At 36.3% G+C, this 243,793-nt stretch overlaps 4 protein-coding genes across 9 annotated transcripts; 1 reads left to right on the top strand and 3 right to left on the bottom strand.

The window, feature by feature from the left end:
- Positions 1-3,433: 3,433 nt before the first annotated feature.
- On the bottom strand, positions 3,434-19,104 carry LOC149802415 (small ribosomal subunit protein uS11). Of its 3 annotated transcripts, none has more exons than XM_089951618.1 (5): positions 19,049-19,104; positions 15,333-15,479; positions 8,979-9,140; positions 4,227-4,303; positions 3,434-3,542 (listed from the first exon to the last, which is right to left on the bottom strand). In XM_089951618.1, the coding sequence occupies exons 2-5, from the start codon at positions 15,476-15,478 to the stop codon at positions 3,475-3,477; spliced, it is 453 nt and encodes a 150-aa protein (XP_089807744.1). In that variant the 5' UTR covers position 15,479; positions 19,049-19,104; the 3' UTR covers positions 3,434-3,474. The 3 variants fall into 3 exon arrangements, with proteins under 3 accessions (XP_089807744.1, XP_089807746.1, XP_089807745.1); XM_089951620.1 differs by lacking the exon at positions 19,049-19,104 and adding an exon at positions 17,709-17,772; XM_089951619.1 differs by lacking the exon at positions 19,049-19,104 and adding an exon at positions 17,680-17,770.
- Positions 19,105-19,179: 75 nt separating this feature from the next.
- Positions 19,180-127,107, top strand: LOC149802414 (zinc finger SWIM domain-containing protein 8-like). 4 transcript variants are annotated; one of them, XM_089951615.1, is made up of 22 exons: positions 19,180-19,624; positions 30,064-30,214; positions 38,346-38,440; positions 43,298-43,473; positions 46,404-46,511; positions 47,879-47,960; positions 51,890-52,010; positions 52,927-53,122; positions 56,286-57,341; positions 60,770-60,911; positions 64,228-64,403; positions 66,365-66,551; positions 67,345-67,455; positions 71,573-71,697; positions 76,387-76,739; positions 87,385-87,488; positions 88,296-88,527; positions 100,810-100,896; positions 102,697-102,980; positions 104,907-106,127; positions 109,766-109,943; positions 121,245-127,107. In XM_089951615.1, the coding sequence occupies exons 1-22, from the start codon at positions 19,447-19,449 to the stop codon at positions 121,462-121,464; spliced, it is 5,583 nt and encodes a 1,860-aa protein (XP_089807741.1). In that variant the 5' UTR covers positions 19,180-19,446; the 3' UTR covers positions 121,465-127,107. The 4 variants fall into 4 exon arrangements, with proteins under 4 accessions (XP_089807741.1, XP_089807740.1, XP_089807743.1 ...); XM_089951614.1 differs by having other exon boundaries at positions 76,387-76,748; XM_089951617.1 differs by having other exon boundaries at positions 19,181-19,624; positions 88,338-88,527.
- Positions 127,108-158,191: 31,084 nt separating this feature from the next.
- Positions 158,192-167,585, bottom strand: LOC149802413 (uncharacterized). The gene is made up of 2 exons (XM_089951282.1): positions 167,175-167,585; positions 158,192-161,648 (listed from the first exon to the last, which is right to left on the bottom strand). Exon 2 carries the CDS (start codon positions 161,640-161,642, stop codon positions 158,916-158,918), a length of 2,727 nt encoding a protein of 908 aa, XP_089807408.1. The 5' UTR covers positions 161,643-161,648; positions 167,175-167,585; the 3' UTR covers positions 158,192-158,915.
- Positions 167,586-176,477: 8,892 nt separating this feature from the next.
- On the bottom strand, positions 176,478-184,119 carry LOC149802412 (uncharacterized). Its single transcript, XM_089951613.1, has 2 exons — positions 183,982-184,119; positions 176,478-181,672 (listed from the first exon to the last, which is right to left on the bottom strand). Exon 2 carries the CDS (start codon positions 181,664-181,666, stop codon positions 179,978-179,980), a length of 1,689 nt encoding a protein of 562 aa, XP_089807739.1. The 5' UTR covers positions 181,667-181,672; positions 183,982-184,119; the 3' UTR covers positions 176,478-179,977.
- Positions 184,120-243,793: the final 59,674 nt, after the last annotated feature.

The raw sequence follows: 243,793 nt of genomic DNA, 5'->3' as shown, positions 1-243,793 counted from the left end.
CTTCAAGGTCTTTACTACTGCATGATATGAAGGCTGAAGAAGTTACAAGTTTTTTTAAAACAATGCTGCAAGACAAGGAAAGCAAATAACCCATATCAGGCAGAAATAAAGTCAAAGGGTTAATATTCCAAGACCATATAAAGGTTAGCCAGTTTTTGTCAAGTTCTAACATTGCGCGATAGAGAATATGTTGTAAATATTTTACCATTGCATGATAGGAAATTTATGTTGTAAATAATATTTAACATTTTGTGATAGAGAATATATAATTTTGTAAACTATATTTTACCCTTGCGTGATAGGGAATATGTAATGTAAATATTTTACCATTGCGTGATTGGGAATATGTAATGTTGTAAATCATATTTTACCCATGTGTGATGGAGAATATGTAATGCTGTTAGTCATATTTTACCATCTTGTGATAGAGAATGTCATGCTGTAAATCGTATTTTATCATTGTGTGATAGGGAATATGTAATGCTGTAGATCATATTTTATCATTGCATGATAGAGAATATATAATGCTGTAAATCATATTTTACCAATGCGTGATGGAGAATATGTAATTCTGTAAATCGTATTTTACTATTGCGTGATAAAGAATGTCATGCTGTTAATCATATTTTACCAATGCGTGAGAGAATATGTAATGTTCTAAATCACATTTTACCATTGCATGATAGTGAATATTTAATTTTTAAACAATATTTTACCATTGCATGATAGAGAATATGTAATGCTGTAAATCATATTTTACTATTGTGTGATAGCAAATTTATAATGTAAATAATATTTAACATTTTGTGACAGAGAATATGTAATGTTGTAAACTATATTTTACTCTTGTGTGATTGGGAATATGTAATGTTGTAAATCATATTTTACCCTTGTGTGATAGGGAATATGTAATGTTGTAAATCATTTTACCCTTGTGTGATAGGGAATATGTAATGTTGCAAATCATATTTTACCATTGTGTGATAGGGAATATGTAATGTTGCAAATCATATTTTACCATTGTGTGATAGGGAATATGTAATGTTGTAAATCATATTTTACCATTGCATGATAGGGAATATGTAATGTTGTAAACCATATTTTACCACTGCATGATAGGGAATATGTAATGTAAACCATACTGTAGCAATGGTTGATGGAGAATATGTAATGTTGTAAACCATATTTTATCATTGCGTGATAGTGAATATTTGTTTTTTAAACCATATTTTACCATAGCAGGACAGAGTATGTAATGTTGTAAACCATATTTTACCATTGCGTGATAGAGAATATGTCATGCTGTAAATCACATTTTACCATTGCGTGATAGAGAATTTTTAATGTTGTAAACCACATTTTACCCATATGTGATAGGGAATACGTAATGTTGTAAATCATATTTTACAGATTTGCAAATTTAGCAAAATTCATTCCCAAAAAAGATCATAGTGAAAACTCAATGTTGATACAAGCATCCACATAAGAGGAGTAGTGACAAGATACTGGATGTTCATAATCTTCATTCAGGACCAAACAGACCATGGGATAAAGGTGTGAGGACAGTTTCATGGCAATCCTCCATGTAGGATATTAGTAGCAGTGACAACAAACTTGTGATAATGAATGGACAAAGGACATGTTGAAAATCTTGTTACTGCTACTCCTGATGAATGGATGATCACAGTTGTCTTTCAGTAAAATATTTTTTATGATGTCTGCTGGTCCAAAATGAAAATTATGCCAACTGGATGTCTGAAAGGCTTCTTACAATTAGACAAGCTCTTCTTGTCTAAGAACAAATTGGATGTACAGTCAGGACATTTTCATTTATAACCAACTAGACATCGTAAGAAGCCTTCTTGTGAAAATTTCATGTCAATGCGACTATTCATGAGTAACAAAATTTTCAAGTGGACAGTTATGATGGCTATATCAGACATAGGATCAGCATAATTTTCATTTTGGACCAGCAGTCTTCGCGTAGTTTCCCAACCTCTATGTGCATTTTGCTACCAATGTGCTTCCCCACGTTGTCCCTGCCACCATGCTCGATGTTAAAATTTATGACACACTGAATGCAAAAACCAGATGTATAATCAGTATTTGATGGCTGAAAGCACAGCAAAGTTTTGGTATATTCCATACTAAACTTCACTTTTTGTGCAATACATTTCTTTTTCCTTGGTGGTGAAGGTGTTTTCAAGATGCGATGCTGAATGGCAATTCAAATCTGTGTTGGCGGCATACGCGAAAAAATTTCTGGTTATACCACGGTTTCTTTCAAAAGCATTTGTAAAACTACTCATATATATATATATATATATATATATATATATATATATATATATATATATATATATATATATATATATATATATGTATATATATATGCTAAAATGTGTGATACTGGGCCTACTCTACAAACTGGACACAGTTCTACTAATATCAGGACTAGCAGTACTAGACCGTTTTGGCAACTGTGGATATCACGACTAGCACTTAACGGGAAAATTTTTAATAATTGAGAATTCTTGATTTTTTGTGCACTTGGCATGAATCCGTGAATTGCTGTAGAAAGTTGTGAAATTCACACAAAAATAACGGGGGTTGGCAGCTATGGAAATGAAATGCATTACTTTGGACTCTGTCAACATCCGAGCAGAGGAATTAGTTGTTTATAGTTTGTTTTACATAATTCAATACAACAGTGCCACTAAATGGCAATATATATCAAGCAAACAATACCAATCCTGTAAAAACGAATTCTTAACATTTCAACATCTTATATAAATAAAGTATTATGCTGAAGAGCAACAGCAATAAATATGATGTAAGTTTACAACATCTCTTATCGAGAACAAAAAATCAGTGAATTTGGAAACAGACAATATGCTCAGGATTTTTCTTGAGAATCCGCCCAGTGGCAACCTGACAAGCTTGATTAAGATGCAGTATCGTTACAAGGTAAACAATTGTATCTTTTAATTAATATATTTATTTGTATGATTCTAACAGATACATACATTTTTCTGTTACAAGTTCAAGGTCATGGACTGGGTGTTTATGTTGAAATCTTCACATATATTTAGAATAAAAATGTGGGATATTTTTGTACACTTTATGAGCATTACTTTCCTTTATTAAAGAATGATCATTCTTTCATGATACAAATTGGAGTTTTTGTCTGAAACCAACAAAGGATCCAATGTTTACAGCAATAATCTATTACTGTGCAGAATTGGCTGACACAATGGTATAGGTGACATTTTAAGTGAAAGGACTCATAATTTTGGAACTATCTCCATAATATGCATCAAAATTTCCATGGCAATGTTGCCATAACTCAAATGCTGGATTAGTGGTCATACATGGCCGAATGTTAGATTTCTGATGCAACACTACATTAAAAAGAAAAGAAACGGACCAAGTCTACCGAAGCAGTTGTACTTTTAATTTCCTGTAAACAATAATTTACAATCTGCGACCACGACGACCACCCTTCCTCCTGGTGCTGTCTGATGGGATTGGAGTGACATCCTCTGGAATAACAGAATGAAAAAATTCAAAGTACTTAAAAAAAATAAAAATAAAGAAAGCCTCCCCTGAAGGGATTGATAATCTACTAGGCAAATAAAACCTTCCAAGAATTCAAGATAAGACTATTTAATTCATGTTGGGCCATTGCATAGTATAGAGTTTTGCCCTGAAAGAGAAGTGTGGATGATGGCAGATGGAAGAATAAATAATAAAAATGCTGATAACTCTTCCTAATGATGCAGAGAAGAGAATAAAAGTTACAAAATCAATTTAACTGATTTTCTTATAAACTGATTCCATTTGCAGTTTTTTTTAAATAATCATGCAAACATAAGTCTTGACATGTTGTCTTTGTGCACATTTCTGCTCATCCTAGACAGACCACAGGATAGACAGAGCCAACGATGCAGGTTAGGCAACTTTTGATGTTCATCTATGTGGCATGGGCTGTTCCAGTCAAGCGCGGAAACTTAATCACGACTGTAAAGCTAATGTAGATTTATAAAGGGTAGATACTATGAAAACAACTCCGACTGGTTGCCTACAACCAATCGAGAATGGTCAAGGTGGAGTAAGATTGTACTTGTGCTTTTTAAAGAGTAAAAAAACAAAACAGCCTCTCAATCTTTGCTTCTAGCAAAATAAGATAAGTTTTAACTATTTAGCTGAATAGAAGGTCTGCTTACCAATTCTTCCAATTTTCATTCCAGATCTGGCCAAAGCCCGCAGTGCTGACTGAGCACCAGGCCCTGGGGTCTTGGTCCTGCAGAAGAAGGATTAGAAATTGTAAGCTAGAGGAATATAGTGCAGATGTTCCTGTAAATATACTCCACCTTGTACTGCACTCATCTTTGTTAGCCAAGGTTCCAATGTGATAACCCTATCTACACCTAGGTGTATCGAGTTGATATTTCTGTGCTTACGGTATGAATTTCTTTGTATGCAGCAGCAAGCCACTGCATCCAATAAAAATTTTTTAAATTTGAACACTGTTCCTACATGATCGACAAGGGCAGCATACAACTTGTATGGTCTGATAAATAAGCAATTTCCCCATGCCGGTCCCTGTTTGCACAAATATCTTTCATGCAAATACACCTGTAATGGATTCCCTCTGGCACATAGTCATACTTTTTATTTTAAACTTCCCAAGTATCCTTTCCAGGCCAATTGTCCCCACCGCTTTTGGCCTATGTACAATGTACCATGCTACCGATTAGGTGGCATTACACACTAAGGGAGGCAACTCATGAAATCTAAAAATAGATGCAGAGCTACCAACCCTCAGACTCGTAATTTGTGAAAAGAGGGATAAAAATTAACAAATTCTGAACACAATCAGGGAAAAATTATACCTTAACACTAGCTCCATCAATTTTGTTGGTCAGTACTGCATTATATGAAAATCCCAAAATAAAACTAAAACATTATTTACATTGATTACATGTTCAAATTTATTTGCAGCCAAATTTACTGATATACACAAACTTCAAGCTACTTGTCATGCAGACTTGAACTTCCTCAATTGGGCTATGGTAAATTTGTTTTCAAAACAGTGCAGGCTTCTTGCCTACTTGTTAATCTTGTGAATAAAATTGGTGCAAATTTTTAGCACCAAAGAAGGCAATGAAGTTTGTTTTATTTGTCCTCACAATAGGAAATACTATTTCACTATCACAGTTACTGATCTCGAACTGAGAAAGACAGGTTAAGTTCAACAAGAAAGCTAACAAACAATGCTTCAGTATTGATGTGCGTGTTTAGGATTTTTAATGTAGCTTCAACAGTTTTTCAGTCACATCGCTACGATGTCTGCAGTGTGGCAGTTTATAGTGATGTCTAGCACTGGGGATCATGCCACAGACATGTAGCATGATTTCCCACCCAGTCACATAATCCTGTCATCAGGCGCCTAGCGAGCAGCTGTTAGTAATATTTTTGCAAGTCTTTGGTATGACTTGGCCATTATCAAACCCACGACCTCACACTTCCGAGGCAGATGCTCTAACCACTAGGCCACCGGAGCAGTAGCATTGATAGCTTGCAGGACTTGAGTAGGTCTATTTAAGTACTCCGGAGCTGAAATCTGCTTGGGGTGCTCTTAATTTTCCCAATATATGTATGCTTTTGCAAGCAATGTGCTTTTCCACATCGTTCTGCCCTATATCCACAGGGGCTTGTATCATTGCTTACAATTTATGTCATACTTGTACTAAATAATATTATTATACAGTACATGAATGACAGGTAAATTGTAAGCAACGCTGAGCCCTTGTGCACGTTCCCAATTATAAAATTTGCAGCACACTACTATGCACACAAAAAAAACCCCATAAGGCGCACTGATGTTTGATGGCTGAATGCAAGTCAAATTTCTGGTGTACTCCAATCTATACTTGACTTTTATGATGTACAGATATTTTTCCTTGGAGGTGAACACATTTTAATTGTAGTGAAGCTTAATTACAAAATTGGTATTAATCTAGAAGATGAAACATCAAACACTTAATGGTTAGTGGTGTTACAATATGTGCTAATCTTTCAATATCTAAAAAATTCATACTCGAAAAATCTGTCTTCATTTAGTATTCATAATTTCTTTTTACAGCTGCTATGAGTATGTACATCTACCTTGTTTTACCATTCGAATATGCATAGCTTTATTAGAATCATATTCCAAGGCTCCTTGCGATGACATGAAATATTATTTTACCATTGTCACCTTTGACTTGAATCAAAAGCCACAACAAATTCTGTGAACTGTGGTCCATCAGACCTGATCTAAGTGTTGCTGAATTATTAGCTATGTCATCATTCAATAATACAGACCAATTCAATCAAATGAAAGCCGCCCTAATCACATCTGCATAGTTAGTGACAGCCAATGCCAATGAAGAATGCATGGAATAACTATTGGAGGGGTAATATCAAAACTATTTTTCAAATGAAAGCTGCCCTCATTATATCTGCATAGTTAGTGACAGCTAGTGGCAATGAAGAATGCATGGAATAACTATTGGAGGGGTAATATCAAAACCATTTTTCAAACAGCAGTGGAACACAGATTAACCACAAACATCACAATCTGAGTAGGTGACCCTTTCCACAAAAATCACATTCCGAGTAGGTGATCCCTTTCACAAGCATCACAATCTGAGTAGGTGACCACTTCCACAAACATCACAATCTGCGTAGGTGTTTATCTGTTCCACTTAAATTTTTCTACCTGCATACAAATTTATAGACAACTGTTGACATTTTAAAAAATATATTCGCAACATTTTTGTTGAAATTTAAAAATGACAAATAATCAAAGTGGAGTTAGTAGGTAATCAAGGCTAAGAGCCTTCATCAAAGCTTGGTCTGGTCAAATTCACTATTTGGAGTCTGCACTGCTGTTAAAATTCAGAATGCTTGTTTAACCTTAGTCTTGATTTTTGTTTTCTTCATAATTTGCAATAGAACTGTAGTATTTATGAAAAGTCATAAATGGAATTTAAATTACTTTAGTTTTCATGTAAATTAAAAAAAAAACTCAACCATTTTGATCACAAACATCAACAAGACCCAATCCAGATATGCAGCGCTTATTTATCAAAACCATGTAAATATGTTGAACTTTAATGATAGCAATACAATTAGCAACCCCAGTCTAACATGGACAAGAGGACTGTTTACCTGGAAATCTGATGAAACTGTTGACCAAGTGTAGAATTTTCATTGCAGCATAAAAACTTTCCGATTGTAAACTCTAATAAAATTATCTACAATGGGCATGTTTTCTTTTTATATCTGACACTATATTAATGGAATTATTACTTTATAATCACCGAAAGTCACATGTCATTGGAAATGAGTGCTGATCATGCCGTGGTTGTGTGACACCTCCCTTCTTTGTTACAAAATGCGGGTTATCAAAACTTCATGAATATTCATTAAATTTTCAATCCAATCTGAGGAGATTTAAACAATTAAGTCGGTGGTTGAAGCACATTCCTAAGATATTCATACACAAAGAAATAATCCCTCAAACTTTACGCAGATTTGACCAAAAGTTTGACAATTTAAATAAATGCACCAGTTATCAAAATTGGCATATTTTAAGCTTTTTTTTGTGTGCTACCAAATGTACATAATGGAAACATTTATAAACCAACCGCAACGAGCACTGAATTTGTAAAACATTTGAATCTCCCAGTGTCAACATTGTCTGCCACTTTTTAATTTTCTAACAGCTGATAATGATGTTAACTTTCTACAACTGATGTTCCAAAACGAAACTTATTAATTGTGTACAGATTGGTGTGCCAGAAGAACATGCTAAGATGACTTTTAAAATAGTTTTATTGCATTAATGCTTGTTATACGGTTTAGACAGTATGCAGTCGCAAAATGAACATGCAAAGCGTAGATTTTCGTCCACTATAAATAGGCTCAAGTTGTCGATGTAATATATCCAAACTGACAAACGGTCATCGGTTTTAAAATAGTTCAACTTCATTGTGTTATTACATTTGTTTAAATTTTGTATGGGACATTGATGATATAATGATATAAAGTCGCATCACTATCAGATAAATATAGTTTCAGTGTGACATTTTATTAATTACTTTGATGTGTGTCTCAAAGTAATTACATGCACACTTAAAGTGGCTTCTTAAATTCCCAATGCATTGATAAGATTTGATAGAATCAATGTTTTCAAAATACAGAACAAAAACAATACAAAGCTGAAAGTGATAAATTGGTTTGCAGGTATACGATATTGAAACGTTAGTTCTAAGTGAAAGATGGCAGCATTCCCTGGTCCATTGTGCAAGAAGCTAAATATAACATCACAGAATTTCGAAGATGAAACCTTGAACCCTATTCATGAAATCAGGTCTTGCAACAGTGTTTCAATGACAATTATGAATAAACATTGCTTTTTTGTTTTGTTTTCGAAGTTGTTTTACATAAATATGAACTATTGCTAATGTGATATATTTGTATTAAGTTAAATGTCATAAAAGTTGGGAAGTGTTCATATGCTTTTCATTTACAAATGAAAATACTGAAGTTGGACAACATATTTAATGAATGCAATCAGAATATCAAATATCTCAACAAAAAGAAAGTATAAAAAATGTTATGGAAAGAACATTTACTTTGGTTCCATGACTGCCACATAATCTGAATACATTTATACAAGACACAAATTCTAGAAATTTGCAAATAGTTTGGGACTTAAAGGTTGCATAACTTCTCTTCTCCAATAGAGATATTTAAATTTTTTTACAGTTTTGGAATGCTGTTAAACAGATCTATATGAAGAGATCAAGTGTTTGCAGTTATTTCAATATCAGAAAAATGACTGGGTTTGCTAATACATTGTGATGCAGATTGGTAAGAAAGTGCAAAAAATTACTGCCTTTGTTTATTTTGTATGCTATTTCTACCTGTTTCCTCCTGTTGCCCTCAACTTGATGTGGAGAGCAGTGATCCCCAGCAACTTGCATCTCTCAGCTACATCTTGTGCAGCCAACATGGCAGCATATGGGGAGGCCTCATCTCTGTCTGCCTTTACCTTCATCCCACCAGTCACACGAGCAATGGTTTCTCTGAAATACACACAAAATTGTTTCAAGCTCATAGTTTTAGAAAAGCGTACCAAAAACTTCAAGTGAATAATTGTGCTAATTAGGTAATTTGATTGAACTTGAGAAAACAAAGAATAAACTGAAGCAAGTGGTAATGGATTCATTAGAAAGGGCTTCACTAGTTACATGTTTCTTGCCTTACATCAAAAGGTATCACTGTACATGCTTCTGGGCTTACAAAAGGCATCACTCTGTACATGTTGCTTGGCATACAGCAAAAGGCATCACTGCACATGTTGCTTGGCTTCAATAAAAAACTAATGTTGGAACATCCAGCTTGGTATGTATGTATTACACATCATGACAATAGTGACTGATTAAAGGTGACATTGAACAACAGTTAACATAACAGAACTGAAAAGAAAACTTAGGAAGATAAACCCTCAGGTATTTTAAAAGCAGACATTTACTTGTACGGAATCACCACCAATTTCTACATTTTTAAAATTCCATTTAAAAGGTTAATGATTCACTTGAAATCATTGATCAAATTATGCCAATCATCTTCATCTTCCACTCAATACAGATAGGTTATCTAGAAGATGCCTGCCGTTTTCTATTTGGTATTATTTCGAAACACCAGCCTGAAACACGATTAATTCAATCACCAATAAATAGAACCAGCTTTATTTTTGCACATAAGTCGATCATGACAAGTGTGGTAATCAATTCACAACAATGCAGAGAGGACAGCAGATAGTCTTAGGCAAATGGCTCAGGTAAAAATATCCCCCCCCCCCTTCTCCAACAAATTATATGATTGCTATATAACGTATGAAGCAAGGGGGTGGTTGCTGGGGTTGTAGAATGAAATAGGAATGAAAACACTTACACAAATAAAATGTAACCGACATCAACATGTCAAACATTTTGTTTACACTTGGACCAAAATGCAACAGGCAATGTACATGATGAACACCAACTATCCTAGACTAGGTGGAATTATCACAGGCAGTAGGAACCAGAGGATTTAATGGGATATGTGGAAAATTAAACTCAAAATTTTTGCCACTGATATGAGCTTGGCTTCAGGTGTGGAACCATGAGTCTGATGTCAATGAATACATGACTGATGATGGATATGAACAAATGTAATAACTTGCAGCACTGTGATGTGTATTTAATTTGAAATGTTTGTTAGCTTCCCCATGGCACTAAAATGTTCGTGTCCAGAAGAACATAACTAGGACGGCACCCCTCTAACAGCCAGCTTCTGGCTTATTATTGCAAAAACTGACAAATTGTACCTCTCACTCGTCAGGGTAAATAGCACATTTCATTAAAATGTTCAAGTTTTTTTTCAAGGTTCAAAAGCACGTTTAATTTTAAAGGATACATAAATGAAACTATGTAAACACAGGCTAATATTTACTATTACTCCATACGAGGAAAATTTCTTGCAAATTTATTTTTTAAAAAACAACAAAACATGAAGTCAACAGTATCTCTCCCATTAATATTAATCCTTAAAGTGCTATATTGTTTTGCAGTACAAGATCCTTTAGTGCTGCACTGAGAAAAAAAAAAAAATGCAGTTTTTAAATTGCATGTATTTCAATAATATACACAAGAGATACACAAACCCTACATGAAAAATGATGGTGGATGTCTAAACTTTAAGATTAGCATCAAGGCACATGTACAAGATTAACATATTTGCATGTACAGGTGCAAATACAGGTAAGATGACAAGTTATGATTATATTTCATCTGTATTTTTGACGGAAAAGTTCAAATATATCTATGAAATATAATGTTCTTTAGTAGTTCAACCATGTACATATAATGTTTGTCACAATGCTATATCTCAATTGTGAAAATGACAGGTAAAAAAAAGGCTACAGTTTCGTTAAAACTGTTAACCACTCCATGAATGTCAGAGTACGTTTAGATCCCCAGAGTCAGTAATAAATGTGCATGACAAATTTTTCACTTGTTATTTATTCCAATATCATCAAAACTGAGGTTCATATCTGGTGAATAAACACAGAATAGATAGAAATCTATTCCAAACTCATTTCTTTGCAGAAGTATGGGGTTGATATCACATCATCAGTAGCCCAGTAGGAATCGAGATCAGATTTATATACCAAATCCATTGCTATAATCAATGCGAAAAAGATTTTTAGCTGCTCAGGTGTGACAGGCTGCCATTTCTTCATGTGACTGTTCCCCTTCAAGTCTGCACCATGAACTCTCTGATCTGCATAACGATTTGTTTTATCTACTATCCGATGCAACAACTCGTCATAAAAAAGTCTTAAATAGTCCACAGGTTCAATATTTGCCATCTTGACATTTAATTTTGAATCACCAGTGAATGGGAAGTGGGGTTGATAGGCATGTTATCTTTTCTCATCCAACCAGCATGTACATCAGACTCCAGTTCCACATCAATTCCTGGCTCAAAATCACTCATGGGTATTTCCATTAACACTTCGCCAGCTCAATAATTTCATCATCCTCAAATCATTCAAAATCATCACTATCAGAAGCCAGTATTTGCTGCAAGAAACCATCATATTCAGCGCCAGCCATTTAAATTTTTCCAGGTACCACATGCTCAAAAGCAAGTATTTGCAAAACTTCTTCGCTATATGCATAGTAAAGTACAATGGAATGCTTGTTCCGGGCCTCTATAAACCAATCAAATATAGTTGTACAAGCAGTCATGGCTAGTTGAAGTAACAGGATGAGTACAGTGCTGCTTACCTGGAAAACGATTTAAGTCGTGACAAGCACTACAACACATCAACCGACAGCACGACTAATGTCGCGACTAGCACTTTAAGGATCAAACATCCTACATCTTGGCATTAGAATGCAGTCACCGAACAAAGTTATTTTTACTCTATCTGCATTACACTATTTACAAGTCCAAAATATTTAGGTTGAATTTTTCAGTTCTTGTTGCTTGTCATCAAGGTGATTTTCAAGAGCTCCAAGTTAGCAAATATTGTCCTTTTCACTTTCCTCAAATTATTTTGATATCATGATAAAGGAAATTTTCGTAAGGATCTTTGCTTTCAACACAGTCATCAACAGCATCTGTCATTGTCTCAATGTCTTTTTCAGTACCTTCCTTTCTTTTTCACTCATCCCCATCAACAAAAAAGTATTTTGTTATATTATTGCTTATTTAAAAACAGTTTATGGATATTTCAAACTACTTCATATTAGGTATATTAATATTTCTCTCAGCTTTGCTGTATTCTGTATTTTTAGATTTATCCTGTTCACAACAATTATCGTCTGTCCAAATTCCACTCAATCCCAAAACAGAACCTGATGGAACTAATTTCATAATTAAGACTATAGTTTCTATTTTAAAACTTTAATCTCTTGTCTTCACAGACCTCGTTTGTCAAAAATGATTTCATGCTGAAGGCTTCTTGTTTTGCCTGTAATAAGTGCCATTACAAGAGCTTGTGGTTTTATTCCAGCTGCACGTGACCAAGAAGCACTCTCCCATTGCATGCATATCAATATCCTTCTGGCATAATTTGCATTTTGCAAAGCTCTCAAGAGAAATAACTCATAATCCAAACTTTATATTTTTCTTCATCTAGCAACCAAAGTTGGAATCAGCAGCCAGCCATGTGAATGATTCAAATTTAATCCACTGTTACATATGGGCTTCGTACAATTGGAAGTTCAAAATGTATGAATGTGCAGTGGCTAGTTGTGATAAAATGTCCGTTCTGGCATAAACTTTGCGACAGATTGTTTTTCTGTTGTGTTTTTTCCCCCTTTTCTTATTATTTAGTTCTCTAAAACAAAAACTATTTAATTCCTTTTGGTTTCAAGAAAATCAAGTCCTTTCAAGGTACCCAGACAATATTTTGAATTTTCAAGGTGTTTTCACGGCCTTGAAGGAACAATTCATTTTTCAAGGCTTTCCAAGGTTCCCTACGGACCCTGATTTTGGCCAGATAATGGGGTTCACTGATAGAAATCTATTGATTTATGCAGTCAACCAGTATCTGCCACACCGGTATATGCCGAGGTTTTGCAGATAAAACTTGCCTTGCATTGGAAAAAAAATCAGTCCGATGTGAACCAACCAATTATGTTTCAAGTCATAAAATTGTCTTAGCATCAAAGTTAGAAGCTGATTTCTTATTTTTGTTCACTGCCACAACTGTAAGCCCATATCCTTGCAGATTTTCATTCCTGATGGGGGAAGCAATGATGGTAGTTTCATTTTTGCTTGTAGCACTTTTGGTAGAAACTAATTTAAATTCATTAAATTTTTTTAATATCGATTACTGTGTGTTAGCATAGATCATACAAAACAAATGGAGAACAGCAGAAAGTACTTACTTTTGTCCTGCTTTGCAACAGCCATTTAGTGACTGACAGCAATTATACAGCACTATAAACATTCCTTTGATTACTTCAGTATTCTTAAACCTAAAGTACTTGCTGGATGGGTTATTTGAGTAACCAGTGTACTGACCAAGTATTGTTTTAGTGCATGGAAACAAATGAAAAATGCTGCTGCAAGTCACTCAAAAGTACCCACACTAAAACTATTTGCAATAGCAACTCCCGATTTGCCAAATTTCCATTTCAGAGGAAAAATATTACATCTTTTTGTTGTGCAAGCATCAACACTAAATTCATGACTATAACTTGAAAATCCTCAGTAACATTCTCTGCCAGAGTGCTTAAATACTGAGATATTACTATGCTCACGTGTTTTCATTTATTATCCATTAGTTATTTTATTTATTCTTCAAAACAAATTAATAACCACATGTTCATTTGCCGAGGGTCTGGCTTGGTTATGATTTTGCTGTTTTCTATCATTAGATGGCTACAAGTCATGTGATCTGGAAGTGATGCTGCCAGTAGAAATAAACTACTTATGCAATGCATGTAAACACCTTCATTTACTTTCTAAGTGAACTCTGAATCACAGTTGTTATGGTTTGTGGATTAAGTTGACTTTGACGTCCACCATCAACATGTCATTCACTTCCTATTCATTTTATAAAGTACTATTTATGGCACAACTTTCTCTACTGTATGACAATTGATTAATCGTATTTGACAACTGGTTGATTAGCATCTGTACCTACTTTTCCCAACCATGCAGGTACAAGTTACTGATGAATCATATTTGACAATTGGTTGATTAGCAATTTGTTCTTCTTGTGGTTACAGTGACCTTGGCCTCTAAACCACCAAATTTACAAAAGTTCTCACTTACCTCAAGTTCAAATCATCTGATTAAGGTCTGTACTGAACTAATTTTCTTCTTTCAGTAAGTGACCTTGTCCCGAATGCACCTCTACCTGACACTACAGACATCTAGCATGGTACGACTACACTAGGATTTGAATGCATGTCTGTACCAGACACTAGACATCTAGCATGGTAAGACTACACTAGGATTTGAATGCACCTCTGTACCAAACACTACAGACATATAGCATGGTACGACTACGCTAGAATTTGAATGCACATCTGTACCGAACACTACAGACATCTAGCATGGTATGACTACACTAGGATTTGAATGCACCTCTGTATCGGACACTACAGGTGTCTAACATGGTATGACTACACTAGGATTTGAATGCACCTATGTACCAAGACACTACAGGTATCTAGCATGGTACGACTACACTAGGATTTGAATGCACCTCTGTACCAGACACTACAGGTATCGAGCATGGTATGACTACAATAGGATTTGAATGCACCTCTGCATCGGACACTACAGGTACCTAGCATGGTATAACTACACTAGGATTTGAATGCACCTATGTACCAGACACTACAGGTATCTAGCATGGTACGACTACACTAGGATTTGAATGCACCTCTGTACCAGACACTACAGACATCTAGCATGGTATGACTACACTAGGATTTGAATGCACCTCTGTATCGGACACTACAGACATCTAGCATGGTATGACTACACTAGGATTTGAATGCATCTCTGTACCAGACACTACAGGTATCTAGCATGGTACGACTACCTAAGGATCTGAATGCACCTCTGTGCTGAATATGAATGCAGTTTTAGTTATATACTGGATGTGAAAATGTTAACGGAGCAAAAGATGGATGGACAGGTGACTCCATAATACAATGCAAGGTACAAAATTTGTTCTATCAGATGTAAACTATTTGACCTACTTTCCAGACAAGTCTGTGACATGCACAAAGGTATCATTAAAGCTTGCAAATATGTGTGCCACTCCAAAAACGTTTTCACCCTCTTTGACCTGGGGCCCAAGGGTCACTTGTTCTTGCTGAGTTTGCTTCCCTTTTCGAGGAGCCATTCTGAAAAAAGAAAAGAACACTTCATGTCAGTTCAAAGGTTTTATATATATATTGACACATTTTCAAGTTCTGTTGGCCTACATTTCAGTTTACTGGAATACGATGAAGCTCTAAATACCAAAATCAGTTAAAAGGATAACAATCCAGAACAAAATGAAGCAATCTAAACACTTTCTTCGATATTAATATTTTTTATTCAACAAATATTAACATTCCTCCATTTAAGAACTATTGATATACTTTGCCGTCTTTATTATGATGGACTCAAAAATCTGACACTAGCAAATGGATGCATTTTCATGTTGCATTGACATACATTTCAGTTGGTTGGAATAAAATGGAATCTGAGGAATGTATATCTGTAGCTTTTCAGTCTCTTGCGATTTTGAAGCAATAAAAGATGCATGAGAAAAGTTGAATCGAGCGGAGGGGTACCTGGACGTTTCGCCCCACTTCAATGGACATTTCGCCCCACATGGTATATGGACGTTTCGCCCCATGGACGTTTCGGCCCACATTAATGGAAATATCGGACATTTATAGAAATTCATCAGTATTACACCACGTTCTTCATTTTACTTTAAAATGATCAAAAGTATAATTAAGTGTCCCTTGTGATCTGAATTCTTTGGCATTATTCTAAATAGTTAAAAAGACGGCCTGCTCCAGTCGGGAGAAGTACAATTAAATAAAGTATGGACCCTCACTCGAGTACAGCCTGTCTCAGTATATCAATCATACAAAACAATATGGTTTATTTGTCGTTTAAATATAATACACCGTTTATTTGCTCAAATTCCAAATTAAAAATCCCAAATTAAATTTAAAATAATAAAACAATGGCAAATTATCATTGGATGGATTGTATCCAATAAGAAAATATAATAATAAAACATGGATAATTTGTCCCTTCCTCTAGCCAAGGTCAACTTGAAATTATGGGGAGGGATTTCGAGTAAGGTGACAAAAACCGGACTAGGATGAACAACCCTATAGATTACACTAGGGAAATACATAAATACCCCAACAAAATTTTGAAAATATTTGTTCAAAAATCTTGTATAAAGTAAACAAACGACATACTTTTGAGGAAAACATACACATATAAAACAACTTCAATTTTTTTATAAGTAGGGGTGCATCTGTCTGGTGCCATAAAGAAAAAAATGTTTTGGCGTTCACTATTGCTCCCATCAAGTGTTAATAGGACTTAATTACAGCCAGGTAACTTATTTGATCTTCATGTTTAAATAATCTACTAAATGTGGTATCAAGGTAATTAATCCAGAAATATCGCTTTATTATATACAGTAAAAGATCGTCTTCCAAGCTTCTATTATATTAACTCAACATTTTTAATAAATTATACGCTGCCAATAATGAAAGAAATTTCGTCATCCATCCATCCATCCATACAATAATCTGTCCTTACATACATACATACATATCATGCTTGCGTTCTCATCTATGATGTGTCTCATAATCCTATGATATGTATAATATGTATCTTAGCAACCTGATATACTCTTTGTTGAAGAGGTAACTAAGTCATTTAGACAGTCAGTCATAGATAAATGTATGCACGCACGCATACGCGCAAACAAGTATATATATGCATAAAAACATGCGTCATATGAAGAAAATAAACCTACATATAGAATTACACTGTTATAAGTTTGTCATTTCATTTTCGTTGCTATCTCGAACTTAATGTTAAGCACATAACACTATAGACGTATTAACTTTTCGAAATATTATCATCATCAAGCAACTGTTAAAAGATCAGTGCCATGCTCCACCAAAATGATTGCAGATCTGCACAATTGCAGGTATTGAGATATTTCGTTTTGTCAATACGGTAGCTGACACAATATTACTATTGTATTTTTGTCAATTTTCTGTTCTATTATATGATCTTGTATTACCATGAATTTGTTTAATCTGATGTAATCTCTTTTTAAGAGAAAATAAAGTCAGTCAGTCAGTCAGTCAGTCATACATACATACACAACATACATTAATACATACACAAGATACATGAATACATACATACAAACACAACATACATTAATACACTGATCCATACATATACTATACATGTATACGGTTTGGTTTTCGTTTAGGCCAAGGCATTAGGGAAAGAGAATTTGTTTGAAACTGGTTAATGAGGTTATAGACGTGCATGCAGAACCATTACAACCCGAGGCATCCAGGGTAGCTGAGACGAACCTAGTTAGAATGGTCAACCGGACCAGGTCCGCAACCAGACCAGAAGATCCCACAGATCTTACGTTTACTGTAAATGAATGGTTATTGCTGTATACAATCTGTGGTTGCATTGTGTGTGTATATATATATATATATATAATTCGTACTCTACGTGTTATTTATTCATATTTATAAAATTGTGACAAGTATTATCAACAATTCTCTTGAAGAAGCCAGTGATAGCACTTGCCGTTCTGTTTCTTGTATCATTATAACTCTCTCTCTCTCTCTCTATATATCCCCCTTTTAAGTTGTGTCCAATTTACGCTCGCTGATTGGGTAAACGAACAGCATGATTGATAAGTGGCGATATGCCAGTTTCCTACAAACGGTAAAAGTGGTTTTTATCAGTTTGTGTAACAGCGAAAATAAAAGTACTGCCGTATAGAAAATGATCACTGTAAACGATAGATTTATTTTCTGATCAGTCTTATTACATAAATGAAGAAAAAAAAGGAAAATACTGTCTGATATAACAGCACGCTGAATGTAATTGAAATGGATGAGAGTGATGGGATTATGGGGCATGAAATTAAATCTTAACGGTAGGCCCTTAAAGTAAACGAAGATAATGGTGTAATGCTTGTGAATTTCTATAAATGTCCGATATTTCCATTGATGTGGGGCGAAATGTCCTGGGCCGAAACGTCCATATACCATGTGGGGCGAAATGTCCATTAAAATGGGGCGAAATGTCTATTGAAGTGGGGCGAAATGTCCTGGGTCGAAACGTCCATAATTAGGGCGGAGGGTTGTGGTTACCGTTGCACTCCGTGTATTCATTTATATTACCGATAAGGTGATGTCATGTTGTCAGAAATTTCGCTGTACTTTATCGATCAAGCGTCAGACTCCTGTGATATGGGCTTTCAAATGTGCTAGATATTCCTGAAAATGTTACCTCTTGGTCTCCCGTCAGTTGACTTACAGACCGAAAATAACAAGCCCTTGTGGAATAAACAGGCAGATATACAAAAGACCGCCACTCCCTTTTCTCACCCACAATTCTAAAGATGTTCAGGACATCGTCCATTCAACACGCTGAGTAAATCTATCTTTAATATTTCTGGAATGTGATTAATAAATAAGATCGACACGAGGGACCCCGTTTTCACATGGAAAATGTATACGACTGAGGAACACTAGAACTGATAAAACGTTTTGAATTTGGGGAGTAAGTGAAAAATTTCACTGCTAATAACATCTTCATTCAATTTCCTTTCAAACTGTTTGTCTTATTATGTATGAATTGTACAGATATTGTAGATTGAGACGAATTGAAATTGTTAAAATATAACAACCTGAACAATATTGCCGGAAGTGGTAGAAAGAAAGTATATGAGATTTGAACGAGACAAGTGCGAGATTTCAGTTACGGAAATAGGCGGAAATTTACGGACATTTCCGAGCAGGTTTGTTATTGTTGTTTTCGATCGGCATGAATTACAACAAAGCTCTAATTTGACAGACTTTTTTTTCTTTAAGATGCCCTCCCATGTCATAAATTTTATTCAGAAACGTTTTATCAAGTTCTCATCACTTTTAGCAAACTTAAATAGTTGCTAAATATGCCATTTTATTCAAGATTTACTAAAAATTCGCTGGCCGTCTGCTGACTCCTGGCCAACTCCACTGCTCAGACTACCCAAAGACCTGCCGATCGCCACATAGCAAGCTCCTTTCCTCATACACCGCGACCATGGAATTCATGTTTGACTGGGAAAATGAAGAGAGATTTTCCTTTGATGACAGCGATCGTTTTGATGAAGATTCCATATGCTCATGGATCAGCGAGCCGGAAAGCCTGTGCAACAACTGGCGAGGCTGGAAGAAACAAAATGGTGGTCAGACCAGCTTATTGCACTCGAGAGGCCAGGGTGAGAGAAAAAAAAAAAAAATTCTGTTATTAGTTGTCCACGCTTTCTCTTTTATGTTACATGCTTCAGCGCATGATTTTAAGAATACTAATTGCAATAGCGATCCCATTTAATGAATTGAAATCGGTTGGAAAAATTTATCGTATACGAAGTATTCCCAAGTTGGTTGTGCATTAGCCCTACATGTAAGACTTCCACGCTGATATTTATGTTGTGTGCGTCAACTATAGCTATAGCACTAAAACAGAATTAACATCTGCTATTTCTTACATTGTAAGACTACTTGAACGTGTATATTGGTGGCACCATTGCTCATTATTAGTTAAAAAATTGAGGTAAATTACTGCAAAACAAGAACCACATATATCTATGTCTGCTTTTTTTCTCCTTTATTGAAGAAAACTGAAATGCATTTTTGTATTCCCCCCCCCCCCATTGGTAATTTAATTTCATGTGCTTTGAGTATGCCATCCTCTTTCTAGAATTTTATTTTGGATGACAGTATACATATCTCCTTCCAGTATGCTGCATTGGAAATTATTGCAGCTGTGTTAAATATTTCCATTTTCAGTCATCCTCCAATGATTGGTGTGTAGACTAAAGTGTGCATCATTGTGGTTATGTATGCACTGTTATTGTTCGTAAATAAAATATCACTTGTTTTTCCCAAATTTAATAATACTATAGTTTTACTCGAGTCATTTCTGATCTACCTTTTAATTGTTGGCACAAATCATAAGTAAGAGATTATCAGTCACTTTAGACTTGTACATTAATGGCTGGTGGTCGAGAAATAAACTGGTTCTAATCATTTACTTTGAGTTTTAGTGGATTTCACTTCTTGTGTTGCTTTGTCAAGGAAGATTCACATTCTTTAAGATGGACTTTGTTGCATGTATTTTCTGGGGCTGTTATATTATGGTTTTGGAACGATTAGTTGTGTGTATTTTCTGGGGCTGTTGTATTATGATGTTGGAATGAATATTGTTCAGTATGTGATGAAATAAACAGTATTATCCATATTAAGGTACCCACACTCAAATTCCCTGAAGTGACACCTACAGCTCCATTATTCATTATAACTTATTTTTATTTGAATCTATTAAACATTTCTGACAGCATGTGAAATTGATCATCCTTTTTTTTAGAGCAGTAATTCACAAGGTTAAGTAAGCTAGCTTATGATATGGTTGATTCATTTTGTCTAATTAACCTTAATGAACTTTTATCTATATAGAAGTCTCGGATTTGGCTAATGTGGGTATGTGAGAAAGCTTGCCAGTAGCTTCTTGTGGGTCGGTGGTTCTTTCCGGGGTTTTCCAGGTTCTTCCTCCACCATTAATACTAGCCGCCATGTATAGCCTATCGTGTGCTGAAAAATGTCGTTAAATCCTACAACAACACCTATATAGAAGGATTTTACTTGCATTGAAATTGAAAATAATATAAGTCATACTTATCTTTTTAATTATATTAAAACCTCAGAAAACAAATTTCCTCATCTTTTTGCATCACCTTTCCACACTGAATGCCTTGTAATACCTTAAATCTAACAACCTGTTAATATCCCAGATCTTAAAGATATATGGTGTGCTGTTAGGATCTGGAAAAAGTATTCAGTACTGTTGGCTGCCTAGGTACATTTGTATTAAGAATAATGAAAGTACAGATAAAGCAGCAAAAACAGCCCATTTCTGAATGGAAGATTGTGTGCAGCTGAAATCAGATATTGTGTAAATTAGCTTGTTCATCATACTTGGCAAATTATGTGGAATGAAAACTCCAAACAAGCTACAGAACATACAATTATATTTGTGGTGGGATTGTAATGATCACATACTATCAGACATGCTTGATTTGTGGATACCTCCTGAATGATAAGCCTCATCCAGAGTGCATACCCTGTCAGTGTCTGCTTGTTGACCTCCACAGACTTGTTTTAATTCAAATCCATGAAGAAGCTTCCTGTTTTCTCCCTGCTATCTCTGGATAGTGCATATATGGAGGTGCATATATGGAGCTGTATCCCATGTGCTTTTGAGATTCACATGCTTCTATTATGGCTGAATTTCTCTGTACCTTTAAGATTCTGTGTTCCTCAGACTTCCAGGCACCTGTCCCTTGGATAATTTTTTTAACATGACAATAGTTACTACTCCCCCAGAGCTAACAGTTTCTTGCCTTAGTGCAGATACTTAGACTAAGTAATGTTGCAATGGAGAATACATGTACTTAAAACATTTAATTCCATCTGCAAAACACCCCCCTTATTTAGCTTAGCTAATCCAGATTAAATTTATCTAAAGGCTGATAATTAACTTGCAGCTAACCAGGTTTGAGTAACTCCTCATGTTTGCACACTTTCTTAAACTGATATTTGGAAAGTCTCATCTTGTGACACGTATTTCAACTGGTACACGAATTGTCTCATCCCTTTCCAATACTTAGCTGCCAGATTCATCTTGCCTTGTCCATCTGTCTAACCGTTAACAAATGGACTCTAACTAAAATAAATTATGCACCAAATAATGTATGTTAAACCAACACAAACTAGTGATTTAACAAGGTACCTAGACCCATTCATCAATTTAATTTGTTATGTGTTTGACTGCAGCAAATGTGCTACAAGAACATATACAAAATTTTGCAGTTACAGGAATCTATTTTTGCATATTTACATTCTTATTTAAATGTGCAATTCTGATGAAGAAGGAATTCAGACAGAACATATGATGTTTGGCTAAAACTTTGCAAACATAGTTATCGTTGATTTGGCTATTTTAAGGCACATCAACACACAAAGGCCATCTAGTGCTGATGCATTTGGAGTAAAGTGCCATGCCCAAGGAAACACAAGGGTAGCCAACCTAGGTTGTTCTGATGGTAGGATTTGAACCTGCACCCTTTCAATTGTGAGTCCAGCATGCTAACCACCAATACACTGTGCCTCCAGCAAAATAAAGTGATGGTGTTTTGTTTCAAGACAGCAAATTTAAAGAATATATCACATGTTTCCCTTGTTTTTACAAGACATGCTTCTTGTTGACCATGTCAGGCAGTCATTGGTGTAAATGGTTATTTGTGGATGTGCATTGAGTGCTGCTTTAAAATATACAGCAATCCTACCCAAAAAGCATCCCTGCTCCAAATGTTGATATAGTCATCATATTGTATGATTATTTTCTTTCAGAACTGCAGATTTGTTTATAAAACAAATTTTGACAGAATTCAAAACCAGTTTCAAGCTGTCCAAATATCCTAGATGGATCCCAGTCACCTAGTTGAATAAAGTAGAGTTGGATAAAGTAGTATAGGACAAGTCACATAGGTCATGTATACACCTTTACTCATCTTAAATTAAATACAATTTGTTCATTTAAAATTTAACATTAATTTTCTTTAACCAAAATCTATTCAGCCCTGATTATTGAATGCCCTGTACCTTAACTGCCATCAAGAAACCTCCAGACTAAAACTATCCATCTCTATGGACTTTTACAATGGTGGGTCGTGTTGAGTGGAATAATCATAGTTGAGGGTAGTTCAGATTTGTTTATCAATATGTGTAGCTTTCATTGTGACATAACATCATGCGGCATTCAATCCTGATTGTACTGGATCACACCTTTAGGTTCATTTTGTTCAAAAATGTCTGCGAAATTTAACATTAATTTTGCAATGTGTACCTATGGGGGCGTCTAAATAATGATCTTCCAATGGAATAGGGATGTGTACGAATACAAATGAAGTGAATACTTGCCACTTAAAGATATGTAGAATCAAATTCTAAAACATGACACTCATTACCGAAATAGTCTGTGTTGAATGCCTACATGACCTGTGTGACTTGTACTATAGTTGATTGTGTTGTAAATCATCAAGTCACTGTAAGTGAAAATATTGACCTGTAATTTTGTCGGGTTCCATTACACAAAACATATTTAACCTGTTTTTCATATTCTTTTAAAGCAGTTATATTGTTACATGTACATATTAGGTTTCCAATGCATTTCTTTGTTTGGACCTAACAACGGAGTAGCTGTGTTCTTTGTGTGAAGCTACATGTACTTGTATGAATCTGAATGTGATTATGCTTTTATAGTCTTGTGCATTTAGAACTGCTTGTACACATCACATAATATTCTGTTTACTTGAATCTTTTATAGTCTTGTGCATTTAGAACTGCTTGTACACATCACATAATATTCTGTTTACTTGAATCTTTTATAGTCTTGTGCATTTAGAACTGCTTGTACACATCACATAATGTTCTATCTATTTGAATCTATGGTTGAAGGAATTCAAATCATTTTTGCTGTTTATGTCTTGGAAGTGAACGACTTTCATGTTTCCAACAAAATATGAGTAATATCTAGTAAGCAACAAACTAAATATACTCATACGTAATATGTTATGATATACCAATGATAATTAAATAATGAATGTCACAAACTAAAAGATCTTTATCAGCTAGAATTACAAAAAAAGAACCCATGATTTATACATGAATATGTAAAGCAATATGCCATTGTGAACTGCATATATATAATTATCATCATTATTATATATTACTTACCGTTTTAGACTTTCTTTGGGATAATTGGATTATGCATGCATATACACATGATGAATCTATAAATGAACACTTATACTTGTATGTATAGTCCTTGCAATAGAATGGATTTGGTTGCATAACCTTAATTGGCACCACATGACCTTTATTGTGCATATGTGCCATAACATGCTAATAGATGTATGCATACATTGTTGCTATTCTGTTGTCATGGTAATTAATCATAAATATTGAAATCAGTTCAGAAAGCCTGTTTTGCAAAATTGTGTGACCCACTCTTACTTAACATGTATGTACCTTTGTTTTTTCTTTCTTTAAAAAATCCTGGTTATGCATCAAGAAATGTAACTTTGGTGTCTTTTTTGTGTTTATAATTGGATCACAGGGAAACCAAACCCATGTGCTCTATCATAAAATCACATAAATACTTGGCATACAGCACCCCATCATTGCTAGCCATTGATCCACTCTGTTCCACGTTAGTGACATGGAATGAAGTGGATTAACAACACTTGGCTAATGGAGATGCCTGTTATAATTATTGAAGCGGATTAACAACACATGGCTAATGGAGATGCCTGTTATAATTATTTAAGTGGATTAACAACACTTGGCTAATGGAGATGTCTGTTATAATTATTGATTTGTAAACTTTGTACAGATGTGGTGCTTTTCTTTAGATCAGACCTGGAGAATCAAAAACTGAAAAATTCCATATATTTGCCAATTGGAAATGTCGTAATGAATAAAGTTGTTTTTGATGGCAGACTCAACAGTGATTTTTTGAAGGGTTTGGTTAGAAAGAATTCCCACATTTTACTCCAAGAAAGTTTTGTTCCCAATTTTTTTCTTATCATTTCAAAAGTTGGGAACCAAGGTCCCATTCTCAATCACTATGGAAAAATCCCAGTGCAAATAATTTTGAACTCAGATGTAGGCTCTCTCTGATCTCCAAGGCAATGCGTATCAATAAAATGCCACAAGAATCCAATGTGAAATGTGTGACAAATATAGTGTGGATGAGGCCTGAGGTCAGCTGTCAGGATCTTTGTGGCTCAGAGACAAACTTGTTTTATTGAATAACATTTGTTCATGAGGAAGTTCCTTGAGCAGACTGTGGATGACTTGCAAGAATTATAAAGAAACCTATTGACTGGTTTCGGCACAACTTTGGTTGTTAAGTGCCTGCATAGAGGACTATTAAACATAGGGCAGTTGTGTAAAGTACAATTCACTGTACTTTTGTTTTTTGTTTTGTTGTTTTATAGGTTTAACACCAATTTTAGCATTGATAGCTATACTTGCAGCTAGTAGGACTGGTGGAGGAAGACCCCGTGAAGAACCACTGATACACGAGAAGTTATAGCAAGCTTTCTCACATAATCACAAGACTCCACCTCATGCAGACAGAATTGAGATCTGTAAAGCTGAGCACCTTAGACTACTCTGTCATTTGCAGTCAGTTTTGTTTCGGGCAGTGACTTTCTTGTTTACTTGTTAAATGAATGCAGTGCTCATTATATTTGTTCTTTTCATTGCTTTGATCTGTGTCACACATCTGCTATCTGACACTAATAGGGTTATGTATATACCAAATAACAGGGTTACACCTCCAGCAGAGTGTGTATTGTGGGGACAAGTAGCTTCATTTGTTCATGTGATCAAGACAAATTGAAAATAGCTTAAAGCAGCTAACCTTCAAATAGTGTCTGCATACATTTCAGTAATTCTTTTTTCCTCATGATTCATTTTGCTTTGAATAATTCCTTTTTGATAGATGTTGGTATCAATTTTATACAAGTTTGGAATTTTTGATTATCATTAATCAATTGTCCACCTATTGGTTTAATAGCACTTTTCTTATCTGAAATAGGAAACATTACGTGCAAGTTTAGTCCCCATTCTTAAAGTCTTAAGCATGGAATTAAAAGACAAAAATTAAAAATTGGAGCTGTTTGATCTGTCAGAGATGGATTTTGTCTCTAATGTTGTCATTGTATGAGTAACATTGCATTAGAGTTATTGTGAATAATAAAGCCACTAATATGTTAAATGTGCCTTTGAAACCAATGATATAAAATGCTTACTAGCATACAGTTCATTGCTTCATTTTTGGTGGAATGCAGGAAAGTCACTTTTCCAATGGCATCAGCATATGCATCAAAGATTATTTAGGTTTTAGCTTACATTTTGTTTGCATGTATTTCCTGAACCCTTTGAGAGATTTTCATCATTCTTAACATTAATCATCACAAAGCTTAGACAATTCATTCATCAGTGTGTTGGCTCACTCATTTTGCCTTGGGGTAAAGGTTAATATTGAAGATGTACCTTATGGTTTTAGGTTAACTTTTTTCTTTTGGTTATATTTCCCTAAACCCTTTAATAGATTTTTTGATACTCTGGATGAATCATTACAAAACTAAGTTTATTCAGTTACATGCATACTTGCTCCTTTTACCTTGAGGTCAGGGGCCCCAAGTGGTCGAGTGGTCTAAAGCGCACTCTGTTACGGATCACTGCCATTTCACCTCTATCTGTGTGGGTTTGAGTCTAGGATTTGGCCAATGTGGGTACGTGAGAAAGCTTGCCAGTAGCTTCTCATGGGTCGGTGGTTCTTCTCAAGGTTTAATTAATACTGGCCGCCATGCATAGCCTATCACGTGCTGAAAAATGGTGTTAAACCCCACAACGACAACAACCTTGAGGTCAGGGTCACAGTTTTAGAACGTGTGTTAAGGTTTTTTGGTTGAAATTTTTATGATTTCTTCTGTTTCCTAAACACCATGATGAATTTTCTTCATATTTGAGGCTAGTCATTATAAACTAGATTTTGATGATAAATATGCTTACCCCTTTGTACTTTGGAGTCCAGGTCACAGTCATAATTATTTCTGTTCAGGTTCTGGGCCTATAGTTTTTGTACCACAGATGAGATGACTTTTATCAGTGAGGACTCATTATCAAACTTAATTCTTTTGGTGACATGCAGGTTTGTCTTAAGGCACATCTTCAGTATTAACCTTTACCCCAAGGCCTGGCCTTGATTAAAAGGAAAAATGAAGACAAAGTATCATTAAGATGTGATAGATTTAGTGCACACATTCTGTGCATGTCATTTTTGTCATTGATGTGATCAATTCACACTTGTTTGTTAAAATCTGATAATTTCTATTGAGCTCATGAATGGAATTATGAATCCATTACATTTACCTCTGGTTGCAGAGAAAAAGTAAAAGAAACTCTTGTCCAGTTTAAAACATGTATTGTGTGAGAAATCTACAAATATATTTGCTTGTAGTTTGGAGCAGGGAAGGGGTATTATCTGAGGAGATATTACACTAAACAAAACCAAAAATACCTGTTAGCAGAAAAGTGTATACATTGACTCTATCTTGTAAACATTGCTGCTTATCTTAGTCTGCAGTTTTTCAACCCATGATACCCTCAGCACCACTCCACCCTTTGCTTTTGATAGCTGAGGATAGATATTGCTTTAGACTCCAAAGAGGGAGGAATAATTATTTTTGCTTGAGTGTAATTTTAAGCCTTTGTCCTGAATTTTACCAACAGTCCAACTTCAAATTGAACAGCTAAATGTCTGTGTCTCACTTAACATATGGCTTGTGTATATATTGGTGAAATTTTGTACATAGTTTAATTGTCTCTTTTGAAAGAAATCCTATTGTTATAAGCAACGGTTGTTTTATATTGAAAAAAAAAAAGGAAATTAAATAGTGTACGATACCAAATAATACTGTTATAGTCACTGTTATTATAACAGTGTGATTTCACTATTCATGGTGTATAAATATTTACAGATTTCATGGTTTTTTCAAAGAACAAATTTAAAGCCCCAGCATTTGGCATCAGTATCCACAAAAAAGGTTATTTTTTCACAAAACCATGGAAATTGATACCTAAGAAAACATTGCTTCACTGTGAGATGAATAATGTTGCTGAGGAGCAGTTAGTAAATATTTTTAGCTCAACTGGTAATAGACTGGACAGGTTTATGGGATGGTCTTGTGTCTGTTGTCTATCCATCCATTCGTTAGCACAAGCTTTTTATTGCTCCTCTTCCTTAACTACTTGTAGGATTGCCATTCAATCTTAGGCATACATTCATCCCATGGTTTTGTTGGTCCTGAATAAAATTAAATGCTTGGACATCAAATATGGCTGTCACAATGGCCTTCAAGAAAATCGTATACTTCTGATTGTATGGTCATATCAACATTGGATTTTCACTAAAAGACTTATCATATGTAGTTGGTTCTAAATGAAAATGTTATCATCCTGACATCCAGTGTAGGCACCACAGCAGCCACTGAAAATCTTGTTATTGTTATTCCTCTCTTATGGTTTGTCATATCATCATGGAGTTTCATTAAAAGACTTCTTATGAAGTTTAGTCAGTCCCAAAATGAAATATGACAAAAAAATGTGGTAGTCACAGTGGCCATTTGGAAAATCTTTCTATTGCTACTCCTTCATGGATCATCATATCAACATGAGGTTTCCACTGAAATACTTCTTTTCATGTATTGATGGTCCTAAATAAAAATGGTGCCAATCTGATCCATATGGCCACAAAGGCAGCCATCTTGAAAGTCTTGTTATAATACCTCCTCCTGAAAAGAAAGTCATACTGTCATTTGGTTTTCACCCAAAGAAATCTTGTAATTTCTAGTTGGTCACAAATGAATATGGTGCCTACTGGATGTACAGTAACACTGCCACATCAGCCATCTTGAAAGTCTTTCAATTGTTATTGCTACACCTGCATAAGTGGATGGCCATAAAGCCATGATGTTTTCACTGAAAGACTTCTTTTGGTCTAGCTGGTCCTAAATGAAAATAATGCCGATCTGGCATCCAATGTGACCACCACATTGGCCATCTTGAAAATCTTGTTATTGCTTCTCTTCCTGAACAGAAAGCCATTGATATGGGGTTTTCACCAAAATTCTTTCTACTGTGTTTGCTTGAACCTAAATGAAAATGTTGATGCTCTGATGTCTAGTATGACTGCAACAGTAGCCTTCTTAAAATGGTGTTGTCACTGCTTCTTCTGAATGAATGGCCATGGGGTTTTCACTAAAAAGACTTCTAATGTTTTGTTGATTTGAAATTAAAATGGTGCTGATTTAACATCTAATTTCTGACCATCTGGAAAATTGTTTTTTACTACTGCTGTTAAATCGAAAGTTGGTTTGACATGGGGTTTCCATTAGGAAGAGTTCTTATGGTGTCTAATTGGTCGTAAATTAAACTGACTAACCTTCATTATGGTAAGCCTAAAAATGGATGGCTATATGAACATGAAGTTTTTACCAACATAATTGGTGTAAATGATACCTAGTTGGTCTGAAATGGTTCCAATCATACATCCAGTATGGTAGTTGTCTTGAAAATCTTGTTGTCACTGCCCACTGAATCATCTACTTGTCCTTTATGAATATGGTTCAAATCAGGCATCCAAAATGTCTACAACACAAAGTTAATTTTAAACATTTTGTTATTGTTGAAGAATATCAGAGATGGTTTTGACACAAAGCAGTTATAATTAAGATGTGGTTTTATCTTGAATTCCTGCAAATTCTTTATGTCCATTACAGCATCAGTCCCTTTGAAGGACATTAATATTTTATTTATTGCATGCAAAAATAGACATTGATACATGTCTTTCACTGTCTGTCACTTTCCTGATAATTGTGGCAGCTTTGTTTTGGTCAGTAGTGTTACAGCATTGCAGTTTTGTGTTATATACCTAGTTTGTGATAGTAATATACATCAAAGAGGTATTTAGAGACAGTATAGTGTTGTATGAAACCATAGTGACTTTCAGTTGTTAATCTTCCAGGTGCCGTGTCTTCTTTGGTTGAACTGGCATCGCAGGCTGTAGCATGTCATATTCCATTTGAAGTTGTGGAGCATTTTCCCCAGCCGATCCCTGAACAGTTGCAGCTTCGCATTGCCTTCTGGAGCTTTCCAGAAAATGAGGAGGATATAAGGTGAAAACATTAGTCATTATGATGACAAGGGAATTCTAAAAGTCATGGGGGAAGATGTTCCTCTTTATTATACCTCAGCTGGGGACATATGTCATATAGTTTGTGTTTGTGTTCATGTGTCTGGAGGCATAGGTGAGATTTTGGACAGCTTAGCTTCCAATTTCGTGCAGCAATATTAGCTCAATAATTCCGTTTAATATTTAGAATACAATATCTGCACAGCATCATTTTCTCACAGTACCACCTTTGTCCCTGGATGGAATCAAGGAGTTGAAAATTGATATTCAGGGCACATCTGGGTTATTTTTTTCCCAGCACTTATAATTTCATAATCCCAAACTCAGTGCTTCATATATGGGTCATAATATTAGCACATGTTCTCCTTCTCGTAGTATTACTTATGTCCCTATATTTTGCCTCTGGGTGGGACCACTGAGTCCAGAAATATAATGGGAACTCATTTTGGTCATTGTTTTGTATAACAGCACTTTTATCACAGTTACCTATTACCCGATTGACTTTATGTAATGTCATTACATACTCCCTTCTATCTGTAATACTGTTGCCTTTGGTTTGGGCCATTGAGATAAAAATTATAATTGGGATACATCTTTGCTTAAGTTTGGAATATACCATCACAACATACTCTCCATGCGTCAATACCACCTTGCCCCAGGGTTATGCCTTTGGGGTGGAGTCATGTGATCAAGAATTAACGGTATAATTGTGACAGCTGTTGGTTGAATTTTGGAATATAATATTATCTTGTGGTCCACTTCCCTAATTACCACTTCTGCCCATGGGTGAGACCGTGGGGTCAAGAATTATACTGGGGACATACTTTGATTAAAGTTTTTTTTTGTCATTTCTGTAACCTCTTAACCAAGACACAGTAAATGTATTAGGGATTACAGAAAACATTCCATTGATGGAATTTATTCCTTTCATGCTGTTCCTATCACGGTCCTGATATATTTGTCATCATGGGTTGTCCACATTGTGGCTTGTAGTGGCTGGATTAAGTTTTATTGCCCCAGCATAGTAATTATGTCAGAGCTGACATACAATACATTGTGTGGACTTGCTTGTCTACTACAGTACATAGAGCAGAAGGCCTATGTAAGCTTAGTTGTGAAATGGGTGTCTGTTGTAGATGGTTGTATTTACAGTAAATATCATCTGTTTTTATACTTTGGTGTAATTTTAGCATTATATTAGTGGAATTTCTTTTTACTCATACCTTGTTTTCCTCTTGTTTAACTTGTACTGAATTACATACGTGTTGAACACAATATAGCTATCAATAATGAATTGTATATTGCTTAGCCACATATTTGCCAAGGTTATAAAAATTCCTCTAAATATATTGCATGCTATTAATATGTAGCTTCGTTGTTTTAATGGCGTTAAACAGGTATCCCAGGTAAAACTTCTATCTCCTCCAAACTGGAGGTGAAAGAGGCTTTGGTTTCAAAGTATGTAAATCCCAGTTATTCCCTGTTTATTTTGAACCAGTCATATTAATTCTAAAGTCATGATCTTGAATATTGTCACTTTTTACAGTTTGATTGTTGTTGTTGTGTGTTTTAACGCCATTTTTCAGCACACGATATAAGACTTCTACTCAGGTTGCATTTTGTTGTACAGGGTGGAGGTGGGTAGGCTGGAAGAAATGGAAGGCATGGGATATGGCTTGAAACATGGGTGGATTTGTCAGAACATTTTCATACAACAATTAATGCGTATTTCAAAACGTTGAAATAAGAAATTTGAACAATGAATTGCCCTGACTGACCATTGTTGGCTTGAGGCGGGAAGCTAGTGGAATGAACATAACGACTGACTTCAAATTGTGAATGCTACTCCTCAGCCATTGTCTGGTGATTAGAGAAAGTAGTGATGACAGACTAGTTTTTTTCTTAGATGCATCTGTGTATGCTAATAGGAACATGTACATATAATGAATCAAAAAGGATCTATTTTGTAGCTGGGCAGTTTTTCTGGTGTGTGTTCTGTATGAACAGAGGTAGACATATATACAAATGTTTTAAATAGTTTAACGTTTTTTCTGAGTTTATCATGGTATATACTGTCAGTTGCCGATTCACACTGTTTGCATCATTAAAAAACATGTTTGGTGTTTTCTGTTACATAGCTATTTATAGCACTTGGGATTGTCCTGCTTGATCGTAGTAAGGTCATCATAATACCAGTCCTTAAAACTATGGAAGCCAAATTTATTGTTTTATTTTTTAAAAAAATTGTTAGAATGTTCTTTTCCTTTAATGCTTACTTCATGTCTGCCTTAACTGGCAGTGTTTATCTTATGCTGTAAGGTGACTATTTATAGAAGTGGGTATTCTTAGAAAAGTAATTCTCCTTACAGTTCTATACAGAAATAAACACAATTCATTTTGATCACATGGTAAGATTCTGACCAATGGAAATGTTACTTTCCTTTACCAGCTACTGGCATTGCAATTATAACCTCATATTTTTTTTCTATGTTATGTGCATATCTATGTGTATCCCCAGTTAGGCCACTGACAAATACCACAAGACCGTTCTGGTGGCTTAATAGTTAGAGTGTCCACCTTGGATGTGGGAGGTCATGGGTTTGATCCCCGGCTGAGTCATATCAAAGACATGGTACATATGCTGAGAATTTCCGGTGGTGAGAAAAACGAGAGCAACCCTTGAGTTGTATTGTTTTAGAAAATGCTAGATCATGTAGTTTCCAGCAAGAGACCGCTCCAGTGACCTAGTGGATAGTGTCCATCTCAGAATCGGGAGGTCACGGGTTCAAACCCTGGCTGTCATACCAAAGACTTACAGAAATGGTGCTAACAGCTGCCTTGCTTGGCTCTCAGCATTAAGAGGTTAGTGTTAGGACTGGTTGTCCTGGTAGGTGGGACATCATGCTACATGTCTGCGGCATGATGTCCCGTGTTGTATCTACAAATGGCATCATGTAAGTCATTTGACTTGTCAAGGCCAAGAACAGTGAGTCAGAATCCAAACCTATTAGTCTTATTCAAGCTAATGATCAGTTTTCATTAGTTTTTAAAATATAATTATATTGTTTAAATACACATATTAGATACATAGTATGACTAAAGCCAATAAGGTAATTCCCTTGCCAGAAGCATATGCACATTATATATTTGTTAAAAATCTTGTTGAAGATTTCATGTCATCAGACATATCTGAGCATATATGACAAGGTGTTTATTGTTGGTCATGTCGGTGATTTCATCCGCCATTGCTTTCAGAAATGACGAATTTTGCTTGTTATATATAAGACTGTCCTCAACAATGTCTGATAGGCTCTCCAGTCACTCTGAACAGGTAGTAGCCGAGTCATAGTGATTGGCAGAATTCTTCAAAATGTCAATGGCATCAATTTCTTCAGCCGCTAAGTTGTGTATTAAATTAAGAAGAGATTTGTATTTTAAAAAATTGATGTCTTCTACTCTCAGCCAGTGTACACACTTAAGTTGCACTTTCACATGTTTTGTTTGGAAAACTGTTTTTGTAACCCTGCATGCAAATCTGCCTGGTGTTGTGGACCTTCAATCAGCAGGTAAGTGTTCTGACAAACCACGACAGTTATTGTGTTTTGCACATTTGGTCATATTGGTTTTTTTTTTTTAGCCTCTGTACATATATGGCAAAATAAAAAGGCGTTTTGACTGTCACAGTGTTCACTTGACTTAACTTCAGCCATTGCTGCACAAACTACGTTTTATCTTACGAGTAACCGCTGCCTCATCTTTGTATGATGAAGGCTGTACCAGTTCGATAACAATACTATTATCATCGGTTGGTCATAAACGCAGTCCAAAAGATAATTTCGTTTGTTTCGGATCTATTTAAATTTTTTCCTTTGGACCGATGACTATTTTTAGACTAAACCTTTGTTTTTTGTTAATGAGTAACACATAACATTGGGGTGCGTCAATTTATGTACCGACGACTATTTTTGTTCATCAAATCGGAAAAGTGTGCGTATTTGATGCATGGTGCATGGGTAGATAAAACACTTGATGTCCCAGTGCTAGACATCACTATAAACAGCCACACTGCAGACATTATAGTGATATGACTGAAAAATCGTTTAAAGCTACGTTAAAAATCCAAATCACAGACATATCTCTATTATTTCAATTCTTGTATCAATGCTGCCTCCGTTCCATAGGATCAAGCGGTAGGTCACACTGTAATTTTTGTCTTCAGTTTATTTCCATGAAATGTATGTCAACTCGGTGCTTATCTAGATGACAAGATCATCACATACTTGCCTGTCATGTTATTATGGTCTTGGATGGGGATAAGATAACTTAATTTTTAATACAGTAGTCCCCCTCTTATAAGGCCACCCCTATTGCAGCAGGGAAGTGGCCTTATAATGAGGGTGGCCTTTCTTGAGGGGGATGACAAATGCGAATAGTAAATACATATGAAGAAAGTCACAAGTACATTTAATTCTAAAACATTTAATATTTTCATTTAAAAATCAAATGCATGTTGTGAAATAAATGTAAAACTGTTTCATCATTTTCAAAAGAATTTTATGAATAACCATTGATATAGTTTTAAAACTGTCTTTTTAATTGTTACAGATCACATCATCTGTCACTTTGTTGGCAACAGTTTAAAAAAACAAACCAGTCTCGTCTCAGTAAAAAATATCCTTGCTTTCATATCCCCTGTATATTTTGTTTAGTCTTTTATTCCAATTTTCGACAACTTCATTATCATCAGCTGATTCTCCACTAAGGACAGAACACTTATTATTATGCGGGACTTGAAATCTGTGCAACCATCCGTTACTTGCGGTAAAGTCGTGATATCCCATTTCAACTGACAAAATTATTGCTTTTTCTTGGATCATTCGACTGGTGAGTGGAATTTTCTTAGCAGGCGCAGTGCAAAGCCATTCAAAAACCTAGTCATTTAAATCAGGATACAAACATCTCCTGGCTCAAACAATCTTCCTTTCTCTGTCCATTCCACCTTCCCACTTCTGCAGAATTGTTTCCTTATCTTTCACAATATTGTTTATCTGAGTCTTTCTGACATCACAGTTTTCTGCAAGGATCCTTGACCCCTCCCCACTTTTTGTCAGTTGAATTACACTTTCACTTTCTCTTCTATACTGAGAATTTTTCTTTTCCTCGGTGACATCTTTTTGCAGTAAGTTATTCAAGTTGCCAACTACAAGACTGATAAAACAATTTTGTATGCATTTCAACAAATTACCATATGTTTTTAAAGGAAGTGATCTTGTTACATGATTGGTTAGTCATAGTCTGGTACCCTATTATTCTTATACATTTCTTTACACTAAGTGAGAATCCAGAACGGCTTCGTTATGTACCATTAGCATCACATAGATTTGACCTCGTGGCCGTTAGGATTTGTAATCTTGACAATTATTGTCAGTAGTAATAGCCACTAATTATCAAAGTGAACAAGCTCAACATTTTACTAAGGTAAGCCATGAAGGTTATCAGACCATTTTTACTGCTGACTTGTGTATTGTACATCGATACTGCCACTTTTCAGCTGTTATTACTGTTCAATAATTGTAATCTTAACAATTATCAGAGTGACTAAACCGGACTTCTCATGATAACACAGCGGTAAGGCTAATCAGATTACATTTACTTACCCTTTTGTATGGATTAAAATTTGAGTCTTTCTCAGCTTTATGGAATAAATGTGGCTTCTCTTGAGGCGTAAATAATAAAATATTAACCATAGTGGTACATGTACTGTAGTCAGCACTTCTTTCAGTAACGAAAACCTGACATCGATAAACTGAAATTGGATTACTTAACACACATTATGAATAAAATACTGGTTCTGGATACATATTAAAATAAACTGCAGCCACTTGTGAGGGGTAAATTTTATATTATTGCACTAATATGCTGGTCGCATTAGCCAGGTGGCCTTTCATGTGGGGTACTTTTGAACACAAACTCATCATTGCCAGTGGATTCTGGCTGTAAGGAGCGGGTCACTGCTGGTCAGGAGGGGTGCGTTCAAGAGGGGGGCTACTGTAGTTCTTTATCCAATTTGCACAGTATTTGGAATACAACATTTATTATTCCCGTACTACCATTATCATTCCTGCAATGTCATCCCTGTTGTTGAGGGTCCATGGGTTATGCCCTTTGATATATCAACAGTTAATCTCTGTCATCATACAATGTACTTAGTAAAACACACTTTTTTTTAATTGTTGTATTAATGAAGGATTCGTTTTTTACTTTCTTAATACTGATGTTTTGTACTTTATCATTTATTCTCTTTCCTGTATTGAATGATGCAAATACAAGATGTTGTAAGTCTTATAATTTGTTTATTCACATCGCCATGATTGGATGAGTGGAATGCCATAAAAAAATGTCACATGCAACACCATTATGGATCATAACTGTAAAAAGAAAAATTGGGTGTAAATGCCAAGGATTTTGTAATGAATCTATGAAAAATTGGAGATTGGATTTTTGATTGTTTTCATATTAGTTAAAATTCTATGGCAGTTCCATTTGGATGTTGCTGTTGTGGGTTGAATATGAACACAACCCTCCAACCCGTAGGAAAATAACTATGATATACTATTTAATAATATTTTGTGGTCTTAGGATCTTTGTTACCTTATTCCTGTTTATTCCAGCCTTTGTAGTTTTATATAGTGCCTCAGAGAAAATTTACGATAAAGACATATGCAGGGTTTGTTCTAGAACTGAACCTTTTTTGGTGAAGTTGACCCATCTGTTTGAAAACAAGTTGGACTTTGTTAATTGTGGGAAGGAGTTAGTGAAAAACTATAAGTATGGTATGCAGGTATGATTTTCAAGACAGAAGCCTCTTGATTTGGGACTCAAAAGGTAAAAGTTCAAAGCCACAAGAACTTAATGAGGGAAGATCTTTTTTTTGCTCAGCATTTCTGGTACTTTTTTAGTCTCTTCATTTTATCATATTTGCAAACATTCACACTCTGTTGTCATCTGATTTCTGACATGTTTGAAGCAGCTGCACACCTTTCACAGTATATTGAACGTTGATTAGAACACATTGTTCAACATCATTTATGATTATTCATTGAGTTGGCTAATATGATCTTTTCCTATTGGGTTGTACTAGCACAAAGCTGTATACATTTTGTTTTCATCAGTAATGATATCAGTACATGGGGTCAGTACAACATTCTAGTTTCATGTGCATGAAAACTGCTTTGACAACAATCACACTGATTTGTTTGATGAGTGGATGTGTGCTTTAGAACATGTCCATTTGCACCATGAGCATTTGTTGTACCATGTCAATTGCAAGATGTTGATAGGTGGTCAGTTAATACATTATAAAGATCATTTAACCAGTAGGGAATACCAACCCAATGACCACTAAGTTCTTGACTTATGATAAGTGACTGGAGGTAATTTTCACTGCCACAAATGATTAGTGACATCTGGATTTTACTGATTCACTGGCAAAATAACCATCCTTGGGATAGTGGATTATCATTATTAAAGTGTAAATTATAATAAATGGTGCCATTTAATCAAACCACTTCTAAGCTCAACCTTTCATGTGATGTGCACATTATGTTATATGTAAGCCATTAACACTGTGCATTTTGCACCTCATTCAAATTAAGATTGTTTCATCTGCTGTATGTCTTGTACTTCTTACTCTTACGAATGTTAAATATACAGTTTATGACAATCCAGGTAAAACATCCATCATATTGTTTCCTACTGCTGTGAATACATACCAGTGAAAAAAATTGATAGAGCAACTGCATATGCTATGGTCATGTACCACAAACCATGGCCAAATTTTATGAATGGCTTACATTTTAGATGGGAAAGACACCTATCACTTTTAGGCCAATAGGTTCAAGGTCAATATCACCAAGTATGAAAGGGGAAAATTGGTTTCTGAAAAATAACTTGACATGGTATGTATATTATTTAACTTTTTACAGTATTTATGTTTTTATTTATTTTTTTAAGCTAAATACCATTAAACAGTCTGCACCAAGAACTTTTGAAACCTGCTACTGGAACTATTTTAACAAAAATTGTTTATACATAATTAAATTTTTTTTTTACAGGTTGTATTCATGTCTTGCAAATGGCAGTGCTGATGAGTTTCAGAAGGGAGATCATCTGTACAAAGCTAAGGCAGTCAAAGATGTCTTACAAATAGGTAATAAGTTCATTAAGATAGATGTAAAATTATCTATATTGTGCCTATTGGCATTTGAAAGTGAATTATTTTGATGTCCGTCTGGAAACTAAGAATGACAATGTGGCAACTTAATAATTGCATTAACACTTTTTTAATTACAGGTACATGGCTTCCAGATAGATATTTTTTCCAGAGAGTCAGTTTGACCCTGTATATTTTTCAAAGGGTTAGAGTGGGAAAGTTGGATTCGTATTATATAGGATATATTGTTTATAATGGATAGAAGTCAGTTTTAAAAAAAAATATCAAATAACATATTCCTTGTATAATAATATAAGCAGAAGGGCAATTTATTATTTTTTTTTTCTTCTCATTTGTGATTAGAAAACAATTTTGTCTAGATTATGCTCTCATTTAACTGCAGCTTTCTTTAATAATTCTCCCCAATTTGATTTCTTTTTCAAACTACATGTATACCCAGTTCTTCAAAAATTAAGTCACTTCTCTCAGCTGTTCAACCTGTAAATATCGGGTACCAGTAGTCATTAGTCATATTCTGCATACATAAGAAAACTTGAATTTTTCAGTTGCCAAATTATATATTTTTAAGGAAAATGATGTTTGAGAAATTAGTCATCTTTTAGGACTTTAGCAATCATTACCATTAGCAGTTTACACTTAATCGTGATATAATTTGTTGAGTAAAGTGTCACTTAGTGCAAGATAAGTCATCACTGACTACACATGTTTTTGGCAGTCTATGTGCATACTATACATCCAAAAATTATGAAATGTGGTACATGGGTGCATTTTGATAAGTACTACACCCTCATTGCTGTTGAAGCAGATTGTGACTGTTGGCATTTTTGTCTGATAGTTCCGGGTATGTTAATAAAGTAACATTATGGTATTTAGCTCTTCTGGCCCAAGGCCTAGTGTGTTTGTAGTATGATTGTTTTTCTCCCTTTGCATTGTCAGCCCTTCCATCCGTCAACACCTGTTTGTGAACGATCTAGAGATAATATTTCTGATCAGATTTGTTATGTAAGCTTATATTAAGATCTCAGAGGAGTTAGATTTGAACATGTTTCATACAGGTTAAGTTGGTGATCTTGCAGCTGATCTTGTCAGTACTCTTGAGGCCATATTTCTGATAAGATTTTAAATAGATTTGCCATGCTAGCATAGTTCATTTGAGATCTTGGATGAGATTGATTACGAGTGAATCCACACCATTTAGGATTCAGGCTATCATTTAGCGTGAATCAAGTCTGAAGCTTTCTAGTTATGAGTTGACTCTTTGGCCACTGTGTCAATGCATATGCCTTGGGTGGGAATCTCACATGGGTGTGGCCACAGATGGTGCAAAAGACAGTTCTGGGAATCCATGACTGCACAGATTAATTCCCATGATAATGACAAATGATTGTATGTACTTCAGAGGTGATGGTGTGAATAATTTCTAAGTTAAAGACCAAAGTCTAATACTCATGGGTAGGGAATGATCAAGGGTAGAATGATTGAAATAAATGACTTGTCTTTTTATGCAAGTCCAATTTTTGCCCATCTCCTGATGTGTGGGCAAATTTAATTGTAAGCAACAAGAAAAAATATGTCAGTTACCCCAATTTCAGATAAAATGCAATCGATCTCTTAGGTACAAATAAATAAAATTAAGGAGGGGTAAATTTCATCTATATCACGAAATTTCTAGCTGTTTTGTTCTTTTCTCCATAACACTGCTAAATAAAATACAGAAATATTCATTTTTGGGCAGTTTTGAAGAAATTTTAGAAAATCAACTTCTGTTCATCATCCATTTAATGCTGCATTTTTGAATGAAGATTACAATGAGTTACAATGCAGTACTTCTGGTGTGTCATGCAATAAATGAGCTACAGTTCTGATTTGTGGTTATTCTTTTCAAAAACAGTAACCACCAGTCAGAATGAATTTAACTTTGTGACACTTCGAAAGTGTAGTCTCATATTCTATATAAGTAGGTAAGTTGCAGTCTGCAGCAAAACTTAGTGTAAAGTAATTAAAGTACCTGAATCATATGCAGGAAAAAAAACCCAAGTAATTATGTCTTTTTCATGTTTATACTGATGGATTAATTAACAGTTTGTTCTTGTCTTGAGACCAGATTTATTTTCAAGTTAACATATTTTAAAAGTTCTTTTTCATAAACTTGGTGAGTAGGGTATTGTTGGTATGTGCATTGCAAAACCATTCAAAAGCATCATTTAAATCTTGGTACATACATTGCTTGGCATTGGAAATAATTATTTTTCTATTTACTTACTGCTTCAAGATATTCTCCTTATCTGTTACGATGTTGTTTATTTTAGTCTTCCCAACATATTATCTTTTTGCAAGAACTTGTGAACTCTACCCATAGTCAAGTCAGATAATTTAGACTTTCTTGTAAAGTATCATTTCTCTGTTTACCTGATTTGTTAAAGTTTTGTAATGATTTATTCTTTTTTTGCTAACTGTACAGTAATGCAGTTTAATTATGCAGATGAAACTTATGTAGACAAAATCTTGTTTATAAAAAAGTGATACATATATTGTCACATGATATTGCAGTCTTTATCTTGTGCCCTGTTTTGTCCAAGTTTAATTTCTCTCCGCATGTTAATCCATGAAATCTATATTTAGCCTATGCTGACCATGTTATAATCTTGATAATTACCTCAGGTCATAATAATCAAAGATAAAAACTGATCTGCTGTGTGAAACCCCAAACTCTGTCACAACATTTTACCCTATTTCCAGTAAATGCCTTTGTTAATGATATATTAACCTTAGTGATACGTGCACTTTAGCCTTCACTTTTTTCAGACACAAATTTTAATAAAATATGACTGTTTGTAAGGGATAAATTTTAGTTTTGCACTAATATGCTGGCTGCTGGTTGTGTTAGAGGGGTAGCTTTTCTTGAAGAGACTTCTGAATATAAACTCATGTGTGCCAAGGGATCCTGGCCATAAAAAGTGGGGTGCCACTGGTCGGGGGTGGGGGGATGCTGTTCATGTGGGCGACAAGTGTAATCTTCTGGGTACAATGAGTTAATAGACCATGTAGTAACTGTGTGCTCCAGGCTTTTCATTCTCCTCTTCAGTTTATATATATAGATATAGATATAGAGATATATATATATGAATTTACATTCACAAGCTGGCATACCTGGTATATCAGATTCCCAGGTGAGCAAGTACAGATATACTTGGGTTTCTTGTTTGTAAATTATTGTTTTTAAATTGTCTTAGCTGAACTTTACATTTGGACATGGTAACGTGCAATTTGAAATGGCCACTCAATTTTTGTGTAGTTCACCATATGCCTAATATAGTTTGATAGATACTTGCACCTCTATAATAAATATTGCTAGTTAAATTTGTATGTCGTATATCTTTCATGTGAAACTCTCCCTCATTATAACATGGTATATATATATGAATTTACGTTCACAAGCTGGCATACCCGGTATATCAGATTCCCAGGTGAGCAAGTACAGATGTACTTGGGTTTCTTGTTTGTAAATTTTTGTTTTTAAATTGTCTTAGCTGAACTTTACATTTGGACATGGTAACATGCAATTTGAAATGGCCACTCAATTTTTGTGTAGTTCACCATATGCCTAATATAGTTTGATAGATACTTGCACCTCTATAATAAATATTGCTAGTTAAATTTGTATGTCGTATATCTTTCATGTGAAACTCTCCCTCATTATAACATGGTATATATATATGAATTTACGTTCACAAGCTGGCATACCCGGTATATCAGATTCCCAGGTGAGCAAGTACAGATGTACTTGGGTTTCTTGTTTGTAAATTTTTGTTTTTAAATTGTCTTAGCTGAACTTTACATTTGGACATGGTAACATGCAATTTGAAATGGCCACTCAATTTTTGTGTAGTTCACCATATGCCTAATATAGTTTGATAGATACTTGCACCTCTATAATAAATATTGCTAGTTAAATTTGTATGTCGTATATCTTTCATGTGAAGCTCTCCCTCATTATAACATGGTAGTTGGGGTCCAAAACCATAGACCACATTGGGTACTGAACCACATAATACTGAGAATTGTGATATTTATGGAACCACAATATATTGAGGATAGTCGAATACTGAACAGTAGTATAGTATGCACTATCAAAAATGTTAAAATTTGGTATTTTTAAATAACATTAAAGATATAATACTAAATTTCACCTTTTCTTCAACCCGTATTGTTATACCTTGATGTGATTTGGGCCATGGGGTCCAAAGTAGCCCTTCATTTTATCTGAAATCGTATTGTAATGAGGCACATTATAATGTTGGAGAGCTGTACTTGGGTTATATTTACAGCAACAAAAAATGAAATTGCTTTAATCATACCCGACAAAACTCTTAAATTGTAAACATGCACAATTCCTTGAATTCAGGTGATATTTATTGCCATTTTGTTGATTTATATTAAGGTACAAATGTAGTATGGAGAATGAACAAAATGGGTTGTAATTGCATTAAATATGAAGTTCAGCACTTGCATTTAAAATTATTAGTATTAAGCTTAAGCACCTTGTATGCTTACCTGCCCAACACATTTGCAGTATAAAGGTTTAAGAGCTTGTACTATGAGTGTAAAACATGTTTTCAAAAAAAGGCAAAGGGTTTATTAGGATTCTTAAGTGAGAATTGTCTTGCAGTATATACGTTTATTAGCTTGTATTATGAGTGTAAAACATGGTTTGAAAAAAAAAGGCAAAGGGTTTATTAGAATTCTTAAGTGAGAATTGTCGTTTGAACTCCTATATCTTAATATATCTAACATGCTTTTCTAGCAGAATTTCATCCAAATGTTTAACTTCAGGTTTCCATCTTAGTGGCACTGTTGTCCCACCCCAGAGCATCAGTCAGACAAAGGGTAGTTTTAGTGTGGCTGTGATGTTTGATCGGCGTAGGATCTCTTCATGCATCTGCACATGTAGCAGCACAGCATCATGGTGTTCCCATGTGGTGGCTCTCTGCCTGTACAGGATTCACCAGGTTAGAGACCCAAATACAGCGTAGCTTGCTAAGAGATGTTATTGAGCAGAATTTCAGATTGGATCAGCAGGTTCATAATTGTAACTTGATATATGAAAGCAGATTCTCTCATAATAGGATATGTCTGCAAAGAAGTTGATGTTCTTATTGTTGCCATCAACAAATTATTTTCTACCAGAAATAAATATTGATGCAGTTTCTAACCATACTTCATATCCTTTCACCCGATCTCATTCTTGCCAAGAAAGTTCAGTTTTTCCTTATAGAGTGGAAATGCAGAGACATTACAAATCATTGAACCATACAAATTAAGATAGTAGTCACACCTTCATTATTCAACAGTATGGTAAATAATAGAGTTATTAATTAATTAATGTACTCGTTTAAGATTGGTGAAAATTGGTTAAGGCATTTATTGAAAAGTATTTTACAAAATCATTTAAAGTTGTCAGGACTAGTTTTCCTTTAATAGTTTCTTTCATTAATATTACAGTTCAGGCAGAAAACATGGGTAAGGTTCAGATCAAATTCAGAAAAACAGCCTATTAGAAAAGCACTGAATAAGTATTTGGTTGATTATTAAAAGATGTGGCCCATAATTCAGTGATTTATATTTCCATTCAGCAGTGCCTGGAATCAAAATTTCAGCATCAGTTGTGGCTGAAAGCATTATTCTGCAAAGAAACATCACATACTGATTCAGCAGTATTACATGACAGAGAATTTCCTTACTTTTAAGGATCCTATACATGAAGAACTTATGAGATGGTGTTTAATCCATCTTCCATTGGCACACATTTGTTATTTCTACTTCATCTGTACTACTTACAGGATTTGCCAAGAAACTTAATAAAAAGATTTAGGTCATGCTCTAGTTAATCATCAGTGAAAATGGTGATGCTTAGATATCCAGTATGGGCACCAAAGCAGCCATCTTGAAAATCTTTCTATCATTACTACTGCTCAGATTGGGCATTTCAGCATAGACATTTCAATAAAAAGACTTCTAGTGATGTCTAGTTGGTCCAGAGTGAAAATGGTGCTTATCTGTTGTCCAGTATGACCATCATAGTGGCCATCTTAAATTGCTTGTTATTGCTACTCCGGAATGGAAAATCATATTGACATAGGGTTTTCGCCAGAAGGCCTATTATCTCTAGTTGATCCTAAATGAAAATGGCACCAGTCTGATGTCTAAAATGGGTACCACCAAGGCTATCATGAAAATCTTACTATTACTGCTTCTGAATTGTTGACATCAACATCGGCATTGCACTAAAATACTTGTGTGTCTCTCTGGTGCTAAATGAAAATGGTCCAATATGGTTACCATACCAGCTACCTTGTTAATGCTGCTTCTTCTTAACTTAAAGATATATTGATTTGGGAATTTTACCAGAAGACTTCTTATGATGTCTAGTTGGTCCTAATTGAAATGGTGTTTCTCACACATCCAATATGGCTGCCACCTTGAGAGTCTTGTTTTTGCTTCTCCTTCTGAATGCATGCTTGTGCCAACATAGTGATGTGTATGATGTCTTGACGGTTGTAAATGAAAATGGTGCCAATCTGACTTACAATATGGCTGCCACAATGACCATCTGGAACATCTTATTATGGCTACTTCTCCTACAGTATAATGTCTTTTTGGTCTTGAATTCAAATGGTACTGATCTGCCATTTAGAATTGGTGTCCATCTTGAAAGTCTTATTATCCTTACTCATTTTAAATCAGAATAGTCTGTCAGTTGGTCATAAATGAAAATAATGCAGATTGACCCTTGATATGGTCACCATGGTGGCTGTCTTGAAAATATTATCTCTGCTTCACCAAAATGGATTATATCGTTGTACCTAGTTAGTCTTAAATTACAATTGTACGGATCATACATCCAATATGGCTGTCTTAAAATGCTCTCTCCTGTGTATATGGCCACACTGACTTGTCACCAAAAGAATTCTGATAATGTCTGCATGGTCTTAAATGAAGACTTTTACCAACCTGACACCCAGTATGTCCACCACAGCAACTAGTTTGAAACTCTTTTAATTGCTGAAGAACATCATAGGTGGTTTCAACACTTGGCAGCTTAAAGTAAGAAATGGTTTTAAATTCTTAGAAATTCTTTTTGCTCAGTAGAGTATCGTCCATTAAAGGACTATTGTTTTAATATTGCTAATGATTTCAGTGACCTATACAACAGTACTAAGAGCAAAATTATTTTTCATGGAATTTTATGTGGGACATAATTTGTCACTCAGTGTTTCCAATAATGCATCCAAACTGTTGTAAAAAAAATGCTTCCAGATTAGAATTAGTTGTAACAAACAGATGTGGAGTGAGCAACTGCACTTGTTTACAAACATGCTGAAATGAGAAAAGAAGAGGTGGTTGAAAATTTGAAGCTGACCTCCATTTCATTTGCAAATGACAATTGTGATGTTTGACTGCAAACAATACCTACTTGTTAGAAATTTTGATTATGACCACCTGATAACTTTAAGAGTTCTAGCTGTACTCATTTGTGATGCAAAAGCAGCAGATGAAAGTTGAAGATGTATACACTTATATGAAACAAGCAGTTTTGAATTGAATTGACTAAAGACAAGCAATCCCCAAACCTGGACTGATTCCTGCTTATGTGAAACTAAGTTTAGTAAATCAGTTTAAAGTTCGTAGCTCACTGATTCTCAAGTAGTGCGTTACTATTTTGTTATGTAGGTGGTAGGCAGCACTGGTATAAGTCAAAAGATAGAAACCTCTTTATGCAGTGCAGTCCAGTTGACCTTTTTATATCCTTTATGAACTAAAGATGATTGACTTCTGTTAAAGATAGGTGGAAAAATTATTAAGTAATCTTTTGCATAATGTATAAAAGTTTTTTGTTAATGCAATTTTTTTGTCTAAATCATTATACATTTTTTTCCAGGCACATGATGTTTGCCTCAGAGCCCCAGTATCTGAATCCTTGTCAAGGCTTCACAGAGATCAGTTGCAGAAGTTTGCCCAGTATCTCATTAGTGAACTACCACAGCAGGTGGGCATTTAAGTTATATTGTTAGATATTTTCTGTCACTTTTCTTTAAGCTTCTTAAAGCTATTACCGTTTTGTAATTATAAATATAATGAAATTCTATATTTTATGGACATGAAAGTTTCTTCTTAAACTTTCCCTACAGGTTACTGAAACCTCAGCCAGGACAGTGACATTTAAAAAGAAGACATCTACCTTGATGTAAATTTGGAATGGAGTTACTTATCCTAAATCAGATGAACTGATTTTATTTTCTGCTTTTGTTTTATGACCCTGAATTGAGATTTGGAGCCTGTAATAATAACCGTTTCTGATGATCTATCAGTTCTCTGTCCTTCTGCCCGTTCACACTTCTTGCAATCAGCACATCTGCAATGCTTACACATAATTGGATGCAATTTGGTACATGAATTGCCTGTTACATGCAGATGCACTTGTTATAGTTTTGATCTTTCCATTTCCAATTTTGACAGAGTTATTGCCATTTTGAAATTTCCAGTACAGTCAATCCTGATAGCCAGCATTGCTGAAGAATCATTCAAAATATTCTCATGTAATTTGGTATGTATATTATCTCATGGACCTAGATATACCTTTGATGGGTTTTTCCCTGTCAAATCCATTTCGGATGGAGTTATTACCTTTGACAAAATACCTGATATCTTCCACATGGGATTCTGCTTTTAACTTGATAAGCTCAAGAACCATCCTACATATTTCTCATGCAGTTTCATTTGTATGCTTTTTCAAAGACATATATGTCCCATCTGTGTATTGTTTTGTCAGCTCCATTTTTGGACAGAGTTATGCCCCTTATCTGTCAACTTTTAAATTATTTGCAGTTAGAAGATTGCCTCTTAGATTTAGATATGCAATTTATGGGTTTTGTCTCAAGTGCTCCATTTTGGGCAAAGTTATGACCTTTGCCGATTGACTTAATATATTTACATGGGATTTTGCTTGTAATGAGCATAACTCAAGATCTGTTTAGTATAGGCTGATGCAATTTGAAATAACATTGTTTCATATACCTTAATGTGCCCTACATCAGGTAAGAAAGATTTGTTTTTACATTTTTTTCTCAGTGCAGGGACGCAGGGACTTGTGTGACTGTATTATTTTAAATAGGTTTTTTGCTCACATTTCAGTTTTTCTTCTTACCTTTTCCATATTTTTCAGATTCTTTGTCACCTTTTGATCATCATTCATTTCTCTGTCTAGTCATTTAAACCTCAAGAGGAATTTATTTAGCAAACTATAAGGTTGACATTTCTTTAATAATAAGCATGTCCTCAATAAGCAAAACCTTGTTGCTGTTGAGTGACAGTCATGGGATTGAGATGAAGCATATGGATATTTATCATTTTCAGATATTGCCAACAGCACAGCGACTGTTAGATGAACTGCTTTCTTCACAGGAAAATGCTATGAATAAATTTCGTGGAGCACCAGGTATGAAACTTTACAAGTATTGAATGTAGTATTAGTTTTTATTTATTTTCATTTTAGCTCAATGTTCATGGTTTTGTATTTTAAAAAAGGCATTTTGTGGGTACTTAAATTCATGGTTCTGCCTGTCAAAGTTTGCATATTAGTAGGTATTTAATTTCATGTTTTAACCTTTACAAATACCCAAAATAAAGAATGCAAAAGAATAATACTATACTGATACAAATGGCGGTCACTTTAATGTTTAAAACAATACTACCACCTGTATGAGCACAAATCATAGACCTAGCAAGTTCAATGCTTACACCTTGTTTTCGACAAAGTGAATAACATCATTTGAAGCCAATGCAGCCAACAGCACTAAAACAATACTTCCCTCTCTATAAAACACCTCTCAAGATCAATCACTTTCGCCATGTTTTTGTTTAAGTGCTTAACATCAAAGGAAGCCGACGCAGCCAACAACACTAGTGCAGTCGGTTATTAAAGTACATATGGATGATCTCTTACTTAAATGACTGACCATCAGTTTGCACCATCAGTACTTTCTGATGATCATAGCTTTAACACAGTGGCTTAAGAGTAGTAGAATTCAACTTTGACCACCCATGGTTCCTGGACTTGTTAACCCTTCAGAAACTGCAAACACTGTGCAGGTGCTTGCTTACCAGGCAGCTAATGACGCAGTAGAACAGTATTAGTTAACCTTGCAACCTCATTAATCAAGCCAATTCACACTGAATGGATAATTGCAGCTCACGCGACAATGAGAGAAAGATCTGACTTAATTATCAGTGGTTTTGAGAAAGCTGGACTTGTTTAGTTAAGCAGTTTGAGGATTATTTACCTGAGAAGCATTTGTGAGTAACATGAGACTTGATTGACATGATGTTGATACAGTGGCTTTGTCCAAAAATTTGTGAAGTGTGAGCTTTAATACTCTGCTGTAATTAGTGTATATACAAAGTGTTTATTAATACTAGTGTTTCAAGAAATAGTTATAGTATTTTAAAGGATTGTTGTTCTTTTGGATTAAAAATGCATGGATACAATGAAATGTGCTTTCAGAAGGATTTAATGTTTTCAACATCAGTTGTACTGGAATGAAGGATTGATTTGAATAAGTATTGAATTTAATTTTCATATACTTTTATTTTTCTTTCATTTTCATTATTACTATTGTTTGAATGCGTATGCTTTTTCTCTATTTTCTTTATATCCTTACATCACATATCATTTTAAGGCAGTGTGTGTAAAATTACAACTATCGGTTACTTTATCAAACGTGTGCTCTGAAACAATATAAAATGATTTATAATTCTTGTTTCAAAAGGTTAAAATACAAAATTAAACAAACACATGTAAGAGCTAATATTTAATTACAAGATTACAGTATTGACCTTGATTTATAAATGCTAGTAGCTGTGTTAATCCCTAGGAATGAAACACTAAGAAAACAGGGGGAGTCATCATCCTACTTGGCTCATTTTTTGTTGGGGATTTAAATTCTTGGTTTGGGGCAACAATGAAAACCATGAAATTTAGCCCCCCCCCCCCCCCTTACGAAAATTGATACTACAGTATTGTGTTCATAACTTTGCAGATTTTTAGGACTACTTTTGATTTAGTTCACAATACTGTACATTCTTTAAAAGTTTCACTTTGTATTCTAGTGAAATAAATTGTTGACCTTTACAAAACTTGTTGGTTTTTAAATCGTAACATTATCTGAAACACTTGTATTGACACAGTAATTGAACCAATCAGAAATCATGTTAGCAGAGATGATAATTTTCCAGAGATTTCCAGATTTCTGCTATTTTGTTGATAAGATAGTTCATTCTTGAGTTGTGACAGTTTATGGAGAAACTGAAAATGGGCATGCAGGCAGGCAATGCTGTGAAATCAGAATTTGGTTATTGAGGCCATATATATGACAATACCATTACACTCATTGAACTATGTCAGTTGACACTGATTAAGGATGCCTGTTACTTATTTTTGCCCATCCCTTGCATCATAGAGGCATGTATCCAGCAACTGGTTTTGACTACAATAGCCATTACAAATTAAAAAAAGCAATTGGGACATCTTATCCGTTTTCTTTCTTCATGAAAAGCTTTGTGACTAAGCAGGAAATGCTCTGGCAGATTTCACTATATAGTGGTCTATTGGTTGCTGTGTTTAGACTATTTATTTTCCTACAATACCCTAATCAGAATATGGCAAGGCTCAGGATCGTCTAGAAATAATTGTACACCCTCTATGTTCAATAATATTTCTTTGTTGAAAGGTTGAGAATAAACTTGGCATGGTATCAAACTTGTAATATTTGATGAAAAATATCAAACAAATTCAAGAAAAAGATGGAGATAACTTGCACTTCTGTTTTATTAACATTTTAACTAAAAGAAAAATGTATATTCTGGTGATTCTGGTAAGCATGTGCTTCCAGACACTTGGTAGGACCTTGATGTACCAGCAGTGAATGATTGATAAAGGTGAAGTTTCATAAAGAGTTGATATGGAATGACAGATAATGGATTTCTTTACCCCAGTGTTATGCAAAGATTGTGAAAGCAATAAAAATACCTGCAAATATAATGACTCTGGTGAACAAGCTGGTAAAACTCACAAATACCAAAAGTCAAACAGAAAGTTAAACTTTGGTTGAAGAATTTAAATCCACAGTGGCAAGACAAAAGAAGAAAAACACTTTTTAAACTCTCAAGAAATTGCTTAAACCTGTAACTTCACAAAGACTGATTACTAAAGTTGGAGGAGCACAAAATGGTATACATTGACTTCTCCCATGCCATTAAATTAGGAGGCAGCAGAGATGAAAGTCCTAAAGAGATGATGAGTATTTATTTGGTTTTTCATGCAAATAACATGTAAAACAGACATTGTATCTCATTTTAAGTTGAGATTGGCCCACTTTTTCAAATGAAAGGTGCCAATATTTTGGCATACCTTGCAGAAACACTGAATGCAATGCTTGACACTGAAATTCTGTTCTCAAGCTGATGATATAAAAATACCTGAGGTGGACAGTTTGTGTGGGCATTGCTTCAAAAAATGGTGGACATTTTGATCAGTGGTGAAACGAGAACTACTACACTGTCATAATTTTTCAGAAAGTCATCATTCAAGGAAAGACTTTGTACAACTTTTGTGACAGCCTTATAAAATATTGTGGCAAAGGACTTGTGTCTATGATATAGCATGCCAAAGAAATGCATTTAAATCAAATTTTTATGTTGAGAAACAAAAATCTAAGAACACTGTCAACTGATTGGTTAAAGTGAAACTTTTTTATGAACATTTTGTACATCTTCAGTGAAATTAGACATGTAAATATAACCGAGTGAAGAAGTCAAAATGCAGTTTTTGGAAGAAATTAACTGGTAAATGTATTTTTAGTCTTTCCATAATTTTACATGTTTTATTATAATTTGGGCAGAATGAAAGGAGAGATGAGGTTGTATTGTGCAAATTGGATATAGAACACATATCTACATGCCTCATTGAACCTTATCCAGACTGCATACCCTGTCATTGTCCAGTGACAGTGGAACACAATCTTGTTAGTTATATTGATGTCTACTCTGTAAGATGGGAGCTTTCTGATATGAACACAACTGAAGAAACTTTTAATGATGGACCACCCAAAAACTCTTGGCTTTCATTTAAAAAAATTTGACAACAATATTTTAAGGTTTTTGTTATTTATTTTTTTAATAGTTTTATCAGTCATTTTATATTCATTAGACCTCTTGTACAAAGTGATTCAGTTGTGTACATCATGGCATATTTGCATATGCAACATAGTGTTCCATATCATTATTGAAATTCCTGCCAGAATTTTTTTAAATAACTTAGTGTTTTTATTTTTTTTAAATTTAGGTTTTTAAAAATATTTTTTGTTCCAGATCCAACTGCTGGTCCATCGGCAAGTGAGCAAACTTCCTGGTGTCTTGATGAAGCAACTTTGCATGAAAATGTGAAGAAAACTTTGGTCAAGTTTTGTGTACCAACTCCTATTGTATTCAGGTAATATATTGTGAATGTACATTCCAACTACCCCAAGTGGCCGAGTGGTCTAAAGCGCTCTCTGTTATGGATCATTGCCATCTCACCTCTGTCTGCGTGGGTTCGAGTCTCGGATTCGGCCAATGTGGGTATGTGAGAAAGCTTGTTTGTAGCTTCTTGTGGGTTGGTGGTTCTTTCCGGGGTTTGCCCGGATTCCTCCTCCACCATTAATACTGGCTGCCATGTATAGCCTATCGTGTGCTGAAAAATGGCGTTAAACCCCACAACAACAACAACAACATTCCAACTATCATTTATTTGTTAGTCTGTACCAGAAATAAAAGTTTCTGTGGGCATGGGGTTGTAGAAGGTACATTTTTTTTGCACGGACTACTGACAGTGAACAGCAACAATATCATAACAGTGTCTTCCATCCCTTTCCCATTAATGCTGTTAAATCTCGATTATTCATGTTTACAGCTGATTGCAGGAATCACATTTGTATAACAATTTGTCTTTTATCAAAAGTGGTCTGAGAAAGTGGACTTATTTAACATAATGTGAAAGAAATGTAGCAGCAAGGAACATCTGTTATGCAGTGCAGAGAATAGATTACCTTTTTACCTTGATCTTGATAATGGCAAATTACACAAAAGAGTGAAAAAAAGTATTTAAATTTATATAGTGCACTGAATTGTTGCTCGGAAGGTTCTTTGGAATGTTGAATTATAGTCAAATTAAAAGAAAGTAGTGTGCATTACATTTATTTAATTCTTGTTAGTAAGTGAGATTTGATGTAACCTGTCTTTTCTTTTTGGCCTGTTTTAAAAATGTTACATCTAGCTAGCAAATCTTCCACTTTTTGATAAGAATTCAAGTTTTAGTCAGATTTGTGTTATTGCTACTGATGTGTTACAAACTTAATATTATTTTTCAGTGATGTAAATTACCTGTCAGCTACAGCTCCCCCTGCTGCTGCAGAATGGCAAAGCTTGCTGCGACCTCTTCGTGGTCGTGAACCAGAGGGTATGTGGAATTTACTCTCCATAGTGAGGGAAATGTTCAGAAGGAATGACAGCAATGCCATTCCACTGCTGGAAATCATTACAGATGAGGTCCTTCAAGGTGAACAGGTATGGTACTCCATTTTTTTAAAGAAAACAAAAATAATAAATTTAAAAAAACCAAATAAACAGTGAATATTTGTCTACTGCCTATGGTGGTTAGGTTACCAAAAATGTGCTGTGATGAAATCTTGAAGACAGCTAAGTTATTGGGCAAGCATGTCAGGTATACAGTTGTGAAATTTTATGACAGCTATAAAGTTATTGAGAGACATGGCAAGTAGAAGTAGACAGTCTTCTTGCAGCTCTAAAGTTATTGGGAGATATGGCAAGTAGACAGTCTTGTGACAGCTGTAGAGATATTGGGAGACAAGGCAAGTAGACAATCTTGTGACAGCTGTAGAGTTATTGGGAGACAAGGCAAGTAGACAGACTTGTGACAGCTGTAGAGTTATTGGGAGACAAGGCAAGTAGACAATCTTGTGACAGCTGTAGAGTTATTGGGAGACAAGGCAAGTAGACAATCTTGTGACAACTGTAGAGTTATTGGGAGACAAGGCAAGTGGACAGTCTTGTGGCAGCTGCAAAGTTATTGGGAGACAAGGCAAGTAGACAATCTTGAGACAGCTGTAGAGTTATTGGGAGACAAGGCAAGTGGACAGTCTTGTGGCAGCTGCAAAGTTATTGTGCAGACATGGCAAGTAACCAAGCATCATGCTCTATCTTAAAGGACACCAGCATTAAATGCAGGAAAGGGACCAGAATTTATTAGCAACCTTGAAATTGGTAAAATTTTGACTGATACATGAGGTGCCAACATATGGAGAAACTCAAGTGTACCATTGGCCATTCATGAACCTCAGCTTCTATTAAGATATAAAGCAGAAAGAAAAGCAGATATACAATATAAACCTGTGACCTTGGTCTTGAAGATATGACCCCTAATGTGGAATGCAACACATTTTTAGTGACAGTATACAAGAATACCAAATTTCATATGTTTATCTTACATCGGCATGACCCTAACCTTGAGGGTAGGATCCCAAATGAGTTACATAAAGCAGTTTTCTATAATAAGATACTGTATAAGTATATCATGTTTCATCCCTCAACTTACTATAAAGGTAAATGGTTGAAAGGAAAATGTGAGGTGAATATAAGATATTGACCCATGAACTTGACCTTAAGACAGTACCCACAGTGGTATGCAGTACACCTGCCAACGATGATATATGACGGAAACCAAGTCAACCAGTTAACTAGCCAGTTATAGAGTGGAAGGGAAAGTGACAGAAAACTTTAAATATTGAACTTTGATCATGACCTCAAGATGGCACCACAGGCGTGCTTGTGTCAAACACGTGATGATGTGTAAATATTCCAAGTTTAATCCCTTTATCTCATATGGCTTTAAAATTATTGAGTGGAAAAAAAGTGTAACTGAAAGGCAGAATGATATGCCGATGCTATGTGCTTCACTTTTTGCATGAAGGTGGAGGGGAAAAAAAGAAAACAAATTAGGTTTTGTCAGTATGTTATCCTAATCATTGTGGACATAAATTATTGCAGATACCAATGTATGTTATTGTTCATATTGACCCAGAAACAAAGATTTGCAATTTTGAAGGACTTCAGAGCTGCAAGACAGGAAAAAAAACCCCGACCAACCGACCCTGTTTTTCATTGCCAACCCTAGCACTTTTTCCCCCCATTAAAAAAAAATTTTAATTTAAAAAAAAAATCAATTACCAAAATTGATTTGTGCATCTAATTAATTTCTGTTTTAGCACAGTACTTTTGAAGTGGTTAGTACATTGTATATACTAATCATTATAATGCATATAATGTTTAAAAAAAAAAGTAAAAAATATCCTACCTATCTTCCTAATTTTGAAACCAGTGCATTAAGAAATACACATTTTTGGGGACCTGAAAATGATATACAGTCCTATAAAAAAATTCTTTGTTACAATTGTCTTATGGGAACCCCTACAGTTATTTAGCTCTAATCTCCTTTTTTAGCAATGAATTTAAAATACTGACATGTCTTGACTGTTGGTCTTTTTGGTCAAAATAAGTAGATCTGACAACCATCATAGTGACTGCAGATAAGTAAAAATGTAATGAAAACAGTCTAGAAAATTGCTTCATTTCTCTTTAGAATTCTACACAAAAAAGCCAAGAAAACCAAATGATTTCATAGAGTTTTAAATATTGTCCCACTGGACTGTATAGCTGATCTGATTATATCTCCCTGTTCAGTTACAGAGAAGAAAAGAAATGACTGATGTGTGTAAAGTTTATTGCTTTCTTGTAGTTAATAAATATGCTTATCATGCTTTAATTTCAAGGCTTTTTTTGTTAGCTGTTTCATTTATTTTGAGCATTGCTTCCTGACAATTGGTTAGTAGAAGTGACAGTTTTAGGGGCATATCATTTCACCGTATCAGTACTGTATAAATTAATGAAAACTTATTAATTTAAATTGATTTAAATTTAGATTAGTGCCAAGTTTGTCAGTTATTATATCTAGTTTAAATTTTTGTTGTTGTTGTTGTTGTTGTGGGGTTTAACGCCATTTTTCAGCACGATGGGCTATACATGGCGGCCAGTATTAATGGTGGAGGAAGAACCCGGAAAACCCCGGAAAGAACCACCGACCCACGAGAAGCTACTGGCAAGCTTTCTCACATGCCCACATTGGCTGAATCTTAGACTCGAATCGCCGCAGACAGAGGTGAGATGGCAGTGATCCGTAACGAAGAGCGCTTTAGACCACTTGGCCACTCGGGGCCCCTAGTTTAAATTAATATCTAATGTCATTTTTGCACCAGTGAAATAAGGGATGCACACCAAGACACATTTGCTCGGCTTTCAGTCAGTAATTGAGGAGTGACAAGATAAATGGAGATTAAATGAAGTGCACTGTTCTGTGTATGAAAACTGACATACTCTTTGCTAAATATTTCTTAAAATATTCAAAAACTAAAATATTAATAATATTTTAGATTTAGAATTTTCAAGTGTTATTTCACGGAAAAGTCTGTCTTTTTCATGCTATGACATACAGGGCACATTCAGTAATCTGGTAATTGTTTTCGTGCTCATTTATTACAAAATTACTTTAGTTGTTAGCTTATGGTTTACAATGCTCATAATGATAGTATGTATCTGTTGACAACCGACCAGTGGCAAAGAGCCTTTTTTAGCTGATTCAAATGTTTATTTTCAGATCCTTATATGGTGGTTCACAACCAAGGTGGCATCCAATAATAACAACATATTAAGCAACCGCAATAGCAGTAATACTAGTGCCAATGCTACACAGCATGCAGCCTCGAGCTTATGTGATGAGATTGTAATACTTTGGAGATTAGCAGCACTTAATCCTAAATTATCCCCCATACAGAGAGAGGACCTGTGTTCTAAATTCAAGGAATGGCACATCTCCACGGTTGAAAAGGTCCGTCGTGCTAGGAATTCAAATAATTCAGGAAATGGTATCAAGAAAAATGACATTGAAAATTTTGCTGGATTCAAACCAGGAATTGAGGCCTGTTACCTTAGTTGGAATGAATACCCAATCCCAGGAATTACGTACTCCGATAAACAGACACTCTGCTTAAGATATCGATTTAATCGACACAGTGATATTGAAGCTAAGAAACCATCACGCATACAACCTGTCACAATTTGTTCAGAAAATCTCATTAGTACTGATGACAAGACCACACTTGCTCAAGCAGCAAACATGCTTCAGGAACATCATACGTCTCAGGACATCAAGGGTAAACGTCATGTACATTCTAGTCGTCTTGATGCAAATAATGATGGAGCCATCAGCTCAGGAAGTGAGGGATTTTGCGAACCTGAAAGAGGTAGTTCCTTATTTCGAGATTCAGACTCAGGGTCAGAAATGAAAGACACTAACTCGAGAAGTAATTCCCTAGAGGATCAAGATTTAAGTCACTACTCAAGCAATGCTTCATACTCCGCTGAAAACTTCAAGACAAAGTTAAACACTAGTGATCCATTTTCAGATCATACATTTGATGTTGATAGCTTCATGGAATTAGATAGTCAGAATAAAGATGGACCAGGGGAGGCAAGCCAGTCAGTGTCTGTATCTGCTGCTGCAATTGAGCACTCATCAGAATCAGACGAATATCAGATGTACTTCTTTGATTCCAAATCTAAACAACAGGAAACTGAAAACAAAAAGAAACGTGACAAAAATGAGGAGCCAAACTATTTTTCAGGGTTGAAACAGTTGGAAAATAAACAAGAGGTAAGTAACCAAATCTTACTGTCATTGTGATAATAAATTGATGCCTTTTGAAAATGCTAATTTTTCTTCAAGTTTTAGCAAACTTCATGAATTTTTGATAAGCTTTTCTGGCATGGTTGTATCAGACATTAATGGACATTGTTTTCTCAATCAAATACATTATCTGATCATATTAGTGTTGGCATTTGCATCTTGAATCTAGCCCTCCCTGACATAAAAAAACAATTCCTATCAATACACAAATTCTCCACCATCTAAGGTGATGAGAGTTTGTGGATATCTAGCACTTGTGGTAAGGAGGAAGCCTATCAGTTTTAGGCTACAGTGTGAAAGGTCATCATTGTGACTGAAACAAGAAAAATTATTTCCTAAAAATAACACTAGTTTTGTATTGCAGACTTGGACTAAACATTGTGGATCTTTTCCACTTTAGGGTAAGGAAGAAATTTATCAACAGTGAGGTATAAAATTAAAGGTTAAGATCACTGAGATGGCAAGAAGAAAAACTGTTTATGCAAAGTAACATTAGTTCTACATCACAGACCTGGACCAAACTGTGTAGATGGCTTGCATCTGGGCTAAGGAAGAAATTGTCTGAGGAGGACTTAAAAGCTGTTAAAATAAATCAATACCGAGAGACTACCAAATGAAACACAAAATGGGGCATTGGTATTTTCGATGGTAATTTTGTAATTTATTTTTGTTTGCTTATTTAAAAAACGTGTGTGGATGTTGGTGGTATGGTGAATATGACCACTTACACAAAAATAAAAACAAATATTTATGAGACTATTATTCAAAGACAAAATACAGTTTTTAAATGGCAAATCTACCATCTCCACCAATGTGACTTAACACCATTGAAAAATATATACAATAATCCATAAAGGTGATTGTTTTGTTAATTTAAATTATTTTGAATGTGTAGTCATTAATTCCTTCCAGCAGTCCAGTACTCAGCTATGCAACCAAACAGAACATATGGCCGGTTTTGTGAGCAACTCTACATTTAACAACTGCACATTTAATTTCACATAGACAACTGAACGGGTCTTGTTAAGTATTAACGCTCATAAAAAAGATATAAAATGGTATTCCTGTATAGGATATACTAAAATAAAAAAAGAATGTTATTTTTAATATGAAAAAAGTGCTGACACCATGGGTAACCATTGCCTAAGATGTAAAGTATGAAGTTGCCAAAAAATATAACTGACAGTAGTTACATTTCATTTGATATTAGATCACTTAATGGGTCTTCACAAGTATTAACACTGTTGAGAATGATGTAAAATGTTATTTCTGTATACAGTTTATTTAATTGTTACCTTTATGTTAGTAAGGGATAGCATCATCTTGTTCATATGTCCATGTTGTTGTTGATAAAATCCAATATGATTTAAGGTTTGATTGGAAATTTAATCTAGCACACTTGTTCATTCTGTATCAGCCGTTATTATGTAAGGTCATGGTCATCTGACTTAGCAGATGGGACTGACTAAAATTGAAGAAGACTTTATTTACTTTGTGAGTGATTAGGTGAAATTTACACATCGATAAATACCCAACCATGAAAATTTAATCCTATATTGTAGTCACATGTCACTAAATAATTCACTACGATATTCATTGTTGGCAGCAGCACATGGATCTATAATTGTCATTTACATGGCACATGTATATATACTTCAGTTGGCCTTGATTTTGGTTTGTGTGAGAAACTTGTGAAGGATAGCTGATGCTACCAAGGGGATAAGGCAATTTATGTTGAAATAAAAACATGAAAAAAACATTTTAAATAATATTCACATCTTTGCAGCCAGATATCTAGTTTCAACGGCTTTCAAGAATGCCTAACATGCTTCTGGGTGGGGTCTGCAATGTTTGCTGATGGAACTCCTATTTTGTTATCAAAATAGGAGTCATGGACTCCTAGTTTTAAAGTCCTAGACAGACCTCAAAGTACACTCTGTTGAAATAAAATGTTCATCAAGGCTGAAAGCTGGCAGCCTGACTTTCACCAGGAAAATCTTATCACAGATGTTTGCATACATTTTAACATGTGCAAGCAAGGGAGAATGTAAACTGCAAGCATCATGATGTAAGAGCTCATGAGTGTCTATTACAATGCTGCCTGGTCCTTCTCTAGAAACTTCATAGTGGGACCCTTTAACATCTTGTAAGGACCCTATACAATTGAAATGTTTAAGCCCACAGGACTCCATAAATTATCACGCTAATGGAAGCCCTGAAGAATCACTGCATATGCATATTAATGAGGTGCTCTTACATCTGATTTACTTGTGGGATTCATGCTTATAGTCAAGCTGGCTGAACTTGGTACCACTCTGGAGACCATATTTCTGCTCTGATTTTGATCAAGTTAAGAAAATAAGCTTATATTTTCAAGAACTCGCATGAATTTGATGGTGAGTGAGATCAATGCATATTAGTGAAGTGATCTTGCATCATCAGATTGGCTGTGTTTTGACACCAATTTGATAATCTGATTTTGATCAAACTTGGAATATGAGCTTATATTATCAAGATTTCAGATGTGTTTAATGATGAGTGAAATCGTCTATATATATATATATATATATATATTAATGAGGTGATCTGTCATCATATTGGCTGAGCTGGTTAACACTCTAGGAACTCCTTTTCACATCAGATTTTGATCTAAGTTGTTAAATAGTAATGTAAGATCAAGATGTTGGAAGAATTTTATTATGATCAGGATCTACATGTCGTTGAAATAAGGCCAAAAGAATATGTATGTTCGGCCTGCTGAACATCCCTGTTGTTTGTTACTGATGCTAGCACTTTTTCCCATCAGGGTAAAATAAAAAATAAAAAACATCCCCAAAATTAATTTTTGCATCTAATTGAGCCTGTTTATAAAACTTATCTACCTACCCTAATTTCAAAGCCAGTGCAGTAGGAAACAAACATTTTGTTTTGGCCTAATCATTTGTCTGATCAGTTGATCTTCTTGCCACTAAGAGATAGAAAATTCTGCTCAAATTTGGTAATAAGCTTACAACATCATAAAGTTCTTAGGTGTTGTAACAAGAGCTGCCCATATTAATGATGTGATCTTTCATCTGATTGGCTGAACTTGTTACTTCTCTGTAAGTTAATCTTCTTGTCCAATGTTGGTAAAACTTGGTAAATAACATCAAGATTTTGGAGGAGTCCAGTTGTAACTAAAGCTACATATATTAATGTGCCTTTATCTTAGGAAATACTTTCTTTTAGTCTGTAGTATAATAACTTAAATAAGCATGATTTTAAGGGTCGGGAGATGGATTATGTTGGGTTATGTTCTGCCAGTATTACAGATGCCTGTTCAGTGAAATGAGCAGCTATTAGGTGGAAGTACTGAGGTAAGATAAGTCTGCTCAGGTCTCTTGTTTCTCCCACAGATCCTGTTTTCCCGTGCAGAAGCCCTGCATGCCCATGGTCATACAAGAGAAGCTTGTAAACTGGCTGAACAGCTTGCAAAGGAAATGCTGGCCAGTCCTCCTGATCTCCTGTCCGAGTCAGCCAATGTGCCCAATGTAAAAAGTGAGTTGTGCTGAGTGTAAGGTATATTCAGTGCTGAATAGGACTTTGGTAAATATGTTAAATTTGGATCTAATACAGTTTCATTTTTAAGTTTTCATTTCCTTGCTTTGCATAAATGAAGAATAGCAGTTTGTAAAGTGAAATCCAGGATTAGAATTAAAGCCAATGGTTTATGCAAGAATTATGTTTTCCAACTCTCTTTGTCCAGTTTCCATAAATAAAGTTAATGAGGCATTAAACATTGAGTTGGGTTATTTAAATAACATGTCAGAATGTATTGACATCATTTTTGTCTTTATAACTGAGGTAACAAACTAACCATCGTTATTTTGGGAAAATGGCAGGCACTTGATTCAACTTCATCCATGTCACATTTCTTGTAGATGCAAATAATTTTCTACCATTCATGATATTGTGGTCAGACTTGGTCAGCGATTTTATTTACTTTATTTAAATCTTTAGTAAGGTTTCAGAATTTTTGTCAAATACAATACCCGATCACATTAACATTAGGATTACTGTCTGCCAATTCCAAATCACATAGGTAAAAGGTAAGAACTCTTGCAGGTTGCCTCCCCATTTCTATTTTTGCTAGGTGGCTGCCATTATGCCCATATGGAACCAGTTCTCAATATTTGTCTGATGCTTCAGAAATGACCTTGAGGAATCCAATCTTTCATATATTTAAATTTAACCATCAGCTTCTTGATTTTATTGTTACTAAGTCAGAATGATGCTTTATATTCTGCATTATTACGGAGACAATAGCAGCATGTAAGACGTATACATTGGTTCAAAGTATTGGAGCATATACACAAGACTTGTCTTCTGTGTGCTAAGTGCTCATCAACACAAACGTGCAGTGTGTGTTCTCTTGTTGGTGTGTATGTGATTAAGATTTTTAATGTAGCTTTAACAATTTTTCAGTCACATTTTTTGCTACGATGTCTGCAGTGTGGCAGTTTATAGTGATGTCTAGCCCTGGGGCATCATGCCGCAGACATGCAGCATGTCCCACCCAGTCGCATTATCCTGACACCAGGCCGACCAGTCCTAACACTAACCTCTCAATGCTGAGCTACTTGCGAGGCAGCTGTTAGTACCATTTTTGTAAGTCTTTGGTATGACTCAGCCGGAGTTCGAACCCATAACCTCCCGATTCCGAGTTGCACACTATCCACTAGGTCACTGGAGCGGTCTCTTGTTGGAAACTACATGATCTAGCATTTTCTAAAACAATACAACTCGAGGGTTGCTCTCCTTTTTCTCACCACCAGAAATTCTCAGCATATGTACCATGTCTGAATCACTGATTAGTCACATAGGGTATGTCAAAATGTCCACCTCACCTCCCACCCCCATGAATATCAGAAAGCAATAATGCACCAGAGAAACAAAGGGTGATTCCAGTCAAGCGTTTGGAATCGCATGTTTGCATTGATTCATAAAGTTTTGTCATGAAGATTGTCAATGAGTGGAAATGATAATTTGTATTGGAATCCTACTGGGGATAAACCTATTACCTTGCCCATGAGGCGCAGGGTTCACATTCAGACATCACACTGCCATTAGGTTTGAGGTTTAGAATTATTGTGAATCCATCCATGCATGAAAAAATTAAAGTTCGTTTTGAAGATATTGATATTGACTTGTATGCATTGCTGTTTGAACCAACTGAATGGCAATGAGACTTTTATGGCTGATAGGCCAGATGGCCTGCTGAACCAAGCAGTTCAGGAAGGTTTTCAATTTGAACTATACTGCAAGCCAAACCAGCTTGACTAGTAAGGCAGATATTGCATTTCATACTCTTTCCTGACTGCTGGGCCATGTTCTGTTATAGAGGAAAAGAGGTTTTTTTTATCATGGACTGGTGAGCTAGCTGTCCATCTTTGTATGCTGATAACAACAGTATCTTGTGCAGAAAAGACCACACAGATCGTTTGTTGTACAGACCAAATAGAAGAGGAGAGAAAGCAGGCATCACCATAGTTGCTTCTCCACTTTTCAGCTTCCATATCTGCATGACCCTTTTCTTGGTACATTTAAGAGACAATTCTCAATGACAACAATGTAACTGTGGCCAAGCTTGCTAGAGGAGGTTGTATGCTCATACATTTCACAAGCCTCGAGCAACCCATCAATGACTTATGGTCCCTTCCACCTGCTATCAACTCACCATGGGTGCCCGACTCCTTTTTTGCTTGACTTGGATTAACTTATGTCTAGAAAACAAATGGGCAATCCAAATTGTGTCAACAGGTCTGTGGATTTGAATAATGTAACCCCATCTAGGAAAACAAGACATAACTCCACAAGTGGTTAAGCATACTCTGAACTCACTCAGAATCAGGTATGACTAATGAAAATTTGTACTCATGAAATACAGGTCATTCTACAAGCCTGATCTTTCCGTGTAATGTCTCAATTAGAGACAAAGTGGAATCAGTTGGATGGCATGACCAGACTAATTTCTGCAACTTCTGCCTGAACAATATGGTTTTGCAAAGGAGAGAACTGAAACTCGTTGGGTCAGTGGTAGTTTCCTTAACAGTGAATATTACCTGATTATAGAAAGTGCAAACCAGCAGGAATTGCCACTTTTGATATTATTACAATAACCAAGTGCAAAATAACATGGGATTTCTATCATACATGCACTTACAATTGTCTATGGTTGTGCTAAACTAAGGTTATTACAAATTCATCTTTTCAGTAGAGCAATCATGCTCCTACTGGGTGGCGTAGGTAGACATACAATGCTCATGATTTCCTCCACTTATCATTTCTACTAATGTTAATATGAACAGGTAATATATTTTGACAGAATGCAAATGTTTTAGTAAATTATCTTTCTCCAATAATACCTGATCACATTACTAAATATCACACCCTCCCTTCCCCACAATTCAATTATCCTATGATAGACTCACTAAGATGAAAACTGGTTGCATATGGATATAATGGTAGCCACCTAGCACATAGAAAGAAATGGTAACCTGTGTGAAAAAAAGGAGAAAAGTGTTAGGAGCTGATGTTGGAACTTGTGATGGTGAGCCATCAAATTAGTACTACAGTTGTCCAACCTTGTAAGACCACTATTCAGTAGCTAGATTATTAGCCATATAAAAGAGGTGGCCTTGGTATTGGAAGCTTTCTTGTGTATAATTGATTCCATTCCAGGAAACTTAATCATTGTGTTTCATATAACAAATTTGCTATATATACTTGGAGAGAGGTATACCTCGTTATTATTATTTAGGTTTCTTGTTTATCATTATAATTTACATGCAATTTATATTGTGCACTCTAACAGGCAAGAAGAAGAAGGTGTTGACTAACATCAGCTTGCTTGCCAGCACCACTCTGTCTAAGGCTGCATTTCTGTGTGGTGTGCTTCAGGAGGAACCAGACTCCTGCCATTTAGCTTTCCAGATTGGAATGTTTGGTTTAGAACTTCCAAGACCTCCTGCATATTGCAAGGCTTTAGAGGTAGAGATCTGATATGATTAGAGTTCAATTTTCTGTTCTAGTATTACCTCCAAGGGCATATAAGTCAGTCATTAAAGTTATTGTTGGAATGTCAGATGGAGTGAAGTGGCAAAAAATGCAATAAATTGAACATCAATAGCCTTATCTTGATTTAATCCTCTCTGACCCTCCGTCTTTGTCTGTACACCCGAAGGTCGATCTGTTCAGAGATGCTTCTTAGTAAGATTGTGCAGAATCTACTCTGTGTAGACAAAAGCCTGTGTTAGCATAATAAAGCAAAAATTACTTCAGAGACACAAATAAAGTTTTAAAAGCATATTTATTTTCATATGTTCATGACTATATTATATTTTAAGGCATTTGCAGCAATTTTTCTAGTTTTTGAGCATTGCTTTTTTCGACTTGGACTTTTGTTTTAAAAATAACTGTTAGCTCGATTAAGTAAATACCGCTTGAGTTATCAAATGAAGGGTTGACCCATTTGGAGATGATGATTTTATGCAGTAAATCAATTCACTGGATAATTTATTTTAATCAATAAGGGATTTAGGTGTCGTCCTTCCAGTGGGTGATACCAGAGCCAGTAGCGTATCAAAAAGTGCACATTTTGCTGCCATAAGAATGGGGTGCCATTTATCAAACTATATTTTGTTACCATGGATCTTTGGAAATATGGGACTTGACTAATGACTTGATTATTTATATTCATGTCAGCTCATTTGTACTTGGTACAAACTTATTTCTGTTCTGTGGATTTTTCTCCAGAGGTCTCGGAAACACTTAATCACACGTATTTGGACACAATTTTTTTTACCTGGGACGCAGAAAATCACTTATACAGGAGTCCTCCATATGCACCCTTTTGCCAGATGGCAAATTCAAGGGCTTGCCAGTCCTGCTTCAACCATCTGTTGAGTGGGAAAATGTGTTGATCAAATGATCATTTTAGTTGTGCTAATATTTACAATAAGAAAATTCATTGGCTGAAAGACACTCAGATGTACATGTAGTCATTGTAAGAGTACATCTGGAGAACATGACCCAATAGCTTGGTGGCAAGTTCAAAGGCTTGACTAGCTGCAGAGTGGTGGGAAAATGTACTAATATTTACAATGACTGAATACAGAGGCAGAGAGACCCAGTGATGTACTTTTGTAAGAGTACATCAAATGAACAACTTTACCTTTCATTATTGTGTTCGTTTCCAAGTGTAGCCAAATAAGCAGTGCATGTGATCTTGAAATCAAGACATGTTGAGAGTTAGACAAAATGCTCTTTGCAAATTTGGATAAGTATTTTGGGGCAAATTGGCGAGGATTGTAATGGGATTAAACATAGTACTAGAAGTGGCTAAAACTGATATTTCACATGGAACACTGTGTGTGATGCTTAGCTTAGTGCATGGAGTAAGACATTTCCTTGGCCTGTCATAATTCACTTTCACTTTAATGGGCAAACAAGAGTTATATATCAGTGTTGTAAAGAAGTTAGAAAATTAAACTCATTGGTAACCACTGGTTCTAATCATCTGGAAATTTAGCCACTTTAGGTATGCCCAATGTTCTTCTGGTAGGGGACTGCAATTTTTGCTGGTGAGACTCCTGTTTTTTCCAAAATAGGAGTCCTTGACTCCTAGGTTTAAAATCCTAGCGAGACCCCTGTTCTCTATATCACTTGTCTCCTATTCAGTGACAGTGATGTAACATGTTACCAGACATAAAAGATAAATAATTAAGCTTAATAATCTCTGCAAGTCAAACATTTATATTGATTCCTGGTTCAGGCAGCAAAATATGTACTTTTCAAAAGGCAATTGACTCTGACATTGCCCATCATAAAAAAATTAACCATTATCAGCAGAGTTTTGTATAAATTGCTTGAATTTCACTTTAGTAACAATTAATATGCATCTCTATCAAGTAGCAACATTACTCTTGACTCTGTTTTTTGGTGTGTGGTAGGTGAAACTTGCATATCAGGAATCCGAGCTCTTGGCCTTGCTGAAGAAAGTACCACTAGGTTCTACGGAGTTGTCATGTTTGAGAGAGAGAGCAGAACAGCTGAAGGATGGAACAATCAAGTCTAGAGGGGATGCACTACTACCCTTGACTCTTGCAAGCTTTATCTTTGATTCTTTGTGTTTGCCAGGTATTTCTCACCTCTTTGTATGTCACTTTAGCTCAGTGAATCCAGTTTTGTGTAATGTCTTAGAAAATATAAATACAATAAACACAAAATTTCTGCAAAATTATTTTTCACAGTGGACAACTTAAGAAGCTTGAATCAAGGAATGGCACGATGTCAAGTCTAAATTCAGCCGTTTTCAGAATCAGTTGTTCGGCAGTATAAGCAATCATAAGTTAAATATGCCTTTTTTGCCAGGGAACCAAACAATTACTTTGTAATAAACTTGTGGAAATTTAATATGAAAATACATTCAGCTTCTAGCCTCATTTTATTAAGGCAGACATTAACATCAAGATCCCTTAATACTGATAAATTTTGATAGTGAAAGTACACATTGCGATAATTTAATTGGACTTGTGAATCATTACAGATTCCTGTATCTTGTTTCATAGAGCTTGTTAAAACTTACAGATTCAGAATTTACTCATTATGGGCAATCAAATGCATTGTGTTTCATTGTAATTTACGAAAAGCCAGGCAATCAGTGTGCAGGACAATATGAATGATGAGACATTTTAAATCTACAGTCATCACATAAAGCAAATCTGTTTCCAAAATCCCAAGGAACCTACAAACTAGTTCTTCAGTTTAGCTTCATTAGGTTTCTTTCCTTTTCAGTATTAGACTGATTTAGTTTTTCCAAGTTAAATTTCGGGTACAAATATTGGGATATAAAGTTAGGCTGAAGAGTTTACAATAAAACCTATTTAACTATGAATATTACAAAACTGAGAAAAATTGTAATCCACTCTAGCAAGCCAAGTCTCAACCTGCCCAGGAAGATCTACAGGGAAATCTGTCCAGGTATCAACACGGCAGCAAGCAGATGAAAAGCTGGGATTTGAAGGAGCTGTAGCTGCTCTAGGTATGTGCCTATCAATAATAACCAGTTGCTGAAAATAGGGCAAACCACAAGGCTGGGTTTTAGCAAATATTTTTCATTTATTTCATGATTGTGTCTACATTGCTTTGAAGTTGCCTATACTTTAATTCCTAATAAGCCTTGTATAGGTAGAGCTTAATCATGTCACAAGTATACAGTATTTTCCATTTCGGAAAGTTAACTTCTAAATTGACAGTTACAGCACAGTCTTATTATAGATGATATCTTCAAGAAAGAGAGATCAAGAGAGAGAGAGTACACTAAATAAAATCATACTAATATTTTTTGTGTCAGAAAAGGATGAGCAAAGTACTCCATTAAACATTCTATTTATATCAGATAGTGTCATTGAAATAAACATTTATTGTCATTCTTCTCATTGACATCATTTTTTCAATCCAGAACATTTCATGAGAAATTTTCACAAACAACTACAGAACAGTTGAAAGTAAAGTGATCAAATACAAAGTTACTTGAAGCTATGAAGTTAAAAGAAAGTGAACATTGATGGTTGGAGATATTGTACGCATTTCATTTCCTTCTGAAAATCTTGTATATGACACATTTTATACAGTATATCATTCTCTAAATTCATTGCTATTTCTGTTTTGCTGAGTAAGATGGTTTGGGAGGATTCAGAATTGAAGCTCCTTTCTGCTGAATTTCAGCACATGACTGCTTGTATTTTCTAAACAAATTTCTGAATAAGGTACAGTTCTCAGCATTATTTCTTGTTCATCTGTACATTCAGTAGAGCTATTTTGCACGTCTCCTCTTGCTGTTATGAATGGTGAAATACCCCAGAAGCTGTACACAATCACATATTTAATATTATTTTATAGTTTATTCACTCATTCTACTTGATTCCTATATGTGTCAGGCTCACCTTGCAACGGTCAGTGGTAGAAAGTTACTTTTCCTCTTGATGTACACTGCATCCACATTTTTGAGTTCCTAGATAACTTACAAACACGCTTATTATGCAGGTATAGATCCCATCTTTTCTTATAAAAAATGCCCCAAAAATATGTCTTATTGACTCATCTTGAATAAAACTGTAATCAAAATTTGAATCTGCGTCATTATAACCACTGTAAATAACAGTATGCGATCAAATAAATGTCTTTAATTTTTTGTAAATGAAGGAATATTGTTCGGTTGTGTGTCAACAGTTAGTCTACTTCCCTGCTAGTTGGATTTCTGACTTGGCAGTATACTATTAAATACCAATCCGGGAACCAGACTAATCAATGAAAAAAAAACAGTGACATAATACATAGATGTTTTCATGTACACATGATTGTTGAAACCAGTTGGAACAATCTTTCACATCTTGGACGTTTTGAAAATAAATGTTATTATACAGAATAACGAACAACCTCATTATTATTGCCGTGATTGTAAAATGATGATTCAGTCATTAAACGGCCCAGTTCCTGCTCCCCCCTGTGCAGTTTTCTGGAAGTATAGCCTAAGCAGATTTCAGCAACCATTTATTTTGAAAATAAAGACAGTTTATGCAGAAAAATATTTATTTTGAAATTAAAGTTAATTTAAACAGAAAAGAGAAGAACTTAATTAGATAAATTATCTATTGACAATTATTCCCAGTTCAATTAGTTGTTGTAGGCTTTGACGCCATTTTTCAACACATGATAGGATATACATGGCAGCCAGTATTAATGGTGGAGGATGAACCTGGAAAGAACCACCGACCCACGAGAAGCTACTGGCAAGCTTTCTCACATACCCGCATTGGCCGAATCTGTAACAGAGAGCGCGTTAGACCACTCGGCCACTCTGAGCCTCCAGTTCAATTAGTAAATGAGTATTCAAACATTTATCCCACCCTCATCTCTCCTTTTTATTGATATTGATGTCTCTTGGTAGCTCATGCTGTCACTTACATGCAGTATTTTTTTTCTTGGACCCCATTGTGCACAAATTATTGAGGGAGATGTGTATGTCTGGAAGTAGTACATTTGACATTGCTTACCTAACAAAACAGCTTCTGCTTATTTTAAAATCTCTCTGTATATCATATCACCAGTCTTAGGTTCTAATCTATAAAAAAAAATTCCAATTGGTGCTAGGGATGATGCAGGTCTCTCAGGATGAAGTTTGTTATGCTGCATGTATATTATTCACATGGATTTTTAAACAGAGAGGCTTTCATGATAAAAATGGCTCTTTCAGCAAAATTTTACTTTGTCAAATAATCAGCAATGGTTTCATGTTCTTGTAAGAATAAAAACAAGACACTGGCATATCTGCCAGTGTAAGATGATCTAGATTGACCATTCAGCACAAGATAACTGGAATATATTGCATCATATTACATATTCCAACAGGTGTGAAAACCTTGCCAGGAGAGGTTGTTGTATTTAATGGCTTAATGCCATTTTGCAGCGTATGATAATCTGTACATGGCGGCCAGTATATCTGGTGCAGGAAGAATGCATGAAAACTCCTGGAAGAACAATTGATCCACAGTAAGCCACTGATAAAGCTTTTTTCACATGCTCATGTTGGCTGAGCACAAGACTCGAACCCACATGGATAAAAGTGAGAAATCAGTGATCAGTACAGGCAATTACCTTATACCACTCAGCCACCTGGGGCCCTGCCAGTATGGGTAGAAGGAAATGTTTTACACAGATGAGAGATTTATATGCTGTGAGATTTAAATTAATATCTTATCTTCTGGGCAATAATGTTGGATGCTTTTGTTCAGAATTTCCAAATCCTTGAAACCATCAGTTAGGTTTTGCTTGCATGGCTCTTAAATTTCATGTATTTTTTGTGCTGGTCCAGGCCAACAGTAAATCCACAATCCAAACAGTTTACATGCATAAAAGAAAGCAATGCAATGTAATGATTTATCACCAAAAACTACTGATTCTTCATCTGGCAATAAAGATTATTCTTGTTTAACCCTTAGTTCCATATTCCATTGACCAGAGCTTCATGCTGGCATCAGATTTTTTAAAAATCTGGAATGCTGCAAATTCTTGGTGTCCAGAAAGTTGTTATCATACAAACCTTAGTTGTTATCATGCAAACCTTAGTCATGCAAATGGTGGAATGACCAGTGTGCAGTGAGATGTAGGGACATCAGGGAATATGGACTCCAATCCAATTTCCTTGTCAAAATAATGAATCCGCCAAGGTATAAACTCATCTTTTCGGTGCTTATGTACATAAGCTCCGTTATAAACCCATTGCATGTGAATTTCACTCCATTCATGAGGTCTCAAATATATGACATGCCGATGAGTTTTTCTTCAGGCTTTCATTTTCTTGACTCCTAATTCATTCTTTCATTTCTTCAAATCACAGGCTTGGCAGAGTGTTTTACATTAGTCAATTAATCAGGAATAACACTGAGGTTACACATGTCCTTTACATTAATTTCTGCTGATTGAACATCATATGTTTGCACAGTTGGTGCCAAAACTAAGTCATCAAGACTTGGAAACACTTTCTTTTCTCATTAGCCTGATATACTTGGTGCAAAATAACATCATTTAGATCTCCAACACTCAAGAAGTTAAAGTGGTCAAAGTTTATACCCTCCAACTTCCCAACATGTTTACTTCCTTGCTGCCAATTAACTGATGGTACCCTCCATAACAGCTCAGTTATTATCTGAATGTTTCAGTAATAATAACATGGACCTTTGTGTTATTGCCATTCCGATTATGTCTTTTTAAAGGAGTAATCTAAACTGAAGTTCTGTCATATTGAGATCACCATGGATACCAAGAACAGGGAATGCTGTCCAGATGGCTTCTGAATTGTGGTACATGTAACATTTTGAAGGCACATAGAAAACTACTAGAAAACAATCAAGGCAATAGTAGGGCAAAAAAAAATGTGATAAACCCATTTGCTATCATGGCAGTTTTGTCCCCACCTCAACTTCATCATCTGCACTGCATTACCATCTTATCATTATAATTATATTATTATAACGAAAGTTTTGCCAAGAGCTCAAGTAACCCTCACAAAATATTGGTCAGAATAAAATTGACTAATTCATTTCACTCAGAAGACATTACATTTTTATGAACTTTTATTTTTTTAAAAATGCTACTAGGTATGAAGGCCAATGTGTCTGAAGCTGAGCATCCATTGCTGTGTGAAAGCACTAGGAGACAAAGAGGAGAGTTGGCAATTACCATGCTGGTTCACTATAAAGATGACATGAACAAACTTAGTAAGGTAAGGTGTGCTCTTATCAGTTGCCCAGCAGTTTATAATGGGGATAAATAAAAACAACACAAACCCTAACACTTTTGTGCAATTAGTTTCGCATTTAATTTATGCTTCTTCAGGCACAAAACGTTTTGAAAGAAACAAATGCTGTCTTTTTATTTTAAAATAACAATTACGTCATTACGTAACTTCATAAATGATATGCATCGTCATAACAGTGAGATATATATATATATATATATATATATATATATATATATATATATATATATATATATGTATGACAGGATTTAAAAGATACACGTGTCTCTAATGAAACCTGAAGCAGCAAAATAATAAAATAAAACATAAACAGTCATACATATAATTATATTGTTGTAAAAAAATTGTATTAAAAAATATGGTTTATTTTTTCATATTTATTGCATGCAATGACATCCATGGTGTCTGCGTGTGAGGTGTAAAATGTGAAAAGTGCAGTTGACTGAATGTATTTATGCAAAATAAACCGTCACTTTTGGTATGAAACAATGTGAAACTTTAAAGTTTTCCTTATTAGATAAGTTGATTTTAAAGAGAATGGTTAGATTCTAAAGCAGACATTAACAAATCAATCTTACATATAAAATCAGTGTTTTAAATCGTCTGTTACTTGTAGTTTATTTATGGTATGTGTTATGGTTGTGCCATATCCAGTATATATCAACATGATGTAATAAAATAGTGTGAAATAGTTAATTTTGTTATAGGACAGGCTTGTGAAAAGTAAAAATCTAACATTTACCAGATTTTAGCCTCTGTGAAGTCCTCAAAACCTAACAGTGCATTTAACAATACATTAATTTCTTGACGAGGATACTTTTTGTAACCACTGAACACATACATTTTTTTTTATACATGTTCTAGGTTCTCAATAAAAAGGAAAAGAAAATGAGTGCAAATGTGTAAATTAGAACATATGCCGTTTTCTTTGGTTTAACATTTTAGGGGGCCACTTCACAGTAACACATGACATTTTATGTTTTTTGAAGCAAAATTGACATTCAAATGTTGATTCATTATTGTAAAGGTGACTGTTCGTTCTCTTTCTGTTTATTGTTTCATTCTGAAGTAAATTTTGTGCATAAATAGTAATTGGAATATTTTAATGAATCACATGCAATTGGCAATGTTTCCATGCTACCGGAAAATCGGGAAAATGTCTGGAGAAATGATCGTTTTTTTCCCACGCCCACGAAAAGTCCTTGAATTTTGCAAATATTGACGAAAGTCGGGGGAAAACCCCGTGAATTTTCCTCCACAACGTGACTTCTGAAACAATTACGAAATTGAGTCGTATCTGAACTCATGGAAAGTTAAATTTATCAAGTTCTAACCAGAATATTAGGAGGTTGGAGTATGGATCATTTGGATGCTTGCCATAAATATGTGTTGAGACAATCCAAACATTCAGTGGATTAGATTCATCTAGTAGACTTTTTATTTCACAGACAGCTTGATATCCATATTTTTTTACATGGAAAATATGAAAACCAGTCTAGCATCACAAGAGACCAACATGGTGGCGTTAAAGCATAGCCGTTTAGAGGATGGGCTAGCAAACTTAAATGTTAAATTGAGTTATAACTGCATGAAAAATTTATTTGAAAATTATTTATTTTCTCAGAAATTGTGAGAGTATTAAAATCTTTTTGCTTTAATCTGCTGAAAGACGATGAAACTAAGGTGTTAAAGAAATTTGAGCTGGTACTAGCGATTTCGATAGCATATCGCACAGCACACAGAATCTCACAATCGTCATTTTCAAATATTGTAGAATTTTTTTTAAAAATGAAAGTGGTATACTGGCTGTAATAAAAATACAAAAACAAAAGAGTACAAAATTTTCTATATTTATTCCGAGGCCAACTTCGGAGTTTTGTTGTATCACGTGACTACCAAGTTGACATTTGCTCTCTCACGTAGGGAGCATACACAAAGCTGGGAACCAGACTACTCTGCTTGATGAATCAGACTGGCAAAGCTTCTTGTAGTTGTTCTCAAAATAAATATGTTGAGAATTATATGTTCTTTCTGGTTTTTACATAAGGTATCAGACTTTCATTTAATATAATTTAAATTTTGTACAACAACATTAAAAAGAAGTTTCTTGTTGATATCATGTGATTATTGGACTTCCGATGTTGTTTAAATTTGCTAGGTCTGCTGGTAAGCTATCTTACGATGGCAGCAGATTACAGATTTTTTATATGTAATTGCTCTGAACCCACACTCCATCCAAAATGTCCAAATCTGAAAAATGGAGTTGGAATATTTGGTGGAAACCCATTTTAGAAACTTCTGAATCTCTGAGCTGAACTTTGGTAAAAACTATTACAAGTAACATGTAGCTTGAAGCATTGGTTTCAGATCTTAAATGGAACACAAGAGAAATGGGAAATTGTCATCCCTTTTATTATATATTAAGAAACGATAAGAGCCCATGTATCAATACAGGTTTGGGGACTGGTTTATTGAACTACAAGAAGACAAGTTGATTTTACAGAAAATTCAGTTCTTGTTTATACAACAGTATATAATTTTGAAGGTCTTTTGTCAAAATTTAAATCAGCTCTTTTGTAAATGTCTTTAAATGATGGAATTTTTAACCAAATCGTCTTAAGAAGTTTAGGTTGGTTGAAAAATCTTGTTTGAGATTTTACTGGCACACATAATAATTTCAGGGTTAAACTTTTTCGTAACAAGATAAGATTCTAAAACTTTGCATTTATTGGGGTTTTTTTTCATACTGTGATAGGAAATGTTTACTTTGAATAACATGCACACATATTGCTCTAGAATTCTTTGGAATTAAAGGTTTGAAAGGAAACAAAATAATTTATGCTCATTATGTTGCTTCCATGTAGCAACATAATGCAGGTCAGCAAAGTAAACTTAGAATTTGTATTCTGTACATTGAAATAACTTTAAATGCCAATTTATGTGAATATAGTCAGATTTGTTTCATGCGACTCATTTTGTGGATTTGTACATGATGATCTTTTCTGACATATATGTTTTGGAGAGACGTGAAAGAGAAACATCTTCAGATTTGGAAAATGCATGTTTTATAATCCAAAATGTTCTTTAATTCCATTCATTAAAGGTCATATGTTAACCTTGAAAAAATTAATTTCATCATGGAAAAAAAACCTGGAAAAGACCTGGAAATTTATATTTAGAAAAGTGTGGGAACCATGAATTGGTTATGAAATCAGCACTGAATCAGTAAAACAAAATGCAGTTTTCATTAGTATCAGTATTCAGTTGTTTTAATTTCATTAATTATTCTAGTACCTGGCTTTAAATAATTACCCATTAATGGGATTTAAAATAGACCTCCACTGTGTCTGCTACCAAGACATTTTAGTACAAACTATCAATTGCAGCAATTTTCAAAGAAATATTCCTGGAAGAAAAGTAATATTGTACAATTTGTTTACTTCTAGTGCAATGATGTGTTTAAAATCTCTTTAAAAATAAGAAAGAAATAAAAACAGATGATTGAAGCTTTGAATATATATCTTACTCCTAAGGAACCTCACCAGGCCATTTGTTGTTTAGTCAATTGTCAGCGTTTTATGTAATAGTGTCAGTCGTGTATAGGTAATACAGTTTTGATGTTAACACTAATGTGTCAAAAAGCAATTGTTTGAGTCCAATTTTAGACTGTTTTTTATATTAAAATGTAATTTTAAAAAATTTACTTTTCTTTTAAATATAAATAGTGTATATTTATTTTTCCTTCTCATTTTCATGCACATTATATTTCTTTACTTCTGTCTTACTTTCAATTTGTAACATGTTCGGATGAATAACTCTCTTATCTATCGAATGGCTTGAATGAGAAGCTGAAAATAAACTTTTGAGTCAGGAGTTTAAAAATAACTTGAGAAGCAATTTTTTTCTTTAAAATGTGCCAATTTCAACTGACTGCTTGGACACTTACATTATCAAAAAACGGCCTGGGTGGGTGGATGCAGCTTATTGTCATTGATGGTTTAAATTAACCATACCAAGGAAGTGGAAGTAAAGTGATGCAGGATGTGCAGCTTTGTAGGGGCATATTAGCCATACTGTCAATAAAACACGAAAATAGGTTCCACAGCAGAGGAGAAGACCATTGGCTTTTTAATAGTCAATTTTCTTTATTAAAAGTGATTTTCATTAAGAATTGAATACCTATTTTGGGAAGAGAGTGGTACTTCTTTTATCTATGTGAGTGTCATAGGAATCTGATTGGGGGCCAGAATCGACCCGTATCACACCTTGTTCTTTAGTGGGTATGCCTTGCCAGTATCAAAGACATGTTTCAGTGAGTTGTGATCTTCTCTGTCCATGATATCAGATTCAGAGTCAAAGACAACAATTAAGATTTTGTACTGCACTTGTTTTGTTAACTCAGACTTACGAACATATTACTGATACAAAATTTAATACCTTAAGTTAGTGTTTCTTAATATTGTCTGAGATGATTTTATTAGCAATAAAAAAGATAAAATGAGAAACTTATTAATTCATACAAAATTTTTTGGCCATTAGGGCTTCATTCTCTTCAAGGTACTTGTGTTTACAATGTACAGTTTTGAATATTTTAATCAGGCTTAAATGAAAAGAATGGGGCACAGTTAATATGCATGTTTTTAATTATTTCAGATAATGGATAATCTTCTAGACAAAGAGGTCCATCAACTGTACAAGGCTCCAAGTTTGGTCAACTACCTTTCCAGCAGCAAGTCGTCATGTCATCAACTAACCAGTACATCTGCTGTATGCTCACAGGGCCATTCTAATCACCCATCCCATCATACCTCACCAGCCAGCCCATCCAAGGCTTCAGAATTGGATGAGATTGCTATTGATGAGCCTCCACTAGAGCTCCGCTTCAGAGATCAGGGAGAAACCCAGGGGACTGCCACACCCACTTCTAATATTCAGAGGAGTTCTTCTCAGTCAGGAATATTATCATCCACGGTTGGAGCCCGACCTAAAATCACATATTCACTGAGGTACAATAGGTAATACTTCACACACATTGTTATTGTTTCATATTATATAAATGGTGCAATGTTAGATTTTCAATCATAGTTAATCCTTTTTTTGTCGGGTGTCTGTTTTGGTCTAGCCAACCTCACCAAAAGTTGGACTTGGCAATTCTTTGGCATATATGTGCATGTTAATCCATATGCACAAGTGATCACACCCTATATTAACCTGAATGTTAAATATTGCTCTGGTGGATTAGTGGTTAGAGCATCTGCCTCTGATGTAGGAGGTTGTAGGTTCAAGCCTCAGCCGAGTCATACCAAAGACTTATAAAAATGGTATTAACAGCTGCCTCGTTAGGCTCTCAGCATTAAGAGGTTAGTGTTAGGACTGGTCAGACGGGTGTCGGGATAATGTGATTGGGTGTGACATCATGCTACATATCTGCGGCATGTTGTCTAAGTGCTAGATATCACTGAACTGTCACAATGCAGACATCATAGCGATATGACTGAAAAATTGTTAAAGCTATGTTAAAAATCTAAATCACATACACACACACACACAGATTTTGTGTGTTCATTTTTTTCTCAATGGCGACAGGGTAATGTTACTTGGTATGTGGACATACGTTTAACAACAGTTGATGAAAAGGTGAGCTTGACATGCAGGCCATATTCAGCTTCTTGTTCTTTTTTATATTTAAAAATGCTCCTTAATAACCTCTATTGGAAACTATGTACAAGGCTGGTAGTGTTATATTGGTATCTTATGAACATGTATAAAGTATTAAGTTCATTTTATGTCTTTGCTTCAACTCAGCTTAAAATGCATACATGACATATAGAATGAAATTAGTGAGTAAAAATCATTTCTGCTCTATCTATGTATTTGTTCAAGTTTTAACTTTCTTTATTAGTGTTTGTAATGTATATAAGACCTTTGTTTAAAGAGTCACCTGATTAAATTTATTTGAGATCATATTTAGTATAAATTTATATGTGTAGACACATAAAGGTCTACTGGCATCTCAGCAAAAAAATGTCTGTGGTGTTGAATAAAATATTTGTCCAGCCGTTTATAACAATTTATGGCCCTTTTGCACATATTCGTAGAGAAATCATCAATGATGGGGCATTTATAAACTTATCTAATTCTCTAATTAAAATAGCTTGATGACCTGTTGTCTTTCTCAAAAGGTTGTATGACTGATTTTTAGCAAGGGACATTATGAGCTAAATTCAAGGTTTTAAAAACCTTTATATATATATGTTTCATACAACAGAACTAATTCACACTTTATGGAAATCACCTGTATGAAAATTGTCAGATTAGTAAATGAGGATCACGTGATGTCTGCAGCATGGGCCTGGCTGCTACAGCAGGTTATAAACAGTTCTTTGCACAGGTTGCCATATCTTGTAATTGAAAGACCAAAACTCTCCAAGGTCAGGATCCTGGGAAAGACATACAAAAGAAGCAAGAGAGTTTTCTTCTCTTTTCTTATCTTTTCCATCAAATACATTTACTGACTGCATTACATGTAGAAAAACTTTATGTTGCCTTGAATCCAGCCCGCCCGGAAGATGAATTAATGTCTCTCCATCTATATATTATATAGACAAAAGGATGCAACTCTTATAGATTAACTACCCTTTCTACCCACTAGCTGGTCACCATTATATCCAGATGTGCTGGTTTTTACTTTTGCTTCCACATGATAAGCATACATACCAACCATTACGCTTTTGGTTTAATCATTAAACTTTTTTCTCTCTCTCTCAATTACACCTTTAGCATAAATGTATATGGATTATGCAGTTTCAGTAGATCCCACTCCAAAAAAAAAAAAATTTATTTTCTCATTTTTATTAACATCCCATCAATTCCACAGACCGTATTTTAGAAAAGATGGCTTTTATGTAACTACAGCATAAGAGTACACTTGTGTTTAGACTTGCATTCACTTTCCTAACAGTATTATGTTCTGTTTATAGCAGCTGCCCTCTTTCCAAGAAACATGCTGGTTTCTACTTTAAAAATTTAAACTTGGATTCTATTTATTGCAGCTGTATGGCTTAGTTAGGAGGGAACAGACTGTTTTTCTAATGTTTAATCTTTGCTCGCAGATTCTTCATTTTAATTCATATTTGGTACAGAACCAGTCTGTAGGTATTTGGCACTAAAAGTCAAGTCAGATTTATTCTAGTTGATGCATGTGTTAGAGAAAAAAATGTTTTTCAAATAATTTCACATAGGGATTAGGAAAAAGATGAAAATTCATTGCAAAGATGAATACATGAATTACATAATACACCATTCCATTCCAGGGCAGCTTCATGCCCATTGCAGGCTGTGTGGAAAGGATTTTAATATTGTTCATGTTGGCAAATTTTATGTGGAACAACACTTGAAATCAAATAAACCTTAAATTTTATTTACCGAGTTCTTAATAGGACATGGACTACGCTTAACTGTAGAAGACTACGCTGGCCCTTTGTTCAGATGGATGTTTCCTGTTCCAAAATTGCAGAAAATATGTATGTGCAAGAGCAAAATCATCTAATATTGCTTGGTGTTTAACTGAAGATACTTTACTTAAAATTGCAGAATTTATGCAAATTGGGCCATTTAATATTGCAACAGACAATAGTAATGATTATGATGACAAAAAGTTTTACTAAGTCTGTTTAAGAGACTGACAATGACACGGTCGAAGTCAGAGTATTCTTCTTTCATTACCAGAATTAACAGCAGATTCCACTGGAGAAAACATTTTTGATTTTCTTGATAATGCTTTGAATAAACATGATATAAGCTAGCAGAACTGTTAGGAGTTTTTCAGCTGATAATGCATCAGTGATGACTCGAATTCATAAAGGAGTTGCATTCTATATTTTGAAAATTGTCTGCATCAGTGTACATAACAGGTTGTCCTTGTCCTTTGCTGCAGGAAAGGCTGCTAGTAAATTAGGAAACCTCCTGAGGGCTGTTCCAGTAAAACATATACCCCCCGGGGGGAAGGCACTTTCAAATTCAACCAACCCACAACAGAAGCAATTTAAAAAAATTATGATCCACTGTCAGATGTGTTTTAATCGAGAAACACTGCCCCCTACAGAAGCATATTTTTTTAACATAACTTCTGGCTATGGGTTAGTGGGCGGTAGAAGCGCTTTTAATATTGGGTTGGGGAAAGAAGCGATTTAAATGACAACTGGCTGGAGGTAATCTACTGAATTCATATACATCATATAATCTGCTGCATATGTTTATTTGTATTCATTCATTATAGTCAGTCTTTTGTCCTTTTGTTTGTTTGTCTGTCAGCCAAGTATGTCTCTGATACTGTGAAATGACAGATTTTCATGGTGGCTTATTATTTACAGATGTCATTGATCAGTCCCTTAATACCTACTAATTTAACATCCATGAATACAGATTTTATAATAGATATTTCTATTCTAATACAGAAATCATGAATTTGTATCCTTACTAAACTCTGTGTTTCCTAAAGTGATCAATATGTCTTGCTATTTTTCTTTGTTCTCAGGCATGCTGCTTTTGATTAGAATAATAGTTAAATCTTGTATTGCTTTAAATGTGTGGTCAGATTCTATAATTCATTGTTATTATTTTTTCCAATAAATGTTTTGGTAAACTTATATAATTTGTCAGAAAAAAACCCAATGATGCCTGTGGAAGTGATGTTGCATCATTTGTCTACTTTTACACTATATCATTTCTTGTAAGAACATCTTTTTCAGTTACCGATGTCTTATTTTTATGCCTTGTTGCAAGACTAACATAAAGTTATAAAAAATATAGCAAGTCAAACATTTTTATATCATAGATTTAAAAAAATGGATGAAAGTCAAGGAATAATTTTTCCCAGAGCACTCATAAATCAATGTCATTGCAGTTAACTGTATTGTCAACATCATCATAATCGTCACTGATGGCCTAGCAGTAACATTCTGCACTTTCAGTCCAATTGTCACAGGTTCTTTCTCCCACTTCCAGTGTTTCATATGAGACTTATACCTATGGCCTGAGGGGCTTTCATGGCAGAGTGGTATAAGATGCTTGTCTTGTGATACAGATCTGAAGGACTTCCATGGCAGTGGTACAAGATGCTTGTCATGTGATTACTTGCCTCCTATGTGCTAATGAGAATGTTGCCAGTTACTTGTGGAAGGTCAGTGGTTCTACATAAGTGGTGTTTGGTGTCTCAAATGGACTTGGATTTGCTTCAGCAGTAAAACTGGCTGCCATATATTTATTCTCTTCCTCTGAAAATGGAGTAAAGGCCATAATGATCTACTGAAACCCTGAGATCTCATGTCTAAATGACTTCAGCTGTTGGAGATAAACATCAAATCAACAGAGGCTCCATGTGCCCAAGTGTACTAAGGTGCTTGCTTTTACATCACTTAAACATCTCACAAAGTGAGTTTGTGTCACAGATCAACCAATTTAGGATGGTGGTTTTTTGGGTTCTTCCTCCACCTAATATGTAAATTGTAAAAAAAATCACCAAAAAACCCAAAATCAAACCACACTGAATCAACCAACTAATCAACTGTGGCAACAGCAGCAAAGGTACTTGTCAATCATTTTTGCCACAGCAGTACGAGTTTACAACTTTTAACTCCAGTAATTTTTGTAGACCATAGAATATCGTCAATTATGCTTTTCTGACAGTTACCTAAAAGTCATCATCAGTTGGTGCAAATGGATTTTTCATGGTGAGTGTATGAGATGGAAAAGCCTTGAGCAATCCTGCATCACACACTGCCAAAAAGTTTACATTTTAGCTCACTTAAATTTTCTCTTAACAATGTTCATTGTTCCAACTAGAACTGTTATAACTTATTCAAGCTATATTCACCAATATCTGATGATATGCGTCTGTAATAAATATTTGTAACAAAGTATGAGAATGCATCAGTGTTTTTCAATGATGCATTTGAACTGAGCAACAACCACAATCAGCAAACCAAGAAATAAAAGTATTCACATCTGGTATAATCATAATCTGCCAAAAGATTTTTAATTTCTTAAATTTGCCAAATATTTTTTCCAACCATACTGATTCAGTGGACATATCACCAGAATGGACAGAAACAGACCAGAAGGTTAAAATCAGTTTGATACAGCTTTTAAGTAACTAAATTCATATTGGTTTAGTTAACTGTACACCCTTTATTGTCTTCCTTTTGATGAAATTTCTTACTGAAGCCAAGAAAATAATGTTGCACACATAAAAATGAGGCACACTTCTACTCATTATTGTTTTTATGATACTTCTCCATTCCAGCCTGTTCTTATGATCTTCTCCCACCACATTCTGTTTGTCTTGTTTATGATATGTATCTAAATTTCTCACTTACTTTTCCTACTACTATACAGATGTTCTGTGAATATGCATATCAGTGTGAAACACAATGGGGAGACTAAATCCAAGATTGAAAACCTCAACATTTCTGGATGTATTCTGCTTGGATTCCATATTTCTGCACAAAACTCAAGAGTTCAGGACTCTGCACTAACTCAGTTCCCACTGTAAATTTGTGCAAACACCACGTTATTAAAATTCAGTAACTTAAAATTTTGAGTGCTCATGATCAAATTTATATCAGTATACATCTATGACAACAGCTTTTGTAAAGAAAGAAAAAAACCATAACAGCCACACCATTTTCTGGATCTATACAAATTTGAAATGTGTGCTTTCAATACTGCACCAAAGAGTCAACTGCTGATTTCAGTAATGAGTCGTCCAAACTCGGGTCTGTCAAGGGATGGAAATTATGTTAATAAAACAATGTCCCTCACTTTTTTCAGTTACAAGTAGGACAAGCTCTCAAAAGATTGTTTTTACTAAAATCTTACTTTCATTATCAACCAATCAGGGACAGTCAAACACATATATACTCTATTTTATCTTCACTGATTTATAGTATGGTTCTCGTTCTTTCACATCTGTAGTAATGGGAGTCCTTGAACAACTCAATGGTTGTAAGCCTTTTTTGACCATGCTGAATGGACACACTGTAAGATAATGTTCAAGTAACAGAAATACCATGGGATAACCAGAGCCCAATAAAATTGAATAGTCATGTTATCTCCTCTGCAGGGATGCTGCCAGGATTTCAGGATGTACTCTTAAGTTTTGTGTGTGTGTGTTCTCCAATGAGGAAGTGGTGGTGGTGGTGGGAATAGCCATTGTTAAATATCTCCCTAACACTTAAATATCTGTCACTCTTTCTTACTGTTCCACTCTGTTAAAGCTCTACTGAAATCAAAATTCTTGAAGAGATGTCATCTCTAGTTGTATAGCGATTTTTACTGTGATGTCATTGGGCATGGTCACGTGGTTGTGGTGGGGCCTTGGTTGGGATGGCATAAAGACTATAGGCTTACTCCATATTTGACAAATAATTATGATGTTGTCAAAAGAATTCAAAACTTTCTAGCAATTCAGTTGGACTCGGATACTTGATTCATAGTCAATGAACAGGTTCTAATATTGTTGTGTTTATTTTGGAGCCATGTTCCTCCATCACATTCAAGATTTGGATATACCAAAGGTGAAATTGGTACAGTTGCATCCTAAACTACTATCGTGGCTACTTCAAATGTTATTTAATGTGAGACTTTAATGCAAGAACTCGTAGCTTCAGTAATTTTTGGGTTAAGCAAAATAATTTCTTCTCAAACAACTCAATTTGGTGCAGATTACATTGTTTTTTAATGATACGGTGAGAATTCTTGATGTGTAAAAATTGCACAAGAAATGAACATCAGATCAGAAAATTACTACCACTGGGAAAATACTGATAGGAATATAAAGAAATAATGATATAATTATTTAAGTAGAATATGTGGCAACAATACAAGTGCTAGTTCTACAACTTTGTGTAAAATACATCTTGTACAACTATTCTGTTGTTTCTAACAGCACTGTAATATGGCAATAATTTCTGTCCACTTTTTGCTTTAGTCCCTTGATAATTAAGTTTTAGATTTTACAACACTAAGCACATTTTACCTTTTGACAATAACACATCATTACAATTATTTAGATTGCAAGAAAATAGAAGTTACAATTTTATTAAAAGCACTGGTACCAGTAAGACTAAAGGAGATGGTATAAAAAAAAGAATCAGGATGAACAGATTAGTAGTGTAGTAAAGAATCTATATCTCAGAATGACATCAAGTATTTTTTCATCAATTTCATCATCAGTTAATGATACTGCTTAAAAATGTATGGTACTAGATAACAGACTTTTTTAGTTATCCATTTTGCAATATAAATACCAAATGATGGCTTGGAACTAAGTGCCAAAAGGTCTGCAGAAAATACCACCATGATCAAAATATACATAGGAAGAACCGAACACAAACAGGACAAATTTTATCCATCTTGCTTTGAGTTTATACAGATCAGTCAGTCTCTTATGTTTAATCTTATTTAATTTTTGCACATAGAGAGCATGTAGATCATTTGGTCATACATCTGCATGATACAAAAGTTTGTCTTTTTATTCTTTTGTTGCTCAGTGGTTCTGCCAACTTGAGATCTACACACACTTAATTATGTTGTATGGGGATTCTCTGATGTTCCCTATTAACATTAATCTGTTAATTGTTTCTGAATTTAATATGATCCTCCATGGTGTACAAATATTCTGTGCTGTGAACTCCTTTCATTGCCTGCTGTCTGAAACGCATATGCATAACTAGCTTGAACAAGTTACTGTTCTTTATGGTTGTGGAATTTTCAGCATCTCACATGTATGGCCCCATGGGTATTCTGTCTTGGATATCTCTGTTCCAAAAAGAAAAGTTTTGAACCAGAGGTCTCGTTAGGATTTTAAAACTAAGAGTCCATGGCTCCCATTTTGGTAAAAATATGAATCCCATCAGGAAAAGCTGCAGTCCCCTCTCATAAAACTATGCCAATTATAATAACTATTGGTTGCCATAGAGTTTAATTTCTTCATTCTTAATAACACTGACATAGCTCTTGCTTGTCCATCAGAGTTTGTCTGAATTTTTTCGATCCAAGGAAGGTCTTATTCAAAGCACTAAGTTAGGCATCACACACTTTCTTACACTTGGCTAATGTCCCTTTTAAACTATCAGTTCTAGCAACTTTAGCCCTCTCCTGAATCTCACAATCTTCGTCAGTTTGCCGTTGAACCCCAAAATACTCATTCAAGTCTATGTCTCAACATGTCATGATTCCGAGGTCATGTGCACTACTTATTCCGTTACACTTGGAAATGAACACAAGAATGAAAGCTAAAGTTGTTTATATGATGTACTGTTACAAATGACCACATGTACATCTCTGGATATTTCTGCCTCTGAATTCAAGCACTGTAAATGTCAGTAGATTTTCCCACCCAGCTGCCAGTCAAAGCCTTTGATCTCACCGCTTAGCCATTGCAGCATGTTGTTTTGATGTACTCTTATAATGGTGATGGGGGAGGGGCTTTCAACCACAAAATTCTGTCATTGTAAATATCATCACAGCTAACTGATCAACACATTTTCCCACTATGCAGGTGACTGAAGCAGGACTGGCAAATCTTTGAATTTGACCGCCCGCCTAAATAAAAAAAATTGGCGTCCAAATACGCGTGATTATAAGCGTTTCCAAGACCTCTGTCAGTTTTCACTAACATGAACCCTGCCAAAGATTCATTTCCTTGAATCAGTGTTTTGCTGCCTCTTATGCCAGATTTTTCTCTTCCATAATGCTGTATTAGGGTTTTAAGTCCAACATTCCCATAGTCTGCTTGTTTAGACAAGGGTATATTTAATAAATATAAAAGGCATGTTGTCCATCCAACACGTACATCGGACTCGCACTCAGCATCAATTTTTTGCGCTCAAAATCACACATTGGTATTTCCAGTGACATTTTTCCAATGTCCAACAGACCGATATACATGAAATTCATTGTCATCATAGCTATCACCAGCCAGTATTTGCCGACTGAAAACTTTGTCTGAAGACAAACCATGTTGTGATTCAACCATTTTGGTTTCCTGTGTGGCCCTTATTGGAAACACACATTTGTAAAACTTCCACGATGAAAGTAAGGCTAAAACTCCATAAAATGCCTGTTCCAGGGCCAATGAATGAATCAAATTTCGTTTAATAGCCATTTATATCGAACCGAAGTATCCAGATATCTGGATGTCGCATCAAGTGTTGTGAGACAGCTGCGGCAGCGCGAATTACGTCGCGAAATGCACTTTTAAAGTTAAAGTTAAAAGTTTAATAAAAATTGCATACTGCGCAAAGCACATTTTTTATATCCGCGACGTTGACATAATTTGCCGAACGCGTATCACTGCTTTAAAAGTACACGAATTCGTACAAATTACGTGCACTCGCGTGTACTGGCATCATTTTCTGACCCAATGTTTTATTCACGTTAGACCGCTAGGAGGGGGTAGATGCGATTTTAAATATATATTCGTTTTTTTTTCTTCTTTCTGACAACCCCACCAGCGATTTTTCATTTTGTTAGCACAGCCCACAACAGAAGTGATTTTCCTAACCAACCTTCCACTGTCAGAATCAAAATAGTTCGAAACACAACCTCCTACAGAAGTTTTTTTGAAGTGCCGTCCCGGGGGGGTGGATATATGTTTTACTGGAACAGCACTGAAGTATTAAGCTGGCATTCTACCTGACAATGTACTTTATGCAGAGTTTATGTGCAATTGCACCTTATTTCCTAGCTAAAAGACCCAACAGCTGGAAGATATAAATTTCCTATTTTTGTCAGGCTATGAAAGGAATATTGGTTCTTTACCATTCTAATGCTGACTGTGAGAGATTGTTCAGTATTGTTAACAAAAATAAAATTGAATTCAGATCCAGGCTCAGTAACCCAACATTTAGTGCTCTGCTGGTGTGCAAAACATTCATTGTCTCATCTTGTACAAAGTGCTTTGAAATGCAACATGAGAGTGTTGCTTTTTAAAGCTAAAAGTGTTACATATGAAAACTTGAAGCAGTAATTGATGTTAAAAGACCAGATGGGTAAATAAATCAATTAGTACATATGCTCACTGAATTTTTATCATGTTATATGTGGATTAATCTATTTCTGCTTGGATTACTCTTTTTGTCCACTTGGATTACACTTTTTTCTTGCCAGGGGTTGACAAGTATGGATAAGATGTCCTCTTCACAATCCAGTTAAATTCAATAAATTTAAATCTTAGATTTCATCATCCTCAGATCTTTTTCAATGGTACATTAAGTCAAAATGTTTTATATGGGACATGCATCATTTTTGGGAGGTAAAATCAGGGGTATTTATTAATATTTTTACAATTATTGTACCTATTGTCAAATGTGATTTTGATTGGTAACAATTGGTTTCAATGGAGAAATGTTGGTCACATTGCTTATAAAATGTTACACTTCTAAGTAACACTCCGGTGGCCTAAGTGGTTAGAGCATCTGCCTCTGATTTAGGCGGTCGTTTGTTCAAATCCCATCCTAGTCATAGAAAGACTTATAAAATGGTACTAGAAGCTGCCATGCTTGCCACTCAGCACGATTAGGTGTATTAGTCTAATACCTCCTACACAGTCAAAGGCACAGGGAAATACTGAAAATCTTCTCCTTGCAGTGGAAGGGATACTGACAGCTCAGCAGTAGAGGAAGAGGGTGATGACCTGAGAGCCTTGGAAGCCAAGCTGAGATGCATGACAATGAAGAAGAAACCGTCACAAGGTAGAACATAATCATCGACCATAATTGGAATGATCATTTATTTAGGAACACATTTTCTGGTTGGCCTTGATTGTTTTATTATTTTGGGTTAGGAAAGTGAGAATTGATGATAAGGAAACAGTTTCACTCAGTTAGGAATTGGTTTCATTTCATTTTCCACAAAAACAATTAGGGACTTAAATGAAATTGTTTAATTTGTATGGTAAATATAATAACTGTCTTTCAACCTGCAGTTTCTATTTATGAGACAGCTTTATCTCCCACCCCAGTCCCACTCAATCTACTTATATTTTTTGAATTGTAATCTCAACAACTGGAAAGTTTGTTTTAGGAATGCAGATGTTTGAGATTCAAAAACTTAAGAGCTGCACTTAAATTTTTAATTTAATACTTTCATAACTGAAAATGTTTGGAAAAGAATTAAATAGTTTCAGTGGAAGATGTTGATTGTTCAGCTGATATTTTGAGAACAGAATTTCAGATCCAAACACAGAAATACTCCACTAAGATATCCATAAAGTAAACTGTTTCTATGTTATGACCAGTAATAATACTACATAATAATAATACATTGTAACTGAGAAAACTGCCCTGACAAAACTGGTCTTAAATGCTACCTTTTTGTTGTGGTTCGGAATTATTCTTTACACTTTATTCTTGCATTTTTGAAGAAAAATGTCAACTGTTTTTAATATTAGCCAGAATATTTGGTACGAGTCAGCTGTTTTTCACAAGTCTCACTACAACTTGCAAGAACAATATTGAGTTACAATTGTATATATAATGAGTATCTAAATTTGTATTTAGAACCTTTGTACTACAAAAGTATGTGCCTCCATATTGGTACAGGCATGGCTGCCATAGACAGCAGCGCCCCAGAAACCACATCAAGTGACAACTCTCCAACTCTTGTGCGTAGAATATGGAGTAAACATCAAGGGCCTGGGAGTGACAGTGGGTCCAGTGGAGACAGCGACTCCCTTGGGTCCAGCAGCTCAGGAGATAAAGATGTGCGGGGCAAGATCAGAGATAATGAGAGGTACTGTAATCATACCAAAGATAATAAATGAATATTCAGAAACTATCCCAATAAATGTTTGAATCAATAAAGGAAATCAATAAGAAGTTATAAAAGTAAAAATTTTGAGAGGAGTACTAAACATTTGGAAATTCTTGATCTAGAATTGCTCATGTGTTTTAGCTCATCTTGTCAGAGAAGAGGTAAGCTGTTCTTATGTCAGCATCAGTGTTACTGGCCATGCAGATTAAAGGATGTTCATATGTACATCCTCACTGAAATATCGATTATTCTTCCTTCCCAGGTCAAAGGCAGCAGTTTCGAGTGGGTTTCATAACACCTACCCCAGCAGAGGGGGCTAACTTTCTACATTCATATATATTATTAAGTTTTTGCTCCTTGCTGAGGTTATTTTTCACACTGTATAAATACTGTTTAACCTGGAATCATGAAACTTTGTGAGAGAATGCATCTTGATTAGCACTATGCGACAAAAGTAGGTCACAATGTCCAATATTTCATGTGTCCAACTGTGGTTAAATTTTGTGTATTTTTAAAACTCATTTCATGCTTTGTTGTAGTTGTTTTAGGGTTTAATGGCATTTTTCAGCACTAGATAGGCTATACATGGTGGCCAGTATAACTGGTGGAGGAAAAATCCTGGAAAACCCAGGGGAACACCACTGATCCACGAGAAGCTACTGGCAAGCTTTCTCACGTACCCACCTTAGCCGAGCCTGAGACTCAAACCCATGCAGACAGAGGTGAGGTGGCACTGATCCAGAACGACAAGCACTTTAGACCACTTGGCCACTAAAGGTTCCTTCATTTCATGCTACAATCATCAAACTCGATTATTGTATGCATCTCTGTTAGCACCACAAAGGAATATCACTGTTGCCTACATTTTACATTTTAATGGCTTAGTCAGGTATTTTTGTTTAGCCCACGACTAAATTGGTTTCTTGCACCCTGTATTATTGCGAGTTTAGGCTGTTACAAAAAGTAACAGAAAAGAGTGAAGACAACAAGCTTTGTAAAATTTAACAAAGAATTTAATTCCCTAGAATATCAAGTGAAAAAATAGAAAAAAGAACTTTTGGTTTTACAAATCAAATAAAAAAAAAATAGAAGTCCTATTAATAAAATGTCCTGAATGAAACTGAGTTTGAATCCCGATGAAATCCACATTGAAAGACAGTGACATCTATTGTAACCTGCAAAGTGCTGCAATGTCAACAGTCTTTTGTAGAGTCACAGAAAATATTATTTCAGTTTTTTAATTCTGTATAAATTTTGATAAATGTCCTTCCCCAAGAATTAATTTAGACCACTTTAGTATTTCCAGGGAAAGGAATCAATTGAAATCCAATAATTTGAAGAGAAAAAAATCTCAGCCCAAATTGGTCACAACAAAACAACTTAATGTGTCAAAAGTTTAAAGTCCACTGACTACTTCTATAAAAAAAACATTAGCTATAAGGCTAACTTAAGAGGCAAAACAGATTCCTATATGTGGGTCAAGAGTTCAACCTTCAAAAGAAATGGAAGTTTGTTACATGAAAATTATCATGTAGTACAGGTATAACCATGGCTCAACTTAACAGTTCTTGCTCTGAAAAAGAATTAAAAAAAACCAACAAAACAAAGTTGTTTACCAAACCTGCCACTGATTTTGAAATAAGGCCAGGAACTAGGTCAGCATTAGATGCAATGTCTCTGTTATTAGTTGTTTACTTCAGAACTTTAAAAAAATCAGTCAGAACTGAACTCTATTCTAGACAATATCAAATCCAGTAAACAAAGTTATATTACAATAGCATCTAATTGAATTCAAAAATTTAAAAACTAACAAACAAATAATTAAATTGAATATACATAACAGTATATATACTGTTAAATCTAGATTCCTTAAATTTGGCATAGATGCATGTTTCAATGAGTATTTCACCCTTGCCACAAATGTAGGTCACTATGATTGCTATTTCATGACAAAGACTTTTGGTTTTTCCTCAGTGATGCATTTATCCAGAATCATCAAATTATTTTTATCTAGATTTAACCACATCCTCACAACAAAAGGTCATTGTGATCTACATTTTTTCATTAGCTCATTACTGTATCATTTTTGTAAATCAGTTGTTTAATTCTGTTATACTTAGAATCATGAAACTTAGTGAGATGTTGCATTGTTATGAATACTATGCCCTCATCTGAAATATTGGTCACTGTGATGATTGTATGCATCACTGTTAGTACTACACCCAAGCCAAAATGGTCATAATGACCTATGTTTCGCATTTTATTATCAGAAGTGTAAATGCTTGCATTTAGCTTGTGGTTACATAGGTTTTAGGCATGCTTTTGTACATATTGCGTTATCTAGAATCATAAAACTGGTGATGCATTTCGATGAGTAGTACTTCATTTCAGTATTAGAGTCTTATGGTCCATATTTTAGGTTTCACTGACTTAAATTTTTTGCTTTATATATATTCATTACTCCTTCAAATACATTACCTGATCACATTACATTAAGATAACTTTCTGCTACCTCCAAATCTATCCCTCTCAGAAAGATGAAAAATGTGTGTGTGTGTTTGCATATATATATGTATGTGTATATATATATATATATATATATATATATATATTTGCACACACACACGTACATATATAAACACACTTACATACACTTAGACAAATGGAAGCAACTCTTACAGCTTAACTGCCTTTGCTACACGCTTTGTGGCCACAATTATTATGGATGTGCCAGTTTTAACTTTCACTTCCATATGCTAAAATGTACTCAAAACAATTTCAGTTAAATTGTATGCATTGTATCGTTTAAATTTAATCATTTCATTTTTAGTGGTGCAGTAAGTCAAAATGTTATATATGGTGCACGATGCAGCATTTTTTCCAAAATCTTGTGAATTTATTAATGTTTTTTTTGTAATAATCAACTGTTTGTGATTGTCAAATTTGAATGGGATCAGTAACATTCCATTTCACTAGAGAAATGTTGAGGTGCTTTACTTGTCAACTATTATACTTCTGGGTTGTTTCAGTACATTATTTTATTTATTTTCTTTTTATTACTGAGGTGATAACCAAGTGTGAGAAGTGTAAACATTTTGGTTGAGGAAGATGGAGACAAGATGTGTCTATGCATACATTTGCTTGTTACATTTGTGTGTACTTTGGTACAAAAATACTTGGTCTGCAATTTGGAGAGAGAAAAACAGCGTACGCACAGCAAATATGAGCTCATTTAACTTACCTCACATCCGATTTGTTGATTAGTCTCATGTGGGATGTCAAGATGCCATCTACACCCTTCATGCAGCTGCAGAAACAGCACCAGAACATACCATATCGCTGAATACAGTAGAATTATTGATTAGTCCCTTAGGTGGTATCAAAATTGAAGACGTACCACAACATACCGTCTCCATGAATACAGTAGAATTATTGAGTAATCTCAGGGGTAATGCATTACACCATCTATGCAGATGCTGAAACAGCACTAGAACATACTGTTTCCATGAATACAGTAGAAAGTACAGGCAATTCTAATCAAAACTTGGAATCATACATGATCAGTGTCTAGCATTTTTACATTGAAATCCAAAAGGAGATAAGCCTAGGACCCTGACAGTGAGGTGTGATGGCTAACAAACAAATGTGACCATGCCCATTAGACATGAGAGCTTGCAATCTTTTATATTGCCCATGCAAACTAATATTAAGAAAACAAGCCAAACATGAAGATTTGCAATTTGATCAGCATGGTATGGATAGATGGCCTATAACAATACAGTAAGGTCATGCCGTTGGTATTGACCATACCGCAAAAGCTGACCAGACTGCAAAGCATATATTTTCTTTGATTTGCCTTTCTGACTGTTGACTGCTGATCCAATCATATGAAAGAGCTATGTATAATTAAAGTGATCATGAGTATGTTAGCTTCAACCCACATGCTGTCCAGACAGACCAAATAGCCAGCCATACTGACCATACTGCACTTGATAGTCAGATCACAAGGCATGTACCATGATGGTATGCTGTTCTAACTGCTGACCAACTGGTCCAGCCAAATTAATATGCTATGAATGTTTACAACTGTAAACTGCTTTTGTCAGCCAACCAATGAATCTGACATTTTCTATGAGATTCAAAGTGAACTGGCATTAATGAGGAAATCAATTACAAGAGACCAGCATGCCATAATACGATTACTACTGATGGCATATAAAAGAAAGAAAAAAAAGAAAAAGAAAAAATTAGGTAAAATAATTATGCATGTCATTATGAAGGTTGTGAAACAAAAATGTCAGAACATTCGATCTAACAATGAAAAATGTAATTCAGTTCATGTCAGCGATAGAAGAAATCTGTTGAATTCTGTCTCCAGAATGCCATGTTCCACCTTCAGTCAGTTTTACCAACAAGGTCATTGCCTTGATAGATGTAAACAGTGATAAAATTTCATCATTAAAAATCTTGCCACATTTGTTACGGATTACTAAAAAATTACCTGGCATCACTTGCAATATTCATGTTCCTGGTGGCACTAGATCTTCTTGATGGTTACCCTTTTGCATGCAACTTTTTCATTCCTGTGGTAAAACATCACATACAAAGATATTTTATCCAAATGTACCTTGTCTAGGTCTTGATGAACTGAAATCTTTAATGCCACATCAGAGTTAGTCAGGAATGTTGTGTACACTTCCTCCCTATTTGATTTTGTGTTTCTGACAATTTTTTTGTCTAGCTGAAAAAAAAATCATTACCGTATATACTCGCATATAAGCCCGTTCGCGTATAAGCCGACCCCCCTCCCCAAAACTGAATTGGTAAAACTGTTATAAAGTGCATGACCCGCGTATAAGCCGACCCATAATTTCTAGACTACCGGTACATCGCAAGATGCACAAAGTTTATTTAGGCAAATCACATTATTAAATAAAATGAAAGTAAGAAAGCTAATTTATATGTTGAAATAAAAACATATCTAAAGTGTTAAGTCTTAATGGAAATTTAATTAATCCTCAGTCTAAAATCATGATTTATAAAAGTTCTAGGCAGCGTCTTCCTTTTAAAAATGATGATAGGAGGCAGCTTTGATCCATCAACTAAACAGGCCAATACAACTGTGAAATGTGTTTATTCATGGCCGGTCATTTTTATCAGAATAGTTTTCTCACCAACAGCATTGACAGTTTTATTGCTTGGTAAGTCAAAGGTCATAGGCATCTCATCCATATTTCCAATTTGTGATAGTTCAAATGAGCACTCCTTTCTGCGTTTAATGATGAACTGCTGAAATGATTCAATTTTTTCTTCCAAGTCTTTTGGTAGCTTTTGTGCTGTCTTCGTTCGCTGCCTGAGGCAGAAACCATTCTGGTTCATAAAATGAGAACACCAGCCAGCTGATGCAACAAATTTTGAATCTGCCAACTTATATTTTCATTTTTCGCCATCTGCATAGCACATAGACGAATTGCAGTTCGTGTGACAATGTATCCATTTTGTCGATGTTCACTTACAAAATCACTGAGTTCTTTCTCCAATTCAGGGAAAGAGGCAATCCCAGTCCGACGAGCCTTCTTGGATTTTGGCATTTCTTCTAATGCTGCTTTGCTTTTCCGCCATTCCCATTCTTGCTTCTTGTTCACAAAAAATTCGCGTGCTGCAGCACAGTTGTTATTTGCTTCTGCATATTCAATAACTTTAAGTTTGAATGCTGCATCATAAGCAGAACGCTTTCTTTTACTTCCAACACTATTCATTTTATCTGATTGAATTGAATATAAACTTCTAGAGAGATTAAACTGAAATAATTTCTTATAGTGGTAGTATACTATTTATATACCTTATCCTGTAATTATTTCCATGTGTGGTTGGTTATCAATTTGTATTTGATAATTATTTATCATTGTTGTTTATTTGTGTGTTTTTTTTTAAACTACCGGTAGTGTGATTCAATTGATCAAAATATGATTGGTTTCAGCATGGACATTATTCAAGTATTGTGACAGTTTATAACTTTGAGCAGAAACCGTGTCCACTACCATATCTCATTAAACAATGCATCTGAGAGTCGGCATGTATTAGTAAAGTAATTGGCATTGTGCAACAAAAGAAACCTATTATCCCCGAGGCATTTACCACAGATTAAGCATATGGTAGCTATTGTACAACACTCTACCGCTAACAAACCACTTTGCTTTACAAACAACTAAACAACAGTAGTATATAAACTGTGGCTGCCGATTACTTCTGAAACACCTGTCAAAGAAATCCCACAAATTATATTGTTTTACAATTATTCACGCTGACTCATATATTGCCCTGTTATTTACCCTTCCTAAGCGTGTGCGCAACAAACCCCCTATGGAGCCTCTCGATATTGTTCCTTTAAGACTGTCGTACATGTATTTCTACTCTCGATCAAAATGTTTTGTCGTATATACCTTCAGTATCATAATTCTTTTATTTTTTTACGTAGATTCTTTTCATATTTACACTGAAATAAGCTAGCGTGCATTTGTACAATACCATAGAGTTTAATGATTACTGATTAGCTGAGGGTTAAATACTTGACTGGAGATTACTAATATGGTGGTTCTTTTGGAAAATACACGTACCACCGTGGTTCAAATAACATGTATGGCTGCATTTTCTGATGGATGGACATCTGTCAAATAGACGTCAAGTACGTTAAAACATGTTTTTCATTCATTATCCTACCACGACAGCACAAATCTTATGAGCCATGTGGCATCATTAGGCATGTGATCTCATCTTCGGCGATCGACAGAAACAATAAATACTGGAAATCGAGGGAAAAAAGCATTAAAAATTTCAGACTTGGACCTTGGCCTGCAGATAAGCCAACCCCCCTTCTTCCAGGCCTTATTTTTTTCCTAAATTTTTTGGCTTATACGCGAGTATATACGGTAAGTATCATTGCTGCTTTCGTATGCACTCCCTCACTTTTAGTTCTTCACTTCTGTTAGACCATCAGATTGAGGAGGTGAGAAAGCATGAGGCACAAGAGTTGCCAGAGAATTTGTAATGTTGGTTTTAAGCAATGCTGGATCATATGGTTCTGTTTTTGCAGGCAAGCAGGGAGGGAGTGTGAGGAATGCAGCTTTTTTTTCCCCCCAGGCTTTCTGTCAGTTTTCATTGATGCCACATCCTCATTGTTGCTATTGTTTTTTTAAATCACATTTTGACCAACCATTCTGGCAAAATGATGGGCAATCCAAACTGTTTCAGAATGTCTTTGGGTTTTGTCATCTGAACCTCTCCACTTTCATCACACCTTGATGTAGGAACTTTCCTAAGTGATCCCAGCCAGAGAGATATTTTACAAAAATCTAGTTTTTTCTGCTTGGGAAGAGCAGTTTAAAGTATTACAAAAGCTGTATAAGCAGGTTTTTACTCCAAAGCATTTCTGGTTATGAATCTTGGTTATACAGTTAACCCCTGCGATACAGATATAACAAGTATGTGATTAGCCTTGACAAGTCTGACATATACTTCTGTGTATCAATTCATATGGCCCTAATCTAAGCCTTTGGGCCATCGCTAAGAGTTCAGGACATCTGCCGCAGTTACATTGTTCCTGCATGACACATCGCATAACATTTGACAAGTTTGGCTTTTGATTCATGACAACCTGACTCCCTTCATTCCCTCAGAAGGATCAAATAAGACATTGAAGTAGTACCAAGAAGCCATTACACCAAGTTACATCTTGGATCACAACAGCTGAGAATCCTCCACTTTCAGGATGTTCAAGCAGAAATCTTAGGTTGTCCATGACTGGTGTTAAATCGGTGATGTCACATCACTAAGCAGATATTCCATTGATGGAAGAGTTACATATTTTTCTCTAGAAGAAAAGTTAACCCGTAACATATTTTTCTCTTAAGATAAGTTAACCCGTATCATCATCAAGGGATGCTGTTCCATGATCTCAGACACATTCAGACTTAATGAAACAAACAATTTTGGCCACATGAATTTTCTTTAAACTATTTTAAAGTTCTATTTTATGCCTGTTTTTGTAAAATAATTTTTGTCATGTTTAGACATTTTTTTAACTTGTAGCACATGGCAGTTCCATAATGACTTGTTTTTTTCTTCTTCTTCAAATACATTCCCCATTCACATTATGCTTGGAATATTAGCGTGCTACCTTACAAATCCAGCCCTGCTAAAGACAAAATCATCTTTTTCTATCTCTATTTTTACTCCATTAGTAATGGGGGTGATATTAGCAAGTTCACAACATGCTGAATTACTAATTTATGTTTTATTTTCTCTTGTTTTGTTTCAGCAGAAATGTCAACTAAATGTATGAAATGCAAAATTTCAGGGCAAAGAAGTCAACTGTGACTCTTGTTTTGTATACGCTAAGTGTTTATCATCCATGGCATGCAGTGTGTGTAATACATGGTCAGAGGAAGTCTTGGCTACTGTATTAGCAAATTAGGAACATGCTGAATTGTTAATGTATGCTTTGTTTTCTCTTGTGTTGTTTCAGGAGAAATGTCAACTAATTGCATGAAATGCAAAGTTTAAATCAGTAGTCCATAAGGAATCAAAGGAACAATGGAATAAGTTGAGGAAAACAACGTTGATGTCCTCGGTATACATCCAAAGACAACTGAAAGTTTGTCTCATTGAGTGAGTGGCCTCCCCATTTTTAGCAAGGGTTTGGGCCTGTACGGCCAGATACATGGGGTTTGTACCAGATTCGTTGGATCCATTTTATATTACAGCCTCTCTGTCACCGGCCGTCCAGCCCTCACCATCCATCTAGCATGGAGACCTTTTGAGAAAATGGTCTAGCCAACTAGGATTTATGGGATCTTTGTGACAGATCTATCTGTTTAGCCATACATTCAGCAACATAACCTTACTACGACAGAGATTTCAGTGAGAAAGCTGTCTGTCCTGACAGGCTTTTGGACTGGCTGGTACTGGTGATAGCCATCAAACCATCCCTGTCCACCCAAGTCATAGAATTTCTAGGTTTCGTTTGCTATGTTTATCAGTTCAAAGTCTTACCATGTAGCCTCAATTTTACCGAAGTTATGGACTGCATTATCAACCAGTTCCAGTTGACTTCATCTACAGTGGCAATTATGAACATGGATGACACCCTCCAAGGCAAAATGATCTCTCACTTTCAGGTGAATTAGGCTTTCTAGTGAAATCGGAACAGTTAACCATCTCGATGTTTTGGCCATCTGGTCATGGAGTTTATCATCAACCTGAATCTGGTATAGCTTCCTGGTATTCACATAATCAGGATTGTCGAATTCATCAAGTCCGTTTTCAGCAGACTTGGATTTCTGCAAGAGAGTTCTTGCAACTCCTGGGATTATTCATTATGGCAGTGGACTTAATTTTACCCATCCATCTTTTTATATGCCCCTTACAAATGATGTTGCTAGCTGAAATGCACACTTTTTCAAGCCCCCCCCCCCCCCCCCCCGAAACAGTCATGATGATGTCCAGTATACAATCAATCCCGCATCAGTGGTGCAGCCCAGGTTGGCTGACCATGAGAATCCCATTGCAGAAGCCCAAGGGAAATAACATTATGTACTGAGGCCAGTACTTATGGTTGGGATGCCCAACTGTTGCCGGATTTCATTACTGTTAGTGTCACTTGGAAACAACTGGAGCAGCTTCTGCATATCAACATTTTAGAAATTAAGGCTGTCATCAATGCCTTTCAGTTCTGGAAGGATGTGACTCTCAGGCAAAATGATTCTCATTATGTCTAATAAGTCTGTGGTTGAGTCTTACCTTCTCAAATGAGGGCACCAGATCACCCAATCTGTGTATTCTGATCTGGCAGTTTCTACTTTTCTGTGACAAATCTCCAGATCAGTCTACAAATCAGTCACATCCCCGGCAGTCTCAATGTCTTGGCCAACACTCTACTTAGGAAAGGTCAGGTCCTTAACATAGAAGGGTCTTTACTTTGATTTGCGAACTTTGGGGGTCCTCGATTATCAATCTTTTTGTGACAAGGTGGAATCACAAGTAGGGATGTGAATGCTTTGTCAGTCAGTCGGAAGGAGTTGTGGGCAATTACCTACCCCGGCCATGGTACACCAAATATAATCGAGAATGTTACAGAATCAGAAATGCAAGATGATTCTGATAACCTCTCTCAAATGAGACATGTCCTGGGTTACTGTTCTACTTGATCTAGTGATAGATCTGCCCAGGAAGATTCCAGCCATCCCAAATCTGATCGTCTTCACATTTTGCTCTTGTCTGGACAGTTTTGTGAGACAAACAATTTAAACCTTTGATTTTGGAGAGGATCTCGAGAGCAAGAACACCCTCCACTCTGAAAGCTTACAAGGGATAATGGCATGTTTTCAGGGAGTGGTGCCATATCCAAAACATCGTTCCTCTGAGTGTCTCAATCCCTCAGCTGGCCAACTTTTTTCTTTGGCTCTTTGAGGAGAAATAGTAGGCCCCAGTTTATATTAAAGGCTACTGCTCCATGATATTGGGCATATTCCGGCATCATGTTAGTCATGATATTGGGCATGATCTTTTGTTCAATTTTGATCTCAATTGACAAAAAGCTTCACTGTGTTCCAAAATGGAATCCATCCTGGGTTTTGACATTGGTCAGTTTGAGCATTTAGCTCACACATTGCTAAAGTTACTATCATAGAAACGGTTTCCTGATAGCTCTCTCTTCAGCTTGCAGGGTGAATTAGCTACATGCCCTTTACATCGACCCAAACTATCTTCAGTTCAGATTGGATGGATCGTTGGTCCTCTTGACACAAATTGGCTTTGTAGCCAGAAATACGTTACAATCAGTAATCAAAGAATTGTCATTCACTCACTCCTCCTTAATAGGCTGAGAACAGCAGCCATGCAAGATCCTGTTCGTGCACTCAAGCACTTCTTGAAATGCACAGAGACAAGCCATTGCAAGTGCAAACACCTCTTTCTTTAAGTGAAAGCGTGATGTCACCTATCAAGACCTTGTTTTATGACTGAAATAGCTTGGCATATTCAGAGGTCTCACAAGTTATAATTTGCCTCATGATTATTACTGCTTATGGGATTAAAGCAATCTCTGCATGCCTTACATTTGAACATTTTGATTTGAGTTATATTAGAAGCTTTTGTTTGGCATGCAGAGTCAGCTTTCTCAAGTTTTTGTCCCAGAGATTTAGCTTTGCAGAAGCAAACCTTGAATCTGTTAGGCCTGGTCGCGGCAGCCCAGATGACCACCAGACCCAGTTTAAACAATCAAAACAACATGTTTGCTTTGCTGGATTTGCCAGTGAAATTTTGTAGGTAAGAAGATTTCAGTAATTATCTTAACTATATGTAATAGTCAGAGAACAATTGATCCTAGGCTGTGTTATGTAATTTGGAGAATGGGTTATTGTTCACATGGGGAATCCAGCCATCTTCCTGTAAGATACCTGAGGTTGAGTTCAAATGTTCAGCATTCCAACCTCCAGTTAACTTTTCTCCTAACATAATGTGATTCGAGAACTTACTTGAAAGAGAAAGCAAAATTTTAAGTAAATTGTTTCTCCGAGAATACTTACTCAATCTCAAGAATTCTTACCCAATCATATTACTTAAAACCCTCCCAACCATACTGCCATGTGAGCATCCTCGTAAGGATATTGTTCAGCTAAAATACTAGTGACACCTGTCAGTGGCAAGGAGAGGCAATGGGCAAAAGTTATTGCCCTTTGTCTATGTGGGACAGACAGAAAAAGACTGCTTTCATCTTTTAGAAGGGGTGAATTTGCATGATAGCAGGCTAATATTCCTAACATAATGTGATTGGATAATTTTTTGTCTGAGAAATATAGTTAATAATTTCCTGTCTCAAAAGAGGATATTTCTAAAACTCCAGGACAAAGAAGATGGTTGACGTGTACACATAGCACTCTCTTTTCCATATGTATGGAATGAGTGTCATTACTCTGTATGACAATACATACAAATGGTGCTGAAACCATTTGTGCATGAAACCAGTTTGGTAATTTTAGCTACATTTGAGGACACATGAAAATTCATTTAGAGACTGTTGTGGATATCAGTTGTGATGCTGAGCTGAATAATCTATAGGAAAGAATTAGATAAGTTATGTTTTTGAATTTGCATAAGTTGTATATTTCTGCATGCATCAGTCCATATGAGTTTGTATTCTATATTTCAGTCCACCAACCTCACTTACCATCAGTCCATATGAGTTCTTATTCTATATTTCAGTCCTCCAACCTCACTTACCAACAGAATTATGGCTGCTCATATGATGCTTGATTCTCGAAATGGAAGTCCAAACTTGAAGGGTCTCAGGTAATGCAAGTTCTCTCTGCTAATGATACATCATGCTGTATGAACACTTTTAGAAGATCATATGAAATACAGCTGGTTATAGAGTAGTTCGAAAGGGATGAGTGATGTTTCTCAACAATTTGTCAGTCAGGTTGAAAATCTGACCTTGCCTTAGTAACCGTTTATTAATGTTGTGTCAGTTAATTAAAAAAAATGCAAATAATGTTTAGTGAAGTCAAATGAGTAAAGATTTGATTATAAGTTTCTGTAACTGGTTACAGATTAATAAAGCTTTGTTCTTTCAAAACCTATGGGATGATTTTTTGTTGTTGATGGTTTGAACAGGACATTTGGCACATCATTGGCAATATCATGTGATTGAAATGGGAACCAAATACCTTTTTTCATTGAATCAGTTGCCCATTCATACTACCTTAGAAAATCTACTGTTACTTTGCAAATCCAGCCCTCCCAGGTTAAACATTTTCAGCTAGAAAGCTAAGTTATCTGCCCATCCAGGTGGCGGTCAGGCAGCGTGATCACCCCTTAGTACAGGGATTGGTACCAAATCCCAAGACTAGCTTAGTTACTACTTCTGCTCATGCTAAGACACTTGCTGTCACAAAAGAATCAACTTCAGGAAGATATACCATATCAAAAGTTGGAGTCTTTTCATTTTTTAGGATAGTATACTCCATCTATATTTCCAACTTTCTTCGTGTGCCAACAAGATTGTTCCTTCTTAATTTTCTAACACTTTGTCTTCTTCTCACACATATTATACATGCAAGTTTCTATGCCTATAGAAAACTCTTTATATATGTATAATTCCTTTATGACCAATTACGTACAGGTGAGTCTTTTATACCAATGCATAACTCCCTTCATCTCTTACCTATTCTTCTCTGGTATTATGATTAAGTAACATATTCAAGGAAGAAACTACTTTGCCTAGTAAAATGTTTCTTCATGAATACTAACCCAATCATAATACAAATACACCCTTCCAACCTCCCCACAAGTCCATGCATATAAAGAGCATGCCTTCCACTCCAATAGTAACTGAGATATTTTTGAGATTTGGTGCAGATCCCTGTGGCAAAAGAAGATCACTTTGCCTGACCACCACCTAGATGGGCAGATCATTTTTTAGCTTGTTAGTTAAACATTTTTAACCTGGGAGCGCTGAATTTGCAAGGTAGTAGTAGTTCTCTTAAGGTATTATGATTGGGTAAGTATTCATGAAGAAACATTTTACTAGGAAAAAAAATTGTTTTTCCAGGATACAACAAGGTTACTCTTCGTCTTTTTGCCTTTAATTTTAATGTTTTTGCTTTCTGGAAAAATAAATTGTAATAATAAAAACCTTTTAGATATCTTTTCACAATTTAATGCAAACCGGTACCAAGAACATGGATTATTAAAATGTCTCTATTAACCTTTTGACTTCCTGGGGCACAGAATGTTTCCAAATATGTACAAATTACATTGTCCATAACATTCTAGGAAGTAACACTCACCAATTAAAATTAATGGTTCAGCATTTCTGATGAAATAATCATTGGTCTTTATATTTTTCCCGATTCACAGAACTAAAACTACCTTTTGCGAATGTATGCACAGGGAATAAATCCATGACTTCAGAAGTGCAGATCCTCTTCACTCTCAAGGCTCCTTTAAAATTTTATATTTTGTAGCATATTGTAAGATCAGCATTTTAATAGTCAGTTTTGCAAGTTTACCTTTAAAAAAGATTTTTCAAGTGCATATTACAATATCAACATTTGTACAAATTATTTACAGAATATTTTCCTATTTCAGGTTCAAAGGCAAGACCAGAATTATGCCTACAGTGCCTAACCAGCCTAGTGAGGCATCTGCACACTTTATGTTCGAGTTGGCTAAGACAGTGTTGTGCAAAGCTGGAGGAAACAGTTCTACATCCCTTTTTACACAGCCTTCTAATAGCACAGCACACACAGGACCCCATCGCAACCTGCATCTGTGTGCTTTCCAGATAGGATTGTATGCCCTAGGGCTGAACAATTGTGTGTCTCCTAACTGGCTGTCTAGGACCTACTCCTCTCATGTTTCTTGGATTGCAGGTTGGCTCACATGTTGGAATTTCTCCTTTGAATACATCCCCGATCACATTAACATTAAGGATTTTAAGCCTGCTACCTCCCAAATCCAGCCTTACTAGCATTGAACCACACATATGGCTTTTTATATGTGTGTGTGTGTGTGTATATATATGGAAGAAAAATTTGAATTGCTTGCCAATGTAGAGAAAGAGAAATATGACCTAGAGTAACAGGTCGAGAAACAATAATAGGAACTAGAGCAGCAGGCTAAGAAAGAAAAGGTCAAGTTGACTCATAAACTACATAGGGACAAATCAAGTTGGAGAGGGAAATTGAGAAAGAGAAAATGGTATGTTAGAGCCTTGTAGGGAGAAATTAGAAGCCAAGATGATAGCGACGGCATAGAAATTAGAGTTTGAATTAAGATTAGAAAGCAATAGAGAAGCAAAGTTCAAAAAATTAAATTAACTACAACTTCATGTATTTGAAGAAACAGTAATGACTTGGATAGCTACCAGATATGGTTTGAGAGATATGCATTTGCACAAAACTTCTAAAGAAGGTTGGGTGTTACACCTTAGCACTTTACTAAAGGGTCAAGTTTTGGGAGTGTCCTCAAGGTTACCCAGTTGGATGCACTGAATTATGACTTATTGAAAGACTCACTGTTAAAATGGTTCGAGCTCATTGAAAAGGATTTTAAGGAAAAATTTAATTTTAATAGGCTAGAAAAGGGTGAAATCTTAAAACAGTTTTTACATAGAATTTTTACATTGTCCCATTGGTTAGCCTGTGGGAAAGTCACCATGATGCATGATGAAGTATGTGATTTCCTGATCTGAGATCAATTGCTGTCAGTATATAGCAAGGAATTGTTTCAGAACTTGAAATAAAACTATCGAAAGAGAAAACTGTCAACAGTACAGTGATATTCTAAAGAGTTCTTGCATTACCTCAGGTTACTCAATAAGGCATATCATCCTGTTAGGCTGTCTTTATATGTGCCCCATTACTTATGACTTTGCTAACTTATTGGTGCCCATTTCCAGTCCACTTACCAGAAGTTCAGTATCATGAATGAGGTACAATCATTCCTGTGCCAGTGGCACAACCAGTTACATAGACGCTGCCAGGTTGAGAAACTGTTGGAATCGTGACTATTTTATGAACTTGCACAGTTGGAGAACAGTGATGCTTGAGAAATCCCACAAATTAGTTTAAGTAGCACATATAAAAATCGACTCTTGCAGTATACAGTTTATATTGAACTACTAACCCTGAAAATACTTCTCACAACATGTCATGCTGCTGGCAGAAGTATCATAAGGCTTGTCAATCCAGTCTTATTTTCTTGAGGTATAAGTAGGATGCTCAACGTTCTCTCCATCTGTTACCACCAGTTCTCCCAATGTTAATGTGATCGTTGAATGTATTCAAAGGAGAGGCAGATTACATAGTAAATTATGTTTCTTCAAGAATACTTGTCCATTCACATTACTTGAAGTCCTTTCACCCACTCTGCTATTTGAGTATCTGCATTGATATTTAGCTCAACTTTAAAACTGATGACATCTAGTGATAGGAAAGAGTTACTGTCCTTTGGCTTTATGACATAGTAACATAGTAACAATAAATACACTTAAAAAACGTGTGACCAAATCAAATGATTAATTTATACATGTATAATGTGATTAGATTTATCTTTTATTTAAATGAATTTTGCTACTTTTGTCAGGAATTTTAGTTTTTTTTACATGGACTTTTTATCTCCACTGGCGTATATATGTTTTACAGACACAAATCTAGTCTTCAGTAATGTAGTCAAAGATCACTTTCAGAACTCCCAAGATTAAACATTAACTGGATTAGTTGGTATTGTAGATTTATGCCTGCTTTTGCATATGTTGTCAGAATATATATCATGGATATTTACTCTCTTTTTCCTAGGTCAAGCTATGGAAATTGGAAGTGCTGCAGTCAATATCCTAATAGATACATGGGAAGGTCATCTGACACCACCAGAAGTTGCATCATTAGCAGATAGAGCATCAAGGGGTCGTGATCCTAACATGGTTAGAGCTGCTGCAGAACTAGCTTTGTCATGTCTTCCACATGCTCAGGCCCTGAATCCCTCCGAAGTCCAGAGGGCACTATTCCAGTGCAAGGAACAAAGTCGTGAGATGTCAGAAAAAGCATGTCTGGCTGTAGAAAGTGCAGCCAAAGGGGGTGGAGTTTACCCTGAAGTGTTATTCCATGTTGCAAGAAGGTGGTATGAACTTGCAGAGGAAGTTGCTCAGAGTCCTAACAACCAGGATAATGAACATAGCTCAAGAAATAGTGGTCGTGAAAATCGGAACTCATCCCCAGCAACAGTGTCTGTGTCTGCAGTCTCCAATGCAATGGCACCTGAGCGAACTAGTCCAGTTTCTGTTTCTGTGTCTGTCATTCCATTTAGCACCACATCACCTCATACCTGCACCCAAGTCACCGTGTCCAGCCCTCAACTGTTACAGCATCCTGGCAATGGGCAGATTCCAACACAGACACTTGTTCTTCCATATGCCCTGCCTCAAACTAGTCCACACCCTCAACTACCTCATCCGCCTGCATATGTTCAGCCAGCTTATAACATTGTACAACAGATCCAGCCATTTGTGGCTTCGTACCCTCAACAGCCCATGGCAATGCAGTCTCACACGATACACCCATATGTCACCACATTCACATATCAAAATCCTCAGTTCAGCAACCTAGCTAATATCCACAACCCTTCCATGTTCCCAGCATCAGCTGCACACTTCAGGGCCCTAGCTCCAGCTCAGGCTGTGCAAGTGTTTCCCAGTCAATCTTGTCAGGTGACCAACATTCATGGGATGCACACTGCCCCAGCAGGTTCACAAATCCACTTGCAGCATGTCCCAGCAGAACATCAGCATCACCAACATGCAGAAGGGGTCAGCCATGGTGCCATGGTTGTATCTGGGGGCCATCAGCATGCACCAAACCAAGCACAAGCCAACTATCTACAAGCAGCCTTCAGAGTAGGTATGTTAGCCATGGAGACTTTAGCCAGAAGAGTGCATGATGACAGACCTCAGACTAAGTATGCTCGGAATCCACCATATGGGGAAGACGTAAAGTGGCTTTTGGGAATCGCCATCAGATTAGGTATTACTGTTTTAACCGTTCGTCTTGTTACTTTGTATATACCAAATGGAAGTAGAAACACACAACAAATAAACTAAAATTAGTACTTTCTAAAAAGAAGTATCAACATTAGAATTAATTATTTTTACATTTTTTAAAGCTCTAATGGTCATAGACCAGAAGAGCTTATGACATAGTTTTTAGTCCATGGTCCATCCATCCTTCCATTGGCTCAAGTTAAGTATTGCTAATCCTCCTAAACTACTTGGAGGATTGCCACCAAACTTACACAATCGTCCCATGGTTTTGTTGATTTTAAAATGAAAATGATCCCACGCAGGCATCCAGTATGGCCACCACAACAGTCATATTTAAAATCTTGTTATCGCTACTCTATAGTGGATGGTGATGTCAACATGCGGTTTTTACAGAAAGTCTTCTTATGTCTAGTTGGTCCTAAATTAAATTGTTGCCAGTTTGATGACTAATATGTCTCCCATGGCAGCCATCTTGAAAATCTTGTTATCCTGATTCCTCCTGAACTGATAGTCATTATTGATATGAGGCATTTCAGCAGATGACTTGTTATGAGGTCAGGTTGGTCCTAAATGAAAATGGTGCCAATCTGATGCCTGATATGGCCATCACAGTTGTCAGTCTAATTAAAATCAGATCTTTATCCTACATGAAGATCTGACAGCAACCACTTTGGGGTTATGTTCTGGTTTACCTTTGAATTAGCCAATGGAAATGCAGCTTTCAGAAATTTGAAAGTGAATCACATTGTTTGGCAAACATTGATGCTCTACAGCCATACTGCTCAGTCTCCCAAATGTGAAGATATAAAATATTATTTGATTGGCTGATAAATTTAGTGATTATGGTTACATCATAGGTCACCAGAACATGATTCCTAAGTGGTTGCTGTCGGATCTTCGCGTATGAAAGAAGGGATCATAATCAGATTTTCACATTGTTCATCTTAAAAATCATGTTTTCACTGCTCATGCTTTATGGATTGAATATCAACCTCCGGTTTTCACTAAAAGACTTGTGATGCCTAGTTGGTCTTGAATGGAACTAGTGCCGATCTGACATCTAATATGAGCACCATGGCAGCCATGTTGAAAATCATGATATTGCTACTCCTAAATGGACAATGGAAATGTCATATTGACATAGAAATGTCATATTGATACAGGAGTTTTGCCAGAAGACTTATTATGATGCCTAGTTGGTCCTAAATGAAAAAGGTGCTGATCTGGTCTAATCTGGCACCACAGTAGCCAACTTGCTAATTGTTATAGCAGAGACTTTAGGGGACCTTGAAAACCTTGAAAAGTCTTGAAAAATGAATTGTTTCCTCAAGGCCTTGAAAACATCTTGAGAATTCAAAATATTGTCTGGGTACCATGAAAAGCCTTGACTTTCATGAAACCAAAAGAAATTAATTAATAGTTTTCATTTTACAGAATTAAATAAAATGAAAATGGGGGACAAAACAACAAAAAAACAATCTCTTGCAAAGATTGTGCCGGAACAGGAATTTTTTCACAACTGGCCACTGCACAATCATACATTTTGAACTTCCAATTGCATGAAGCCTGGATGTAGGAGTGGTTTAAATTTGAATCCTTCGCTTCAACATGGCTGGCTGCTGATTCCAACTTTGGTGGCTTGATGAAGAAAAATATGAAGCTTGGATTATGAGATCTTTCTCAGAGCTTTACAAAATGCAAATTATGCCAGAAGGATATTGATTTGCGTGCAGTGGGACAGAGTGCTCCATGGTCACATGTAGCTGAATAAAAACCCAAGCTCTTGTAATGGCGCTTAATACAGGCAAAACAAGAAACCTTCAGCATGAAATTATTTTTGACGAAAGAGATATGTCTGTGAACACAGAGATTCAAGTTTTAAAATAGATACTGTATATAGTCTTAATTTGGGATTGAGTGGTAATAGGACGATAATAGCAATAAACACGATAATCTAAAAATATAGAATACAGCTAAGCTGAGAGAAGTATTAATATATGTAATATGAAATAGTTTAAAATTATCATATGCTGTTTCTAAATAAGCAGCAATATAGAAAATAAATATCTTTACTTTTTTGTTTATGGGGATGAGTGAAGAAGAATGGAAGGTTCTGAAAAAGACAATGACAGCTGCTGCTGCTGACTATGCATTGAAAGCAAAGATCCATAGGGAAATTTCTTTTATCACGACATCAAAATAATTTGAGGAAAAGGGAAAAGGACAAAATAAACTTTGAGTTTTTGAAAAACAGCGTGATGAGAAGCTACAAGAACTGAAAAATTCATTCAGGAATATTTTGGACTTGATAAATGGTGTAGTGTAGACAGAGTAAAATGAACTTTGTTCAGTGACTACATTATTCTAATGTTTAATATTAATGGGAAAGATATCAATGATCATACTACTGACTTCATCTTTTAGTTTTTTTTTTTTTATGAAATAAATTTGCAAGAAAGGTTCCTCATATGGAATAATATTAAGTATTAACTTGTGTTTACATACAGTTTCATTTATGTATCCTTTAAAATTAATGTAATTATTTGCCTTGAAAAACATGATTTTGAACCTTGAAAAACCTTGAAAATTTGAAAGAAATATGCTACTAACCCTGTTATAGTTATTGCCTCACCTCCTGAATGGACAGTCATAGTTCCATGGGTTTTTTCCTTGGAGATTTCTAATGATGTCTGTTACTAGTCCTCATTGAAAATGGTGTCAGTCTGACATCCAGTATATCCACCACAGCAGGTAATTTGAAAATTTTGTTACTGCTGAAGAAGATCAGAGATGGTTTCAACACTCAGATGTTCAAAGAAAGGAAATGATCCAATTGTTAATTCCTGGAAATTCTTTTTGCCCAGAGGGATTCTTGCTTTAAAAATAGTAGTCTTCAAACAGTCCCAACAGTTTGTGGATTAGCAATAATTTTGTGTGATTTAGGGAAACATAAAATAGGTAGAGTTTTGAATTATTAATGACTGTATATGATTTATGGAAGCATCCATTGTGTTAGATTAGTGGATTAGAATTTATTGTGTGTGAGTTAGGGAAGCATAAATTGAATTAGATTTGTGGATATGCATTAAGTGTGTTTGATTTAGGGTAGCATACATTGTATTAGATTTGTGGATTAGAATTAATTGTTTGTGAGTTAGGGAAGCATAGATTGTATTAGATTTGTGGATCAGCATTGATTGTGTGCATTATTAGGAAAGAATACATTTTATTTAATTTGTGTATTAGCAATGGTTGTGTGTGATGTATGGAAGCATAAATTGTAATGAATTTAATATAACTAAATTCACTTTTTTGTGGTACCAGTTGAAAACTGAATTTACAGTAGTCATTATACTGGACCATTAAAAAAAGAGCACACATCTTTTTGATTGAAAGGTAGATACTTTTTTATTCTAGAATAATTACTTTAGCATCTTAAAACTGCTAAACACATCCTTGTTTTAACTGTTGTCCACATAAGGGATGCTAGAAATAAAGTATATGCATGACCCTAAGGACATTAGGTTTAGACATTTTTTATAGTCTGATTTTGAAAGAAGCATTTAGTTCTTCCAACATTATTTACTCTTTTAATAATATTCTGTTTATTATTTCTTCCAGGTACTAGCTATTTACAGCAGTTTACTGCAAGTGCAGTAAATGCAGTGGTTAGTCCCTTCGTTCTGTATGACATAGCCTTGGAAGCTGCCCACATTTTGGCACGGAACAACCCTGCAGTTGCCCAGAATCATCTGCGCTCGAATATTCTCAATCCTCTTGTACAGAAATGCCTGCAAATGTAAGATTTAAATGAATACATAATGTGATAGAGTTCACACACAGTTTGCACTATTCAGATGTTCCTTAGAGCTTTAGAAAATATATTCATCCATAGGACAGAAACTGAGGGTTCAGATTCTTTCTTGAGTATTGCAGCAAACATTCTGCCATAGTCATGTATATATGGTTCTTATCTTTGGATAAGTTATCAATTCTTCAAAAACTTCTTGTTAAAATTGAAGTAGCTGTAATACAAATACATGTAAAAGGTAAATCGACACATTCAATTCCAGTCTTTGAAAACTGCTGATGATGTAAGAATGCTGTCCTCAAAATGGTTAAAACCAAGTTTGATATTGAAGAATTTAAGATTTTGCTTTGTCATCTTTTTATAGCAGATCATCATAATCGTTTTTTTAAATACTCCTACCTATTTGAAATCAGGTATATAGGATTCCATGAGTCTTTCCATCTTTATGTAAAGGCAACTAGTCTTCAGGTATTTGACCAGTTGCTCTGAAACTTCATGCACATTATGGTCATCATCTAACAAATGATAATGCTCTTAATGGTTTTTGTTGGAGTTATTGCCCTTATTAATTTGCAGCTGGATGCAGTGTAAAGCAGTGTTATGAACATGACTAGTCATAAAGATTCTGATGGATTGCATTGAAACCGGGTATGGGCATCATATTAATATACAGTATTTACAAATCACTGTGATCCTTTATTTAGAGTTCCCCTTCTTTACTTCTAGCAATATCTAGTGTATGATAGAATGTTGTATTGATGAATGAATTGACGTGAAATTAATACATGTAGTGGTTGTAAGCTGAGCATGCACATATTGACAAATCACTTGGTTCCTGTACTTTTTGTCTGAGGTATTGCCCTTATTTACTCCTGGCTCTATATACATTGATAACATAATCTTGTAAGTGCAGCTAGTTTCTCAGAATGATTGCATAACTTGGTTCACATTTATGTCATTTTCAGATGATACACATTTTAACCAATCATTTTGTGAACCTGAGATTTTTGTAAGAGTTGCCTGTTTTGACTTTGTAATTTACGGGGTGCAATGTATAAAAGAATTTTGTACTCTCAGTTATTGATAGATTTCAATAATCTTTGGTACATAATATGTTTTATTATCTGAACATGTACTGCTTTTTAGCACATTTAGCCACAGGGTCAGGTGAGCTTGTGGTATGACACCGTTTTGCAGTATGTATCATCCTTTGTCCATCAACATTTGGTATTTGAAACTTCTAAAAAGAAGAGACTGATGCTTTGCTGGGTGAAAAGAATTTTGAAGATTTTAGGATAAGACCATTTTATTGTTTTAACAGTGTCGAAACATTACCTGATTGTCTTCAGCAATAAAAAGATTTTCAAATTACCTGCTGTGGTGGACATATTAGATGTCACTGTGGCACCATTTTCATACAGCCTAGCAAGGTATCATAAGATTTCTGTTGGTGAAAACCTTATTTTAATATAACCATCCATTTGGGAGGACTATTTTCAAGATAGCCAATATTGTGACCATATCAAAGGTCAGTTTGCATCATTTTCATTGAGTACCAGTTCAACAGGATAAGAACTCAAATGATGAAAACCCAATGTCAGAACAACTTGCCATTTAAGAGGAGTAACTATCACAAGATTTTAAAGCTGGCATCCAGAACAGAACCATTTTAATTTAGGACCTTTAATACATTACAAGATGTATTCTTATAAATACCCCATGTTGGTATAACTTTCCATTTTGGATTAAAAATAACAAGACTTTCAACATGGCAGCCATTGTTGCCATATTGGATATCAGATGTACACAATGTCCATTTATGACCAGCTTAACATCATGAGAAGTCAATAATAAAAATTGTTACCTGTTGCAACCATTTGCAGACAGTGAAACTAAGAATAGTTACCTGTAACATAATAGATTTTGACGCATTAGCCTTCAAAGTTATCACAAGGCCTTCATAACAGGAATGACTCTGGACACGAGTCATGTGATCAGCAAAATGTTGACCACATGGCAAACCCTTCTGTACAATGGCAGAAGTTCCAATCTGGAATAATGATTAAACTCTGGCTTCCCCTCTGTGATTTCAGTAGCTTCTTATGTTTTATCCTTAGGGTATTATTCTCTTTACTGAGTACTCTGATTTTATTACAAGAAACAGTATGCCCAGATTCTTTGCAATGTTCACCAACTCCTCTCAGGGATTTTCTGTTGGTGTATACATGTTTTTTAACTCATGTTTCCAGGCTTCTACCAGTTTCCCCAATGTTGGACTTGGATATTTTTAAACCACATTACAACCCATGTTGATGCATGTTCTCATTTAAGTTTTTGTGCACATATGCACAATATCAGAGCAGGTTTGGAATATTATTGCCTCATCTTCAGTGTTAGAGTCTGCATCGTTGGGGTTATTCCGACAGGCTAAATATTCGTCCAACCAGTCTGCATTGGATTTGACATCCTGAATTGCTGAAGTCATCAACAGAGCAGTCCTCACCATTTAATGGTGAATGCATTCACAGCCTCTACCAATTTTGATATGGTTTGATGCATGTTTGCGCACCATTTGGCTTACCATTGCTGCTAGGAGAGGGAGATTGAAGTTTGGAGGCAGGCAGCACAAGAACTACCCCTCCAACTTGCTACTCCACCTGCAGTGTTTTATTTATAAATGGCTCATATAAGTCATTTGACTCATCAAGGCAAAAACAGTGAGTCAAATTCCAAACCTACTAGACTTATTGAAGCCGATGATCAGTTTTCAGTAGTTTTTAAAAAATATATTGTTTAAATACACAACAAAAATATTAGTTAGACTAAAGCCAGTAAAGCAATTCCTTTGCCAGAAGCATCTGAACATTCTGTATTTGTTAAAAATTTTGTTGATGGTTTATTGTCATCAGAAATAATCTCAGCAAATATGACGCTTTTATTAGTGTCTATGTCAATGCTTTTATCTGCCATTGCTGTCACAAATGATGAAATTTGCAGGTCATGTATAAAACTTTCCTCAACAATGTTTGATAGGCTCTCCAATAACTCTGATCAGGTAGTAGCTGAGTCATACTGATTGGCAGAATTCTTCAAAATTCCAGTGGCATCAATTTCTTCAGCTATTAAGTCATGTATTAAGTTAAGAAGAGATTTTTACTTTAAAAAAGGGATGTCTTCTACACACAGCCAATGTACACACTTAAGTAGCACTTTCACTGCTATGTCTTTTTTAAAATAATGTTTTTTAAACCTGCATTCAAAATCTGCCTGGTGTTGTGGACCTTCAGTCAGCAGTTTGTGTTCTGGCAACCCTGCATGCCTTGCCAATGTACTGTTCTGAAAGTTATTGGTTTTTGCACGTTTTCTTTTTTTAGCCTCTGAACATATATGGCAAAACATAAAGGCGTCTTCACTGTTTCTATCTTCACTCAACTTCTTTTTGAAAACATAGCCAGCTGTGTTTTCAACCATTGCTGCACAAATTACGTTTCATTGTAAGAGTACTTCATCTTTTGGATGAGGAAGGCTCCACTGTTTCGATAACAATACTATTATTGTCGGTCATAAATGCGGTCCTAAGGATAATTTCGTTTATTTTGGATCTGTTTTAATTTTTTGGCCTTGGACACCATTTTCAGTCGAACACTGACAGTATCTTGGAACAACGCAAGGCATACAATTGAGCGAATGGAAATTGCTGTTTCATTGCTTGACAAAGATATGGACAAAATAATGGGTTTTTGTGAGAATCACTTCAAAATCATGTGTTTATTTTCTGCCTCTTTCTTTAGTGGGGTGATTATATTGTTCTAATATCCTGTTGGTACAAATGATGTGAGTTATGTAACAGTTACAGGTCACATAAGGTCAGCTCTAGGCTCCACACTCAGTTGTAACCCTATGTATTATGATAACATAAGCATAAGAAACTTATGTGTGAGTGATTTCCCTGTTTGGGAGAGTTGTAATTTAGCCATTAAAGTAGTTAAACCAAACCTTAATTGTGTGTTAATTAGCAACACATAATATTGGGGTTCATCAATTTAAGTACCATCAACAATTTTTAGACCAAACCTTTGTTTTTTTTTTAATCGGCAAAACATAACATTGGGGTGCCTCAGTTTATGTACCGGCAACAATTTTTGTGTGTCAGATCAGAAAAGTTTGTGTTTTTGATGCATGGTGCATTGGTAGATAAGACACCGCACCTGTGTCCTTGCTTAAAAGCCAACCATCCCTGCCTCAGTGGAGAGAAGATAGGCGAGCCAAGCAGGGATCTTTTAATCTCAAGTGTGATTCAGATCTCAGCATTATGCCAGCAGAACCTGTCTAGAAGTTCCCTTACAGGGAGGTAAAAGACCAAGTTTCTCCACTCCTAAACCCCCAACCGAGTCATACCAAAGACTTACAAAAATGGTACTAACAGCTGCCTTGCTTGGCGCTCAGCATTAAGAGGTTAGTGTTTGGATTGGTTGGCCTGGTTTCAGGATAATGTGACTAGGTGGGACATCATGCTACATGTCTGCAGCATGATGCCCCAGTGCTAGACATCACTATAAACTGTCACACTGCAGTCATCATAGCAATATGACTGAAAAAGTGTTAAAGCTACATTAAAAATCCAAATCACACACACACGCACAGACCACTCCTAAACCTCCTGGCTACCACCATTTACTTTTTACCCCCTACTGCATGCAGGCAGTCTACCAGTGGGCACCAGACTCTTGCAATTCCAATCACTTTGAATCAAGCTAGTTATGCAAAATGAATGGATGATCCAGATCATTTTAGAGTGGCTTTGGATTTCATTTTCTAACCCCCTGCTCTTTCTTCGTCTCTCTTTTTAATGGATGTGCTATCATCAGATTGGGAGAAGGATGATATCCTTCAGCAGGAGATACAGTCGCTTATCGACAAATGTGCTGTTGAGATTTACAAAATCCATGGTGTCCACAGTTCATTTCATGGCTGTTCTATGTCAAAATGACCAAGGGCAGGTTGAGTTAGAACATATACCTAAGTCATGACAACAAATTCATTCATCTGCTGAGGTTCAAGATGAAGATGGTGAGATCTGTATGACTTGCTGTCTATGGGGACAAATATGCTATGTCTTGATCTCACCATTGCCTACTCACCTGATGTTGTAAACGCTTCCTTGGCTTGCTTATCACTTTGAAGTTTGCAAGTCCTTCCCTTTTTTTTGAAAATATTAGCCCCTTGGTCTTTAGCAAAATTATGGATTGCATCATCACCCTGTTCTCTTTGACTTCCTCCACAGCATTTGTAGGGTATCTAGATGAGCTGAAAAAAACATTGGTGACTTCCCCCTTCAAGGCCAGAAACGGGGAAAAATCTGATTTTCTCCCTTCCCAGTGTTTTATTCACCTTGGTATAGAGTTTATAACCAATCTGATCTTGTGCATCTTCCATGTATGCATCTATGGATTGTCAAATTGATAGAGTTGATTCTAACAGGACATGGATTTCAGTGGGAGAGTTCTTGCAACTCTTTGGGTTATTTAATGCAACACCTGATTTGATTTTACTGGGGAGCCTTGATGTGCACCCATTACAGATGAATTGGCTGGCATAATCTTGCCATTTTTCCAGTCCACTCAGTGATAAGGTCAGTATCAAGAACAAGGTACAATCATTCCTGCGTTAGTGGCACAACCATGTTTTCTCACAACAGGAATTCCTGTGGAGAAAACCTAACTATGAGTGATGGTAAGTATAGATACCAGTGTTGTGGAATCTACTTCCATTAACATGGGAACTTCGGCATCACATCAACTCTCCAGAATGAAAGCTACTCATCTAACAGGGTGGCACCAAATTACCTGACTTGAGTGTGTTGGTTTGTCAGTCTTTTCTTGTCAGTACTGCAGACTTAAGGTTGGCTCACAAATCCGACTTATTCCCGGCAGACTCTGTGTCCTGTCCAATGTTCTTTCCAAAAAGGGTCAGGTTATCCATACAGAACGGTCCCTTCTGTCAGTTTTTCATTAGATTTGTGCACTTTGGGGGCATCTGTGATTTTCCTTTTTATGTCGAGCTAGAACCACAAGTTTGCCCACCTTTATATCACTAGTTCTGGACCCAGAAGCTTGGACCACAGATAATAATAATAATAATAATAATAATAATGAGGACATTGTATAGCGCCTAATCTTTAGAAGCTCTAAGCGCTTTACAACAGTTGACAACACCTGTAACATAAAAAACATATATAATGATATGATTACAAAAAACAAACACCATGAAATTAGAAAACATAAAAAAACATGCTGAAAATATTTAAGGTAGGAAACATTATTAGGTCTTTAAGTTTGTTCTTGCAGTCGAAATAAGTGAGTTCTAAGAGCGCTCTTGAATGTGATCACTGTGTCTTTGTGTCTAAGTTCAGTGGGCAATTCATTCCACATTGCTGGGCCCTGGTATGCAAAAGAATGTTGTTCATATGACTTCATTTTCATTGTGGGAATAATGAGTATACGATTGTCAGATGAGCGTAAGTATCTTGCTGATGTGTACACATGGGTGAGGTCGGATAGGTATTTTGGACTGGAGTCCGTCAGTGAAATGTAGCACAGAGCAAATTTTGTGTTTGATTCTGGATCGAATGGATAGCCAGTGTAGGGTACAGAGCAGCGGGGAGGTGTGCTCTGATCGTGGTACTCTATGTATGATCCGAGCAGCTGTGTTTTGAAGTTTCTGGAGTAGATATTGAGATGAACCAGACAGAATTTAGTTACAAATCTCAGCTCAAGATATGCAGCCTTGCATATGTTCATGACATGTTGGTGCAGTGTGATAGTACAGACCAGAGTATCACCTAGGTTTCGTACTGACTGTGAATTTAATGTTGGTGTTGCTGATATTTATTGTTTGAGGTGAAGGATGTGAATGAGAAAGTCTTTCTGTTGTGATCAGAATGGCCTCAGTTTTATCATCATTCATCTGCAACTTGTTACATGTCATCCATGATTTCACATCAGAAATGCACCTCTCAACACCTTGGATGGTAGCATCAACTTCATTTGTGTGGCTAGATTTGTATATTTGGGTGTTGTCATCATACAATTGGTAAAACACTGGGTGATGATCTATGACACTTGAGAGCGACTGAGTGTATAGACTGAAGAGAACATGTCCAAGAACAGACCCCAGTGGAACACCACAACATAGATTAACTGGGCTGGAATGTATTCCACTTGCAGACACAATTTGTGTCCTGTTGACCAAGTAGGACTTGAACCACAGTAAGGCTGTGTCATGAATGCCAAATACATGCTGGAGACGGTGAAGTAATATATCATGGTCTATTGTGTCAAACGCTGCAGACAAATCAAGGAGGGTGAGGACTGTAATCTTCCACTATCCAAATGTGTTTCAGTACTGTGGAAAGGGCGATATGCAGATTGTACATTGCTGAAAAGACTGTTTGAATTCAGATGAGGCATAAGCAGGGATAGAACAGCCTTTTCTAAGATTTTTGAAATGAATGGGAGATTAGAAACTGGGCAGTAGTTCTTTAAATCGTTATGGTCTAGTGTTGCTTTCTTCAGCAGAGGCTTTACAATAGCAGTTTTGAAAAATGATGGGAATTCCCTGGATGAGAGTTAATCATAACATCAGTTAGTGAAGGCAATACTGGATCTAAGCACTCAAACAGCAGTGATGTTGGAATTGGAACAAGTTCACATGACTTTGGTGCACTTTTCATCATGATTGTACTTTCTTAATCCATAGAGACATGTTCAAATGCTGCTGATGGTTGCTGCTGAAATTCTGTATCCGAACTGTATGGTGACGATGAGTCAATTGATATTGTGTTGTCAAGCTTATCTCTAATGGTTTGTACTTTGTCACGGAAGAAATTGCAAACAGGTCCGTTAGGTCGACTGGAGAGAAGGTAGTTGGAAGTGGTATACATTTGTTCCCTGACATTAGCTTGTTAGTAATCTCGAAGAGCTCTTTGCAGCTGGAACTTTCCATGATCTTAGTAGTGTAGTGGGCTGATTTTGCTGCTTGGACTATTTTTTGTGACATTCTTCTTAGCGGCTTCATAGATTTGCCTTTTGAATAATGAGTCTGGTGGAAAGCCAAAGCCTCTCAGCTTTATGGCGGTCTCTTTTAGCCATATGAAGCTGGTCCCTAACACTGCTATACCATGGAGAACACGTTTGAATTGATGTGATGTGAATCAGTTGGGAGGGGTTATTGGTCTTTGCTTGCCCATCCCATGCCCTTAGTACTGAAAATAATACACAAAATAAGGGGTCAGATTTGCAAGATAATTCTTATTGCCCTTCTCGGATGGAACAAGTCCTGGACCAAAGATCTACTAAATCTAGCACTATACCTACCTAGGAAGATTTTGGTTAAACCGAATCTTTTCAAGCATCTATGGTTACAGGTGTTCCACCCCTCTCCAGACCATCACCTACCTCATGCCTTACTGTTGGTGAGACATGCCTTCAGTCATTGAGAGTAACAAGATCCTGCACTCTGAAGGCTTGCAATGGAAATTGGTGTCTTTTCAGGGACTGGTATCAAGTCAGTAACATTGTTTTCCCATTTAGTTCCTTGATTCTCAACTAGCTGACTTTTGTTCTTTGGATCTATGACGAGAAAAAGTTGGTACCAATTGCTATCCAAATGTTATCTGATACATTTAGACATCATGGCAGAAGGGATCAGTCATACAGACCATGATCTCTTATGCTGTTTCCAAAACGGAATCAGTCTTGCTTCTTAACATGGCTCAATTCAGAAATGTGAACATATAGCCTGGACCTCACTGAAGTTGCTGTCATACAAAACCTATTTACTGATAGCTTTAGCTTTGGCATACTGGGTGATGAGTTACATGCCCTTTTCAGTTTGGTAATCTTTAAAGACACAAGTGTCTGTTGCCAAGAACTAATTATTGTCAGTAGGCAGTCAGAGGATCTTCATATGTGCCCTCTCATCTACCGATAAGTGAAGAGCAGTGGCTATGCACTACTTGAAGCACACAGCGACAAGTTGTGACAACCACAAATGATTCTTTTTCCCTAAAGCCAGGAAAGCAGAATATCATCTCTCAAGCCCTGTCTTGTTGGCTTAAGTGAGTCATACACTCAACATACTCAGAAATCTCAAAACATCAGTGACGGCATGAAATTAGAGCGATCGCTGTTAACCTCACATTTGGATACAACATTTCGATCTATGACATCATAAAAGCAGTTGGCTACCGAGCAGAGTCAATCTTTTTGAGTTTTCTCACAGATTTAGCTCAACAGAGACATAACCAGCATCTGGTAGGTCCTCTGGCTGTGACACCGACAACCACCAGACCCAGTTAAGCCATCACAACCTTCAGTTTGACATGATTTGCCAGTGAAATTTTGATGGTAAGAAGATCGTCATCTGGTAGAGTGGTCATCGATCACATAACCATAGGCTATGTTGTTTTAACTAGTTTTGTGGGTTGTCATTCATATCAGGAATCTAGTTTTTCTTCCCGGGAAGGATACCCATGTTATTGGTAGGATGCTTAGAATTCCCTCCTTTTTCATATTCTTCTAATGATAATGCGATCACTGAATGCATTCAAAAGAGAAAGCAATTTGTTTCTAGTATATTCTGTTTCTCCTAGAATAATTACTCAATCACCTTATGTCAAGACCTTCTCTATCACACTGTTATGCAAAAACGGGCAACACCTAGGTGGTGAAAAGGGGGAGATAATGGACAAGAGTTATTGCTCTTTGTTTACCTGATCTAGACAGAAAAGGCCAGATTTTGGAGTTAGCAGGCATATATTTCGGATGGTAATATCTTTTGGAGAGCTAGTTTATTTACTATAAAAATTTGTCTTTTATCATATCAGGCTTGTATCATTATGAAGCTAGGACAATAAAATCTACATTTTCACTTCACTGAAACTTTGCATTAAGGTCTTGGTTAAAGTATTTTTATTTGCTTGTGTTTTCTGATACCATGGTTAGAGTCTCATTATGTTTGGCATGAATCTAAGACAGGTCATCCTTTGGTACACTATGTCACCACCATAACCTTGGTTTAAAGGTTACAGTCATAGGAAATCTGTGTTAAGGTATTGAGTAAGGTTTGTTATTATTGTTTTTCCTAAACCACCTGATGGATTTTCTTCATACTTGGGATAAATCATTTTAAAAATGAGGAGAAAATAAATCATCAGGGTTCTCAAAAGATTTCAGAAGTGAAGAGTCATTTGACTCTTGAAACCAAAATCTCAAGATTTGTTTTTGTGATTCTTGAGTTCATAGATGGGATTGTTCATTATTCATACAGTTAACTGATGTTTAAGATTTCTTGTCTGTTGAATAAAGAGAAACACATAGTATTTTGTAGGAGACATGCAAGCTGACAGTGAGACTGACCTGGTCTGTGTTTTCTACAAGTATTTCTCTTTTGTTATGATATATATCTGTTTATGTTTTGGTATAATCAAAAAGGAAAAGGATTATTTTATTTGACAACCTCATATCGTGTGCTCTATTCATCTGGTTATTGAATGTGGCATGCGGATGCATCTCAGGAAGGACAAGTCAGCCATTTCAAAACTGTCAGTTTGACATTTTTTGTAACACTTTACTGACTTTTGTATTGTCAGCTGCTTGTTAATTACACTCGATGTCTTGGTTCCAGTTTCACCAAGACTGATAAAATGTGGTATGTGGATGCATGTAGAGTAACTAATCATGACTTATAGAAGGTCATAATGATCTGATTTTTAGTTCTGAGTAACTCTTGTATTTTTATTTTGGCTATTCCAAATGTGCTTCAGTTGGCATATGGATGTGTTGACAAGTGTCCACCTTGTTTAAGAGTGATTGATCATTTTGAATTTCAGCTGGTCTAACAGTTGTTTTCAGTGGAGCTCTTCAGACTATGTCACACATTGTGAACAACTGTCCACTGACAAAGTTCCCTGGTGGACTGCAGGCTCTGCACCTTGCTGATGATGCTGTTAAATAGCTGAGCATGCACTGGACACAGTAATAGTAATAATAATAATAAGTTGATACAATATGTGGATGAAATCATCTGTATCATGGTCATAGAGATGGCATCTTGAGGAGGCTGGGATATATTTGCATAGGCCATTCCATTAATTTTTCACTTCTAATGGTATATGACTTGATAATTGTTGAGATAGAGTCCTTTGTACAGAAAATAAAACTCCAGTCAAATGATTAAAGGTTTCACTGATGTTGCATTAGATATTTATTCTACATTATTTAATTTCAGGTTTATTCAGTGTGCCCACCAACGCATCCACCATATTAGTCAGCCAGAGTATGATGATTTTGTTAGCACCATATGTAGTGCTAGAAATGCCTTCTATCTAACACCAGGAGGTATGGTGCAGTTTCAAGAACTTCTGCAAAGTTTACGTCGTTCAAAGTCCTGCCGCAAAGATCTATGGCAGCGCCTCATGAATGGGTTGTCAGCCCCTGGAAGCAGTTGATAGCCAAACATATTTTGTCTTCTGTTATCCATACCCATTGTTTTTGTACAAGAAAATTAGGAAGATATTTATTAATTGACTATTAAATACATAAGACTTAATTTAAATCAGGGTTTTTTGTCATATTTCTAGATAACTGTGCTTCGTGAAATATGTTAGAAAGTGTTTCATATGTTAATGTTGTAGAGAGTAAGTCAAGATTAGTAAGTGGATAATACTACACAAAGGAAACGTTTAATTTCAATGAATGTGTTATACCAGTGTTGCAAAAAAAAATCATGAAATGTTGAAGATTTGCAGGTTTGGTATTGTGTTAATATTGGAAAAAAGAGGAGCTTGTAGGAAACGAACAAGTTGAATGATTGCATGGATGTCATTCTTGTTCACTGTAATCAGTTCACATGCTATCATCATTATGAAAAGGACTTTACATTGAATGTCAAACTTAGGATAAATCTTGATATTTACTCATCTTTTTATGCATACAGTACTGGTTTCTTTTAAAGTTCAAATTTTATTTGTACTAAAGAATGTCTTCACGGTTTCTTCTGTCTTGGTAAATGATATTAGGATTTCAGCTGTATACAGTAACAGGCAATGACTTAGTCACTTCTTTGTATACCACATCTGGTGATATAAAATGGGAGCAAACTGAAAACAGCACAGGTTGAGTGGGAAATTAAATTGTTTTCTCATCTGTACAATTTCCTGTGAATAATTTAGATATTGGTCTACACTTTTTACAGCCGGATGTGCATTGCTTGTTGGTAAGTATGATACATAAAACGGTACTGTATAACATTAGCAAACTTTAGTATGAACTAAGAATTCACTGTTGTTCATAGACTACCAATTTTTGTGGATTATGGGCTTGAATTTAAAGATCTGACAAATGATCTTTCTCTGAAATTGATTTTCTCTCTCCCCAAATCCACAAAACTAAGTACTGACAAAAATTGAAAGTAAATAAATTCACAGTACTATAACCTGGTAGATGTCTTATAATACTTCTGTTCCGTTTTTAAAAAATAAAAAAAAATATGAAGGCAAAATTTCTGACAATCAGCTAATGTATAATATCTGGGGATTACGTTCTGCCTCAGTGGTATTCCTTAATTATGACATGGCGAACTCAGCAGGAATGAGTTCAGTCATGTAGCATAACACAATTTATAATTGTTCATTGATTCTTTAATAGATATCCAGTACTACATGTAATATAAAATGACATAATTATATACTACAGTTTGTATTAGTTGTATATTCTTCCAGATGTTGAATGATTTTGTTATATGCAGCGCACTTCATACTTGCTGGAAGTATTGAATATTGGTATTTCATCAGAATTATGTATATTATTTTTCAGTATTAAGATTCTTCTATAAAAAATGAACAAATTAAGAAAAGGAGAATTACATAATGCAGTTTAGAGATATAAGAAACATTAATAAGTATATTTCATGGGAAGAAACTAAAGATCCAGCAGGGTTTTAACTTTTTGCAGAAGAACTGTTGGCTCAGCTATTTTTGGAGAAATCTTTTCAGATGCCTGCAATTCACATGACTTTATTTTCATATTTTACCTAATAAAGGCAAATAGGGAGAACTGGTCCAAATTAATTTAGAAATATGAAAATGCATCTGTCATCAATGACTACATTTTTGATTGCCAAGTTTTCTATATGGTTTATTTAAGAATAAAAGATGTTAGTATTTAAACTTAAAGTTACATTCTGGCTACAAGGGAATAAAAAGGTATATTTCATGTAATGGAAATTTTGTCAGATTTCTTTTCCATTTCTGATTTTTATAATCTAACATAAAATGATTTTATACACCCCCCCACCAAAAAAAAAAAGATGAAGAAAAAAATTCAAGAGCTTAATAGGTAATTGAATATTTATCTTTTTATACTTTGGAAATACAGAAATGTTTTTATTATATATTTAACAATGACTTAATGAAACGCTTAGCGTTGAGAAAAGGTTTTATCACCATTTTACGAAATTTCCCTAATTTAAAAAAATCTACCATTCATAAGGAATATTGCCTTTTTTAGGCAGATTTGTTTTTCTCACCTCTCCGTCGAGTTCCTTCAAGGTAAACATATATAAATATGCCAGCACTCTACATTTATATAAGCAGCAAGGAGGTGTCATCCAAAAATGTCTAAAAGCAAACCAGGGTTTCAAGTATTAGCTTATTTAAAACAGTTTCTGCATAAATCATGAAAATTGTCATTATCTGAATTTTACATGAGATGTTTATGTTTCTGTTACACTGTACAACAAGCAGTAAATACTTTTTAGTTCAGAAGTATGGATTAAATGTGTTTAATTATGATTTTAACCCTCATTAATAGGGAGCCCTGAGTGGCCGAGTTGTCCAAAGCGCTCTCCATTATGGATCACTGCCATCTCACCTCTGTCTGCGTGGGTTCAAGTCTAGGATTCGGCCAATGTGGGTACATGAGAAAGCTTGCCAGTAGCTTCTCGTGGGTCAGTGGTTCTTCTCGGGGTTTTTCCAACACCATTAATACTGGCCGCCATGCATAGCCTATCATGTGCTGAAAAATGGCATTAAACCCCACAACAACAACAACTCATTAGATTCATAATCGTGTTTAAGAACAATGGAGAAATGGGAGATGGGTGGGTGTTGATTGTAAACCAAAGTTAAGTGAATATTTTAGTGTTGTTTCTGTTGCCAAACTAGATTAGGAGCTCACTAAGACCACATAATTTGTATAAACTATAAGAGTAAATAAACATAATAAGTAGGCAAGATCCTAATTGGTATATTCAGATTCAAACCATTATTTTAAAGTTGTTATGCCCTGAAGGCTGTATGACCCAACCGCTCTACCATACTGCTGCCTGCACCACAACAATATTTTCCATGTCAGAATCCATGCAAGAAATGTATTAATATGAAAATAGTCATCAATTAGACAGAAAACACAATCTGAAGCATTATTTATTGGGGAACATTTGTAAAAGAGACATTATGCAAAATTATTAATTTCAGCACTTAGGTTTATTGATGTAGTAAATAGCTTATCTATAGTGTTAAACACATTGACACAGAATGGTACAAGTTGATGTGTTGGTGTTCAAAAATATATAAAAAAGAATACATTTTTTCAGTAGATTCAAGGGAATATTTTAATAGTGAAATGGAAACATTTCATATGGTCATTCCTGGCATTGTCTTGTATGTACTCAAAAACATGGGTATCATCTGTTTATTTTCCTAAACTCCTCTGTGTGTTTGACATAATGGTGCAGGTCATGGAAAAGGACTGCATACAGTTCATACAGTAAGTGGTCTGACAAATATACATATGTACCTGTACTTGGCTATCAGAATGATTTTGCTTGTATTTTCTTTTCATAGTCTAAATGTGTCTGTGCTACACCATGGCAAATGTTTCATGTTGCTCTTCAAGACTAGGGCTTTCCATCTATATATTGGCAATAACAAGCAACCCAAATTTTAAAAATATTATGAAAGAAAGTAAGCGAAAACTAGAGAAAGTATTGTAAACTTATAGTATTTATGAACAGCAACCAAATCTTGATAATATTTTGTCATATGACTATTTCAGGATTAGTTGGACTAGTCTTGTATTTAAATGCCTTGTTTTCCATACTGTATATCATTTTGTCCATACCTGGGAGACTGTTCAGGTTTGTGTGCCATCAGATTTTCAAACATGCTGAATTGCAGATATTGCTTGATTTGTTATGTAAGATAAGGGCTTTACTCATATGCTCTTATTATTACAAAATAAAGGATTATTTACAAGCTGATTGGTAAATTATATAAAGTGTAATTCTTTTGACATCAGTGGATTTCATTCATTTTCAGTGTTTAAAACATTCCATTTATACCCGTGAAGAACCCATGACCAACTGTAAAACATAGACCCTGATCTGCCATCACATAATGTGCCAGCAGATCAGGATGTGTTTTGTATTCTTTTGATTATTTCTAACAAACTGTAGAGACCCAGATCTGCCAGCGTATTATGTGTCAACAAATCTGTGTGTGCTGTTTGGAATTTACTTAATAAGAGTGTACTGTTTGAAAGAAATCAGTTAAAGCCATAAACTAAATTTGCACAAGGATTGTTAGAGAATTTTATTTTGCTCCGAGTAAACTATTGTTTATTTCTTTTCTTTTCATTTGTTTATTGGTGAACTTTAGTAAAAACCTTTTTTTTGATCATTTGTGGTCAGTCATATATTAAAAGTTGTCCTTCGATGTTTAGGCAATATAACCTTTATACACACAGACCTCATAACAAGAACAGATATAATATAATTTATATGTATTTCAAGAATGCAGTACTCTTATTATTGGCCAAAAATGAAAGATGAAGAGAATTTTCATTGTAAGCAGTAGATATGCAAACACAAGATAACTTTTGATTACCCAAGGAGTGGTTAAATGCATGATAAATGTCAATTTTGAAGATTTTTTTGTTAACTTTCTGTGTAATTTTCAATATTCACTATATATTTTAGATTGTTCTGTTAGTTTACATTGTTCATAGTAGTCAGTGTGTTTTATTGGCTACTTTCTTTATTTCTAACGTGTAATATGTTTCTATCAGAAACTTAACCATTTTTTTTTATATAAATCCTAACTTAACCTTAAATTTTTAAATATTATTTAGAATAAGTTTTGTGTTCTCTAAGTTTTGTCCTGTAATTTTAATTTTAAAAAAAATTCTTGACTCATTTTATCTGAGTCTAAAGTATGTCCTTTTGTTCTTTATTTGTACAACCATTTAAAAAAATAGCAAAAAGAAGGATTGAATACATGTACCATCAAATCTTTTAACTGTAGGATCTGATTATTATTGTACTTGTACCGAGGCCCACCATAGAATCATGCTGAAGATAATTTTCAGAGAAAGCATGGAACTTGTTATATGAAGGCATTCTTTTGGCATTCTGGACTTCTAATTTTAGGTTGTCAGCCTAGCTCTACAAACATTCTACAGTAATGTGGAATTATGCACATAATCCATGTATTGCAATCATATATGTGCATGTACTGTTCTATTTGTTTTTCCTTTTCATTGCCTATACTGATTGGAGGATTGTATGGCGTTCTACTGTGAATTACTCATATATTAATGTAGATTTGTGTGATGATACATAGACGGGTTTCAGGTAACTTTTGATTACATCGAATAAATTTCCAAAAATTAATTTTTTTTTATCAGTGATCAGATTTTCCAATTAATGATGAAGAAAGGTTCAGAATGAATCTTTTAGCTGAAACATTTGGGAAAGCAGGATTGTAACCAACAGTCTCACTGTAATAAATATACTAAAAGTCTGCAAATTGTTTTCAATGTATGTGACAGGAAATGTATGTTTATATACTACATCTGATGCATGTATCCCTGAAAAATGATACTGCTTGTCTTTGTCCAGTACAGCAATGTTCGTGTCCACTAAGTCAAAATTACTCATCAGGTTTTCAAAATTGTACACGTTCATTTTTCTTTACAGTATATTTAGGATGTGTTAATTTATTGAAACTAAAGTTTATCAAAAATTGTGATCAACTTTTGCCATACATGTTATGTTGCATCTATTTATATTTATAATAAACCTTTCTCCCAACTGTACTGGTTTTTTTTTTTATCTCTGAAGAAGTTGTAACTTGGATACATAATACAGGTGTTACACTTGCACAAATGTAACAGTGTTTGCTCCAAAGTCCTTTGGTTGCTTAAGGAAATCTTACTTTGATCCCACCACAAATAGAACTTTCTTTTTTTCTTCTTTATGGCGCTATGAAGGCATTATTAGCTATGACATGCTGAGGAATTGGGAGTGAAGTGCTTTTTGCAGGTATACACTGAGGCATTCAACTCTGGCTGGTCTGTTTATTTTGGCCAAGGCAGATGACTGCATGATATTATCCTGGGTAAGGTAACTCCTACATGATTTGGACACATGCACTGACAGAATTTCTTCCCTTGTGTCTATCAAATGAAGGCAGTAATATAGAAATAAATATGACACAATTTAAGATTACATAAAAGTTTTTGACTGAGCAATAGCGGATGAAAAATTTATATGGAGAGGCAGTCTTCGTAAATATGTATTGCCCAGTTGCACAGGGTAGGATTGGAGTTTATCGACATGGGGACATTTACCAGTGGACTTTTTGTGATGTTTAGTTGACCCTAATGAAAATGGTGCCAATCTGATATGCTGTATATGTCTGCTATTTGGAACATCTTATTGTTATTCCTCCTAGATGGATGGTCATATCAACATGTAGTTATCACCACAAGACTTCTTAGGATGAAAAGTTGGTCCTAAATGAAAATGGTGCCAATCTGACAGTATGATTGCCATAAGTTTTGTTATCACTGCTCATCATCAGTGAAAATGCAATTCACCCATGAGGTTCCTGCTAAGATGACCATCTTGAAAAATGGTTTTTGCTACTCCTTGTTAAAGGAAAGTCATGGATGTAGGGTTTGCAGCAAGAAGCATAACGCTGGTTTGTTGGAACTAAATGAAAAGCATGCTGATCATACATATATAGTATGGCCACCACATTAACGAAGCAGAAGATACTGTTATCGCTCAGGAATATCGGGGATGGTTTCAGCTCTCAGTAGTTACAAAGAAGAAGTAGTTTTATTTTGAACTCCTGGAATTTCTTTTTTGGACAATAGAGCATCAGCCCCTTCCATAGGGTCTTGCTATTCTGAATTTTGAAGCAATATTTTGAACTATAGTAAACACAGGTAGTCATACTTCATGGAAAAAATGAGAGTATATCTGAATAGATAGCCCCATTAGAGTAATGTAATCTAGGTCCAAGTGTGCGTGTTTGAAGTTTCACCAGTATCAAAAGGAATCCTAAGCTGAGGTAAATTTGAACAGTATTGTTCGTTTAGCTTTAGGGTACAATATGACGGCAGTATTTGTGTTGACATTGTGAGTGAAGAAAATTACTGCTAGCTGCGATTTTAAAATCAACAATAATCATAGCCAACATTGAAGCAACATGTAATAGAACAAAAGCTAAGATTGTGAGGCTTAAGATGACAAATGTGAAAACGAGCATCTGAGATGAAAGTGATGTATTACTTGGGATTAAGGATCCAGTCTGAGGCTTTCAGAATTTTACTGTACTGACAAGGTCGGCGAATCAAATTGCAGCAATCGCTTAATATATACCCACTTGGGAAAACTGATGTTTTAAATTTAAGATATCTTTCCATGGACGATTATATTCAGATTTGAAGAGATTTGATCATCAAGTTTCAGGGATATTTTGCAGAATACTTAAAAAAAAGTAATTATCAAGAATCTTGCTGAGGATTATTATTGTGATTATGGAAGGTATTGGAGGTAATGTTTATACGTACTTTTCAGACTTCATTTGGTTTGTATCTGGCTGAAAAATGGACAGAGCTTTAAAAATAAGATTTTGGTGCACTTTTTAATAGAAAAAAATAACTCAAATGTTGATTAAAAACGCTAGTCATAAAGCTCACTCTAGCTCTTATTAGAATACATCTGCATATTGTTCTTGAACTATGTAACAGAAAAGAGCGAAAACGAACGATGTTGTAAAATTCGACAAATAATTTATTTCCCCAGAAGACAGTGAAAATTTGTATAAAAAAAAACCAAACAACTTACGGTATTGTGAATCAAATCCCAAATAGTCCTAAAAGTTTATATCACAAGTCCAACAGTAGAGTATTCCGAAAGATTTCCAGCGGTGTTCAGAATGAATATTAATATTGAATGTGCTAATGTTTCATTATGTGCTAATGTGCCAACAGTCTTGACGAATCACATTGATATAATTCAAAATGCCCTTGAATGAATTAATTTAACTCAAATTTGTGATGAGCGTCAAGGAGCGGGTTATATTAATTTTGGAACATAATTTAGCCACTTTTACCAAATTATAACCGAACTTCAAATAAAAGCCATTATATGACTGGCCTAATGACACAGCTATATCAGTGCTAGTGGGACATGCCATATTTTCGTACAGTACTTTCAGCTCGCTAAGAAGATGTCAATCGTATATCGGTGCATAATCAAATGGTGAGCCCAAGGTAAATAATTCCATATCGGAACCTAGCAAAGAGACCTACCCTAAACGAACTATATTAATTTTTGGGGCCGGAATATATTTTTTTTATACTTTTATCTCACGACAATATTGTATAATGTATTGGGCTTAATAGCGGGATTTCATTTTTTGGTTATTGCTATTAATGAGATGAAACCGGATTCCCCCCTCCCAGATAATCACCCCACACCCCACACCTCGAAAATGAAATTCTCGTTCCCTAAATAGTCAATAGTTTATTATAGGGCTAGAAAGGCGTTTTACACACAGGCTTTTGGGGGCTGTTTTTAGTTCTTTCATTAAAAGAGGACTTTCGACTGTCTTTATAATTTAGTTAAAATAGGTTTACCGTAAGTGCAGAATGGAGTACCGGGCACGTAAACCAATCTTTCATAAAGTTAAAACTGCAGTGTACACAGCAAGAATGTATTTTCATCGATGCCCTTGGTCTTTGTCCGGTGAAGGTAGTAGGGAGGGAAGATCATCTAAAACGTAGACAGCGGTTTTACAGCAAAACGTATTCTTTAATAATAAACTAATAACCTCACTGAAAACATATTTATCTTATTTGCTCCATGTATATCCTTCTATTACAGTCACAGATGGATTTAAAGTGTCTGAAAAATCGGACACATTAGAGGCTCGGTTCAGAAATAGAGTTTCGCAAATTTTGATTATAGAAGACGCGAATAGTGTTAGCAGCTCAAATTAGGAACGAAACTTCAAGGAACAGTTTGATTAATTTTAATTTTAAATAATTTCTTCTGTATCTTTCTTACAACTCTATGGTCTTAAACTAAATAAAAGAAAAAAGCGAAATCAAGAAGCTTAATAAAATTCAACAATATATTTCCCTCGAACACAAAACAAACATTTTAAAAGAACTTTAATTACTGCGAAATAAATTTCAAATATTCCAAAATGTTCTATCACAAGTTCAAAAGTAGAGAATGTTCCGAACGAATTCCAAGAATCTTGAATGTGCTGATGTACCAACTGTATTGATGTATCACAGTGATATAATCCAGTTTGATGTATATTTAATTTGTAGTGTGTGATTTACCTTTGTCCATTTTTGAGGTAGGAATTTGGACCTACGTGACTAATGTTTTGTTATTTTGTAAACAACATACTACATTGTTAATTTTTGTCTATGATTGTAGCTTGGAATGTATTCGGAAAACCACTGGAACTCATTCGGAACACTGTACACTTTTGGACTTGTGATAGAGCTGTTAGGACTATATGGAATTAAATACACAATATTCTAAGTTTATTTTAAATCTTCACTTTTTATTCAGGGGAAATACATTATTTGTTCAACTTTACGAAACTTGCTGGTTTGCGCTCTTTTCTATTACTTAGTTTTAACCATAAGATCGTAGCAGAAAATTTGAAACACTCGTCCGGGATACTATTTTGTGAAAAATATTTTAGAGAAAGGTAAATTGCTTTTTAAATTGAAATTAACTTTGTTTCGGAATTTTGTTAGTCTCTGGTATTTTTTATTTTACATCCTCGAGAAATCATAAGTGAAACCAGCAAGATTTTACTTTATCATCTAAAGTGGAGAACTTAGATTTAAAGGGTTAGAGTCCCTGAAGAAGGACGAGTTGATTGAGATTGTCAGACAATATGATCTTTCTGAGGCGAAGGCATCTTTAACGAAGCAAGAAATTGTTTTGGTCCAATATTTGGTGGCAATGAATTTTGTGCATAAAATTATTCTGGGCTGGATGAGTGAGTTTGTATCTGGTTCCGATAGGAAATTAAAATAATTGCAGTTTGAGAGAGAGAGAGAGAGAGATCAAAGACAGGAAAATGAAAAAGGAAATGCTAAGAGAAACAGAAGAGATGGAAAGATAAATGCAGGGGGAAGAAAGAGAAATGCAGTTTAAATTAAAAGATTTAGAAATGGCAGACGGAATGCACATCCTCCACCATGACAAACAAGTTCAAGTTTTGATGTTACCAAAAATATTAGGTTAGTACCATTTTTAAAGAAACAAAAAGTAGTTCAATATTTTCCTCATTTGGAGAAATTTGCTGAAAATTTTCAATGGCCAAAAGAGCATTGGGCTTTTTTTCCCAAAGTTCAAAGTCTACACTCCACTGTAGGTACAAGAACAGTGCTGAATACCATTTCGTCAAGAAACTGAAGAGTTATGAGTTGGGGTATACTGGCAGAGCTTTAGGAAGAATTATGAGTTGGGGTATATTGGCAGAAATTTAGGAAGAGTTATGAGTTGGGGCATATTGGCAGAGATTTAGGAAGAGTTATGAGTTGGGGTATACTGGCAGAGATTTAGGAAGAAACTGGACCATGTCTAATTTGCACGGCATAAATAACAACTGTTGTACTAATTGAAGAGATAAATTAATTGCGTCCATAGTGACACCAAGACCTACCTTGACGAGTAAAAGGTTCAAATTTTGTAACATACAGCTAGCAATGCCAATGATTATGCCTTGAATTGCAAATTGTAATTTGTCAATAAGTCTTCCTCTCAGCAGAATTTAGGTAAAATGTCACATGAGTCTCACATGAGAATTTCCAATCTCAGTCTGACAGAGTCTTTAGAAAACAAACTTATGAGACTGATTAGAAATCCTTATCTCGTCCTACGTCCACTTATTGCAAGAAGAAAGTTATTTCTGATTGCTACAAATTGAAAAACAAGCAACAGAAAAGACGGATATTCAAAGGGGTATTATTTATAAGAGGTCAAGGTCACAGTAACGGTCATGTAGTGAAAGCAATACATTAGTTGAAACTTCTTTCAATGGAAGAAACATAAACTAATCCTCTCGACTGTGTCTCTGATTTCGAATATAAGCTCTGAAATGCTTGTGAAGTTGCAAGATCTAATCTGCACTCTACTCAGTCAAAAATGAAATTAAGGTATTATACAACTACAAAAGAAAGGGATTTTCACCCTGGTGACAGAGTTCCAGCTCTTTTGCCCGTACCTAAACATCCTCTTCAGGCTGCGTATAATGGTCCTTATACAAAATACTAAAAAGAAATTAAGCGATGTCAGTAATATAATTAACATTCATGGGAGCCGAAAACAGAAACAACTTTGCCATATAAAAATGTTAAAGGAGTATGTTGATAGAGATAGCACTATTAATCATGCCAGGAATTTAGTTGTACCTGTCCTATCCAGTGATGATTTAAACTTTTACATGCAATCTGACAGTAATGACATTGGTGGCATTAATCTTAATAAGTTAAAAATATTGAGTAATATAGACCAGAAACTATTGTATCTGTAGCCACACGAAAAGAAAACAGTTATTATGTGAATATGAGTACTTGTTTCCATATGTTCCAACAAAAACAAATACAATCTACCATGGTCTTGAAATTGTAGATTCTATACATGGGATCCAACATCCCGACATGATGTATACCAAGTAAAAGTAACTGGAGATCACAATGTATTCTTGTGCCGAAACCAGATAATACTTTCCATATGTGTAACGACTAGAGAAAGGTTAACAGTGTCACCAATAAAAGATTCATTTCCAATATGGTATCACGGTACCAATTGTTTTTCCATATACCTCAATGCTAATGTTTTGTGAAATAAATATACTTTCTGTCCTACTTGGGCATGCATGTCACACGCTGTCATATAGAACAATGCTAGATTGTCAATTTGACAATGACATAACCAGGTACTCCATTGCATTTAAGAGAGATAACTCTACTGGAACTAGACAGGGGTAAGAGTTATCTAGTCACAACAAGCACATTTTCAGGCATGTGTACCATATTTTAAAAAAATCATAAAAAATACAAAATATGATCTAGATAGAAATTAACACAAACTCACATGTTGCCAAGAGGCTCAACTTTTTTTTAAGCCAAACAGAAAGTACAAGTCTTACATAATGCACCAATCACAGCTAGTTTTGTTCTTTAATTCTGAATACAATGTTCCATACACCTTAAGCTCCGCCCACCTGGACTTGCGCAATTGGTACCGTTATACCTATAGCAAACCTTAATTTTTCCAATAATCTGTGAAATAGTTTGGGACTGTATAAGTAACAAATATACTTAGTCTCATTTGTGAAAAACAATTTGATGAGGTACTAACCTATGTCTTATATGAATGTGTATAGAAATGTCATTGAGCTGTTTGAACTATTGTTTTCATACTTTTGCTTCACCATCAAAATCATCTTTTGAAATAAAATGAATTCTTTCAACTATGAGTTGTATCTTATTCATATCAGCAATTATTGAACTTCACATAGGTGATATGGGATAAATCACATTATATCATATTATGTAATAACTAGGTCAAAGGTCAATGTACCAAATAGTATGCACCTGTCCTACTTCAAAATGTACAATTCACCTAAAAGAAAGGAATTTATATTTGTTTGGTAGGTGCAGAACTTAACATCAGAGACAGGTGGACATGACCCAATCTTATTATAAAGTATAAGCTTTGACCACTTTACACTATCTACAGATACAAGAGGTCACTAACCACCAGTCCTCACACAAAGGTCCACCTACCCATCCTCTTTGTAACACAAATAGTAAGCTTTCCTCCTTTGTAATGTGAATAAAATTGTTTCAATAAGCCAGTCAGTCACCAAATATAGTAAATCGCAGCTTCTAAGTGGTTATGTTTGGATTGGGAGGTGAAATTAGGGGAATAAAATACAGAAAAATGCCAAATATAAACACTAAGTATAGCACATCAAATGGAGTTAAAAACAGGAGGAAAGTGTTTATCTAAAAGGGAGAGGTAGCTTATGATAAAGGAATTAAAGGTGGCAAAATCAGCAATGCGAAAAATGAGAAGTGAAAGTTTGATGACCTTACCTTGGACAAATATATGGGGCAGGGCCCAACAGGTCCAAGGACAGCCCAAAGGCAACTGTGCTATAACATCCCTTACAGGACCCAAATTTCAAGTGAAGTTGTGTTCATTTCCATCTAATATAAAAGGGTGAATAATTTAGATAATATAGATACATATAAAGTATATTTCTTCTACATAAGAATTTAATAATAACTGGCATAAGATAGAGAGAAACTTATCTCAGAGCCAAGCAGAACATACCTTATCAGTTTTTAAACTTGTAAACTTTACTGTGAGAAATTATCAAATTGCTTCTACTTACATTTGCATCAAGATTGAGGGCTAATATAATACTTCACAAATCTTCTCTTTATTTTCATAATCAGTCACTGAAAATGTGAGATTTTATTTCCTTGAAATGTTATGACTGGTGTAAGGGAGATAACTGAATGATACACATAAGGTGTGGTAACCTTGAATACATTATCCATGTAATATAGATGAGTTCATCAACAACCTGTATTAACTTCATTGCAATTAAATTATCTCAAAATACATTTAGACTCCTATGTTTAGTGGAGACCTCAAGAGTCATGTAATTTTAATTTCTAAGATGACGCAGCTCTTTCATATCACATAGTTCATATTTTCTACAATGCCGGCATGTAGAGTGCAGCCTTCCATAACCATGCAGATATCATCTCATGCCAATTTGGATTCTTGCGATGGGATGCAAAGTTTCAAGAACAGTGTGGATTTGAATGGAATGAATACGCACTGTGTGACTAAAATGGTTATCATTCTGTAATGTTGGACCAAACATGGAAATTCCACAGGAGCAGCTTGACAGAAAGAAATAGGATTAATTGAAAGTCAATAGTAGATTATAATTGGGCTTATACAAGTGCCAATGGGAAATGCTGACTTAAGGAAACTGTTCTTGTTTGTTGGTATTCACTGCTACTTCAACAAAAGGGAATGCAAGAGAACTGAACTAACTACATGAACAATTTCAAAGCAGGAGAGTGTAAAAAAAAAAAGGGACAATTAGAGCAGGACAATTCAAATCAAAATGGGAAGGAATACCAAATCCTTAATAAATTACCTAAAAATTACTCATGCCAGAACATCCCACATGGTACAAGTGATCTATCTACAAGTGTACTTAGAATGTTCTCTATCCTGGTTTATGGCATGCCTTACAAGAACAAGATAGTTGTTTTTGTACACATGATTTTTCATCTTTTGCAGGTACAATAGCCAATATTTGGCCAAAATCAACTATATTATGTTTACATAACTTATTTTGTTGCATGCATTCCAATCTAGGAGGTAACAGCACATACATGAAGGCATCAGGTAACACAAGTCTATATCTATCATAGCTATAGTTATCAAAAGTCCCCATCCAAAGCCATCTTGTGCTATTTTCTAAAGATTTCATACATTTTATTCTTAAAGAACTTTCAATATTTGACCAAAAGTGTTCAGCATACATTTGTTTTCCTACATCAAACTAGTATAGTTCATAAATGCCGCCCACATGTATGCGTTTCTATGGAAACACTGTGAGGCTATTCTTTCCTTTAGGTATCACGGTACCAATTGTTTTTCCATATACCTCAATGCTAGTGTTTTGTGAAATAAATATACTTTCTGTCCTACTTGGGCATGCATGTCACACGCTGTCATATAGAACAATGCTAGATTGTCAATTTGACAATGACATAACCAGGTACTCCATTGCATTTAAGAGAGATAACTCTACTGGAACTAGACAGGGGTAAGAGTTATCTAGTCACAACAAGCACATTTTCAGGCATGTGTACCATATTTTAAAAAAATCATAAAAAATACAAAATATGATCTAGATAGAAATTAACACAAACTCACATGTTGCCAAGAGGCTCAACTTTTTTTTAAGCCAAACAGAAAGTACAAGTCTTACATAATGCACCAATCACAGCTAGTTTTGTTCTTTAATTCTGAATACAATGTTCCATACACCTTAAGCTCCGCCCACCTGGACTTGCGCAATTGGTACCGTTATACCATATCAAGAATGGATGTGTCACAAAGTTTAACCTTTTCAAAGGATTCTGCCAAATTCCGCTGACGGAAAGAGCAAAGGAAATTTCGGCATTCTGAACCCTAGATTATCTTTATCAATATAAAGTGACGCCACTTTGGTATGTAAGGTTCTCCTTAAGCTTTCCACCTTTGAATGAACACGATAACACCTGGTCTAGATACTTGTGAGGCATACTTCGATTTGTTTTTCAAATTCCATGATTTCCGAACCCCTTACTAATGTGTTGAGTAAGATAACAAATTTTCATTAGTGTAAAAATGTTAGGAGGCTTTTGATAAAATAAGGGCCATACTTATGAGATCAATGGATTTTTCTTTCTTTATGAGGGGAGGTGTAATATGCATTAATTTGTTATGTGATTACCTTTGTTCATAATTTAAAGGACGAGTTTAGGCCAATTTGATTAATGTCTAATTGTTTTGTGAACATCAAATTGCATATGTACTTTTTGTCAATGTAGCCTATATATAAAGATCATTACTACCTGTGGGAAAGCTTTGTAAGTTTCTATGAGTGATCTTGTTTATAAATTTGATTGGTAAAATGACCATAATCCTAGTTCTATTATTGTGTCTTATATATATATATATATATATATATATATATATATATATATATATATATATATATATATATGTAATGATAAACAGAATTAATCAATCCATGTCTTAATATCGGTCTTAGGGATCTTAATTTCAGATGTGTTCAGTTACTATTTCAGAGGAATGTTTTTATAATTAATTATTCATTGGAAATACCATGTGCTCATATAGTTTATGACTAAATGACTATTTTGGAATTTTGTGTATTCATTCCAGGACATTTTTATTATATCATTTTGATACACCGAGAGCATTGGCACATTAGCAAATTCAAGACTATTGGCACATCAATACTTTCAAAATTGAAATGTATCAGGAAAACTACTGAATTTCACCAAAAATACCCAATACTTTGGACTTGAGCTACGAATCCATGCTCTTAAAATAGTTGCAGAAAAGAGTGAAAAGAAACAGGCTTTGTATAATTCAAAAAATAATTTATTTTCATCGAATATAATGTGAAAATGAAAAGGACATACTGTATTGCGAATTAAATACCAAAAATAGTCCTAGAGTTACAGATAAAAGTCCTAATAATTTAAAGTTCTGAATGAACTTCAGTAGAAATACAATTTAGGTCCAACGCTGAAGGTATTGATGTACCTGTGGCGGGCTCTATTTTGTTGTTGTACCAACATGATTTTGTTGAAATGCATTAATATAATTCCAGGTTTGAATTCCCTATAAATTCCAATGAATGTCTCTAAGAATATTATTTTGTATGTGCAGTTTACGTTTCCAGAGGAACCGTCATTAAATTAAATAATTTGAAGAAATGAATTCCAGCCAAAATGATATTCTCGACAAAACAATGATACAAATAGATTATGCTAGATTTTATGCACGAATGAATAATGATTCCAGTATCCAGTTTATAAAGTCTTCCGTTTGAATACGGTCACAAACAACGTTTTCTAAAATAAAACAATTACCTAGTGGAAAATAATCTTCTAGAAAGTTCTTAGTGTTTACAAAATAAAATGTTAGCTATAATTAGAAAGTCCGTGGCTACAATTATAATACATAATTTGGGCTATGTCAGGTACGCCAGGTAAAGTGTAGAGGAGTTCCAATAACCCTGACCCTGACCTAAATTAATACGTTTACTTCTATAAATAATGATCCTGATATTGAACACATACGCACAGAGAATATTTTAGTTATGATTAGTTGTTTACAAAATAAAAGCAAATAAATTATTCAGGTCAAGTAGAAAATAAACTTGATTTTGTACAAGGTTAGGCCCAACATAACATGTTAAATTACAATAGCATATAACTAAACAGAAACTGTAAAAATGATCACCAACAATACAAAATAAATATACATAACACGTCCCTTCATAAAAACGAAAGATGTATGCAATCAAGCTTTCTTTTAGATATTAGTTAAATGTACATGTACTAAAAATATTTCATAAAATGAAATCTTATGAATAACTCAATATTTTTATTAAACAATACTATATTAATATATAAGTGAAAGTGCTTATGCTATTAAATTATTTGTTCTCTTAACGTGCCTAATATCAATTCTGTATTCCTGAAATATCAAACTCTACCATAATAATCTCTCATTTTGGTTTTCATCTTGCCAATGAAAGCAATGTACTTGTATTGCTAAACAATAAAATAAGCTAAGAAAGAGTTGAACTAATGTACACTTCAAAGTGTCGCAAAGCCAATATCAAAACCAAACATTCCTTCTGGAGTGTGAACTAATTTGTCTGGTCCTTACTTAATGTCTCAGAAAAAAGAACACTGGATGATCTACACTCTTTTGGGTCTTCTTGAATCAGTACTATACCAACCCTAACATCGCTTGCATCAACATAAATTTTAAATGATTGTCTGAAATTCGGAGCAGAAAGAACAGGCACTCTCTTAAGTATTGCTTTTGACTTATCAAGAGCGTTCTGACATTTTTCAGACCAATGAAACTTGATTCTCTTGTTCAACAAATCTGACATGGGTTCAGCAATTATTGAAACATTGGAACAAAATTTCCGATAGTGTCCGACCATTCCTCCAAAACTCATCATTTTTTTTTTATAGGTACAAAAGAATTCAGAGATGGCCTGGATCTTAACATCTGTAGGTTAACTTCTCTATGTACAAGATCTGTAAAACAAGCACGACAAAAATCACTTTTGGAAAAATTAACATTTGCATCAGTGAGTCTGTCAAATAATTTCCGATTTATCTCTAAATGATCTTTGCAGATAAAGATATTATCGATGTAAAAAAATCAATTATCTAGACGAGACGTAATCATCTTTATTAAACGTTCACACGTGCAAGACGAACCTTACATTTCAAACGGCATCTCCTTATAGTAGTCCATCTGGAGTAAAGAATGTCGAGATTTCCTTGACCCTTTTAGTCAGTGAATTTGCCAGACTACTTTCATAAGGTAAAATGTAATTACATACTTTGCATTTCCAATTTTGCCAATGCAATCATAGATTCTTGGCAATGGAAATGAATTTGTTTTAGTCACACTGTTCGCCTTTCTATAGTCTATTTTTTCGGAGCAAATATACATGGTGAATACAAATTAACTGTATTCGGTTCAATAAAATCATTCTCCAGCAAATGCTGAATTTCTTTATTCAAAAATTTCTGTTTAAGAGTGTCCATCCGGTACAGATATTGTTTCATTGGTGTGGAATATAGAATTTCAACGTCATGAGAGATTATATTTGTTCTTGTATGAAAATAAGTGAAAATATTCAAGAAAAATACCTTTTAATTCCTTCTTTTCGTGTTGCTGCAGAGGTCTAAGACTGTGATCCAGATTATTCATAATTTCTACATTTTGAGAATTGGTTGCTCCAAGGTTACTACAGTCCGATTTCATTCCATCGCTTCAATTCTCATTAAGTGGGACAGGTACAACTAAACTGATTGCATGATTAACCAGGCTGTCTTTATCAACATATTCCTTTATGATATTTATATGACAAAATTGTTTTTCGTGTTCGGCTGCCAGGAGTATTGATGATATAACTGAAATCATTTACTTTATTTTCAACCTTATAAGCACCGTAGTACTTAGACTAAAGAGGATTTTGCGGTATTTGCAAGAGAGCTAGAAACTATATCACCAGGCTGAAAACTTCCATTCTTTGTATTTTTGTTATACCTTAATTTCATTTTTGACTGAATAGAGTGCAGGTTGGTTCTTGCAACCTTAGGCTTAGACACATAATCCAGAAGTCTAACTTGTATAACTTCATTCATGTGAAAGAAGCTTATCCTTTAACAGCTTCAATTGTCCATGCAGAGTATGTTCAAACACTAGTTCAAAGGGACTAAATCCTAAAGATTCTTGAACTGATTCCCTAACTGCAAACAACAGCAAATAAACACCTCACTCCCAATCTTTTCCAGTGTCAAAAAATATGACCGAACTTTCTTTTTCAAAGTTTAATGAAATGTTTCTAAAGGGTGATAGACTGAAAACTTGAATAGCTTGATGCCTAATTTATGCATGGCTTGCTGAAAAATTACAGACATTAAATCTGACCCTTGATCATGGCAAATTGAGTAAAATTCCTTTTCAAAGTTTTTGCTATTGTGTTAGTTTAAAGATTCCTCAATGAAATTGCCTTTGGAAATGTTGTAGATGGACATATTATGGTCAACAGGTTGGTTGCCTGAATTTATCTTGGTTAAGGTACCGACACAATCTACTTAATCTGTTAAAATGGTTCATCAAATACATGCATAGGTTGCAAATGAGTCTTAGATATCTTCTGATTGGGTTTTCCTACCATTTGATAAGTGGGACAAGATCTACAGTATTTACAAATTTCACTTTTAATATTTGGGCAATAAAAGTGATTCAAAATCTTGTGATACGGCTAACTGATCCCTGAAAGACCAGCAAAAGTAGTTTGATGGGCCAAACTAACAATTCTCTGTCTGTAGGATTTTGGAAGTACACTTTGATAGTTCACAGACCACTTGTCACCATCAGGTACATCCAGTGGTCTTCATTTCCTCATAAGGGCCCATTCTTTGACAACAAAAAAACAAACAGGTACTTCTGCCATTCAGTTTCACTAATGGCCCTCTGAAACAAAAAAGAGATATCAGGACCTTTTTCCTATTCGACGTCAAGTGATTGCCGTTTGTCCTTTGTTACCCTGATTAGAAAAAAAAGAATGAGTAGTTAAAAGAGGATCATTGTGATCAATATCCTGTGATTGATCCAAACAAGGAGTAAAGGTGACCTTATCAAATGCCTGACCAAAACATGTGTCAACTAAAGGAATAATTTCTTGATCAACATCATTCTCAAGAGCTTTCTTTTTCGTAGCTCTTGTAACATGACAAGCTGGGTATAAGTCAGGGATTTCGTTTTCAATATGATCAACTTTCTGATCAAAACAAGGCTTGTCAGTTACAAGTGGATTAACTATAACCTTATCTCCTGCTAGGTCATTGTCTAGTAATAAATGAATACCCTCTTTGGGTAAAAGACGACACTGTTCTGACTATCATATGTCCAGAGACCAAGTCTTATGACTAAGAGGAACAATAACAAAGTCGCGCTCTTCTCCCTGAATAAGAACACTCTCATTAGAAGAAGACTTCTCAGAAAATGTCAAAGTACCTGTTAATAAAAGACTCCGAGAAGCTCATGTGTCCCTTAAAAGTTTAATAGGGATAGGATTGACCAAATATCCCATGAGTGATTTAGAACCGATCGACATGAATGGTTCATGATTCTCTTTGAGAAAATCAGACTGGAGTTTCTTTAACCCAACAAATGTATTGCTTTCAATATATGACCGTGACTATGACCTCTTGGAAATACGAGCATTTGGAATAGGTCTGTCTTGATTCTGTTACTTACTTTTCAATTTGTATCAATCAGAAATGACGAACCCTTTCTTCTTGCAGTTGGTACACTATAGAGAGATAAAGACTTCTGATCAGCCTTAACATAAACTTCATTTCTAAAAGTTGTGCTAATTTGAGATTTCAAAGTGCGCGCGTTAGGTTGAAATATTTGTTTCCCAAAAGAGTGCTGAGTTGAACACTTACTGACAAAAGAAACTTTATGAGCTAAGGAATACTCGTCAGCTGTACGAGCAACATTGTCTAACGTTATGACCTTATGCTCATCGAAGTAACTCTTAACGTCACTATGGACGCAATTCTTGAACTCTTCAACTAATATGAGTTGTGTTAGATTTATGTAATCTTGACCAACTTTCTTGGTTAAACACCATCTATCAAATAACCGTTGGTTTTCTCTTGCAAATTCATATGGGTTTGTCCAGTTTATTTTCATAGTTCCTAAAATTTTGTCGATAAGCCTCAGGTACCAACTCATAACCCTTCAAGATTCATTCCTTAAAATATCATAGTCAACACTTTGCTATACTGATAGGAAAGTGTAAATGTTACGAGCCTTGCCAAAAAGTGAGATTTGTAATAACAGTTTCCAATGATCTCTTGGCCATTTAAAATTTTCAGCAGTTTGTTTTCAAAATGAGGAAATTATTGATCTACCGGTTTTAAAAAGAGGGTAATAACCTAATATTTCTGGCAACATTAAAACTTGAACTTGTGTGTAAATGAGGGGATTGTTTTCCACTTGCCAGCTCTAATTCTTTCAGTCTAAATTGAAACTGCCTTTCTTCCTTTTCTCTTTATATCTGCATCTGTATTTCTCTCTCGTCTGTTTATCCTTATACTTGTATTTGCATTGGTCTATCTTCTCTTTCTCTGTTTCCAATTTCTGCAATCTCAATTCTTTTTCTTCTTTTGGTAGCTGCACTTGATTCTTTCTTTATTTTTCTGAAGTTAAAGCTTTCTTAACTCCATTTCTATCATGTGCTTTAATTTCAATTGTATTACTTTTATGTTGGAGCCATTTAGAGACTTTATAATCCAAACCCAAAGCACTTTTATCCAAAAAGCTCTTTTGCACCAAATATTGGACCAATTTGTTTTGCTTCGTTAAGCATGCTTTCGCCTCAGAAAGATCCGGAACTAAGTGAATTTAAATTTCAAAAGCAAAGTTTTCTGAAATTATTTTAGAGAAATCCTGGACGACTCTATAGTCTTCAACTAAGTAACAGAAAAAAGCAAAAACCAACAAGGTTTTGTAAAATTCAACAAATATTTTATTTCAATATAATACTAAATAAACATTTAAATCCTAAATAGTCCTAAAAGTTTTATCACAGGTCCAGCGGTATCAAATTCCAACTGCATTCCAGCGTTATTCCCAATAAATTCCAATATTGAATTGGTTGCTAAGCCTGTAGTCTCAAACTTGTTAATATGCGAACAGCCTTGACTGTATTGATGTACTGACAGTCTTTTGACGCACCACAACAATGTGATCTAAAATATCATTGTTTGCATTTACTATAATTCCACATTAATGTTTCTGTGCAGGAATATTATTAAGCACTTTGTAAGTCTAGTGAACAATAATTTGAAGAAATTAATCCACCAAATCAAGTCCTAAACACAACAATAAGAATGATTCTCTCTCTCTCTCTCTATCTCTCTCTCTTTCAGTCTTTCTCCACATCAGAATGAATAGATCTTACATTATGCCAACACAGTCGACTCGAAAGTATATATTTATAAAATCATGAAAGGAACCGTAATGAATGCATACAAAATAAAGTACAAACACAAAAAGCATTCTGGAATTATTAAGTTTATTATCAATAATTTTCCAGAGAAATCATATACATTGCCAGTAGGAACTAACATGGCATGTTGTTATTCGATATTATGTGTCAGCTATAGGGTATTGTATATCTAATAGCATACACTCAAATCAAATGGTACATATTTTAAGAAATATTCTTTACTACATATAGTAATAAATTGTTTAAGTGATTTTAACTGTCCTCACAATCATAATCATGTCTGAAAACGAAGGCGAAATCAGGTATGGATTAGTGTCAATTGCAAGCCGAAATTAAGTAACAATCGAAATTAGGGTGCATCGTCTCGCACTGAAATATACTGCAAGCCTGCTAACACACAAAACTTCACGTCTGAATGCAGAAATAAACACAAATAGCAGCAAACATCGTTACAATTCATCTCACTGTCATACAAATCTCTTATTTAATGATGGAACGTTATGCTCTGAATCCTGTAGGAACTATCTTTCGATTTTGCTATAGGACCACATCGCCAGCAATGTCGTTAGCATTATTCAGTCTATCAATACGCGCAAGAAATGGGTTAACGAAAAAAAAATCTCTTCATTTTTATATGAAAACATTCATTAATTTTATAAATTACACGATTTTAAGGAATATATGTACAATCTAAATTTGTAAAAGGTCGCTGTCCTAAATTTTTTGTAGAATTTCGGAACTTTGTTTCATCAGTGTTGCAATGCAGCCATTAATTGCACCAATCCTTAGCCATCGAATGTTAACATACTGAAAAGGAAATCTTGCAAATTGGGAAATTATCATATAGTCGACCTTCGACTGAGTTACATAAAAAAAGCCTTGAAATGGTACATATGAAACACGAGGACAGTTTTATGCAAGAGAACTTGGCAAGATAAATATAAAACAGGATCATTTTCTTACACCGAAAGGTACACAATTAGTTATTTTTTGGGACATTTTAAATTTTAGAATGAAATTCTTGTCCGTAGATTTTTATAGCCGAAAATCTGGCACGCAGTTCTTTGATTATTTTTTTTTTTATTTTAGAAAAAAAGTCACATTTTATGCATGATCATACTTTTCTGCGAGTCTGTTTCTTAACATCGGGGACATACATTTTGCTTATATACATGAAGCTTAAAACAAAAATTCAAAATGATACTTAAGTTTTATTTGTTAACTTTGAAGGGAAATAAGTTTATGAGTCGAGATTAGAGGAGTATTTGTATTATTTTGACAGCTAATTTGGTCCCGATTTTATTGTATAATTTCTGGCACTATGTGTATTTAAATGTCCTCATTATGATGGTAACAAGTCTGATTTCATTTGCAAAAGACATGTATATATGAAAGGCATAATAACGCAGATCTTTATGGGACGAAATTTGATAAAATAACATGTCCCATTTTGATGTCTATCTCCGTTTAGTATGTTTTACAGTATTTTATGTACGTGAGTGTATGTGTGTGCGTGTGTGTGCGAAGAAAATGCATAAGGATGATTCGACTGTACGCATTTCTTGTTTATATGGCATAGTGCATGTTACCATAGAAACACCACATGACCGGTTACTTGGAATACACCAGCATTGTACGCTGAGCATCTTGTCTAAGTTGTACAGAAATAAAGCTCTTCAATCGATATTTATAATTCATCCAACATACTGATTTTCAGTAAGACACCAGTGTATGTCGTCAGCTAACGCTAAGTCTAAGCCATTTAGTCGTGCAAGAAAGAATCGTTCTTACTTCTGATTTTTGAATGTCAAAACGTGTGGATATATCAACTATTTCATTAGCACTGTTTGTTCTGAAATTAAAGCTAGTGTAAGGTTGTACAACGAACTTTGAATCGTGTAAAACCTAACGATCATAGTTTGGTTTTCGATCTTTAACATTATTGATCCAACCTTGTGAAGCAGTTAATCAATTATCAATTGTCGGTCCAAGTGCTTCAGTATCTGTCTGAGGAAATTCAATACCAAATCGCTTTTATCAAAAGCATGTAATGCTTATATTTCACACCTATAAGAATTTGATGACTCACCTTGTACGTCTGCTTTAATGTAAGTTTTATCATTACCACTGCTAATATATGTGATTATATCATAATAAAAAAGCAGGTTCATCACATCCATAAAATACTTGTGTTATACCAGATATTGAATCTGGAAGTTGTTTGGTCTGGTCTGGGGACTTTGACTGGAAGAAACTCCCATAGGGCAACCTAAAAATACATCTGGTGTACCAAGTAGAGTAATAACAGTACATAACATTTTTAAATACATAGCAAAAAGTATAAACGTATTTTATGCGGTGAATATCTGATCGTCAGTTCTTTAAACTTGAGGATAGTTTACTTGATCTCTTGTTTTAGGTCAACCCCATCTCACTAGATAAAATAACACTCAGTCCTATTCGATATTGCTGGTAGTGGTATCGATGTCATAATTACACTATGCCGGTATTGGTATCAATGTCATAATTACACTATGCCGGTATTGGTATCAATGTCATAATTACACTATGCCGGTATTGGTATCGATGCCATAATTACAATATGCCAGTATTGGTATCGATGTCATAATGACACTATGCCGGTAGTGGTATCGATGTCATAATGACACTATGCCGGTATTGGTATCGATGCCATAATTACATTATGCTGGTATTGGTATCGATGCCATAATGACACTATGCCGGTAGTGGTATCGATGCCATAATTATACTATGCTGGTATTGGTATCAACGTCATCATGACACTAACTCTTACCTCTTAAACGTGCTTATCTAAAGTCTGATCATCTAAATCAAACGTGTCCGCCAACTTCCTTGGTATAAGAGGTTTAACACCAAACTTCATCGAACAGTATATTTATTTTTGTGTGAACCCAAGTTGATAAACTTACAATACAATATTTGTTTAAAATAAATGAACATAAGGTTAAATTAGGGATTGGCCTTATATTGTTTTAGAGTCGTGGATGGTTGCGGGAGGGTTGGTGATATCCCTCTGTAAAATTATATTTGATTGTACCTTAAAATATATTACTATTCTTCGGATAATAGCGAATATAGAAACATACAGTGGACTACAGAACAATAAACTGTTTTAATAAATAGAAGGAACCTACTTATTTCGAATAATACCCGCCAACCCCAATCAACTCTAGGAAGTTTTACATACTTTTTTAATATTTTTTTCGTATAGAATGCTACGTATCATTAACCTACATTTTATATTAGATGTGACGATCAGCATGCTAAATGTATCACTAACCTACAGTTAATTCCATCTTAGGCAACGAGTATATTCAACGTATCACTTTCCTAATATTTGTCTCATGTATGACAACAAATATATTCAACGTAACACTAACCTACAGTTCCATCTTAGATATGACAACGAGTATATTCAACGTATCACTTGCCAACTTAGAGTCAGATGGTTCGAAATAAAATCACTAGACTTCATCCAACTGACTGGAGTTTTGTCGCATGGCTTGATCTACAGTTTTCATCATAACAACGAAAGACGTTTACTGTAAGCAATATTGGATAAATATATAGCGACAATGGGAATTTAACATTGGATTTTGGTGCTGAATAGCTTCAAGGGGATTTTAAAATGGCGAGCCTGTATATCGAGAAGGGAAATTTAATATGGCGAGACTGTATAGCAACATGGGAATTTGACACGGGTTGCGTCACGGTACTGGACACTGGGGAAAAAAAACATCAATGTTGCAAGTGACTGACTTCAATCGGGCATTACATTAGTAACAGTGTTACATGTAGCTGACCTGAATAGGTGCTACTGCAGGTAGGGACAAACAAAACATAGACACACACACATACATATGCACATAGAAAATATGGCAATAGAGCACATTTCTCGAGGCAATGGTCTGACATCCGGACCGTATATCAAGACTCTCTTCAGGCAGCATTGCATCGCCACATACATAGTTCTATTCCAAATAGCGTATATGTCATCTTCGTGATAACCCAGTAAGCACTCCAACGGCTCCTGAGTTACCAACAGTAGTGGTCTCTACCAAATCATCGACAGTAGCAGGCGAAGAAGTAGGACTTGATCGTGGCAAATGTATAAGATAGTTAAAACTCATTGCCTCCCGTTTCTGAGTTTGCTAAAAAAAAAAAAACAAGCAGCCAACGGTCCTTTTCTGGACCGCTCACATCTATCGAAAAGAGTGACTTCTCAAAGTATTCTCAATCAATTAAAACTTAAATCTATCTTATCCTATGATGTTCGTGCGTGAGTGGTTGAGTGTATGTATTTATTATTATAAACATTAAGTTTCTCTTTCTGGTCTATTCTCTCCTTTTAGAAGTTACAATCCAATTTCACAACACATCACCAAAACAGTTCATTTGTTTCTTCTTTCACTCACTGTCTTTTTTTCTTGTGGAATTTCTTCAACGTCATAGGTTTTTCCTGCCCTTATCGCTTTCTGTTCTTATCCTTTTTGATTGATATGTGTTTTTCTTCCTTTTCGGAGGGTACTTCGTCATGTTCGGAACCTTCTCCTGCTCCTGTTGTTTATTTCATCGGGCCTCTTTGTTCTTATGGCAGACCCTGTGGCTCCACGCTTCACGTTGAAAGTTCACCCTCAAGAAGTGCATGGACATCTGTTGTTTCGAGGCGACAATTTCAAAGACGGAAAATACATTCAAGTCTATCATCACGATGAATATCTCGATGCCATTAATATTATCACGACATTCCTTCGATACGATTATTATTGTGAGAAATGCGAATATGTGTAATAACAATCGAGAGCAGCACCTTCATTGCGGGTCGGAATGTCAATATTGTTCAGCCTCTAAACCCTGTCAAAAAGAACGTATTGCTTAGCTTGTCAGGAAAGAGGTGTCAGCCAACCGGTTAACAAAATCATCTTAAGAGGAAAGGTTCACAGCGGAAAAGGGCTTGTTAACTCCAGAGATTGTGCCCCACTTGTGGACAAAGCATACGAACCAATCGTACCAAGTTTCATATTTGTCAAGGAAAGAAACTGTTTCGCATTTGTTGCCAAATCATCGACTTCGAACATGAATTATACATTCAAATATGTCAATCCAAACAGGAGAAGGAGGATGACACGAAGAAAGGAGATTTTGAATGAACACAAGAGACCGGCATTCACATTCCTAATTTCTGCGTGGCTCATCGGACGTGCAAGAAGTGCATCCAAGAATCTTTCTTCATTGTCCACACTGTAGCAGGATTCACAAAGGATGTGAAAAAATCTTCCGGGGACCTCGCACACTGGTCTGTTTTGCCCAGTAGATCTTAGACCCTAACGAGGATACGTGAAGTCAAGAGGACATCGTACGTTAAGGAAATTCTCATCACCATGTCAAGTTGATGGTTCACAATTTCTCGGGATACGATGAACAGTTTCTTCTGAAATACTATACAGAACAAGGCACCGAAAGCCCTAAAGTCACTTCGAACGTAGCCAAAATCATTTTCGTCAAAGTGGGACAAGTATAGTTTAAAGATTCTATGAGTTTAACGGATGCTTATTTCACAGATGTCCGATCTGCCACTCTCAACCGGAGATGAAAAAATCAGTTTACACAACGTACCATGGAAGACATGCAAGATGATACTTGTCAACGAAGCTTGAAGTTAGGACAGCAAGGATACCAAGTCGTAGAAATGTGGGAGCATAAGAATGATCATCGTTTGAAAACCGATCCTGAATTTAAACGCATCAAGGAAAGTTACAAACTGGTGGACCATCTTAAGCCACATGATAGTTGGAATGGAGGACGAACGAATGCCACATGTTTGCTGTACCACGCAAACGTGTGTTTAAAGCATCGTTATGTGTGCAAATATCGCCACTGTCAAGCAGGACATCAACAACTACTGACGGAACACATCGACGTGTAAACTTTCGACAATACAAAGGATTGATCAAGTTCAAAATCTTGCCTCCCACCGATTTTCCTTACCATTTTCAAGGAAAACTGATTGTTTCTTTGTGTGTCACTTGTGCCAATAGCTGTAACCAAGACCATCCTTGTCATCACACTCAGGAAGAACGTGCATTAACAGAAACATGTGTCAGCATATAATTGTTTCGTGCTCTGGAACTGGGATGCCATCTGTTAGAAAAAAATCTACATCGTTTCCAAGACATAAAAATACCAGAAGGACTACGAGACTTAGAAAGGAATTTTCGCGGACTAAGTGAATGAATTTAAAAAATAATCTGAAGCCAGAAGCCAGCATCTATCCTTCATAGTGCCAGACAACCAAAGACCAAAATATATTCGAAGAGGAATTCTGTGACCAGGAAGGCATAACTTTAGACCACTTGGAGAAAAACGAAAGTCGACCATCGCTTGTCTAAGCGATGTTGAGTTGTCTGTGGGGAACAATGGCAGAACGTCCTTGTTTACTCAAGACGGAGTATTTGAGAGAGGCTTCCCACTACTTTCAGATGATTCCAACATAAGAAAATACACCAAAGATCTTGACGTCGTTCGTGAAAATTTGATCATGGTCAATTACGAAGAAGGACTAGAGTTTGCAGAGTCTTACGAATTTGGAAATGTCATCATTGCGGTCTACCTGACAGCCATTGTTTGCTTACAATTGTACGAAGTCTTACACGAATTACGAGATCGCGTCCTGTTCTTTGACACGGACAGTCGAATTTTCATTTAGCATACTGATTATCATCATTACTCTGAAATCTAAGGAGCCTGGACGGACGAACACCACGTAGACAAGATCTGAAGTTTTGTTTGCGGTGGCAAAACAATTGCGACTACGAATAACGGGACAAACGTGGACAAGTGTACACCAAGTGTAAAATCAAAAGATTGACTATAAATAATCGCTCGAGTCAGGTGGTCAAGTTCGACGTGCTGAAAGAAGCGTTGCGATCTGGAGAGGATCAAGACTTTAGAGTCACCACCCACGAATCGCACAAAATTGTACCTTTAGCCACTCACCAAATTGTCAGTCGACCCTATGAAAAAATGTATCAAATCGTGTTCAAGAAGCGAGTGCGGCCTCCTTACCACTTTATTTTACTTTACGGGCATGCTGATATTTCCTGTTATAAAAACATGGTTCCAAGACGATAGTCGCGAACATGAAAGATGACTTTGAAACAGCAAGAATCGAATGAGGGTCCCACAGCCAACTTTAAGTTCAAACAATACAAATTTCCTGTCTTCTTGCCCGACTATTGTGATTGTGCCAGTCGATTGGAAACGTTTTAAAAATGGTCTAAGGACAGGAAATGATTACTTATTCCGAATGTTTTAGCTAGATAAGGGTTTGTCTCTTTGTTACCTGAGGCTGGACTGGAATACGAAATACAGTATTTCAGTTGTGTTCAGCTATAATCAAACGTAGTAGATGGTCTACGCAGTGTCCCTACCTTTGTATGGTCTTTCCACCCATCACACTGCAGCACATTTGTGACGGTACCTTAGAGAGAGTGGTATCGTTGTCTAGGAAGAAAAAGAGGAAGACTTCCCAAACTATGCATATACAGGGAAAGATTTACAGGCTCCGGACTCTATTACGACTAGTATATAAAGGGGAAAACTTCCTAGACCCATACTTCATTGTGAATACAAGCGCCAAACTAGAAAGATGAATCCTTTCGCACAGACACAAGTCAACAAGCGGTTCAGGTTCAGTGATGATCAAGTCGAGTGCGATGTTGTTACTTGCAATTGCCGTACGTTGCGAAACCAGCGATTCCGCATGACATAGGAACTTTGCTATGAATACTACATCCACCATAGAATGTGATGATGTGCGTGTAAAACCCTACGGATGCGAAAGGTATTCCACCTCTTATAGTTGACTCTTTACTGATTTTCATCGTCAACGTACTACTTTGCAGATACTACCCTAAGGATGTCATCCATGCCTGAGCAAACTACTTCGTCCTCTCATCGAAATAAACATTCGTTCATTATGCATTAGTATGGATACTTCGATTATGAAAGTCGATTCAGAATGTTCATAGGACAGTGGCCAATATATATTTGAGGACTTACCACCTAAGAATTAGCCAGAGCTGGATTCATTACCTGGGAGAGGGAAATAAAGTTAGGTGCTTCACTTAACAAGCGTGGGTAGAAAGACTCGGTTTACCTGGAATTTTGTCGATGCTCTCCGCATTGTCACTACCTTCCTTTAGTGTGACTCAATTAATCTCTTTATTGATACTTTACAAGAGAACATTAGTGGTTTGACTCTTGTGTTATTAGAACGCATTTATAAAGTGTTTGTAAAGATACAAGTGAAATGCAAACTCAAAACCATTTCTCCATTTTTAAACATTACTCTTTTCCACAAAAAAAGAAAACTGATTCTTGGAGGACACTATCTTGTTATTATTTCCAAGAAAAGAGAGTATCAAAGCGAGCTACCATACCACGACCTTTATCAGTAGCGTTGCAACAGATTTCTTGGCAGGAAGTCAATGCCACTATTCAGACTTTGAAGGATTACCAAAACTACGTACAAGAACTGTTTCTGGGATTCCGTTTATCAGCAGATTCTTTGTAGCCACTCATGATGCTGAGGAAGATATATGTGTAGGAAATGGCCTAATCTTCACTGGTAAGATGTAAATGACTATACAAGTCTTGGTTTCGATGCTTGGACGAAAGAAGTGGCTGACTATGCCAAACATTTTGTTAATGAATTCAAACGTCCAATAAAACATATGACCTTTAAACCCGTGTTAGTCACAGTGCCAGAAGAACCCTACACCGAGGAGAAAAGTACCGTGGTCGAAGTCGACATCCGCGAAAAGTCATTCCTGAAGGATAGTTATTAGACTGAGCCTAATGTAAAACTTCTAGAACATCACATAGTGTCCTTTGGTCACTACACCTTCGTCAAAAATACAGTAACGTGTTTGCATAATAGTTTAATCGTTGTGCTTATCACGTTAAACATGTACTTAACCAGTTGGCTCTATGTATTTTTATATTTCGTTTCCAATTTTAACCCTTAATAAACGTGTCGTGAAAAGTATAAAAAAAACCTCTTCTCTTGTCTATGTTAGTTTCAAAATTTTGAACACTTTCACTATGACAACATCCTCATTGTCCTCTTGTTTCAAAGTCATCGACGAAAAGGTAGATCGGTCCAGTAAAGAGGCATTGTATTTTTGCCATCCCTTCAACATGTTTTTTGCTGCACCAAGTGGTTTAGGCAAAACCGAATTTGTCAATCGTTTGATCGAACACAAAAGCAATTTAATTAATGGTCCACCTCAACGCATCGTGTGGTGTTACAAAGATCTGCAATCGGGTTACAATCACCCTCGAGAAAATCAAGGAGATTGTATCGTTTTGTCTAAGGCATGCCTTGCGAAGATGACGGGATCGTGTCTGACACCAGAGGAGTTCCGTCAACAATTTCACGCATTCCTTGTTCAGAGAAGTGGATTGGTATTTGAATAACACACTAGTCAGCAGCAGCGAGGATACGTACCCTTACCTAGCTCACCTAGAAAACCTCTTGACGTACGGAGAAGCCAAGAACACTCATCCGGATGCTTGTGCAGTATGGACAAGCCGGATAAGTTCAATCTCACAGCCGTGACAAAAGTCTATAATCATCACAATGTGGACTACAACGAACGTCGAAAGAAAGTCCCGCAAGGGAGAAATTTAGAATAGATTAGTTATTTGCGTTTGGACATGTGGTTGTAAGACAAGTATTTACTGAATGAAGTGGATATCCCTTGAGAATGAATTGAAACAGTACCGTTTTCTATTTGATGCCTTGTGCAAACGAGTACAAAACCATCATTCAAGAAGTCAAACTTTACGTACAACGTGTAGAAGTGTTACATAACGTGGGAAACGACAGGTCACACTATGAACAGATCGATTGCCAAGTATCCAGTACGACAAATGGAAGTGAAAACCTTCAACATTGCCGCTGAACTTCGATTAAAGATCGAATATCATATGTTCCAAGGACAGTTACCCAAACGTTTAATCATTTGTATTGTCTGCAATGAAGCCATCAACGGAGCCCTCACTTTCAATCCTTTCGAGTTAATAAATTACCAAAAGATCGAAGTAAGTCCAGGTAGCCAGACCTTGTGTACCAGACCTTTCAAACCTAACTTTGAGCAGAAAAATTACTTGAGATTGTACTTGTCCCTGTAAGAAGCCACCGGACAGTTAGGTACCAATATCAGCCACGACATTTTGTACGATGATTATGCATAGGTTACGCTTTGTGGGCTTTTGATTTCACTCCAGACCAAGGCAGCGACGAGGGACATTTCCATCCTACACAATGCGGTCAAACTCGTGTGCAACTTCAGTTTGCAGAAGCTCTACCCAACACCTTGAACCTTTTCTTGTATGCAGAATTCAACAATACGTTGGAAATCAGCAGCTTGAGAGAAGTGGTTCCAAACTATTAGAAGCTATGGAAGACTCTTATTCCTCTTTGGACTGTGGAGTCTCTTTGGAAATGAGAGACGATGATGTATCTGAAGCACCAAACGACGAAGACTAAGAGGACATCTCGATGTCGAGATGGCCAGAACAAGAAGACCATTTAGTTTCCTGTTTCGCTAAGTGCCTGGCTAAACAATTTACAGCGTTAACCCACAAACATTGTTATGAATATAAAAAATATTATCACAGTTAAATTCAGCAAGATAATTGCTTGATGATGAGCCAAGAAGAAAAATTAGAAGAGTATCTTTTGAAAAACAGTTCTTACACCGCTTCTTGGAATCTTGTCATGTGAGGGAAAGATGAACTTCCTCCTCATCGCAAACCCAAAGACAATCAAGCTCATGTCATCAAATCCGACGACAGTCATCTCCCAAGGAACCCACTGGGTGGCCGTCTACGTTCCCTACGATCACAGTGTGGAGTATTTTGATTCTTATGGATTAACGCCTTAAGAAGACGACATCATCGACTTTATAAGAAGAAATGTCAAGAATAATCGATTCAATGATATGAAATTACAAGGCACACATACATTGTGTGTGGACAATATTGTCTATATTTCCTTCATCGAAGCTGTCTTGGATAACACTTAGAACATTTAGTGACTTATTTGGCCGTGGTTCTTCTAAATATGGCGACAAAATAGAAAAATGGTTGTTTGAACTTTATGATTATCTCTTGTCTTTAGCTAGGAAACGTAGTTTGCAACAATTACCAAATGATCTAAATCAGTGGAAGTCGAGCTTGACTTTACAACTTTGTCAACCTTGTAAATAAGTTCGTATTTGAAAAAAGAAATGTTAACTTGTTAATTTTGTATTTTTTTTTTGATTGATTGTTGTGAATAAAACACATATTGTATTGTTCAAAATGGATGTCTGTGTTTGTTTAATAAAATGGACACTGCATGAACGCATGCTTAAACTCTGTCTCTAGATCTCTGGGTTATGTAATCTATAGCGTTCCTACAAACACCGAAGGGATGTTTTTCATCGCGTCCGAGCTTGCGACATAAAGCAGAACTGTCGCCAGTCTGACCACCCACTGCTGACTCATCAACTAGTGAACATGACTTCAAAATTAGCCATGCTAATCGACGCTCACGTGCATTTACATCATGTCAGACAAAAAGTGATGTGAAAGTCGGAATAGATCGAAAATATTAGAATAATTAAGGAGGCACAAGTCCTAATAGAAGAGGTCTTTAGATCAGAAATAAACAAGGACCAAGAAGAGTGGATAGAAAAGTACAGACTCCAGAAAAAACAACTGAAGCATCAGCAGCAACTAAAACAACAGCAGCATGAGCAAAAAAGAGGATTCGTGAACTACCGTGTGGACACCAAGAAGTTCTCGTCCTTCCCAAGAAGCTCCCCGTATCCTGTAGGAAAACCTGCACCAAAAGAGGGACGTAATCCTTGACGTTAAGAGATTGCAAGACCCTTCAACAAAAAAGCCTTCTTCATGGCTACCTAAAAGCTCTATAAACGAGATACTACTCTATTACCAAAACTATTTTTGTTTGGATGATAGTGTGTGTATATGTGCGTATTTTTCCCTAAACAAAAACCTCTCCCCTATCTCGTGTTTGTTTATATGTGAGGGTTTAGCCGTGTAACTATCACGACTTCCGCGCTTTGCTTGTGTGATAGCGTGTGTTGGTAGGCTTGGTAATTATAATGTGATGGTTTTATTGTGTGTTTTGTTTTGAAACGACTTACGTCTCCAATATGTATTGGTATGGAATATAGTGGGCTTTGTTTGTAATAGTGTGTTAGTTTTTAAAAATATGTGAAATTTTCTTTTAGGTATGTAATATTACCTCTCTGTGTTGTTCGGTATGTGTTTTGTGTAGCTTAGACGGGATGTTTTCATTCTTGTCTATGTCTGCAACATATAAAGCGAAGCGTTCGCCAGTCATACTATTGATTGTCTGTCAGTGAAGGATGGCTACAAGGAACCTGAACAAGATTGATACGTTGCAAATGGTGTTAAATACCATATTGGTGCTAGAGCAACTGCTAGAGCAAATGTATGCATGATATTAGAGTCTTATCAGAGAAAGGATGGAAATAAATGTTCTTAAACCTACTCCATGATAGTATGAAGGAGGAAAAAGAGGCAAAGGAGCATCTAAAAGTTGTTATGGATGAGGAGAGGAAGGTGGAAGAGAATGAGAAGAAGACAAAAAGAAGAGAAATGGAAAGAAAAAGATTAAGAATTTAACGGAGAAAATGAGAAAATGGTAAATAAGATGAAAGGATGAGAAAAAGTAAAAATACCCTCCCAGGACTGTGTATGGCCACTCCATTTCCTCGAAAAATTTTACTCTATTGCCATATTTTGTTTGCGTATTTGTCTGTTTGTGTATGTGTATAGGTATATATGTGAAAGAGATCAATCCGTTTCTATCCGCTCTTAAACTATAAATACCCGTAGTTCACCTCATTCCATTCATCTGTTTTCACGACAAGATGTGGACTAACGTCGAGTCGTCTACCCTCATATCGGGGATGCTGTTCAACCCGGACCATCCCATATACTTCAAATCATCATGAGCTATCACGAAGACGACAAATACGGCTATTCGGAATAGAAGAATTTATGTGGCGAGGCAAGGCTGCCTGAAGAGATTCTTGGTCCGGATGTCAGACTAAGTTTGAGGAAGAGAAGACCAGTAAGATGCTCCGTACGTTAACTCTTTGGTGTTAACAAACTTCAACGGCCCTTTTCAGGGCCACTCCATTGCCTCGAAAAGATATACTCTATTGCGTACGTGTTGTTATGCATATTTAATTTAATTGTTTGCCTGTTAAATTGTTTTCACCATTACATGCTACTGTAATGTAATCTTTTTACTGGATTTGATATCGTCCAGAATATAGTTCATTTCTGACATTTTTATATTATTTTCGGCGTACACAAATAATAAATGATACATCGTATCTAGTTGCTAACCTTGTTTCACAATCAGTGACATTTTTGGAAGACATGATGTTTATCGTGCAACAAGCTTCCACTTCTTTCTAGAAAATTGAACTCTTGACCCCCATCTGGGAATCTGTTTTGCGTTGGAGTAAGTTTTATAGATGATGTAATGATAATAGTTTTAATAGATGGGCCTTAAGATTTGAGACTTCAAGTAGTGTTAAGTTGTGACCAGTTTGGGCTGATTTTTTATTATTTTTTCTTCAAATTATTGAAATTAAATTGATTATTTTCCCTGAAAATACATAAGTGCTCAGATAATTCTTGTCAAAGATATTCCTCGGAAATTCTACAGAATTCATAACCTGGAATAATATTTATTGTAATTCAACAAGAGACTGTTGACACATCAGTACAGCGTTGACTATTACAGACGTCATCGCCTTCCATCTTGGATTCCCTTCCTATTTGAACTCGGATTCACTTAGAATTTTTCATTGATAGGACTTGTGTTTTTAATTCTTGGAATATTCCGTAAGTTCCTTTTTATATTTTTCATTTAGGGAAATACATTATTTGTTTAATTTTACAAAGCTTGTTGTCTTAACTATATTCTGTTCCTAATTTCAAGAGCATAGACTCATAACAGTGTATATGTATGTGTGTGTCTATTTTTCCCCAGTGTCCAGCACCGTGATGTCACCCCTGTTAAATTCCCCTTGTCGCTATACAATCCCACCATATTAAATTCCGCTTGTCACTATACAGGCCCACTATGTTAAAATGCCCTTGTCCCTATTGAGTCCCAAAAGCACATGTTAAATTCCCATTATCGCTATATTGTCCCCCATTACTACTATTATAACATCGCTGAATGGCACATGCGTGGTACATATAATTAGTGAGAGAAATGTGTGATGAATAATTAAAATAAGAAAATTCAGTATTTATTATAGGCTTAAAAGTAAAGCATTGATATTACAGGATGAGAAAATGTTCGTTAAAAACCTGCATGTTCTCTTTGATAAAGTTCAATATATGAGCGATATCAAGAAATAATATAAAATCACATGTTGTTGTCTTATTTTATCATCAAACTTACATCACGGAGAAAGCTGACATCTTCATCAAAACAGTGCTGAATGTCAATACGCAAAACAAATGTTTTACCGCACGTACTTGCACACCCTTCGTTAAGGTTCAGTGACTTTTGACACTTATTTGTCATTTACCGTATGGGTCATACCAACCATTAGAAGTAAACAATTTCTCTTTATTGTCATCCTTTAATCTGCAAAAACTAATGTCTGCAACAACTATTTGTTTGTTTTATGCACATACATAGTGTTTTATACATATATGAATTAATAAAACATTATCATGTTGAAACACATGAAATAATTAGTTTAATGAACGATTTATGTATCGATGATTGTATGCAGTTCATTTTGGGAATAGTGGAAAGTTCAAACGTTTTTCTGTGACATTCTATTTGAAGGCAAATATGTTCAATGTATCACCTTCAGCATGCTGAGCTCATTACTAACCTACATTATGTTCAACGTATCAATCACATACACTTCAGATATGCTACTGAATAAATTTTTCCACTTGCCAGTAATACACATTATAGCGACAATAATAAATGTGCTATCCCAGTGCAATGACTGCCATATATAGCTTTAAAAGTATCACCACGTCTATTTGGGTTTGCGGATAATATCTTCAATGAAACCATTTTGGTTCCATCTTTTGCATTCCTTGTCTTTCATATTAAGGGCTCTTTGTACACGAAGTTCCATGCTGAAGTAGCGCGCTGACTGATATTTGTAAATCACAATATCGTCCATATTAAGATCTATTCTGTATGTCACGCACCTGCCGTAGGAAGGGAAACGTCCTCTGAGAACGACTACATTCATATCAAATTCTCTCATTGCATTTACGTCAACTAATTTGACAACGATTCCTTTCTCGGACCGATACTTCACTACATCACCAGGTTGGATCTCAACTGAAAGATGCACAGCAGCTTCGGTACATAAAATATTATTTTCCTCAAATGTTCTTACTGGTTTCATTTTCGCCCAGTAACACAAATGTTTGGATCTGTTGGAGGACATACGCCACTTTTTTTCGCCTACTCGGCTTCTTGCTCGATTTACGACTTCTTCAGGCGAGAATGTATTATCTTGATCTAATTGGAGACGTCCTACATAAGATGACGTAAGGTCCACGCTGAAATATTCTTCAACGACGACTCTCGTCTTTAAAAGGCCCGGTAATGAGTAATGGATACAGCGTATCTTTCCGTGTTTTATATCGTCCTCCAACTGCGCCTCTGTGACAATGACGAGATGGTCGATGCCATAATAGGCGAGGGAGACAATGTCTCCAATCTTTACATCTAGCAAATTCTCAGTTTCTGTTATGTTACATTCGAATGGAGAGAAATGTGCTTTGCTTATACGGGGCTTCAATATAATATCCTCAATGAATCCAGTTTGTGTCCACCGATTGCTGATTCTATCTAGCATATAATTCGCTCGTTCTACTCGATTTTGCATGCTGACGCAGTGTGATGGGTGATATTTGTGAACACTGAGGCGGTCCTTGCTGAGGTCGATACTGCATGAAACGCGCCTGACGTAGCAAGGCCAGGCCTCTCGAAGAACTGCTAATTCCATTTCGCCAATTTGCGTTTGCTTTATGTCAGGTAAATGGATGATGATTCCTTTCTCGGACTTATACTCCACTACATCACCAGGCTTGATCTCACCAATGGAATGCACGTCACTTTTTCCAATATATAGGGAACTGCGAATTTCGAAATTTTCATTCCCATACTTATTGTCTGTTAGATCCTCTGCGTTTTTAGAAAACACTTCTGTTTTCACCTTTGCCCAGTAACAGAAATGATCTGATCTGTTGGAGAACATATCCCACTTTGCCTCGCCCATACGGCTTTTCGCTCGGTGCACGGTATCTTCCGCTGAAAATGTATCTAGCGAATGTAATTGTAGACATTGCACTTTCTGTTCTGCAAGGTCTACAGGGAAACACTCTTCGGCAACTTCTTTTTTGCCAAAGACATTTGTGCGAGAGTAATGGATGCCTCGTATCTTACCTAGTTTAGCGTCAGGTTCCTGTGTTACACACGAAACTATTAGCAGATGATCCAATCCGTAGTACTTCAGACAGACAACATCACCTGCTTTCAGTTCTGACAAGTCCTCAATTACCTTTGCGTCGCATTTAAATGGAGAAGACAGAGCCCTTCGGATCTTGGGGACAACCAAAGCGAGACCTGTGGCTACAACAACAAGGAGTATTTGGATAGGTATTCCCAAACCTGGTACGAGCAACGGTAGGGCAAATTCTACAACGGCGTACGTAATTGCAGATGTCACTCCATAAACACCAAACTGTAACCATAGGTCATGCAGGCTACTTTTCCAACAAGCATGGCACATTTCCCTACTGGTTTTGCATTTCCAGGTGAATATGGTCATAAAGATGCAGTAGAGCAGGTAAGCGACAGTACAACCTCCTAACACACTCACCGGAACAATCATTGCTTTGGAAAGTCCAGAGGCCACCTCGTCAGAGGATGTATACAATAGCCGCCTTATAAATCTTGCTATCTTGCTACCTTCGCCTAAGACGTTTCTCAAAATATTTACGAAACCGTGAAAAAGGCTCTGTACCTGGAAACTCTTTTCCTTTCCAATGACACACCATCTTGCAAAATGTTCACAGTTTTTCAAGAAGGGGTCATATCTTTTGAAGAGCCCATCACTTTGTTGCAAAATAGATTCAGCTCTTTGAACAATTACAGCTGGGGAATATCCAGGATGTTGATATTTAATTACATACAGTTCATCAACTGTTAAGTCGAAAACACGCTTTTCCTCCGAAACCTTGATCTCTTTGTCTTCGTTTTTAGCAAAATGAATCACGATTAACTCTGCTTTAGTACTTTCACTCCAGCAAATTTCCTTAATGATGAAATGATGTCGGTATAAGGAAATCTGCTTACGCATTGACTCGAAATATTTCCTGAAATGTTTCCCGGGACAAGATATATGTTGTCCTATTTGCAAGTGGTCCATTAATTGTACTCTGATTGCCTGGGAACAGTTTGCACAACTCCTTGCATCATTATCATTTATCAGTGCGTCAGCTGTCCTTGTGAGTTTGTCTGTTGCATTTTCAGCTATATTTTCGTTTTCCCGATTCGTGTCTTTCTCATATATTGATTTTTCACTAATGTTATATCGTCTATAAACGTCGGGTAATTGACTGAGTTCATCAAGGAATGGTTCTATTTCCTCGTCGGAAACTTCGTCATCCGTTACAATATTATCGTCAGAATCCTCCAATGTAAGACGTCTGTAATTTGTTTGAGTCACGATCTTTGCCGCCATATTAGTCTGCAAAAATTAACAAATTAAGTGTATACATTTCCAATGATTAAACCAAGACAACCTCATATGGATATAAGTAACCATGTTAAAGCAAATACCTACTACGTTCGTACTAGTGTATTTATATAGTGCCCCACAATTCTGAAGAAATCTGTAGCATTCAGGTAGGCGCTGACGCCATATCAACAGGTACCTAAAATGTAATATTCGCTTTTATTGGTTGTTTCTACTGAAATAAAATGTAAAAGCATTTGTGGAAAATATACTTTTATAGCTCTACATTTTACGTAATAGAAAATACGAAAAATAAATCTGAAGTCTATAGAAATTTGCATTTGCATATTATGATGCAAGGAGAAAACACATGGATGGTAAGTTTAATTTCGTTAAATTTAAAGTCTGGCTTTTCACTGAAAGCGGGATTTGTGGAGCTATATTGCGTCTCAGATTTTGGTCACGTGACGAATCATTATATATATATATATATATATATATATATATATTAATTCAAACTATTTTCCTTTTCGTGAGAGATTTGGTGTGATTTATTTATATATACCATTCTCTTGTTGTATGTGAATATGTAAAGGTGATAAGCATTTAGTTTTACATCATTTGTTTACATCCTTTGAATGCTGTAAATTACACATATGATAGCTATTCTAACAAATTCATTTACAGATGGATATTTTGACACTATGTTCAGTACTATATTATGCCAAAAAATGTTCGGTGAATTTCAAACGATTTTTTATTGTGTCAGTTCGATGTCATACATGTATTTTACGATGTCCATCATCTTCGTTTTGGAGGCAGTTTATGTATTGGAGGAATAGCCAGTTTTTAATATACAGTACGTGCACGAGTATTTGAACAGTAACAATCTGTTTAATTAACAAGTTTTTACGTAAAATAAGTCCTGTGCAGCAATAAAATAATTCACGATACACCCGTATTATGCATGGTTCAATTATATCTCACCCACTACAAACCTCAGGCCACTGTTTACCGTTATGCATCCACAATCATATCAACCGTGGTCAGCTACCGTGTTGTGTCATTCTGCAGGGCACTTTGCTCCAATCGCCACGTGTTATGTATATTTAATTTAATTATTTGCTTGCTAGTCATAATTTTAAAAAATTTCACTACAAGCTATTGTAATGTAATATTGTATGCTGGACTTGACCTTGTCCAAAACTGAGGTTATTGCTGCTTGACCTGATTGACCTTTTCATATTATTCACTGTCAACAACTAATACACAGCTAAATTAGTATCGCTGTGTATGGGCTTAATATTAGAATCATTATTAAGAGAAGAGGTAAATATATTTATTTGGGTTCAAAGTTTTGGAGTTTCCTGAGTGAATTATACATAATCCATGTCATTGTTTTGTAAACATCAGGAGCATTCTAGAAGGTTATTTTTATTAGGTAATGATTTGTTTTAGAAAATGCTAATTGCTACCTGAGGTCAAGTAGAGAACTGTATTAATCCTGTAATTGTGAGGACTTGGTCCTTCGTACTTTAACATCTAGCCCTTTCATGCTGTAATATGTTGTGACAAGTTGGGATGAATTTTATTTTCTTCAAATTATTTAATACAAATGTTTATTTTCTCTGTAAATACAAAAGTGCTCTGATAAAATACTCGGATATTATTTATTATTCACTGGAAATATTAGTATATTCAAAGCCTAGAATGATATTTATGAGATTCAACAAAAGACTGTTGATACATCAACACTTTATTAGCATCATCGACTTCAGTTTCGGGATTTTTTTTCTGGACTCTTACTTAATTTTATTCAGGACTTTAAATTACTAGGACTTGTGACTGTAATTCTTCGATTATTTTTGGAATTTCCTTCGCAATACCGTAAGTTCTTTTTTCTCATTTTCACTTTGTATTCTATGGAAATAAATTATTTGTAATTTTTTTCAAAGCTTGTTGTCTTTCATTCTTTTCTGTTATTTATTTTAAAAGCATAGACTTGTAACAATCGTTACTAAATAACCTACTTGTGTTGCTGTGCCGTAAAGCACATAAACCAAACTAATTTGGTTACATTGGTATTGTAGTGTGAAGTGGCGTGGCGTGTGGTAAGAAGGAGCAAGAGATTAGACGTGCCTATCGAGTACAATCTGCCGTTTAGTAGCAATCACTTTTGACTGTAGATCATCACACGTGACAAATCAGAATCGAACCACGGTCCCAACCTAAGTACTTATTCAAAATACATAAATATACCCAACAACCTCGTAACAGTGATAATTGACCTTATTAACAAAATATGGGAAACGGCAACACCCCCAGAAAAGATGGAAGAAAGCAGTAGTATTCCCAATTACTAAACTAGCAAAACCAATAAATGCCGTAAAATCATATGGACCATATCACCAATTCATAATATGTTTAAAAATAATGGCAACTATGATAAACAATCGACTTAAATGCCATCTAGAAAGCAGGAACTAATATCGAACATTCAGGGCGTAGCAACCACAGCACCATTGATCAACTATGTAGATTGAAATCCGTCATTAAACTAGCATTTGGTTTTTTAAAAAAAGATCCCCTCCCCGGTCAAGTTATGATACGTCCAACCACGTAGATTAGGAGAACCTGATGTGGACGAAAGGGCTGATACATACTGCCAAAGAATACAGAATAACTTGAACAAATGGACAGTCAACTTCCTCACTGATAGGCTGAATCTAAAAGAATTTTCAGAACACTCGATAATGTCACGCCGCCATCAGCCCGAGACTTTTTAACGCCATGATCAACTGATAACCTGAAAGGTATTGAGCTATCACAATTTGCTGATGATAGCGGCATATGGAAAGCTACGAACCTGACAAGCAAAGAAGTCACCAGACAACTACAAAAAGGGATAAATTGGAGCAGGAATAGGGCAGATAAATGGGGATTTAAAATAGCACAGGAGTAGTATTCGAAGCAGGAAATCGAAACTGCCCACTCCAAAAATATTCCTTAACGGAGTACCTATAAAGTTTGATTAAGAGGCAACTTGCTTGGGTATGATACTCGATGAAGAGCTAACATGCCCGACCCACACCAAAGAATTCGTAAAACGGTGCATTCAAGACTTGCTCTGCAACCTAAGAAGCTCTAATTGGAGGGGGCTGACCAGTAAACGTTCTTACAAGTCTATGGATCCACGAGAGCTTGTGTTATGAACAAAGTAAACGTGAAAATGAAATTAAGTCCCAGAAAGGCTACAATGAACCAACATTAATGATTCCTTCTCCGAAAACATCAAGTACGCTTAGTACACAACCCCGGCTCCCCCACCCCCACCCAGGACCGGCGTTTGGGGATGGCAAGTGGGGCGACCGCCCCAGGCCCTGTTCTTGACGTGTCCCCGCGCTTCAGGCCTAAAGTCGTCCTTATGAGTTTGTCAAGCTATATTCTCCGGTAAATTGGAAACACTGATACAGGCCGCACGTAATGCACGCAAATCGCGAAAGTTGGTTTAGTCCAGACATAATCAGTGTTTGTAGTAGCATAACAATCGAGATACCGATACTCTGGCCCCGCGCGGTCATGGTCGGCCCTAGGCCCCGCGTACTCCTAACGCCGCCTCTGCCCCCACCCTACCTACACCCCCAAGTATATAATAGGAAAATTCACTACGCAGGATTATTTGATTCGTGAATGTAACTAATGCATCTTTCGGTGTTTGAGTAAGAAACGCCCACAGAATTAAACAACTGGGCATAGATTCGAGAAACATCCACATTGTGATAACAGGGAGGCGGGATAAGTGGAACAGAAGGATGGATGGAAGAAGACGAGGTGTTGAACCTGGCAAGCGGAGGAGGCTGTATCCATAGGGTTTCCTTCTCATCTAGGGACCACACAGGTGTCGGTCTTGTTGGAGCCCTTTCTTCTCTTGGCTTGCTTGGGCGGCATGCATAAGCGGATAATCGAAATAATTCATAAATTTATAAAAGCGCACTAATTTAAGTTTGCACATGCCGACAAGGCGATAAGCGACATTAATCCAAGGATCGGACTAACCCGAGAAGGCGAGACTCGTGGTAGTGTTGCCGAGTGATTATAATACAAAAGCGTTTTAAAAAAATCTGTTTTCCCCCTTTTCAAATATGAGATTGTTTCATAAGAAAATGTATATTAACGCCATAGGAGGATTTCAAAATAAGCTAAGTTACACTGGCACTTGCGGGTGAGAGTTTTCATAATGGGATCTGACTTGAATGTGTGTGTGTGTGTGTGTGTGTGTGTGTGTGTGTGACTGACTACCTTGAAAATATCACCCTATTGTATAATAAGTATCCTTCATTTGGACAAAATTTACTTCGAAGCCTACATACTACATACGTCGAAAAGAAAAACGAAGTTCAAGGAAAAGTAATGGAAAATGGAATCATCTAATGTAGTGAACCAATACATTGAATCATCTAATGTTATAGACTAATGCATTGCACATCTAATGTAATGAACTAATGCATTGACAATCTAATGTAATGAACTAATGCATCGACAATCTAATGTAATGAACTAATGCATTGACAATCTAATGTTATAGACTAATGCATTGCACATGTAATGTAATGAACTAATGCACTGACAATCTAATGTAATGAACTAATTCACTGACAATCTAATGTAATGAACTAATGCATTGACAATCTAATGTAATGAACTAATGCACTGACAATCTAATGTAATGAACTAATGCATTGACAATCTAATATACTGAACTAATGCATTGACAATCTAATGTAATGAACTAATGCATTGACAATCTAATGTAATGAACTAATGCATTGACAATCTAATGTAATGAACTAATGCATTGACAATCTAATGTAATGAACTAATGCATTGACAATCTAATGTAATGAACTAATGCATTGACAATCTAATGTAAGGACTATTCCTATATTCTCGGTTTCCCTGTTGATAAATTCCGTGTTTATTCAGTACATAAAAATATTGTTTTCTTGCCCACATATACATCATGAAATATAGCAGATGGACAAATTTCGTGAAGTTAAATTTTCATGAATAGCTTATCTTCAAATATTTCAAATATTTCACACGCTGAATCGTCACAATTATGTCACAGAGAAGAAATGTTAATAATTTCCAGTAAACAATAAGTTTAATGCGTATAAGATTTGGCTCGACATAAAAAATCTCAAAAATAAATAGTACCGTGTGAAAATGTATTCATGTATACATCATACTGATCAGGACTGACGGCCTGAGAACTATACAAATATTAAGTTGTGAATAAAGCAAAGTAAATGGCTGTACGCAAATGATAAAGTCTAATAGCAAAGTTAACGGCTGTACGCAAATGATTAAGTCATTGGCAAACTAAACGGGTGTACGCAAATTATAAAGTCAAATAGCAAAGTAAACGGGTGTACGCAAATTATAAAGTCTAATAGCAAAGTTAACGGCTGTACAAAAATGATAAAGTCAAATAGCAAAAAGGTAGAAAAGATGTACAAGAAAAGTATGAAAACCCACCTGTATGGAACGTTTTGATCTACGATGTTCGGACCCGTCCTTTCATAGCATTTCTGTTTCATGTCCACGTGATGGCTTGTATTAGCTTGCATGTGACTCAACCGATAATGATCTCTGCATGTACAATCTCAAAACACATGACATCCATTCGGTTTTGGCCTTGACCCATATTTGGTTATATGCATGTATTAAAAAGGCGCCAGCTTAATAGGTAAATGGTACTTGATATAAACAAGTCAATGTTCAAGTAGCCATGATAGCGTTGGAAGGGTAAATATGATGGTTGTAACTCGATAACACTTTATCTACAACAGAAATATTTCTAACACTATTAGGCAATCCTTAATCTATAGCATTTCATTTGCAACTGCGTAATGACAACGCATTATCCTCATTCGATCAATCCATCGTCTGTTTTTCTTAACTATTTAGTACGAATATCCTATGCAGTGAGATGAAGTGAACTGCGAATTGCATGACGGGATCCCAATATGTTACTAAGAATAAACTAACTGATAACGTTGTCTTCTAACACATAGTGGAAATTATAGAAGCAATAACTTATGATAGACTCATAGTAATGTACATGTAATAATTCTAGCAATTGACATCAGTTCATCTGGTTCTACAGTTGGGTAAACCCAAACAATATGTAACCCTAAGAGGCTATGATCGCGAAGCTCCGCTTTCAAATGTACCATTGATGGCGTTATAGGTTAAATTAATCAGAATCAATGAGGTAATCATGGAATGTTTGGCTCGATATATCCAAGCGTTCTGGGTTTTCCATGCAGAATATGTTGGCTTTGGGGATTCTCATGAATGTCTTCGGACCAAAGTGAATTGTTTTCAGCAATGACTGTGCGGAGTCAACCGCGTACTGTGCAAATTTAATCAAGATAGGGAAGTTAAGTGTAGGCTAGTGTTCGCGTCTGAAAATTGTAGTCTTTGACAGTCTTTAACAAAATACGCCGTTGAATAGTATCATTGATGGATTCCATATCCTACGCGCTAGTGAAAAGTTCAACAGCATCCCACGTTATCGTACCATGCTCCGAAAATACAGACGAGTTATTGCTAGAAAGGCCTCCAAATGGTCGTGGTCGGATATTAGGAAAACTGAATACAAGCGGACAATGCTAGTGAGACCTCGAGCGTGCGGGATTATACCTGCGGTGATTGATGTAGAAAATGGCACATCAAATTCTGGGTTTGTCGATGAGATTATGATGATCAATGTGAGTGTTCTATTTAAATCGACATGATGCATCGCGACATTGATTTCGTGTAAATATGTTTCAATGGAAAGAGCTCCAGAACTCATCATTACTATTGTAATATACACCAATGGTGTCTTTTTGAGAATGGTTCTCGAAATCATGATGTCGTTGGGGAGCTACCGTTGATAAAACGATGCGGCTCCAATAATAACTTATGGTGCGTTGTTGTACATGATGGGTGTGTATCCTCGGATAATTGAGCCGCAGCGCCTGTGTATGTTCCATGCCACAATGGTCAGTTGACACATATTTGTTTTACGAATGTGGATCAGGACAGGTACATGTCAGATCCCCACGAGGAGTCCTTGAATATAAAAATGTACACATGATATAGACATGTCATTTAATACAATGATATTCGTACATTGAATACCCGTGCATGATAATTACACGAGAAAATTTGTTTACATGATATATCAAAGAAATGGTCTTGATGTGGTCCGATGCATGTATAAGAGCGCACCTGAGAAGCTCGTGGTCTTGTTCTTTTGCCCTACATTGATCGCTAAACAAATTGCAATGCGAGTGGTTGATAGCATTAAAAACGTTGCTGAGGATAAGTTCAAAAAGACCACTTTAGTGGCATTAAAGTTATTCAAATAATTTGTGACACAAATGCAAAAAGCCGTTGAAACGCTTCCTTTCTCGCAGTCTTTTTAGAGTTGTTAGCTGCTATGACTTCAGCAGTTGAAATTGTAGGTTCCTTACCGGCGTTTGGAGGCCGATGGTTGTCTCATAAGGGAATACAAACAGTAAAATGACCTCGACTACTAACGACGATTCACAAAAGGCCTTGCAATTTATGGCCGCAGTGCATCCGTTGACCAGTTTTGATTTACTCGCTATGGCAAATTCAGTCAAGCATTTAAGAATTGTCTTGATGAAAAATGCTCTTTCATCAATGATCTCCCACAGACACGAATTTGGAATCGATAACCTGTATTCATAAACATGCCGTGGGACTCATTATGTTGTATACGTGGTTATGCCTTGACAGAAGTTGTATTTTGACTCGTACGGGCTAACACCAACACTTGAAATTGTTCATTATTTAACGGGGGCGCTGGATTCCAACCACTGTTTTATTCAACACCATCGTTGCAAACTTAAATGGAGTCAAATCTGTCGAAAATCGCGTCGAAGCATTGAGTGCACTTGAGCGTTCACCAACTCCACAATCATGTTAATTTTACGTTGTCACTTAGAGAGTAAGCTTAATTGTATACAAAATGTCTGTTAACACTTACCCATACTACAGCGCAAGGACAGGACACGGCGCAGCAGATATGGCCATTTGTTACTGTAAAGCGGATTTGTCTGTCTTTACCTGCTGGGTTGTTGTTGACGATGACCCGAGTGAGTTTGTGATTTTACAAGATCAAAGTGGAAAACTTAACACAGTCAAAAGGAGCCATCGCGAAGAACCTGGTCGAATTCAACGAGAAAGTAGTACGTCAACGCAAAGATTGCAAAGGAGGATATTCAGAGGAATATTAGTCAAAGGACGAGCTGATAAATAGGATGACAATAAAGTACATGGTTGACATTTTCATAACTGTTGTGGCTGGATTTGATACACCCAATCAACATATTTTAAAGGTGCGTTAGCCTGGATCGTATAGTTTTTTAATAATACACATTGATATGGAGATATGTCTGTAATGACATTAGTGAGAAATAATTCTATGCATAGTGATTGTTATTACAGAGTCCAAGATTAGATATATGTTGTTAACACCTTTTTCGACTTAAACTAAGGAACAAAGAAGAGCCCAAACCAACATTTGAAAAGAACTTGTGTTGCGAATTAAATCCAAAAATGTCCTAAAAGTTCTATCACAAGTCCGAATACATGAAGTTCCAGTCGAATATGGTACATTTAAGAGGAAATATGTGATATGATTATTCATTGGAATTACAAAGTGCTCATTGGACTAGAGCTTAATTCTGGGACTTTTTTGAATTATTACTAAGTTATAGGCAATGATATTGTCATATGTACATTTGACAATCTGCTTTGTATTCGAAACATGCCATTCCTTCTGACTTGAAGAGAGTTTTTTATGATTATTTTGAATTGAATTCAAAGTACTGTAAGTTCCTCTTAAATTATTTGTTACCTTTTACTAAACATGTTGGTTTTGCTTCTTTCTGTTAGTTATTTTCCAACCATAGATTCCTAAGATGAATTGGGAGTTCGTCTGGGATGAAAGCTTTAGAAACATTTCAGAATTTTAAAATTGATTTTGAAATTTTGAATTAATTGTGTTGTGGAAATTTCTTTGTCCCTGGTCTTTTGATTTAACATAGTGGAACCAACAGTTTTTAGACTATCATCCGTGACTGAGAGTTTTGTTTCCAGTTTGTCCCAGGAAGGTCTTGAGTGTTAAGGAAAGATGAGTTTGACCTTGCCAACCGCTATTCTTTTTCGGACATAAATTCGTCTTTGTTATAACGTGAAATTAAAAAGAAAAATTTGTCAAGTATTTGGTGGAAATGGAAGTTTTTGATGCTTTCAGAATAATTAGTAAGTTTCTATCTAGCTCTGAAATGAAATTTCATGAATTAAAATTTTAAAAAGCCCAGACTGAAATAGAATTAAGAACACTTCAGCTTGTAAAAGAAGAAAAGAATTTGAAATGAAAATGCAAATACAGAAAGAAGAAAGATAGTGACAAATGCAGGAAGAGGAATGACAAATTCAAATCCTAATCCAGACAGAAGAAAGAGAAAAAGAAATTAAAAATAAGAAGGAAGAAGGGAAGAATGACAAATGCATATGCAAATGCAATTTGAAGAAAGAGACATGTAATTAAATTGCAAGTACAAAAAGAAGAAAGAGAGATGGAAATGCAATTAACACTGAAATAATTATAACTGTCAAGCAGAAAGCGCCCCAATCACGTAATTTCGGTTTGTGTGTTACCAAAACTATTAGTTTAGTATTTTCTTTTAAAGAAATTAGGTAGATAAATATTTTCTGCACTTTGAAACAAAATAGCTGAAAATCTGAAATGTCCTTTAGAGCATTGGACTTTGTTCTTACATGATATACTTATTAGCAAAACTCGTGAAGTGGATACTTTACTGTCAGTTGCAGTAAATGCTGCTGATGACTTTGTTAAGGAATTTATCTTGAAGGGTTATCAGTTGGTACCTGAAACACATCCGCAGATGAATTGCAAAAACATAAAATAATAATAATAGCCAAGCTAATGCCGAGTTTTTTTTAGGGAAAATGACAACTATTTCACAGGTGGTTTACATCTAAAAAGAATAACAAAGATTATGATCAACTGAAACAACTCATCATGTTATTCGAGTTCAATAATTGTGTTCATAGTGACATCTAAACTTATCATGATGGACACATCGTAGACACTTTGGAAAACGATGCACGTATAGATGACTACGGTTCCTTAAGTCACAAGGTTTCACTTGTCGATACGTTTTCCGCTCAGCAGATTGGTAGTTAGAAACCGACTCAAGTTCATGCGAGTACTTACAAATATTTATTGGGCACAAACTTTTGATAAATGTGATTAGAAATCATTATCTCTTCCTACGCGCACTTATTACAAGAAAATTGAGGACGCTATTTGTGTTTCTTACAGATTGAAAAATAAGCAAAGATTCAAGACAGAGCTGTTCCACATGCTCTTGCTTCTTAGAGGTCAAGGTCATGGCCATCGTTTAAAAACAATACATTTACTGAGTCTGAGTCTGACTGCATTATGGATAATTATGAACCATTCATGTCGAAAGGTTCTATATCACTTATTGGTGATTCTGTGAATCCTATCCCTATTGAAATATTATCTCAGTCTTTTTTTACCAGATACTTTGCCTTCGTCTGAGAAGCCTCCTTCTTCTGAAATTTTTCTGATCAAGGGAGTAGAGTGCGGCTTTATTCCCATTCCACTCTTTATAATATTAATTTGTCATCAGACATAGTTTAAGAAACAGTGACCATAGGAGCTGTGATTTCTTTGCTTAATAAGGCTTTTTATTTATTTGTAGGCAATGACTTATCTGGATTTACGGTTGTGGGTAATCCACTAGTAACTGACAAGTCTCGTTTGGATCAAGGAGTTTATCCTATTGAAAATGAAATCCCCGATTTACATCCTGCTTGTGTATTTAGCTATGGCAAAACAGTTCTTGAGAATTAAGTTGAACTAGAAATTTTGCCTTTGCCTGACATATTTATTGGTCAGGCTTTTCACTAGGTCACCTTTGCTCCTTGTATTAATCATTCAAAAGGTATTGGTCATCGTGAGCTTCTTTTAACTACTCATTATTTAATTTATATTTAGGGTGACAAACGAAAACCTTTTGTCTTCGAACAGGAAGAGGACACTGAGACCCTTTGTTTGTTATGGATATCTATTAGTGAAACGGAAGCAGCAGAGATACCAACTTGCTATTTTGCTAAAATGGGGTCATTATGAGAAAATGGAGATCACTTTACGTTCTTGATATGACAAGTGTTCATTGAGATAAATTGTCTAGATAAGAAGTTAGTAGTCTAGCTCATCAAACGCCCTTGGTTGGTCATTCATGAGTCAATAAGATTTACCACAGGATCGTACATAATTTATATTGGGCGAAACTTAAAAGTGATGTATCTAAATAATGTAGATCATTTCACAGTTGTCAAATGGTAGGAAACCCCAATCAGAAGATACCTAGGGCTAATTTACAAATATTCCTGCAGTTGACGAACCGTTTATCAGAACAGAGAAAGGGGGGTTTTCCTGTACCTAAGACCAAGTCGGCATCCAATACTTGTTCAACATAAAGTGTGCGTCGATAAGATTCCCAGGGGCAATTGCATTTAGAATTTTAAAACAATAGTAAAAGCCTTACTAATATTCTATACACTTTTTGGCCTTCCCAAATCCGTCCAAGTTGATCAAGGTTCCTATATTATGTCAGGGATCTTCCAATAAATTATGTATGAATTAGGTATCAAATAGTTTTAGTTCTCTGCATATCATTATAAAAGTCAGACGTTAAAGAATAAGATTCGGTCATAGTGCTTTGATACAAGAAAATACTAGGATGGGAGTATTCATTTACAGCTGTTTGTTGTTAGGGAATCGTTCCAAGAGTCTTTTGGGTTTGTCCTTTTGATTTTGTTTTTGGACATACTGTTCGTGCACCATTGAGGTTGTTTAAAGAGAAACTTCTTTTCGCAGATGATCCAGTAAGTATCCATAAGTATCTTCTTGAGTATGTCTCTGATTTTGAATTTAAGCTGTCAAAGGCCTGTTAAATAGCCAGAAACACTCAAATAAATTAAAAATTATGTTAAGTAATGACAAAACTACAAAGATTTATTTTAGTCTGGTGATAAAATTCCGGCTCTGTTGCCCATATCTCAAAATCCCCTTCCATGTATCATGGTCCCTATATACTTAAAAAGAAAGCAACTTACATTATATCAACACTCCTGGGAAAGAGAAACATCTCTGCATTTATAAATATGTTAATGGAATATGTTGATATAGATAGCCCTGTTAATCATGCAGTCAATTTAATTATACCTATGCCATACAGAGATGATTTAAGTGATGGCGTGCAAAATGATTTTAGTGAATTTGGTTAATCAGTCTTTGAAATTCGGAAATATTAAAGAACGTGGACCAGACACTTTATTTCAACAGCCATATGAAGAAAAAAATTAAAGAAGCTATTATGTGACTATGAAACCTTGTTTCCAGAAGTACAAACAATCTACCATGACGTTGAAAATGTGGATTCTACGCATGCAAAACAGCATCGTTACAAGATGATTCCACTCAGGCAGGAATGTTTGAGAAAGGAAATTAAACCTTTGTTAGAGAATGATTTTATTGAACAAATCAAAATTAACTGGAGTTCACCGTGTAATATAGTGTCAAAACCAGAAAACACTTTTCGAATGATCACTGACTCTCGAAACATTAACAGTGTCACCAAAATAGATTCATTTTCATTGCCACGGCCCTTTTTATACTCCAGATGGACTTTATCAATATAAAGTAATGCCGTTTGTGATGAAATGTTTACCTTCTACTTTTGAACCTTTCATGAACATGATTACATCTGATCTAGATAATTGTGACATTTACATCAACGAAGGCATCTTTACAATAGACCTGGAAAGATCAGTTAGAGACGATTCTGAAATGTTTTTATTATAGGAAAATAAATGTTTTATTGAAGTTTACAAACATTTGTGGTTTTCGCTCTTTCCTATTACTTTGTTTAAGATCACAGAGTCGTAATATTTTATAGAAGGATTTTGTGTTGATACCAGGCCAGACATAGTTGTTAGAGAAGGATTTTGTGTTGAAGTTTAGTCATAATATGTTTCTAGCGGTGAATTTTGTGTTTACAAATCTATTCAGTGTTTCTAGGTATGTATTGTGAGTTTACATCAACTCATACAATGTTTCTAGAGGTGAATTTTGTGTTTAAAAATCTATTCAGTGTTTCTAGGGATGTATTGTGAGTTTACATCAACTCATACAATGTTTCTAGAGGTGAATTTTGTCTTTACAAATCTATTCAGTGTTTCTAGGTATGTATTGTGAGTTTAAATCAAGTCATACAATGTCACTAGGGGTGAATTTTGTGTTTACAAATCTATTCAGTGTTTCTAGGGATATAATGTATCTATAGACGGCTTTATGTTGAGTTAAAGCCATATAATATTACCAGATATGGAATTTGTGTTGACATAGAGCCATACAATGTTTATAGAGATGGATTGTATGTTGAGCTAATGCCGTTGAATGATACTAGAGATGGAATTTGTGCTGACATAAAGCCATACAATGTTTCTCAAGACTAATTTGTACATCATGGTTTATCCTGACACATTATTCTTTAATGCATATTTAATTTATATTGTGTGCTTGTCTTTTGTCCATAATTGAGTATAGAGTTTGTGTGTGCCTGAATATTGTCATATTTATAATATAAATAATTGGGTTATTGATATTTGAGTTTAAGATCTAGACGTATTTAGAAATCTAGAATGTTCTGGAGGAGAATTTGTGAACCATTTTCTGGTCATTTTATGGTGCCTTAAATCAAGCGAAATTATTACATAAAATTGTGGTAAATAATATTGTTTATTCCCGTTTTAAGTTCAGTCTGTTGAACTATTTACTATATTGTCCCGATATTATTGAGAGGTATAATTTATTTGAACCATTCATTCGATTTACAAAATGCTAGATACCTTAAGTTCCTTTGTTCATTTGTACTTTGTATTCTAGGGAAATAAACTGTTTGTTGAATTTTACAAATGTGTTGGTTTCGTTCTTTTTGTTACTCATTTTAAAGCCATAGAGATTTAACAGAAAGTTGGGGCTCGTCCAGTTTCTTAATTTCTTTAGAACATTTTAAAAATATTAAAATATGTCTTTAAAATTAATTGACTTTATTTCAGAATGTTCATTATCCCTGGTAAAGGTTTTCATTTGAAACATTTATATAATACCAGATATGGAATTTGTGTTGACATAGAGCTATACAATGTTTATAGAGATGGATTGTATGTTGAGCTATTCATTTATTTGAACTATTCATTCGCGTTACAAACTAACATTCGTAATGTTATCAAATGCAGAGAAAGTTGTTTCAAATCCTTCCCCGAAGGGGTTAGATTATATGAAAAAGGACGATTTGCTTGAGATTCCATATATTTTAATATTTCGAAAACAAAAACAACTTTACCAAGGCAGGAAATAAGAAATAATTTCGTCCAGTATTTTGAAGGAATGCAAATCTTCAAAGATAAAGCTTGGAGCTTTAATATTAAGTCTGACACTTGTTTATACACCAGATTTAATTCGAATTAAGAAAGGTTCAGCTTCAGAAAGAAGGGTTGGAAATGACGAGAGAAGACAGGAATTATAAACTCAGTGAAAGGAAAAGGAGAGAGAGAGAGAGAGAGAGAGAGAGAGAGAGAGAGAGAGAACAGACAGAACTACAAACATAGAAAGAAAAGAAACAATTGCAGATACTGTTCAGCTTAATTTATAAGTTATTTTATTCTACTGACCAAAATAACACAAAATTGTTATTTCGAAACATTGTATGACTTATGTCAGCAAACAACCCATCTTTGGAAGCATTGTATGGCTTTAGGTAAACACGAAACCCATCTCTAGAAATATTGAATGGCTTTACGTCAACACAAAATCCATTTGCAACTCCATATGGACTTTATTAATGTAAAGTAAAGTCATTAAGTAAAGTGTCCGTCAAAAGTATAGCGTTTAATGATTATGATAATTCCTTATCTAGGCAACGGTAACGCTTACATCGATGACATCATACTTTACAAAGATGCTCGGAAAGATCGCTTGGAAACCATTCGGAAATTCTTTAATCGAATCTGACAATTAAATTTCTCAAATGTGGTTGTTGCTGTGCTTGTGTTACATTTATAAGACATGTTGTGGGACATGATCAAATTAAACCTGTACAGATTAAGATGAATGCTATCTCTCAATTTCCAATGTCTATCAGTAAAAAGCGATGCGCTTTTCGGATATGGCTAGATATTAGCTTAAATTTATAATTAATAAGGACTCTGGCAAATTTGCTGACGAAGAAATCCGGGTTTCAAAGGTATGACATGTGACGCGAATCGTCAGACCAATGATAGTGTCAGATTGATCGTTTTGTGCTTTTTACCCCTTTTGGCCCTGACGCAAATCCACAGCCTCTACCCCCTCCCCATGAGTTGGCTAGAAAGTACAAACAAACAATGCACAACCAGCACATTATTAATCCATGGCAGTAGTCAAAACATATACACGTTTTTCAGGCCGTATACGGTTACTAGGCAGTCAGCATTGCTGAATAGACCAATGCTTCCAAGGCTTTATAAAGAATGCTACGTGATTACATCATGCACAACTGATGCAGATTTAATCAAAGAAATGTTTTTGGGGTATTATAAAGGAATGGAGGTGGAACACTTGATTATTTAAGTATAGCGCATTTTGTTTGCCGAACCTACCCTGATTTTGGGCTGCAATTTCTTTTTTGCAGCATGTTTTCGACAAACTAGTATCTCGACAAAACAAAATCCAAAAATCAAACACCAATATTAAATCACAAAACGTTTTGGCTACTTCGTGGATCAATACTCCACTGGTTGAGCATTTCTTTTATGTGGCATGCTTGCCAATCATTGAGGTAGTGGCCGTGACTTTGGATCACGACCTAAGTGGCAAAAGAACCAAAATATCTAATCTGACACTACTAAAAAGAATTCTTACTTGAAGATGCACCAGTTCTGTTAGCTCCGAATTTCAGTAAATTATTTAAAATGTCTGCTGATGAAAGTGATGTAGGGGTTGATGGAGTACTGATTCAAGAAGATACAATTTGTGTGGACCATCCATTGAGTTAGTTTTCTAAATAACACGACAAGTAGCAGATAAATTATTCCACAATTGAAAATGAATATTTGACTTTGATATTGGCTTTGGGACGGTATGAAGAGTACTTTCATTAATAAACTGAAGAACAAAAATCAGAGACTTTTGTCGTGCAGTTTGATGTTGCAGTAATACTATGTATGTATGTATGTATGTATGTATGTATGTATGTATGTATGTATCTATGTATGCATGCATGCAGCATGCATGCATGCATGCATGTATGCATGTATGTATGTCTGTATGTATGTATGTATAACAAAATTCCTGTTTTAAGTTCATTCTGTGGAATTATTTACTGATGTGCTCAAATATCATTTTAGAGGAATTATTTAAATTATTCATTGTAATTACAAAGTGCACAATGATTGTTGGACTAAAATGCTATTTTGGGATTTTTATGAATTCATTAAAAGACACTGTGGATTATATCATTATGACACAGAAAGACTGATAATACATCAACAATTCAAAAATATTAGTACGTCAACAGATTCAACATTATTAAAATTCATTCGGAACACCTTATACTGTATGGACTTGTGATATAAACTTTATGATTCAATGATAAAACTGAAAGTTCCCTTTTAACTTTTCACTTTGTATTCTTGAGAAATAAATCGTTTGTTGAATTTTACAATTTGTTTTTTATTTTTCTTCTTTCTGCTTCTTCGTCTAAGACCATAGAGTCGTAAAACTCTATAATCTTGTTGATATTTACAAAATAAAAAATGCATGACATTCATTTTCTACAAGTGACAAATTATTTCTACAACCAAAAGCAATATGAAGCAGCAAGCCAATCAGTATATATAGACAGTTATTACTACAACAATAAAATCTAGAGAGACATAAATTGGTGGCATATCACTTCTCAGCATCTAAATCGTTTATAATTGTGATAATACATACATTTATCATACCAATTTTGACTGATGCAATCCTTTACACTGAGAAACTGTTATTGCAAAGACATTTCAATATCTGATGATATCCATACAAAGCCAAAATGTTTGCTAAATAATAAATGTCTCACGTGTGAAACACATGTATTTCACCCAATATTATACGATGTATAAGTGCTGAAGTTTTCTTGGCATCTGATTGGTTCAATAAGTTAACCTATATTTAACGTACCAAGTGTAATAAGTAAAATCCAAACAACAGTCTGCCACGTTCAGCAAGGGCAACCAAATTATTCATTTAAAAAAGGGCATATTGTTTGGAACAACGGTTTTAAACACATTTAATTCATTCTGAATATGTTTTTTTTGTTGTTATTTTAAACCTATGATATGATATAGGTTTTACCATTGTATCAAATCTATTAAAGACATCTACACAATTAAAATACACATATTTCTTTTCGTAATAAAATATAGCATTAGTAAGGGAGTTAATACACTGTGCTACTAATGTTTGTATAGCTTTCATCCTGGATAATGTGGGTGTAAAGGTCAAGAGCTAAATATTAGTACCATGCAATTGTACCATTCTGTGACTCGTTGAAAATGTACTTTAAATTTGATTAAGACTCTTCATTAGAAACACACAATTGCTTGTGTCTCATCCAAGTTAACCACCATTCTATTGGTATGACAAAATCATTCTTGTAGGTCAATCTGATCCTGTAATGCTATCACTGTATGAGCGGAATTAAATTTATCATCAGCACATAAAAGCGCTAAGAGACCGGGGACAGTCTTTGATATAAAAGTACCCACAGTAACCGCGTCAAATCCTTATTAAAAAAGAAAACAATAATACTGGACTCAAAACACAGCAATGTCCAGTCCAAGGAGTATAGCCAATTAAAACTTCGCTTGACTTCGCCTGACCCCAAGTTTGAGTGATTTTTTTATCACTGTAACATGATCTTTTAAATTGAAGTGTTACTATGTAAATTGTGGTACAGTTAAAATATTGACACTGATTCGAACACGTTGAATTATACTGTGTTTCCGATTGTATCGAAATGGCCACGTGAAATTCGCTTACTTCTTGAAAACGTCATATATATAAATCATGCAAGTCTGAAAGTCATGTCTGTTTACTCAAACAGACTATTTAATTATCAAGTGTGGTCCTTTGGCTTTCGGATAATGTCTTCAATAAATGTGTTGTGCCTCCATCGATGGCTTTCTTCGTCTATCATCTCGCGAGCTCTTGCAGCACGTTCTTTCATACTAACACACTGTGCTGGGTTATACTTGTACAATGTAAGGTGATTGCTATTAAGATCAAGATTGTGTGTCACGCACCTGCCGTAGGATGGAAAAAGAGATCTGAGAACGACTACTTTCATATCAAATATTCTACCTTCTTTTTTATCAACTAATTCGACGATAATTCCTTTATCTGACCCATATTTCACTACGTCACCAACCTGGATCTCATCCATAAGATGCACGCCAATTTTTTCCACGCTATTCAGACCTCCAAGACCATCGTGTCTCCAATCCATTTGCAGTTTTTCCTCAGATATATGATCCGGTTTCACCTTTGCCCAAAGGCACAAATGCTTGGACCTATTTGATAAAAAATGCCACTTTTTCTCGCCAATGCGTTTCCTTGCTCTATTCACAACCTCGCTGGAGGGGAAGGTATTTGAGATGTCTAATTGCAGAAGCGTGATCTTGAATTTTTCGAGATTTATTTCGAAGCATTCTTCAGCGACTATTCTTTCGTGAAACAAACGCGGTAATGCATAATGGATACCGCGCACAATTCCGCGTTTAAGACCATCCTTCAACTGAACGTCGGAGACAATGATTAAATGATCTTTGGCATAATATGTGATAGAAACAACGTCCCCAGTTTTCAACTCTGATAGATCCTTTATTTCTATCCCATTACATTTGTGTTGGGAGAACAATACCCTGCTGACATGGGGCTGAAGGATGATGTCTTTAATAAAACCCGATTGGGTCTTTTTTTGACTTTCTTTGTCTATCATATAGATGGCTCGTTTTACTCTCTGCTGCATGCTGACACAGCTCTCTGGACTATATTTATGAACCACCAGGTGATCTTTATTAAGGTCAATTTTATAGGGCACTCGTCTACCAATGAAAGGGAAAGCGTTTTTTAAAGTGACTACATCAATGTGGAATTTTCTCCCGTCTTTTATGTCTCGCATTTCTACGATGATTCCAGTATCAGAACCATACTCCAGTACGTCTCCAGGTTCAATCTCATTGATAAGATGTACATCTGCTTTTCCTAGTTGAAGGTTAGCAGAACTTTCAGTTACTCCCTCACTCTTAAATGAAGTCTTTCTGCTAACAGAAATTTGCTCCGTTTTGACCTTCGCCCACTCGCACAAGTGATCTGATCTGTTGGATGTTATGTTCCATTTTTTCTCCCCAACTCGTTTCCTTGCTCTAGCTACAACTTGTTCTGGGGGAAAAGTGTCAAGCAGATCTAATTGGACACGGTTTGCTTTCCTTTTGTTGAGGTTAACCGGGAACAACTCTTCAGCGACTTCCCTTATTCCTGACACACTGGGCGTTGAGTAGTGAATGCAGCGCATTTTTCCTACTTTAGGATCATTTTTAAACTTGATCTCTGAGACAATACCCCAATGTCTAAGATGATAGTAGGTAAAAGAGGCAACGTCCCCATATTTTAGCTCATGAATGTCATTAATAGCGCTTATTTCATAGTGAAAAAAGGGCATCAAGGTCTTGTTCAACTGGGGTACAAGATATGTATCGTGTTCGTGATGATCTTTCCCTTCATCTTCTATGTCTATCTCCTCCATTGTAATCTGCAAAATATATGTCGATTGCAATGATAAATTCGACGATTCAATACAAAATATACGTTGATTGCATGATTAACTCAACAATTCACTACAAGAGATATGCAAAATAATATGATTAACTCGACAATTCCCTACAATGGATATCTCGATTGCATGACTAACTCGACTATTCACAACAGTGACAATGTATTTCTATATGGCTTATCCATATTACTCAAAGAAATCGACAAAAATAACGCCATCAAAAGATCCACACAGGTGATTAAAACTATGGAAATATAAACTACTTAAATAATTTTACACTATAGTTATCAACAAATATTAACTTTAGTGTCGTCATTAGTATATTTCTCTGTAATGCTCGTACATACTATTTTCTGAACTTAAAATCATGCAATAATAATTTGGTCCAAGTGTTAATGTCCTGTATTCACTTGAAGTAATAACTCGAAGCAATGACATATAGTAACTACTAGCAAGTATTAACTCAGAATATTTAATTGAATGTTTGACTCAGATCGGAAGTAAGTACAATTATCACAACCTAAAACGAGGATAGTATTAATTTAATAACATTTACTTGCAAATGTAGCCTATACTGTTTTTAAATAATCCCATCGGATACAACAGTCTGATATATCGTTGTGTTCGAAATATTATTAAAAACTAACGAAGGAAGACTTCTGTACTGTTTACACACAATGTGTCTCATGTCGATGATACAAACACATGAGCGATAGTGGCTTGATAGTCAATGTTTTTCACTATTTCCAAGGACCTTGAAACAACAACCGTTGTTAACTGAATAATACAGTAATAGTCCTCTAATCATATTGCACTGATTCTGAGTTACATCTACTTTATGCTATAATTACTGTCTTGAACATGCGTATACATGCATGTAGAGATATCATTGTTAACTTCGCAGTGTGTGTAAAGCTTTGTATTGACTAACAGATTTTAGCCTACTGCTTCTTTAAAGTTTGTTTCCTGAGCTTAAAATAGCTTATTGTTTTTCTTTTAAAAAAAACCCTACTTCATAAAAGCACTAGACCCATTTTTCAACAGCTGCATTAAAATATCACCAACTGCGTTCTCAACTACAGAATAAAAGCTGTGTTTTTAGTCAAAGTTAAAGTAGTCAATATTGTACCACAGCATAACAAAAGAAAACATTAAGTTGGACCACATTATCAAATGCTGTTTAAAAAAACAATACCAGACCACTTCATTTATATTTGCATTAAAAATAAAGCTGGACCACTTTCTCAACAACTGCTTTAAAAAACAACAACACCAGACCACTTTCTCAACAACTGCATAAAAACAAATTGAAACAAATTAAGCGACTTTATAAACTGCAAGGCACTGTACAAGGAAAAAGAAAGAGAGGCAGGCAGAGAAAGAGATGGGAAGATATCACTCGAGAGTGGACAGGCTTGACATTGAGCGACTCACTGAGAAAAACTGAAAATCGAGAGGAATGGAGGAAGCTGTTTGTTCGGTCTTGTCCGATGCCCCAATGGTCCACCAGACTACGTGACCGATGATGATGATGATGATGATGATGACGATGATGATGAGGAGGAGGAGGAGGAAGAGGAGGAGGACTGATGATGATGATGATATTTACTTGTATAATTATGTATTTTTATCATTGCTAATTACGAGGCATCCTTTAAGAAAATTGCATGATATATAACTCTTGCGCGTTAAAAATAGATGGAAAATCTGTATACTTGTGACTTAATACAACATGATTTGAAATATCTTCCTTTCTCGCAGGTCTCAGAGCAAGGTATTGGTTTCTGGGTGAAAAAAGAACTGATTATAGACTTGAGATGGGTATAATATGTGCTAGAGTTTGTTTTGTGGATTATTATTTGAAGACTACAATCAGTGTTCTCGCTTCCGATATTGTCTTGCACAAACACAAAATTTACTTTTCAAATATCTTGTGATTGCCCAGTGCGAGGCTGTTGGCTAACGGAGTTTCATTAGCAGTCCTTATAGGAAGCTGTTTATATCAAACAAATGCCTCGAAGCATCCCATTAAGATTCTTTAGAAAGTTTGTACTCACCCAATGATTAAAGGCGTTTGTTTGATATTATGCAATCCAATGCACACATATTATTTATCGTAACATTAATATCACCTACTGAAAATGAATTAAGGTTTGGACTCTCTAAGCAAGCGAGAAAAGATATTTGCGATTAGAAACGTAACCTGAATGGTAGCAACCTGAAGCAAAACTTACGACAAGGAATAAAGTGAGAAACGGGCGTTAACGCAAAATCCAATAATAACAAACCTAGTTTAAATGTCCTTCCGCTCCAGTCTGTATTACATGTTCACAGTCTTCGTTACATCCGTGTCTGTATTTCAAACTGCGTCCCTGTACTAAGGCATACTGATTACTCATACGTAAATAATATCTTTTGGAAATTCATCAAATCACGTGAACATCACACGGCTCTGGCACGAACCCCTATAAATTCCTGTGTAAAGATATAAAATATGACAATAAAGTAGGTTAAACACACGAGATAACTCTTCTCCAAGCTAGCAGTATAGGTGGCAAAAGAGCTGCATCTACCTGACAGAGCTGATTAAAATTACATTAGTAGCATCAAAATAGGGATGTTAGATTTCAGAGGCATCGTTAGGTCCATGCATTCTGTACCCCATGATTTTATTACTTTTACTTTAATCAGTATGGCTACAACTTAAGCAGAAACAATACTTCTAACGCTAGCGAGAACCGATTTGGCTTGGCTACAGCTATGTACCTTTTATTAACTTTCTTGAAATACAATTATGACAATTACTAAAACAGCAGCAACACGGTCATAACTCTGCCACCGCACGTGTCGGCAATTTCGTCTTTGCGTATACGGTGTCACTGTAAAATACTCTACAAACAAGAATTTTTTCGCTTGTTTATTTTGACCAATGGTCACACAAACGATTTTTGCTGGAATTACAGATACTCATTGAAAACCTAGTCATTGTTCTTTACGAATTTTACACATGTGCGCTATGAACTTCATTAGTCTCTGGAGATGAAATTCACTTCAAATGGCTCAATGCTGTTTCTGACTGGTACTTAATCGCATTTGGTGTTTGTGTTTAAGATCTGTTATTACAGATGAATAATGAATTCTGATCTTGGTGATGATGTTGTGGAATTTACCGAAGGGATACTGAATCAGCTGGCAGGGGATGCTGACATTGATAGTAATTGAGTTCCACTTCTTGATGAATATTCGTGTCAAAGTCGTGTTAAGAAACCCACATATGAACTGTCGTATAATTTTGTTTGGGTCAAGTGGATAATGGTAGTTGAAACAACCATGGTGTACCAGCGACAGCTCAAGCTCATCTGGGATTATCGCACGTGCACGTGAAAACGCCTAAGCATTGACGGCACAACTATTTACGAAAACACAATGGCGAAGTTGTATACACAGTTTTATCTGCCCATGGTTGCGCTTGTCAGGGAATATTGTACAACAAAAATTGACTCAGTGGAGAAGAGAAAGATGTCGACTGTTATTCAACAAGGATGTACAAGTCCGTGTAACAGTAATTGTGCAAATATTACAGAGATAATCGATGTGTATTTAAACAACAATGTGCTAGACTTCAGAACGTACGATCGCCAGAAATTTAAATCTTCCCCAGTAAGATACAATCAATGATGAATGACAGTTTCACCATTAAAAAAGGGTAATCCGCTTGAGATGCGTGTGCGTATTGCATATGGACAATTTAAGTAAAGTTAGACTACGCAGTTGTATTATTAATAGAAGAATTAAGATAAACTCTCAATACTACCAATGAGAAAAAATTATTGAAGCGGATAAACTTCGAGATTAAATCGTTATTCGTGAAATACAAACACGCGTGTTTAGTTGTATATGCTATTTGAGGACTGTCTTGGTGTGACTTGAATTGCAACTACGAAATAGGTGCACAAATCGGAATTATTGTCTGGGCTATATCGATAGGAACCGGAGTTTATTATGGTCCTGGCAAATTAATTTCGATTATATTCACGAAAACGTGTCTATACAGAACTGCTTGCAGCTGTACAAAGAAGTCTCAACATGATTAGTAAACATAAAAGGAACCGTGTAGCAATTAGCACTTAGCAAAAGTCGAGTAAAAGCAAAAGTAATTTGTCCAAGGTTTTGTCCTAGTGTGAATCTTGCTTGGGTCACTTCGCTATCATAGGTTACTAATGATAATAATCCACGAGTAGCACAAGGTGTTGGGTTTGCTTGCTAAATAAGTAATATTTAGGGGATATAGGCTGTGACGTATATAGAAGGTAAAAAAGCAAAACCGCCATAACGACACTGCTATAGACATACATACATACATGCATGCATGCATGCATACATACATACATATATACATACATACATACATACCCACCTCATTTATAGATAACCCTGAGTGGGGTGAAGTTTTAGACACTATTTATAGATGCCTATTTTTAGACGTTATCTTACAATTTACCTGTATGAAAATATTCGTTCTGGATGCATGAGAGAAACTGTGTTAAGTGTAATCAGTGTTGTACCGATAGGGCACTTTATATCTAAATTATAAAGTATAAAGTAAAGTCTTCTCATAAATCTTTACCGTTGCAATCTGGTAAAGTGTTAGCTGTTATTTAGAACACTTGCAATAACAAATTTAGTATAAACATGATAGAGCCTTGTCATACAAAAGAGAGCATTTGCCATGCAAGCGAAGTTGTTATCGTTCGTTTGTACCACCAACAATTTCTGTTTGAATCCCTTTATCGGATCGGTAGTTTACTTTATTTACCTCATTAGAACATAACCATCGTGTACTGAAGTGTCATACATGAAAATAAAACAAGAATAATGAAAAAAAAAACCCACTAAACCATTTTGTCTTTCTTGTTGCGCTTCAGTTTCCTCAAGCTCTATACTTTTCTTATTGCAATTATTTACAGGCGTAGAAAACACGAGATGAAAAGATTTACTTTATTTCAGCAGGTATGCATTCTGTTAAGATATAAACCGAAATTTAACCAATTTGCAATCTCGAGGCCAAGTAATGAACTTTGTAATGCTATTCGTTTTACTCACATCATCCTATTTGGTTCTAAGTTTGATAATTGAGACAGTTGATGCAATTGTACATGATTTACATGAGTAACATTTATACTGCCCTTTTTTGTAGACCAGGTGACTGCCAATCGATATCAATATCTGTGATAAGGCCATATTGCATCTTTTGTCTTCATTTGGGTTTATATCTTAACAGAATGCATACCTGCTGAAATTGAAAATTGAAGATTCTCTGGAATATTATTGACTCTTCAATGCCATAAATGAGATCTTCAAGAACAAGCACATACGATCGCTGACCTACAGTACCAAGCACGAAAGGAGACCCTTTTTTGTTCAGATTTCACTCAACACATATACAGTAAGTGGCACAAGTAGTTGTATGGGCTAATATAGAGCCATATCATGAGTATACAGCTGCCCAGATGTTAACATATGGTATCACTATAGAGCCAAACGGGAAATACTATAATAAAATGGTCCATAGGATTTAAAGTGGGGTAAAGTTTAGAAGAGGCAGATCTCAATTGGGGTCAGAAAGCAACATTCTTTAATCTGACCTCAATATGTGTTACTATATACTATGTATAGCGACAAAGAGAATTTAATATGGTGAGACTGTATAGCAACAAGGGAATTTGACAGGGGTTGTGTCACGGTACTGGACACTGGGGAAAATGTCAGCAATGTTGCAAGTGACTGACTTCAATCGAGCAGTGCATTAGTAACAGTGCTGCATGTGGCTGACCTGAATAGGCGCTACTGTATGTAGGGGCAAACAAAACACAGACACATACATACATACATACACAAACAAACAACTGCACAAACAAAATACGACAATAGAGAACATTGTTTCGAGGTAATGGAGTGGCCATGAAAAGAGACGCTAGGGTTTGATAACACCATTGAGTTAACATGGAGCATCTCACTGGTCTTCTCTTCTTTAAACTTCGTCTGACATCTGGACTGTATATCGAGATTCTTTTCAGGCAGCCTTACCTATCCATATAAATCCTTCTATTCTAAATAGCCGTATATGTCATCTTCGTGATAACCCATAATGATTTCACATATATGGGATAGTCCGGGTTGAAGAGCATCCCCGACAAGAGGGTAGACGATTCTACGTTAGTCCATATCTTGTCGTGAGAAGAGGTGAATGGAATGAGGTGAACTACGCGTATTTTTAGTTTAAGAGCTGGTCTAACGGATTTATCTCTTTCACAAATCCAAAGACGCGTTACCAATTTTTAGCAGAGCGCGGTGTCTCTCGTACGGTAGCGTCTGTGAGCAGTGAATCGATGCGATCAAGTTTCAAAATGACGGAAACTAAGAAGATGAATATGATCCCTCCGACAGTGGAGACGATGAGTGATGGCGTGGCAGCGGCTACCAAAGCAATCAAGGTGATACTTCCAGAACAGAAAGATTTTAACTGGAATTTAGTGGATTTTCTTTCGTTTTCTGAAAACTTCGTACCGGTACTAGCACCTTTGATGCTGTCTCCTCTCTTACCTTAAGTCGAAGATTTTAGACAGGAGAAGAAAGAAGAACTGGAGAATTTGTTTCAACAGAAGAAAGAAGAAAAACAAGCCTATCACATTCAACAGAGAGAAGAATATTCAAGACAAAAACGAAAGGAAGAAGCAGCAGAGAAGTAACAAGGTCTAGGGAAGAAGAAGGACAGTGAAAGTCACACTTAGACATTTTGGCAGAGTTAAAGAAAGAAAAATTGTCTCAGACTTCTTTAACTTGACCCAAGAGAAAAAGACCTTCCTGAGCCAAACATTCCAAACCAATCAGCACTCCCACTACTCCTGAGTTACCGACAGTAGTGATCTCTACCAAATCATCGCCAGTAGCAAGCGAAGAAGTAGGATTTGGTCATGGCAAAGGTATAAAGTAGTTAAAACTCAATGCTTTCCGTTTCTGAGTTTGTTATAAAAAAAACAAGCACTAAACGGTCCTTTTCAGCGCCACTCACTTCTATCGAAAAGAGTGACTACTCAAAGTTTTCCCAATCAATTAAAACTTAAAACCATTTATCCCATGATCTACGTGCGTGAGTTGCTGAGTCTATGTCCTTATTATTATAAAAATTACGTTTCTCTTTCTGGTATATGCTCTCACATCACCAAAAATGTTCATTTATCTTCTTTCACTCACCGTCTCTTCTTTTTGAGGAATTTCGTCAATGACAGGTTTTTCCTCATCTTCTTGCCTTCTGTTCTTATCCTTCTTGACATGTGTTCTTCTTCCTTTCAGGCGGGTACTTCTTCATGTTCAGAAGCCTTCTCCTCCTCCAGTTGTTTATCCGATAGGCATCTGTTTTCTTATGGTACAACCTGTGGCTCCACGCTACACGTTGAAAGTGCACCCTGAAGAAGTGTGTTGACATCTGTTGTTTCAAGGCGACAATTTCAAAGACGGAAATACATTCAAGTCTATCAGCTGATGAACATTACGATGCCATTAACAACATCGCCACATTCCTTGGATACGGCTATTTTTGTGAGAAATGTCAGCATTGCTTAGCCTCTAAATCCTGTCAAAACAAATACATTTCTCAACTTGTCAGCTATCATTTGTCAGCCTAACCTGTTACCAACATCATCTTAAGACGAAAGGTTCAAAGCGGAAACGTGCTTGTTATCTTCCGAGACTGTGCCCTAAGTTTGGACAAAGCATACGTACCAATAGTACCGAGCTTCATATTTGTCAAGGAAATAAACTGTGTCGTATTTGTTGCCAAATCGTTGACTTGGAATATGAATGATACATTCAAAAATGTCAATCCAAACAGGAGGAGGAGGATGACACGAAGAAAGGAGATTTGGAATGAATGCTTGAGACCGGCATTCAAATTCCTAACTTCTGCATACTCATCGGGCGTGAAAGAAGTGTATCAAGATTCCTAGAGGACGTGGAAAAATCCTTCGTGGACTTAGTACACTAGCTGAATTTGACCAGTGGATCTTAGACGCTAACGACGAGATGTGGAGTCAAGAGGACATCGAACGTTACGGTGATTGTTATCGCTATGACACGTTGATGGTTCACAATGTTTCGCGATACGATGGACAGTTTCGTCTCATATACTATACGGAACAAGGCACCGAAAGCCCTAAATCACTTTGAACGTAGCCAAAATCATATTTATCAAAGTGGGACAAGTACACTTTAAAGATTTCATGAAAATACCTTGGCTGTCATAAACCCTCAAACTGCGGACTTCGTCAAACGTCGATACTCGGTAATAGATCTGCGCCGGGTACATTACTTGTGCGAAAAGGAAGATGCCTTGGACTTAGATGACCCCAAGATCGTCTAAAAATTTACCGGATGATTATTTCACAAATGTCCGATCTGCTACCCTCAACGGGACATTGAAATCAGTTTTTACAAGGTACCATGGAAGACATGCACAATGCCACTGTCAACGACGTTTGAAGTTAAAACAGTAAGGATACCAAGTCATTGAATCATGGGAAAATGAGTACCATCACCGTTTCAAAACCGATCCCCTATTTAAACGCATCGAGGAAAGTAACAAGCTGATGGACCCTCTTGAGCCACATGATAATTTGTGTGGAGGACGTATGAATGCCACATGTTTGCTGTACCACGCGGAGAAGACATCAAATACATGGACGTGTGTTCGTTGTATCCTTACGTGTGCAAATATCGCCACTTTTCAGCAGGACATCCACAACTACTGACGGAACACATCGACGTTTAAACATTTGACAATACAAAGGATTGATCAAGTCCAAGGTCATGCCTCCCACCAATTTACCTTACCATTTCCAAGGCAAACATATGTTGTCTTTGTGTTGCAATTGTTCCGAAAGCTGTAACCAGTACCAACCTTGTTATCACACTCAGGAAGAACTTGCATTGATAGAAACATGCAAATAACAGCTGAAACCAATTTGAAGCTAAGGCGGTGGAAAATATCGGTTAGCCAATGAAGTCACTTACAATGTATAACACATTGTTTGGTTCTACGATTCTAAGATCTAAGATTCTAAGTTTCGCGATTGGCGATCCTAAAGGTTACGGCTACGAATACCGGAACCCACAAAGAGAAGTGCACACCGAGTGTAAAGTGAAAGGATTGACTCTGAATTATCTCACCAGTCGAGTGGTCAACTTTGGGGTATTGAAAGAAGCCTTGCACTCTGGAGAGGATGAAAACTTTAAAGTGACCACCCGTGAACCGCATAAGATTGTACGTTTACCCACTCACCAAATTGTCAGTCGACCCTTGGAAAAAGTCTATCAAATCGTGTACCAGAAGCGAGTGAGACTTCGCAATCACTTTACGTTGCCGTACGGTCACGTCGATATTGGTCAGCATATAAATTGGGACAACGTCCAAGACCAATAGTTCATTGTCACTACCAAGACCAATGGAGAAAAATGAATCGTTTCAAACAGCAAGTAAGACTCAAGTCCAACGAGAAACTCGGGTGTGATTCTATGCCTCACGATCACATCACCAATGCAGTACCACATCTTAGTTGTTTATGTACTAATGCCATGACAAACTACGTGCAACCAGTGAAACTTCCAGACCACAAAACTTTACCTTATGGGCATGCTGATATCACCCAGTATAAAAAGGGACGACTTTAAACGACACTTCATTGCGAGGACAAGCGACGAGAAAGATGAATAACTCTACGCAGAAGAAAAAAAGAAGGAACGAACATCATTGACCTCTGCCACCACAATACCGTCACAGCAATGTGCGTTCAAGAAGGGAAAGGATTCAATAGACCTAAAGGAGTATTTTAGCATCCAAATGACTCAGACAGCGACCTCGAGAAAATTTAGAACGACAACTTACACCTACACGGTGAAATTTAAAGACTTCACGTCTGACGTTCCAGCCGAGGAAGTATCAGGTTTCATTACGGATCTACTTGACTCACTGTTAGAGGAACTCAAATGTCATTGCCAAGTTAAATATCGATGTCGTTTGAGCCTATATATGTATCACGACAGTTTGAACTCGCCTGTATGCCTCGGATTTAGCACACCTGCAGAAATAACTTCTTCCAAACTTTTGAGGGCTATTGAAGACGTGCAGTCGATGAGAGAAAAATTTGACATCACCGATGGAAAAGTGACTATTCATATGGCATATGTTGTACCTCCATGGGAAGAAGACGATGACTGCTCTTGATCTGCTTACCGATAAGTGTACCTAGCACGACTGACGTAACAGCAGATTTACGACTGAAAGGGAGTACTTGATGGGAAACATCTATGCTGGGACACAAGTGGTAGTTGACCAGATTTTAAACAACGTGTGTGACGGACAGAGAGACAAATATGAACTTTTTCTTATTTGATTGTTTGTTACTTGTTTTGTTTTAGCTTTTTCTTATACACGAACATTTAATGTAAATTAGTTGCATATGAAGTGTATTTAGAAAGGAGTGAACGTTAATTTTAAAAATTAGTTACTAGGGTCAATAACTAGATAACTCGTAAATAGGTTTGTTTTATGTCCAAATGTTTGTGTATTAAATGAATAGTGCTTAGACCAAGGCACAGGCCAGAGAACCCATGTATATACTTGAATAAATGTTTTGAACCCATACAACAGATCTTTGTTTTTTGAGTCTCTATGCTATATGTGAGTCTTTCTTTAGAATATTTCTGTCCTCTTTTCTGTGTTTGGGTGTGTATTTGTTTGTTTCTGTATGTCTATGTTTGTCCCTATCAACCCTTTGTCCCTACAAATACATTTCACTCTATAAAAGGTTTAGACCCTATAAACCCATGACGTCACTAATGTTTAATTCCCATTGATCCTCAGGTGACATTCCCATGTTCAATTTCCATTGACGCCTATTTGCATATTTTAACGTTAAAGTCCCATTGACGCTAAAGTACCGGTCCTGTGTTTCCCATGTTCAATTTCCCATGTTAAATTCCCTTGATGCCAAAGTGTCGGGACCCTATTTTAACATTAAAGTTCCCATGTCGCTACAATGCATATCATGTGCTCACCATGTTGAATTCCCCTTGTCGATATAGTGTCGGTCCTGTATTCCCCATGTTAAATTCCCCTTGTCGCCAAAAACCATAAAATATTTCCCTATGTTAAATTCCCATTGTCGCCAAAGGGCCGGTACAATATTTTAACATTAAATTCCCCTTGTCACTGAATCGCCCCCATATACTACTTGTATTTCAACTAATAATACGTAGAAGAGGAAAGAAAAGAAGATATAGAAGAAAAATACGAATAATAATAATAATAATAATAACAAAATAATAATCAGTACATCGAGTAATATTAGAAAGCTATAAACACTTTACAGCAAGAGCACACACACACACACTGACACACAAACACACATCGAGGCACACACACACAAACACACATCGAGGCACACACACACACACACACACACACTGACACACAAACACACACCTATGCACACACACACACACACACACTGACACACAAACACACATCTAGGCACACACACACACATACATACATACATACATACATACACACACACACACACACACACACATATATATATATATATATATATATATATATATATATATATATATATATATATATATATATATATATATATATATATATATATATATATATATATATATCTTTTACCTGTCCAATACAATTTCAAACAACTAGCTGAATCCATACTCATTTGTAAGATAAAATATGTTCAAATATAAATTAGAAGGAATCAAATTTTTACAAATTCGTTCAGTGTTTTTCCTAAATACTTTAAATATCAAATGAGAATAAAAGACGATATAAATGTTTTGCAGTGCTTGAATAAAAGTAAAAAGTCATAAATGTAGTATAGGGAAAAATAATAAAAACTAAAACTCGTATGAATGATACTCGGCGTACCTATTTAAAAATGATCCACATCCATCAGTTTGATAAGCTGTCAGGTACCAGCAGCATAACGCATTGGTATATTAGTATTAATATATACAAATGCAATTAGTGTCACTCTTAATTTAGTGCCACTCTGTTAAAAATAAATACTGTTTAATTCATGTCAGTCACTGCTTTCAGCCATATTTTCATGGTCACAAGGATATCACATTGTATTAGCTCTTACCAAAAGTGCAAGCATTTGCCTAATGTAAAGGTATATATCTTTTAAACATCTTCTAGTTGAGAGTAAATTCGATTTGTTTAAATTATATTTTATGGTATTTGGACTGCATTTGTTCTAGAAATGTAATCATACTTAGTAAAGACATAAAATGCAACAAAAACAACTACACATTAAATGTCTCCCAATCTTTTAAAAAATCATTTCCTTCCAGGCATTCAATTGAATCCAGCGTTTTTTTTAAAGAACTTATACACTGCTCTTCAAAAGATCTTTCCCTGATTAAAAGTACCACACGTGTGTCGATGGTCTAAATTCAACCTCTTAATATATAGAACTATACTTCCTTAGGAAAAATTATGTAATAGCATTATGCGGTTTCCTGTCTTCTTGAGAAACAAGAATAATCAAGCATAAATCTACTATCTCTATGACAAATAAATGATACATAATTGAAGCAAAAGTATGCCCTCAGTTGATTAGTCCATTAAGATTGCATACTTATTGGTACCAAACGGATTTTCATGTCTTAATGTTTTAATCACCAAACATTCCCAAACTAGTTACTGCCTGTTCGCAGCAAATGTCTTCCCGAAATAAGCGTACGTACTTGATAATACATGGATTAAGATAATGTTACGTATCTATGGTCTTAAACTAAGTAACAGAAATGAGTGAAAATCAACAAGCTTTGTAAAATTCAACAAATAATTTATTTCCCAAAGAAAACAAAGTGAAAATTTTTAAATTACTTACAGTATTGTGAATTAAAACCGAAATGGTCCTAAAAGGTCTATCACAAGTCGAAATGGTCTTAGAAGGTCTATCACAAGTCTAAATGGCACTGGAAGGTCCATCACAAGTCTAATTGGCACTAGATGGTCTATCAAAAGTCTAAATGGCACTAGAAGATCTATCACAAGTCTAAATGATCCTAGAAGGTCTATCACAAGTCTAAATGGCCCTAGAAGGTCTATCACAAATCTAAATGGTCCTAGAAGGTCGATCACAAGTCTAAATGGCACTAGAAGGTCTATCATAAGTCTAAATGGCCTTAAAAGATCTATCACAAGTCTAAATGGCCTTGGAAGGTCTGTCACAAGTCTAAATGGCCCTAGAAGATATATCACAAGGTTAAATGGTCCTAGAAGGTCTATCACAAGTCTAAATGGTCTTAGAAGGTCTGTCACAAGTTTAAATGGTCCTAGAAGGTCCATCACAAGGCTAAATGGTCCTAGAAGGTCTATCGCAAGTCCAAATGGTCCTAGAAGATCTATCACAAGTCTAAATGGCCCTAGAAGGTCTATCACAAGGCTAAATGGTCCTAGAACGTCTATCACAAGTCTAAATTGTCCAAGAAGGTCTATCACAAGTCTAAATGACAAAAGAAGGTCTATCACAAGAATAAACAGCCCTAGAAGGTCTATCACAAGTCAAAATAGCTCTAGAAGGTCTATCACAACTCTAAAAGGCACTAGAAGGTCTATCACAAATATAAATGGCCCTAGAAGATATATCAAAAGTCTAAAAGACCCTACAAGGTCTATCACAAGTCTAAATGGCCCTGGAAGGTCTATCACAAGTCTAAATGGTCCAAGAAGGTCTATCACAAGTCTACATGGCCCTAGAAGGTCTATCACAAATATAAATGGCCCTAGAAGGTCTATCACAAGTCTAAATGGTCCTAAAAGGTCTGGTACAAGTCTAAATAGCCCTAGAAAGTTTATTACAAGTCTAAATGGCACTAGAAGGTCTATCACAAGTCTAAATGGTCCTAGAAGATCTACCACAATTCTAAATGGCCCTGGAAGGTCTATCACACGTCTAAATGGCCCTGGAAGATCTATCACAAGTTCAAATGGCCCTAGAAAGTCTATCATAAGTCTAAATGGCCCTAGAAGGTAGATCACAAGTCTAAATGGTCCTGGAAGGTCTATCACAAGTCTAAATGGCACTAGAAGGTCTGTCACAGGTCTAAATGGCCCTAGAAGATATATCACAAGTCTAAATGGCCCCAGAAGGTCTATCACAAGTCTAAATGGTCCTGGAAGGTCTATCACAAGTCTAAATGGTCCAAGAAAGTCTATCACAAGTCTACATGGCCCTAGAAGGTCTATCACAAATATAAATGGCCCTAGAAGGTCTATCACAAGTCTAAATGGTCCTAAAAGGTCTGGTACAAGTCTAAATAGCCCTAGAAAGTTTATTACAAGTCTAAATGGCACTAGAAGGTCTATCACAAGTCTAAATGGTCCTAGAAGATCTACCACAATTCTAAATGGCCCTGGAAGGTCTATCACACGTCTAAATGGCCCTGGAAGGTCTATCACAAGTTTAAATGGCCCTAGAAAGTCTATCATAAGTCTAAATGGCCCTAGAAGGTAGATCACAAGTCTAAATGGTCCTGGAAGGTCTATCACAAGTCTAAATGGCACTAGAAGGTCTATCACAGGTCTAAATGGCCCTAGAAGATATATCACAAGTCTAAATGGCCCCAGAAGGTCTATCACAAGTCTAAATGGTCCTGAAAGTCTATCACGAGTCTAAATGGTCCAAGAAGGTCTATCACAAGTCTAAATGGCCCTAGAAGGTCTATCACAAATATAAATGGCCCTAGAAGGTCTATCACAAGTCGAAATGGTCCTGGAAGGTCTGGCACAAGTCTAAATGGCCCTAGAAGATCTAATACAAGTCTAAATGGCCCTAGAAGGTCTATTACAAGTCTAAATGGTCCCAGAAGGTCTATCACAAGTCTAAATGGCCCTAGAGGGTCTATCACAAGGCTAAATGGCCACGGAAGGTCGATCACCAGTCTAAATGACCCTGGAAGGTCTATCACAAGTCTAAATAATTTTAGAAGGTCTATCACAAGTCTAAATGGTCCTTGAAGGTCTATCACAAATCTAAATGGTCCTAGAAGGTCTATCACAAGTCTAAATGGCACTAGAAGGTCTATCACAAGTCTAAATGGCCCTAGAAGATCTATCACAAGTCTAAATGGCCTTGGAAGGTCTGTCACAAGTCTAAATGGATCTAGAAGATATATCACAAGGTTAAATGGTCCTAGAAGGTCTATCACAAGTCTAAATGGTCATACAAGGTCTGTCACAAGTCTAAATGGTCCTAGAAGGTCTATCACAAGGCTAAATGGTCCTAGAAGGTCTATCGCAAGTCCAAATGGTCCTAGAAAATCTATCACAAGTCTAAATGGCCCTGGGAGGTCTATCACAAGTCTAAATGGTCCTAGAAGGACTATCACAAGTCTAAATTGTCCTAGAAGGTCTATCACAAGTCTAAATGGCAATAGAAGGTCTATCACATGTCTAAATAGCCCTAGAAGATCTATCACAAGTCTAAATAGCTCTAGAAGGTCCACAACAAGTGTAAATGGTACCAGAAGGTATATCACAAGTCTAAGTGGCCCTAGAAGATCTATCACAACTCTAAATGGCACTGGAAGGTCTGTCATTAGTCTAAATGGCCCTAGATGATATATCACAAGGTAAAATGGTCCAAGAAGGTCTATCACAAGTCTAAATGGTCCTAGAAGGTCTGTCACAAGTCTAAATGGTCCTAGAAGGTCTATCTCAAGGCTAAATGGTCCTAGAAGGTCTATCGCAAGTCCAAATGGTCTAGAAGATCTATCACAAGTCTAAATGGCCCAAGATGGTCTATCACAAGTCTAAGTGGTCCTAGAAGGTCTATCACAAGTCTAAATTGTTCTAGAAGGTCTATCACAAGTCTGAATGGCAATAGAAGGTCTATGACATGTCTAAATGGCCCTAGAAGGTCTATCACAAGTCTAAATAGCTCTAGAAGGTCTGTCACAAGTCTAAATGGCACTAGAAGGTCTATCATAAATCTAAATGGCCCTAGAAGATATATCACAAGTCTAAATGCTCCCAGAAGGTCTATCACAAGTCTAAATGGCCCTGGAAGGTCTATCACAAGTCTAAATGGTCCTAGAAGGTCTATCACAAGTCTAGATGGCCGTGAAATGTATATCACAATTCTAATAGCACTAGAAGGTCTGTCAAACGTTTAAATGGCCCTAGAAAGTCTATCTCAAGTCAAAATGGCCCTAGAAAGTCTATCACAAGTCTAAATGGCCTTAGAAGATCTACCACAAGTCTAAATGGTCCCAGAAGGTCGATCACAAGTCTGAATGGCCCCAGAAGGTCTATCAGAAGTCTAAATGTTCCTAGAAGGTCTATGACAAGTCTAAATGGCCCTAGAAGGTCTATCACAGTTCCAAATGGTCCTAGAAGGTCTATCACAAGTCTAGATGGCCCAAGAAGGTCTACAACAAATATAAATGGCCCTAGAAGGTCTATCACAAGTCTAAATGGTCCTAAAAGGTCTGGTGCAAGTCTAAATGGCCCTAGAAGGTCTATTACAAGTCTAAATGGCACTAGACGGTCTATCACAAGTCTACATGGTCCTAGAAGATAAACCACAAGTCTAAATGGCCCTGGAAGGTCTATCACAAGTCTAAATGTCCCTGGAATTCTATCACAAGTATAAATGGCCCTGGAAGGTCTATCACAAGTCTGAATGGCCCTAGAAGGTCTATCATAAGTCTAAATGGCCCTAGAAGGTATATCACATGTCTGAATGGTTCTGGAAGGTCTATCACAAGTCTAAATGGCACTAGAAGGTCTATCACAGGTCTCAATGGCCCTAGAAGATATATCACAAGGCTAAATGGTCCTAGAAGGTCTATCGCAAGTCTAAATGGTCCTAGAAGATCTTTCACAAGTCTAAATGGTCCTAGAAGGTCTGTCACAAGTCTAAATGGCAATAGAAGGTCTATCACAAGTCTAAATAGCCCTAGAAGGTCTATCACAAGTCTAAATAGCTCTAGAAGATCTATCAGAAGACTAAATGGCACTAGAAAGTCTGTCACAAATCTAAATGGCCCTAGAAGATATATCACAAGTCTAAATGACACTAGAAGGTCTATCATAATTCTAAATGGCCCTGGAAGGTCTTTCACAAGTCTAAATGGTCCTGGAAGGTCTATCACAAATCTAGATGGCCGTGGAATGTCTATCACAAATATAAATGGCCCTAGAAGGTCTATCACAAGTCTAAATGGTCCTGAAAGGTCTGGTACAAGTCTAAATGGCCCTAGAAGATCTATTACAAGTCTAAATGGCACTAGAAGGTCTGTCACCAGTCTAAATGGTCCTAGAAGATCTACCACAAGTCCAAATGGCCCTGGAAGGTCTATCACAAGTCTAAATGGCCCTGGAAGGTCTATCACAAGTCTAAATGACCCTAGAAGGTCTATCATAAGTCTAAATGGCCCTAGAAGGTATATCACAAGTCTAAATTGTCATGGAAGGTCTATCACAAGTCTAAATGGCACTTGAAGAATCATCACAGGTCTGAAAGGCCCTAGAAGATAAATCACAAGTCTAAATGGCCCTAGTAGGTGTATCACAAGTCTGAATGGTCTTAGAAGGTCCATCACAAGTCTAAATGTTCCCACACGGTCTATCACAAGTCTAAATGGTTCTACATGGTCTATCACAAGTCTGAATTGTCCTGGAAGGTCTGGCACAAGTCTAAATGGCCCTAGAAGATCTATCACAAGTCTAAATGGCTCTTGAAGGTCTATCACAAGTCTAAATGGTCCTAGAAGGTCTATCACAAGTCTTAATGGCCCTAGAGGGTCTATCACAAGTCTAAATGGCCATGGAAGGTCTGTCACAGGTCTAAATGACCCTGGATGGTCTGTCACAAATCTAAATGGTCCTAGAAGGTCTATCACAAGTCTAAATGACCCAGGAAGGTCTGTCACAAGTCTAAATGGCCCTGGAAGGTCTATCACAAGTCTAATAGCCCTAGAAGGTCTGTCACACGTTTAAATGGCCCTGGAAGGTCTATCACAAGTCTAATAGCCCTAGAAGGTCTGTCACACGTTTAAATTGCCTTAGAAAGTCTATCACAAGTCTAAATGGCCCTAGAGGGTCTATCACAATTCTAAATGGCCTTAGAAGACCTACCACTATTCTAAATGACCTTAGAAGGTCCATCACAAGTCTAAATGGCCCTAGAAGGTCTATCACAAGTTTGAATGGTCCGAGAAGGTCTATCACAAGTCTAAATGGCCCTAGAAGGTCTATCACAAGTCTAAATGGCCCTGGAAGGTCTATCGCAAGTGTAAATAGCCTTAGAAGATCTACCACAGGTCTAAATGACCTTAGAAGGTCTATCACAAGTCTAAATGGTCCAAGAAGGTCTATCACAAGTCTAAATGCTCCTAGAAGGTCGATCACAAGTCTAAATGGCCCTAGAAGGTCTATCAGAAGTCGAAATTTTCCTAGAAGGTCTATTACAAGTCTGAATGGCCCTAGAAGGTCTATCAGGAGTCTAAATGGTCCTAGAATGTCTATCACAGGTCTGGATGGCCCTAGAAGGTCTATCATAAGTCTAAATGGTCCTAAAGGTCTGGTACAAGTCTAAATGGCCCTCGAAGTTCTATTACAAGTCTAAATGGCATTAGAAGGTCTATCACAAGTCTAAATTGTCCTAGATGATCTTCCACAGGTCTAAATGGCCCTGTAAGGTCTATCACAAGTCTGAATGGCCATGGAAGGTCTATCACTAGTCTAAATGGTCCTAGAAGGTCTATCACAATTCTAAATGGCCCTAGAAGGTCTATCACAAGTCTAAATGGTCCTGGATGGTCTATCACAAATCTAAATGGTCCTAGAAGGTCTATCACAATTCTAAATGACCCTGGAAGGTCTATCACAAGTCTAAATGGTCCTGGAAGGTCTGTCACAAGTTTAAATGGCCCTGGAAGGTCTATCACAAATCTAATAGCCCTAGAAGGTCTGTCACACGTTTAAATGGCCTTAGAAAGTCTATCACAAGTCTAAATGGCCCTAGAAGGTCTATCACAATTCTAAATGGCCTTAGAAGACATACCACAAGTCTAAATGACCTTAGAAGGTCTATCAGAAGTCTAAATGGTCCTACAAGATCTATCACAAGTCTAAATGGTCCTAGAAAGTCTATCAGAAGTCTAAATGGTCCTAGAAGACCTATCACAAGTCTAAGTGGCCCTAGAATGTCTATCACAAGTCTAAATGGTCCTAGAAGATCTATCACAAGTCTAAATGGCCCTAGAAGGTCTATCACAAGTCTAAATTGCCCTAGAAGATCTACCACAAGTCTAAATGACCCTAGAAGATCTATCCCAAGTCTAAAATGGCCCTAGAAGGTCTATCACAAGTCTAAATGGCCCTGGAAGGTCTATCACATGTCCAAATGGCCCTAGAAAGTCTATCACAAGTCTTAATGGCCCTGGAAGGTCTATCGCAAGTGTAAATAGCCTTAGAAGATCTACCACAAGTCTAAATGACCTTAGAAGGTCTATCACAAGTCTAAATGGTCTTGCAAGGTCTATCACAAGTCGAAATGCTCCTAGAAGGTCGATCACAAGTCTAAATGGCCCTAAAAGGTCTATCAGAAGTCTAAATGGTCCTAGACGGTCTATGACAAGTCTGAATGGCCCTAGAAGATGTATCAGGAATCTAAATGGTCCTAGAATGTCTTTAACAGGTCTAGATGGCCCTAGAAGGTCTTTCATAAGTCTAAATGGTCCTAAAGGTCTGGTACAAGTCTAAATGGCCCTAGAAGTTCTACTACAAGTCTAAATGGCACTAGAAGGTCTATCACAAGTCCAAATTGTCCTAGATGATCTTCCACACGTCTAAATGGCCATGGAAGGTCTATCACAAGTCTAAATGGCCTGGAAGGTCTATCACAAATCTAAATGGTCCTAGAAGGTCTATCACAAGTCTAAATGACCCTAGTCTAAATGATCCTGGAAGGTCTATCACAAGTCTAGATGGCCCTGGAAGGACAGTCTCAAGTCTAATAGCCCTAGAAGGTCTGTCATAAGTTTAAATGGCCCTAGAAAGTCTATCACAAGTCTAAATGGACCTAGAATGTCTATGACAAGTCTAAATGGCCTTAAAAGATCTACCACAAGTCTAAATGACCTTAGAAGGTCGATCGCAAGTCTAAATGGCCCCAGAAGGTCTATAACAAGTCTAAATGGTCCTAGAAGTTCTGTCACAAGTCTAAATGGTCCTAGAAGTTCTATCACAAGGCTAAATTTTCCTAGAAGGTCTATCGCATGTCCAAATGGTCTAGAAGATCTATCACAAGTCTAAATGGCCCTAGATGGTCTATCACAAGTCTAAATGGTCCTAGATGATCTTCCACAAGTCTAAATGGCCCTGGAAGGTCTATCAGAAGTCTAAATGACCCTGGAAGGTCTATCACAGGTCTAAATGGCCCTAGAAGGTCGATCACAAGTCTAAATGGCCCTAGAAGGTATATCACAAGTCTAAATGGTCCTGGAAGGTCTATCACAAGTCTAAATGGCACTAGAAGGTCTATCACAGGTCTAAATGGCAATAGAAGATATATCACAAGTCTAAATGGCCCTAGAAGGTCTATCAGAAGTCTAAATGTTCCTAGAAGGTCTATCACAAGTCTAAATAGCCTAGAAGGTCTATCACAAATATCAATGGCCCTAGAAGGTCTATGACAAGTCTAAATGGTCCTGGAAGGTCTGGCCCAAGTCTAAATGGCCCTAGAAGATCTATCACAAGTGTAAATGGCCCTGGAAGGTCTATCACAGGTCTAAATGGTCCTAGGAGGTCGATCACAAGTCTAAATGTCCGTAGAAGATCTATCACAAGTCTAAATGGCCATGGAAGGTCTATCACAAGTCTAAATGGCCCTGGAAGGTCTATCACAAATCTAAATGGTCCTAGAAGGTCTATCACAAGTCTAAATGGCCCTGGAAGGTCTATCACTAGTCTAAATGATCCTGGAAGGTCTATCACAAGTCTAAATGGCCCTGGAAGGACTATCACAAGTCTAATAGCCCTAGAAGCTCTGTCATAAGTTTAAATGGCCCTAGAAAGTCTATCACAAGTCTAAATGGACCTAGAATGTCTATGACAAGTCTAAATGGCCTTAAAAGATCTACCACAAGTCTAATGACCTTAGAAGGTCTATCACAAGTCTAAATGGTCCTGCAAGGTCTATCACAAGTCTGAATGGTCCTAGAAGGTCGATCACAAGTCTAAATGGCCCTGGAAGGTCTATCACAAGTCTAAATGGTCCTAGAAGGTCTATCACAAGCCTAAATGGCCCTAGAAGGTCTATCACAAGTCTAAATGGCCCTGGAAGGTCTATCATAAGTCTAAATGGCCCTGGAAGGTGTATCACAAATATAAATGGCCTTAGAAGATCTACCACAAGTCTGAATGACCTTAGAAGGTCTATCACAAGTCTAAATGGTCCTACAAGGTCTATCACAAGTCTAAATGGTCCTAGAAGGTCGATCTCAAGTCTAAATGGCCCTTGAAGGTCTATCACAAGGCTAAATGGCCATGGAAGGTCTATCACAAGTCTAAATGCCCTTGTAGGTCTATCACAAATCTAAATGGTCCTAGAAGGCCTATCACAAGTCTAAATGGCCCTGGAAGGTCTATCACAAGTCTAAATGGCCCTGGAAGGTCTATCACAAGTCTAAATTGCCCTAGAAGGTCTATCATAAGTCTAAATGGCCCTAGGAGGTATATCACAAGTCTAAATGGTCCTGGAAGGTCTATCACAAGTCTAAATGGCACTAGAAGGTCTATCACAGGTCTAAATGGCAATAGAAGATATATCACAAGTCTAAATGGCCCTAGAAGGTCTATCAGAAGTCTAAATGTTCCTAGAGGGTCTATCACAAGTCTGAATGGCCTAGAAGGTCTATCACAAATATAAATGGCCCTAGAAGGTGTATGACAAGACTAAATGGTCCTGGAAGGTCTGGCACAAGTCTAAATGGCCCTAGAAGATCTATCTCAAATGTAAATGGCCCTAGAAGGTCTATCACAAGTCTAAATGATCCTAGAAGGTCTATCACAAGTCTAAATGGCCATGGAAGGTCTATCAGAAGTCTACATGGCCCTGGAAGGTCTATCACAAATCTAAATGGTCCTAGAAGGTTTGTCACAAGTCTAAATGGCCCTGGAAGGTCTATCACTAGTCTAAATGATCCTGGAAGGTCTATCACAAGTCTAAATGGCCCCGGAAGGACTATCACAAGTCTAATAGCCCTAGAAGGTCTGGCATAAGTTTAAATGGCCCTAGAAAGTATATCACAAGTCTAAATGGGCCTAGAATGTCTATGACAAGTCTAAATGGCCTTGAAAGATCTACCACAAGTCTAAATGACCTTAGAAGGTCTATCACAAGTCTAAATGGTCCTGCAAGGTCTATCACAAGTTTAAATGGTCCTAGAAGGTCGATCACAAGTCTAAATGGCCCTGGAAGGTCTATCACAAGTCTAAATGGCCCTAGAAGGTCTATCATAAGTCTAAATGGCCCTATAAGGTCTATCACAAGTCTAAATGGCCCTGGAAGGTCTATCATAAGTCTAAATGGCCCTGGAAGGTGTATCACAAGTATAAATGGCCTTAGAAGATCTACCACAAGTCTAAATGACCTTAGAAGGTCTATCACAAGTCTAAATGGTCCTACAAGGTCTATCACAAGTCTAAATGGTCCTAGAAGGTCGATCACAAGTCTAAATGGCCCTAGAAGGTCTATCATAAGTCTAAATGGCCCTAGAAGGTCTATCACAAGTCTAAATGGCCATGGAAGGTCTATCACAAGTCTAAATGCCCTGGAAGGTCTATCACAAATCTAAATGGTCCTAGAAGGCCTATCACAAGTCTAAATGGCCCTGGAAGGTCTATCACAAGTCTAAATTGCCCTGGAAGGTCTATCACAGGTCTAAATTGCCCTAGAAGGTCTATCATACGTCTAAATGGCCCTAGGAGGTATATCACAAGTCTAAATGGTCCTGGAAGGTCTATCACAAGTCTAAATGGCACTAGAAGGTCTATCACAGGTCTAAATGGCCCTAGAAGATATATCACAAGTCTGAATGGCACTAGAAGGTCTATTAGAAGTCTAAATGTTCCTAGAAGGTCTATCACAAGTCTAAATAGCCTAGAAGGTCTATCACAAATATAAATGGCCCTAGAAGGTCTATGACAAGTCTAAATGGTCCTGGAAGGTCTGGCACAAGTCTAAATGGCCCTAGAAGATCTATCACAAGTGTAAATGGCCCTAGAAGGTCTATCACAAGTCTAAATGGTCCTTGAAGGTCGATCACAAGTCTAAATGGCCCTAGAAGGTCTATCACAAGTCTAAATGGCCATGGAAGGTCTATCACAAGTCTAAATGGTCCTTGAAGGTCTATCACAAGTCTAAATGGCCCTAGAAGATCTACCACAAGTCTAAATGACCCTGGAAGATCTATCACAAGTCTAAACGGCCCTGGAATGTCGATCACAAGTCTGAATGACCCTGGAAGGTCTATCACAGGCCTAAATGTACCAAGTTCCAGTTGAATTCCAGTTTTGAATGTGTTAATGTTCCTGTAGTCTCAAACATCCTAATGTATGAATGAAATGGAGTGTGGTGATGTACTAAGGGTATTTTGATGAATCACGATAATATTATTCAAAATGTTCTTGACTAATTTAAAAAAAATTCTGAATTAAAGTTTCCTTGCAAACTTGTTCACATATCGACATGGCCGAGTCAAAGACTCGAACCCACGCGAACAAAAGTGAGATTACAGAGATTGGATAAGGAGAGTGCTGTATGTTATTGATCCAAACGGTGTCCATGATATTTACTATAATGTATATTTTGCCTCAGCTAAGAATTCTCGTTCCCGAATTTTATTGAAAGTTTATTTCAATATAACCAGTGTTATAAATACTGCTCTACTTTAAATTCATGCAGCCGCAGGGCAGAGTGTTGAGTCTACATTTGTGTTCTTTTCATGTTTCTTTAATGAGATCGTCACAGCATGTAATAAATTAAAATAAACTATCGTTAACACTTTGTAGTTAATAGTCTAAGCAATAATGAATGAGTTAACCATACTATTTTCTTTCCCTATTGCTGAAGTGTAGTTTGCTATCAGAACGTTTACTCAATACTGAAAAAACATCCATAAAAATGCACTACCCAGTACCATAAGACATATGCCACAATATGTTGCCTCGTGGGAAGATTAACAAAACACCTGCTGAATAGCAGGACAATGAAACACAATGTACAACCAAGCTATCGTATTCACTATCCCCCCACCTTTCCAAGTACATGATACTTTCTATAGACGAAGGTGTACTTAACTGGTTTATGGGAGATTTTTTAATTTAGACAACCACTAGCTACGACAGTTTAACTTTAAACATCAGTCTAATTATATCTTCGAGTAATTCATTGCATTCCAATGTTCCTAATCCCCGAGAACAGTTTGATAATGACAGCTATATCGTCTGAACACCAAACCTTAGTTTACCTTATGTATAGACAGTGCCGGATTAAAATATGTGGAGGCCCTTAGGCAGTCTAAATCTTGCCCCCCCCCCCCCCAATTATCTCCTAATATTTGTATCAATATTATTTTGATCCGTTGTTGCGGGGCCCCTAACAGGCGTGGGGTTCATAGACCGGTGCCTAATCTGCCTATTTGGTAATCCGGCATTGTTTGTAGGTGGTTTCATGCTTTCCTAAGTTTCTTAACAATGATAAGTCCATTTTATTTAATGTTGCACTGGGTGGGGGTGTTATAGATAGGCCTACACACCAATTGCGATATAGTAAATCAGCTTTGTTACAAAAACGAACTATTGGCGAAGTCGAATACCGGCAACCGGAAATGCCATCAGCATGAAGCTGCATGAAAATTTTCCTTGAGAAAAAACATGACTAATAGAATTCTCGTGATGAAACAAATTTATTTGGACCAAACTGTAGCTGCAATAACTCGCTAAGCAGTGGAATAGAAACCTGAAGGTTAACAAGAAAAGAGATGTATATAAGTCTTACTTGAAACGGTAGGATAACTACGATATGTTGTTGCGTGGAGTTCAGATCGAGCTGTGAAAAATCTTACTTATCCAATGTCTCATTAACGGACTCGCTAAGACATAACGTAATACACAAAACATGGCACAGACAGTCAAGCTCAGATAAGGACTCGTCAAAATCAAAGTGCTAAAAAGTTTCATATTCCATTAAGAAACGATAGAAATAATTAAATTCCCAGAGACCGTAACGCTATTTTGGTTAAATTCATATACTTGTGCAGTATGATTGGCAGATCAATCCTACATCTATGAATTATATATCCAAGAAGAAATTACATAGGCAACAAAATTGAGACGCCCCGCGAAGGTGTCAACTACAGAAATCGAGCATTGTGAGTTCTACCTGTTTACATAAAATAGTAACTGCGGAGAGACCGGGTTTTACGTTCAAATCTACTAATGTGTACAACTTACCAATACGCAAGGTTCGTCTGAAAAATGATGTCACTATTTTCACCAAACCTTAATTCCCTTAATTGATGAAGTAGAATCCTTAAGATTAAATTCACCTAAGGTATCACCAGAATCAAGATGCATACCAAGTCTGGTTAAAATCTGGGTACAATTTCTAAGTGGTGTGTTTGTCAAATATGCCCCGATTCCAAGAAAAAAAAACTTTCTTCACTGTGATCAAGTTGATTTAATTTGCTTTATGGATGGTCTTTTGTTTCCGTTTTCTGTGTTCAGTGCTTATCCTCGATAATGAAATCGTTTTTGCATGAATGTAAAATTACTTTTCTAATCAAGTAGTTAATTTTTTTTAAACCAAAATGTTTTATTATATGTAGATCATCAATTAAAAAATTAGTACGAATCTACCGGTTTGTCGCCTTCTTTGGTATGAAACACAGAAGACTGTGTATGTGCACTTTTAAACCACAGCAACCCAGAACAAAAGGATCATTACTTGTCGATATTAAGAATTATGTAAATCTCTGCATTTATAATGGCAGCGTATTTTGTCTATTGGTGATTTTGATTTGTCTTTATTTTCTAATGCTGCTTATGGTACGTTTCTAGGGTCTTAAACTACGTACGAAGAACCAAATTTGTTTTGTATAATTTAACACGTTAATTTATGTTCCTAAAATACAAAGAGAAAGAATTAAAATTAGGTTACGGTATGGGGAATGAATTTCTAAAATCCTAAAACTTCTATCAATCACAACTGTACGAAGTAATCCGAATACGTTCACATTATTCCGAATGATGACTGTATTTGTACCAACTTACAATAGTACAAAATTATTACTATGTTATAAATCCAAATGTCTATAAATGATTATACGTGAATTATAGTACAACGATTTCTAAGAGCTATTATATATCCAAATAGTCTTTGAATGAATGTTACAGCACTCCATTTACAATGAATGGTTGCATTAAATATATGAATCAATTGCATCAAATAACTTAGAGGTTGGTATCCCTTAGACTCGAGACGAAGGAAGTGCCATATGAGAGATGTCTCATTTGAAAGTTGTTCAGCATCTGCTGTGGCCATGGATCTCATGCTTAACTTGAAGGTAGTGTCTAGTGTGGATTAGAGCTTCTTCTTCTTCCCAATGCCAAACTTGCCAAGACAGGATGACTAAGAGTCATGGTCGGCACCCACCCTAGCATTGAAGTCGCTCAGTAATATCAAGTTCTCTTGTTTGGGAATTTGGTCGATGAGTGAGTCTAACTCGTCGTAGAACTCAACCTTAGTATCTGCGGTGGCGCTTAGTATGGGAGCGTCAACGCTGATCGGTTTGACAGGCCAAGTTGTGGTGTGGTGGCGGAGGGACAACAGTCTTCCGTTTCATTTTTGGCATGGTCCTATTATCCTCAGCAGAGAGTTTCTGACGGCGAATCCAACACCAAACTCTCTGGCTTCGTCGGCGCTCTTTCAGTGCCAGAAGAAAGTGCAATTCCATTCTCTGAAAGACCGGAAATGAGTTAACTGTGTCGCATGTAATGAGGCGACGTCGACCTGGAGTCTTGCAAGTTAGTCGTTTATGACTGAAGTCTTTCGAACATCGCTGATTGCCTGGAGGGCATCTGAGATCGCAGTCAGCATGGTCCGGACATTCTAGGTACATAACTTAATAATTGGAGGTTTCCTTGTTGGTTGTTTTTCTTATTTCTTAGTGCAGTAGTCATAGTTCGCTTGTCAGGCGTTTGTTATTTGTAGGTACCCAGCAGTTGTATGAAATCTGGCGTATCCCGCCTAAATCCAAAGCATTGTATCAAAAAAGTTAAGGCGGGATGTCGCAAAGCAGCTGGTATGTAGCAACAAACAAAACATCTGCTTTAGTTCATTCGGAAAAAAATTTAATCAGCCAAAATGTAAACAGCCGATTATGTGAGTGTACGTGCTATGTTTTCAAATCAAAAGTGCTGACCTTCTGCGTCCATTGTTTGTTTACAATGGAAAGTGGTGCCTCTATGAGTGCAATATGAAGTTGCGCGCGAGTTCAATATCGTAAAATACTGAACGATTCATACAATGCACTGTTAACAGAGAAACAAAATGAGCAGATAATAAAGTACTGTTACAACTCTATGGTCTTAAAAGTATAAGTAACATGCGAAAACCAACAAGGTTTTTAAAATTTGAAACATAATTTATTTTTCTGAAATAAAAAGTGAAAAAGTAAATCCTAAATAGTCCTAAAGTTCCATCGAAATTTCAAATGTATCTAGGAACCCAAATGAGTTGTGCCAGTATTTCGAATGAGATAATGTCAATAGTCTTGATGTAACACATTGCTATAATCAAAATATCTTTAAATTAAGTCATCTCCTGAATCCGAAAGTATAAGTACTTTGTACAACTGAAAGATAAAAATAATTCCTCTCAAATGTATGCAACTATATTACTAATCTAAGACTTGGTTCACTTATGATGGTCACTTGATTATGCAAACAGTGGCTTCGGCATCAAACTGAGAAATAAGTGTTAATCCAAATTAAAATGGAAAAACACGTTTCAGCCGAGTCAAATACACTTAATTGATTCGTTACTGTTTTTAAATTCGTCCTTAGTCAAGTTGGTGAGCAATTTACTGGTGGAAAATTTTCAAATTACCCATCAGTAATATCCAACCTATATGAACTCGAATCGAAAAGGTGTGAATCCGTACAAATACTAGAGTGTCTGGGACAAATTTGATTAAACACAGTTGCCACCGATTTCAGCATTTACTGATCTGCACACAGCGAAAACAAATGAGTTTGGGAAAGACTTTTTTGAAACTTATGAACAATGCTGCGTTATGAAACCCACGTAGCAGCTTTGGAAATAAATCCATGTAGATCTTGAAAGTGAACAATAAAAACGTTGAAGACTCATCGCTGATCCAGCATTTGAATCCGAAAAGATCATTGACGGTGGATACATACTTGGAATGTCCTCGAGACTGGGATGAATTCGCACATTAGGAAAAAATGATACGGTGTCGGAAACATCGCATGGGTGTTTACAAATACAACAAGGGGCCCCGAGTGGCTGAGTGGTCTAAAGCGCTCTCCGTTAAGGATCACTGCCATCTCTGAGTGGGTTCGAGTCTAGGATTCGACCAATGTGGGTATGTCAGAAAGCTTGCCAGTAGCTTCTCGTGGGTCGATGGTTCTTCCCGGGGTTTTCCCGGGTTATTCCTCCACCATTAATACTGGCCGCCATACATAGCCTATCGTGTTTTGAAAAATGGCCTTAAACCCCACAACAACAACAACAAATACAACAAAGCAGGATTTTCTCGGCTTCATACGAAGTGATGGATACACCCCGGCGGAATCACCACCTACGTGTTAGACCATAATGTTACTTTGAATCAACTTACGATTAATGATTTTAGTGAATTATAAATCGCAAAGTGATCCAATAGCATGATGCACTGGTGCTTCAAAAAAGAACTTGGTGGCAGCTCTATGTTTGTTAGAATGACTTGCAATTCCTCTCACACAAATGCTCTGCTTGGTGGCTTTGCCTCCCATGTTTGTACTACTGGGCTATCTTGGAGTATCATGCCATTCTAAAATCGTAACGACATCAACGGACCATACCGGGTCAGTAGCACGACTTTGTACACCTTCTAGCTCCCCATCTGCATACAGATACCGAACAAATTTGTTCCCTTGTCTTTGCATTAGTGTTCAATTGAAATTATTTTCTGTGTAAATGTGACACTCTTTTTCCAGGTGACATTTGCCCAATCCTGCGTGTAATTTCATTATTCAGTGCTTTTAAGACTTCTGAAAGACGCACTATCTATTCATGAGTCTGTTCTAAGGTCCGAGATTGCTCTGTTGTCTGAGATCTCATTAATAATTCCTTACTGATGTTCAAATAACTGGTCCGCAAGAGTAATATGAATCGTTTCACAATAGCTTGCTCACGATGAATGATAACATGTGTAACAAGAATTCGCTATCGATATTCAGACAAAAATGCATCAACAGATCCCGTAAATTCTTTATGCGGATCCACTTGCAATAATCGTAGCCATTTTAATGATGAACATGCATAAATGCGTTTGAGTGAACCTGCGAAGCAGCAGAGAGACTGAGCCCACCAACTATTCCGTCCAACAGAACCCTCTATCGAGAACACTCTTGATAGAGGGTCTTATTTCACAAAATAAACCCTCTATTCAGAAAACTATGATAAATAAGCCTTCTCTGCTGACTAGAAGAGTTATTTCATGAAAAGTAACTAACTATAAAAATACTTCTTGACTCCGGGGTCTACTAGACAAAACATTCGGTGGCTCAGTCTCTCTGCTGCTAGAAATGTAAATATTCTAGGATTTCTGCTGTGAATTAAAAATTTAAGTTAACAATAATGGCCAACATTGAAGAAGCACATTTTGCTAGACTGGCTCGAGAGCGACTAGAAGCAATAAAAAAATTTATTCCTGTGCGAGACAGTGTAAGACAAAAATTATAAGCGCGGCAACAAGCACAAATTGAATTTGCAACAGGTGCAGAAGAATTATTTAAACCAATTACTGAGCCAACCAAAAAGATCGCTGAAGCCACAACAGCAACACAGCAAGTTATCGCGGAATTACCAAAACAGATCAGCGAAGCAATGGAGTCTGCTAACAAAACACGTGCTGAAATCGAAGACGTTAAAAATATTGTCGAGGATCTATCTAAACCTAAGCTAGAATTAAAAACTAAATATTTTACTCAGCAGGGTTACACACATGTTATGTCTGATCCTGTTACTGTTGCTGCAAGGGGATATCAAACGCGTCATCTGATTCTAAAGCCAGAATTTTATAATACTCCAGAACATGAGTGGAACGCGAGGGTATTTCGTGAGTATAAAGGTATTTCACAGATCAGCAAAAAATATAAGAGTGAATATGATAATTTTGTTGAGCGAGTTAGTGAAATGAAAGGGGGTATTTCAACACCAATGAAGCAGCGATCTCGACCACGAAGACAACCATCGCCTGACCCGGGTGTAACCGGTAGTGGTTTGGGGGGTAATTTTATTCCCTGCCCTGATAATATCATTAATGATGAATCACGGCTAGAAGTTCTCTTAGGAGGAAAACGTGCCGGAAATAACTCACCAGAAATAATTTTAATGAAGCGGCTGATATCTGTCAGCGATTATTTCAAGGCGGCATCATGGATACTCACATCTATCGAGAACTTATTGATGAACTCGTGGACAGCGACTAAAATGTCTTTGACATTTTCAAAGTCGTCGCGATTGAAAGTCGATTAGAGAAATAACTAATTAAATAAAATGATCGTACACAATTCTCATCGTAGACCAGTCATGGTCAGGGTGGTAAATTCACGAGTACCTGTATACAGGATGACTTATGGAAACGGCTTAGGCGATGTTGTTCAGGGTTTATTTGCGAGGATGGCACCTAAAGCAATACCGATCGCAAAACAATTATCAATGAAAGCCATTGATGTTATTAAAGATAAAGCTAATGGCGCTGTTGGTAGCGCTGCCAGTAAAGCATTCCTGGCAATCAAGGACAGACTAGCACGACTGATACGTAGAAAACCTCCGCCGGTAAAATTACCAGCCACTGCAGACATGCCAGCAAATGTTAGTAAAGTAATAAATGAAGCCGCAAATCAAAAACTAGCGGCGCTGATAAATCCTGAACAAATAAACACAAATTTGATTGCGGGAAGTGGTCTTCGTTTTAGACGATAACTTTTATAATAAAATGTTTAAACGGGAATCCGACCCAGCATTCGACATAGACGAACCGGTTCTTAAAAATGAATCAGTGCGTGATTATCAGTATTATTCTTTTGACGCACGAGAACCAAATAAACGAGGACGAATTGAATTGCAAGTTCAGGATATAAGTAGATATTTCCTGCCCGCTGAAGCATTTATTGAGGTAGAAGGAGAAATTATAAAAGAAGATGATACAGAATACGGACCCAATGTTAAAATCGGTTTTGTCAATAACGGAATTATGGCCTTGTTTGATAGTGCTATCTACATGAGTGATGGAAAAAATATTGAATCAATTCAAAAGGATGTCGATGTTGCTACAACAATAATTGGTCTAGCGAGATATTCTGAAGTAGCATATGGGGCCACCCTAGCGACAATGGGAATTAGCATTACAGAACCCCTTGGGCCACTCTAGCGACAAGGGAAATTTAACATGGAGAAAAACCCTGGGTCACTCTAGCGACAAGGGGAATTGAACATGGAAATTGAACATGGGAATGTCACCTGGGGATCAGTGGGAATTAAACATTGGTAACGTCATAGGTTTATAGGGTCAAAACCTTTTATAGGGTGAAATGTATTTTTAGGGACAAAGGGTTGATAGGGACAAACATAGACATACAGAAACAAACAAATACACATTGAAACACACAGAAAAGAGGACAGAAATATTCTAAAGAAAGACTCACAGATAGAATAGAGACTCGATAAAGAAAAGTCTGTTGTATGGGTTCAAAACATTTATTCAAGTACATATATACATGGGCTCTCTGGCCTGTGCTTTGGTCTAAGCACTATCCATTAAATACATAAACATTTGAACATAAAAGAAACATATTTACGAGTTGTTTAGTTACTGACTCTAGTAAACTAATGTTTAAAATTAACGTTCACTCCTTTCTAAAATCACTTCATATGCAACGAATTTACATTAAATGTTCGTTTATAAGAAAAAGTTAAAACAAAACAAGTAACAAACAATCAAATAAGAGAAAGTTCGTGTTTGTCTCTCTATCCGTTACACACGTTGTTTAAAATCTGGTCAGCTACCACTTGTGTCCCAGCATAGATGTTTCCGATCTCGTATTCCCTGTCAGTCGTAAATCTGCTGTTACGTCCATCGTGCTAGGTACACTTATCGGTAAGCAGATCAGGAGAAGTCATCGTCTTCTTCCCATGGAGGTACAACATATGCCATATGAATAGTCACTTTTCCATCGGTGATGTCAAATTTTTCTCTCACCGACCGCACGTCTTCAATAGCCCTCAAAAGTTTGGAAGAAGTTATTTCTGCAGGTGTGCTAAATCCGAGACATACAGGCGAGTTCAAACTGTCGTGATACATAGATAGGCTCAAACGACCTTCATCTTTGACTTGGCAATGGCATTTGAGTTCCTCTAACAGTGAGTCAAGTAGATCCGTAATGAAACCTGATACTTCCTCGGCTGGAACGTCAGACGCGAAGTCTTTAAATTTCACCGTGTAGGTGTAAGTTGTTGTTCTAAATTTTCTCGAGGTCGCTGTCTGGGTCATTTGGATGCTAAAATACTCCTTTAGGTCTATTGAATCCTTTCCCTTCTTGAACGCACTTTGCTGTGACGGTATGGTGGTGAAAGAGGTCAATGATGTTTGTTCCTTCTCTTTTTTCTTCTGCGTAGTTATTCATCTTTCTCGTCGCTTGTCCTCGCAATGAAGTGTCGTTCTTGGAAGTCGTCCCTTTTTATACTGGGTGATATCAGCATGTCCATAAGGTCAAGTTTTGTGGTCTGGAAGTTTCACTGGTTGCACGTAGTTTGTCATGGCATTAGTACATAACAACAAAGATGTGGTATTGCATTGGTGATGTGATCGTGAGGCATAGAATCACACCCGAGTTGGACTTGAGTCTTACGCTCTATACTTGCTGTTTGAAAGGATTCATTTTTGTCGATTGGTCTTGGTAGTGACAATGAACTATTGGTCTTGGACGTTGTCCCTTTTTATATGCTGACCAATATCGATGTGACCGTACGGCAACGTAAAGTGATTGGGAAGTCTCACTCGCTTCTGGTACACGATTTGATAGATTTTTTCCAGGGGTCGACTGACGATGTGGTGAGTGGGTAAACGTACAATCTTGTTCGGTTGGTGAGTGGTCACTTTAAAGTTTCCATCCTCTCCCGATTGCAAGGCTTCTTTCAATACCCCAAAGTTGACCACTCGACTGGTACGATAATTCAGAGTCAGTCCTTTCACTTTGCACTCCGTGTGCACTTCTCCTTGTTTGTCCCGGTATTGGTAGCCGTAATTTTTAGGACCGCCACTCGCGAAACTTAGAATCTTGTCGTCGGGGTGTTCGTCTGTCCAGGCTCCTAAACGGTTTTCTTCGATGTTAGGGTGTTGCTGACCCGGTCGATCGATGTAGATGCAACTGTCCGTGTCAAAGTACAGGACGCGTTCCCTTAACAGTTCTAAAGCTTCGTACAATTTTAAGCGAGCATGAGCTGTCAGGTAAGCCGCAATGATGACATTTCCAAAAGGGTCGTCTTGTACAAAGTCCAGATCTTCTTCGTAATTGACCAAGATCAAATTCTCTCGAACGATGTCCACGTGTTTCATGTATTTGGTTTTGTCGTGAATCATCTGGAAGTAGCGGGAAGGTTCTGTCAAATATTCCGTCTTGGGTAAACACGGTCGTTGTGCCATTTTACCCCACAAGCAATTTAACATCACTTTGGCAAACGATCGCCTGCCTTCGTTTTTCTCACTCTGTGGTCTAAAGAGATGCCTTCTTGTTCATAGTATTTCTCTTTGAATTGTATTTGGTCTTCGGGAGTGTGACACCAGGAAGGATAGCCACTGGCTTCTTGTTTCAGTTTCAAAAAGGCATCCACGTAGTCTGCGAAAATGCCTTTCTGCGTGGGGTCACCCTTGTGGTATTGTTGTGTCTTGGGAAAGTGGCAAATTTCGTACACTTCTAACAGTTGGTATCCCATGTCCAGAGCTTTGAACAATTCTACGTTGACCCACGTCCCCGTCAAGACCCGTTCTTCCTGGGTGTGCTGACAAGGCTGGTCTTGGTTGCTCGTTTCAGCACAAGTACGGCACAATGGAAACATCAGTTTGCCTTGGCAATGGTGAGGTAAGACGGGATGGTATAGGTTCGTGGGAGGCAAAACTTTGCACTTGATCAAGCCTTTGTATTGTCGAATGTTTTTCAGGTCGATGTGTTCGGTGAACAATTGTGGGTGCCCTGCAGGAAAGCGACAATATTTGCACACGTAAGGATATATCGAACACACGTCCAAGTATTTGATTTCTTCTCCTTTCTCTTCGTCGGCTTGGTACAGCAAACAGGTGGCATTGGTCCTTCCTCCGTAAAACTATCCATCGGGTTCAGGGGGTCCATGAACTGGTAACTTTCCACGAGGAGTTTAAACTCGGGATCGGTTTTCAAACGGTGATCGTACTCGTGTTCCCACATTTCCACCACTTGGTATCCTTCCTGTTCCAACTTTAGGCGTCGCTGACAAGTGGCCTGGTACAAGTCTTCCATGGTTCGTTGTAAAAACTGATTTTTAGTGCTACGATCAGGGTAACAGACGGGACATCCGTGAAATAAGCAACCGTTAAACTCGTACACGATCTTTAGGTTTTCTAAGTCCCAGCCATCGACCGAATACGTTCCGATGGTCTTTTCACCCCCTCCGTTGCGGGCATGCTGAATCCATTTGTTTTCCTTGTCGCACAAGTAATGTAACCAACGTAGGGCTTTGACCGAGTATTGACGTTTGACAAAGTGGGTCGTTTGAGGGCTGATGACAGCCACTGTGTTTTCAGGCATGAGTCGTTGTCGATACACTAAGGAACACGCTTTGGCAATGGTGCAAGCTTCTTTCAAAGGATCGACCCCTCCGTGTTCCATGAACAGTTCTCGAAATTTTCCACAGCAACGCCGTAAAATGTCCACGTCGGAACTACAATACTTTAGCATTTCTTCCTGAAAGTCGAAGGGGTCGGAGGCATGAGCCTGGTACCAAGCGTAGAAAGCTTCTCGTTGTTCGGTACGCATGTTGTCGGGGTCGTAATAGTGAGCCTCAGGTAAATGGGGTAGAACGGCGTGTTGATTGGCTTCCGTATTGAAAAAGTGTGGAAAGTACCCTTTAGCCATTTCTGTCATTCCAAACGTTTTAGGCATTCGACTCAAAGGCATGGCCAAATAGCTCATCGAATCTTTAAACTGTACTTGTCCCACTTGCATGAAAATGATTTTGGCTCCGTTCAAAGTCACTTTAGGACGTTCGGTGCCATGTTCCGTATAGTATCTGAGAAGAAAATGTCCATCGTATCCGGAGAAATTGTGAGCCATCACCGTGGCATGACGATGACAATCTCCGTAACGTTCGATGTCCTCTTGGCTCCACGTCTTGTCGATGGGGTCTAAGACCCATCGAGCGAAATCGGCTAGCGTGTTCGGTCCCCGAAAGATTTTTTCACGTCCTCCAGGAATCTTGCTGCAGTGAGGTCAATGACTGAAGATAGGTTCTTGAATGCACTTCTCGCACGCTCGATGAGCCACGCAGAAATTAGGAATGTGAATGCCAGTCTCTTGCATGCATTCGAAATCGAAAAAAATGAAATTGCGTTTCTTCTTGTGACCATCCTCTTTCTCTGGTTGGGGTTGGTATTTTTGCACGTAGCACTGGTGTTTCAAGTCCACGATGTGATGACAAATGTGACATTTTTTTTTCCTGAACATACGTGTGCCTTGGTATTATTGGTACGTATGCCTTGTCCACACGTAGGGCACAATCTCAGGAGTTAACAAGCACATTTCTGCTGTGAACCTTGCGTCTTCAGATGTTGTTGGTAACAGGCAGGGATGACAAACGTGCGCAGAGAAGCAGGATATTTGCAATGGCTTTTGCCCTTCGCTCAGACAGGGTGGAGAGGCCAAACATCCTGGGCATTTCGATCCACAATGTTTGTGTTGCTCTCGATTATTATAACCACGGTCACATTTCTCACAGTAATATCTGTATCCCAGGAATCCGGGGATGGCGGTAATGGTATCGAAATGTTCATCGTGATAATAGACATGAATGTATTTTCCGTCCTTAAAGTCTTGGCCTCGAAACAACAGAGGTCCGCGCACTTCTTGAGGGTGCACTTTCAAGGTGTATCGTGGAGCTAGGGCATCTTGCAATTTTTGCATCTCAGGAATGCCACAGGGTGTGTCTTTGGACAGTCCGGCTTGTTGCAACAGGAGTTCTGCTTCATTTCGTTGTTTGGCTCGGTCGGATCGTTGAATAGTTTTCCAGGTTCTTTTCCATTCTACCGTGTCGTTCTTGTTGGTATAGGTTCGTCCCACCACGATGGCACGGGCTAAACACATCTGGTCTTGAGGGTTGTTAATTCGGACGAGACTTGTTTTGGTGTTGCGAAGGTCGTCCACCAATAAGACCTTTTTGCGTCCAGTCCCTTGAGGAGGAGAGACGTGGACCATTTTCAGTGTGGCTTTACCATCGGTGATGTCAAACTGATCATTAGATTGTTGTACGTGTTGAATCTTGTCCATGACTTTGGAAGGGGTTAGTTCTGCGGGTCTGCTAAACTCGATCCAAACAGGGGATTTCAAGCTGTCGTGATCTATGGATAGTGTCAAGAAATCGTCTTCTTTGGGTTGACATTGTCGCTTTAGTGTGGTGAGCAAAGAATCCCACATCTCGGTGATAAACCCTTCTGCTTTCTCCAAGGGTACGTCGGACTTGAAATCTTTAAACTTCACCGTGTAGGTGTAAGTCGTGGTTCTAAATTGTCTAGAGGGTCGCTTTTCCGTCTCTCGAATGTGATAGTACTTTTCAGGGTTAACTGGTGGACTTTGGTTTGGAGTGGGCTCTCTATGTCTGGTCGCAGACGTGGAAGGTGTTGGTTCAGATTTGCTCATGTCTTCGTTTTGAGCGAACACTTCTTTTCGTGTGTGAGGCGATACGTCACTTCGCTGCCTCTTACGTTCTTATTCTCTCTCACTGAAATCGTGCGATCGTTTCATCTCGATTGCTGATTCAGAAATGATTTAACCAAGTTCATTCTCTCCATATATACCCTCTCTACCTCTTGTTGTCACAATGACTTGGTATATTTCACAAGGGCAAGTGAAAGCCAAGCATATAGGAGCCCAACGACAGCGGTGCGTCTTAAACACCTCATCCATCTTGATGACCCTTCGATTCAAACCCTACCACGAAAGAAAAAAGTTGCACGAAAAAAACCCAGACAGTTGGTGTCTTCAAGAGAGCTAGAGACGCCGGCACTGTGTCGCTGGGACACGTACGTACTCCAGAAAACTACGCCACTCGACAACGTTGTCTCCTTCTCTCAGTCACTTCTACTTTGTCGCAGAATACATTCTACCAACCCTGTTTTAACACACGTTTCTTCATCTGATATTTTTAAAAAATATACTAAACGCATTTTTAAAAGAACTACCCTTTTTCGACAGCAGTGACGGCGTCTCCTCCTGCTGTTACCACTGTTGCTGCACAAAGATGATCTTTCCTTAAGATCAAAATATGAGACAGAGCAAGTAAGTTGTGAAGTTGAGCGGAGGTGTCTAAACAACAACTGTCAAGCCCCTATGTTCCATTTCTGTTTGTGATAATAACTTGTGATACTTCACATTTTCTAAAGTGGAAATCTTTACAAACCGTACAAAAGTTATATGACTTTGGCTTCTGACAGTTGTACAGACTCTTCACTTTATAAGTGTCACGAGAAAATAGTGTATCCAAGTTTTACCATTTTCCAAAACACCCACACACTTGCAACGTGACCAGAATCTGTACTTCTTTATTTGTGGATATCCAACAGACCCGTCCCAGCATATATAGCTGGTTAAGAACTGTGGGAATATCACCTCATTTTTTTCAGAAATATCAAAGCTTTTATGTGTATCTTCCCTGTTCCACCCTTTATTAGTGCTTAGGTATATTCCCTAAAAAACACAAACAATTTGGAACAAAATTAAATTTTGAATTAAGGTTTCTCTCTGTTTATACATTTTTTTTCAAGTTGTTGGTACATGGCATATGACATCCAAAAACTTTCTCAAACTGAGAGGCATTTCTACACATGTCATTGCCTTTGTTAAATTCGGTTTTGTTGGTTAGTCATCTTTAATCTTTAATTCTATTTTTATGATGTATTTCTTTTTTGCTAGAAGATTTAATTTATTTATGTTGTTTAGTCTGTTGCTGCAAAAAAGAAAATGCATGTATCTATAGCAAAGTGTTTAAGTTTGTTCAGTTTTTTATTTCAAGCTCTACAAAAGGTACCAAGTTTGTTTTGCAAGGGGATTGAAACTTTAAGTTACGCGGACGTGAAGGAAAACATACCTTTGTTACTACAATTTGCTGTCTTTGTGTTCGTTCTAATCATGCTTGCCTTATATCTTTTTGTTTTAGGATCATATTTCTTCTGATGTAAATACATACATCAATGGATAGACAGCTTGGGTTATCATCCTTGAGGTTCACTGTACTTTTAGTTTCTTTACTTCATACAAACCCCAAAATCACTAGCTTGAAGGGAAAAAATAACAAAAAACTGACACCTGGTACTGTAACACATCTGTCTCTGTTGATGTGAGTGTGCTTGACAAAATGTTTGAGTAAGATTAAAAATGTTTGTCAGTTTCAAAACTCGAACCAGTACTGTGGCCGTTTAATATTGTCATGTGGCAAGAAGAAATGGTACAATACGCAACAAAGGGATTGTACATTTACACTCCAATCTGTCTGCACTGCAATGGTAACAACGCTCTTGCGTTGACATTATTTTGCCACACTACCTAAGAAAAAACAATTCATCACTCATCATAAACGATTTCATTGGCTATACATATTTTCTTACCGCTTTCGCTTCGAATTGACTTCAGTATCTTTTCGCACAGTGACAAGATCGGACGTGTTTTTTGCTTTTTTTTTTCTGCGGCTGGTCGCTACACTACTTGCTCTGAATTTACAACCAAACATTGTGTTACGCATTGTAAGTGACTTCATTGGGCCAACCGATATTTTACACTTCTGTCTCTATTCATGTGAGTGTGCTTGTCAAAATGTTTGAGTAAGATTAAAAATGTTTGTCAGTTTCAAAACGCGAACCAGTACTGTGGCGGTTTAGTATTTGATCTGGCAAGAAGAAATGGTACAATACGCAACAAAGGGTTTGTACGTTTACACTCTCCAATCTGTCTGCACTGCAATGGTAACAACGCTCTTGCGTTGGCATTATTTTGCCACACTACCTAAGAAAAAAACAATGCATCACTCATCATAAACGATTTCATTGGCTATACTTATTTTCTTACCGCTTTCGCTTCCAAACAAACTGTCATTAACTAAAACCCAACTAAAACATTTCAATAAAGCAAAGCAAGCAACGACTGGAACTCAGCTTGATTTCTCTCCTGCAGCTGTCAAGGATATGGTTAAAACCGGTGGTATATTTCCTCTTCTCGTGGCAATACCAGTACTGATAGCTGCTGCTGCTCCCGCAGTAGCAAAAGCTGCAGCGTTAGGAGCTGTTGGAACCGCTGCTGGAATGGCACTAAAGAAAGCCACAGGAAAAGGATACAAAAAAGGGAGCCCGCGGATCCGGGCTAAGACTCCCAGGAACTCCGCCATCATGGTACCCAAAAAGGTTCTAAAAACACAAAGTGTTTTCAATACTAGCGTTTTCACACCGATGTCAAATTTTGATTTGCTTGATGCTGTTAAACAATTGCGTATAAAGAACTTCAGAGGCGTCTTTATGAGAGATCAATTACCTCAACAACCGAATAATCCAGAAACCGGAATTATTAATCTCGATAACAGCAACGTCCAGGAACTCACTGGGTTGCTTACACGATCGATCCACGTGGAATTATCTATTTTGATTCGTACGGGTTAGCACCACCAGTTGAATTTCTTCGATATACAAAAAACATCCCCGCGTCAGGGGCGAAAGTTTGGTATTCAACGTTACCAACACAAACACTGACCGATCCTCCGATATGTGGTCGTGAAGTATTAAATGTTCTTGATGCAATCTCGAAATCAGCGAGTTCTCCTCACAAAGTCGTTCATGAATACACGTTGAAATCACAGATGTGATTTCCAAATTTAAACAACCCCATAACTAATAATGGTTGATATTTACGGAAGATCAAGCAGAACAAAGAAAAAAAAAAAAGATATCGATTTATCGAAGTATGCGACCAAAGATGAAATTGATAATCTTTTAACGTTAACCGGGATAGACCCAGATGAGGTTGTAATTTTTCAAGATCGACATGGCAAATTAAAAACTAGTAACATTAAGTGGAATGACATAATTCTCAGGGTTATTGGAGCTACCACGGACAACATCGTTGTATTCACTGACAGCGGCAGAATTAGAGATTCGCTGATATCAACTGCAGCTCTCCGAGATGATATGCAAAAACTTGCACTAGCCCGTGTAGCGAAGACCGGTGATACAATGACAGGTGAACTCAATCTCGGCAACAACAAAATAACCGCGTTAGCGATTCCAACCTCGCCGGAAGATGCCGCAAACAAACAATATGTAGACACCATTGAAGGTAAACTAACCACGTTGCGGGGAGAGTATGATGTTCACGTGAGCGCGTTTACAAGACTTCGAAGAAACTTCGCAAAAACTGATGAGGCCGTGGATAAGTTCTTTGGGACTCCTCCAGTCATCGACATGAAACTTTCTGAAAACATACCAAATCTTACTAATAACGCCAACGATATCAATAAGATTAATACCCGGTTAGGTGTAGTCAGAACAGATAGAAGTTTTTCAGATCAAATCGCGTTGATACAAAATAACATTGACACGATCAAACAAACACAGCAAGATATCGTATCGGAAATTCCTGAGATCGTTAACAAAACCAGTCTGATTAAAGTCCCCACTGGAGTTACTTCTGGGCATATCACCAACATCGTATATACAGTATCATCGGGATTCGCAACATGGTCCCGACAAAATAATACTATCAAATATACAGCAACAGCCACTGGTGTGTATAGACTGTCTGTATTCAGTGCCGCTAAGTTTGAAATCTTCACAACATATCCCTGGAGACATTCCACTGACAAATATTCCGGGATTGTGACTATCATAGACAAGAAATTAAGCGCAACATCCTACTGGTGGTGTTTGGAATTTGTAGCTGAAACGCCTCAATCGGTTACCGCGTAAAATAATAAATGCAAAGTGTTTCGGCATCAACGACAACACTAAATGCTCAGCAATATAGGTATGATCAAGTACGCGAATGGCAGTCAGAGTTAAAAACCACTATTGACAATTGTGCAACAAAGATAAAAAAAATACAAACGGCGTGTAACTGTATTAGACACAATAGCGTATTCGGTATCCGCGGTAGTTGCATCTACTGGGGTGCTATTATCAGCGCTGACACCAGTGACAACTGCAATCGCGATTACAATCACAATTTCAGCATCAACGACGATTGCAGGAGTTGCTAATATAATTGCAAAAAAAAATATCCTCGTGTGCGCTAACAAAATTGCACGAATATGAAAAGTTAAACAGCGCGGCCACGAGCACCTACTCGAAATTGTCCTCGTTGATATCATCCAGCCTTGACAATACAACAATATCCGATTCCGAATTCACGTTGATGTCCAGCGCATACAACGATTACAAAAACACAAAGTGTTTTTCAAAGTACTTTGATTTGAAAACGATGAAGATAAATAATGACGGAATTACTTCAGCAGATAGCCGCAAACACAGCTCCGGTAAAAACATCAATGATAACAATATCTTCAACGCAACCAGAGTTTAATATTAATTTTCCAACTGCAATTCCAGTAAAAGAAATCGTTTTGGCACAATTACGCGTATATCACAGTTGGCCCAACATCAGGTCGACATCATTTCACAGACAGTTGCCAAATAACTCATTTGTATTTTCGTATCTGAATAGACCTGACGGTACCCCCGACTGGAACGTGTCACGTTACCAACAGGGTCTTATCAGATAGAAGAAATCAACAAAGAAATACAGCGTCAAATAAAGCGTATCACGGGAAAAGAAGCAAAAATATCAATAACCGCCCACGAGCCAACGTTGTCAACGATCATCGAAGTCGCTTCACCGGGTTACCACGTAGACATTTATAACAGTTCAATCAGAACAGTATTAGGATGGCCTGAAAATCCACCACCGACACCACCGATACCACCAGAACCAAAAAAGTCTGATTATATCACCGATAAACAATCATATCACGGAATTACACCGTCATACAAACAACATCTTGACAATATAAAAAGTGCAACGTTGGGTAACTTGATTAACTTCTATGAAGATGGCAGCGATATTGTGTGGGTTTTTGTTCATACAGCAGATGAAGGATTTAATATTTGCCTGAGCGAAATTACTGAATATTTTAAAATTATTAATCAATTACATAAAACACAACTAGCGCATCTACGGCAACGCTTCCAAGAACATCTTGGAAATGTATACATTTCCGATATAAGTTCACGCAGCGAAATTATTAAACAAATTGAGATATTAAATCAGATTGCCGCAGATATGGAATATATTAACCAGCGAGCAATTCAAACAGTAATTGACAGTAAACCCGGTGATAAACAAAGATTTCTAAATAAGTACTCGCTGAAAGAAGCCGAGCTACCGAATTTTAAATTACCAGGATACGTTTCCCCGGTCATCTTGAGAAAATTTATCACTGATATCATCAATGAATACTTCGATGACATACTTGAACACCACAAGCGAATATTGCCACCGCCAACTATCCTCAGACATGACAATTCCACAGCGAGCGATGGCAGACATATTTCTCCGGGAATCGTAAATATCACTGATGTCGTCGCGGTCAATCTTGTGTGTGACGTAATCGATGGCAGTTACAACATAGACACAACAGTATCAAATCAAGCCCAGCAAAGGTTTATACTATACTCATTTACTCCTAAAGAACCACCTGGGTTTTTGATTGTACAAGAGCCAATCAATCCAGTATTTCTGCAGTGTTTAAATCCAACCCTGACAAGGATGAATTTTAAAGTCACTGACCAGCAGGGTAGACTTTTGGACCTGAGAAACGATTTTCAATTAATAATATCATATCATAATAATGTCCCAATAATCTTCGACTTACAAGAAATGCAAAGCGTTTCCGAGAAATTCGAAGAATTACCAGAAGTATGATGATGATGATGAAAATGTCTCTGACAGTGATTTTATTGTTAGTGATGAAGATGTCTCTGACAGTGATTTTATTGTTAGTGATGAAGATGTCTCTGACAGTGATTTTATTGTTAGTGACAGTGACGACGATGATGGCACTGTTGGTAACATCACCATCAATGACAGCACTGTCACAATAAATTATATTAAATGATAAAAAAAATATAGCATGTATCAGCACGTGAAATGTTTCATATACGACAAACAAACACTTGAAGAATGTATCAAAAAATTATTCAGCGGAACGTCGTCGATTTCATCAATGATGAAATTAGGTGAAGTTAAAATAGTTATTGATAAATACGGTAATAATGATTTTTTACTGACAGAATCGCAGTTGAAACAACCACAAGAGAATCATATCATAGCGATCACATGTTTTCCAGACCAAATCATGAATTATGCTCACTCGAGTATTTCGCGGGATCATCTTGATAAGATACTGCAGTGAAAGTGCAAGCACTTTTGAAAATCCTTTAGGATTTTAACGCTAGCGTTAGAAATGTCAAAGACATTTCCAGAAATTCTTTAGAATTTTCAAATATTATATATATTTTTTTAACACTGACAATTTCGCTGATTTTGATAGGGTATTTGCTAGTAAAAACCAGAGAAATTGTCCAAGTTGCTAATCCTGATAGGGTATTTGCTAGTAGCAACCCGAGAAATTGTCCAAGTTGCTAATCTTGATAGGGTATTTGTTAGTAGCAACCAGAGAAAATGTCCAAGTTGCTGATTTTGTTAAGGTATTTGCTAGTAAAAACCAACGAAATTGGACAATTGCATAATTTTATTATATATATATTTTTTTTTAACACTGACAATTTCACTGGTATTTGCTAGTAAAAACCAGAGAAAATGTCCAAATTGCTGGTTTTATTATAATATTTTATTGCAACACTGTCGATTTTACTGGTTTTCATAAAGTATTTGCTAGTAGCAACCAGAGAAAATGTCCAAGTTGCTAATCCTGATAGGGTATTTGCTAGTAGCAACCAGAGAAAATGTCCAAGTTGCTGATTTTGATAAGGTATTTGCTAGTAGCAATCAGTGAAATCGGACAATTGCATAATTTGGACAGTAAAAATAAGTAATATTTTTTTACTTTCGATTTCACTTCCAAGTACTCGATTTCACTTCCTTGATTTTATCAAGGTATTTGACTTCGTCAATGACGAAATCAAGGTGAGGTATTTACTTCCTCGTTGATTTCATCGCTGACAGTGTCATCGCTGACAGTGTCAGCGGACATACAATGTTTCAATTTTCGGACGCGATTATTTATTATCTTTTTCATCTCATACTCGCCTGCTCATGCCAGCCTGATCTTTTCAATTGCACGAGACAATGGAACAAATTCATTTATTTGTGCTTCTTCTATACCAGCTAGTGATTTATACAAATTATTTTGGATCATCTTTATGAATCGATATTGTGCAGGAAGAATATAACGCCCTGCGCATTTAGCTTCATATAATGATTCAAAATCAGACAGAATTGTTTCAGGATTTAGTAATATATTAAATCCTTGTTTTTCTAATTTTTTAATAGCATCAATCACGTTATTGATATTTTCTCGATTCATGTTTCTATATATTTTTATATATTTAAAATAAAAAACATCACATCTCCTTGAGCTTCTAGCTTATCATATGATAGGCGGAAACACTACCCCAATGAGCTCCTAAACTGTCAAATAACAGTCTAGAAAGCCCAGAGGGTGTGTTTGCGAACGAAGAGACATTCCCCATTTGTGAACCTCCTAGCTTACCATTTGATATGCTAGCAAGGTTCATATAGGGACAACACATAACATGTAGCATTTACATCTGTAAAGCTTCTAAATTGCCACCGCAAGCTTACACAGTAGTATAACTTAATTCTAACTTATCTTAAGACGGCACAAACACATAGTAGTTACAATATTTACAGTAGAAGCATATTTACAGCAGTTGTATTTACAATATTTACAGTAGAAGCATATTTACAACAGTTGTATTTACAATATTTACAATTGCATATATAACTTATCCTAGGACGGTACAAACATATAGACAACACAGACAGATGCGGGGTTATATTCTACGTCCAACGAAGTTGCACCCCCACCCCCAAAATCAATCCCGTTAGGTGGTCAAAGACCACCCCTGACGGGGCGATAACGGAGAAAGTTGTGCAACTTCGTTGGGTTTCGAAACCCCGTATATTATTCGGACGATATTGTATATAAACCGACTGATACCTGGAAGTTCAAAAATAGCTCAGCGTGACTTGTTTAAAATGTTTTTTTCTTAAATATGATCGTGTGGAAAATACGGATGTACCATAAACCCAAACAAGTGTAATAAAATAGTGATATTGTCTGTAAAAAAAAGATAAATACGAGTTTGTCCCTGACAAAGTCAGGGATAAAATCATTCTTGACGCTGTCACCTTGATAAAATCAAGGGTGATAAAATGAAGGGAAGTTATTTGCTTCCTTGTGCAGAAAACCGTCTGCTGTTACCTGTGAAGTGTTATGGCGCGCTGTCATCCTTGACGCTGTCAAGGTGACAAGGGGGAAATAATTGTATCATTGACTTCAAAAATCCTTCGGATTTTCACACAGTCGCTGTAGAGTTATCTCCGTTTGGAAAATCCTCGGATTATAGTAAACTACCTAACAATAATGAAAAATAATTTTCTGCTTATTATATGTTTTTGTCAACGCGGATTTATATACATTTTCTGCGACGTTTTGTACTGAGGGTGCACAAATACCGAAATACTTGCCAGCTGCATATATCGATTGAAATATTATTTGTTCATTCGTACCTAAATTTATGGAAACAACCTTCTTGGCGTATTTACTATAACAACTAGTATTACCAGCCCTACAATTTTCGCTCTGCGTCACAGCTCTCAGATTAGATAAATTATTATTAAGTTTCTGTCCATCAATGTGATCAATTACAAGACCATCTTTGATTATCCCAAAGAACACTCGTACACGATCCTGTGATTATGATAATGTTTCTTTCCAGCAGCAAACATTAGATAACCAGAATTACTAACAGCACCAACTGGTTTTTTCAATCTACGATGTCTCACTATTCCCTCGCGAGATGCTTCATAATTCTCGATGGTTGGATGTCGGACAAATTCTTGATTCATTTATGCTTCATGTATTTGTCTAATTTATAATTTGTCTGAAAACTTAGTTATATAATCACTCTCGGATTTCAGCGCATCTCCGTTATTTTTTTAATTGTAATATCGCTTGAGTTCACGGTATCGTTTCCCCCCGCATCCCGCACATAATTGTGTTTTACCCCTGACCCCAATGCCACATCGCAGGCAGGGAATAGGTCCTGTGCTTCCTCGTTTGATGCTTTGTATATGTTCACCGCAGAATTCCTTCCTACAGGGCTTATTACAGACTGTTACGGATCCAACTTTTAACCAGTTGCAGTTATTCATTGTATATATATAATATTTCTTATTTAAATATTTGTCTTAAATATAATATGAAGGGTTTATTTGGCGCTGGGAGATTTGATCTTGACAGGCTAAACAGAGACTTACGACGGCGGAATCTAACTGATCTATTTAATATTATCAGGGAGGGTAAAAAAGAATTCCGCGACGACGGCGCTTCTCATGTATGGTCATCATTTAAAATTATCCGCGATAATGTCGTTGACGAAGTCATCGATGCTACAATGACTGATGCCCGAGCAAAAACAATTATTGATTATCTATTTGATATTCATCAAAGCGACGAACACAGTAAGAAATATTTTTTCAGAATAAAATTTATCGTCAACGTTGAAGACGATGAATGGATTATCCGTGACAAACTCGACCCTGTTCTTGCTAACGGAAAGACCATTCTGTTAAGTAGTGGTTGTAAACCAGGAATGCTGACCGGGATTGATAAACCATATTACGCTCGAGCGTATCCTGTAACCGCAGTCGTTTATGGAATCTATCTGGTAAAACAACCAAAAATTGATAAACTCACCCCGATGAAAATGACTTCGTCATCAACGTTCGCGCTGAATTGTGTAGCTGAGCGAGTAGTGGAACATTTTAAAAACACAAAACGAGGAAACGGTTTAACCGATCTGCGACGTGAAAAAATAACAGCATGGGCTGAGCAAGTCAAAGATACTGGGGCAACAATAAATGATGTTGCTGTGCTATCAAGTAAATTAAAATTTTCAATAACAGTAAAAACACTAACCTGGGAAATATTATACAGTTCGAAGCATTATAAAAAGTCAGGATCACCGATTGAAATTATTGATCATAACTCTCATGCCTGGACTGATGCAGTTACAATATTTCCACGAGATCGTGTTGTCAAACTCTATTCCGGAAACATATTTGATGCTATTTACACACTGAGTAAAACCGACCCTGTGTCAGTGTGGTTATTTAGGTGTTCCGAAGATTCCGAGTATGATCAATTTGTAAAACCCAACGGGGAATTATACCGGACGGAGTCGTTGCAACAACAAATGAAAAAACTCGCAGAGAAATATGTGAGAAACGCAAGCGTTTCTGAAGACATTGAGCAGTTATTGGTTAATTGTTTTACAGTTCCAAGTGTTGCCGCTCACGCCGCCAGAGAAAGAAATTCGTGGAGACCAACCCGAAGTCAGTTTCTTTTGGATATACGGTTAAGTTGTGTCGAGTATGGACATGGCGGGTTGTGGAATACCCGGTATGACTACCGGGATATGATTTCCGTGGATATGATTGCTTGCTATACAGGAAGCTTTCTCGGGATGGGCGAGTGTCGCGAATACTTTAAGCGATTTGGACATCCCACGAACTCGATGACACGAGTTGCTATAAACGGCGTTTTACCCGACTTTGACCTGACAGGATTTGCTCGTGTGACTTCGTTTGAATTTGCTAAAGAGCTTCATACGTGCTGTTATGTTTGGTTTGGCAGACACTTCAGTGAAAAGCGCTGGGTACCAATAGTGTTATTGCGATATATGCTTGACAGCCGAATACTAGTATCGTTGACTGTCTGTGAAGCAATCATATCATATCAACCGCAGACCTCAGTTTGGTTGCCAACACCGGCGCGTGTCAGTGTAGATGAAGTTATCGGCGAGTATGCACGAGAGAGTCCAAATACCCCGATGGATGTCATTATCGGTGAGGCTCCTAAAATTCTCAAGATCAAACATAGCAATAGTGAAAAAATAGCAAAAGATCTCGGACGAAGAATAATCGGTAAATTTACTCAGGGTGCAGCATTTGATCATAAAATGCATCACTCGCGACTGATTATCGATGATGCTGAATTGGATTTTATTATTGCTGACGCTGTTGCGAGAAATATATTTTGTAATCGGGAGGATGTGTTCTTGTCCGACGGAAGAAAGTTGGGCACAATTGTAAGTTATATCAACGGAGAATCGCCTCAGTACACACATTTAAGATCTTCAATGCTGGGTTATGTTTCTATAAATTTACTATCAATGATAAATCGATTTCCTGACACCGCAGTTAGAGTTGCAACGGATTCATTTTATATCAATAAAAAATATTCAGAATTACTGGCCCGTTTTACAAGCACTGATGAATCATGGAGTTCGTGGAGAATAAAAGCGGAGATGTTACACGAATATTGTGAATCCGCTGATGTTGCAATTAAGGATGATTATTGTAAATCAGAAATGTCAGAAATGTCGAACGCACCATCTGTGTATGATCCAATCACTAGACCCAAAACTGTTTATTTAAACGGGCCGGGTGGGTCTGGTAAAACAACTCGAGCGATTGAATTATTTGGAAAATCGGATATGATTGTGCTAACACCTACACACAGGCTTGCCAGAGAGATGAAACAACGAGGAGCCAATTCTTGTACTTATCATAGCTTTTTCAAATACAGCGGCGGTGTGTGGACGTCAGATCGAATGGGAACAAAATATATTCCCGAGAAAATAATTTGGGATGAGATATGTACGGTGCCGCTGGAAACTTGAAAAACATTTCTTGATTGGCTGCTAACGAAAAATACTGCAGTCGTTATGTGCGGCGATCACGGTTAACCACCTCCGTTTGTCGGCGCATCTCCGCATGATTGGCTGAGGGATTTTGTTGATTATTACGAAGAAGTGTCTGATGATCATAGAGCACATGATGCAACGTTGAAAGAATTTAAAACATTAATCAGATTACAACCGAATAAAATTCAATGTGAAATTATGCGCGAGATGATTCCTGAAACTTCGATAAGCGACTTTTGGAAAACATGGAAACAAGACGATTTGATAGTGGCAAGTAGAAAGATAGTCAGAGACACACTTCAATAACAACTATTTCAATTACAACAAGAAAAGTTTCCAATGATGCCAGTGCCGTTATGTTATAGACCAGCTGATACGCGGTTACAGAATATAGATGTTGATATACCAGGGCGCCTGACTGCGTCAGAGTCAGGGAAACAGAATTTAGTACTGAATGATATTGTGTTAGTTGATATTAATGTTGTCAAAGATGCACTAAAAATGAATAAATCCCCGTGGACGCTAGGATATGCAATGACAATTCATTCATCTCAATGACTAACTATCGGTGATACAACTGTCTGGATCGTTGATGATCGAATCGAATGGTCAAACTTAGTCTACCTAGCGGTGTCCAGAGTCAGAAAAATATCTCAACTGCGAAGAATTGTCTTGGAAGAGTCAATAGCTGATAAAATTAATAATGAAAACAACAGCATCACCGATGATGATGTAATAAGAAAAAAACTTTCTGGTTACAAACAGAGTGACAAAAAAAATAATCGCGACTTTGATCTTGATGTTGAATTTATTATTGAGTTAAAACAACAGCAGAATAATCACTGCGCGAGCTGTACTTGCATAATTCTATGGCAGTATTCGAATAAAAATTCAAGACAATTTACCGTAGACAGAAAAGATAACAATCGCGGTCATACACGCGATAATATCATGTTGACCTGTCTTGAGTGTAATCGACGTCGGGGTGCTAGTTAAGTGATCGCGGTGGTAATTGTGTGTCCTCGGGAATTACCTGTAGTTGCTCACGTGTGAATCCACGTTGAGGAGCAGTTGAATCCAACCTATAGATTGCTGGTCTACCAGTGGATCTTGTCGCGGTGGTTATCTTGTGTGTGGTAACACTCCAGATAGGATCAGTCGCTCTTTTTTTACCACCTTCAAGTTCACCGGGCTCATATAAATATCTAACTGTAACATTACCCAGTATTGGCTGCGCTGAAGAATCACGTCGTACGGGTATATGTTTTTTTGTGATCGCGATGGCAGGTTTCATGTTGGTTGTTCGTGTGATCTCGCTATTTAGCGCAGCTATCACGCTTGGTAATCTTGCAACCCATTCGCGCGATCTCGTATCCTGAATAAATTCCTTCGCGTATTGATATCCAAATAACCACTCAGCAAGTGTTCGATTGAATCACTCAACAATTGCCTGATCACGGTGAATTTCAGTATGCCCTCGTTTGATGGTGACGTTATGTTGTTTCATCAGTGATGATACTGCACCTTGAAATTCTTTGCCAGGATCAACTTGTAATAAATTTGGCCATCGCAGAACATGTTGATAAATTCGTTTAAACGCAGAAACAACATCAGATGCTGTTTTAGTCGTTAACGGTTCCGCATCTTTGTATCTACTTGCAACATCAACTACAGTTAACGCGTACTTGTATGTACGTCTTCGGATAGTATCATGTGGCAGAAATAATATATCAGCCTGATGAACCTCATTTGGTACACTAACATCAAAATGTGCAAAGTGAATTTGTTTAGGACGCGGTAGATAAATTTGCCATATTGCCTGTCGGGATAACCAATTTTTAGCAGTAACTTTTGTAACTTTTGCTGCTTCAGCGAGTTTACTAATTGCTGCGCTACCTCTCCAATATCCGCTTGGGGAATAATAAATTGACTCCATTATAATTAATTACCAGCGCCTAATACAAGCTTAGATTTCATCGCAGATTTTATTAACCAGGATGCTAACTTTTCTTTGAAAAATTTATCAGGGATGGCATTTAACGCATGAATTAATTTCACGTCCGCGAGATGGCGCTGTTGCAAATCCTTACTTCGGTAAGCTACATCATGATCATGACACGCCTTATCAATAGCATTTATCGGATACTCACCTGGATTTGGCTGATCCTGAGCATCAAGTCTGATATCAAGTCGGGTTCCAGGACCACAGTAATTATATCCTGGAAGATGTTTTTCTCCTGGGTATTTAGCCCACGGTGTTCCTGGTAACTTGGCTAACTTGGCTGCAATATCACCTCCCTTTTTTTTAAAAATAAATCTAAACTTTTTTATACCGCATCGTTCACACTTGCCTGTAAGCACTTGTCGATTATTTTTTGTTGTAATTGTTGTCATATCCGCAGTTGGGGTATGTGCTCGGCATTTCACACAATATAAATTCATATTTATTTTATGATATATCTAATGGAGATCACTGACTTTTCTGCGTCAAAGCGACTAGAGACAATCAAACATAACTCAGTGCTACCAAATTCAATTCGAATGATTATTATAGGCCCATCTGGGTCGGGTAAGACACAGTTGTTACTTAATTTAATAATGAAGTGGATGAAGTGGGATAAATTATATTTGATAGCACCATCAGTGGACGATCAGCGATGTTATCAGGTATTAAAAGATTTTAACGAAAGTGCAAAATCGATAAGTGAAGAAGATGTTGTTGATTTTATGACTGATATTGATGAAGCACCGAGTATCGATGATATTGATGTGAGTATTAATAATTTAGTCGTGTACGATGATATCATGTTGGACAAACAATCAAACCCTGCCAGGATATTTTCACGTGGACGACACAAAAACGTTGATGTGATTTATGTAACTCAACGGTATACACAAATTCAGAAAGTGATCAGAGATAACTGAGTCGTGCTCAGGCAAAACCATACGGATTCGTAACGATAAATTTACATGATCCTGCGGCACGGTATCGAGTTGGGTTAGATACAATTTTTAGTTAGAAATCCTGAAGTATTAAAAATATTTACATTTCTAGCAGCAGAGAGACTGAGCCACCGAATGTTTTGTCTAGTAGACTCCGGAGTCAAGAAGCATTTTTATAGTTAGTTATTTTTCATGAAATAACTCTTCTAGTCAGCAGAGAAGGCTTATTTATCATAGTTTTCTGAATAAGACCCTCTATCAAGAGTGTTCTCGATAGAGGGTTCTGTTGGACGGAATAGTTGGTGGGCTCAGTCTCTCTGCTGCTTGCGACAGTTGCAGGATCTTTTGATGTCAACGGCCAAGCCTCTTTATATCTGCTTGTAACATCGACAACAATTAACACGTACTTTTATAATTGCATCGACAATGTCACGTACACGATCATGTGCAAGAAATAAAAAAGGAGCCTGATAGATCGCTTTAGGTCTTTGGACATCATACCATCCACGTAACGTTTTTCTTGGGACTGGTGGGTAAATTGTCTACAACGCTTATTTAGGCAAAACTGCTTTAGCAATCCCATCAGTGATCTTTGCGGCACATGATAAGCTTTCCACGGTGGCTTCACCTCGCCAATATCTACGCGGACTGTATTATTTTTGATGACGCTCAGTTTGTTGCGCACGTTGACATGCACGGATATCCTTTGATGCTTTTATAACTAGGTTCATGTCAAAAACATGCAGCATTGACACAGTTTACTAGTGCTTAACCAGACATATTGATTGTTGTTTATAAATAGTCATATATCCAGCGGTCCATCAGGCCCAGAATAATTGTACCTTGCTGGACATCAATAGTGTACTGCTCCCATTAGCGTACGTTGTAATTAGCTAACATGTTAGAGCATGGAATTAAAATAAATATTTTGAGTTATAGACGGATAGATTTCGTCTCATGGATGAAAAGTTATATTGTGTTGAGTTTTTGACCCAGTGAATGGAGATATATTTTTCATGTTTATATATCGTAGCTGTGAAAACATTTGCAGCTGTATATGTCTATGTACATATATATGAGTGTACACGTATAAAATGGTTAAATACATTTTTTTCTCTTGTTCTCCCACTCTCTACCTCTGTTTCTCCTTAAGTGACTTTTTTGAATTATCAACATTTAACATTTGTCTCCCTCTCTTATTTTCTCTTTTTTTTTCTCTCCATATAAAAATACCCTATGATTTTTTTTCTTCTCTTTATAATTAGGAAATAATTTTATGTGTTTGTATATTCCCCTTGAAGATATTCGCACGTGTAATAAATATCGCTGTAGTAGTTGGATGGTGCCACGACGCACTGCTATTTATGTATAGGTAATATTAAAATATCATATGCTATGTAATTAGAGGTAATCCTAATACACCATGTGCTATTTATGTACAGGCAATGCTAAAATAACATGTTCTATTTATGTACATGTAATACTAAAATAACATGTGCTATTTATGTACAGGTAATACTAAAATAACATGTTCTATTTATGTACATATAATACTAAAATAGCATGTGCTATTTATGTACAGGTAATACTAAAATAATATGTTCTATTTATGTACAGGTAATACTAAAATAACGTGTTCTATTTATGTACAGGTAATACTAAAATAACATGTTCTATTTATGTACATGTAATACTAAAATAACATTTTCTATTTATGTACATGTAATACTAAAATAACGTGATATTTATGTACAGGTAATGCTAATATACCTTGTGATATTTATGTACAGGTAATACTAATATACCTTGTGATATTTATGTACAGGTAATACTAAACAGCATGTGGGTTTTCAATATAAGTTTGAATGCTCTATGAAATCTTACATCTTGCCATTACTGTGTGCGTGTATGTATGTATGTATGTGGACATTATTTTTTTTACAAGATATTTCAGGAAAAGATAAGTATGATATGATCATGACATCAATAAAAACCTAAATACATGCGAATTAGAAATTAATTCGAACAATTGCGTAGAGCCTAAACTCGAATACGAAAAGAACACTATTTTATACAAAATATTTGTACCTTTATATTTACCTCTGTAATACAACTAAAGCTTTTCGGAAACGTATTCGAACGACATGCGATCGGTTTTATCTTTATAAAAATTATGGATAATGATCTAGAGTCAAGTACATAATCAAATATGGAACGCTTAGTCCTCTTTTCGTGGAAAAATGACTCATAGCATTCCATTATAAAAAGACTTAATTTGATGAGCAGCGTTTTAAAGGGATTGCAAGGGATTGCAAGCACAACGACAAAGATGAAACTGACATGCCTTGTAACGTTTTTTTTTTTTTTCGGGGGCGGGGTAAGATTTTGATGTACACTTCACAAGATCATATGCTGTTAGATATTGACTACTAACTGATTTAAAAGAATGTATTACTTATAAGTTGCCTTAACGTCAGCAGCAACTTGTCGATTTCAAAGAGACATTACAAGAAGACGAATTTATATTTGTATAGCTTTCACCAATTGTAAATTAATACGTTCAACTGAATCTGCACTATGAATTCTGAAACAAACGATGACAGTGGTTTGGGATTAAATGCGTTTCGATTCGAATGATTTCATAAAATCGTTTGGTTCATATGTTCAGATTTACATTTACAATTTCTAAGACCGCTCCGGTGGACTAGTAGTTAGAGCGTCCGCCTCAGATGCGGGAGGTCGTGGGTTGGATACAAGGCCGAGTCTTACAAAAGACCTATAAAAATTGTACTATCAGCTGCCTCGCTTGGCGTTCAGCATTAAGACTGTTAGGACTGGTTGGCCTGTTGTCAGGATAATGTGACTGCGACATGATGCCCTAGTGCTATACTTCACTATAAACTGCCACATTACAGATATCGTAGAGCTATGACTGAAAAACTGTTAAAGTTACGTTAACAATCCAAATCAATTACATCACAATTTCTAAGGGTGCGTTTTAAACTGACTAGTTGTATATCAGAGGATCTGTTTCAATCGAACTAATTATACTACTATTTTGATGACGATTTCTTTTATTTTAGTGAAATTTCGGCCACTTGCTAAGGATATAGGGAAAACGGGCCCGAAAAGTTCCTTTAAACGTAAATTATTTAAGAATGTATAGGTTTTAAACTATAGGCATGATTTCAAATAATAATAATAATAATAATAATAATAATAATATCATGTTAAATATTTGACACATTCTTGCATATTATGATTCTCGATTCAAAATGAATGAAATCTGTGCCTAAAAGTACTTCATAAGCATAACTTTATTAAATCTTTAACAAATTCATTTATATTTTTCCTGACAGCTGGCGTGGCAGCAGATTATTCTCGTGCCTGCGATATACAGAAACTTAGCCAGTGTTCGAGGAAGTATCTTGATTTAATCAACTCAGTTAGACATTAAAATTATGCTCAGTTGATTTGCAGGTATCTAATTTTGTGTTATTGCAAATTAACTCTTGTTTGAAACGAGTGTAAGAGAAAGGCCATTTCTTATTGCTACCACGCAATTTAAAAATTCATGCACCATGGTCAAAATATAATTTTGTTTTGAAAAGAGGCAATTATATCCACTTAAAATTCACATAAGAAACGCTGGACAAAATTTAAGTCGACTACACAGCCGTGTTAAGTTATTGTAAACATATAGCAACTATGGAATTTTTCAGAATAATTAGATCGTCTAGCAATCTATGTTATAATTCCGATTTTATTTGATAGCGATGATAATCTCTTCCCTATTTCACATTGTGTTCAAGTCCACATGTTAGTTCATCTTTATCACAATGGTGTTGTTTGTATGGCCTCACTTCGTGCCACTTTTATCCATTTGTAGGTGACCTTTCTGGGACATTTTAACCTACTTTAATACACATTATTAATCTTCTAGGTCATGGACCTTTTGATGAAAACCTTGTCAGTACGAATGATCCAAAACCGATTTGAGATAAACCAGTGGATTTTGATGAGAAAAGGTTAACAATAAATACATGTTTCTGTTTTGTTTCCTTACAAACAAAAGAGCAATGCAATATGGATTAAAGCGTGGAATAATGAGATTTGTAACCAACCAAAATGTAATGTATCTTATTTGCAGCCGATTTGTAATTTTCGTTCTCATTTATAGATCTGACGTCAAGGGTTACATCAGATGTATTTTGGAAGAGGGAGAAGCACGTGGCACTATCAGCCAATATTTAGCATCCTTAAAGTATTCATCTGTGATTGAACTCGAAAAATACTGTGCTCGTAACGGCCAACCAATTTCAAGAAGAAAGTAACTAGTATCTTACGAAGTAATATTTTATATAAAGTTCGTAATAGTTTACGTTGAAACAGAATTCAGTTAAGGGGTTAGGGATGGGTGGGATAAGAACTGTAGCGTTTCTGCTAACATGACACTCGAATGTCCTGCTCTCAGTGTTTATTGTTGATATTTATTTGCCATGCATCTATTTACTTTTCTGTTTATTTGACGAGAAACGCATAAATAGAACCGTTAAAACCTATCTTATCTTGCACCGAAGTTAAGCAACACATCCTTAAACTTGTATCCCATTTATTCACTTTATCTCTATTTTTATATTCTCTGTAAGTGTTCGGACATATTAAATAATTATTAACCGAATATTAATATTAAATAAAATATTAAAATCTTTGGGAATTTAATACGCATTTTTCACAACGGGTATTTTAACTTGTTGTTGGTGGAGATTATGACGTTCGTCTGATATTTCCCCTGATATGAATATAGTCTCATTTAATTAAATGTTTTACAACTATTTTAACTATTGAATTTTACAGACTTTTTCATAGAGAGCCTAAATTATGATTTTCTAATTTCCAGAAAATTAAAATGATTTGAGATAACATAACTATAAATTATCAGCGGTGTCTCCCAACCTGTCCTAAAGAGAAAAATGTGGTTGTTCCACTGATTTTGTACCCTATCGGTCTACGACTCTATTATTGTTTTCGAAGCAGGCATCCATATTCTACTCTTGTCTTTATATTGTTGAAAATGGTTTCTTGTAGCCATTGCACTTAATCTTATTGAACAAGCAAGCTATACCGTTAGTAGCAGTTGCTTAACGGTGTGATGTTTTACACAATTAAACCAAAGAAAATGAATTATAATACTTAGTATTAGATCATTTGAGAAAAACAAATATTTAAAACCACGCGTTTGTAGAAGTACAAACCACTTCAAGTACATGCGCTTCCCAATGTTATCTGTTAATATTTCAGATGCAGCTGGGCAACCATTGCTGATCATCGTTGGGCTTATGACGGCCCTACTTATCCGAACTTTCCATTTTGATATGGGCGAAAATGTAGATGAAATTCTATATACAGCCCTTAATAATGTTGATCTTCTATGTAGCTTTATGATAATACTGACAGATAAACAAACACTCACACGCACGCAAGTAGTGAATGGGGCCACTTTAGTCTCAATGGGAATTAGCATTAAAAACACCCCTGGGCCACTTTAGCCTCAATGGGAAATTTAACATTACGAAAACACCTGGGCCACTTTAGCCTCAAGAGAAATTTAACATGGGAAAAAATTTTGGGAATTGAACAAGGGATTTTTTAAAAAAATAAAAAAATAAATAAAAAAAGTGGTAGGCAATTGAAAGTCTATCTCTTTTCGAGAGATTGGAGTGGCCCTGAAAAGGGCCTTTGGGTTTATGTTAATGTATCCATTAACATAAAGGGCACGGCATTGGTCTTCTTCTTGTCCTTAGGCTGCGTCTCACTGTAGGACCATAAATGAGTACTCTTTTGAGGCATCCTTGTCTTTCTACGTAGATCCTACGTATATACAGGCTCGTGTCTGTCCTATGGACAACTGTCCAGTTGGATCGGACATACATGGGTATGTCCGTCCTGAACATCATCGTTGACACAAGCGTAGAAGATTGCACATCGGTCCACATGTTGATTCGCCGAGAACAGGTGAATCAATGCAGTGAACTGCGCTTATTTATAGGTAGAGGTAGGATTGAAACGGATTGAGTTTGTTGACCAACCTAAACACGCGTTACAAAATTCAGTCAGCCCACGTCCAATCGGAAGAGAGCAGTCTGTGACGTCACGTGGTCTATATAGATTCGCTAGCACCTGTGCGCAGTCAATTCATGCGACAGTTATTCAACATGACGGAAACTCAGAAAACGATCAATTGGGGTGCACCAGCAGTGGAGACCACCCAAGGGAACCCGGACTTTCAGAAGAGGTGAATTGGGATTTTGTGGATTTTCTTACCTCGCAAGAATTTGTTCCGGAACCTTCGTCACCTTCTCCTTCATTACCGCACGTGGAGAATTTTAGACAGAGACAGAAAGAAGAATTGGAGAAATTTATACAACGACAAAAGGAAGCGGAACAAGCTTTTCTCCGACAGCAACAACAGCAAGAAGAAGTAAGAAAAAAACAAGAAGAAGAAGAAGCAGCAGCAAAGAAACAAGGGTGTGAAAATCAAACGGTCACGGTACTGTTAGACATTTTAGCGGAGTTAAGAAGTCTGAAAGAAATGTATCAGACTTCTTTATTACGACCGAAGAGAATACGACCTTCCCGAGCTAAACACTCCAACCCTGTGACTAAGCCTCCTGTGCCACCCTTAGTGATTTCAACCAAATCATCATCATCAACAGTACGCAATCCAGAAACAGGCCTTGCCCGTGGCAAAGGCTTAAGACAGTTAAAGTTGATTGCTTAAACTCACCCCTAAACCAAAAACCAAAGGCCCTTTTCAGGGCCATCCACGTCTCTCGAAAAGAGATAGACTTTCAATTGCCAATAACTCAAAAAAAAAAAAACAAAGAAAAAAAAAACATTTTACCCCTATAGTACGTGTGTATGAATGTGTGAGTGTAGGTTCTTATTTTAAAATCAAAACCCAAAGACACTTACCTTTTTTATACCTAATTTATTCTTTTATAAATATTTACAATCCAATTCACAATTCACAACAGAGCACTTTAAAAAGTTCATAGACTTCTTCTGTCTCATTGTTTAGTCTCTCTGTTTTTTGAATTTCTTCATCGTCACAGTCTTTTCCTCCTCTTCCTCCTCACTTTCTTCCCTTCTTCTTTTCTTCTGTTTCTTTTTCTTTACCTGGCTGCTTTCTTCCTCCTCTTCTTCTTCTTCTTCCTATGAATAATCCCTCTCTTCTTCTGACTCCTTTTGTTTCTTTTTGGGCAATCTGGAGACCAATGTCCTTTTTCTTGACAATGATAACAGGTATCTTGACTTTTGTCTCTTTTAACCCCTGTTTTTCTTTTTTAACGGTCTGGACACTCTGAAGACCAATGCCCTTTCTTCTGACAGATATAGCAAGTATCTTCACTTTTATCTCGAAAAGAAGGAGAGTAGTCCGAAGGCTGGTCTGAAGAGAATTTTCTAATGACCCCTCGCAAAGCTCTGACGAAACGTTCCATCTGGGTAGTCTCTTTCATCGTTGTGCTCGGTTTGAGAGTGAAATGAATAGTGAAAGGACAAGACACACACCCTTTCATATACGCTGGTCTGCCATGACTATAAATTAGTCCATGCTGTTTAAATTTTAGTCATTTGACGTTTTTCACTCAAGATGAAACGATCCAATTCATTTGAGAAGAAAGAAGAAGAAGAAAGTAAGAGGCAGAAACGTGATCTATCGCCTCGTACCAGGGCTGAAGTCTTGGCACAAATTCATGCCAGTGATTTTGAAGAGGACATGAGTGAACCAGAATCCAAACCCTCTAAACAAAGTTCACCATCCTTAGTCAACCCTGAAAAGTACTATTCCATTCAAGAGACGGAAAAGCGTCCCTCTAGAAAATTTAGAACCACGGCTTACAAATACACGGTGAAGTTTAAAGATTTCAAGGCTGAAGTACCGTTAGAGAAAGCAGAAGGGTTCATCACCGAGATGTGGGATTCTTTACTCACCACACTCAAGCGACAATGTCAACCCAAAGAAGACGATCGCTTGAGACTTTCCATACAACACGACGGCTTGAAATCCCCTGTTTGGATCGAGTTTAGCAGCCCTGCAGAATTGACCGCTTCCAAAGTCATGGACAAGATTCAACACGTGCAACAATCCAATGACATCACCGATGGAAAAGCCACACTGGACATGACCCACGTCTCTCCTCCTCAAGGGACTGGCCGCAAAAAGATCTTATTGGTGAACGACCTTCGCAGCACCAAAAAGAGTCTCGTCCGAATTAACAACCCTCAAGACCAGATGTGTTTAGCCAGGGCTATCGTGGTGGGACGAATCTATGCTAACAAGAATGACACGGCAGAATGGAAAAGAGCCTGGAAAACTATTCGACAATCGGACCAAGCCAAACAACGAAGTGAAGCAGAACTCCTGTTACAACAAGCCGGCCTGTCCAAAAACACACCCGGTGGCATTCCTGAAATGCAAACATTGCAAGATGTCCTAGCTCCACGCTACACCTTGAAAGTGCACCCTCAAGAAATGCGTGGGCCTCTGTTGTTTCGAGGGAAAGACTTTAAGGATGGAAAATACATTCATGTCTATTATCACGATGACCATTTCGATACCATTACCAGTATCACCGGATTCCTGGGATACAGATATTATTGTGAGAAATGTGACTATGGCTATAACAATCGAGAACAACACAAGCATTGTGGATCGAAATGCTCAGGATGTTTGGCCTCTCCACCCTGTCTGAACGAAGGGCACGAACCAGTGCATTGTTCTGCTTGTCTGGGCACGTTTGTCAGCCCTGCCTGTTACCAACAACATTTGAAGACGCAAGGTTCACAGAAGAAATGCTCTTGTCAACTGCTGAGATTGTGCCCTACGTGTGGACAAGGCATACGTACCAATAGTACCAAGGCACACATATGTTCAGGAAAGAAACAATGTCACATTTGTCACCACATCGAGGACTTGGAACACCAATGCTACGTGCAAAAATACCAATCCCAACCAGAGAAAGGGGATGGACACAAGAAGAAAGGCAATTTCATCTTTTTCGATTTCGAATGCATGCAAGAGACCGGTATTCACATTCCTAATTTCTGCGTGGCTCATCGAGCGTGCGAGAAGTGCATTCAAGAACATATCTTCAGTCATTGGCCTCACTGTAGTAAGATTCCCGGAGGGCGTGAAAAAAAATCTTTCGGGAACCGAACACGCTAGCCGATTTCGCCCGTTGGGTCTTAAACGCCATCGACAAGACGTGGAGCCAAGAGGACATCGAACGTTATCGAGATTGTCATCGCCATGTACGGTGATGGCTCACAATTTCTCCGGATACGATGGACAGTTTCTTTTGAGATACTTTACGGAATACGGCACCGAACGTCCTAAAGTGACTTTGAACGGAGCCAAAATCATTTTCATGCAAGTGGGACAAGTACAGT

This window comes from Sinohyriopsis cumingii, chromosome 3 (assembly GCF_028554795.1).
Source record: "Sinohyriopsis cumingii isolate HCF-2022 chromosome 3, ASM2855479v2, whole genome shotgun sequence".
NCBI lineage: Eukaryota > Metazoa > Mollusca > Bivalvia > Unionida > Unionidae > Sinohyriopsis > Sinohyriopsis cumingii.
Note: the sequence above shows the minus strand (reverse complement) of the source record. Positions and strands in the feature narration are given on the sequence as shown.

Excerpts from the sequence above, each read along its gene's own strand:
- LOC149802415 (XM_089951618.1), bottom strand. The coding sequence starts at position 15,478 with ATGGCTCCTCGAAAAGGGAAGCAAACTCAGCAAGAACAAGTGACCCTT. Across the intron at positions 9,141-15,332 it reads GTCACAGACTTGTCTGGAAA|AGAAACCATTGCTCGTGTGA; the intron begins GTAGGTCAAATA and ends TGTGTATTTCAG. Across the intron at positions 4,304-8,978 it reads AGGGCAACAGGAGGAAACAG|GACCAAGACCCCAGGGCCTG; the intron begins GTAGAAATAGCA and ends CTTCTTCTGCAG.
- LOC149802413 (XM_089951282.1), bottom strand. The coding sequence starts at position 161,642 with ATGGCGGCAAAGATCGTGACTCAAACAAATTACAGACGTCTTACATTG.
- LOC149802414 (XM_089951614.1), top strand. The coding sequence starts at position 19,447 with ATGGAATTCATGTTTGACTGGGAAAATGAAGAGAGATTTTCCTTTGAT. Across the intron at positions 43,474-46,403 it reads GCCTGTACAGGATTCACCAG|GCACATGATGTTTGCCTCAG; the intron begins GTTAGAGACCCA and ends ATTTTTTTCCAG. Across the intron at positions 76,749-87,384 it reads TATTCACTGAGGTACAATAG|TGGAAGGGATACTGACAGCT; the intron begins GTAATACTTCAC and ends TTCTCCTTGCAG.
- LOC149802412 (XM_089951613.1), bottom strand. The coding sequence starts at position 181,666 with ATGGAGGAGATAGACATAGAAGATGAAGGGAAAGATCATCACGAACAC.